Genomic DNA, 225,591 nt, shown 5'->3' on the forward strand with positions numbered 1-225,591 from the left:
GTTTGCAACGTCTCTCTCTCGTATTCTCCCCCCCCCCCCATGTAACATTTTTACAAATCATTTTCATTTGTTGAGACATTAGGAAGAAAAGGGGGGAAGAGGTGGAGGGGGGAGAGATGGGTGAGAATGGGGACAGGTGGTGATGTTTCTATTTTACTTACTATATGTAGGGTTTGATGTCAGCGTTCTTCTCTTTACATAGTTCATTTTGCACATCTTATATCCCTGCATATTTTACAAAAACTACCAATTGGTTTTCCATTATTACATCCATCAAAACTTATTTACACTGCTGACTTTACCTGACTTTACTGCAGCAAGTGTAGGAAAGGGGCCTCAATCACCCCCCCCCCCAAGAAGCATGAGACAGGCAAAAGAACTGGATGCAGTTCGCAGAGGCCTAACACTGTCACAGGCTTCTGGTCACGCAATTGTCTTTCTGATGAGTGCTCTCGAAATACCATGTCACAGGGATATTCTCACTCCGACGGTCTTCCGTGTGTGGGCTGATTCATTGGATCAAGTCTGGAGAACTAGAATACGTCACCTGAGCTGGCTTTCCTTCCTTCCGCTATTAGAAATTGCTCTTTCCAACCGGGCCAAGATGAAGCTCGAGGAATTTTTGGATCTCCTTCCAGGAGTGCTCTTGGGCTTTGGCGTGCAGTTCCACTTCACCTCCCCATTGGTTAGGCAAGGAAATACTCCGGAAAGCAGAGCAGTAGCAAAGCGGGGAACCGGGGGGTTCTAGGAGGTGCCCAGCCCCCGGATACGACAGCAAAGCACAGTTCCTTTTCCCATGCTGCTTTGCTCTGGCTATGGCCGCCTCAGCAAATAACTTGCTGTTTAGGCTTTGGTCGCTTTCTGACACCACAAAGAGCACGGGCCCTTGGGCCTTCTCTAGAGGGATGGCAGAGGAGTGATGTCTTTCATCCAAAGGATCTTCCATGACGTGGTAAGAGGACATTGTCCCCATTTCAGTGATGAGAACCTTCTCAACAGCATAAGGGATGGCAGGGATATAGACGTCACGAAAGCGAAGTGATGCACCTCTCATGCCTGTGGCACCATTGATGCACACAGCAGCCACGATCTGGTCTAAGAAGGTAATCATGGCCAGTGCGATTTCCGATCCTTTGGACAGCCCAACGACTCCAAGGCCCGGGCCTCTGACCTGGCGGGGGGAGGAGGGAGGGAACCACACATAGCTATTTCATCAACAGCATGAGAGGCAGATGCAAGTAGAGTTTTGCAAGAAGGAAGGCTCTAAACGGGTTTGTTCAGAAGGAAGAGTGATTCTACACATGGTGCAGGGTGAGTCAGTAGACTGAGATGGCCGAATGCTGGATCGTACATCAGACTGCATGTAACCCTTTCTAACTGGCTCCTTCTGCACTAGGGCCCTTTCACACAGCATTGAATATAGTGGAATATTATCTAGTGGTGCCCTTCCTTACAGCCAAGCTCTTTCTAAATGGTTTATACACAACTGAGCCCTGCTCAGCAGAGATCTCCTGCCAGGCTAATGAGCAGCTTCCTCTCTGCAGCCCCTTCCCCTTGTATGTACTGCTTCCTCTTCAGCAGGGCTGGGGAATTAGCAAGGAATTACCCCTTCAATCTAACATGAGCTCCACCTCACGTCCTACCTGATCACTGACTGATGGGAGACCGAGTCTGGTAACAAGCTGGAGGACCACAGATGTCCCACCTCTGCCATACACAGTCAGCTTCTGCTCCCCACAAAATGTGTGTGTGTGTGTGTGTGTGTGTGTGTGTGTGTGTGTGTGCACTGTCTTAGGCGTGTCCGTTTTTAGCCAGATCAATTCCATACAAAGACAAAATGAAGCTTGGGAGATCCTACTGTACTGTACAAAACCTGGGAACTACCTAGCGACGCCTGTGTTAGTCTAGCTTTGTCTGATCAAGTGCATATCACTATATATTCCAGAATCCTGTTTGGTGCCACTTTGACAGTGCATTCTTTGTGGGGACCCAAGCTTCTCCTGCACCCTCGTGGGTCAGTTTTGACAGGTGGGTGGGACCACACACCTACAAGTCACTTAACAGCATTATGATGTCAGATGATTGAGAGGTGGCTCGCCCGTCAAAGTTGGCCTGCCAGGCCAAAAACGTTCCTCACTCCCAATCTATTTTAATCTCTATTGTCCCACTACAGAGTACCCTTGTAACAAGAGAGAAGAAAATATACCCTCTTGGACACACCTTGGGATGTTTTAAGAGTAGTGTGGATGCTTCCTCAAAATATTCCAGGTCCACTTCTTCTAGGGTCTGTGGGAGGTCATCATAGCCAAAGAAAGCCAGAGCTAGAACAGCAAAGCCTCTATTGGCCAGTAGGATGGCTCGAAACTCAATGAGACCTCCAGACCCACCAAATAGGTCAATCACCCCTGGAAACGGCCCAGGCCCTGCAGAGAGTCCAAGAAAGGGAGAGCAACTATGAGTGAAGGTATTTGTAATTGTCTGGAATAAGAACCTCCCTCCCTGCCTGCCTTTGGAGGTCTCTGAGACCATGCAGGGTGGGGTGGAGGAAGGGGGTGACCTTGGAGAGGACAATAAAAGCAACCTGGGCATGTGAGCAATGTGTGCCCCACAATGAGGGAAGAGAAGGACTGCATGATTGTAGAGAAGGTTCAGAAACAAATGGGAAAGTTGCATACAGATGTGTGGGAAGAAGGAAAATGAAGTGAAGAGGTAAAGGAGAGGGGGGGACTTCTCTTTATTCTTATAACCCAGAATGTATAATAGGACTCTCTCATCCAGGTACCGATGAAGCCCCAGCCCACATAGGTTCATCTATGCATTAAGTGCTCACAGACCATCTACTGAGCCCACTAGGCCACAGCAGGCCCACTAATGGGGTGGTGTGAAGCATCTGCCTCACCCTGCCTGCCCCACTGCTGGTGGAATGCCCCCGTCGCTAGTGAGAGGGAGGCATTATGGCATGTGGTATTGCCGTTCATCTTCTCTGCCCCTGAGGCAGGAAAGACGAGGGGCAATGCCTTGAGGAATGTGCCGGCTCTCGCAGGGTTTGGCAGGTGGTGGTGGGGATGTTCTGACAACAGCGGAAGTGGGGTGGGATGCAGCAGCGAGGGTAGCCCATTCCTATTTCACCACAAGTTGTGAAACAGGGGTGGGCTGGCACTGCGCTAGGCCATTCCTCATTGTAGTGAATCACCCGGGAGGGGAGAGAAAGCACAAATCAGTTTTCTTACCTGGTGGCAAGAAAAGGGCGCCCCGAACTTTGCCTTCTTTGACCTGGACACGTTCCACTCCATGGGCTGCGTACCATCTCTCCACAGTGCAAGTGGCCAGTGGTACATCGTTGGGTGAAGGAACTAATACCACAGAGCCAAAGAGGCTGACCTGGACGCGGAAAGGGCTGCCTGTCACGTTGCGTTTCATCAGCCTGCGGAACTTTTTCTCTGGCTTCAGGGAGGAGAAGAGGCCCATAGGCCAAACACCTACATAGTCCCCGCCTAGAGCAGCCGCCTGCTTCACGTCCACCTCCCCAGACAGATTTGCCCGGAAGTGGGCTCTGGATTGAAACTTCTCTCCTATGTCATCTGTAAGCAATGCATGCAGGGTTACCAGCTGGGAAGGGTCCAGGCCAGAGGCGCGAATCCACACGGGTGAGTCGGCTAGTGAGCTTTTTGGGGTGACAGTGAGGCAGGCCATGGCAGCAACCTGAGGAAAGTGAATCAGTGACATTTCCAGTAAGTTTGGCAACTGTAAGAACGAATGGAGGAGGTGCTCAGCTTCCCTACTTCCCCTAGGGCAATTCTTGCCCTTAACCTCTGATTGAAGCTCTCTCCTTTATATCCCGCCTTTCCTCTTTTACACACACACGTTAATCCTCTGAACTTGGTGAGGTAGGTTGGGATGAGCATTAGCAACTGGCTGAAGATAATTCAGAAATCTTTATGGCTGAGGAGAAAATTAAAACTCCATTCTGTCCTAGTTCAAGGTTGGTAGTCGACCAAGTTTTACATCAGAGCTTTCCAAACTGTGTGTTGCAACACGAGTGCATTATCAGCAACAGTGTGCGGGTGTGTCGTTCGAACGCTCCCCACACTCCTCCTGGGGCTGGTAAAGGGTGCAGGCAGCCCACTGGATTGCTAGTAAAACTGAATTACCGTGCTGCAAAATGATGCATGTCTAAAAAGTGTGTCGCCAACATGAAAAGTTTGGAAAGTTCTGTTTTACACAGAGCAGGCCCACTGAAATTAATTGACATGACTAAGTTAGCTTGATTAATTTCAGTACATCTACTTTTAGTAAAACTCAGCTGACACAGGCTTTTAACTAAGTCCTTTTCCTCCTTGGAGGTGAAACTCCTCCATGCACTGAACGGTTTGCTCCCTTGCGCGCTGCAAGAAGCCCGCCTGCCTGCGCACGCTTGCAATCGAAGCTGCACTTGGAAGCGGGACCTTCGCTTCCCGCTGCCGCTGTGGCCGTGCTGGCTGCGGCTGATGGGAGCTGCACAACAACCCCGGCTGGAGTGTCGCCGCTTCCCGCTCCGCCCGCCAAAGGTCTGGGGGAGCGCGGCGAGCTGATCTTCCTTCCCCTCCAGGCGTCTGCAAATCCTCCCCGCCTTTCCCGGCGCGCCCGGGCGACGCTGGGTTCTGCGCTCACCGCGACTTGAATGGCTCAGGACCCGGAGGAGTTGCAGCCGCCAGCTCCTCTCTCTCGGTGCTCCGCAGGTGCCCAGTACCTTGTCGGATCCTCGCCAGGGTAGTGCCTTCCCGGGCAGGGCACGATCCCGTGGACGGGCGCCAAGCGGGGAGTTGCTCTGTCTTGCGCCTCGTGACTTGGCGCGGCTCCCTCTGGAGCAAAAGGAGGACAGATAAGGTGAGGCAAGTCGGTGCGAGAAGCGAAACCTCATCCCACACCCGCGCTGCCTGGTGTTACTCAAGGAGAGGATTCAGGGCATTGGGGGTGGGTGGCGAGGTAGCTGCCCCTCCTCACCGCCAGATGAGCCGTCCTCCCCACATTTCCAGCTTTCACGGCCTTTGGCTCAAAAATGTGTAAAGTTATTTCCTTTAGTTTTCCAGATTGTTGTTTCTGTCATGGTATGCTTTAGATGACATCCCTGCATTGCAGGGGGTTGGACTAGATGACCCTGGAGATCCCTTCCTACTCTGCAGTGATTCTGCATCTCATCTGATTGTTTCAGTCCCTCCCCTGACCTTTGAGACAACTCTAAACAAATGTACAGGGTGAGTCCTTTGAAAGTGGCCCCGTGGATACAGAGTACACATGTTCCACGGGCCCTCTTTTTAAAAACTCGCCCTGTACACGCCAGTGTGAGAAATGATTCTGTGTGAACTGCTCGTGCTTTTTAAATGAGTGGCTTCACTTTGTCATGTTTGTCGTATTTATCAGTTAAGAAGATGGCATTTTAAAGTATTTAACCCCCATTCTATAAGCTGCCTTGAAAGGTCAACTAGCTCAGGGAGATATCATTGAAATTGATTAAATAAATAAAATACAGCTAACACCAGTAGGGAGGTGGTATGTGATTGTTCTAAACATTATTGACCCTGATTTAGAAAGCTTACCTTGCTGGCTAAGAAATTGTGTATGCAGTTTAGATACAAACGTGCAATTTGATTTGCAACCCCCAGTGTCACATGTGGTAAACGCACTCACCCAAGTCGTATAGAAAGAAGAGGCGGAGGTCCAATTCTAGAAGCAAAAGGTGGGCACTTCTACTCTGTGCATCCCATTTGCTGTTAAAGTCAGACCTCTAATTTTGTGAATGATAGAGCTACAGGGGAGCTGTGAGGTAGGTAGCCAAGTTTGTTGAAGAGACCAGATTTTTCAGGGTGTATAAAACAAAAAGGAATTGCAAATGAGCTACAAAGGAATTTATCCAAACTGGGTGACTGAATCCCATTTGCCATTTTATGGCCCAGTGTGAGCTTAGTTCAAAGTGATGCCTTATACAGGGTCATTTTGGTGATCTATAAATGGCTTTTGATGAAATTGTTTTTCCAGAGAGTGAAGACCTTGTGTATTCTCTACCGCAGAGCCTTCGCCCCCTGTAACTGTAGATAAATCTGTGTGAAAAATATATAGCTCACATGTAACATTAACCCTGCCCCTCTCCAATATTGTTCTTTGGTAAGATGGTTCATTCTGAATAGAAATAATATTCTAGCCAACTATAAGATATATTGGATGAGGAAATCATTCCCTCTAATTGCAAACTCAAGGAGAGATGTTTGACACTGTCTTTAACTGTTTTAAAGCATCAAAGACTTTTCTCTTTTCACAGGTTTTTGGACCTTAGTTTGAAGTTCGACATCGTGGCCTTTTTGAGTGGGGATGGGATCTGTAAATCCTCATTTTTATTTGTATAGCTGTGTTTTTATATTTTTCTAAATATAAAAATATATTATATTTTTATAAATATAAAAATGTTCTTAATTGGTTTTAATAATGTAAGTTGCTTTGGGTCGTCACTCTGTGAGAAAAGTGACTTTTTTATTACTATTATTCACAGCAGAGGGCTTTGTAGGGCTTCTGGGAAACAAAGAGAATCCCAAGGTTCACAGAATAATAATAATAATAATAATAATAATAATAATAATAATAATTTATTATTTATACCCCGCCCATCTGGCTGGGCCTCCCCAGCCACTCTGGGCGGCTTCCATAAAAACCAAAAATACAGTAAAATATCACACGTTAAAAACTTCCCTGAACAGGGCTGCCTTAAGATGTCTTCTGAATGTCAGGTAGTTGTTTATCTCTTTGACATCTGCTGGAAGGGTGTTCCACAGGGCGGGCGCCACTACCGAGAAGGCCCTCTGCCTGGTTCCCTGTAGCTTTGCTTCTCGCAATGAGGGAACCGCCAGAAGGCCCTCGGCGCTGGACCTCAGCGTCCGGGCAGAATGATGGGGGTGGAGACGCTCCTTCAGGTATACTGGACCGAGGCCGTTTAGGGCTTTAAAGGTCAGCACCAACACTTTGAATTGTGCTCGGAAACGTACTGGGAGCCAATGTAGGTCTTTCAAGACCGGTGTTATATGGTCTCGGCGGCCGCCCCCAGTCATCAGTCTAGTTGCTGCATTCTGGATTAGTTGTAGTTTCCGAGTCACCTTCAAAGGTAGCCCCACGTAGAGCGCATTGCAGTAGTCCAAGCGGGAGATAACCAGAGCATGCACCACTCTGGCGAGACAGTCCGCAGGCAGATAGGGTCTCAGCCTACGTACCAGATGGAGCTGGTAAACAGCTACCCTGGACACAGATTTGACCTGTGCCTCCATGGACAGCTGTGAGTCCAAAATGACTCCCAGGCTGCGCACCTGGTCCTTCAGGGGCACAGTTACCCCATTCAGGACCAGGGAATCCTCCACACCTGCCCGCCTCCTGTCCCCCAAAAACAGTACTTCTGTCTTGTCAGGATTCAACCTCAATCTGTTAGCCGCCATCCATCCTCCAACCGCCTCCAGACACTCACACAGGACCTTCACCGCCCTCACTGGTTCTGATTTAAAAGAGAGGTAGAGCTGGGTATCATCCGCATACTGATGAACACCCAGCCCAAACCTTCTGATGATCTCTCCCAGCGGCTGCATGTAAATGTTGAAAAGCATGGGGGAGAGGACAGAAACCTGAGGCACCCCACAAGTGAGAGCCCAGGGGTCTGAACACTCATCCCCCACCACCACTTTCTGAACACGGCCCAGGAGGAAGGAGCGGAACCACTGTATGACAGTGCCCCCAGCTCCCAGCCCCTCAAGACGGTCCAGAAGGATGTTATGGTCGATGGTGTCAAAGGCCGCTGAGAGATCCAGCAGAACTAGGAAACAGCTCTCACCTTTGTCCCTAGCCCGCCGGAGATCATCAACCAGCGCGACCAAGGCAGTTTCAGTCCCATGGTGAGGCCTGAATCCCGACTGGAAGGGATCCAAATTAAACATTTTTTTGTGGGGGATTATCTATGGGGGGAGGAACACCCCCCTCCAAAAAATGAAAACCAGGGAGGGAAGGAAGAATCTTGGGAAGGGGCATGGCTGGCTGGAGCCTTCAAACAAGAGCACTCCATGCTATGTTTAGGTGTGCTTATATTGTGATATTTCACACTTGATGAAGATAAAGCTGTTTTCCCCTACAAAGGGCTGTAAATGATTTTTGCTCTAGTTTCTGCTCAGGAGCTGCTGCTTTGGACAACTCTGGGTCCGTTGCAGAAAGGTCCCGTCAGGAGGTAGGGGAAATTGGGCATTGCGGGACCTCTACTGTTTGTCCCTCAGAACCCAATATTGTCAGTAGTGGAGGGGGCTGCCCATTTCTGCCCTGCTCCACACAAATTCTCCATGAGACCTAACTCATGTCAATATTCAAAGCCCCAGATCAGTAAAAAATGAGACTTTGCTCTCTGCAACTAATTTGCAACTCTTCATGTTGGGCAACCAAGTACAGGGTAATCATTGACAGAGACATTGGTCCAGGTGAATGGACCTTAGTTTTTCATCAGGCAAGATCAGGATCATGTTATACAATGTACAAAAACTGAACCACTCCCCTCCCTTATTTTCTGAAAACAGCAGAATCATACAACAAGCTCTTTCTGAAACTGGAGCCTTGTACAACAGCTCTTGTTCACATTCCTTTCTCTGCTCATAAGGAATCTGCTAGATTGGAGGCTTAGCCTGGTTGAACGTATGCCAAAAAATATGCCGAAGCTTAAAAATGTTGCCAGCTAATCAGAACCTGTCCCCCCCCCCCCCAACAAAGGATCACTACCTACTTCAGAAGCTTACAGAAAAAGCTTCTGGATTTGAGCCAGTGTGGTGCAATAGCTAGACAAGACCAGGAGACCGAGGTTATCCCTCACTCTGCTGAAACCCATTTAGCCATGAAACTCATTTGATGACAATAGGCCATCTTCTAGCCATTCTGTCCAATATGGTTGTTGTGAGGAGAAAAGTTCCACATAAGCTGCCTTGATCTCCTTCAAGGAAAGTTTAAGATAGCAATGTAATAAAATAAAAACAAAGTGTTTTTTTAGAGTGACTTGTGCCATTAATAAAAAATGCTGAAGCCTGAGGACTTCCATAGAAGACAAGCGCCCCCCCCCCCCATATAAATACAGAGAGGAGACTTTCATCACTAACCTTGACAGTTAAGCCACAGTCATTAGCAATCTCCTGACACCACAAAGCTAAAATATCACACAGGTGCATAAATCCAGAAAGCAATTATTTTAATAACTGCAGAACCAGTCAAATGTCCCATTCTACCCCTAACCCAGAAGAATACCTTTACAACAGCAACCAGGCTATTTATGATCTTTTATATATAACCCTACAGTCTAGAAGTTGTGAATCCTCAGACAAACCCCTTTAGGGCATTGCCCCATTTCATAAAGTCTGGGGTCTGTTGCTATCCTGGAGAACGTTTAGTTTTTAAAAAGATGTCTAAGCACTTCAATCTGGAGGATTCTGCTTTGCCATCTCCACACAAAAGCAAAAGGGAGGCTTCAGCTGAGGGGCATTTGGATGCAATGTAGCCTTCTCTGGAAGAATCTGATCTCCGGGGCCAAGAGAAGCCAGGGAGCAAACCAGCAGTGCATCTGGCCAGCGTATCTCAAGAAGTCATTTTCTATTTACGGAGAGTAGGGAGGGAGACCCATCTTGGACTCATTCCTTGGCTGCTTTGCGCTGCGTTTGGCGTTTCTGCAGCAATGCCAGTGTGTCCCGCTTCTCAATGCGACGCAGTTGCTTCTTCTTTGCACGCTTCAGTTTTGCTGGATTCCGAATCTGGAGGAAGGAGCAGAAAAGAAATGACAGTGGTGCTGCCAGCACTCTTGTATATGAGACTTAAGAACTCTCAGGAAGAACAAGTCTCCTACTCTTCACCAGAGGCTTCAGAACAGGGATAGACAAGACTTTCGACTTGGGGATACACCCTTTGATTTTTACTGGATCCAGAGATCCACCAACCAGAATATCAAGGTATACTTTGAATATAGTACACTTTGAATGAAAGGATTACAAGTGCAGGAGAATGATCCTGAATACCAGAACTGAATTCACAGTTCTCCCATGCACCTGCCCTACTCCAATACACACTCTTCATTTCATCAGTATAATTTAGGATGGATGGAGGGGTTTTTAAAGGTATGTGTGATACCACTAAACAATTGGGGGTCATGCATCTTTGGAGATGTTCTTCAAATTATCCAGAGATCTGCAAAAGAATCTTGATCTATCATTTGGCACGCACATTATGTCCTATATTGTTTTATGACATGAGACTGAAGATTTTGTGAATACACCATTATTCTTACTAATAAAAGGTAGTAAAGGACCCCTGGACAGTTAAGTCCAGTCAAAGGCGACCGGGTTGTGGCACTCATCTTGCTTTCAGGCCGAGGGAGCTGGTGTTTGTCCACAGACAGCTTTCCGGGTCATGTGGCCAGCATGACTAAGCCGCTTCTAGCGCAATGGAACACCATGACGAAACATTACTATTTTAATATAGATCAATTATAAGTGGTATGCATGAGAGAACGATGAGTGAAACTTTGGAAAGCAGCTCTGCAATGGTGCCAGTCAGGAAAAGCAAAATATGGTGGCCAACTGCTGTAAACAGGACTGTTTTAACGAAAACATCAGATCAATGACATCTCTTGAGAGATGAAACTACACATCCAGAGAAGCTGTGCCCATTTGCCTAGACCTGAAAGGCATCATGATAAGGAAACAGATTATGACGTTTGAGCCACACAACCTGAAAAGGCCTTGCAATCCTGGGACCTAGAGGTATTCAGATGGGCATCCGAAAGATGATGCAAGTGCTTTGCGAGCCCAGAAACTGTCCATGTCAGTCTTGCAATCCACAGATTTTAAGAATGGTGAAAATGATCCATTTATGAAACAAAGTCCTTTCAGCACCCCAAGGATAGGAGCTGTAGTCATCTGGAGGGCACCACGTTGGCTACTCCTGAAGTAGATACTATTCTTGCAAGATTTTGGCTCCACCCCATTCTTGCATTGATCAGCAACTAGGATTATAGATATTCATCCACATTCACATGGTATTAGTCTGGCTAGAGTCTCACCCATTTTGCTGTACAACATTGTATCTCCATGGCAAAAAAATCCTGCAATGCAGGGGGGTTGGACTAGATGAGCCTCGTGGTCCCTTCCAACTCTACGCTTCTATGATTTTCTGACTTGGAAAACTCTTGGGGCTAGACACTCATGGCTTGACAGATGTTGCCATTAAATAGTTACATGCAAGGGCTGGTCTGAAAGAGCTTGTAGGGCAGTTACTGTTTTGCATAGCCTCACCCCTGCTCCAGGCCATTGCTTCCTATGCTGCAGGGTTGCACTGTGCTGCCATGACTCAATGGAACCGGCAAAACATTAGCAGCTCAGGCAGTGGTGCTTTCTGTAAAACTTGGCTTGGTGATGTGGCAACTGAAAGTAAGGTCTGGGCCAGTGCCAATAGTATGCTAACACCTCCAGGAGGCATCCCGAAATAGGCCATAGAAAATTAGGGGCTTCTCCACTGGCTTCTTGGCTCAATAAGTGGTGGATATATATAGTAATTGTAAGGTGAAATAAGCAGCCTCTCCATCATCCAACCACCACAAAGACAAGCTTGAAGCTTCTGTACTAATAACTCCAAACAATTTCTAGCCTACACCTCTCTTGGCTCACTCTCACTGGAAACAAAAATGGCGCCCTAGTTTAAGCAGATTTAAATGAGTGTGTTAGGCTAAACTCAACCTAGGGTAAGTGAGGGTTTGGATAAACTCTGTATATTTGTTAGATGAAAACAGGCCCACACCTCCCCTAAACACTCCTCCTCAATTAGCGGCAACTAGGAAGCATGGTCTAACATGTCATTTCTATCAAGCTAAGTGCAACACGGAGAGAACATGATCTGTTTATTGCAGCAGTGCTCCTCTTCTCACAGAAGGGAAGTTTCTTCTTCAAGAGAAAACTAAGGACTTAAAAGGGGAGACTCACCACTTGCACAACCTCTGCCTTCCGCTCATTCTCCAGTCTTCTTCTTAAGTTTTCTTCCCTTCGCAGTTTTTTCTCCTGAAGGAGAAGACAGTGAAACCAGTTATATGTATTATTTTAGAGCCACAGCAGTCGGAATTTGAACCCTGATCTCCCAGGTCCTAGTCTAACACTCTATTCACCACAGCACACTGGCTTCCTAGAGTACTTCTGCTATGGGACAGCTTAATAATAATAATAATAATAATAATAATAATAATAATAATAATAATTTTTTATTTATACCCCGCCCTCCCCAGCCAAGGCCGGGCTCAGAGCGGCTTACAAGCAATAATAAAAACAAGATGAATGATTACAACTTAAAAACAAAAATAAAATACAACATTAAAATATTAAAATGTAGCCTCATCACAGGAGAAGGAAAAGAAAAAAGAAAGAGAGGGAAGGAGGGAATCAAATTGGCTCCAAGCCAAAGGCCAGGTGGAACAACTCTGTCTTACAGGCCCTGTGGAAAGAAATCAGATCCTGCAGGGCCCTGGTCTCATGAGGCAGAGCGTTCCACCAGGCCGGAGCCAGAGTTGAAAAGGCCCTGGCTCTGGTTGAAGCCAATCTAACTTCCTTAGGGCCTGGGACCACTAGGGTGTTGTTATTTATGGACCTTGAGGCTCTATTAAATAGGCAAATAATGGGGAAAGCAAAATGTCATTTAGAGGATCTAAAATATTTTCCTTGAAGCTTGAATTTGTTTTATTCTGGATTCTTTTATTTGATGCTTTAATGTGTTGGGGGGAAATCCCAAAGCAGTTTATTTTAAAATATAAGGCAGTACAGAAATGAATAATAATAATAAAGTTAATTGGTGCCTAGACATTCTGTTGTGGTGACCGTAACCCAGGTTTAAGGGCACTGAAAATTAGCTTATATATCTGAGTTTCTAACACTGCCCAGAAGAGAGGACATGTGTCACAGCAAAGAAGACCCTCTAACTTACTATTGCATAATGGATAGTCCTTGAACATGAAGGGCTTATCCAAATATCTTAACCTGTTGGCAGGACAATACTGGAGTGGGGAGATGCTCTTTTAAGTGTTTAGGTCCTAAGTTTTATAAGATAAGTTATCAATAAAACTTTTGAGTTCAGATTAGTAATATTTTGAAAGACAGTGCAAGTCTTTCAGTACATGTATGGCTTCAGTCAGCTGCTGCACTTAATAACCAGGGAGTTGCCTTGTATGCTAACTGTAGCTTTCATGTTGTCTTCAAGGGCAGCACCACATGCAACACACTGCAGTAATCCAAGAAGTTATCAGAACATGTATTACTGTGAAAAGTCTATCCCAGGTCCAGGAATGGCAGTACCTGGCGATCTAGTCAGAGCGGGCACTCCTAGCTACTTAAGACACTTGGGTCTCCGGCGACAAAGATGAATCTAGGCACATCCTTGGGTGACACACTTGTTCTTTCAAAGGGGACCCGACTCTATTCAGAACAGGCCATCTGCCTGCTTCCAGACCTAGGAACCACTATTCAACAGACCACTTTATATCACATTTCTCTCTCACCTCACGCTCCTTTCGTTTTTCTTCCACCAACTGCCGTGCAAAATCTTTGACTAGTTTCTTTTCCTGACGTTCCTTCATCTTGCGTTCCCAGGAGGTACGCAAAGGCTTATCCAGAGTCATGAGAGAAAACCTAGCAAGGAGAAAACGGAGCCATTACCAGCCACTGCCATGAATGTAAAACCATACAAAGGCTTTAAATGTATAGGCGTTGGCTTTAAACATATACACTATTTTTTTTGCTCTTAACTATTTTTAGTTATTTTTAGCGTGCATCGCCTTGATATGGTTGTTTAGAAGGTGTTTAATAAATAGATGATGATAATAAACAACTCAAGTGAAGCTTGTTTCTAAGTTCCTGTTCATCAGACGGGACTACACACTTTGCAGGCCATGCTCTCCACAAACTGGCAAAGACACTGTGTAGAACAATCAAACTATTCTGTGGAAACGAATGGAGAGTGCTTATTTAAGCATTGCAAACCACCTGTGAGTCAAATTTGTTTCAAAATCAGAACAAAAATTAACTGCACGCCACTTGCTTGTTAACCTTCAGTTTGCACCATACGCAAACGCAGTAAGTAGCGCAAAACAAGGTCCCGCCGCCTAAAGGCGAAAATCAAACTCTCACCGCTTCTTGCCGGTGTCTTTCCATACCCGCCCCGATTTAGGCTTTCCTCTGGGGATGGCGGGCGCCTCCTTCCGCTTCGTGCCCGGGGCAGCTGCCTGCGGTTTCCCTGGTCCAGCTTCTACCGAGGCGGCCGCTTCCTCGCCGTTCCCGGGCTGCTGGACCTGCTCCCCTCGGTAAGCATCGGAAGGGGGCTGCTTACTCAGCGGCTCCGCTTCAGAAACAAGCGCCGCCATAGCCCGCTCGCCGGTTCCCCCGGAAACTGCGGCTCTGCCTCCCTCCACGTGGGAGAAATACAGGGACGTCCCCCTCGGATGACGTTTCGTCCTCGAGTATATGCGTAGAGCAACGCGAGATGCGGTCTTACCCGTTCCATAACAACAGTTCCGGTTTCCGGTTGTATTTGGTGTGATTTTTGACATGCGGGGCAACAGCAGTGGAAATACATGGAACTCAAAAGGGTTGGAAGTTCGCCTTCTTGCAGCGCATTGAATTGATCGAAAAATGAATAAAATAAATAAATAAAAAGATTTTAAAAATAAAATAGCCCTTGATGACCGGCGCACACTCACACACCCGCCAGTGCATTGCAGGGGTTGGACTAGATAACCCTTGTATGCATACTGTCTTAAACGGACTGTTGTGATTTATTTATTAAAAGGAAATTTGGCTGCAATCTACAAGTTGTTTTACTTTAGCATAAAAAGGAGTGGAGACTGTAAGCTAAAGTTTTCACTGTAGCTCTCAGCAGCACTAATTTTAATCGTAAACATTTCATTTCTAGATCTGAACACCACAGAAGGAAGTAGCAGAACCTGCAAACGAGCATCCATAAAAGAACAAACCACGGGGAAGCATTGAAATTTATTAACAAACCACTTCACACACCAAAAGATATTTTAGTCTGAATGCAGAAGGCACATGGCAGGTGATGTATAACAACATTCAATTCAATAGTCAGACCTGAGATACTATATAAAAACTAGAAAGTTGATTTGGACTAGACACAAAAAGATTCTGATAAACACACAATGCCAGCAATATATTTCTCCAAAAAATATATATGTGCAGTAGTTTAGAATAGGAGCTTATTTCCATACATACTTTAAATGGATGCAACAATTCATCTTTATATACTTGGTTATAAATTGAAAGGCTCTCTTTTATTGGTATTTTCTTTTAAAACAAGTGCTTGCTCTTCAGTTTCACTGCTATAAAAAAAATGACAACAATAGAAAAACTAACACATGGGCTGTTTTTATTTTGATCATATATTTTGTGGTTTTTCATTTTGATTTTGTTCTGTGAACTGCCTTGAGATCTCCAGGTATAGGGCAATATATAAATCCAATAAATAATAATAATGATGATGTCTCCTAAAGTGTGCACAGTCATTATATGGACTCTGGGCTCTTTTTTCTTTTTTTCAATAATACGTCTGAGAGGATGGCCTGCCTACACCCAGCACAGTGAATTCACTGAGAAATCAAGTTATAAAGCCTATCCTGGTAGGTAAAAAAAGGTAAAGGACCCCTGGATGGCTAAGTCCAGTCAAAGGTGACGATAGGGTGTGGCGCTAATCTTGCTTTCAGGCCAAGGGAGCCAGTGTTTGTTTATAGACAACTTTCCAGGTCATGTGGCCAGCACGTCTAAACCGCTGCCATGACGGAAGCCAGACCACATGGCAACGCCGTATACTTTCCTGTCACAGCAGTACCTATTTATCTACTTGCACTGGTGTGCTTTTGAACTGCTAGGTTGGCAGGAGCTGGGACAGAGCAACAAGAGCTCACCCTGTCGTGGGGATTTGAACTGCCAACCTTCCAATCAGCAACCCGAAGGGGCTCAGTGGTTTAGACCACAGCGCTACGCGTTCCCTACCTGGTAGGTATGCTTTTAGGATGTAGAGTGGTGATAGCACTGGCATTCTCGAATGCTCCCCAAACTGAACAATTCCTTGCAACTACAAAACTAGCACCTTAGGAAGAACTATTCAACCTTGTCCCCCAGAAACAGCCTTTTTGACTTAATTCTGCTGATTGCTCAAACTGCCCCACAAAGATTTAAACATTTTTTTCTGCCTTTGGAAATAATACTGTATGATATAACAATGTGGACAAGCTTTGACAAACTTGTTTGCATGCTATGAATACGGAATCTGTCACACTGTCCTACCTATTGCACTTTGGTCAACATCTCAGTTGTTACAAATGCAACACATCATCAGTGCATCTTATTACTCTTTGATCCCATCCCTTTTTATACTGTAACAAAATAAAACAAATTTAAGCAGATCTCTCTCTTTCAAATATCAACCTTTAAGTCTCTAGATGATGTTTCTGCATAACTTTTTTTTAACAGCATCTCTTTCATAATCTATTGAGTACTTTCATGAAGTAACCGCCTCCCAGTTACAGTAGAGGTGAGCTATCGTAATCTTACCTCTAGTGAATTTTCTCAGGCAGATTTTCAGCTGTCTAAGAAACATCGCTGTGGGAACCAAGGGGAACCAACATGTAGGAAGATTGGAAGCTTTTTCATACCAGTCAGAATGTTGACCTTTCTAGCTCATTATTGTCTAAAGTGACTGAGAGCAGATTTTCAAGGTTTCAGACAGTAGTTTCTGTCTGGAGATGCCAGGGACTGAGCCATTTGCATGCTGTGGCTCAGAAGCCCATCAGAAAGTCTGATTGTGCTCTGGAGAGGTAAAAGAGAACATTGTATTCTTCTTCCCTTAACTGCCCCTGATTCTATACACTCAGAAAGAAGTCACATTCTTCACTGGTATTTATTCCGAGATTAAGCGTCCATAAGATTGCAGCATTACAGTGCAATTGTATGCATGTCTACTTAGAGGTAAGATCAATTGGGTTCAATGAGATGTACTCCCAGGTGTGTACAAGACTGCTGCATTCGGGTACCAGGGCAACCTGAAGAATGAAAGGGATATAGCGTTTGGTATGTGGGCGAAGACTTAATCTATCTTTCTTCTCTGGTTGCAGACAGGCTGAGATGCTGATGAAATGTTTTCCAGTGTGAGAATGCTTGATTTAATGTGAACTGTTCCTGTGGAAGAATATGTGTTGTGCATTCAATAAAAACCCACATCAGTTTTCCCTGCAGGAAGATCCACAAGCAGTTTTCTAACCAGCTCAAAGAGCTAGATATTTTCTCAAAAAATTCACAGCACTTTCCCTTCCAATATAGTGTGTGCTTATATGAGTCTCATCATCACCACAGTGTCCATTTCATTACCACAAACCTAAATTTCATGTTGGAATAAGCGCAGACAATCTGTTTGGGCTCTCTCTCCTCACCAAACCCAGGAGAATTTAGAGATCAGACTGTTGTCTTCCAGAAACACACAGGAAAGGCCCAAAATGGAAACTTTTTAAAAGGTACAGAGATTTCCCTTTCTTGATAATGCACAAAAGTGAAGAGAAGTCTTGGATTTGGAAAACCTTCTTTTCAGCTTATGTGGCAGGACCCATAGAGGAGGGTCACAGGCAAGTTTATAGTTTGTTTTCTCTTTCTAAAGAAAGCCAGGCAAGAGATTAGCAGGATTCCTGCAGTCCATCTTGGAAAAGGTGAAGTATCTGCAAGAAGTTCACAGCTGCGTAGCTCTAAGCAAGAGAGATTGCTATAATTGCTGCAAATGGTGTGCCAAGAAGTGCCAAGAGAAGCCTTATCACGATGCCTGGAAAAAACAAGAAGAGCAAAGTTGGTAATTGTTCTCTGCAAGCTTTACCCATCCTCTACCCAGACACAACTTTTGCCTGCTTCCATTATTCTAAGAGAAATGTAGGAGCCAGCCCTTTCAGGGGAGAGCCAGGTACCACTGAAATCCCTGCAAAGAGGAAAAGTGAGGATCACAAAAATTTGAAATTATTACATTGAGATCAGATTCTGTTCAATATTTGATGGGAAAAGGGCATAACTCAAAGCCATGTCAGGGAGGGAGGAGAGAACACATTTGAAATTTGCAGGCTACTACCAAGCTTATGATTTTCTTTCCGCATAGCTGAGTGAGGAACAGTGTTGATTTAGGGGTGGGTTTTTCCCAGCCACAGCAAACCTGTGACAGAAAAAGGCAGGGATTCACCCTCACCATCTGCCGATAGAGGAGTTGTTGTGCAGATCTGGATCCAACTACCAGGGCAGCGACAGCTATGCACAGTTCAAGAACCGAAAAGATGATAAACACCGCGTTCAGACCATATATCAGCGTCTGTGGGGAAAGGCAAGAAACAGTTGCACGGGTTGCTATTTCTACAGCTCCAAAACTGAAAGCACAATCAAAACCCAATTGCTTGGAAGTGCAAGAGTTAACCTTCCAAAGCAGCTAAGTCCTGTGAGGTCTCTTTCAGTAACACCGATTTGAAAGATCTGAAGAAGATACACAAAATCCTCCAGGGTCTCCATGCTGAAGCCTAACGGTTGAAAGGTTGACTTAGGCTGTGTACACATGACTAGTTTAAAACACAGCCAGGTTGTCCTTTTAATCAACTGAAGCTGGTTTGAGGTGAAAAGTGCATACAAAGTGCATCATAAGAAAGGACAGGATAGATAATGGATTGCGTCTAGTGTCGTGTGCACACTGTTTTCCATTACTTTCCATTAAATGTTTGTTCTAGACCTTGTTGGAAGGGATAATTTAGGAATATCCCTAAATAACCTTAACTTCATTCCTGAGAATTAGGAAGATTGCAAAGGAGCTCCCCCCCGCCCATCTTCTACCCTTACTCCAGAAAAAAACAGATACTTGGGGTCCAATCACATAAGCAGGATTTAATAACTGGACCCTTGGCAGGAAAACATGGGAGGAATAAACCTTCAAATCCAAAGAACCATGTACATTATGTCTTTTTTTTTATAGCAAGAGACCTGTACACACATTATATAATTAAGGAACTATAACCGCCAGGCATCAATCAATTATTTCCCTCAACTACATTTTATGTAGGCTAGTGCATTTTCCCTTTGAGAATGTTTCCTATTTCTGTGCCTACTGGAACGGTAACAAGCTTGCTTTTATTTATTTTCAGTACTGATGCTCCATGCTTTTGATCCGCCAGGACCCAAAGAGATGTAGTATGTTAAGACAATGCAAAATAACTTTTAATCTATATATTTGCATCAAGAAAATGGCACAACTACATCAAAACCAAAGCATATCCAGTTAACACCATTCTAGCCTGACAGCTCATTCAAAACATCAGATTTTGATCTCCAGTTGAAAGACAGGCACAGTTCAGGCCAAGGCAGCCCCCTTTTGAAAGGTCACCCCAAAGCAGCAATGCTATAACTGAAAAGGCTCTCAAAGGCAGGAAGGACATGAACCTCAGGGGCAGACTTGAGTGTACATGGGCAGGCAGCTGTGGGATGAAGTAATCCTTCAGGCATCCTGGACCCAGGTTAGCACCACCTTGACTTGGTAACAATGCAGCTGGAATGATACACTTGATACAGCAAGTCCCAATTAGAAGTGTGGCTGCATCATTTTTCACCAAGTGACATTTCTTCAAGGCCAACCCATACTAAGTCGCTCAATAAAACACCACCACTATTCTTTCCAAGCTTGCCACTAACCTCGGCCCAGTATACCTGAAGGAGCATCTCCACCCTCATTGTTCAGTCTGGACACTGAATTCCAGCGCCGAGGGCCTTCTGGCGGTTCCCTCACTGTGAGAAGTGATGTTACAAGGAACCAGGCAGAGGGCCTTCTCAGAAGTGATGTCCGCCCTGGGTAACACCCTCCCACCAGATGTCAAGGAAATAAACAACTATCTGACTTTTAGAAGACATCTGAAGGCAGCCCTGTTTAGGAAAGTTTTTAATGTTTGATGTTTCATTCTGTTTTTAATCTGTTGGGAGCTGCCCAGAGTGGCTGGGGTATAAATAAATTATTATTATTATTATTATTATTATTATTATTATTATTATTATTATTATTTCATTGCCTCATTTGGACACTTCTTTAATTTTGTTTGTTTGAAGTTGAAAAGGTGATTGAGCCAGCTGTTCTTTGCATCTAATCCACAGACAGGTGCAATATGTCTCCATATTGTGCTAAAATATCACACCAAAAAATAAATTTTATACAAAATAAATTTTGATCCACTGGGAGTTTTTAGCACGATTCAAGCCCTTCCTTTATTTTGTCTTAAATGCACCACAGATTCCCAATCTAGGATCTCTCTCTCTCTCTCTCTCTCTCTCTCTCTCTCTCTCTCTCTCTCTCTCTCTCCCCCTTCTTATTTTTCTCTTTCACAAAAGTACCTCACATACATTTCTAGACATCAGAGGGAAATATCACATTATCCCCACTCTTGAATGACAGAGACAGGATGTCTTTATGCTCCTTGTTGGACACTGACAAAGTCTTGTGAGGGTTAGTAGAGCCTCTCACTTGTGAATTAGCCATTTTCAGTTTCCTATAAGTCAATGGTAAGGCAGAATTATTTCATTTAGGCACAAAACAGTTCTGAAGAGTCTCTAGATGCCTGAAGCCTTTGCTGAATCAGATGACTTTTAGAAAATTGTGGACTGCTACTACATGCACATGAAGAGATGCGGAAAAACTTACCTTAACAGAACTGAAGCAATAACCATAATGCATATCAGAATCGCCACACAAATCTCCTTGTTGATGGGTTTGTGCAATCTCAGTACTATGGAGGATTACAGCAACCAATGCAGCAACACAAACTAGCAAGTTGGCAGCGGAACTAGCTTTCATCTATATCAGTACATTGAAATAAAATAAATCAAGAGTTGCTCTATTATATCACTTCCATGTCTCTGAAAAGTAATCACCTATAGTTGGTCTCATAATTTACAGCCTTGATTTCTTTGGAGCCCTACATATGCATTCCTGAGCGATCCCTGTGCTCTAGAAGTTTGCTTTCCTGATTGCCAAGATTCACAAGTTGTTTTTTTAAGGCCACAGATGGAGAAGCTGTGGCCCTCCAGATGTTGTTATTCCCATCAGCCCCAGCCCAAATGGGCAATGGTCAGGGTTGTTGGGACTTGTAGTCCAAGAACATTTGGAGGACTACATTTTCCTCACCCCTGTGCTAGGCAGATTGCCTGTGATACATTGCAGTGAATGTCCCAAATTTGGACTTTCTCACAACAACGTAGACATTATGATTGTATTAGAGAATTTTTAAACTGACTCACATATCCTACGAAAATAACCTGACCACCTCTCAGCAACTTCACCTTGCCTCCATTACAACAATTATATTTATTTGAACTTTGTCTTCTTAAGGCCTTGGCCAGAACAAACCAAGGATCTGTTTGCCCAGCAAACAACCCTGAAGACGTATTGGCAACAGCTTTAGACGCACCTTTATCATGTCAATTTTTCGAAAAAGATACTTGGGAGAATATTTACCAGCCATTGAAGATCTCTTTTCTCCATTTCTACCAACAATGACCCAGAGATCAGGAGCTACAAAGGAAAGGAAAAACCAAGAACAATCATCAGGCTGAGTCTCATTCCATACAGAAACTAGAACACAGAGACTCTCAAGTCAGGTTGCATTGGTCAGAAAGGCCAAAACCTTCTCTAACCCCACCACCTCCTAAGCTCACACCAACCAGAGGCTTTTTTACCTTACCAACTGAGGTTAGTAACATGTGAACCAACTCAAAAGCTACCTCTGTAAAGAGTCCTAAGCTTGAGTACTAAACAAACATTGTCATTTGTGAAGAAGATGCAAGTAGCTATTAGACAGAATGGCATCTCCCCAAATAGATTTGCAGCAGAACAAACACTTGGGCAGACCACAGGCAGGAGTGTTGAGTTTTCTTCTTTGGCGATCACTCGTGGCTGAGTAAGATTGTTTTCCATGAAAACGGTCTTAACAGTGAGTCCGTGTGGAGGCCAGTTCTGGATCCACATGTCCTTCCACAGTGGGGACATAGGTTTCTGGGTGGGATTTGATCACAGTGAGGGTTTGCCAAACGTGCCTTCCTCTTAGCCCTTTTCATGCTTCTTCAAAGTCCACGACACCTTTGGTAAAGGCTGTTCTCCAATTGGAGTGCTTGCAGGCCTGTGTTTCCCAGTTATCAGTGCTTATACTACATTTTTAAAGATTTGCCTTGAGAGCGTCTTTAAACCTCTTTTGTTGTCCACCAGTATTTCACTTTCCATTCTTAAGTTGGGAATACTTAGAGTAGTTGCTTTGGAAGACGATAAGGCCACAGGCAGGGGTGATGAGTACCTCATGTCTTGGTGCACCTCAAGGACCAACAATTTTTTATGGCAGAAGCTTTTGTGGATTGTAACCCACAAAAGCTTCTGCCATAATATTTCTGTTAGCCTTTTAAGGTGCTGCACGATTCATTGTTGTTTTTGCTACAACACACCAACATGGATACCCCAAAGGGAAATGGTTACCTTGGTTTAGGATTCAGCCTCTTTGTGGCTCTAGGCCTCTGTGTCTAAAATTAGAGAGGCCTCCCCAGAAGCTTTGGTAGGTGAAAGAGCCTCCAAGCCTCTCAGCCAAAGTCTGCTTACCAAGATCCCGAACCAGAAGTAGAGCCCACTCTTCACAGTCAGGGTCTTTGAATCTTCTTGTGCTACTGTCAGGGCAACTCCAAAACATATCTCTATAGCCCCCACGACGATCTGCACAGTCTGGAGGGGAAGAACAATGGTATTGTGGATCAGTAATCGTGGACAAGTGCTATAACCCTTGCCAGCTTCACCACCACTCTCCTTCTCCACATGTTAGAGTTGCTTACAAATTGTTCTGTTTCTAATCACCTCCCTCATCACTATCAGGAACATAGAAAGCTACCTTATAGAGACAGAACATTGGGTCCCTCCAGGATTTGGGCCTAGTTTGACAAGCCTATAGGGCCTTACCCCAAGGGCCTTGGGAAGCATATTCTTGGTGTTTTTGCTATAGGTTGATGCACCGTGTGATACAGTGACAGTAGTTCCTGACGTATTTGCTGTGCCTGCTTCCTGCTGGCCTGGCTGAACGACTTTTGAGATGATCCTCACGTTTCCGCATTCTGTCACAGTGGTGGACATTTCTGGACAAAAGAGAGGATAATGGACTTAGTAAGCAGGGGATGAGCAGAACAAGGCAGAACCAGAGGCTGCTCATGACATGCACATGTATGCTCTCTACAGAACGGTGCCACGCCCCTTCTCTGCTGGCACCACCAGTCTGCAGTGGGAGCTATGTTCCATCCATATTAGGCAACTCATCCTCCAAGTTCCTATACTTATGTGGCCTAGATGGTACCATTCACACAAAAGCGGGAGGCTTAAGGGAACCTCGAGGTTTGCAGAAGCACAAAAAACTCTAATAAGGACCCCTTGCTTCCCCATGCCCCCAAAATGACCAGCCAAAAGAGAACTAAGCAGACACAGTGGACACAGAATGTTACCTGGCTGTCGGCAGGTGAGACAGAATGCAGCATCCTGAAAAAGGGTGCGGCTGGCACCTTGACTAGGAGCACTCTGCACTGCAACATTTTGTCGCAGGACGCACTGGTAGCACTCACGAGTGGATGGCGTCTCTTTACCTAAAAGGAGGTGTTATCTTCCCAGCTCTGTTCAGTAATACCTGCAAACTCTCAAACCGATTAAGGCTGCTGGTTGGCAGCCCTGAGCTATATGGCTCCACTGCGGTCACTCTGGAGAGCATCATTTAACATACAAGAATTGTGACGAGTTTCTTATGTCATCTCCTCTCCAAAATATGCTAAAAACCTAAGAGGCCTCCATTCTCACCTGTAGCAGCAAGAGCAGTTCCCTCTTTGGGGCCTGCTCAGCATTTTAACAGAGGCTGAATAGACTCCAGTTTTACTCTCACTTGCCAGCTTCGGACACTGTTGTCCATGAAAGGACATCCTTCAAAGGAAGACCTCCTGCCAGTGTACTTGGAAGCCCCTTCTCTGGCCAAATATGGGCCGCAAGGGATGACTGGTGCTCTCTCACCCTGCTAACCCCAAGAACATTCTCTGGTTTCACCGAAAACCACGGGCTCGTCACTGTGGTCAAAAACTATCATGATAACTAATTCCTCCCTATTGCCTCATATTCTACATGGGATTGCTCAATTTGTTCCAATGTTGCAGTCCTAGCAGGAACACCCTTGGTTCCAGAGGGGATGGTAACATATTGTAAAAGAACAAGAAGTTAGGAAAGAGCAAAAGAGCAGCATCATCACACCAAGGGCCTAGCTCTAGCTGACAGAGGAGCAATTTGCACACGTGAGCAATTGTATGAGTGGCATTAAAGAAATAATGCTGATTTAGCAAGCAGACCCCTGTGACATCTTAAGGGGACCAATTTATATATTTCTTCCTGCCATTGTTGCTGCCCCAAAGGTTTCTTCGTAAAGGCAATTTCCACAGTAATGCGCATGCATGAAACATTTGTGCATCAGCTGCCTTCAGTGATATGTATGCAACACCAATATTGCAGCTATGGTATCAAGAGGCAGCTGAGAAATGTGGTGGGAACAACAGGGTCACACTCCCTGACTCTCTCCCCGAGGTCATCCGTCAGGGCAACCAAGCAAGAGTAGCCAGGGTGGGGGTGGGGGTCAGAAGCGCACACCTGGCTTCCTGTTGGATATTCCAACTGAATATAGCCTGAATATTCAGCTTTCACTTGTTTTAAAAAGTCTGTTACCCTTTCACTTATGGCGATGAAAGCAAAATGTGCAGGTCTACAGAGAACTTTAAGACTGTGTGCACACTGCATCCACCCCTGGTGATTTGGGAAGTGACAGGCACACAACATTAACCAAAGTCCACACCTATCTTGCCCTTTTTAAAATGAAATATTTACAGTTTGATGCATTTCCCCTCAAACCTGCACAGATCAGAATTGGGCGGGGGGGGGCTGGGGTGGGTGGGAAACTAAAGAAGGATGTACTTGTGTTTTAAGCTGGGTAATGCGTACACAGCCTAAATGCGCAAAGCTAAAATTCTGGTACAAAATGCTGACACTCTTGAGTCGCTCTTCTACTCTCTCCTTCTTCCTCTGTGTTTTAAACAGCATTTTTAAAAGGCATTGATCTCTCTGGCGCAGACATCCTCAGAATGGGGTGAAACCAAGACCCGTGCTCCAAATTATATGAGGTGACTAAGACATGGCATAAAAGGAGGGTGATTTGACAAGGGGGCTGTTACGAAACTGGACAAAAGCAAGCAGAGAATCAGCACAGAAGCAAATACCCTTCTGCATTCTACATAAGACAAACAAGTCAGTCTCCAAGCAAAAGAACACACAATTCTGACATCAGTAACGGCAATATCTAAAAACTGGGGCTGGGCATTTCAACCACTTTGTAACTGATTTTAAAGTGTCCATTCTTGAACAAAGGAATTGCAGAGGGAGGCAACAAGTCATTAAGAGGTTTAATGCTGTTTAATTTTTTTTCTTCATTAAAACAACGGCCTGTGATTCATTAGTTTGTCCATGTCGAGATAATGCATTACCATCAACAACTGTTTTGTGAATGGCCACGGTTAACTACGTACTTATCCCTGTTTGGACTGCCAGTCTTGTATTTCTCTGTGACCTCACTGTTATGCTCTTCCCCCATATACTACGCAGAACACTTCACGAATCCGATGAATGGACTCTAGCCCACGAAAGCTTCTGCCAGAATACATTTGTTACTAGTCTTTAAGCTGCCGCAACACCCTTGGCTGCTTCGGAAGCAAATGTGGAGCAGTCTATTTTTTTTTTTAAAGGCAACGATGATCAAAGACGGGAATTGATTCTCTCACGAGCTGTCAAATTCTCCTGTGGGTTTTCTTCTTTTTAGGGCGGGGGACGTTTCCTCAACTGTATCTGATGCACACACTTCCCTCCTGTCTTGGGGTTTCCACTAAGCTGCAGATTTACCCCCCCCTGCCACTCTTTCCTCCCCCAACCCCCCAAAAAGCACGCTAGTGTTGGAGCAGGGCATGCAAACAGGAGGACAAGCTCACCTGCGATGAAGTCGTGCTCGCCTGCAAAATGCGGGGTTTGCAGAGGTTGGTCTCGCCCTTTTGGAAGGCGCCAGGACCCGTGTCTGGATAATGTTTACCGCCTCTGCTTCTCTCTTGGTGTCTCCCGTGCAAATGGTCGCGAGGGATCCTCCTGAGCTTAGCTTTCGCCTGACTTTCTCTCCCTGGAAACGAATGGCCAGGATCCAGCAGGGGGCAGAATGGAGCTATTAGTTGGCGTTCGTGAACTGCCTTTCTGCTCCCGGAGTTCTTCTTGTGCAGTAAACACATTCTTGCCTACTCGCCAGAACCGTTACAATTATAGCTTTGTCAAAATTGGGGGCTTGGAGAGGGATAGAGTGAGGAAAAAGAGAGGGACGCAACACCGGTAGGCAACATTATTAGCATCGATAAAGGTGCGCAAATGTTGTTTTTTGGGCGTTCAAAATGCTTTTCGTGCATTGTTGCACGAAGTCATTGTTGCAGCAGCAGCGCTGCAAGGTCGGGTAAGTATTATCCTCAAGTTGCAGATGAGCTGCGTGGTTGCTGAGGCTGAGAGGGGCTTCACATAGGAGTTCAGAAATAGGCTGGAGAGTTGAACTAGAGGCATTTGGTTCACTCACTCTGAGCTGTTATTCAAGAACAAAATTGTTTACAAAAATTGATATAATTCATAAGGCTGCAGCCCTGGGAATTGTTAGGATGTGGCCTAGATTAGAGTCTTTGGAACAGGGTTCTGGATTTCTTGTCTAATCCCTCCCTTTAAAATCTTTCTTTCTTTCTTTCTTTCTTTCTTTCTTTCTTTCTTTCTTTTACTTTGCTTAAAGGGTAGCTGGGCACACTGTGTACACAACGTATATTTAAAGCACCTGATCCCCATGCAAAGTATCCTGGGAACGGCGGTTTACCTCTCACAGTTACAACTCCTAGTTCAACTACAGTTCCCCAAATTATTTTGGGGGAAGTAATGTGCTTTCAATGTATCGTGTGCATGCAGCCACAGAGCCCATGAGACTTCAGGCACCTGTCATCCTAATATACTCAGAGGCAACTTTACGTCATAGGCGTGCGCCCCAGGCTTCCAGAGTGGTTTTACAGTCAATCCCTGTTCACCAGGAACTCTTGGAATTGTGGTTCTCTGAGGGGAATAGGAGTGGTATCGTGGCGCTTTAAATGTATGGTGCGATGAAGAACTTGAGGGGATTGCCTCATGTCATGTGATAATTGCTCAAACCATGGAAAAAGGAAAGAGATTTCCTAGAAATTTAGAGGAGGGAAAAAATGAAGAGTAGGGGGAGAGAAAGCAGAGCAAAAATGGTGAATGATTCAATGCTACTTTTTAAAATTAAAGTTTTTATTTGCATTTTCAACATAACAAAATATCAAAAACATATCATATTCATTATTTCCCCCCTTTCCCTCCTCCCCAATATACCCTCTCTCCCCCCGAGACTTCCTTCAGCTCCTCTCTCTGATTTCTCAACACATTATTCTCTGCATATTATAGAATTGTATAGATCCTTATATTATCTATCTACCATATTATCTATCTACCATATTATCGATCAATAAATTTGTGTATGTTTATTAAAAGCCTGCCAAGGAGTCCAGTTCATTTTGTTGTCTTTTTAAGTAATTTGTTAAAAGTTCCCATTCTTCTTTAAAGTCATAGTTGTCCTTATCTCGCAGTTTGTATATCAGTTTAGCCAATTCTGCATAGCTCATCTGTTTCTCTTGCCATTGTTCCTTTGTCGGGGTTTTCCATCCTTGTGCTACCAAGACTCTTGCCGCTGTTGTAGCATACATGAATAAATTCTTTGTTTTCCATGGCAGGTCTTGTCCTACAATCCCTAACAGAAATGCTTCTGGGTTTTTTTTTACAAATGTCATTTTAAACATTTTCTTCAATTCATTATATATCGTTTCCCAATTTTTTAAAATTTCTCTACATTCCCACCACATATGATAAAAGGTCCCTTCCTTTTCTTGATTCAATGCTACTTAAGGGCTCAAGTGGCGGATAGGACGGCCACTTAAAGATCACCAAAGAAGAGGACAAAATAAGATATATGTTTACAGCTTAGGGGGTAGAGCATGAGACTCTTAATTTCAGGGTTGTGGGCTCAAGCCCCACGTTTGGCAAAAGATTCCTGCATTGCAGTGGGTTGGGCTAGATGACCCTCGTGAGCATCTTCCAAGGGACAATTCTATGATTCTATGATATGTGCACATGCTCATTTGTATGAACAGTTGGAGTCAATATTGCCTCTCTTCATATAAAGAAACTTCTGGTCAGTTATTGTGATGACTGAATCCATTATGTTCCATGTTCCATGTTTCTGGTACACAAGAATATGGTATGTAAATTTATTGTTTAATGTTTATCTTATGTTACTTCGTTTTACATAAAATTACATTACATTATGTTTGTTTATATAATCCAGAGTATGCACGGCTGACGAAGCCTGGTTGGGCGAAACAAGGAATTATCCTGGAATCCTTGTCTTATTTTCTGCATGTGCCATACTTTCAAGTTTTTCATCTGATACCTACTTACAAGGAACGCTAGAATTCTCAAAAGCATCGACACGTGGAACACTACAAGATTGAAATAAGCATTACACATTCTTATATTGCTAATATAAGAACTGAATAGACTATATCTCCTGATCAATCCACTGGACTTTAATCTCTCAGAATATGTTCCGCTCATATGATAATTTGGCCTATGGAATTACATATTGTGACATGATATGTTGAATTGTTTTTTGAAATAGAAGTCATACTGTTACATACAGCCTGTTACGTCGTGTGTGTCGTTACCAGAGGCAAAATCTAGCAATAATTATTAAAGTTTGAAAAGAAATATAATTCATCTGTTTAATGGAAGCACATCCTAACTACACTTATTAGGGTGTAAGCCCTACAGGAGAAAGTAAGGACTTACTTGGGAGTAAAACATGCCTAGATTTATGCTCTCACATGCTTGCATAGGTGTGCAGGCACCTGCACACAGCCACATAAATATGGTAGATAGCGCAACAAAAGAGGAGAGTTGGAAAGGAATAGTCATTAAGAGGGAAGTCAGGGTTAAATTCAGCGATTTCGTAAGAAATGTACAAAAAGGAGTTGGAAGGGAGAGAGACGGGAAGTGAAAAAATAAGCAAGTTTCTGATCCTCATTCTGAAAAAGACCCAAGCCGTTGAACTTGCTAAATGTGTTTCCCAGAATCCTTTGCAACGTTCTTTAAATCCGCTGTTACTGTGTTCCTCTTGTGGCTGCTAATTCCGATGGTTTGCCCTTGATTTGTGGCCTTCTTTCTGCTACAACCTTTTCCCCAATATCCATTATGCACCGGGATACAGGTGTCAGGACATGGACGTAGCCAGGGAAGGCCCCCTAAATCAAGTAAATAAATGAAAATACTTAAATGGCCAATTGCCTGCTCTCCACCCCCTCCCCCCATATATCCACGTGTCAGGAGAAGGAAAAGGAGGACTATTTTGCCAAACAGCAGTTCTCTCTGCTGGATTACTGAGTTCACATTGCAGACTTGATTCTTGCAAAACTGTCCCATGCGGAAGTGAAGGGTTTCAAATCACTTGCTTTCCTTTGCACTTCTTTTCTTAGAAATCATTAGCTGTAATTCAGATGGTGAAATTTACAGAAGAAACCACAAGAAAGGAGAAGATGGGTACTTCTTCCCAGTATTTAGTGACGGGGGAAAAGTTTGTTACTGAACAAACAATGAAATTTTTTCTGGTTCATGTTGAGTGCTTCTTCGGATGACCTGTTTGTTGAGCATTTGTACTGATTTATTTTTCTTTATTTTATTTAACAAGATTGTTGATCGCCCAAATAAACAAGAAAATCTATGCTGTAGAAAAACACCCCTCTAAGCAGTTTGCTTGCATAAAGATAAGGCAGAGGCTAAAGTGGAAACATAAATATATTAGGCACCAGGTGAAAATATTTCGCTTTAGCCAAGCTTCAGCCATTAGATAATCTATGGCCTATTAAATGCAGGGGGAGCGGGCCTGTTATTATTATGCTGTGTATTATTATGCTGAGTAAGTTATATTCTATTTTAAAAAATCTTTTTTATTGAGTTTTACATTGCAAATTTAAATTCAAACAATAAACACCACCATCATTTAGGATTCCCTGAATCCCTTGTCTCCCCTCCACCCGTCCATGGTTTCCATTTCCCACCTTTTTCCACTGCTTCACTAATTTTCTCTATTTTTCTTATTTAAAACACCTTTACCTTAGTTTTAGTACATTACAAACGTTACTCGAATCCTACCAAAGTTTTTAGTTGTTTACAGTGTTCTCTTATGTACAATATAAAATTTTCCCATTCCTTTTTAAAGTTCTTCTCTTTCTGGTTTCTGATTTTCCCGTTCAATTTCACCATTTCGGCGTAGTCCATCATTTTCATCAGCCATTCATCTCTGGTCGGGACTTTATTTTCTTTCCATTTCAGGGCCAGTAGTATCTGCGCTGCTGTTGTCGCATATATAAATAATCGTCTCTGCTCATTTGGTATCTCCGCACCTAAAATTCCTAGTAAAAATTCCTCTGGTTTTTCCACAAATGTTGTTTTAAACATTTTCGCCCAACTCATATATCATTTCCCAGAATACATTTGTTATATTGCATGTCCACCATATGTAGTAGAATGTGCCTTCCTTCTCCTTACATTTCCAATATACATTTGAAGCAGTTCTATACATCCTAGCTAATTTTCTAGGTGTTAAATACCACCGACATATCATTTTCATATAGTTCTCCTTCAACACACAGCATGCTGTAAATTTTAAGTCATCCCTCCATAACTTTTCCTGAGATGAAAATTGGATCTTGTGCCCAATATCTTGTGCCCATTATATCATTACTGATTTAACTTCTTCACCCTTAGTATGCTACCCTAGTAACAATTTATATATTTTAGAAAGTAACTTCATATTATTTTCCAATAATTTTTTTTCAAACCTTGAACTTTCCTAACTAAATCCATTTTTCTTATCCATTTTAAACACATCATTTAATTGGTGATATTGCAACCAGTCTGTTACTAACTGTCTTATGTCCTCAAAGCTTTTCAATTTCATTTGTTGTTCTACTTCCATGAGCAATTCTTTATAGGTTGCCCATTCACTTTTTGCATTAGTCTTTTTTCAAGGATCTCACTTCCAATGGGGAAAGCCACCATGGTGTCTTCTGCTCTAACAGGTTTTTTATATTTTTCCCACACACCATAAATTGATAGTCTTACCAAGTGCTTAAAAAACCCTTTATGTACTTTCGTCTTCTCATACCATAAATACATGCTGAGTAAGTTATATTCTTAATGTTGTACACTGCCCTGGGATATTTGGATGATGGGATATTAACAACAACAACAATAACAACAATAAAATTTTATTTTATTAAGATTTTGAGGTGGATGATGCACACCCTACAACATGTTTGAGCCTTTAAAATACAGGAATTGCTGTGTACATGGACCCTGGTGAAGGATAGACACCTGGTGACTTGGAGGTTCATTTACCAAGGGCTTTCTATGTCTTCCCCCACCAGCATGGACCTCTCCCCATTCCATAGATCTCTCTCTTATTAAGCACCTCAGCTTTTTCTCTCTCTCATCAGCTGCTAACCCAGACAACTGGTTCCCTAACACACACACCTGATCTTCCTCGCCACCGTGGGCAGAGGTTTCAACAGACACCGATGTGCTTTGGCTGCTGGCCCAATTCTATTTAGAAAACTTATATCCTTCCCTTCAGTGTACTATTATTCCATGCCCAAGCCAAGAGACAAGCAAATGTAGGTGGTCAGCTGAGGAGGTGCAGTGCAATGTTTTTCTGCTTGTATTGACAGCCGGTGCCCTGATGCAAACTGCTGCCCCCCACTCCCTGGGAAGTGGCGAGTGATCCCAATTTGTCTGCAACATGGAACTGCTCTTCATTCAAACGGGGACATAAGGCTCTGCCTAACTAGCTGTGAACTGCAGATAATCTTTTGCAGTTATAGATTGGGATTAATTCACTGGTTCTGCTATAAGCTGCACAGCAGCATTGGGTTAGGCTTGGAATTTCTGCTATGCTCATTTCTCATCTGTAATTACAATAAATGTTTTAACGAACAAGATGAGAATAGAGAACGTGTGTGGCATCTCTCTACCTGTCAGTATGGACAATACTGAGCTAGATGGACCAGTGGCCTGTTTTGTAGAAGGCAGCTTCCTAGGTTTCTTATATTTCTCCTCTCCAAGTAGGAGCCACATTCTGTGGCAAGAGGATTTGGGTCCCCCAGATGATAATGGTAGTAGCTAAGGAAGGCCTAGCTATGTGGAAAGTATCACCATCTATTTTCAGTCACTAAGGTGGAATCTACACACATATAAAAAACACTGTGAAAATGTATTTTTAGAAAACGTTTTGGAAAATATGTTGAATTTGGCATAGCTCACTGTCACCATCTAGTGTCACATTTGTATATTGCACTTTACAACACACTTAAAACATTTTATATGCAGCTGTGTAGCTGAGTCCTAGGTGACAGACTGATAGCTCTTTTTCAATCCAGGTGGAGGCAGGAGCTTCCTGCTCTGGTTTAAGAGAGACAAATAAAGTTCTTGTCTAGTTTCCTGACTGGTGTGCCCTCTACTCATTTCAAGACACCAGTGGCTATTTTATTTACAGTAGTAGAAAAAGCAGCACCAAGTGCCAGCTTTAGACAAAATGTGTGGGTCTTTTCCATGACGGAAAGAAGCTACAGCAGACACTGTTTCCCTCGGCTTTGAAGAGAGAACTTCTGCACCACTCTCCCCGCGGGTTCTTTGAAGGCTAAACTTGGGGTGACGCAGGAGACCTGTGGATATTAATGAATATTACAGGAGAGTCATGAATATTCTCCTGACATTTTATATGATTTAGGGTAGATGTTATAGGATGAAAGAAGGAGAGCTTGGAATCTTGGTCTTGAGTTGGACAGGAGTTTTGAAAGGTGGTTTCAACACTGGGGAGAGACGGAGTGAAAACAACAACAACAACAACAACAACATTGGGGACAGACCGTTTGGAAGAAGGAGTTGGAGGTAGATTATGGAGAGACAAGGTGGCAGGGTTATAGTTTGATAGAGTAGGGTCAACATTGCTGTTAGTCTTTGTTCTATATAATTAAAGTAACCAATGAGAAAGTACAAAACTGAAACCATACTGAATTATCATAAAACCTTTTATTCATTTGGCTTCAACAAATGGATGTCTCATTCACACATTCGCTTGACTGCCTACGCTAGAGGAGGGAAACATTCAAATACTTGGTATCTGGGGTGGCAGCGGAAATTTTAAAAAGAGTCTGGAAATACCTATCAGAGACCCAGCTCAAGGCAGTACAACTTACAGGGAGGGAGGGAGGGAGGGAGAGAGAGAAGATGATGCCCAAGGACCATATAGCTGAAGGATGGGTGGCATGACAAGCGAGTTGGAAAATGGCCCATGAGTGTCCACCTTTCCCAATGCCTAATAGGTCTCTTCTGTCCCATGATGGCTTTGTCTCGTTCTTTCTCAGGTGCTACAAATCTGTGGATGTGGCTATGAGGAAATAGGGCAGGAGGAGACAAATGGTCCATGGAGGGTGGGCAGGGAAGTATTGAGAAGTAGAGCACTAGATGGTGCCTAACAAAGTTATCAGTTTGGTCTCCTGCTAGTTTCTGCTGTCTCTTAAATTAATAAGGATACCAGAGAGTGGTTCTTCATTCTCTAATCCAAAGATGTGGCCTGTGGCCCACTAAGATGTTGCTGGACTACAGCCCCCATCGTCCCTGAGCATTGGCCATGCTGGGTGGGGCGGATGAGAACTGGGGTCCAACAACATCTTGAGGGCCACAGATTCCACATCCCTGGTCTTCTGCGTACTTTGTGGGAAGCTGAGCAATGTCACTGACATTCATTTGGGTGCTATGAATCTTCCAATGACTTTCTTGAAGGCTGCCTTCACATCTTTGTTGCGCAAGCTGTAAATGAAGGGGTTGACCAGGGGGTTGACCACGGTGTAGAAAAGAGCATTTGCCTTGTCTGCATTTGGAGTGTGTTGTGAGCTTGGTCGGGAATACATGAGGAGGATGGAGCCATAGTAGAGGGAGACAGAGAGTAGGTGGGCAGAGCAAGTGGAGAAGGCCTTGCGCCGTCCTGCAGCTGAGCGGATGCGTATGATGGCTGCCACAATGCCTGCGTAGCAGCCCAGGATGAGGGCAGTGGTTGCCAGCACATTGCAACCAATGACTGCAGCCAATATGAGTTCATAGACCCGGGTATCATCACAGGCCATCTTCACGAGTGGTGGCGCATCACAAAAGTAGTGGTTGATAATGTTGCTCCCACAAAAGCTTAGCCGAAAAGTGTTTCCTGTATGTACAATAGCATTAGCAAAGCCAGCTACATAAGAGCCAATGACCAACTGGGTGCAGAGCTTCTTAGGCATAGCAGTGGTATAGAGAAGTGGTTTGCAGATGGCCACATAGCGGTCATAGGCCATGGCAGCTAGCAGGAAACATTCACTGTAGGCCAAGCCAGCTGAGAAGAAGAACTGAGCTGCACAGCCTGCCAGGCTCATGCCGTTGTTCTCAGACACACAGTCGTACAGGATCCGGGGAGTGTAGACGGAGGAGTACCAGATATCCAGGAAGGAAAGGCTGCCCACAAAGAAATACATGGGTGTGTGCAAGCGGGAATCTAGGTAGATCAGTGTGATGAGACCCAGGTTTCCAGTCAATGTGAGAGTGTACGAGAGCAGGAACAGAACAAAGAAGAGGATCCTCAGGAGTGGATCTGTTGTGAAACCCATCAAGATGAAGTTGGTAAGATGTGTGCGGTTGCCTTCAGTTTCCATCATCACCATGGATCTCACCAGTTGATGTAGGGAAGAGGCATGCTGTCATTCCCCTCAATGGTATTATATAGAGCACACCTGTGATTTGGAGGGATGGATTTATTAAAACGACATACAAAATGTAATATGTACCTTTTAAAATATATACTGCAGGAAACACCGGAGTATTGGCGAAAGTCAGATTAGTAGAATGGAATTCACCTCCAACTCTGATTAAATAGTATATTGCAGCCTTCCAATCCCTTCTTAATACTGCCCATCTCTAAATAACTGAGTGTAGAATATTCCCACCCACCCTCCAGTTGAAAGATTGTATTAGAAAATGTAAAACTCTTCAAAAGTGTTTTTCCTGGGAAATCAGAAAAAGTTTACTGTGGTGTAACTGTCCAGAGTATGGTTTATAAAGAAATGCCACAAGAGGAATTACTGCAACTCAGCACCAGAGAGCATACTCAGGCAAGGAATTGACATAACTATGTGTAAACAAATAATTCTACACGCCTTATCAAGAAATAGTTTAACCGGCAGCATATGGCTGTGTACACACAATACCGTTAAAGTATATCTGAAACACATTCTCCGCCTGAAAGAATTCTAGCCACTACAGTCTGTTGAGGGTTGCTGGCAAGTGTAACTCTGTGAGGGGTAAACTAAAATGCACATAATTCTTTGAGGGAAAGAATGTGCTTTGGATATGCTTTAAAGGTTGAGTGTGTTCACAGCCGTCAGGGACTCCTTGGTCACAGAGGACTGATAGGAGGCACCAGTTGGGGAACCTCCAAGAGAAGACGGCTGAGAGGCCAGGGATCAGTGGGAGGAGGACAATGAGTGGTCAGAGGGAGAAGAGGGAGAAGACTAGGAAGAGGAGGTGTCAGAAGCTCAAGAGCTAACAGGGTTTAGTGAGAAGGGAGAGTCTGTGGAACAGAGAAGTCCAGAGTCAAAAGCTGAAACAGAAGCAGAAGAGGAGGGAGGCCAAGAGGTCCTCTATCGCCTATTCATGATGATTTGCTCTCAGGGCAGTTGTACACAATCCTGTTTTCAACGCAGTTTGCATCTTCATGGGATGGCCACACTACTTTATTCCGAACTTAAAAATGGAAAGTGTAATGCTGGTGGTCAACAAAAGAGGTTTAAAAACCATCTCAAGGCAAATCATAAAAAATGTAGTATAAACACCAACAATTGGGAAACATTTGCCTGCAAGTGCTCCAATTGGAGAACAGCCTTTTCCAAAGGTGTCATGGGTTTTGAAGGCACTCGAACTCAGGACGCAAGGGAGAAACGTGCTAAGAGGAAGGCACCCTTGGCAAATCTACACCGTGATCAACTCCCGCCCAGAAACCAATGTTCCCACTGTGGAAGGACGTGTGGATCCAAAATTGGCCTCCACAGTCACCTACGGACTCACTGTTAAAACTGTGTTTATGGAAGACAATCTTACTCGGCTACGAGTGATTGCCAAAGAAGAAGATTTCACTTCCTGTCAGTGCATGTCCCATAATAATTTCCTGCTGAAATTCTTTTTATACCCCATATGTTCTGTTTTATTATTTCCCTACCTTTGTTGTGCTAAAGCTTCTCTGGACAGCAGTAGTGCTGGGGAAGCATTGCAAAACAGCTGATAAAACAGAATAAATCCATTTGCAGTTCTGAGTCATTCAAGGGTTTAGAGGGTTTTTTTTAGAAAAGCATTTTGATTTAGTTCCAGAAACAAATTAGTAACCACTGCAGGATTGGTTTGATATGCTCATACCCCCTAGCCCAGGTGAGCAACCTGACTGCTGAATTCTGTACCGGCTGAAGTTTTCAATCCTTCTTCAGAGGCAGCCTTACGTATAATGCATTGCAGCAATCTAACCTAGGGGATACCAGAGCACAGATGACAGAATTTAGGCTATCCCTGCCCAGAATTAGTAATTCACCTGGCTATATAAAGCCATTAAATAGCTCTTGTACAAAAAGAAACATGTCATTTGAACCCATGAAATCACTTAGTGATTTTACAGCTGCTTCAGGAGCTAACTGCATTGGATTAAGTTGGAAATTAGGTTGTTTGAATGTCAAAGTTTGCTTTGTTTTTGCAGGGACAAAAATGTGAATCAAAATATTTTGGTCTTCCATGGGGCAGACTGAAATCCTTTTTTTGGTTTTCAGCTATTTCTGTAAACTTACATGCTTTATTTCAATTCAATTCAAAATCCTTTATTAGGCATATCACACCTCACATTAACAAACAAACATCATATACAGACTGTATAAAATACGGGCTCAGCGAACACAATTTATCCCAGTCCTATTCTTAACTCCAAAAAATAAATCAATGTACATAAATAATATAATACAACACAGCAACATCACCTACCATTAAAACCACTAAGTCTCTTTATCATGGCCCATTTTTTCTTCATGGACAGCACTTAAAATTACATGCTTTATTATAACCTATAGTCAGAACTCATGAAGGATTAGGGTTATGATGAAAGTCATATATTTTAAGTTCTTGGAAAAAAGTACTCTTGAGAAGAGAAACAGTTTTACTGCTGGTCGGTTGGGCTTCTGATAAGGCAAGAACAGGAAATGAGTGTGCAGGCACTGGGGATGGGGGTGGGGTGGACCTCTCAGTTTCTCATCTTTCTAATTTTAAGCTCAGTTCTCCACACTTCGATGTTGGTTTGTGATTTTAAAAACCCATCATTAAAATTCACCAGCATCTTAGGGCAAGTTTTACCTACTATAGATTTGTATGTAATTTTGATATATATATATATATATATATATATATATATATATATATATATGGCAAAATAATCCTCCCTAGCACACTTATGTTACTTTCACCAGTATACACATTCTTATGCACACTTTGGCACATGCTTTTGTGTATACATTTCCTGAATGCGCATGGGAATGTGGTGCAAGAAAAGTGGTCTGTTGCCCAGATGGGAAGTTTAAGCTGAGCAAAGAGTAGCATGGAAACCAACTATGGGGACATCACTATGGTCTACACCAGGAAGAAGCAGACTTACCTGTATGAAGCTCGGTGAGTTTTCCTGTTGCCTGCAAAAGGTGGCTTATATTGAAATGTTCCCCTTGCTCCAGCCAAGCTAAAGTGACCGCAGTTCTTCCCCAAGAGTCTCCCCAAGTCAGGATAACTCAATAAGCTCCCTATAGAAACAATTAGAATGTTTGCTTCTTCTGGATGATTTGATATGGGAATAAGGACGCAAAATTATTTTCTCTCTCTCCTGCTCACTAGAGAATTTACACCAAAAGGGAAGAAAACACCACAAACATAACAAAGAACTTGGTTTGTGAGTTCTCCATGTAGGGCTGCCATATTTCAAAAAGTGAAAATCCGGGCACTTTTACAGACGGCCGAATTCCTGCTATGTGTGGGAAATTCTGGACATTTCTGTCCGGTCGGATTTTTTTAATGTGGCAAATGTCTGGGGTTTTTTCTTTACAGTAACCCAAGAAAAGTTTTCTAGTGCATTAGACTCAGATCTAAGGCACCTGGCTAAGCTAGTCTGCAGCAGAGAATTGCAACAGAGAACCTGTTTCTCAGTTCTACACAGTGGAAGTGAGGAACAGGTTTAAGGATTTAGATTTGCTGGACAGAGTGCCTGAAGAACTATGGATGGAGGCTCGCAACATTATACAGGAGGCAGCAATGAAAACCATCCCAATGAAAAGGAAATGCAAGAAAGCAAAGTGGCTGTCCAACGAGGCCTTACAAATAGCAGGGGAGAGAAGGCAAGCAAAATGCGAGGGAGATAGTGAAAGATACAGGAAATTGAATTCAGATTTCCAAAAAATAGCAAGGAGAGACAAGAAGGCTTTCTTAAACGAGCAATGCAAAGAAATAGAGGAAAACAACAGAATGGGGAGAACCAGAGATCTGTTCAAGAAAATTGGAGATATGAAAGGAACATTTCGTACAAAGATTACCATAATAAAGGACAAAAGTGGTAAGGACCTAACAGAAGCAGAAGACATCAAGAAGAGGTGGCAAGAATACACAGAGGAATTATACCAGAAAGATATGGATGGCTTGTACACCTCAGGTAGTGTGGTTGCTGACCTTGAGCTAGACATCCTGGAGTGTGAAGTCGAATGGGCCTTAGAAAGCACTGCAAATAACAAGGCCAGTGGAAGTGATGGTATTCCAGCTGAACTATTTAAAATTTTTAAAGATGATGCTGTTAAGGTGCTACACTCAATATGCCAGCAAATTTGGAAAACTCAGCAGTGGCCAGAGGATTCGAGAAGATCAGTCTACATCCCAATCCCAAAGAAGGGCAGTGCCAAAGAATGCTCCAACTACCACACAATTGCACTCATTTCACACACTAGCAAGGTTATGCTTAAAATTCTACAAGGTAGGCTCAAGCAGTATGTGGACCGAGAACTCCCAGAAGTGCAAGCTGGATTTCGAAGGGGCAGAGGAACCAGAGACCAAATTGCAAACATGCGCTGGATTATGGAGAAAGCTGGAGAGTTCCAAAAAGACTTCTGCTTCATTGACTATGCAAAAGCCTTTGACTGTGTTGACCACAGCAAACTATGGCAAGTTCTTAAAGAAATGGGAGTGCCTGATCACCTCATCTGTCTCCTGAGAAATCTCTATGTGGGACAAGAAGCTACAGTTAGAACTGGATATGGAACAACTGACTGGTTCAAAATTGGGAAAGGAGTACGACAAGGCTGTATATTGTCTCCCTGCTTATTTAACTTACAGTGGTGCCGCGCAAGACGAATGCCTCGCAAAACGAAAAACGCGCAAGACGAAAGGGTTTTTCGGTTTTTGCGTCGCTTCGCAAGACGATTTTCCCTATGGGCTTGCTTCGCAAGACGAAAACGTCTTGTGAGTTTGTTCGCTTTTTTCCTAATGCCGCTTGAAGAGGCGCAGTTGCGACGGACCGTGCTTCTCAAGACGAAAAACATCGCAAGACGAAAAGACTCGCGGAACGAATTAATTTCGTCTTGCGAGGCACCACTGTATATGCAGAATTCATCATGCGAGAGGCTGGGCTGGATGAATCCCTAGCTGGAATTAAGATTGCCGGAAGAAATATCAACAACCTCAGATATGCAGATGACACAACACTGATGGCAGAAAGTGAGGAGGAATTAAAGAACCTTTTAATGAGGGTGAAAGAGGAGAGCGCAAAATATGGTTTGAAGCTCAACATCAAAAAAACGAAGATCATGGCCACTGGTCCCATCACCTCCTGGAAAATAGAAGGGGAAGAAATGGAGGCAGTGAGAAATTTTACTTTTTTGGGCTCCATGATCACTGCAGATGGTGACAGCAGCCACGAAATTAAAAGACGTCTGCTTCTTGGGAGAAAAGCAATGACAAACCTAGACAACATCTTAAAAAGCAGAGACATCACCTTGCCAACAAAGTTCCGTATAGTTAAAGCTATGGTTTTCCCAGTAGTGATGTACGGAAGTGAGAGCTAGACCATAAAGAAGGCTGATCGCCGAAGAATTGATGCTTTTGAATTATGGTGCTGGAGGAGACTCTTGAGAGTCCTATGGACTGAAAGAAGATCAAACATGTCCATTCTTAAGGAAATCAGCCCTGAGTGCTCACTGGAAGGACACATCCTGAAGCTGAGGCTCCAATACTTTGGCCACCTCATGAGAAGAGAAGACTCCCTGGAAAAGACCCTGATTTTGGGAGAGATGGAGGGCACAAGGAGAAGGGGACGACAGAGGACAAGATGGTTGGATAGTGTTCTCGAAGCTACCAGCATGAATTTGACTAAACAGCAGGAGGCAGTGGAAGACAGGAGTGCCTGGCGTGCTCTGGTCCATGGGGTCACGAAGAGTTGGACACGACCAAATGACTAAACAACAACAAGCATCTTAAATTAGCTACATACTGTATAAATCCCTTCTCTTGTGACTAAACTAAAAGGATGCTGGCCCAGCTGCAAGATCTTGGAGAAGGAATCTGGGAGGGCAAGGGCTAACAACACCCTGCCCATAAGAAGAGGCCATATGTACATGTTAATACATTGTTCTGTGCACACTTACGTTCACAGAGATGTGAACACGAGCCCAAATACTTTCATTTGGCAAATGAGGGTGGAATATGTATTATTATTATTATTATTATTATTATTATTATTATTATTTTGTTGTTGAAAGTTGAGAACATTGTAGGGGTATTTAAAATGACAGTCGTCATAGCAACCTGTAGTTAAAAGTAGAAGTCAGCAACCATGTCCTCTTTTTTGCTATTCAAAATATGGCAACCCTATGAAATAGATATTGTTCTTAATTCACCATATTGGTTTGTGCGTTCTCCATGTAGGGTTGCAGTTTTTCAAAATGTGAAAATCCAGGCAATTTTACAGACGGCCAAATCCCGGCTATGTCTGGGAAATTCTGGACATTTCTGTCCATGCGGATTTTTTTAATGTGGCAAAATGTCTGGGGTTTTTTGTTTACAGTAGCCCAAGAAAAGTTTTCTAGTGCATTAGACTCAGATCTAAGGCAACCTGGCTAAGCTAGTCTGCAGCAGAGAATTGCAACAGAGCAGCATCTTAAACTACCGTATTTTTCGTCCCATAGGACGCACCGGCCCATAGGACACACCTAGTTTTTTAGGGGGGAAATAAAGGAAAAATGTTTTTCATTTATTTCCCCCCCAAACCAGGTCGGGGAATCCAAACCAGGTCGGGGAACAGCGGGATGGTGGCGCTGCGCCTCCCCGCTGTTCCTTGAACTTGTGGGGCTAGCACTGGGGAGAAGCACGCTTCTCCCCAGCGCCAGCCTCCAAACCAGGTCGAGGAACAGCGGGATGGCAGCGCTACGCCTCCCTGCTGTCCCCCGAGCTTGTGGGGCTGCCCGATGTCTGCCCGAAGCGCGGGGCGCTCTGCTTTCAGCGCGCCCCGCGCTCCGGGAAGCAGGCTGCTATCCGCAGCCTAGGGAGCCCTGCGGGAACGCCCGCGGGCTCCCCAGGCTTGCGGATAGCTTCCTGAAGCTTCAGCGAAAGCCTGCATTCGCCCCATAGGATGCACACAGATTTCCCCTTCATTTTTGGAGGGGGAAAAGTGTGTCCTATAGGGCAAAAAATACGGTAGCTACATACTGTATAAATCCCTTCTCTTGTGACTGAACTAAAAGGATGCTGGCCCAGCGGCAAAATCTTGGACGAGTCTGGGAGGGCAAGGGTTAACAACACCCTGCCCATAAGGAGAGTCCATATGTACATGTTTGAAACAGTTTAATACATTGTTCTGTGCACACTTACGTTCACAGAGATGTGAACATGAGCCCAAATACTTTCATTTGGCAAATGAGGGAGCAATAAGTATTATTATTATTATTATTACTATATTGGTGTTGAAAGTTAAGAACATTGTAGGGAAATTTAAAATGAGAGTCGTCATAGCAATCTGTAGTTAAAAGTAGAAGTCAGCAAACATGTCCTCTTTTTTTGCTCTTCAAAATATGGCAACCCTATGAAATATATGTTGCTCTTAAGGGGGCAGCATACACTTAATTCACCATCCACTAAATATGCCACAGGATCCGATATAAGGACTTCTGTATCATGGACCTTAACTTTGGGCAAATCTGCTGTACCTGGTTAAAGTGATGTAATGATTATTCGCTCTTCCCAGGAGACCATGGGAATTGTAGCTCTAGAGCAAAAGCTGACAGAATATGCCGAATTAGATGGTTTATCAGAAAAAATAAAGAATAAATCAAAACAGGAATTTGTTTCAAAATGGGTTTTCAAAGAATATCTGAAAAATAAATATAGTAGTTTAAATTATGTTGCAGCATTCGAGGAACTTCAGTAATAGTTGCAAGGTAGATATAAGAAATTAGATTTATTAAGAATAAGTTTAATTATGATAAAAGTGTGTATAGGCAATAAGTAATATGAATTTGAAATATGGAATAGACAGGAGGTTGGGTCTTTAGTGTTAAGACCAATGGATGTTTTATTGTTTGCTAAGAAAATTATGTGTCTATGGTTATTCTTGTGTGTAATTTGGTATTTGTTTTTTCCTCTTGTTGTTGTATCAATAAAAAACTTATTTTTTTAAAAAAAAAGGATCAAGGAAGAAACAAGAAAGTCTGTATGTATGGTTTTATTCAGTCATTGTGTTGCAAGACAAAGAATCCAGCTCTTAACTCCTTAGTGATGTTGCTCACTCTGAGCTCCTCCCCTTCCTTGCCCAGCAACAGTACTTGGCCCTTTGCTCTTGAATCCTAATTGAAAGTCGAGTCCGTGGGGATGGTGGCGCTTCTATGCTCTCTAAGAACGTCTCTGTTGGCCCCTCCTTCTCTTAACACCTCATAATTTGGCAACTCTGATTTCTGCTGTAATTCATTCCTGTCTCTCTTCTCTTGAAACTACTGGGGGGGGGCAAGCAGTGGAGAAGGAGGGGGCGATCCTCAGCCCTCCTCTTAAGTCCTGCCCCTGACATGTAGGTGGGATGCTTAATCCACTAGCCACCTTTTCTATTGCTTCCCCTTGTCCACTACTTTTTTACTCTCTAATCCATAGGTGGAGAACCTGTGACTTGCCAAGATTTTGCTGGACTACAACCTCCTTCATCCCTGAGCATTGGCCATGCTGGTGGGACTGACGAGTGTTGGAGGCCATCAACATCTGCAGGGCCACCAATTCCCCACCCTTGATAAAAATATGTATTATGTGGGGAGCTGAGCAACGTCACTGACATTCATTTGGGTGCTATGAATCTTCCAAGGACTTTCTTGAAGGCAGCCTTCACATCTTTGTTGCGCAAGCTGTAAATGAAGGGGTTGACCAGGGGGTTGAGCACGGTGTAGAAAAGAGCATTTGCCTTGTCCCCATTTGGAGTGTGCTGCGAGCTTGGTCGGGAATACATGAAGAGGATGGAGCCATAGTAGAGGGAGACAGAGAGTAGGTGGGCAGAGCACGTGGAGAAGGCCTTGCGCCGCCCTGCAGCTGAGCGGATGCGTATGATGGCTGTCACAATGCCTGCATAGCAGCCCAGGATGAGGGCAGTGCTTGGCAGCACAGTGCAAACAATGACTGTGGCCAAGATGAGTTCATAGATCCGGGTATCCTTACAGGCCATTTTCACGAGTGGCTGCACATCACAAAAGTAGTGGTTGATAATGTTGCTCCCACAAAAGCCTAGCTGGAAAGTATTACCTGCATGCACAATACCAACAGCGAAGCCAGCTGCATAAGACCCAGCAATCAGCTGGGTGCAGAGTTTCTTGGTCATGGCACTGGAATAGCGGAGTGGCTTGCAAATGGCCACATAGCGGTCATAGGCCATGGTAGCTAGCAGGAAACATTCACTGTGTCCGAAGCTAGCCGAGAAGAAGAACTGAGCTGCACAGCTTGTGTTGGATATGATATTGTTCTCAGACACACAGTCGTACAGGATCCGGGGAGTATAGACGGAGGAGTACCAGACATCCAGGAAGGAAAGGCTGCCCACAAAGAAATACATGGGTGTGTGCAAGCGGGAATCTAGGTAGATCAGTGTGATGAGACCCAGGTTTCCAGTCAATGTGAGAGTGTACGAGACCAGGAACAGAACAAAGAAGAGGATCCTCAGGAGTGGATCTGTTGTGAAACCCATCAAAATGAAGTTGGTAAGATGTGTGCGGTTGCCTTCTGTTTCCATCATCACCATGGATCTCACCAGTTGATGCAGGGAAGAGGACGAGTAATGCTGTCATTCCCCTCAATGGTATTATATAGAGCACACCTGTGATTTGGAGGGATGGATTTATTAAAACGACATACAAAATGTAATATGTTATTTCCCCCCTTGTTTTACAATAGCAAAAGAAGATAGACTTTTCTTTTTCCATCTGGCAATGTGAAACTCAGCACAAATCAACCACTGCTAAAGTGATCCTGTAAAAGAAGGGTAGGCACTTTCTGCCTCAAATATTGTGGGACCAGAAGCTTTGGTGGTGGGATACAGAGAATCGCTGGGGAAATTGAGGTGAATTGAGAGGACATTTTGCTGAGGCAATGAATCTGAGGAGTAATTTTGGTTTGGTAAGGGCGGTAGCTCTCCACTGTCCTCCAGGGAGGGGAAAGCCAGGATTTATGAGGTAAAATTCCTGACAATGTTCTCCAGTGGGGTCTGGGGAGCTCTCTGTATCCTACTATGCCGCTTAAGCCAACTTGAAAGGCGGAATGGGTGAGACCTGGGAGTGTGTCCCTGCCATGGAGGAGCCTCCATCTCTGGCATGATTTGTGGTTAGTTTCTCATTAATTTGGAACATTGGTGTTAATCAAGAGGTGCTCCTGGACCAACATATACTAATGGGCTGCAATCAATCAGCTGCCGAGAGGACTGTGTTTGGCTTTTTGAAGGTATTTGAATGTTTTTTCTGAAGCTTGAAAATCCTCACAACAGCTGGGAAGGAAAGGGAAGGACAAGGTGTTTTGTGTTTTATATAGTTTTCAAATGGTTTCTTTTCTTGTCCTCTCCTGCAAAAAGAAAGAAATGTGTTTAGCCATGGCTATGTTATTTTGTCTGATACCAAGGAAAAGGGGGGGAGGCTTTTGATTTATGCCCAATGAGGAATTTAACAAGATTTTATTATGCCCTCCCCACTCGATTGAGGTGGAATGGACTTTATTTAAAATTATCTTTGGACTGGACCAAGATTGTGAGGGAACAAGGCTGATTTACAAGAATGAATGGCTGCTGCACAGATCTGGCAAGAGGCTGTATCTGAGAATTTTTTTTAAATCTTTAGCTGTGTGCCAAGGAAGAACTCCAGGGTGGAATTTTAATGGCAGAGATTGGACATGTACTCTGTGAGTTATTTATAGCCACAGCCTGTACGCAAGATGGAATGTGACCTTGAAAACACTGCAGAGGACTGAAGAAAGGAAGATAGTAATTAACCCTCCCAGCACACCGGGTCTGAGACAATAATGTTTATGAAGGAGTACACACCTGAAATGGATTTTATATTTATAGGAAGTAACAGAGACTATCAAGGCATATTAAATGGAATGGGATAGGTCTATAAGAAGAAGTGATACAAAAGAAGGGAAGCTATCCAAGGCTCTTTTTCAGATGACAGAAAATTTAAGTTTAGTTGATATACAAAGAGAAAAACACCCACTGGATAGACAATTCACATCTTTTTCATCCATGAATAATTCGGTGAGCCGAATTGACTCTGTGTGGACATCTAGAAATTTGTACATTATGGTAAAGAAGGTAGAAATTCTACCCAGGACACTTTCAGATCACAACTCTATTATTATGGAATTAAGAACTGGGCAAAATTCCCCACTGAGATGGAGATTAAATGAGAATTTATTAAACGATCAAGAAATATTAGAAAAGGGTGGGGGAATATTAAAATATTATTCTGAAATCATTTGAATCAAGAGACAAATTTGAAAGTGGTATGGAATGCAAGCAAAGCAGTGTGTGTGTGGGGGGGTGTTATCCAGCAAAGTGCATACCAAAAAAGAAAAGAGAGTTGGAAAAGCAATAAATTCTACAACAAAGAAAACGGAAAGAAAAATAATTGATCAATTCCCCTAGAAAAGAGATAGTTAAATAGGGTATTAAATTATTGCAAACACTTAAGGACGAAGAGGTGAAGGAAGTGATGGTGAAGTGGGCACATGATATTGGCTATCCAACTGAGATGGAAAAATGGGGAAAACTATGGGGAAAAGACTTAAAATTCATTGTGTGCTATCTGATAAAATAAAACTTTATGGAAAGGACTTACAGATGGTACCTGACCCCATCCAAATTAGCCAAAATAAAAAAGAACAGCAACAAGAGATGTAAACAATATGAAGGAACCTTATTCCACATGTGATGGACATGTCCCCAAATCAATTTTTGGGAGGACGTGATCTATGAGGAACTAAACAGAATGCTAAAACACACATTTTTAAAGAAACCTGAAGCTTTCCTATCAGGCATTCTAATGATAAGCATCCCAAATGAAAATAAAAGAGTGTTTCTTTACGCAACAACAACGGCTAGAATGATAATAGCAAAATACTGGAAAAGTGAGTTAATACCAACAATAGATGAGTGGCAATTAAAGTTGTGTGAGTACCTCGAACTAGCCAAAATGACAGAACTAATAAGAGATTAGGAATGGGTTTGCTTTAAAAAATACCTGACAAAATATGGTTCCAAAAATAATACTTGGTTGTCCTTAGATTAATTTCACAGATATAATTGAAAAAAACTGATCTTAATAAGTGAATATAGAATATCTGTCACTTAAGAGAAGTGTCAAAACTGCAAAGAGATAGAGGGAAGTCAACTAATATAGCAGGGATTCAAACTAGTCTACTGGAACAGAAAGAAGGTGACTATAAAGAAAGAAAAGAAGGATTACAAATGTAATTTCTTTCTGAGAACCTGGCATATAGAATATTCAAAATGCTGTTTGTATCCTTTGATCAATTTTGTGTGCCTGATTAATTCTTTTTCATTTTTTATTAATTATTATTTTGCCTGTTGTCACCTTTGTTGTTTATAATAGTTTTAGAAGTATTGGCACAAAGAATAAGATGTAATCAAGATATTAAAGGCAGAGTGGGACAGAGACAATATAAATTGAAAGCATTTGCAGAGGATGTGGCAATATCTGTAGAAGAACCAATAGAGTAAATCTCAAAAGTATTACGAAAGATAAAAAAAATTTGAGACATAGCAGGTCTTAAGATTAATAAAGATAAAACCAAACTCTTGGTAAAAAATATGAATGATGAGAATAAAAACAAATTACAAGATGTATCTGGCTTAAAGATTGAAAGAAAGGTTAAGTATTTAGGTGTATGGGTAACAGTAAATAATATAAAATTGTATAAAGATAATTATTTTAAAACTTGGGAAGATATTAAAAGAAATTTGCAAATTTGGAATAGAATGAATCTTCCACTATTAGACAGAGTGTCGACTATAAAGATGAATGTATTATCAAGAATGTTATATCTGTTTCAATCGATTCCAAGTGATTGGCAAGACAGATTGTTTCAACACATAGCAAAAATATATTTCTAAATATATTTGGCAAGGGGGGGAAACCGAGAATAAAATATAAAATATGATAGATGCAAAAGAAAGAGGAGGCTTTACCCTGCTGGATATGTCTTTGTTGGTTGAAGGAATGGATGACATTCGAGAATTCACATATTCTAAATTTAGAAGGTCATGGGAATGTTTTGGTTGGCATGCTTATTTATGGTATGAAAAGGTGAAAGTACATAAAGGATTTACAAATCATATAATTAGAAAAAAATTGTATAGTGTATGGGATAAATATAAGAATTTATTAGAGGTAAAAGCACCACTGACCCTCACCGTTGGAAGCTACAGCGGTAAAGAAAAAGAATAAGATAGAAGGATGGACAGCATAGAAATTTATTAAAACAAGAGGGAGGAGAGTACAAATTAAAATAATTTAAGGACTTATCAGGAGAATTAACAACATGGATACAACATCACCATTTAAATGAAGTATTTAAGAAAGGTAGGATATGAGGACTTGGGGAACAAATATCACAACTGAGGGACCTGTTGGAATGTAATGCTGTCTAAAATGTATAAAATATTATTGGAATGGGAGACAAAGGATGAGTAAGTAAAATCCTCAATGATACATTGGGCAATGGATATTGGTCATATTATAGACATGGAAGCATGGGGACGATTGGGAAATATGGATATAAAATTTACAGCATGTTATGTTCTAAGAGAAAATTACAGTGGTACCTCGGGTTACAGACGCTTCAGTTTACAGACTCCGCTAACCCAGAAAGAGTACCTCGGGTTAAGAACTTTGCTTCAGGATGAGAACAGAAATCGTGCTCCAGTGGCGCGGCAGCAGCAGGAGGCCCCATTAGCTAAAGTGGTGCTTCAGGTTAAGAACAGTTTCAAGTTAAGAACGGACTTCCAGAATGAATTAAGTTCTTAACCCAAGGTACCATTGTATATGAAAATGCTATATCAATGGTATCTTAACACCGAGTAAATTGGCAAAAATGTATAAACCTAAATCAAATAAGTGTTGGAAAATGTAAAGATAAAGAAGGTTATTTTTATCATATGTCTTGTAGTAAGGTTAAAGCTTACTGGGAAATGATATATAATGAAATTAAAAGGATATTTAAAACATCCTTTGTAAAAACAAACAAACAAACAAAAACCCAGAAGATTTTCTTTTGGGAATTATAGGGACAGAACTACCTAAACAGCATAGAAACTTATTCATATACATATTACTTCCCCCAAAATAGCAAGAAGAAGAAGTCACATCAAAGGAAAAATGGATACAAAAACTTATGGAATATGCAGAAATGGCGAAACTTATTGGAATAATAAGAAATCAAGATAACATTTTTTAAAAAATAAAAGAATGTAAATGGTTTATTGAATATTTTCAGATAAATTATAAACAGATAAAAACACTGGCAGGATTTTTGTAATAACCTGCAGCTTTATAAGAGTATATATTTGAAGAAGATGAATAAATGAGCAAATTAAGTTAATTCGGATATGCGGAAGATATTAAAAAACAAATATAAGAAAATGCAGAAAGAGGGGGAAAGGAGTCAAGTTTTGAAATGTTAAAATGATTGTAAAATCAATGAAATGTATAAAATTAGTGAAATGTATAAACTTGAAAAGTATAAATAAATAAACAAAATACACACATACACTATATAAAGCCATTAAACAGCTCTATATTAAACAGCTCTTGTACAAATTGTACAAACATGTCATCTGAACCCATGAAAACACTTAGTGATTTTACAGCTGCTTCAAGAGTTAACTGCATTGGATTAAGTTGGAAATATGGTTGTTTGAATGACAAACCTTGCTTCTTAACTATGAAAATATGGCAAGATAATTTAATTCTATGTGATGGCTTTTTCTAAAGCTCAGCCTGCAGTGCTCTTGATAGTTTCTACAGGGGCAGTTTGTATCTGGCAAATATATTTGATCACCAATTGTGGTATTCTCTTTATCTAAGGATTTGCAGTTCTGTATATAAGAATCAAATACTTAAGATCATTTGCTGTTTGAAAAGGAGACCTAGTCCGAGCAACAGCAACAAAAACCCAGCAAATTCTTGCAGCTTTGTTTTTGCAGGGACAAAAATGTGAATCAAAATATTTTGGTCTTCCATGGGGCAGACTGAAATCCTGTTTTGGTTTTCAGTTATTTCTGTAAACTTATATGCTTTGTTATAACCGATAGCCAGAACTCATGAAGGATTATGGTTATGATGAAAGTCATATATTTTTAGTTCTTGGAAAAAATTACTCTTGAGAAGAGACACTGTTTTGCTGCTGATCGGTTGGGCTTCTGATAAGGAAAGAACAGGAAATGAGTGTGCAGGCACTGGGGATGGGGGTGGGGTGGACCTCTCAGTTTCTCATCTTTCTAATTTTAAACTCAGTCCTCCACATTCTTATGTTACTTTCACCGGTATATGCATTCTTATGCACACTTTGGCATATGCTTTTGTGTACACATTTCCTGAATGCACATGGGAATGTGGTGCAAGAAAAGTGGTCTGCTGCCCAGATGGGAAGTTTAAGCTGAGCAAAGAGTAGCATGGAAACCAACTATGGGGACATCACTATGGTCTACACCAGGAAGAAGCAGACTTACCTGTATGAAGCTCGGTGAGTTTTCCTGTTGCCTGCAAAAGGTGGCTTATATTGAAATGTTCCCCTTGCTCCAGCCAAGCTAAAGTGACCGCAGTTCTTCCCCAAGAGTCTCCCCAAGTCAGGATAACTCAATAAGCTCCCTATAGAAACAATTAGAATGTTTGCTTCTTCTGGATGATTTGATATGGGAATAAGGACGCAAAATTATTTTCTCTCTCTCCTGCTCACTAGAGAATTTACACCAAAAGGGAAGAAAACACCACAAACATAACAAACAACTTGGTTTGTGAGTTCTCCGTGTAGGGTTGCAGTTTTTCAAAAAGTGAAAATCCGGGCACTTTTACAGACGGCCGAATCCCGGCTATGTCTGGGAAATTCCAGATGTATAGCATCCTTATATTTCCTCCTCCTCTTCCCTCTTTCTTCTCTTGGTCTAGTACAGAGGTCACCAACACGGCTCCCAGAGATGCACATGTACCCACAGATGCCTTCCCAGGTGCCCACAGGGGCCTCTCCCCTCTTGGAAAGCAGATTTGAAAGGATTCTATTGCAGCCAATATAACAGGTTGTGTTGTGTGCTTGGTAAGCATGTGGGACAGTTCCCCCAATTTGCAAAAGTGCTCACAGGCCCCAAAAGGCTGGACTCCTCTGGCCTGGTGGACAGTCTTTTGGAGGACAGGGTTTGCTTTTATGCCACTGTTTTGATCTTTTTAGGTGGTATTTTTGTTTTAACGGTATTATATTGTCCACAGCTTAGATATTTTTAAAGTGTCTTATAACTGCTTTGAAATAAATAAACTATACAGAGAGGGAAGTGAAGCCTTAGATTAGCAGTACCCGGAGGTCCAGCGGTCCGCCAACCCCGTGGCCAGAGGGGAAAAACAATTCCAGAGACTTCTTGGTCAGAGAAAAGAGATTTATTGAGATCTGCGCAGAGGCAGCCAGTGGAGTCCTCTCCAAAGACTGGCTACGCCCAATTTCACATTTGCAAACTTTCTTATACCTTGAAAACACCCTTCCCTCCCCCAAGCTTCCCCAAAACCTTCTCCAATCAGCTGGCAAGTTTTAGCTTACTTCCTTATATGGCATATGGCTATCTAAACGCCCCTTCTTCCCTTGTTCGTGTGTTCTTCTCTTGCGTTACTGCATCAGAGAGCATGTGCAGAGAGTACTGCAGTTTCTACTTAGCTGAGAGAAAAAACAGGAAATGGGCTTCCCTGCTAGCCAGCAGAAAGAGGAAGCTGGCCTCTTCCCTGCCAGCCGCTGCTCGCTCTCTGCTAGCCGGCAGAAAGAGGAAGTAGCTCCCAGCTTGCAATTGCGGTTTTTTGCTAGCTGCTTAACCACAACTGCAGAAGTTAGCTTAGGTGCAGATAGTATTGAGATTAACCCTTTCAATTCCCTCCTCTTCTTTTGGGACAACCTATCTCCTAGGTTCGTCCTGGTCTCTCGGGTTTATAATCCTGGGGAAGAGCAATAAGGGCCATGATTCTTTTTGCATCACACCTTGTAAGCATTGCACGAAGCAGGGTATACAGAGGCAAAGAAGCAGAAGGATTAACAGCGGCCCTGCTAATAATACCACAATATGCCTGAGCCAACTGCCATGAGGCAGCCAGGAATATAACCAACCCCATAGATCACCTCCTGTAGTTTTCAGCGGGTTCCTGGCTATCATTGTTTCCATGTGATCAATGGTGGCTGAAATGCTGACATTATTATCTGGGACATATCTATTTTATTGCTGAAGGGCCCACTGATACTCGTGCTCTATCAGCTGCCTTGCTTCTTGGGAGGTTGTGTCCCACCTCTCTGAGGAGGAGCCTATTATCTTAACCAATTTTCCCACCTGTCCTTGTGGATGCTTAATACTCTCATGATTTCTTCCCAACACACTGTATCCGAAAGGGGCTTCTCCCTCTACATATATTAACATATACCCACAGGAATATATATATCCACCCTTGCAGAGGCCTGACACACGGAGTGACTATATCAAAGAGTTCTGGCCCCAATATCAAAAGTCCTGGCGGTGCCTTAAATTTTGCTGGGGAAAAAAGTCTCTACGTTGGGGACGCTGCCCGCGGGCGTCCCTCCCATCCACTTGTCCAGTCGTCTGGCGCTCTTCTGGAGATGGTTAGCTTCAGAGGATCATCAGGATTTGGTGTAACTGTCCAATCTAAAATAGCCTTCTTCACTTAAGTGTGGTGGACCCAAGGGGTGAGGTAACAGCAGTGGGCCTGGGTCCACCTGTTAAAAAAGAGAGAAAATCTCGGGAGAATAACTGCACATAATTATCAAACTGCACATTTTGACTAGCATGGGGGGTTATTGCAAAACTGAGTGGACAAAAGCTGGTCCATTGTCAGATCCTATTGACCTAGGTAGTCCATAGCGGGGAATGATCTCCCTAAGCAGGCACCTGGTTACTTCAAATGCCTTTTCAGTTCTGGTGGGCCAGGCTTCAACCCATCCTGTATACGTGCAGATCGCCACAAGCAGGTAGCGGTATAGTCCACAGCGGGGCAATTCAGTGAAATCCACAACAAGGTCTTCCATGGGTGCAGTTCCACTATGCTGAATCCCCGGGGGAGCCAAGGGTCCGGTTCTGGGATTATTCTTTTGACATAGCGGGCACTTCCTGGAAATCTGGGCTGCCAGTTGATAAAGGTGGGCTATGTAGAAGCACTGCTTCAGCTGTCTGGTTGTGGCATCTGGTCCCATGTGGGTGGACTCATGGTATCTCTGAGTAATCTGCCGAGAAAGGGACTCTGGAATCCATATTCTGTCATCATGAGTAAGGTACCATCCTTCTTTGGACATGGTCAGCCCCTGGGCATCTGCAGTGTCCCTCTCCTTTTGGTGTATATTGGCTTATCAGCGGTGTTCAAGATCCTTCCAGGGACCAGTGCTCCAATAACTGGCGCGGGAGCTGGTTCTCGGGCTGCTTCCTTGGCCACCCTGTCTGCTAGTCGGTTTCCTCTGGCCACTTCTCCTAGTCCAGTTTTGTGTCCATAACAATGGATAACTGCCACTGCCTTGGGCTCCCATACAGCATCCAGAAGGTTCAATAAGGCTTGTGGGTGGGCCACCTGGTTTCCTCTGGAGGTAAGCAAACCTCTTTCCTTCCATAAGGCTCCATGGGCATGTAAAGTCAGAAAGGCATACTTAGAGTATAAATGTTTATCTTCTGTCCCTTTGCTAGGGTCAGGGCTCTGGTGAGCGCTGTTATTTATGCCAGCCGGGCCGACGTTCCAGGCGGGAGTGGCTGCGCTTCAATCACTTGGTCTTCCAAGGCTACTACTGCATAGCCTGCCTTCCGCTGTCCAGCCTTAACAAAGCTGCTTCCATCCACAAACCATGAAGGCCAATAGGGGTTTGCCTCCTCTTTGAGGTCAGGCCTGCTAAAATATTCTTCATCCATTACTTCAATGCAATCGTGCATCTGCTCCTCATCTTCTCCTACCGGGGACAGGGTAGCTGGGTTGAGGGCGGTGGTGACCTGAAACTTCAAACGCGGATGCAGCAGTAACATCTGGCACTTTCTCATCTTCGCTTGGGAGAGAAAATAGGTACCCTTCATGTCAAGCAGAGCTGGGACTGCATGCGGGGTCACACAAACAGTGTCTTGGCCAAAAATAAATTTGTCTGCTTTGTTCAGTAGGGTGGCTACTGCCACAACTGTTCTCATGCACGGCGGTAAGCCTTGTTCTGTAGGCGTCAGGCGCTCAGATAGGTATGCCACTGGCTGTTGCCAGCTTCCCAATTTTTGGCACAAAACCCCTTTCGCCGTCCCTTGGTCCTCATCCACGAATAGAATAAAGGGTTTCTCAGGGTTTGGGATGCCAAGCGCTGGGGCTTGCTGTAGTGCCTTCTTCAAATCCACGAAGGCTTACTGTTGTTCTGTGCTTCAAACAAAGGGGTCTCTCTCAGTTCCTCTGGTTGACTCATGTAGAGGCTTGGCAATGATGCTGTAATTAAATATCCATATCCTACAAAATCCTGCAGACCCCAGAAAGCCACGGAGTTCTCTGCAGTTCTTTGGCTCTGGTATCGGGATAATAGCCTGCTTCCTTTCTTCACTGGTAACAAAGGGGTGTTTCACTGTGATTGGCATTGCCTCAAGATCCTATGTTGGAGCAGTCGCTCTAGATGCACCCACACTCCTTCAGCCGCCCTTCGTGGGATGGGATACTTATTTACTGCAACAGGATTGACAAATGGCTTGGGCTTCACAATTATTGGTGGGATATTCTTTGCCATTCCTGGGGGGTTCACTTGTTCCAGAATACTGGCGGGGATGGGTCCCTCCTCTTCTTTTATCATCATGAGGCGCCAGTACTCCCTCAGGGGTGCCTCCACAACCAGTTCCCCAAGTGACATAGTGGACAATGTGGCTTCTCCCGATGGCTTAAAAGTAATTTGGGCTTGCAACTTTACCAACAAATCTCTTCCTAATAATAGAATAGGGCATTCTCTCTCTTCCAGTGCCCTTCCTGTCGGCAGATGGCGCACTGATTCCGTCCAAGACGGCTTCGCCCTCCTCCCCGGGCACTTCCTCTTTTCTGAGGGGTGGGGGCGGCTGCCTGTAATGTCATCAACTTCCTTGTTTGATACTTCTCCTTTTTTCTCTGGGCCTCCTCATCTCTCTGATTGTAAGTGGTTTGAGCTATTTCCAACATCTATTCCAGCCCATGGCCGATGCACCCCTCAGGCTTCTGGATTTTTTCTTTTGGCGAATATCGGACGCTGCCTGAGCTACAAAGGCAGCCTTTATAATGGGGCGTTGGCAATATCATCTGGGTTCTCCTCAAAGGTAGGGTTCTAATTTCTCCAATTGCACACATCAGCACTTGAAAAAGGCACATGTTGGACTGTATAAGTGCATGGTGGTGTCCTGGGGGGCTGGTGGGTCATACACTCTGCGTAGAGGCATCATTGCAGTCCCACCCTTTTTCTGTGCCTTATGGGACTTATGGAGGGACACCCTGGTTGCTGCTAACAAATGGGAACTAACATCCACTTCTTTCACATAGGGTTGTACATACTGTTGCAATCTCAATTGTCTGATACTGTGTCCACATTTTTCCTTTCTTTGCTAACTCAATTAGTCCCTTCATAAACTCCTCATCATCCTCTTCCTCTTCGCTCTCTAATTCATCAACCTTGGAGGGTTCAGGCTGAGGGCCGGCTCCTCCCTGGTCCTGGGGCCCTGGGCCTGGGGGATTCGCTAGAGGGGCAGTTGGTGGAGCATAGGGTGGCGGCGGTTTAATGACTTCCCCCTCTTCTCCTTCCTCTCCTTCCGGCTCTGATATCACCGGAGGCTTTTCTGATTTCCCTGCCGGTCAGACTGCACAAATTGTATTTTGTGGGGCGTCGCCTCGGCAGGCTTTCAGCCACGGTGGATTCTTTTCTACATTGATTTTCCAGGTAGAAATATAAGGGATCTGGTCTGGGTGGACCTTCAAGATATTTTGATATAGTGGGTTGATTAGTTGCAAATTAAATCTGCCCTCCGAGGGCTAATTAGTTCCTTGGGTGGGCCAATCAACCTCACATCCTCTCTCTTCTCAATTTGAACCCAATCATCATGCTTCGTAGCTGCTTTCCAGTTGGTTAAAAAGCATTTCAGAGGACTACGTTAGCTTGCCCCAGACCCCATTTTTTTTTTTCCAGACCCCATTTTTTTTTTTTTCAGATACTCCGCTCCTAACCGGGCTTAAGATCCTTTCACACACCAACCACTACAGACTGTGACTTGGCGAACTCTCGTTGCTAAGAAATGCACAGCCCTGCAATCGCTCGGCCAAGGGGACGCTAAGCCCCGGCCCACACTTGACAATTCAGCCACTGGAGTATCTGACATGCAACACACAAAACACACCCCAATATAATTCCAACATGCAACACACAAAACACACCAAAATAATTTTCCCTCTGTTTCCCCTTTCCCCAACCTTACTGGCGGCACTCTACTGCCACCTCTGTTTCCCCTTTTCCCTTTTCCCGTCCCTGTCTGGCGGGGCGGCACCTTATTGCCACGGCCAGTTCCTTTGTTCCTTTTCTGGCGGCACTCTACTGCTCACAGCCAGACCCTTTATCCCTTTTCTGGCGGCACTCTACTGCTCACAGCCAGAGGAAGCTGATCAGGCTTCCTACCACGCCCTTTCCCTTGGGCTTACCTGTTCCGCTGCGGACCCCTCCTTCGGCCGTCCTCTTTTCTCTCCCGACTGGGTGTCTCGGCTCAGGCACAGCGTGGCGATCTCCCCCTACAAACTGGCAGGGTGCGCGCTGGAGATTGCGAGCGCTGGTCCTGGTTGCTCACCCGGTCGAGTCTGGCCCCTCGGTCCACCTTTCGTGGGGTGGGGACCCATCCCGGACGAGCCCCCAAAATGAAGCCTTAGATTAGCAGTACCCGGAGGTCCAGCGGTCCGCCAACCCCGTGGCCAGAGGGGAAAAACAATTCCAGAGACTTCTTGGTCAGAGAAAAGAGATTTATTGAGATCTGCGCAGAGGCAGCCAGTGGAGTCCTCTCCAAAGACTGGCTACGCCCAATTTCACATTTGCAAACTTTCTTATACCTTGAAAACACCCTTCCCTCCCCCAAGCTTCCCCAAAACCTTCTCCAATCAGCTGGCAAGTTTTAGCTTACTTCCTTATATGGCATATGGCTATCTAAACGCCCCTTCTTCCCTTGTTCGTGTGTTCTTCTCTTGCGTTACTGCATCAGAGAGCATGTGCAGAGAGTACTGCAGTTTCTACTTAGCTGAGAGAAAAAACAGGAAATGGGCTTCCCTGCTAGCCAGCAGAAAGAGGAAGCTGGCCTCTTCCCTGCCAGCCGCTGCTCGCTCTCTGCTAGCCGGCAGAAAGAGGAAGTAGCTCCCAGCTTGCAATTGCGGTTTTTTGCTAGCTGCTTAACCACAACTGCAGAAGTTAGCTTAGGTGCAGATAGTATTGAGATTAACCCTTTCAGAAGAACTGTTTCTCTGCTTAATCACAACCGATCCAATAGCTTTGCTTCTATGAATTTTGAAGCACTATTTTTAGAACAGGAAGCTTAAAGGTGAAAACAAGTGAATGGAACATAGGGTTGCCATGTGTTTTCCTTTTTTCCAGACACGTCCTCTTTTTCAGGATTAAAATTTCTATCCGGGCAGATTTTTTAAATGTGGCAAAATGTCTGGGGTTTTTTGTTTACAGTAACCCAAGAAAAGTTTCTAGTGCATTAGACTCAGATCTAAGGCACCTGGCTAAGCTAGTCTGCAGCAGAGAATTGTAACAGAGCAGCATCTTAAACTAGCTACATACTGTATAAATCCCTTCTTGGAGAAGGAGTCTGGGAGAGCAAGAGTTAACAACACCCTGCTCATAAGGAGAGCCCATATGTACATGTTAAACAGTTTAATACATTGTTCTGTGCACACTTACGTTCACAGAGATGTGAACATGAGCCCAAATACTTTCATTTGGCAAATGTACTCATCAAAAGGCAGGAAAACCATTCCACCATTTTATTGAAAAAGCTGCATGGATAAACATTTTGTATGGGCACATAAGAACATAAGAGGCGGCTGCTGGATCAGGCCAGTGGTCCACCTAGTGTAGCATCCTCTTCTCGCCTGTGGAAAGCCTGCAAGCGAAACAGTATGGCTGACCCTCTATTATGGTATTGTGTTCAGCCATTCATATATCTGCACATATTTGCATACAAATAAAACAATAGTTCTTGAAAGAGAGAAAAATCATTCTTCACTTTTAGTTGACGCAAAAAAACAAGCAACAGTTTAGGGCATGTATTCTATACGATGTAGCAGAAGGAGGGAGATCTCTTTAACATGGTATCAGCAGCCACCCCCAGTTGTTTGTTTTTTAAGTGCTCATATTAAAACTGTATAAAAATGTATGGGTTCGGTCCTACACATGTTCCCAAAAACCTACAGATGTTGAATGTATTAAGAAGAAGAAGAATAATAATAATAATAATAATAATAATAATAATAATAATAATTTATTATTTATACCCCGCCCATCTGGCTGGGCCTCCCCAGCCACTCTGGGCAGCTTCCATAAAAACCAAAAATACAGTAAAATATCACATGTTAAAAACTTCCCTGAACAGGGCTGCCTTAAGATGTCTTCTGAATGGTTGAAGAACCTCCGGGGGATGGGGGTAGGCCAAGGGTTTGAGAATGGTATAGGTGCAATTTATTCTGAACAGAAAGCAAAATTAATTGTAAATAATGTGGTTACAGAAGAGTTCAAGATTGAAAAAGGGACACGACAGGGGTGCCCTATCTCCCCACTACTTTTTATATCGGTCCTGGAGGTTTTGCTTAATATGATTAGGAGGGACCAGTTGGTTAAAGGGATTCAGGTCGGAGCTAAACAATACAAACTGAGAGCATTTGCAGATGACCTAGTACTTACATTGCAAGAGCCAGAAGCTAGTACGAAAAGAGTTTTGGAAATAATCCAAGAGTTTGGTCAATTGGCAGGATTCAAATTGAATAAGTCAAAAACAAAGGTATTGGAGAAAAATCTAACACAGGTTGAAAAAGAAAGGTTTCAGAATGAGACAGGGTTGACTGTGGTTAAAAAAGTGAAATACTTGGGTATAAACATGACAGCTAAGAATGTGAATTTATTTAAAGATAATTATGAAAAAACTTGGACAGAAGTGAAAAAAGACTTGGAGATTTGGTCAAATTTAAAGCTTTCCTTGTTAGGTCGAATTGCAGTCATAAAGATGAATGTATTGCCAAGAATGTTGTTTTTGTTTCAAGCATTGCAAATAATGGATAAAATGGACTGTTTCAAGAAGTGGCAAAAAGATATATCTAAATTTGTCTGGCAGGGCAAAAAGCCCAGAATTAAATTTAAGATATTAACGGACTCAAAGGAAAGAGGGGGGTTTGCCCTGCCAGACTTCAAACTGTACTATGAAGCGGCAGCTTTCTGCTGGCTGAAAGAATGGCTGCTTCTTGAAAACACAGACATTTTGGATTTGGAAGGTTTTAACAATATTTTTGAGTGGCATGCATATCTGTGGTATGACAAGGTTAAAGCACATAAAAGTTTTAAAAACCATATTGTCAGAAAAGCACTATTAAATGTCTGGGTCAGATACAAAGATTTGCTGGAAAACAAAACTCCAAGGTGGCTATCGCCAATGGAAGCAAAGGCTGTTAAAAAGTCTAATATGGAGTCAAAGTGGCCAAGATATTGGGAAATCTTGGAAAAGGAAGGGGACAAATGGAGATTGCAGAATTTTGAGAAATTAAAAGGGAAGGTGAGAGATTGGTTGCATTATCATCAAATAAATGAAGTGTTTAAAATGGACAGTAAAATTGGCTTCCAGGTGGAAAAATCAAAATTGGAGACAGAACTGTTAGAACCCAGTACTAGAAATTTGTCAAAAATGTATAATTTGCTGCTGAAATGGAATACACAGGATGAAACGGTTAAGTCAAGTATGATTAAATGGGCTCAGGACATTGGTCATAACATTATGTTTGCTGACTGGGAAAAGTTGTGGACCACCGGGATGAAATTTACGGCATGTAATGCCTTAAGAGAAAATATTATGAAAATGATCTATAGGTGGTACATAACCCCAGTCAAGCTTGCAAAGATTTACCATTTGCCTGACAATAAATGTTGGAAATGTAAAGAAAAGGAAGGTACATTCTTTCACCTTTGGTGGACGTGCCCAAAGATTAAGGCATTCTGGGAAATGATCTATAATGAACTTAAAAAGGTATTTAAATATACTTTCACCAAGAAACCAGAGGCCTTTCTCTTGGGTATTGTCGGCCAAGGGGTGTCAAAGACAGATACAACTTTCTTTATGTATGCTACAACAGCAGCTAGAACACTCATTGCAAAGTACTGGAAGACGCAAGATCTACCCACACTGGAAGAATGGCAGATGAAGGTGATAGACTACATGGGTTTGGCAGAAATGACGAGCAGAATCCGAAACCAGGGAAGAGAAACAGCGCAAGAAGAATGGAAAAAATTTAAGGACTATTTAAAGAAATACCACAAAGTTAATGAAAGTTAGAATGATGATGGATTGAAAGTAAATGGTTACTATTAGCAATGGTTAAGACAAGGAGAATAAGGGAGGTTAGCTTAAAGTTAAATTAAAATAAGGGAAGATTTGCTGAGTAATTGATAAGAATTTGGAATACAGAAAAGGGAGGCATGAGGAAGTCGGGGAAGGAAGGTATAAAAAATTAGGATATGAAATGGTACATGTTTTTTGTTTTGTTTTTGTTTTTGTATGTTTATGTATGTTATGTTTATATGGAAAAATTTCTGAATAAAAATATTTAAAAAAAAAAATAAGATGTCTTCTGAATGTCAGGTAGTTGTTTATCTCTTTGACATCTGCTGGAAGGGCGTTCCACAGGGCGGGCGCCACTACCGAGAAGGCCCTCTGCCTGGTTCCCTGTAGCTTTGCTTCTCGCAATGAGGGAACTGCCAGAAGGCCCTCGGCGCTGGACCTCAGCGTCCGGGCAGAATGATGGGGGTGGAGACGCTCCTTCAGGTATACTGGACCGAGGCCATATGAATATGAAACATCTTTAAGTTCTGCTACCCAGTGAACCAGGGGAATCTTTAACAGTGATTGAAAGCTTTTTAATTAGTAGTCTAGATAGTTCCACAGTCCCTCCCAGAAATAACTTGAGGAGAATGGATCAGGTTTTGTTTTTGTTTTTAATGTCCTTCAGACAACATAATGTGGGCCCTAAATTGTGTCTAGGGTGAATCAGGCCTCCATTGCTGTGCCCCAACTTAAGCACTCTCTCCAAACACCTTTCTCTGTTTACCTGGACTTGGTGGACCTGGGAGAGCATAGTTTGCAGCATTGAGGGCTGCCAGGAGTCATGGGAAAGCTAGGTTCCTTAATCCCCTGGATGCTTCTATATGGTGTGGAGGGCTCCACAGGTAAAACGCCCTTTGTTAGGCCCTAGATATATGGCAGCACCATAAGAACTACATTCTCCATTGCTGGTAGTTGTGCAGTGTCTAGTGACTAATGGTAGCTGAAGTTCCTTTGGCGCTCTCCGTGCTGCTGCCCATTAGCTTTGATGAGTTCAGGAAAGAAAGAGACAGTGGAGACCATTCAAGAGAACCTGAAGAGAGATCCATGTCAAGACAGAGTGGTCTTAACTTGAGACTAAATCTAAGGAGAGCTCATCAGTGGAGCTGCCTCCATTGCATCCTCATCAAGTCACCTGGCAGAGCTTTTTCGGGTTGTACGGGGCCTTTTACAGGCTGGGAGAACCAACGGTAGTTCGCTGTGACTTGTTTGCAAGGCATTTTGAGGATAAAATTGCTTGCATCCACTAAGACCATAAATCTGCTGTAATAGCAGATGAATCTCATGGGGTGTCCAGAGCATAGTCTAGTCCTGTTGTGTTGGATGAGTTTCAGTTGGTAAGTCTCGAGGATGTGGACAAGGTGCTCGGATTGGTCAGGGCAACCACTTGCACTCCAGACCTTTGCTCCTCCTGGCTGATAAAAACCAGAAGGGAGGGAACAGTTGGCAGGGCCAGGGAGGTGATCAATGCCTCTTTATGAGAGGGGGTGGTCCCTGCCTGTTTGAAGGAGGCAGTGGTAAAACCAATCCTTAAGAAGCCTTCCCTGGATTTGGAAAACCTAACTAACTTTCGAGCAGTTGCTAATCTCCCTTTCCTGAGCAAGGTTCTGGAGCGAGTGGTCGCAGACCAGATCCAGGTGCTTTTGGAAGAAACTGATTTTCTGGATCCATTTCAATCAGGGTTTAGGTCCAGTTTGGGCACAGAAACTGCTTTGGTCACCCTGTATGATGACGTCTGTTGAGAGAGACAAGGGAAACATGTCCCTGTTAATTCTCCTCGACCTCTCAGCGGCTTTTGATACCATTGACCATGATATCCTTCTAGAGTGGCTGTCCAAAGTAGGTGTGCGTGGCACTGCTTTGCGGTGGTTCCAGCCCTACTTGGATGGTCATTCCCAGAGGGTGTTGCTTGCAGAATGCTTTTCAACCCCATGGAACATTCAATGTGGGATTCTGCAGTGCTCAATCCTATCTCCAACGTTGTTTAACATCTACATGAAACCGCTGGATGGGGAGTATGTTGTCAGCAGTATGCTGATAACACTCAGCTCTATTTCTCCTTTACCTCTGCAGGTGAGGCAGTGGAAGTGCTGGACCAGTGACTTGCCTTGATAATGGACTGGATGAGAGCCAACAAACTGAAACTCAATCCAGATAAGACTGAGGGACTGTTAGTGGGTGGTTCCCTAGACCAGATGGGTAGGAGATTGCCTGGTCTTGATGGGGTTACATTGATGGGGTTACATGACCTATAAAGCCTTAAACAGCTCAGGACTGCAATACCTCAAGAACCACCTCTTTCCATATGAACCTACCTGGATCCTGAAATCATCTTCTGAGGCCCTTCTTCATGTGCCTCCTCCTCAAGAGGTACAGAGGGTGGCAGCATGAGAATGGGCCTTCTCTGCAGTGGCTCCCCCTCTGTGGAATGCTCTCCCCAGAGACATTCACCTGCTGCCTTCATTAGGCGCCAGGCAAAAATGTTCCTTTTTAACCAGGCCTTTGGTTGATTTGATTGACATCCTATGCCCTTTTAACATGTGCGGTGGGGGGGGGGGTGCTGGGCTATTGGGTGGTTGTTGTTTTAATTTTGATTATGGATTTTGTGATTTTATTTTGTAAACAGCCCCGAGACCTGCAGGTATAAAGCGATATATAAATTCAATCATCATCATCAGGTGTGCAACCCCCCACTCCAACATCTGTGGTAATTCCGTACCCTAACATTTTAGACTATTAATCAAATTGGGTAATATACTAAAAATTGCAGTGACAGCACATAGCCTGGGTGGATAGATATATTTGGGGGGGGGGAGTTAATACATCAATAATATTTCGCTTCCTGGCTTCTTGGAAGTGATATCTTTGATCGCTTTTATCTTGGGTTCTTTAGCAAGCCTCTTCCTTGGAAGAAATTGCAGCACTGGAGGCTGGAGGAGCAGGGTTGCCTTCAGCAGAATTCATACCACCTTGATAGATGGTGTACTGCATGAAAGTTATGGCCTGAAATACACACAAACATACATGGGTATGATGCTGTCCTTTTTTCCCATGTCACCATGATCTTAACAATTGCTCTAAATTCTTAAATCCCCCTGTAGCTGAACTCTACCAGTGCAGCTGATACCACACTGATAAGGAACAGGGTCATTCAAGCCTTTTGCAACCATATCAAATGCTATTGCTGTACATGGGGGTGGGTGCATGAATAAGGAACAGAAGACTTCCTAGATCCCATCAGACTCGTGGTCCAGAACCATTGTCCTCTACTGTAGAGGTGCAGCAGGTGATTCCAAGAGAGATGCAAAGAATCCTGTGGGAGCCTGAAGGCATTTCTAAAACCCACAAATCAATATCTCCTCCATACCATATTTTCAATACGATCTGCTTAATTTCTGAGCAAGGCTTTCCAATGCTTACCCTCTCATTGTTACAGCAGACAGCCAGGCACCCAAAATGTGTTGTGGAAACTGCAATGCAGAACTCCAGGGAGGTGAACAAGAAGAGGAGGATTCCAAGACCAGTACCTATTTGGTAGCTTAGCTGCAAAGCAGAGGAGCAGGTGACATGACAACACGGACACAGCTCTGGGTACTAGAAAATCATCTCAGTGGTTTCAACGCAGCTCATAAGAAAAATTCTGACCTGACAACACCAGTGAAAATTTCATGTGGAGAAGAGTTGGAGGCAGTGGTGACGACTATTTAGAATTGTTTGGGCAAGAGGTCATACTGACATACATCTGCCTCTTTGAATATAACACAGTAAGAAACAGGGCTGTGCAGCTGGGACCTTCTTAGTATGTTTGCATTTTGCAGCATCACAAAGCAAATCTCCAGGCATACAGTGAATAGGATTTAGAAGGCCCCGATACGTGTGGTGTACACATTAGGCTAAAAACCTCATTTGTGCCTTGCCACCTGCATGAAGGCTGCTAATATAGGATAGAACACAGAAGAACTACCCGATGTACATTCTGATCAATATATTATCAGGTTGTATGGCAGGTGAATCAGAAAAAGTCCACTTAAGCTACACATATTAGTTTTGCTATTGACCCTTCTGTGTCATTGACATTTGCCTCTCTTTTCAAAAGAAGCAGCTAAAGAGAATATCTGGGAGCTACTGTGTCAAAAAACAAAGATGCTATCAGCACTATACATTTAAAGCAGTACCATCCTACTTTAAACCATCACACCTTACCCAAAGAATCCCAGGAAGTTTTTTTTAAGGGTGCTGAGAGTTGTTTGTCTTCCCAAAGAGCTACAGTTCCTAGAATTCCCAGAGGCTGGTCTCTTGATGTGGGAACTGCTTGCAGCCCAAGCAGAGCTCAAGGTGGGTCTGGGTTTCTCTCCCTTTCTAAAGATTTTGCCCACAATGTCAACATTTTTTGGAACTTGTTCACTTACCTCGCAAGAATATTTGTCTTGATTAAGATGATCACAATTTTTAAGAACAGAATTTAGGCACAGCTCCGTCAAATAGAGCACGATGCCAACTAATGCCATTATAGAACTTGTGATGTTCATTCCCACACTGCATTTCACCTGAAAGATACAATGAATCAGGAGACCAAATAAACAGAGGTCCATCTTCAAAGGCAAATAGTCTAATGAAGAGAGTTAGACCCAAACAATGTGAAGCAAGATACCTGTTTTGCAAGAGGCCTGAGTTCAAGCCGTACTGAGGTTTTCATCAGAGGAAATAGAAATCTAAAGACCAATCTGAAGCAGTGTGAAGGATCTGTCAACCACACAAAACTGTGCAGGCTTCCTCTTGTTTGTATTTGTACTGAAGTTTGGAATGAACTAGTTCAGTCAAATGAAGTTCACTGAATTAGTTCAAAAATTTCTAAACTTCACCTGAAAGTAGTTCCCTCTGTTCTAGGTTGGTTGCGGATCTCGAGCACCAGTCTTATAGGCTGCTTTGATTTACGATAAATGCACATAAGAATAGTGTAGACAGTTACTACAGTGCCCCTCCAGAGAACCTTTCAATTGCACATTCGTTATTATTTGTTCTCATGATGCTGTTGGGACAGTCACACCTGATCCTGCTTTCACATGTTTGCACGTGCAAACGTTTTGAGGAAGTCAGACTGTATCGTTTCCTATCAGTGCATATCTTGTAACTTCCTGCTGACATCCTACAACTTTTTATACTGCAGGTGTTCTGGTTTACTTTTGTCCTGCTTTTGCTATGCTATAGCCATTCAGACAGCAATAGTGTAATAGCATTAGGGAAGCACCACAGAACAAACTCATGCAGAATAAACCCACCACTAATACACTATTATTGTGGCAAAACCATGCTGCAGAACCACCTGCAATAAAACATCAGTCTGGAGGGGCCCATATACCCAGACATGTAACAAGAAGGCTAAGTTATTTGTTTCTTTATTCAGCAACACAAACAAGGAGGGAATGGTGTGTATCTCACCAGGCTTGTATTAAGATATTTCTCAGCTGACACAGCCAGGGATCCAGAAACAATGAACTATTCAGGAGAAGAAAAAGAAAAGATCATTTGGGTTGTTCACTAAAAAACGACAACACTTTCCTTAGTCCCAACATCTCAGTGCTTTGGGACTGATGGCAGATAGTAGCATATTTTCTTCTTTTACCAAAGAACAGCCAACTATTGGCTTTCTGACTATCTTTCCAACATAAATGCATTGAAAACTGACAAGGATATTTGTTCGTTTGTTTTAATTAAAATGTTTTTGAACATGTGAATATGGCTTTGACATAAGATTCCCCTCTTCCTGGTGAACCATGTGTGCCAGTCCTTTGCAGTCCTATGCAGAGAACTACCGGTAAGCACCGTTGCTGCAAAGGCTTTGCCCAAGTTTTCCTGGATGGGGCAGAATGACTTACCTGCCTCAACCAAAAGCATTGCTTTTGGTAAAAAAATGGAACTAAAAAATGTTCTACATTTCTTGGGAAAGCCCTCCCAGGATAGTGCAACTTGGTTTCAATCTGCACTATACCGTGGTACCTCAGGTTACATACACTTCAGGTTACATACGCTTCAGGTTACAGACTCCGCTAACCCAGAAATAGTGCTTCAGGTTAAGAACTTTGCTTCAGGATGAGAACAGAAATCGTGGTTTGGCGGCGCAGCGGCAGCAGGAGGCCCCATTAGCTAAAGTGGGGCTTCAGGTTAAGAACAGTTTCAGGTTAAATACGGACCTCCAGAACGAATTAAGTACTTAACCCGAGGTACCACTGTATATTTAAAGCTGTGTTATAGTCACTTTAAATAGTCATGCCCCTCCCTCAAAGAATCCTAGGAACTGCAGCTTGTCAAGGGAGCTGAGAGTTAAGGGTGTGGTGCACAGAGCTACAATTCTCTGTGTGGTTTAACAATCAGTTGCTCTTCCCATGGAACAGTGGGAACTGTAGGTCTGTGAAGGGAATAGGGGTCTCAGAGGCCTTAGCAAAGCATTTCTCTCTTGCTCCCCTGCACTGCTCAGGGAGTTATTGTCACCTTTTTGAGCAAATATGGGGAGGGTGGGGGCATGGGAAGGTGGAGAGCGGAGGAAGTCTCAGTGTGCCAGTATGAATCCTGACACTGGCTTCCACTAGTGCAACAACTTAGTTGACTCCAGCCTACAGACTTCACTTCTACATGAAAGAGTAAATGCTTTTGGGGACACCACTGGGGTGGAGGTAAGCAGGTTTCCTGCACGAGCACATTTCCTAAATCTATGTCTACTCCATTTCACAGAACTATAAGGATATGTGTGTGTGTGCGCGCGCGCATGCATGAGAGAGAGAGAGATTATGACTTATTTACTAGCTATTAGTTCTCAATACAAAGGAAGTCAGCAACTGAATAGGAACATAATGGAGACTTCCTCTCCCAGATCAAAGTTGTGTACACACGTCATACACTTAAAGCACACACCCCCCCCAAAATGTGAACTGTAGTTTACCCTGCATGGAGCTACAATTCCTAGCACCCTTAAACTACAGTTTAGGATGGTTGGGCGTGTGTAGAGGATGTGCTTTAAATGTGCATTAAATGTATGCAGCCCTAAATTTCATGACCATGGACACTGAAACAGACTGGTCCTCAAAGACAAATAACCAACTACTTACAAATAGTCCAGCCCAGAATGGATAACCTCCAAGAGCAGCAAAAACCGTATGGTAAGGTAAAAGGACAAGGGAGACAGCCCCAAATCCAATGTGTACCAATCCAATCATGATCTGGATAACCTGGGAGAGAAAATTACACAAACAAGATCAAACAGTTTCCTGAGCCCTGATAAGAGGTAAAAAAACCCAAACCCCTGAATAATGACTTCAAGCTGCCCACACAGAAAAATAATAAAGAGCATCTCAGGTCCCTAGATTGTGTGAGGAATATCCTTCTCTAAGTCCTTGTAATGGTGTCTGATAATTTGAACCTTTTCTATGGTTTATTCCTGTAGCTCGTGGCATCAATGAATGTGGCATAATTTGATATAAAGAGACCCCCCATCATGGAACTACCTTTAACCCTGGTTACTAGTCTTTATTTTAAACATGCCCTGGAAGGTATGAGTAGATATCCTGACCTTGTAACACTTAATGTAAATATCAGCACACAAATTCTGTGTCACAGGGGTGCCAACCTTTTTTTTGGGGGGGGAGGTAAGCTCCACCCCACATAATGTTGCATGCACAACAGTTGAATGGCAATGCCCATCAACTGGGGGGCAGCCCCATCAAATATTTTATTGGGGGTGGGGGGTGGGGAGAAAAGAATTCGGCCCCTGGGAGTTGGCTCCTAAGCTGTGTTACTAGTAATGTTCAACTATTACCTCCTGTAGGAAAGAATGGGGTTTTGCATAGAATCTTCCTCCAAAGGTAAACAAAATAGCAAACAGGCAGAAACTTGGATATAAACAATGGCATAAAGCAGAAGTTTTCAACCTTTTTGAGTCCATGTCTCCCTTGACCAACTACCTTCTTTCTGCAGCACCCCTGTGGGACTCAGGAGCCCAGTTATGTCACCCTTTGCCTGCAGAGCTGGCAGCCTCTCACCCTTTTTCAAACACCCTCCCTTGTGGAGTCTTCCCTCAGCCTCCTCTCCTCTCCCCTAGCTGCCACTCTTGGTCTCTGAGCTGAAAACAGAGGTGCCTCCCCGAGGCACCATTCGCTTGGGGAGCTCATAGCCAGGGCTGTTGCAACAAACAGATGCACAAGCCTTTGGGAGGCAGAGAAGTGAGAGGGCATCAGAGGAGGCAGGTAAGGAAAGAAGGACAGAGGCCAGTGTTCCCATGGCACCCATGACCATCATTCAAGGCACCCCAGGGTGCCATGGCACACTGGTTGAAAACCACTGCCATAAAGGAATAAAGGACACTCATCCAAAAAGAACCCTCTTTTTTGAACATTGGTTCAACCCCCCCCAAAAAAACCCCTTAAACCCCAGGGTTTCAGTGGTTGGGTAGCTGAAAGCTACACCAGGACTCCATCTTTGCTTCTCAATGATCTCAAGGATCAGTTGTATGCTTCACTGAACACGGACCAAAAGAATGAGAGAGATATTTTTTTTGTGGATTGCTTGTGCAGAATTTTAAGGGAAGAGCTTAACTCTTGCAGGAGGCACAGGTTTCTAATCTCTGACTTCGTGTTTGATTAGGCCTCAGGATAAGGTATGCATTGCTTTTTCTTCATAGTATGGATACCATGGCAAATTGTCATGCCCACTCTTGAGGTTTTGGGGATAGTTAGGGATCCTATTTGCTCTCAAGATCAAGATGCATATGCTGTGTGATTTGCTGCCCACTTATTGTCTCACCTTTATTCTTGTAGATATACCCCTGCTTTAAGTCGTTTACATACTGTCTTCTCCTCTGATTTGTAGAGGAATATTGTCTTCTTGTAAACTGAACACTTTGCATTGCCATTTGCCAGGGACTGGTTCATCAGTAATACTCTTAGCTACTTAAATATTCCATTGAATAAGTCACCCAGCCAGCCCAAGCATTTTTAAATACATCTAACAAATCCCCATTGGGTAAGAGAATAATTGAGACCATCCTTTGCATCAGCCTCTTGAACCTGTTGATAAGATTAGTCTTTTCTGCACTGACATCACTCTTGCAGGGAAACCACTGAACATAAGCCTGAACATGAGCAAATCTCAATTTCACTTACCCCCATAGATTTGGTCTCTACATAGCGGAGTGTCTCCATGGCTCCCACCTGCTCGTTCTGCTGAGGCTGGTTATCAGGGCCTCCAAGCTGCTGACCTCCATAGAGAACTGTCTCTGGTAGTTGGAGAACAGTATTTGAGGCCCCCTGGCCTGCCTGGTTTATGTTGTTACAATTTGGGGGAAGGAACACTATGGTTCTGTTAGCCATCGCTGCTGGATCTGTTGCCTTCTCTGAGATGTCTGTAAAAACAACCCTTATCAACAAATAAATGAATTGAGGCTGTAAAATGGAGGGGTGGAAATGGAAGCAAGAGGAGGATGTGAACAACCAGGTGTGAAAGAGGACAGAGTGTGAAAGAAGGAAGACAAAGAACTTGGAGGAAGCATGAAGGGCTGAATGGTCTGAGGAAGAGGAAATACTAATGTTCCTGCAGCTGCTACTCTACCATCTTACTTCTCTGTTTCATTTAATTTCATTGTACACAGGTTGTACATTGACAATAAAGGTATTATTAACACACAGAGAGAGAGAGAGAGAGAGAGAGCCAGAGGCGTCAAATTGTGCCCAACATTGGAAGGTGAAAGAGAGGAGGATGGACGGGATGGGCTGGGGTGGGGTGGAAGAGCTCAGCCTCTTCCGCCCGCACAAGATTGGGGTTACCCAGCCCCATCCCAAAGACTTTTTTGGGGGGGTTGAAGATGCCCTGGCCCTATAGATCTTGTGCCTAGGCATTCAACACTTCCAACTCCAGTTCTCCTTTCCCACCAGGTCTGCTGTTGAGCCAGGAAGACTCATTGAGAGAGAATCACCCAGCATGGAAGCTATAACTGCTTAGAAACTTGAACACCTACTCGAGTAAGCACAACTGTTGTGGATGCATTCACTTGAGGGTAGCCCTTTGTACTGGTTCCGGAGGAACTAGCAGGGATGCCACCTGAGACAGAATCGTAAGGTGCATCACAATATCTTTCTCTGCCTATGCAGGCCATTCCCATTTTGATTGGCCAATACCTCCCCAAACTGAGATTCTGGAGAATGATCACACTTGCCCAGTGGATGAATTCTCAGATAGAAGACCTTCTACATGCTCTGCTTTGGTTGAACTAGTAACTTCTGTTCCCTAGAGGGGTCCTGGCTGTTCAGTAGTGAGGAGAAAGATCTCTGCATGTTATCACAAGCACCCTGTTATTCCTTCAAGCTTTTCAGAACTGAGCCCTGGATCAAATCAAGCCCATGCCCCCAAATTCATTTAACTCAGTCAAACTGTACTTACACAACACTTCTTGATGAGCTTCTTCTCAGCCTACCAGGGTGAATGTAATGCTGAGAGTAAAATGGAAGTGGGGTGGTATTTATTCAGTTTCAGGCAGAACCTATTCAAGATGTGGTCACATCATCTACCAGCACAAACCACCTGTGCTTCCTTACACAGGCAATGGAAACATTGCAGCTATCCATTCTTGACCAAGTTATTGTAAGTGAAGTCAAAGCTGTAATATCTTCAAAATAAGTTTCCAGGTGTTCTTCCTCCCTGCAGAAGAATTGTTAGCACAATAAGATCCCTTTTCCAACTGCCAATTTACCGTACATGCTCTTTTCACTTAAAAACTTGTAGCGAGGGTCAGCTGATGGATGTCTATTGAGTTTCTTATCAGAAAGTTCACAATATTCATAGTACTGAATGCCCCCATACCTTCTGCCATTGTTGTGATCAAGGTATTAACAGACAATTTAATTTGATTGAAAATTCTTTGGTTAATTGTCATAGCTAGTATTCAGCACCCTGTACTGATTATTCCACTACAGCTGAGCTAAAATTTCCCAACAAATAATTTTCTGACAATTTTTTGAAAATTTCCTTTTTTTTTGGACTCCTCCTGAGCTATTACAAAAAATCTTGTCCTCCCTTAGAGACTATTTGGCAAAATGGCCTTCGTTAGTTTGCCATTCTTGAATTTTGAACACAACTGTAGATTATTTTTTTTAAAAAAAAATTGTTTAAGATTATTTTAGTATTTTTTAAAAAAGATTTTTCACTAATAAAATACTCTTTTCAAATATTTTCCAATATTCACTTAAGAAATCAATTTCCCTCCCACCCTTCCATGGTTTTCTCATGTTTATCATTTGCTGCTGAATATTATATTTTATCTATACCTTATTTTCCCAACTTTATTCTCAAAATAACTTTTACTGCTGAACTTACTCCAAATCTGCTAGTGTACTAACATGTTTACAATAATTTTTAAAATAATCTACAAACATTTTCCAAGCATCCTTAAAGGTTGCTTCATTTTGTTCTCTGATTTTACTAGTACAGCAATATTTTAGAATTGTTTGGGCTTCCCTGCTTCCTCTTGTGGTCTTCCTCTTAGTCCATTGCTTCCCTCATCCATCCACATGAACAGTTTCATTCAACTTTAAGCGAGCTGAAATTTCTCAGAATAAGTTTTAAAACAACAACAACAACTGTTCATAAATTTTACCAACCCTCACAAGACTATTTGGCAACCCTTCCTTTTCACTCTTTCCAAATGTCTGCACAAGTGTTCAGTAATTTAGGCTGGAAAAAAGAGAGAGTAAATGACCCCAGTCAAAGGGGACTATGGGGTGTGGCGCTCATCTCGCTTTCAGGCCAAGGGAGCTGGTGTTTGTCCACAGACAGCTTTCCAGGTCATGTGGCCAGCTTGACTAAACCGTTTCTGGTGCAATGGGACACCATGACGAAAACCAGAGTGCACGGAAACACCGTTTACCTTCCCGCCACAGCGGTACTTATTTATCTACTTGCACTGGCGTGCTTTCGAACTGCTAAGTTGGCAGGAGCTGGGACAGAGCAATGTGTTAAGTTAGTACATAACACAACGGGAGCTCACTCTGTTGTGGGGATTCGAACCATCAACCTTCTGATCGGCAAGCCCAAGAAGCTCAGTGGTTTAGACCACAGCGCCACCCGTGTCCCCTCCTAATCCAAACCATGTTCCGAGTGGTCATTCCACGAATCTGCTTCCCTCCAAGACACAGGCCATTTTTTTCTACAAAAGATTATTGCATGAAAAATATTCAAGCTGTGCATGAACTCATGGTAGTTTTCTGTACTTGACTTTGCATCGAGCTCTTTTATTGAAAAGTATGAGAAACTCTTTTAATAAGCACTGTAGCAAGATACCCATTCCCCGTTTTCACTGCTTTATTTGGTGCTGACCAAAGGAGCAGTTTTCACTATTTTCAGGAGACAGGGGAAAGTTCAACAGCAGGGGAATCACCAGTGCTCCTCTGCCTCCTTCATTCTGCCTAGGGCCAAGCTGAAATTTCTCTAGTGCCCCAGAACAATGCAGCTTGACAACATAATTCTGTGGGACAGCTTGCATTTCTTAGTACAGAAAGAATGGATCTGATGTGTAGAGATTTTCCCTGTTCTGATTAATTCAAGAGTGTTCTAGAAGGTTTCTTTCTATGTGAAAGAAACAGGCAGAAGGTTTCTGTTGTTTGGGTTATCCCTTCTGAGAAACTGAGTACAGCTGGTTTAAACTACTTCTGTTATCTTTCTGTCAAGGTCATGTTGACTATAATAGTGAGGCCAGAAGGAGCCTGGGCTTTCACTCACTTTCTATCTCTCTTCTTATGAGTTTTGATTAAAGTACACATTTTTGCAAAACATTTCTCATAATATAATAACTTTTTATATAGCAATTTCACTAATATTTTAATGCACATTTCTCCCTAATATATGCATTTTTATAAGCATTATTTGAGGGGAGAAGTGCATCACAAAATTTAGAAAAGTGTGAATTCTGAAGGATGACAGTGGTTGTTTTTGTTTTTGCTTTTGGTTCTTATATCATTTTGGAAAATGTGAATTTGATAGGCTTTAAATGTGAACTGAATCAAATTTTCCCTCTATCCCTAATAAGAAAACATATGCCATTCCTTCTAGTATTTAACCCAGAGAGGCTAACAGGAGAAGTGGTAAAAACAAAACAAGGTGCAGTATAATCATAAATGTTCAGGTGAAACAGATTATTAAAATATGTCACAGAGAGGTTGGAAGATTTTACACATTAAAAACTGGCAGCACTAAAACAGAAAGATGTTATGTGATAGAAGGTTGTCCAGACAAAAGCATTTTCCGTTTGTGGTGGAAAGATGCAGGCAGATGTTGACAGGGAGAGCATAATAGCATATAAATCTTCTATGCAAAGACACATTTGCAGGTATCCTCTTCCACCATCCCATCCCTGAAGATGACTCCCTGGTGAAACAGCTAACACAACATCCAATATCATTAGCCAAGATCGCTAATTCTAGTAAATCATTCAGAAGCAGAATGATTACAGTAGCATAAGTTTACTCTTGTAAAAGAGAATTGTCTAGCGAGACTGTGGAATCGTAATCATAACAACATACATAAGGAATGTTCTTGGACCAGACTAGTTATTTCCCAATCTGATGCCTCTCCAAAGAGATCTGCTCAAGAGTGATAAACATGGACTTGGTTTCTTAGGCACTGAAATAATAAGATGCAGCATAAGATACCATGTTGTTATGAGTTTGGGGAGGGCAGCCCCCCCCCCTAATCTCTACGTTCAGTGAAGGGTCAGACATTGAGCAGACTCATATATTGATGAATTTAGCAAGGGCTGGGCATAACACCAGGTTAACTTCTTCATGAGCCTGCAGATGACTTGCTGGGGGTGGTTTGTTGCTGCAACACTGGTGCTGATGGACTGCATGCCATCAGCCAGGAAGAAGGTTCTGCCAAGCACACAGGGAGAAGTTGCCAGGGTAGCAGGGAATATGAGTCACCACAGGGAGTGGTGCCCTTTGCAAGAGGCTTTTGAAATGGAGGTTACAGAGAGTCTGGAAGCAGAAGGGGAGGAGTTGTTTTCTACAAAGGCTGCTGAGAACAAGATGGAGGAAGTAGGCAGAACTTCATGTGCGCTGGCTGTGAGAGGCTGCCCCATGAGGCTGGGGGCCATGACTGGCTGCTGCTCTGCTTTGGACGCAAGCTTGCTGAAGCAAGAGAGGAGCAACAAAGCACACTCTTGGAATGTAATGTTCTTCCTCTGTTCCATTGAAGGCTTGAGGTGTAAATATGTGTAAAATAAACCATATTTCTTAAAGACACTCATCTCCGCTGTGCCTCATTCCAAAAGAACACAAGCTCTAAAGTGCCAAGACTTCTGGAATCTCTTGTTACAATATAGCTCATGCAACATCTTGCAAAAGAAGATAATGAGGAACCTTGTTATCTGTTCTAATTCTTTCTTTTCCCTTTTTTGGAATTGTATAATTTCAAACGTTATTTACTGTCTGTTATGACAGTATGCTATAATTGAGAGTAGGGCGGGTGGAAGTGAGATAATCCTCACCCATAAGTTGATATGTTGAATTTAATTTTCCACACACTCAGACAGGAGCAGGCAGCTTCTGTTCTATAGAAGATAGAGGCTTCTAAATGTGGTCAAAACACCCTGTTCTTCAAACCTTGCAGAGCTATGCCCTAGATGAAAATTAATTTGACTTCCTCTGAAAGTACTGATTTAACATTTCTTCTTGTGTTTGTTCTCAGCCTCCAAGCATATGTACAATCTCACCAAGAAATAATAAGAAGTGAAAGCAGTGCTTCAGGTGGTACTAAAGTGGAAGCAGGATGGCTTTTAAAAATATATGCAGGAACCACAGTTGCCACACCTGACATTTTCTAGAAAATGTCCTACAGGAAAAACACTAGAAACTTAGAGTAGGCTCAGCCAGGCGAAGGCTTAAGATCACAAGCAAGTTATTTAAATATCATAAATGTGTTGTTAAGGGACGCGGGTGGCGCTGTGGGTAAAACCTCAGCGCCTAGGACTTGCCGATCGCATGGTCGGCGGTTCGAATCCCCGCGGCGGGGTGCGCTCCCGTTGCTCGGTCCCAGCGCCTGCCAACCTAGCAGTTCAAAAGCACCCCTAAAGTGCGAGTAGATAAATAGGGACCGCTTTATAGCGGGAAGGTAAACGGCGTTTCTGTGTGCTGCTCTGGTGCCGGTTCGCCGGAGCAGCTTCGTCACGCTGGCCACGTGACCCGGAAGTGTCTGCGGACAGCGCTGGCTCCCGGCCTCTAGAGTGAGATGAGCGCACAACCCTAGAGTCTGTCAAGACTGGCCCGTACGGGCAGGGCTACCTTTACCTTTTTAAATGTGTTGTTGGCAACAGGGTTCCCCTCCCCAAAGGGTAAATCTGGATTAGATGGGTTAAAAATGCAGGCTAACTGATGTTATGTGAGTGCTGTGAAAACTTGCATGAGGGCCACTGATCTCAACATAAACACCCATCTAGAAGCACCCTTAGACTGAAGGGTGGGGGTGAGAAACCAAGTACACCTTAACAAAATTTGCCATATACTAGTTCCCCAAATCTGGGCAGACTAATTTGCATGATATGCAAATTATTTGCTAATTATACAAATCGTGTGTTGGGCTAGGAAATGTTCAAACAGCCACTCTTAGCTCCCAGATTCCAATGCCAAACCATTTCTTGAAACGGATGGTTCAGTTTTCTTTGACACTTTTGGATGCAACATGTATTTGAACTGTGGTTTGGGGGGCTTGGCCCCTGATGTGTGCCTGCCAGGTGCTCTGATTCTCCAGCCTCCCAGGGCAGTGAGTCTTTGAAACTAAGAGCCTCAGTGTGTCTTTTGGGATGTCAAGTACCCTTTCATCCCCAATCTGTGCTCAAGCCAGCAACTGAGTGCTGCTGTGTTGTCTAATTCAACCCCCCTTAAAAGAGAACTTCTTGCCCTTCAAGTTTACGCATGTATAGTAACAGATGTGAAAAGTCCTAGTCCCATTTTTGCTCCAATATGTGTGGTGGTCAGGGGTGGAGCCAGGTGGTGGAATCACACTCGTCTTCAACATGTTCACTCCTTACCTCAGCTGTATACAGTGGTACCTCAGGTTAGGAACTTAATTCGTTCTGGAGGTCCGTTCTTAACTCGAAACTGTTCTTAACCTGAGGTACCACTTTAGCTAATGGGGCCTCCTGCTGCCGCCACCGCCGCACAATTTCTGTTCTCATCCTGAAGCAAAGTTCTTAACCCGAGGTACTATTTCTGGGTTAGTGGAGTCTGTCACCTGAAGCGTCTGTAACCTGAGGTACCACTGTACTCATGTTTGCTCCATGCTTATAATCGGCTGAGATCCAGCTTCTTTGACATCTTTTAGAAGTTGTGGTTCTCTTGACTGGTTTTGTTGTCCTTGTTCTTGCTTCTATGAGCTTCTACGAGTCTATCCTACCTAGTGGAGGTAGGATAGGCAGACACTTGGAAACACAACTTTCGAGTCCTTCAGCTGAAGTGCCATGCACAGGGGAGCCTATTAAACACTTTGCAGGATTTGTGGTCCTTTGAAGATGAAGCTGTCTTCCCACATGCCTGCCTCACAGCTCTGGAACAGTCTGGGCAAGAGCCTGCAGTATTTACATCTAGCCTTGCCTATAGCCTGTTGTGGAGCTGCAAAAGAGGCAAGCATTGGAGAGACAGCTTCATTTCCCACCAGTGATTAAGGCCCCAAATACAGGAGAGTCTGTGGCGACCAGAACTTTTCCAGGGAGGTGCAGGCATCTAAGCACGTTTAGCGGCTTTTTGTGATACTGGTGGCACTATGCTCTGTGTAACCAAGTAAGGTGGTTTTATGTTTACTGAAAATAGATGGGATAGTTTTAGATCCTCCTTAATGGAGGAGGAGGAGGACATCTTACTCTATCCCAGCTCTATTTGAGCACTGATTCTTTGCTTATTCAGAGATATTCTTTTTTCATCTCACCATACAGTGGTACCTCAGTTTAAGAACAGTCCTGTTCGGTTCGGTTTACGAACTCCGCAAAACCAGTAGTAGTGTCCCAGTTTGCGAATTTTACCTGAGTCTAAGAACGGAAACTGAATGGTGGAAAAGCACCGGTGGTGGGAGGCCTCATTAGGGAAAGCGCGCCTCGGTTTAAGAACGGTTTTGGTTTAAGAATGGACTTCTGGAACGGATTAAGTTCGTAAACCGAGGTACCACTGTATTTATTTTCCAATTAACTGCTCATTTTCCCCCTTTCTACTTGTAGACTTAGATGAGATAAATAAACTAATGGTGAAGGATAGAAGGATCTGACAATTTCTGTTCCCTCAGTTTCTCTTTATCCCAATCTAAAATTCATTTCTCCACATTTCTGCAGCAATCCTCATTAAGAAAATCCTCAGGAACATTCTTCAGTATTCTAGTGTGAATTTCTCCTAATAAACATGTTTATTGTATGCAGTTTTGACTAGTGTTTACATTTTTGCCAGCAATTGCTCCGAATATAATGCATTTTTATTTGATTTTCACAAATATATCCATTATAATCAATGTTCCCCCCCCCAGGGGGTAGTCAAGGGTATGCAGTACCAACACCTCTTTTTGTTGTTGTTAAAAAGTGTGGAACTTACTGTAACAACTTCATTGTGAGTATCAGAACCTGTTTTTCTAGGGAAAAAGCACAGATTAAAATGTACTTTCCCCTAAAATATGCAGTTTTGTAAGCATTCATTAGTTGGAGAACTGCATCACAAATTTCATATAAGTGAGAATTTCAAAGGATATATGTGTTTTGGTCAGGTGCACTGAGTTCTGCCCAACATTGTGGGCGCCTCATGGAGTGCCCCACTGCAGCACATGACACGTTGGTTCACCCAGCCAGGCACCCACCGCGAAAGTTTTGTGGGTGCCTCAGCCCCCCCCCCAGCCTATGGTTTCAGTCATTTTTATCTGATTCTCACAAGCAGAAGACAGGGGCAGAAAATCTGTACCATAAAATGGCATGTGAGATTTCACATTGTTGAACTTTTGCCCATACACAAAATTCCACATCACTGGCTGCAGTCATGTGCATGAACAGTAGCGTATAGGGAAACTAGGGAACATGGGAACTACACTTTCAAGCTTTCATTGCAATCTTTGATGCTGCTGCATGGTGGGGAGTTATGTAGGTAGTAGAGATTTCATTAGATCCTTTCTGAGCAAGTGCAGCAGAGTCTAGGGATGGTAGATGTGGAACTACATTTTCCATGATGTCTGGTGGCCTTGAATATAAAGTAGAATCAGCCCCAAATTAGGGACTACGAAAGGCAACAGCATCCATACAACATGAGAAGTCAGGGAATGAGAAAGAAGCTACAGTAGAGGAACCCAAAATGGAGCCATTAGAGATTGTTCTGGTGTCTGGAGGAATCTGGGTTTGAGTTTAAATGGACCCCCTTCCCCCCAATTATCCAGCCTTGGCCCATCCCTGTTAGATTTGGAAGACAGATATAGACATAATTGCAGGTATTGAGCAGAATCAACATTATTTTATTTCTGGAATTTTACTTCAGCTTGATTTCTGGTGAAGCACTTCCCATAACCTGTCTCTCTTTACTAACCATCAACACTTGGAGAAAGCATTATATCAGAATAAGCTGGTGGAACTGGATTGTTTTCAGCAGGGGCCACATCATCTCCAACGATAACAATGGGCACAAGGTCCATGTCCTGAAACACAGGGGAGGTAGATCATTCCAAGCACTTATTTTCATCACTGGCATCATCATGGTGACTGTCTTCAGTGCCAAGACCTTTATCTTCATTAAAGTAATTATCCCAAATTATTACAAAGCAGAACTCTAACTGCATGGCTGATGCCACACATCTTCATTTGTAGGTATCTCCCTCCACACCAGACATTCTCAAAAATGCACATGATTCTTATTATGTATTTAAGTGATTGCTGGTGTTTCTAAGCAGTGTACATACAAATGTAAAAAGCATACAGCAGATAAAAACAATCCATGCAGAGGTTTTCTGGCTATGTCACCAAACAATGGTGGTTGCTCCTCGCTGCCCTCTGCAGGCAGTGAGGAGGTTCAGGCAGAGGGAAGCCAGGATTTATGAGGCAAAAATCCTGGCAATGTTCTCCAGTGGGGTCTGGGGAGCTCACTGCATCCCGCTGTGCCTCTCAAGCCCATATCTACCAACTTGAAAGGCAGAGCGGGTGTGACCTGGGAGTGTGTCCCCGCCATGGATGAGCCTCTGTCTCTGGCATGATTTGTGGTCGGTTTCTCCATAATTCAGACAACTGGCATTAATCAAGAGGCGCTCCTGGACCAACATATGCTAATGGGCTGCAATCAGTCAGCTGCTGAAAGGACTGGGTGTGGCTCTTTGAAGGTATCTGAATATTTTATTTGAAGCTTGAGAATCCTTACAACAGCCAGATAAGGAAGGGGTAGGACAAACTGCTCTGTGCTTTCTTATGCTTTCTTATGGTTTTCGAATGGTCTCCTTTTTTCCCTGTCCTCCGCTACATAATGAAAAGGATGTGTGTAGCCACTGCTTTGTTATTCTGTTTGTTACTTCGGAAAAGAGGAGGGAGGCTTTTGATTTATGCTCAACAGGGAATTTAACAAGGTTTTACTATGCCCTTTCCCCTCAACAGAGGCTGAATGGACTTTATTTAAAATTAATCCTTGATTGGACTAGGCTGAATTTGAGAAGAGATCTTGTTTTTAACCGTGTGCCGAGGAAGAACTCCAGAGTGGAATTTTAATGTCAGAGTTTGGATATGCACTCCGTGCGTTATTTATGGCTGCAGCTCATATGCTAGTTGGAAGGAATGGAATGTGACCCTGTAGGATCCATATAAACGCTGCAAAGAACTGAACAATGGAACTGAACAATAGAAGATAGTCATTAACTCTCACAGCACACCAGGTCTGGAACAACAATGTATATGAAGGACATGTGAAATGGATTATTTATTCATAAGATGTAACAGAGATGCTGTTTGTAAGGTGAAATAAGTGACCGGCTGGAAGAATGATTTAATGGCAAGTGAAGGATGTCAGATGGACTCTAAATAAGAAATTATGTGGCTATGTGAGGAAATGATGATGATCATATGTTTGGAACAGGAGTGGGAAACCTGATTTTAAGAAATTGCATTAAATTAGATTAATTTGGTTTGATTTGTAATAATTTGGAAAATTGGGGGGGGGATTGGGAAAAAACCCTCAATCTGTGCAGAAAGCAGGCTTGATGAGCCCACAGCTGATGGTGTGTGTATGACTTCAATCATATACAGTAACTGACCCTCAAGGAAAGGAGGTTTGAAGTCACTGCCCACCAGCTGATAGGTGATGACTTCAAGCCTGCTTATCAGTGGCACTTCAAAGCATGGTGAAGAGCCCTTTGCAAGCTCTACATCTTGCTTTGAAGTCCAGGCAATCATCACCTGACATCAATGTGACTTCAGGTGATTGACAGGTTGGCACTCCCATCTACCTGTCAGATTTGGCCCACAAGAAGTATGAGAGATAAGGATCTGGTGTACTGGCCAGATCAGGTTCCCCATGTCTGATTCAGTAAGTATGATCCCCAGGGGCCACAGATGTAGAAGTGGAAGTGCCTCTCCTGGTGGATATATACCCTCTTTCCCATTCCCCCTTTAAGCTAGTATCACACCACAGATACCAGCTGAAGTTTCGGAGGAAGCTACAAATGCCTAATGCTAGCATAGCAGCATTTTTCATTCAGGTTCATTTGTTTGCATAGCTCAGGTGTGGTTTCCTCTAGACGCTGTTGGGCTGCAGTCTTCCAAAGTAACTACTCTATTCTGAACTTAAAAATGGAAAGCGTAATGCTGGTGGTCAATAAAAGAGGTTTAAAGACTGTCTCAAGGCAAATCTAAAAAAATGTAGTATAAACACTGACAACTGGGAAACACTGCGAGAGCCCCAGTTGGAGAATAGCCTTTACCAAAGGTGTCATGGGCTTTGAAGAAGGATGCAAGGGAGAAACATGCTAAGAGGAAGGTGTTAGGAGTGTCCTACTCTCGTGTAGGACTTTGTCAGAGACATATTCCCGACTGGCATGTTCTCTCCCTCCTGGTTGATCGTTCGGGACCTTCAAAAGCTTTCTTTTGCCCCAAAATCACAGCGACTATGCCAAAAGGCATTGGCACACTTAGGGATCCACAGAGTATTCACAGTTTGTGTAACAGAACCAATAGCACAGCATTTTGGCTAATCTACTTTATTTACATATAATACACTCAGAGCATTTTGACTTAGCTCCTGCCTCTTTCTCATCAGACAGCAAAGAGAGAGAAAACAAAGGACAATAGTCCCACTTCACGGAACACAGTAATACCAAAACATCCTATGTTTGTCACTACCCACACTGTGGGATGAAAACATACACCGTCATGTGATAGACAACAATCCCATGACTGCAGACACAGGGAATGAATCTCCAACATCAGGTACGCTTGGCAAATCCACACCATGATCAACTCCCGCCCGGAAACCAATGTCCCCACTGTGGAAGGACGTGCGGATCCAGAATTGGCCTCCACAGTCACTTACGGATTCATTGTTAAAACCGTGTTTATGGAAGACAATCTTACTCAGCTACGAATGATTGCCAAAGAAGAAGGAGAAGTTCCCACCAACCCCAGCCAGCATGGCCAGTTGTCAGGAATCATGAGATTTGTAGATCAACAGCATCATATTGTCTAGCCCAGGCATTTTCATCTTACCAGCTTTCTAAAACAAATGCTTACCATCTCGTTACAGCAGGTTGCCTGACACCCAAAATGTGCTGTTGGAACGGTGATACAGAACTCCAGCAAGCAGAACAGGAGATGCACAGTACAAAGCCCATTACCTACTTTGTTGAAAAGCTGCAGAACAGAGAAGCAGGTGAAATGACAACTCTTATATCGGTAAATCAGTTGTGAGGATAAAATGGGTCTGAGGAGAGCTTCTTGGAGGAAAGGTGGGATATAAATGTAAAAATTAACGAATTAAAAATAATGCCTCTGTGAAAGGGTAGGACAGAAACTTTCTAAAATGAATGCACTAGCCTGAATAGTAAGACATCAGGAAGTAAGTCCACTACTGAGAATGTGCAGTACCTGGCGTTATGAGAATAAAAATGGGAGAATATCCTACGCTACATATCTCTGTGTCTTTCCTCATCAGCAGAACCTCCTCTCTTCTCCCCAGTTTCTAACTTTCAGCCAACAAAGGGACTTGGCTGTTTTTGAACAAGGATGTCTCCAGATAGGCTTCCTTCCAGGTTGGTGTTTCATAAATAATTTTGGGGTGACATATGATGGCATGAATCACAAACATGAGTCTGACCAAACTGCGGGAGGCAGTGGAAGACAGGAGTGCCTGGCATGCTCTGGTCCATGAGGTCACGAAGAGTTGGACATGACTAAACGACTAAACAACAACAACATGATGGCATGAGATGAGAGGCAGCCACCTGAAAATTATTTCTGAAACACCAACCCAGGAGGTTGCCTATCTGGAGACATCTCTGTTCAGTTTCTACTTGCCTTATAGTAGGGAGAAGGTGTGGAAAGAGGTTCTAAGAAAACTCTCCACTTCCATGTGAAAGACCCAGTGTGGCTATGAGACGATAGCTACAATCGTATACACACTTCCCAAAGTTTGACGTGGCAAAGCGCAAGGATACAGACATCAGAAAACCCAACCACTAGCTAATAACACCATCAAGTTTGAATACTGGGAATGGGATGGCTGCTCAACCTTGGATTAAAATATTGATTTCTCAATTGATTTCCGTAGGACGGTTCTTAATTCCATCCCAACATTTATTAATATATTCCCGGTGTGAACCTGGAAAGGACCTATCCAGACAATTATGTGATTCTCTCTGGCCTTTTAATATCGAGGTGGGTCCTCTTTTGATAAGGAAATGTGGTGAACTGGATTTAAGACTGGAAAAATGAGAAACTGAAACAGACAGATTTCTCCATCCCTAATCCCTGGGCATACCTTGGGTTTGGTTTCTTTGAAATGATGATCAGTGGAAGTGGACAGGATTTATCTCTTCACACAAATATACAAGCCAAGGTCCCGCTTCGTTTGGTTTACAGTGATAACACTGGATTCTCACAGAAAGAAGATCAGGCCTCGTGTGCCTTTATAGCCCAGTTCCAAGACTGACAGGCTACTGCTTCCTTACACACACACACACACACACACACACACAAGGTAACAGAGAAGGAAATAAGTCCTGATCCCCAAATGGCTTTCTCCTTTCAATAGAACCAATGGATTGAGAGACAGGGGCACTGACCATTCTTGCCAGGGCCATGAAGATAATATCCAGCAGTCCTGCTTGTTCTATTAATCCTCTCCTGGCCAAATCTCAGTCTTAGAATCAAGAGGCGCAGGGCTGTAAGAGACACTTCAAATGACATCCAAACTAAACCTCCCAAACTTACAACATTAAATTATGATAATGATATTATATGATCAAAGTTATTGTGGGACTTGCTCACTTACCAATGTTGTCTCTGGATAAGGACCAGGATAGCCATAGAAAAAATAGGGTTGATTTATACACAACTGTGCTGTGTACAGAATTATGCCAATTGTTGCCAATGTAGCACTTGTGACTTGCATTCCCACATTGCATTGCACCTGAAAGAGTGATATGAAGAATCAGGATACCAAAAAGAACACACAGGGTGTGTGTGTGTGTGTGTGTGTGTGTGTGTGTATGGAGGCCAGCCAATGCTCATGTCAGGTGTGGCTACTGGGCCTGACAGGAAGCTGTCTTAGTCACTAACCATAATCAGACCATTTAAAAAACTTACAAAACATGGAAGATGTCTTATATACAATTAGCCCTTAATCTGTACTAATTGTGTTGTATTTTTGTTTGAATTATGGTTTGTTATTGTTTCAGTGTCTCTAAGAAAGGTTGTCAATGAAACGCGTTGGGTAATTTACTGTTCCCTACATTTTTCAGTGCTACCCCCTCCCCCCTCCCCTCATCTACACTCGTGGTTTCTTAATGCTAAAAATGGGTTTTAAAAGGGTTATGATAATCATATAGCCATATGACATTCTTTTAAAACATCAACAATGTGTTATTAAAATGTGACACCAGGTGACACTGCTGAGTTCGCCCTGTCACGTAAGTGGGTAGACCAGGGGTCGGCAACCTAAGACCCATGGGCCTGAAGTGGCCCAGGGAGGCCGTTTAACTGCCCCCCGAGCTGCCCCCGAACCGAGCCACCCACTCAGTGAGTCCCCGCGTGCTGCGCTAAACCAGGGGACTCTCTTCCACAGCTCTGGAAATCACTTCTGCGCATGTCCAGACACAGGAAATTGCATCTGCAAGGGCACAATTTTCGGCATCTGGGCATGGGCAGAAGCTATTTTCGGTGCAGCTGACATGTGCAGACGCAATTTCCAGCACCTGTCCGGCCCACAGAGGATCTCCGTCGGAGTGATCCGGCCCATGCCTGGTAAACCTTGCCAACTGGGGTAGACTGCAGAAACAGAAGCGGAGGAACCAAATACTTCTTTGTTTTAGAATATCAAAACATCATTCTAGGAACATTTAAAGAGTGAGTATAGATCCAGCCCTGATGCTCTCCAGATGATGTTGGAATTAAATTTTTTATCAGTCCCAGCTAGCATGGCCAAAGGTCAAGGGTGCAGTACTGGTGCAGAATAGTCTACTAACATATGGAGGGCACCAAGTTGGGGAAGGCTGATCTAGAGGTATAAGAAAAACAAAATTTATGACCAATACTGGCCACATCCAATATTACAGAAGAAGAGAAAAGGGTATATAGCTCACCAAACTGCGGTTCCTATATTTTGTAGTTGACACAGAGATGGATCCAGAAACAATGAACTGTTCAAAAAAGGGGGGGAGATGCATATCAATTCACTTCAAATTTACAGTAAAATACTCTCTACTTAGAAAAACCTGGTACTGTGGGAGTCTTGTCAGCAAAACATTTTGGCACCTGAGGCAAACCACAAAATGATGCCTTCCCTCCCTGCCAAGGAAGAAGGAGCAAGTGAAGATCTAGATCAGGAGCAAAGTTCTAGATCAGGATCTGCTGCCCCCATGGATTCTGCTGCCTGAGGCATTTGCCTCACACGCCTCATTAGTGTAGGGGGTGTGGTGACAGCAAACTGTCAATACACACATAAAAAACAAAAAACCCAGCCACGCAATGTGGTTTTATGTTGGATTCCCCCCCCCCACTTCCCTTTTTATCCACGGACCGGGAAAATTGAAACAAATGGGGGGGGGAGTGCGGATAACACCCAAAAACATGCACGCATGGGATGCATCAAATCCACTTTAAACTGCCATGTGTACACATCCCCAGGCAGTCACACTGATCCTCCATGTGGTTTCCTGTCCCCCCCAACAGCCAGTCAACACTCAGCATGCTTAGTCTGCTCGGCTGAAAACCTTGGGGTTTCAGTAAGCCTGCTAACTCCACCTTGCGAGTGGATGGTTCCATTTCCCTACACACAGTAGGAACATAGGAATCTGCTATATACTAAGTAAGACCCTTGGTTCATTTAGTTCAGAATTATCTACTGGGAGCAGTTCTCCAGAATTTCAGGCAGGGGACATCTCCAGCCATACTTAGAGATGCTGAGACTGAAATCTGGGATGTTCTGCAAGCAAAGCAGATGTTCTGACACTGAGATGTGGTCCTTCTTTATACATGCAAGAGAATACAGTGTTCAGTTTTGTTTATTAAGCAACTGTAAAATCAGCATGCTAAATTAGATCTCAAGCATCTGTTCGGAACTGGAAATTTTCGAATGCAGATTACCCCAGTTTGCCTCAGAACATTTTCCAGAACCAATTCAAAAATTTCTAGATCTGCATCACTGACTTGTAGAATTGAGGTTGCTGTTAGTATATACGACCATGACCAAAACCTTCACTAAAAAAAACATAATGAAATCCACTAGAAACATGTAGCCTTAACAAGACAAGAAAGAGAACAAGGATAAAAAGAAAAAAGTTTTTTGTTACTATTCAATTCTTATTCTTTCAATGATTTTATTTAAAAAATGTTAAGTACACCTCTCAGAAATGTTGAATATTAAGTAGCATATAAACACCTTAAATAGAGAAAAACCTCTCAAATGCATTACAGCAAAGGAAAGAGATTGCCCCTAATAATGTTCTGGCATTTCAAAATAATCCAAAGGGCTTCTATTCTTTTATGTTAACTTTCACCACCTGCCTCCTTACTTGAACACATGAGGAAATGTTTTTGAAAATTGCCAAGTCCCAGAGTTTAGCATGCTGGATTCTTAAATGCGAGGCAAAGAACACGATACTTACAAATATTCCACCCCAGCATGGAAAATATGTCATATTGACCAAAGGGGCATAGAATGAGTCCAAAAGAAAAAATGAGACTATCCCAAAGCCAGTTTGTATCAATCCAATCATGATCTGGATGGCCTGTAGGAAGAAAATATATAAACAATATTATTTTTAAACTGCTCCTAGAGACCTGGAAATATAGAATGATAGTTTTTGCTACTATTTTCATTTCACTGTTTTATTTTTTCATTTCTTATCATTACTAGCTGTCTTGGGCATGAATCCTGACAATACTGTGCATTAATATTTAAAGGAAACCAATAAAACTGATATGCGCTTACTCTTTAGCACAGTCCAGAAATATCACCTGAACAAAAGCTAGATGAGGTATTTTGATCACTGCAAAAGTAAAAGAGGATCTCTCCTTAACCAGATTTGAGCTGAAAAATGTGAACACCCAATTTTCAATCTGAGGGATTGGGAAATTTCATTAAGTTCATATTTAAAGGTGAAACTGCTTTAAATGCATTTTCTGAAACAACATGGGCATTGAAACACTTCTCTGAATTTTGCAATGCAGTCCTCCAATCAAATAATGTTTACAAAAAGGCATATATTGGAAGCAGGGGCGTGTATAAAATGAACATATCAATGAAAACAACACACACAAATGTATTATACATGAGGAGACTTGCAAAAATGTGTACATCAGTCAAAATATGTGTATTAGTCAAAACAGCATACTATTCACAATTTTCATGGATTTTTTAAGATTAAAAAAATCACAAATTGCTTCAGAAATAGCGAGAACAGAATTTAAGACTGGAAAATAAGAAACCGAGAGAACAAAAATTGAGAGATAGATCATTCCTAATCCTGATACAGATGAAATACAAAAAGTGACAAATGAGTTCAACCCAGTCACCAAAGAGAAACAACACATAACTTTCTACAACCTGGCTTTACAAAAGACAGTGCTTAGATTGGTGTGCCAGCAGTGAGCCTGTATAGGTCTGTAGATCTTCCCTCAGTTCCTTATGCCCTGATTACCCCCAGAATGGGCTGCTCTAATGAGCTTTGTGTGAGTCTGGCTTTGAAGATGGGTTGAAGCTTCTTTTAGCAACTAAAAAATAAACTAAGCACTGTTAAGTTCATACACACACTTTCCACACCCCCATGAGTCATAATCTTTCACTCTGTTCTGCTCATTAAAATGCACTTGCACATAATGCCCATGGTAGCAATTCCCTTCTGGAGGTTCCTTGGGCTGGAGGTGGGATAGCACAACTACAGAGGACCTGCTTAAAAGCCCACCAGCTGCAGTAGTTAGGAAGGTGGGCACAAGAGATCTTAACCCTCCCTGACTCTGCTATTGGCTCAAGCCAGCCATTTCCTCCATTTTTTCAGGTGATAATCTCAACATTCTCTGGCTCCACTTCCCTCAGTGCTCCATGGGTCCTAGAAGTTCACAGGACCTTGCCATACTTTCTTAGTGCTTAAAAACACACACCTGTTTTTTCTTTTAATTTACAAACTTAATGTCCTTCCTCATTCCTGGAGACAAAATTGAGAATGCAGAAAGCACTTCCTTAATTGAGGATTGTCTTGTTTTGCCTCCAAACTAGAAGGTATGCAGGTACATTGTATACCTGGGGCTCTCAGGAGGAAAATGCTTGGAGTTTCCCTAAAAACATATCGTTAAGGGTAGGCTGCCCCTCATTCATTCCCTGTACATGGGCATTCAGCACCAGAAAAGTGCTTCTCTCTAGGCTCTCCCTGACTCTCCCTGCCCCTCCATCTTCTCCCCACAACAACCCTGTCAAGTAGTTTAGGCTGAGAAATGGTGACTGAACTCTATGGCCAAGTGAGGGGGTTCAATCTGGGGCTCCCTAGCTTTAGTCCAATGCTCTAACCACTACACCACACTGGCTCATGATATGAGAGCTCTGCCTGTTGCATATTTGAAGTGTTGAACTGACAATTGCTCCTGGTGACCACTGAAATCATCTGCACTTACCCCTAAAGTCTTAGCCTCTACTTTTACTTTCTTCTCCAGTTCCCTCACCCAACGCTTCCGCTCAGGTTGGTTGCTTCCAAGCTGCTCGTCTATATATTGTGCCACTCCTGGTTGTTGCCCAATGGTAGCATGGATCCCCTGGCCTGCCTGAATTATGTCGGCTCCATTTGGAAGAATGAACGCTATTATTCCATTTTGTCTTCTCACTGGATCTGTTGTCATAGCTGAAATATCTGCAAAAACCAACCAACAAAAACAAATCAAAATAGCGAACAACCTTCTCTCAGATTTGGACAAATATAACAAACTTTCCCCTACACACAGAAAGAGGAAGTTCCACTGAGCTATGGCCCGTCCATCTGTTTCTATGAATCCCTCACATGTTTGATAAAACCATGTGGGAATAGCACTAATGGCCTGTTTGGCTTCTGAGAAGACAATCCCTCCCCTCAGGCCAATAATCTGAAAGACACAACCCAAAAAAGAAAAGGGCTGAGAAAGCACCAATTCTTTGTCATAGAGGTCTTACCGATAACAGTAGGAATGGAAAAAATTATAGAGGGGCCGGTTGTTGCTGGTCTTTCAGTAGAGCCAGTGGAGAATGTAATAGTTTTAAGAGAGCCCTTTGTACATTGACTCAAGCAGTGTTACACCTCCCCGTTCCCCCTGCACCAAGAGAACTACCAAATAGTTGCTTCCTTAAGCAGATAATAAACAGGACAAGATCTGAGGCCACATGAAACACGTACACCATTAATCCCACACACTGAGTCATAGAAGGAGCCACAGTTGCAATCAGTCTTCTTTTACATGCTGTGTACAAGATTCCCTTTCTCAACCCAAACAATTCCCAGAAATAAACCGACGTGTCACTAGACCCAAACTCAGAAGATTAATCTCCTTTTACACGCTATGTACCACATCCCCTTTCTCAACCCAAACATTTCCCAGACATAAACCAACAAGTCAATGGGCCCAGGCTATGAATATTGTGAAGTCAGATATTACAAGTGCTCAACTCACTGATGGGGGGTGAAGCCTTTACCACCAACCCATAATGAAGTCATGATACTTTGCTGGCATATGTACTCAGAGTCCTTGTGGTCCTTTGCTTTTCCTCTAGTTCAGGCAGAGGTCCCTCCTGCTGACATTGTCAGGGTGATGTTCCACTGAAGGCTCTCATGAGGAGTAGTCAGGCTGCAGCACAGCTGAAGCATGAGTTCTCCTCAGGTGCCTAAGGTTCCTTCAGTAGGTAGTTCCTTCCATAGGCTTTGCATTGTAGGAACATGGCTTAGTTCTTGTGCACATCACCATTGCAAGGATCCATTCCTTCTCTGCTTGCATCCAGATCTGTCCCCATTCCTCAAGGAATGCATAAAGCATTGGTATAATAATGTTGCTTATGGCAGCCTCCAGCTGCTCATGGGCTCCAGTAATGAATAAAAACAACATGACATAAAGTAATCCAACATCACAAAAACAACATAAATCATATAGAATAATTAACAAATAATCAGTGAAACAATTACAGTGGTACCTCTGGATGGGAACGGGATCTATTCTGGAGCCCTGTTCGCATCCTGAAGTGAACGCAACCTGCGACTGCACGTCTGCGTGTGCGTGGGTCGTGATTCACCACTTCTGCGCATGCGCACAACATCATTTTGAGTGTCTGTGCATGCACAAGCGGCAAAACCCGGAAGTAACGCCTTCCGTTACTTCAGGTCACCAAGGAGCGTAACCTGAAAACGCTCAACTTGAAGTGACTTCAACCTGAGGTATGACTGTAGAATTTATAAAACACTGTTAACAAAGCAACAACTAAAAAAAGCTAAATATCACAAGTCCTATTATATGATTAACAAATCAATGCAGCATTTATAATCTAATATTGTAAGCAATATTAACAACATTAACAAAATAACAAGTAAAAAAATAAACTAAGCACTCTTAAGTTCATACACACACTCTCCCTGTGATTCATAGTTCTTCGCTCTCTTCAGTTCCATAAAATACACACAAAATACACATAATGCCTGTTGCAAAGCCAGCTCAGCCAGATGCCTTGACGGAAGGGGTCCTCTGGTAGTGGGCCCTGGTGGAGAAGGGGCTCTTGGGCCTACCACCAGTGGTAAGGTGGTTGTTGATTCTGGGTGGACTGTCCAGGTGCCACTGATGAGAAACTCACCCACATCGCTCCCAACGATCAGGGTGTCCTGATTATCTGGATAATAGCGATCATCAGGAGGTTGATTCCCAGTCTAGGAAGTCCAAGTAAACCTCCAGATTGGCGAGAAAGGGAATCCTATGCCAGATGGCACTTCCTTATGTAAAAGACTCAGGATTGCCATGCCACCTGCCCTTAAAATGGGTTCCGGTTATTCAAAAGTAAGGGGAAAGCCCTCTGCGACTCTTTGAGAGGACACCAGTATCCTTTACAAAGATGTGTATTGGATCAATTAATCATCAGCCCCAAATAAAATTAAATACCTCTAAATGTACTTACGTTGCCCTGCTTCATTCACTCTTTCTCAGTCTCTCTGTGTGCCAGAAATCTCACCAGGAAGTAATCAGCATCAGACTTAACCAGCAGATGTCCTAGGTTATTGAGCTACTTTAGACAGAATGAATGGAGGGTAATATCTTTGTAGGTGGGAGGAGACATCACACTTTGCCAAGGGGACAGCATAGTTTATTTCTGAGACTATATTATAGCATAGCCGAAAGACAGGTTAACCCATTGATGCCCTAAACAAAATCTAGGTGGGGAAAGGTGAAGCTGCCTCGGCTATAGTATCATCGTTGCAAAGTATGATTGGAAGTGATGAGGTAGAAATGTGGTTCACTTTGCATATATAGGCAAATCTACCTAATCTGCCTTTTCCAAAACAGCATGAGATCTGAAACATGCGAGCCTTTGAAATATGTGCGTCTCTGAAATTTGTAATGCAGTTCTCCAGTCACGTAATGTGTACAAAATGCATGTACTGGTGTAAGGTGTGAAAAACCCCCCACAAATTAGTGAAAGCATACACAAATGCTTTGTATTTGGGGAAGTTGTGCTTTGCAAAAATGTGTAAATTGGGCAAAACTGAATACCCCGAAATTCGTGCTAAATGCTGCTGAATTTTCTTAAGGACTTGGTTTGGGGGGGGACTGCCCCTGTCTTCGCTTGGAGTATTTGTGTGCTTGGATAAAAACTTGAACATGCCTATTACTCAATGTTCTGTGTTCAGAGTTGCTCTTTGATGGAAAATGCCTCAGTTGACTGTTTCGTATAACTTGTACAGTAAAATCGCAACTTATGTGCATTTAACATTTGCAATTTCAACTTTATGCAATTGAAGGCTGTCTGGTTGAAATCACACAAATTAAAGGCATAATCACAAAAATTAAATTTATTTAATCATACAGGTTGAATTAAATCATGCAAATTAAATTAAATCAATCACACAAATTAAAGCTATTTTGCACAGGTTTTCCTGGCATGGTAAGAGCTTTTGAAGTCTCTGCCTTGCTTACCAGGCTCTGGGATGCTCTCACAAGATCTCGCAGGAACTTGAATGACCCCACAAAATCTCAAAGAGCATCCCAGAACCTGATAAGCTTGGGGGTGGGGGTGGGGACAAGGCCTGTTTGGTGCATGGCTCCAAAAAGGTAAGGCTGCTTGTGCTGGGTTGACCTTTCTGCCTTTACAAGCCATCCCCAGAACATAGCCCATGTGATTGTATTGTATCGGTTAATTGTTCATTCAGTCGTAGAAACAGAAACAGTTCCTAGGATACCTTTGAAAATAAGCAGATTGTGTAATGTGCTTGTCTGCTAATTTGAACATTTGTGTTTGTTTCTCAGTTTCACAGATAACCCACAAATAAGAGAACATCCTGCTGCTTATACGTGTTTTCAGCCCAGTACAGGAAGACAGTACACAGACACTTTATTATTCACTGGCTGGAGAAAGCTGAAGAGTGAAAACAAACAATTCAGGAAACACACCAATTTCCTGTGGAAAACCCCCAGTCCAAGGGTAGGACTTGGAGTTTAGATTTTGACCCAAGGTGTCCTTCATGTTTATCAAGGGATGAGGATGAGGGAGAGATAAGCTATGCAGTAGATATACTTTGTACAATATTGCAACATAAGGAAGTTCTTTTACTGTTTCTAGACATCTGCTGCTATGCATATCATATCTAGTAATGTTTCTTCTGGTGTTATATGTGCCTTCTGTAGTTGACCTTTGTAATGTTTTACTTTGAAGTCTTTATGACAACATTTTAGGTTCCTGTTAATTATGTTACTTCAAATGTATACTCATATTTGACTTTTTCTGTCATGTTTTGTTCTGGATTGTTTTATTTGATGTTTTAATACAGGTTGTAAACCACTTTGAGATTCCCCCTCCCTTAAAAATATAAAGCAGATTAGAAACAGAATGACTAAAAATAATTATCGTAGCTTTTAGTAAACAACTCTAAACAGTAATAGCTGCTGTCTTCAATAGCATATCCTCTTTTACTATTTTGCACTTCACATGTTCTGGAAGGGATTGTTCCCTAAACACAGAAAAGAAGGTTTTACATGTCACTATGGGACACGGGTGGTACTGTGGGTTAAACCACTGAGCCTAGGGCTTGCCAATCAGAAGGTCGGCGGTTCGAAACCCCGCAACAGGGTGAGTTCCCGTCGCTCGGTCCCTGCTCCTGCCAACCTAGCAGTTTGAAAGCACGAAGTACAAGTAAATAAATAGGTACCACTCCGGTGGGAAGGTAAACGGCGTTTCCGTGCGCTGCTCTGGTTCGCCAGAAGCGGCTTAGTCATGTTGGCCACATAACCTGGAAGCTGTACGCCGGCTCCCTCGGCCAATAAAGCAAGATGAGCGCCGCAACCCCAGAGTCGTCCGCGACTGGACCTAACAGTCAGGGGTCCCTTTACATTTACTTTTATGAGGTATACATCTGAACCCACATGTGTGTCCACCACATTTCCAAGCGGCTTAGAATCTTTTGCTGGAGTTAAAACGTGTGTGCATTATGAACAGGTATTTCTGCCGTTGATCTTATGCCCAATAAGGCGTTCACACATCAGAGGAATAAAGGAAGATTGGTTTATTACATGAAATGAAAGTGACATTAGTATATGGATGCTACTTCAGATAGCAAGGTTACAAATTTAAGCATGCAGCAAATCATACAGCACACAGACCTTAATTAGGAGAATAAAAGGATCCCAAACAATCCGAAAGCCTGAAGGGTAGGTGCAGCCATTTGCCACAGCCGTGCACTAAAAGTAAAGTGAAAGAGAGACGGGAAGGATATGGCTGTCCTGAAGTAAGCAGAACCCAAGTCGGGGTTCAGGGGTCTGTGCCTTCCATTCGGGAGTTCTACTCTCCCTGTCAATATCCTATACCAAAGTTGCAGCCACAGCACATAGCCTAGATGGGCAGATGACAAAGAATGTTAGGAAATTGTTGTATTTTTGAGATTGCTGGGTTGCTAGTGAGATAGCAATGAAAACCTCTATCTTAGCCTCTTCACAAGGGTTTGAGGGAAGACTATGCATTGTTGTTATTGGCTGGAGGATCAGGATTTCCTTCAGTGGGACTTACATCTTGTTTGAAGACAGGGGATGGTGATACAGTTGTGGCCTGAGAGACACACAAAATTAATTTACTATATAATAATAATAATAAATAAAATTTTATTTATATCGCGCCCTCCCCAGCCGAAGCCAGGCTCAGAGTGGCTAACAACAGTAAAATAATACATATGAAATTTATTCATTGTTATCATCTTTGTTTTCATCCTAGCATCATTTCCTGCAATATTCATCACTGCAATATTCATCACAGCAATATTTATTAAAACAATTTCCCTTATTTCTTCCAGTGTATTAGAACTCTTACTGGTCTCCCTTCTTTTATGACTGAATGACCAAACATGTTGGAATAATCCAAAGGATTCTTACTGCTAAGGGCCTGAGCAGGCTTGATTATGTGGAACAATTTTTAAAACTATGTTACGGCATGATTGGAAGGCAATTGTGATGATATGTGTCCTAATAATTAAGTGATGCTTTGTGTCCTAATAATTAAGTTATGCATCATTTTTACAGCATCTAGGGTCTGACTGAGGTTACAACATAGTTCCTATTAGCTAAAAAGAGGGGGTCAGTGGTACCACACATATTTTGAACCTAGAGAAGGTCTTAGATTCAATCCAGTTAGAAATATTACAGGTAGCAGCACCAGAAAAGACTGGAGAACCAATTCTGGTCACACTGGACCAGGAGCTCCAACTCCCATCAGTCCCAGCAAACATGACCAATAATCAGGTTGATGCGGAGTCCAAAAATATCTGAGGCACCATGTTGGCTGTCCCTGCACATTTCCACACGAGGTACCAGTTTGTTTTAAAATGGCCCTCAGCATTTTATTGTGCATTTACCCTTATAATAACATTTTTGCAAGCAATTAGCGCTCATATAATGCATGTTTATATATAATTTTCATATGCCTTTTCATATGCACATCCCATTAATATTCACATTATTTTGGTAGGAGAACTACATAACACTTAGAGATCTACAAATTTTGAAGAATAGCACCTCTCAGGTGGGCACTATTGTCATTATAAAAGGACAAGGTTGCCGTTCATGGTGAGTTCCGGCACCTCTTTTTCTAGAAAAATACCACTGCAGCCCAGGGCTTTCATGAAGTGTGAGTTAGGAAGGTTCACATTAAAATATGAACGAAACCAAACTTCTCTCCCACACCTAATGGGGACTGATTCAGAAATCAAAACTGAAATGAACGCATCTTCTCATAGAGAATCACACCTCCCCATGTACAAAATTGTTGATTTCGGTTGAGGAGAAACTATAATCTTATGAACAAGAAGGGTAACCTTGAGAGAAGACTTGCCGTCTACTCGTGGGAAATGAGAAATAAGTGCAGAATAAATGAGTTGCTTGAACAAGACACAAAATGTCCTCAAAATAGCCTGTGGCCATGGATGATGAGAGTCAAAATTCAACAACATCTGGGGGCCCAGTGTTGAAGAAAGCTGTTCTAGGCTGCAATAGACTCAGGATCCAGACCCAGCATCTATGATGGAATACCCCTATAGATTGAAGGAGGCTATTCATATCCACAAATAAATATATTCTCCGTACCATCTTCTCCTTGGACCTTTAAGAATGTTTCTCTTAAAACTTGAAAAAAGGATATTGAAATGCTTACCATGTCGCTGCTGGCTGCCTTCATCCCAAGATGTGCTAAAGAAACAGTGATGGCAAACTCCAGCATGGTGAGCAGGAGGAGAAGGACAGCGAGAGCAGTACCTGCAGACTACGAAGCAGAGAACCATGAATTGCATTATGCACTTTTCCCTCTGTGATGGGATGATGAGCTGCTTGTGCGTAAAATCCTAATCCCTCAGAGTTTGGCTAAGTCCCCAAACCTCTGTCTGTGATGGAGCTCCTTAAACATGACTCCATCAATCGCTCGTTGAATCGGACAGTGGGCGTTTACGGAACTTCTTCCAGCATAAAAGCTCCTTAACGGAAACGCGTCTTCTGGACTCTCGGCGTGACAGCTTCCGCCGAGGAGTGGGTGTCCCTACAGGAGGTCCTGAAATCTCCCCGCTGCTCCCGCTTGAAGTGTCTCTGAGCCCTCCCTCCGACTCACTTTCCCTTGGAACTCCACTTCTCCCCCTGCTGGTCCCCTCCTCCGCTGAATGGTCTCTCTCACCCTCCATGAGCCCTTTCACCTCCTTAGTCTCAGATGGCAGTTCCCTGACATCCACCTCCCCTCCAGGGCCCCCTTCACCCCCTTCCCTCCCCTCCTCTGCGGGAGGCGAGGGAGCAAAACCCCTGAAGGAACCTCCCTCATCTTCCGAAGTTTCGAACACTTCCCTCCACCTTTTGCTGTCTCCGGTTTCCAAGTACTCCTCCTCATCGGAGTCTGTTCCTCCTTCCAACTCCGATTCCCTGAATCCCTCCAGTTCCTCCTCATCGTCGGTGGTGCCAAAGTACTCCCTCCGAAACCTCGCTACTGGCTGAGGTTTCCTGGGGAACCTTTGGTGAAACGTTTCGATCAAGATCTCGTCACGGACCTCCTCTGCCTTCACCCAGGTGTTTTCCGACTCCGGTTCCCCTTCCCACGCGACCAAATACTCCACCTGATTACCCTTCCACCTGGAGTCGATGATTTCCGCCACATGGTTGCGGCTTTCCCTTTCTTCTATGGCTGGCCCCCGTGTGGATACCCCGTCACCTTCCCCCCTGTATGGTGACAGTAATGACCTGTGGAATACTGGGTGCAGTTTCATGTGGTTCGGTAACCGGAGTCTGAACGCCACTGGGTTGACCTGTTGGATGACCTCAAATGGTCCCAATCTTTTGGGTCTCAATTTCTTGCAACCCCCCTTGAACGGCAACCCTTGGGTTGATAGCCAGACCCGACTCCCCACCCTAATTGTTTCACCTTCCCTTCTGCTCTTGTCTGCCTGCCTCTTATATTCTTCCTTGGCCCTTTCTAAGTTGAGTTGGAGTTGACGATGGATCGCTTCCATTTCTTCTACAAAAAGTTCCGCGGCCGGAACACTCCATCTTTCCCCTCCTTCCCCTGGAAACGCCCTGGGGTGGCACCCATAATTAGCCAAAAAGGGGCTCATCCCGGTGGACACATTCTCAGCATTATTGTAAGCAAATTCCGCTAGTGCCAACTTTTCGACCCAATCGTTCTCTCTGTCATTGACATAACACCTCAGGTATTGTTGGAGAATACCGTTTGCTCTCTCCGCCTGCCCATTGGTCTCAGGGTGCCTGGCAGTCGAAAAGTTGACCTCTACGTGCAATAAGTTCATAAGTTTCCTCCAGAATCTGGACGTGAACTGTTTCCCTCTGTCGGAAACCACCCTCAAGGGGGCGCCATGCAGTCTGAAAATATGTTCTACAAACAATTTCGCTGTTTCTTCCGCCGTGACTGCATGTGAGCAAGCTACAAAGTGACCCATCTTAGTTAACAGGTCTACTACGACTAGTATGGCGGTTTTCCCCTGGGATTTGGGCAGATCAGTCATAAAATCTATCGACACCGCCTCCCACGGTCGTTCTGGTGTGGGTAACGGTTCTAATAACCCCGCTGGTGCCCGCCTTTCTCCTTTGGCTCTCTGGCATTGGTCACACCTTCTCACATACTCCCGTACATCCTCCCTCACCTTGGGCCACCAAAACTCCCTGGTCACCAACCACATGGTCTTGTGTTGCCCAAAATGCCCCGCTGTGGGATTGTCGTGCAGCTGTTTGAGTACTCTCCCCCTCAATTCCCCTTCGGGTATATATAGCGCCCCTCTGTAATACAATGCCCCGTTTCTTTCTTCAAAACCCCCGGGGTCTTCTCCCTCTCTCCTTAGACCTCTGAGCTTGTCCTGGGCGTACTCATCATTTACCGTTCCCTCTACCAGTTCTCTTTGCCCCACCCAGGCCGCACCACACACCCAGTGGTCCTCTGGGATAATATGTCTCTCTTCCGGCGCTCCCTCCCCCTCCAAATATTCCGGTTTGCGAGAGAGAGCGTCCGCTCTGATGTTTTCTGGACCTGGCACATAGCAAATTTCAAAATGGAATCTGGAGAACTCCTGGGCCCATCTCACTTGTCGTTGGTTGAGTACCCGTGCCGTTCTCCAATACTCCAAATTCTTGTGGTCCGTACACACTTGCACCTTATGTTGTGCGCCAATTAGTAAGTGTCTCCATCTCCGGAACGCTTCGTGAATGGCGAGTAGTTCTCGGTCATATACCGTGTAGTTCCTCTCGGATTTGTTCAGCTTACGCGAAAAGAAGGCACACGGTCTCCATTCCGACTTATTGCTCCCTGGCTGAAGCAGCACCGCCCCCACCGCCCGGTCTGAGGCATCAGTTTCCACTCTCATGGGTTTTTGTAAATCCACATGCAGGAGCTGTTCTTCCGAAGCGAATGCCCTTTTCAATTCCTCAAAAGCATGCTCCGCCTCCGCCGTCCAAACGAATTTCTTCTTGCTGCTTAGACAGTCCGTGATGGGAGCCGTTAAGTGGGCAAAGTTCTTGATGAATTTACGGTAAAAGTTCCCAAACCCTAAGAACCTTTGCACATCTTTTTTCGTTTTCGGTGTCTTCCATTCCAGCACCGCCTGGACCTTCCCTGGATCCATGGCTAATCCCTTGTCTGATAAGCGGTACCCCAGGAATTCCACCTCCTTGGTGTGGAACTGACACTTCTCCAATTTCACCCACAACTGGTTTGCTTGCAGCTGGCTCAGCACTTCCCTGACATCCTTTACATGCTGCTCCTCATTCTCTGAATATATCAGCACGTCATCGAGGAAGGCCACGCAATTCTTGTAGAGCAAAGGTCCCAGTACGTGGTTCATGAGCGATTGAAAACAGGCGGAGCCTGATTGTAATCCGAATGGCATAACGAGATATTCAAACGCCCCCAAAGGGGTGAACATGGTGGTTTTCCATTCATCCCCCTTCTTTATTCGTATCAGGTTGTATGCTCCTCTCAGGTCCAGTTTCGTGAATATCTTTCCCTTCCTCACCCTGGTCAAAATGTCATCAATCCTGGGCATGGGGAAAGTCACTGGTTCTGACACGGCATTTAGGGCCCGGTAGTCCACGACCAATCTCGGTTTATCCGTGTTTTTTTTGTCCACAAAAAACACTGGGCTCCCCCCCACCGCTCTGGACTCTCTGATGAAGCCCCTCTTCAGGTTTTTATCAATAAACTCCCTTAACTCCTGCATTTCCCTGTCTGACATGGCGTACAGCTTGCCCACGGGGAGCTGGGCCCCAGGGACCAGATTAATTTGGCAGTCAAAGTCTCTGTGCGGTGGTAATTTATCTGCTTCCCTTTCACTGAAGACCTTGCTCAGGTCAGCGTATTGTTTGGGCACCTTCCCTTTGTCCGCCACTTCCGTCCCTGCTAGAGAGGCTTTTGCCCCTTCTGGCACCTTTCCCTCTCTGCAGTGTTCCAGACAATGTGCTGACCCAAAGGAGACCACTCTCTGATGCCAGCCCACTAGCGGGTCATGCAACGCTAGCCAGCTCATTCCCAAAATGACTGGAGCCCCTCCCAGGGTGGCTACATTGAACGCTATCCTCTCAGTGTGCCTGGCCACCCTCATAACCATTGGGACGGTTTGTAGGCTGACTTCTCCTCCCAGCAGCTCCCTCCCATCGATCGTGGTGACCTGCAGGGGGTTGCTTAAAGGGAGTGTCTGTATCTGGTGTTCAGCTGCAAACTCCTTGCTCATAAAATTACAGGAGCTGCCTGAGTCCAGCAGCGCCTTAGTCTTTAGTGGGTATCCGTTTGCCAGCTCTAGCAACACCTCTATTACTAGGGCTGGTCTTGGAGGTTCCGGAGTGGGCACTTTTACTGCTCCTTGGCCTGTCTGCAGTGCCCTGACAGAGGCAGACAGGCGTTGGCTTTTACTGGCTCCTGGACTTCCTCCTCCTTCCCCCCAACAGCTCCAGCCATCCCTTGCCATTCCTTTCTTTGCGGGCAGACTCTGGCAAAGTGACCTGGCTGCTGGCAGAGATAACATTTCTTGGCGCTCTTTCCCTCCTTCTTCCTCCCTTCACTGGGATTTGAAACTGCGCGCGCGCGCGCTGTTCCAACTTCCATCGGCTCTCCTGGCGGGAAACTTGGTTCTGGAATCTCTGGAATGCGGAAATCCCTCCAACGCTCTCCTTTCCCCTCCCGCTTCTCCAAGGCTCTTGCCTCCTGGCGTGCTCCAATGGTCAGCGCTGATTTGGTCAGCTGGTCCATAGACTCCGCCCTGGGCGCCCGGGAAAGTTCATCTTTCACCGCCGAAGAAAGCCCCTCTTCAAAGAGCATTTGAATGGGTTCCGCCGAAAGGTCCCACCCCAATCTATGTATCAACATTGTAAACTCAGTCCAGTACTCACGAACCGATCGGCTCCCCTGTTTGCACGCCATCAATTGTCTGCGCACCAGCCCCTGTTCAATCTCGCTGGAAAACATCAAATCCATGGCGCGAAAAAACTTCCTCGCGTCCTTCAGCATGTCACTATTCCCTGCCATCAGGGGTCTGACCCAATCTCTCGCCCCTCCTTCGAGATGGCCAATCACAAACGCCACTCTCGATGCCTCGTCGGGAAAGTCATTAAACTGCAGTTCAAGAGCATACTGCATCTCTGTCCTAAAGGCTTGGTAGTTCCTGGGGTCCCCCCCAAACTTCTGCACCATTCCTGGCATCTTTCTTGCTAGTGTAGCGCCTTTTGCCTTTTCTGCATCCTGCGCCCTCCTTTCTTCTAGCCTCGCCGTTTGCATTGCTAGCTGGAGTTCCAACACTCTGTACCTTTCTTCCAGGCTTGGACCCTCTCCAGCTCCTGCTGCTCCTCCGGCTCCGGCTGGGTTACTCATGATGCCTCTCTGCACAAGCTGCTTTCAGGGACTGTCCGATTGCTGTGATGGGATGATGAGCTGCTTGTGCGTAAAATCCTAATCCCTCAGAGTTTGGCTAAGTCCCCAAACCTCTGTCTGTGATGGAGCTCCTTAAACATGACTCCATCAATCGCTCGTTGAATCGGACAGTGGGCGTTTACGGAACTTCTTCCAGCATAAAAGCTCCTTAACGGAAACGCGTCTTCTGGACTCTCGGCGTGACAGCTTCCGCCGAGGAGTGGGTGTCCCTACAGGAGGTCCTGAAATCTCCCCGCTGCTCCCGCTTGAAGTGTCTCTGAGCCCTCCCTCCGACTCACTTTCCCTTGGAACTCCACTTCTCCCCCTGCTGGTCCCCTCCTCCGCTGAATGGTCTCTCTCACCCTCCATGAGCCCTTTCACCTCCTTAGTCTCAGATGGCAGTTCCCTGACACCCTCCTACAAATTTGTCCAGTTGTAGCATCGAATTACATCCTGCCCTACAACCTACTCTTAAAAAGCAGCTTGGGAACAGTTGGGGACAGTGAGGTGGTGACAACTCTGATCCGTTTGATTAAAGTGGCAAACGCACACCTGACAAGATTTGATAGTCTGCTATACTTGGAACACACACGTGAAGCTAAAAACACGTGAAGGCTCTTAATCTGGAATATGACACATTCTTGTTAATTCATTTTACACTGCATCACATTGTATTGCATTGTACTACATTGCTAAATCAGCTGTACAGTCAAACCTCAGACTTGACAACTGAGGTTTGACTGTGTTATGGATCCACTAAAGGCAAGAGCAATCTAAGGAGCCCATGTGCATAGCAACCCTCCCTTGGCATTTGACTCAAATGCTTTTAAAACCCAAGGGCCTGCCGATGACTAGCGTCCTGCAGAACAGCGTAGCGAACTACACACGTCACACCATTATGTCAGAATTAGATTAAATGGAAGGAGTCCATCACAGCTTTGGAGGACAAGCACAATTGCATTCTCTGTTGAAATGGCATGTGAACACTAGTGTACATGATTCTTTCCTTCACCCCCTACTAACAATGTTGGTAGTAGTCTTCATTGTGTACATCTTTGCCATCCTTCAGCTGTATTGGGTTGGCTAACCTTGGTCCACTGGATGTTGCTGGATGACATCTTCCCTCACAGCTTTACTGTTGGGCATGCAGAGTGGGGCTGATGGGAATTGGAGTCCAAGGACATCTGGAAGGCCACACCTTGGCCAAACCTGTCCCACATCCCTTGCACAAAGGTGACAAATGCCTGAGCAATGGCCCATTCAAGCGGTGCCTTTGAATCCCATTACAATAGTTGGTTTGGAGATCTATGCTCCATCAAACACAGTTGGGGCTATACTGAAAAGTATCAGGTATTATAGACTAATAAATGCAAGAAAACATGGCTTTAATATACCAAGGCACCCAACAATGGCATTCAACAATGTGATGTTAGGATGGTTCTGAGAACTGGAGTTGCACTCAATGAAGGAGGCACTGAAGTGCCAAATAACGTAGCTAGCGCTGTGGGTTAAACCACAGAGCCTAGGGCTTGCTGATCAGAAGGTGGGCGGTTCGAATCCCCATGACGGGGTAAGCTCTCATTGCTCGGTCCCTGCTCCTGCCAACCTAGCAGTTCGAAAGCACGTCAAAGTGCAAGTAGATAAATAGGTACCACTCCAGCGGGAAGATAAACGGCGTTTCTGTGTGCTGCTCTGGTTCGCCAGAAGCAGCTTAGTCATGCTGGCCACATGACCCGGAAGCTGTCTGCAGACAAACGCTGGCTCCCTCAGCCTATAGAGCGAGATGAGCGCGCAACCCCAGAGTCATCTGCGACTGGACTTAACAGTCAGGGGGTACCTTTTCCTTTACCTATAAGTTAATCCATTGACTCTTTGCTGAAATAGAACAAATATCTGATGTGCTGAAAGTGCAGAAATTTCTCCCAGACTCACAAGTTTGCCAGAATTCCACATTTCTAAAGGCACAACCCAAAATGCAAAGAAAGCACATGCAAGGTCAAAAGAACCACACAGGCAGTTTCAACTTTACTTGCTGTTTTCTCCACAGTATTCCCCACTGCCTCAGAGACAAGCTGTGTTTCAAACTAAGCAATGGCTGGTCTCCTTTGCTGTAGGAACTTGTGCTTTGAAAACAGGAAGCGAAGCTCAAGGTAGGTGCATGAGTCTTTCCCATTGACACACGCTCTCTCATGGATGTTGCCTGTAAAGTCAATGTTTTCATACTTGTATTTGCTTGTTAACTTACCTGCAGAAAAAAGCCTTCAGAATCACTATAATCTCTTTTATTATTTATATCTATCTCCATTGCATAGAGAATGATGCCAATTGTGGCCATTATAGCACTTGTGATGTTCATTCTCACACTGGACATAACCTGAGAGAGAGAGAGAGAGAGAGAGAGAGAGAGAGAGAGACAGAGAGAGAGAGAATGAGTTTACCAACAAAAAACGTTACTACCTTAAATTCACCACCCCCTCTACCCTTGATTCCTAACCTGATTTGCTGGTGAGCTGTACTATTCCTCTGTGGACATTATCTAGTTCACACTGCAGAGCATCAAAGGCCAAGCCAATAGACCCTTCTGTCTCATAAGTAACCTGGTGTCCAGGGAATAAAGTGTCTGTCCCATGTTGCCAGATTCCCAATACCCTACCCCACCCCCACCCCCTTGGGATAAAGGTTCATGGAATCAAGAGTTAGGATGGAGAAGAAGGGAAGAAGAAAAAGAAAACATTCTACATCTCACCAAGGCTTTGTTTGGGTATTTCTCAGCTGCCACAGACAGTGATCCAGAAAAAATGAACTATTCAAAAGAAAAAAAGAAAATGCATTTTGCTGCAATTCACTTAAAATTCCAGGAACAACAATCTACTTCCAACTACATAGTACTATGGCATAATGGGAGTGATGTCAGGTGATAGTATATCGTGCGTACAGGCGGAGACCCCCCAACCCGGGGCGACAACCAAGTGGAATAATGACTCAAGACAACATGTTATGGGATTAAAATTTTGCCACAACTTTCTTAAAGCTTCAAATGTAGGGAGACCTTGGCTTAGGCATTGGGTGTTTACCCCTCCCCTGGCCAGGGATCTGGGGAACATCAGCATTATCCAGAATGTGTGGGGATTGGGCTGGCTCTGGAGAACGTCTGTTCAAGCAGACAGCCTGCCCTCCATTTCACCACCATAGCAGGGGAGAGCAATGACAACTTATTGGCGTATGGCCTATGCCTCCCCTCAAAACAACCCCTTTAATGGGGAACCCTGGGATTGCCACCACAGGGGGGGTCACCATTTCATGCCCCCCCCCATTTAGGGAAGATAGACTAAAGGATTCCGCCCAAGGCCTGAAACCGCCAAAGTTGAGACGTTTTGATATGGGGAAGGCAAAACCTGCCAATGCAGGAAAATTCCTTTCCAGCCCTTCAACACCAACCATAACTTAGCAGTGCCTGCGTACCTGTGAAGAAGAGGTTAACCTGCAAAAGAAGCCTTAACTGAGGGAGGGCAGGGTGGGAGAAGCTCTGGAGTCAACTGAAAACTCCCAGGTAAGTTCCACCCACAATAGTGGGTGTGGGCAGGGCGGTCCCTCCCCTTACCTGGCCAACTCTCTCCTGGCAACGCCTCCCCAGCTGGGACTGGTTAACTGGCAGAGGTAGGCGGCTACCTCCAGGTGTCCAGTTGGGGTGTGTGTGAATCCAGGCTGTACTGCCGGGAGCCGCATGGGATCGGTGGGGTCTGCATATGACCACACAAAATGTGCCCCCCATTTGATGTGGGGAGCGGTCATTCTTCTCCCTTATGGGCAAATCGTTAACTGAATCACCTCTGAAGACAGATGAGAACTTGTATATAATGTATACATGCTTTTCTGTTGTTATTTTTTTAGAACTCAGGGCATGACACATTATTTCCTTTCCTTTCACTTCATAATAATTCTATGGCAATTCCATTTTGCAGAAATAAAGCAAAGGGTGACAGTGGCTTATTTTCCCTGCTGTTAGGCATCTGCACCCAAAAAGCCAAATGCTGAATAGCCATTCTAATCTGGATCTCTTCCTCAAGGTTTAAAGTCACAGAACCATGGGCACTGAAACAAACTTCATTCTCAAAGGCAAGTAATACTTACAAATATTCCACTCCAGAATGGATAGCCTGTAATAGAAGTGAAAAGTTTGTAGTATCGTTGAAAATGAACAATTACAATTGTCCCCAAGCTAATGTAGATCAGTCCCAGCATGACCTGGATGGCCTGTGAGAAAAAAGTACAGACAAGATCAAACATTCCCCTCCAAGGTGGCTTACATATTAAAACAAGAGTACATCAACTGTGAGAGAACAAAACAACATCCTTGAAACTCCCGAGTATTCTATAAAAATTCTGCTGCCCTTCAGATATTGCTGGTCCCCAACGCCCATCAGCCCCCATGGTCAATGGTCAAGTATGGTAGGAATTGGGGTCCAACAGTCTCTCAAGAACCACAATTTAACCACACTTGCTCTGAAGCACATTTTATTAATAAAAAAAAGGAAAAGTAAGAAATCCCCTCTAAAAGCTGCTTAAAACAGCTTTCCAAAAAGGTGTGATTGTGGTGGATTTCTGGATGCCAACATGTAAGAAGTTTCTGAAGCCTGGGGCAGCCACTGGAAATCCCTACTGCTGAGTAAGTAAGTGTCCATGGGACAGGGCTGCCATACGTCCAGATTCGGCCCTCAAAAAACTTTGCCAAAAAAAGCTTTGGATTTTCACTTTTTGAAATATGGCAACTCTACCATGGGATTGAAGATTTGCTCTGCTCTTCTCCTTCTCCACTCCTGCTAAGAAGAGGCATAAAGACAGATAACAAGAGAGATACGAGAAACCTCCAGATGTTCTTTCTATCAACTCCAGCTCTCTCTTGGCCTAGAAAACTCAATAGATACAACTTTCACATGGTGAATATAATGGGTGCCTTGGACTATCAGTTTTCAGAACCCAATCTCATCAGGAATTACCCTGAAAATTTCACTGCTCCTCTGTATGTGTGAGTCAGTTGGCCAGTCAGTCAGTGAGGGCCGAAAGTATTGAAATATCACTAACAAAGTCACATTGGACCAGAGGATAATCTGGTTGAATCTTTGTCTGGTAGTCCCCTGGTAAGATACCCCCGTGAATCAATTTAGTCCTTCCTACACTCTTGGCAGGAAAGTACCACCATTCCATGGACCTGAACATATCAAAGAAACTTACCCCCAGAGTCTTGATCTCTATTTTATGGAGTTTCTTCAACAAATCTTCTTGAATCTGTTCGTTGTTGGAACCTCCAGGCTGTTGGCCTACATTTTCTATACATTGCACTGTCCCTGCTGGTTGAAGTCCAGGGAATTCCTCACCTGCTTGGATGGCACCATCAGAGGGAATCAACACTACTGTTCCATTAGACTTGATCACTGGATCTGTTGCCATAGCTGAGATGTCTGCAAAATGCAACCCATTTGGGGTGGGGGGTGAAAATTTCAGCCTCAATTTCCTAAAATATTAAAGGGACACGGCAGTACCCTTCAGTTAAGGCAATTGGCAAACAAAAATAACACCCTTGCCATGATAAGCCTCACAATCCTATAGCTTATAAAAGTGATGCCTGCAGAGCCAATGACTTAAAAATTTTGGATAGAGATAATCTTTCATTAGGACCATCAACATTTCATAAGTCAATGCAGGATCAAAAAAAACCCACAGGGTATCTACATTTCACCCTCCACATCTGGATTTAGGCAGATGGACCAAGAAAATTTGTGGGTACATGGAGTCATAAGAAAGCACAATTTGTGACATTGCACATCATTATTGATCATGGAGTCTGTTAAGACATCAACCTTAGCTTCCAGTCTTCTAGCTGTGTAGAGCTGGAGTCAAGATGAGAGGTGTTCTCACCATAATCTCTAGTGCAGTACGCAGTTCTGACTTCAGTGAGAGAGTCTGCTCTTGAAATCTGAAACCCACAACAAAACTCTTGACTGTTAACAAGGCTGGCCCAACACCTTTCCATAATATGAGAATCAGGGTCAGCCCAAAAGGTTTTGCTGCTAGAAGCAGACCATTAAATACTTATCCAGCACTGTTAGGACCAACTCTAGTAAACACACAAAAGTAGTGTAAAATTCAAACCTTCCACAAACTCCAATAAGGTCAGATGTACCTTCAGTTCTTTGAAAAGGTTCTGGTTATTCAGCAGTGAAGGGAAATCCCTCTGCACGTGCTCAGAAGCACTTGGTTATTCCTTCAAGTCTTTCAGATCTGAGCCTTGGATCAGATTAACTACTCTCCCCAAATACCTTAGCTCACATCTAAGCACATTACACTCCCTGATATGCTTGTTCTCAGCCTGATAATCTCTCTACAAAGCGACAATGAAAACAGTGCTTATTGTTGGAAAATAGGAAGTAGAATGGAGTTGTTTCAAGTTACTCTTTTTAGGATGTGGTTTATCCAACCAACCAAGTATTTGCAAACTTGCATTAGTGCAATAAGCCTAATATTGCAATAAGCCTGATATTGCTGTAATCTTCAATTTGTAACTACAGATAGTTATAGTAAATGAAGTCAGCCATTATTCAGATCTAATGTTACACATGGCATACCTTCAAAAACGCTTTTTAAATATATTTCCCTCATTTTGCTGATGTTCTTATTATAATTTTTACCTGCCCTTCAGCAGCAGGTCCAGGGTGAGTTGCAACAATTTAAAAATCATCATCACTATTATTATTATTACAGTGGTACCTCAGGTTAAGTACTTAATTCGTTCCGGAGGTCCGTTCTTAACCTGAAACTGTTCTTAACCTGAAGCACCACTTTAGCTAATGGGGCCTCCTGCTGCCGCCACGCCGTCGGAGCATGATTTCTGTTCTCATCCTGAAGCAAAGTTCTTAACCCGAGGTAATATTTCTAGGTTAGTGGAGTATGTAACCTGAAGCGTATGTAACCTGAGGTACCATTGTACTTTATTTTGTCTAGCTGAAGCCATTATAAAAAAGAAAAATACATAAAACAGAATGAATATAGAAAAGAATACATTACACAGTTAAAATAATTATTTAAACCAAACATTTGCTCAGAAAAGAGTTTGCTCCCCTGAAGAACTTATCATCTCCACAAATGTTTCTCCTTAAAATTGCTGCTCTAAAGGCAAAACAGGTCACTTTTTTTTGAGGTATAGGGGACTCATCCCCTGATAAAAAGTTAATTAAGTATCCAATTGATCTGTCTATTTGGAGATTTAAATCTTTAAACAAGACTGCTCTTAAATTTATGTAGATTAAGGCAAACCACTAAGTCTTTGGGTAAGTCTTCAGGCACATTTCCTCGATATGAGCAAACTCTCTCTTCATAGCAACAGTGTCCTTCAACTATGGCAGAGTGGATTGACTGAAGCCGCAGAGCTGCAAAGTCTTTTCTTCATTTGATATTTGTGATGTTGGTTACTTTGTGCGGGCACGGAGTCTAAATGGGAAGCTTGGCATACAAAGTGGCACATTTAGACAGCCAGGCAGAAGTGTGATCAGCATAAAAACCATGCTTTGAAATGTGAGATTTCATGTGGTGAAATGCCATCTCAAAGCCTAACGAATTCAGAATGTCCAAAGAGTGGCCGTATTCGCTCAATAACTTGAAGCATTTCTTGATTCCAAGATGGGACCGCTCTAATGTTAAGACTCAGCATCTCATTGAAAGCAGAAATTACTAAAATGGGCCTTATCCCCCTGACCTTTGAGGCATAGCTTCTTCTCCCAGTTCAGATGGCTCTGGCAGGTGCCTAGCTCTGCCTCCAGCTCAGCCACTTTCTCCCACAGGGTCACCACCTCGGCACTCGACGATGGAACTTCGGACATCCTTCAGCTTTCACTGCAGATGCAGCAGCCGAACAAAGCAAGCCAGAACCAAGCAACCGTAATGACTGCTAGTCAGTACCCACAACCCCTCAATGCCCCTCGCAGCCAGACAGCAGTCTTGTGAAAGGCCCCACTCCCTTCACTCTTTCACCCACCACTTTATTTATAGGGGACCCACTGACTGAGATATGGGGGAATGGTGGAAGACTTTCTTAGGGGCATTCAAGTGACCCAGATCTTGTTTTCATAACAACAGGAGGTGCTACCATATTGAATGGGGTAGAATGTGTTAGAGTGAAGCACAGATCAGAACTTCCAGCAACACGTTGAAATGCTGTACTGAAGTGAAGACCCCTTGGGAATTCAGACCTCTGTGTGACAAAATGAGAAACAATAATGGCTTAAGGGTTTTCGTTAGAGTTCCAGCATTTTCAGGGCAGTTGGAGACTATGCAATATCGAAGGGCAAGGATACATACTCCAGCCTTCACAGAACAAAGGCCACCTTCCAAACAAAGCATGGAAGACTCAGTTCCCTTTGGAGAGCTCAAAAATAGCAGTAAGATATTTATTCTGGAGAATTTCCAGATTTGTTTTTTTGAAGAGTTTCCCATATTTGTGCACCATAACAGAGTTGTGAGAAGTCTTTGGCTTCAAAAATTTTGAGGGCTGGGGGAATGTGTCTACCTCCTTTGCTCCAAATAAAACCTTGATAGAGAGTGATAGAGTGTGTAATAATTTATACTCTAAAAATGGGAAGGCACCTGGGGAAGAGGGAATAATTGGAGAAGTGTATAAAGCCAGAGGCAGATCTTCTATAAAACTAATGAATCTTAGTTTAGGGCCCCTAATTCCAGAGGGGCACCAGAAGTGACTTTAGTCCGCATTGCTTAAAATTTTGGGGTCTAGTTGACCCAATTTGAGTTGCATGACTCAAATTTATTATTTTTGTTGTTGCATATATTTCAACAATCCTAAAATTTGAGAGTCAGTAGCACATATGTTGTAAAGGTGTGGTGATCTGTCATGCAACAACCCCATTGAAGAAGATAACAGGGGTTACCCAGACCTCGTTGCTAGTTGCAAAGGGGTCCCCATAACAGTTCAAGCTTCAAGGCCCCCAAAATGTAGGTCCACCACTGTATAAAGCAGCCCTCTATTGATGGATCTCTATCCTAGCAGCTCTATTTACAGAAATTAATATTAGCAGTCACTTTCCCCCTCAATGGTATATTCGTACAGTATAGTCATTTCTATATTTCAGAAAGATGATCCTAGCAAATCAGCCAATTATCGCCCTATTAGTTTGTTGCATATCTCATTGAAAATATATAACAAATACTTGTTAAGTAAATCACATTATTGGCTTGAGTCTAGTGAGATGATAGCAGAAGAACAGGAGGGTTGATGTTGTAATCACTCAACTACTGCTCACTGCTTTGTACTTTCCCATCTGGTACATAAATATGTAAAACTCAAGTGCAGATGTTTATTTGGAGTGTTTACTGACTTTTCAGCAGCTTTTCAAATCAGTATTAAAAACACATAAAATAATGTACTGTCACAGGAAAAGGGACGGTTCTATTGTGTGTAATTCCTCAGGTACAGGAAGAAACAGGAAGTACTGTCAGCATGGCAATGTCCTTTCCTCATAAACTTGTTGAAGTCACTGTAGTTCTCAATTACATTTGTACGTACAGATAAGAGTTACGATAGTCAAAGAACATTCAGATTTAATATTACACATGACATATCTTCAAAAATGCTTTTTAAAGCTATTCTCCTTGTTTTGTTTATGTTCTTATTAAGGTTTTCACCTGCTCTTCAGTAGCCGGTCCAGGGTAGGTCCCAACAATTTAAAAATCAGTATTGAAAACAGTGAAAATAAATTTACTGTCACAGGTAAAGGGAGGGTCCTATTGTGTGCAATTCCTCGGTGGATGTGTGTAAATCATCACCACAGGAAGAAAAGGGAAGTGCTGTCAGCATGGCAATGTCGCTTCCTCAATCGTCCATCTGACAAAATCTTCTTGCTCAACCTGTAGTGGAGGGCCAACAAAAACTCACACTAGATGATTATAGGAATACCAAGTTCCTCATATGAGACATGAATGCATGCTCATATCCTACCACTGATATGCTCAAAATATTAGAAGTGTATTAAGCACTTGAAGGTTCTTTGGTTAATTGTCAGTCAACACTTACCACGTAATCTCCAAAGTCTTGTACTGATTTATCTACCAATGTTTAATGCTTTAGGTAACATTCAGGCCTGCTTTGGTTATTTTTTTTTGTACTGAAATGTGTTGTATCAAAAATCTTCATGCAATGCACTAGTTCACTGTACATTCCCCCGTTTGTGTGTTATGTGCTTTTGTTGAACAATATGGGAAACCCATCCTAGAAACCTACCAACTAATGCTATGGCTTTACACTCCCCACCCCATATATAACTTTCTCTGATGAGAAGGGCAAAGTAGCTCATCATGTAGCTGGCTGCCATTTCAAGAGCCCTTCAAAATGACACCTCTTCGTAACATTTTGTAGCATTCTGTTAAAAACAGCATCCCTGACTGGCAACAGCCATTAAAAATGGGCTTGATTCCCTCACTCTGCAAATAGGGGAGCCATGCCTTGGGTAGAGTGAGGCAGCAAGATGTGTTTTTTCCTTTTAAAATATTTTTTAAAAACAGCTGCTACATGTGAGGACATGGAGGGTCATCGTTTCCGCTTCAGCGTTTAAAATTAAAGCTGTGGCAGCAGGAGTCTCCACAGCTCTAATTATAAACATGCGAAGGGGAGAATGAGAAAGTAAATAGAGTAAAAGAAACCGTCTCTTTCACTGCCACTCTGGTGAGAGCCCCTCCACATTAACCTCCAAAATGGCTGCCTCAGCTTGTCAATGATTAATGGGATTATTATGAAAAACTGGGTGTGTTTTTTTACTGTCTGCCTGTGTCATTTCCTTTGATTTGAGAAATGCAAATAACTATTCTCATAAACATGCTTATGAAGAACCTGAGGTCTTGATAGATCATACACAGTTTTGAAAGGTTTTGGGAAAATGTATTTGTAGAAATATATTTAATTACAATGCAAACAGATACCACGACTCCAGGATATGTTGCAAATTAGAAATAAAGAACGCACAATACAGCTATTAACTACTGCAAGAACAACCATTGCCAGGTCATGGAAATAATTACAACTATTGACTTTGGATCAATGCAATTTGGTAAACAGCACTATTGGAAAAACTGACACAAAAATTAAAAGGAGCAAAAGGCCCAAAGAAACATGACAATTTTTATGCAATTTGGTGTGATGTTATTGATTATATGAATAATGAGACATATGGAAGAACAGTACCCATAGTTAACAGCACAGTTTGGAATGCATGAAGCATATATTTTAATTACTCCCTATGAATTCCTATAAATCCCTGTACAGTGGTACCTCGGTTTTTTATCGTCTCGGGAGTTGAACATTTTGGTTTTCGAATACCGAAAACCCAGAAGTACCGTATTTTTTGCCCTATAAGATGCACTTTTTCCCCTCCAAAAATGAAGGGGAAATCTGTGTGCGTCCTATAGGGCGAATGCAGGCTTTCGCTGAAGCTTGGAGAGCGAGAGGGGTCGGTGCGCACCGACCCCTCTTGCTCTCCAGGCTTCAGGAAGCTCTCAGCAAGCCTGGGGAGCCTGCGGGAGTTCCCGCAGGGCTTCCCACGCTGCGGATAGCAGCCTGCTTGCCCAGAGCATGGGGCGTGCTCAAGCAGAGCGCCCCACGCTTCAGGCAGATATCCTTTTCTCCTCTCAAAACTACGGTAGGTACGTTTTTAAAAGCTCGGGCTTCCCCTGCAGCTGGGGGGGGGATATATTTTTTTTCTTTATTCCCCCCCCAAAAAAAAATTAGGTGCGTCCTATGGGCCGGTGCGTCCTATAGGGCAAAAAATACGGTAAATGCTTCCGTTTTCAAACACACTTTCTGCTGTGTGTACATGTCATTTTTCTTAATTTTCTGCGGACTGCCCTTAGCGCCTCAGTTTTCCAAAGTTTCGGAACTCAAACAGTATTCCGGAATGGATTACGTTTGAAAACCAAGGTCCCACTGTAAATTAAAATTGTTATTGATACAAAATACCTTTTACTGTTAACAATCTAAGCATGCACATTATTATACATCATTTCATATCTGTAATAATTATACTATATATATTTAACAAAACACTGTTAATAAATTCAAAAATGCTTATTTGCACATATACTGTTGTTTTATTTTAATTCTCAATTTATGTAACTGTTGCATGTTGTTTGTCTAAATGTAATAAATATAATTATTATTTTTAAAATAAAAAGATATGGTTAAGCCTATACTGATACTTGATTTATCCATTAACTTCTTTAATGTCTATGTTCAGCACAAAACACAGTGTGGTATGTGGGAGCAAATAACTACACACAGACACAAGGTGCGGTTTAAAATCGCCACACATTTACTGGTTACAGTTTATAGAGATCGGCATGGTGACATAGGTGCCATCTTGCACTGAAGATTGTGGGTGCCCACAACGAAGGGCTTCAGCTTTGCCCATTGACTTTGTGGGGGCCCAGTGCATGGTAAGGAGTAGAGATTCATTCAAGAAGAAGAAGAAGAAGAAGAAGAAGAAGAAGAAGAAGAAGAAGAGGAGGAGGAGTAGTAGTTTGGATTTGATATCCCGCTTTATCACTACCCGAAGGAGTCTCAAAGCGGCTAACAATCACTCTGTGAGGTGAGTGAGGCTGAGAGACTTCAGAGAAGTGTGACTAGCCCAAGGTCACCCAGCAGCTGCATGTGGAGGAGCAGGGAATCGAATCCAGTTCACCAGATTACGAGTCCACCGCTCTTAAGCACTACACCACAGCAGTTTGGTTGCTGGCTGATGTCCCCATCCAAACCCATATCCTGGGATAACATTAAAGGGAGTTGCCTGTTCCGTGCCCCACCCCCTGACACTAAGGACCCACCTTATTTCTATGATTGTAAATTTCTTTAAAATGTTATCAATATTGTGTTTTAATTGTTGTAGCCCTCTCTGTGGCCCTTACATTAAGTACTAGGAGGTCATAATATTTACTCATGTCTTCCAGGTCATGTTTAAGATGAAGACTCATACGTGGGTCAAGATAATTCAAATTGGGGGCCTCTTTTTATATAAAGTTACGGCAACTTCACTGATCCACAGAAATAAACCACAGAAAAAATTCAGATCGTTACAATGTATATTGAGATGCATGTCCTAAGCAAGAATGGTGAGAACTTCCAGCAGGTGACAAAAGTAATTATTTCTATTCATTAATCTAACAAAAGTTGCAGCAATAGCACATAGCCTGGGTGGACATATTGCAAAAACGTGGTAATTCTATTTTTGAGATCGCTGATTGTTACCATTAGGCATTCTTACTGGATCTGTTGCAGTAGCTGAGATGTCTGCAAAAGACAACCTAAGTAAACAAATGAAAACTTATGCCTCAGATTTTTTTGGGGGGGGGAGCATAGTTACCCCTTTTTTAAAGTGAGTTGCAAAAAGATTTTAAAAAGCAAACAAACAAAAAACAGTGCCACTGCCAGGCTATTTTGCACCCTAGGCAAGGCTAACTGCTTACACCTCCCCCCATTTTTATTTTTACTGACTTCAATTTTCAAAAACAGATGTCGTTTAAAAAATACGAAAAGCACAAGACTTGAAACTGCTAAATTTATTGTAAATTGCAAGAATAAGTAATACAGCAACCTTTGGTTACCTTTCTGAAATGCATTAAGTACATAAACCTGTTGAAATCACTGCAGCTCTCAATTATAGTTGTATGTACAGATAAGTCACAATAAATAAAGTCAAAAATCATTCAGATTTAATATTACACACGACATGCCTTCAAAAATGCTTTTTAAAAGCTATTCTCCTTGTTTTGTTTATGTTCTTATTAAACTTCTCACCTGCTCTTCAGCAGCAGGTCCAGGGTAGGTTCCAACAGTTTAAAAAATCAGTATTAAAAACAGTGAAAATAAATTTACTGCCACAGGAAAAAGGAGGGTCCTATTGTGTGCAATTCCTCAGGGGATGTGTGTAAATCCTCGGTACAGGAAGAAACAGGAAGTGTTGTCAGCATAGCAATGTCCCTTCCTCAACTGCCATTTTACAAAATCTTTTTACTCAACCTGTAGTGGAGGCACTGAAACTCACACTGGATGAATGTAGGAATACGGAGTTCCTCATCTGAGACATGAATGCCTACTCATATTCTGCCACTGATAGACTCAAGATATTAGCAAGTGTATTAAGCACTTGAAGGCTCTTTGGTTAATTGCCACTTACGTACTTTCAAAAGCCAAGTACTGATGGATGTATCCACAGATTTGTAATGCTTTAGCCAACAGTCAAGCAACAAGCTTATTGGTTACAGCTTACAGAGAGACCGGCACGGTATTATCATCAGATAAAATCTATTTTCACCAGTTCCCAAATCCAATAAGGACACACGATGGGTGGAGAGGTTCAAGTCTTTATTGCTATAGGAATAGTGGCTTGGTTTAGGTTTCTTTCCAAAAAGACTAAACAAAAGCAATACCCAAAAGTAGAAAGCATTTATACAGAGTTGCAGAGCATGACACCACCCATGCCTGATTCCTTCCACCCCTCCCAAGCTTGCTCTCGACACATGGGCACTAGGTACCAATTGCCAATAAGGCAAAATGCTTGCTTGAAGCCCTATCTGATTTGGTGGTTGCTCTTCTACTTGCAAAGCAATTGCTTTTAATATAAACTTTTGTGCTTGCTGCTGGGCTGAACTGGTGGTTTTAGGCTGGAACCGGAGAACGCAGGAAGTTAGGCCACTATACAGAGTCAAATCATTGGGTTCATCCAGCTTGGTGATGTCCACACTGACCGGCAGCAGCTCTCCATGCTTCAGAACTGGGGTATTTAAACAGGAGCTTCTTAAAGGCTTTCTCCCTTCCAGCGTTGGGGGGGAGGGGCGTTCAGGCAGTTCTAGAGATGATGCTGTTGCTTGCTGCCTCTACTTAAGATGTTTCACTCTGTGACACTGATAAGGGGAACTTATCCAGTACAAACCAGGACACCCAATTTTTGGATTGACTTGCCTAAGATCCAGGACAAAGCGCAGCCTTTCGGAAATTCCCCCAGGACATCAATTCCGCCTTTGAAACCTGGTAAGATCCTGCCCTAGTTTACAGGGAAGGGACAGTTGTCTCCTTATCTGAAATCTGACAGCTGCTAGTTTATCAGACTGGTGAATAATAAAAAATATTTCTGGAAACATACAAACAAAAGGATGTCAGGAACTGGTGTCAGTCCTGCCATTTGTCCCACCATGCTGGGTGCTGACACTGGGCCTGATTATTAATCAATCAATCAATCAATTAAATTTCTATACCACCCTTCATCCGAGGATCATAGGGCCTAGTGGTGGTTGACCTCTGTGGTGCCACTCCTTGCCGTCGATAAATTTGGGAAAAGGAAAGGTGGTGAGGAGGGTTTAGGAGAATCTGAAACTAGAGGCACCTGCTTCACCCCTGTGGTAATCAATTAATCAATAGATTCATCTACTAACAATCGCAGTCCTAGCACATATCCAGACTAGATGAATATATGCACCAGAAAGAAAAAGCAATTGATAATATTGACTATTGTTGCTTTGCTGCTGTTGCTTTGCTGCAGTTACACTTCCCAAAACTTCACACTTGGGTGCTTTATGCTGTATTTGGTGAAAAATCCATAGGATCATAGCGTGGAGGAGCAAGATTGTTTTCTGAGGGAATCAAGGCATCACTGCTGACAGAGTTTGGCACAAAAACCATTGCCTGCAACATTGAAATTCAGAAATTCAGTATTAGAAATACAGTCATACCTCAGGTTAAAGACGCTTCAGGTTGAGCGTTTTCAGGTTGTGTCCCGTGGAGACCCAGAAGTAATGGAACGGGTTACTTCTGGGTTTCACCGCTCGTGCATGCGCAGATGCTCAAAATGACATCACACGCATGCGCAGAAACGGCGAATCACGACCCACACACGTGCAGATTGCATTCTGCTCAGGTTGCGAACGGGGCTCCGGAACGGATCCCGTTCGCAACCAGGGGTACCACTGTACTTTTCTTGTCGTTGCTATTACCTTTGTCATCATGAGGGATACATTTTGGTTTCTGTTTTGTGTGAGTTTGCCCGTAAGTTTGCTCTATCACAGTTCTGTACAAAGTAATTTAGGTGTAATGGTTACAGTATTGCACTAGGACTGGGGAGACCTATCGGCTGTGTATGCATTACCATTTACTCTGGCTCCAGAGTGCTCACACTGCTGGTGTCTGAAGCCATGGTCACATGACATTAACCACAATCCATATCTACCCTGTGTAGTTTCTTGAAAAATGCTGGTGTTTGGCGTGTTTTCCCTCAAATCCATCTGACTGGAAAATGTAAGCCACAGTTAAATTAAGGTGTATACATTTGTAATAGCCAATGTGCATGCACAGATGACAGTACATGTGCAGGTGACAGCTTTTAGTGAACAGGAATTGCGGCGGGGGGTGTTGCAGGTGTGGGGGAACCGAGCAGGTAATGTGCATTGAATGAATACACCCTCACCCCATTTCTAGCGCATAATGCAATGGGGGGGGGATGACCTCACTGCATTTTCCGTTAATGTCTACACCACCATGTTAATATTTATTTACTTGATTTATTTTTATTAAAAAACAAAATGAGAATACAAATGGCACAAAAACAAGCCAATAACCCACAAACACAATTAAAAGGCCATAGAATGTTAATCAGCCGAACGCCTGGTCATAGAGAAATGCTCCAGGTGAGAGAGAGAGAGAGAGAGAGAGAGAGAGAGAGAGAGAGAGAGAGAGAGACCCATGCCACTCCTTAAAGGCTAGACTATATAAACATGGGAAATGAAAAGTCAACTTTTCCTTGGGATCCTCAATAAGATCTGCTTAAACTCCAAGCAAGTTATCAAGCACTTACCGTCTCAAGATTATAGAAATTCTCCTGGCACCCAATATGTGACATCAGAACGGTGATGCAGAACTCCAGCAAGCTGAACAAGAGGAGCAGGAAAGAGAGACCAAAGCCTATGTTCTGCAAAATAAAAGAAGTGCCTTTAATCTCTCTCTCAGCCCTTGTAACTAATTCAGCCACAACATTAGAAAGTGTGCAAGTAACCATCTTCTGGACGCTACTGAGTTGAAGATGTAAGTGAAAAATTTGCCTTGGAAAGGGTAATGAGTTATGCCTGACATAGATGGAAAAACCTACTATATTGGGGTGGGGAATTACAATGCTGCACACAGTGCTGTTTTTCTAGAAAAAGAGGTGCTGGAACTCACCATGAACTTCTCCCTTGTTCTCTGAGAATGCCAATGGCGTCCTCCAGAGAGGTGCCAGAACTCAGTTCCAGTGAGTTCCTGCTGAAAGAAGCCCTGGCTGCATCTAACACTGTGCTAATTAGCACAAGCTCTTGCAAAACAAAACTGTCAGTAGACCTGTTGATGGATTCCTTAGATGTGCAACCATGAGAAAATAGGTGCCTGCTAGCAAAAGGTTTTCTGAAACAGCAGGCAGCGTATCTCCATTCTAGCTGATTATTATAATAACCTTGTTAACATTAAGGATTTGGTGCCTCACTTGGTGTATCCCCCTCCCCTCCCTAGCCTTTTAAAAATTGTATTATGTCTTTTGATATTCTAAGCCTGAGGGCAGAGAAGGTGTTGCCTTCACTGACCTATAAGCCACTCTGGGAGCAAGATGGTTCTGTCCAGCTTGCCAGAATGCCTAGTTTCTAAAGCTGCAGCCTAAAATGCAAAAAGGGGGGTGCATGGATAGAAGACTCAAAAGTGCAGCTTTGCTTGCTATTTTCACTTAGAACTTGTTGGAAGGACAACGGCAGAAATCATTCCATGTGCAGCTCAAGGATTAATTCTGTTATTGTTAAACTCAACTAGCTAAGAGGGGGTGGTAGTGATGTTGCTTAGCAACCAGGCAGAGTGGCATGATATTTGCTGAGGTAGTATATGCCCTGATTGGCTGTGTATTTCTGAGGGAGCTTTTCCTCTGCATGTTTGTTTGAATGTCTCTGCTATAAATGAGGCCTGAAGTAACAAAGAGAAAAACCCCTGTTTATTTCTCCTCAAATTATTGTTGCTGCTGAGTTTCGTCAGTAAAATGTAACCAGGCTTTCTTTTCTTTCTGGATTCCATCTGCATTATTTAAGTGATTTGGTTACCACTGCTGAAGAGATTAGTTGGCTTTCAGATTAAATAGTAGCCGGTCTCTTTTGCAGTGGGAACTGGAAGCATAACTCTGTGTATGAGTTTTTCCATCTCTTTGTACGTATTACCAGTGCTTTTTTTCTAAAAAGAAATGTTTAGGGGTACTCTCATTTTCATACCCATATTGAAATACTGCCCCTCAGTGATGCCAAACCTAGATTCACAAAATGTTTAGGGGTATGTGTACCCCTGCGTCATCCCCCCCCGAAAAAAGCACTGCATATTACTGTTAGCGTTTTTGTTCTTATTCTATTATTTATTTGTTGCTTTACTCATAAAAGTGACTCAGAACGACTTACAAACGCAATTGATATGCGAAAATCAATTACAATAAACAGAATAAATGAAAACCTAAAAAACAAACACATCTATACAAATAAAAGACTGCTCTGGCAGATCCTGCCCAGTCAAAGGAAGTCGCAGATATTAAAAACCCTTCAAACTAAGGGACAAAGAGGGTGCGAGTTTTGTCTGGCTCCTAAAACTGGGCAAAGAGGGTGCCAGATGAGCCTCCCACAAAAGTGGGGAGCTACCACTGAAAAGGCCCACTAATGTGTTGCTACTCTCCAAACCTCCCATGGAGGGGGTGCTCTGAGCAGGACCTCAGATGATGATCGCAGGGTCTGGGTCTTATGGGGAGGTGTGGGCCTTGAGGAACTGGGGACCTGAGCTGCATAAGGTCAAAACAACCACTTTGAATTGAGTCCTTCTTGGATGCTACCCAGAAAAGAAGTTTTGCATGGAATGCTGCATTCACTTACCTGTGAATAAGGATTGCCTCGATTGAAAGCCAGATCACTTATATATAGAATGGTGCCAGCTGCTGACATTACAGAGCTTGTGATGTGCATTCCCACACTGCATTTCGCCTGAAACAGACAGTCAAAGAGCCAGTTTACTAAAAATTACAGAGACAGAATGCAGGTCTCCTGAAAGACAAATCATTTATTACTTACTGACTTTGTCAGCTGCTTTATGTTGCCTAGGGCAATGCAAAGCAACGTAAATCAATTTATCCAACAAATAGAGTCACACTCAGTCCACGAGAAGCAAAGCACCTGTTCTGCAGGTAGCCTGAATTTCAAGCTGTATTGGAGTTTTCCTCAAGGGTCGTTTAAGCCCAGAGAAAAACTGAAGTGGCTGAGGGCACTGTGGTGGCAGTGAACTAAAAACACAAATACAAATTAACATAAAAGCATATCACAATTTAAAAGCAATTTAAGACAACCCCACCCTGCCCCAAGTAAAACGACACCCACCCCCATTAAACACTAAATTAAAAGTATCAGAACAATTAAAAACAGTTTAAACGTTTCAGATAGTTGGAGCCATGGAAGCATGCCCCAACCCCAAGGTCCGTTCAGCTGCCTCAGTTGTATTTCATCAGTCAGTCTGGGTCTCAGCTGCCCTCCTAGGCCAGATGGACACGGTCTGCCTGCCAGGCAGGGGACAGGTCAGGTGAGGCTCACAGCCACAGGTCTCAGGCCAGAACAAGGTGGGCTCTGAGGCATAGGGAGCAATGGGAGGTATGCCCTAGGGGGCTAAGGCAGGCCAGGACCCACAGCCCAGGTGGGGCTTGCTAGCTTGAGGAGAAGGTGAGGGTCAAGCCCAGATGCAGCAATCAACATGCAAGACAAAAAAGTGAAGCAAATTTGGCCAGGCCTTTTGGGTTTGTGGCACAAAACCAGCACAACACTTTGGCACTGGTTTGGCACTTTGGAGTCAAATAGGACAAGGTTGGGTTTGTTAGCTCTTTACTTATGACCCCGGTTTGAGTGTCTATTATTCAGTTTAGGGGGTAGAACAAAACGTGGGCTTGCAGCACAAAGTGGCACAAAAATAGCACAAAACGTTGGCACCTGTTTGGAGTCAATTCAACAAGGTTGTACTTTTTGGCATTAACTTGTGAGCCCAATTTGCTTTGTCAGTTACTCGGTTTGGGGGGCAGAACAAAATGTGAGGTTCACAGCAGAAAACAGCACAAAGCTAGCACAAAACTTTGGCATTGGTTTGGGGGGATGCAGAATTTCAGGGTCACACATAAATGAAGCTGCATTTATCATTACTGCTAAATAAATTAATATTTCTCCTTTACTATCAGTAGCATGATCAATAGTGCTTCCCAGCCATTAAGATTGACTGTTATCGATCTTTCTCTCTCACCAGACAGCGTGTTTGATGTTTCTCTGCTGACATCGACATGCTTCCTGAAACAATGAACTGTACAAAACAAGGGGAAAAAATATGTGTTTAACTGCAGCTCACTTCAAAAAATCCAAAACATACTCTCTATTGAGAAAAAAACCTGAGTTATAATGTGATAATAGTACCTCTTCTCTCTTTATTTTATTGTGTAGATTAGTCACACCAATCACTAATTCTCTACATACGAAAGGTCAACAGCTTGATAAGAGTTAGAAAATAGATACCCTTTCAAAACTCCGGATTCATAACCAGAAACACAGAAAAACAATGGCTCTCAAAGGTAAATGAAATACTACTTACAAATGCTCCACCCCAAAATGGATAACCTCCAACAGCAGCAAAAGATATATAGGAGTGACCAATAAGAAAAAGTAGGAGCGCTCCAAAGCTGATTTGCATTAATCCAATTAAGATCTGAACAGTCTATGGGAAGAAAATGTGCAAACAAGGTAAAATAATTCTGCTCGTTCCTCAAAAAACATGAATTTTTACTCATTAGCACAATCTGAAAAACACCCAGAAAGATTGGTCTGTCTATTCCTTTGGGTAAATAAAAATTTTAAAACAGGATAACTTCTCAAGAGGTTAGAGAGAACACCATATGCATATAGATATATAGGCTGCATAAATGTGGGGTGAGAGAAATTCAGAGAAAGACATTAGATTATAGCCAGACAGACTGATATTGGGACTAGTATCTGCCTCATTGTGAGGTCACAAACACAAGCCAGAAAGAGAAGGGAGGAAATCGGTATAAGCATGCATAGGACTGGCATTGCTACAGACTAGCTATGTTTGAAATGAACTGATTAGATCTTTAAAACTGATACGCAGAGTGATGCTCATTTGCAAACCTGAAGTTTCCATTAGTGCAAAACCAGAACTTTAAAAAATTTATCCTGGTCCCAGAAAAGTTCCCTGAAAATGCCACCTTAGTCACCCATTGACTTCTATGAACCTTAAACATTTTGTCTACAGTTTTTGCTCCCCATATCCAGGAATATATTTTCAACTATCTCAGTTACAGACTTCTATAGTAATCAGTGCCATAAACCTATGTAAGTGTGTGCTAAACTTTATGGATGACTTGACATTACCTCAACTGATAGAGGGACCTCTATTTTGAAGGAGCCCCCCTTCAGAAGGGTTTTCTAGCAATCATTTAGAAATAAGTGTCTCAAAATTCCTCTTTTGAATTAATATAGGAGTAATTCAATCACTTTTGGGGATGCACTATTTCCCCTCTGTTTGGGGTGAGGAAGAAATCTTCTCCCTTAGACTACTAGCTGGCTTGTTAAGAACTCCTGTAATGTCCATCTCAGTGTCCCCATCCCTCAGTCGATCAGTCATTGAGTCAGCCAATAGGGGCAAGCATCTTAAATTCATAGAAAATCTGAGAATAATCTGTATGAGTCTTCCTCAAATTCTTGCCCTCTGGATATTTTGGGCTAGAACTCACATCACCCCTGATCACTGACCATACTGTCTGGGGCTGTCTAGGAAGGCTGATCTGGATTATCTCTTTTGGCACCACCTTTCTGAACCAATTTCTATGTAAAAATGTCTGATTATCCTTCCTATTATATTTTTGGCACCACCACCCTTTTAAATTAATCCCTGTTGATCAGTGTAATAATATCTGGTGTTTGGTCCTTCCTGCACTGACCTTACTCTTTTTTTTTATAATAATTTTTATTAAATTTTTCCTTTTACAAATTCGCCATCTCAAACATTATTCACAAATTTCAACTTTTTGGACTTCCACCGGCTTCTCCACCAATCATCCATATTTTCCATTTTTACGCATTCTCTATATTTAGTATTGCCATTTAATATTATCCTTTCAATTCTATTTCTTTTTTTACAATACATCTTTAACCTTCACAGAGCCTCTTTAAAACCCACTAGCGTTGTCTGTTCGTCACATATGCTTTTCAGATAATCTGTAAACTTTCCCCAGTCCTCGATGAACTTGTGATCCCGTTGATATCTGATCTTCCCAGTCAATTTGTCCAATTCTGCATAATCCATAAGTTTCATTCTCCACTCTTCAAGGGTCGGTAACTCCTCTTGTTTCCATTTTTGGGCCATTAATATTCTTGCCGCTGTTACTGCATATTGAAAAAGTTTGTGGTCCCTTCTATTTATCTCTCTTCCTATTATTCCTAACAAAAAGGCTTCTGGTTTCTTTACAAATGTGTATTTAAACATCTTCTTCAACTCATTATATATCATTTCCCAGAAACCCTTTACCTTCTTACATTCCCACCACATATGGAAAAACAATCCTTCTTTTTCCTTACATTTCCAACACTTATTACATGTTTTAAACATTTTTGCTAACTTAACCGGTGTAATATACCATCTATATACCATTTTCATAATATTCTCCTTTAACGCAGTACATGCAGTAAATTTCATATTTTCATTCCATATGGAATGCACTGACCTTACTCTTGAAGGAAAGGCACTATTGTCATTTTTTCAGCTGGAACTCACCAGAACTCAGTTCCGGCACCTCTCAGGTGAGTGCCATTGCCATTACCGTCGTACCTTGGATCTCAAACGCCTTGGCTCCTGAACAAATCGGCTCCAGGACAATCGAAACCTGGATGTGAGTGTTCCGGTTTTTGAACAATTTTTGGAAGCCAAATGTCTGGCGTGGCTTCCGATTGGCTGCAGGATTTCTGCAGCCAATCAGAAGCCATGCTTTGGTTTCTGAAAGTTTTGGAAGTCGAACGGATTTCTGGAACGGATTCCGTTCGACTTCCAAGGTACAACTGTATAAGAGAAAAAGGGAAGTGTTCATGGTGAGTTCCAGAACCTCCTTTTCTAGAAAAACAGACTGCTCACGATGCAGCTAAATGTGAGCAGATCTGACACACTTACCCCCAGAGTCTTGGTCTCCATTTTGAGGAGTTTTTCCCATGTCTTCACGTGTTGAGGCTGGTTGCTGGGGCTTCCAACCTGCTGGCCAACATATGGCATGTATTGTACTGCCCCTGCTGGTTGGATAACAGCACCAGGGATCTGCTCGCCTGCCTGGATTACGTTTGCAGCAATTGCAGGAATGTACACCACCGTTCCGCTAGCCATTCTCCCTTGATGCGTTGCCATTGTTTAGATATCTTCAAGCAAACTAATAAACCAAAACTATAAACATAAGAAAAGGTGGTGGTGGTGGGGAACTCTCATGTTTGGGGACAAGTTACTAACGTACCCCCAACATGCACAGCCACATATTCATACATGATGCGATATATATACTAAAACTGAACCCATGAAATTGTGCTTCCTAGTAGTGGGTTGACTCATGAGTCAATGGTGCATTATTTGTGAGCAATTCCTATGCTGCTTTTTGTGCCTCAGGCAGCACACACAGGAAAATACTTGGACAAGGGCAGATAAGGGACAGAAGGAAATAAACACCCATCCCAAAAACTGTTTAATTAATGCCAGGAATGGCAATCAATTTACTAGTAATTTCTTTTTTGTTTTAAACAGAGTAGCCCAAAACTTCCTTGTTTTTCAGCCCTCCCTACAGTGGGAGTTTCAGTTTTCATACCATACCATATGAGGTATTGTCTCCTCTTTAGTCAGGATTGCTTTTCACAACAGTAATGCTGCATAATAAGTTTAAGTTTCAGAACAGTGGGAGAGCGAGTGTAGCAGTAAAATGCATTTTGCGGTTAGGGGAGATTCACAGCAAGGAATCAAAGGCAAATTCTTGGCTATATTCAAGATTCACCTGCAAAAAAAAAAGGTGTATTTTACGAGGTGGTTGAGGTTATTTTGTAATACTGTACCTCTCTCTCTTTCCGGGTGTGTAATTGGCATTCCTGAGGAAATTATATGTATATATTTGGTACGCTGTGATACAGGCAGCTACCCTCAAACACTCCCTAAACAGAGTTCCTGATTTCAGCAGAGGGTTGCCAACATTTTACTGTGACTGTGCTCTTGTGCCTTTCATGGCAGCTTCACCTAAAGTGATTAGGAGGGGATCCTGCCCATGCAAGGGCACCATCTCGCCCTCAGCATCGTGGGTGCCCAAGCACCCATGGCCCCCTGGAGCTGGCTCCTATGTGCCTATGCCCCATGTTGTGAAAAGCTCCTAGCGATTTCAGCAGATGCTGGTAAAGGCACAGGCGTCATTTTAAAAATCAGTTCCTCTATCGCAGGGACCCATTGGGGAGGCATCCACATTATTCTGCATCCATGTTAGCTTTCTCTTCTTCTGATCCGTTGAAACTTTTCGCCACACCGGCCTCCATGCCCGAGGCGGCCACAAATCACAGCTTTAGCCGTTATCTTTATGAGGAGTTCCCATGGGGGAGAAGGAAACTTCAGTGGTTCAATCAGTCACTGTATAGCTTTAAATCCTGACTGTAAAGATTCTTATCGGAAGAGTTTGGCCAGCTCTCTCCGCCACTAACAAAGCAAAACTAACAATGCATCTTGTGTCCCGTGCAATTGCTGGGAAGAACTGGCAGGAGGGGGCACTTGAACCTGTCCCAGCTCACTGCCTCTCGCCTCTAAATGCCCCCTACCTGCATTTCAGGAAAGAAATTGGCAGGCATTGTAGGAAGGGTGAAGCACCCCTCTCTGCCCACAGTTCCTCCCCAGCAAATCATCCCTCCCTTGCCTCTCCCTTAGTAACACCCTTAGCTGCAACACACACCTAAATATTTTTACAGTACCTGTTTCTGCCCTTCTGCTTATTCAGGAGTGAAGGCAGAAGCTCTTAGCTCATGTTCAGGAGCTCCTTCATGCCTTCCAGAGGAGAGCTGCGGATCAAAAGGAAACACTGTTCCCCAAATTAAGATAACGCTCTCCAGATGTACTCACGTTACACCGGCGGCCCCGTGTTCCTTCAGCAGGGAGTGAAAGGCGCAACACGAAGAATTTGGCCAGCCTCGTCTTGTCCTCCCCATTACCCTTTCGGGGAAATTCGCTCCTTTTGTTGTGACGCGCATGTGGCTGCAGCCTCCTTTCCCCACCCCGGAGAGTCTTTCCATTCTATTCCTGCCAGGGAGATTCTGAATCCGGACCAGAGACAGCCTTGAGGAGCTGTGAAGCTGCACAGGGGCCTCTTGTTTAACTTGCCAGGCCCCACATAGCTTTGCAAATGTGCCAGCACTTTTATTGCTCAGATGTCCCACTGAAAATGGGGTGGTTGGGGGATGAGGGTGGGGAGACATCCTGCACCACAAAAGCAGGGCCTGATTTAGGTTTGATGAGGCCCTAAGCTACTGAAGGTAAAGGGGCCCTTTATATGTCCAGCTGTCCTTTGTCAACAACAAATTGTCGCTGTTTTTGTGTTGAATATATGCTATATGGTAATGTATGGACCTAATAGGTATCTAAAGCCATTTGCACATGCAGAATGTAGGCACCTTATATATAGTAATGAGTAAAGGAGTAATATTTTAGGGAGCAGGCTAGCAGGCAGGGCCCATTACTTACACAATAGGAGCCTACACTACACAAAACACTGTTGCTGTATGTAGGTTTTATTTTATTTGTTTTTTATCTTATATTTTAGAAATGTACATCAGGTTTTTTTCTTTAAATGTTTTGGGGGGCCCCAAGAGAGTGGGGCCCTAAGCTATAGCTTGTTTAACTTATACATAAATCCGACACTGCACAAAAGCCTGCTTGTGTTCTTTACAATTTGCAGTCAACTGAGTTAGAGGCAGCACTTAACTCCACTAACCAGAGAGGGGCTGGGCCCTTAATCTATGTGGAAGCATCAGTTGGTATCTTGATTGGATTAGACATTATTTTGTATATGCAATTAATTAATGTAACTCTCATCCAAAGTGCTACACTTGTTTTTATGTAGGGAATCATTTTGACTGTTTTTTATACATCCTGTTGTGAAACCACTTCAAAATTTCACTTAATAGAAAGCAGTTCATAAATGAAATAAATAATAATATTAAGCCCTGCTTCTGCGTGTTAACTGTGTCAGAGGAGGGAGGCTGTGATTGTTCAGTGTGCGGTGGGGAGCAGCAGCTCAGCAGCTCTTTCTCTTATGTAACTGTTCATCCTCCTAAATACGTCTGGCCTTCAATTCAATAGCTGTTCTTGGGAGGCTCATGTGAGGAATATGCTGCTTTTCCATTATTATTTTTTTAATATTCAGGATGCTTTTAGCAATGCCTTTTATAAAGGCAGGTCTAGAGACCTCAGTCCCTAAATTTGCCATTTTAGAAGGATATTTTTAAGCAGCTACCTGATAGAATTAGGATGCACAGAATCTGATAAGGATTGCAAAAGCTCTAAGATGACAGATATACATAGCAGAACTCTTGGCGAAAATGCTAGCCTGTGGTTGAGACCCAGATATGAAGGCTGCATATACCTGTGACTAGTGGTTAAAAAGGGGTTTGTCCTTGCTACTAGGGATGGGAGAATATCAATTTTGGGTCCTCTCAGTTGTTAATTTCTCCAATCTTAAAATTCAGTTCCCCACATTAGTTTGCAATTGTTTAAAAAAGTCCAGATTGGAGTGGTACCCTTGATGTGGAAACTATACTTCTGTTGATGCAGCATAGAATTGCATTAGCCTTTTTTTGTTGCTGTATCACACTGTTGACTAAGTTTTGATCTACTATGACCCCTAGAACCTTTATTTCAATATATGATTGCGGTGGCAAGACTTTTATATGAACAAAGATGGAAAAACTCATAATTACCAACAACAGAGGAATAGTTATTAAAATTATTGAACTTAGCTGAGAGTGCAAAATTGACATGTTTAATCAGAGAAAAGTCATTGTTAACATATAGTAAAGACTGGAAAACTTATAGAATTTTTGCGTGAAAAAGAAAATGAATAAATGACATTTGGGTTTGAGAACTGAAGATAATGTTGGTTTAGAGAAAGTAGTTTTGACAGGTGTTATATTGGAGTGGATGAGTTGAATAATGTTGATATAGAGCTGATAGACGAAGAATCAGAAGTTCTTTATTTTCTTAATTCTATTTTTTCTCCTTCAATTTTTCCCCCACCCGTCTCGTCTTTCCTCCCTTTCCTCTTCTTTTCCTTTGGGTTTGTGTTTTCATCAAGATTAACACTTTAGTTTTGATTTTTTTAAAAAGATATTTGATAATAATCTTTGCATTCCTCTTTCTAAATTCTAATAACATTTTATTAAAAATGGATATATGTGCCAAAAAAGACAGAAAAGCAAATGAGTATTAATTTCACTCCTTTAGCAGCATCTCCCATATACAACTTCTCCTTTAGATTCTTCACTCATTCTTGGGGAAAGAATCCACAGTACTGTAAGCTGGAGGAGGAGCAGAAGCTGGAGGAGGAGGAGGAGGAACACAATTGCCTTCAGTGGGAGCCGTATCAACAGTGTAGGGAATATAAACCATTGCCTGTATAACAGAAGAGTAATTCATCAGAAGAAGACACATGCCATGTCATCACCATTGTCATAATCGCCATCCTGGCAGCATTCAGGGGCCGCCACCACTCTGGTCATCATCATGAATGAGGGCGAGAACATCACAGAAGGGGCAGTGCCAGCGAGCAATTCTGATTGTGTGAGGATCAGTGTTAAAATATCAGAAAAAGGCTGGAGCTGGCAGATTATCAATTTGCAACTGCACTTCCTGCTCTGCAGTTCTCCAAATCCTTCTGTTTTGCTCTAAAAGTTGCATGACAGGTAAATCCTGCCTAGGCAAACTGGGACAAGGAATAAAGCCTTTGTCCCCATATTCTACTACTGCATAGTGTACCGCTATATGTTGGTGTAATGTGAACAATGGGCTTAATCACACAGTGCTTGGGCTCATGTCTTGAGGAGCACATCCCCCACGTCTGGATGTTCTGAGATAAGGGTGCTAGACTTCAGCAAGATCTTACCAGAAGTCAGCGCTGACACAAGCGTTCTGCAGGTGCCACAGCTGGTGCTTTGTGGCCACCCCCATGCCATGCAGGCAAGAGCAGGATGGTGCTGGTGGGGTGGCAGGGGCAAGGGGGTAAATGAACACAAAAATGTCTGGGACTTCCTTCTTTAAAAAGATTCCTGCCCTCTCAGCAGAGTTTAGAGATAAACTGGGTTATTTGTTTTGGGTTCGTCTTTCCTCTTAAAGGAGTGTTTATGATCAACACTGGATTCACAGCACTAGACTCCAGGTATGAACATCTATCTGTGCAAGTTTACTCATGAGAGAAGTCCTCAGTAACGGGGTGTGATTTTTCTTCGTTGTATTGTTTCATGTGTTCAAGGAAAATACTCCACACACTTTAACACTTTTTATAACAGTGATAAAGTAGTGGCAAAGACCTATAGGTTCTCTGGGCAAAAAATGGCTGGTAAAGTTGTTGGTTATGAAGCTTCCTTGGTTATGAAGCTCGCCAGTCACTCACTTTCACCTTGAACTACCTTCCAGGGTTGTTGTGAGGAAGTAGTGGGTGGCTCTTTGGAGACAGGGTGGGGTGGAAACATAATCTTTAAAGGAATAATCCTCTCCAAACCTCTCAACAAGATCTGCTTAAACTTTAAGCAAGGTATCAAATGCTTACCGGGTCATTGGAACAGCAGGTTAACTGGCACCCAAAATGTGCTAATGAGACGGCGATGCAGAACTCCAGAATGCTGAACAAGAGGAGAATAACGGCAAGCCCAGTACTTATAGCCTGTGGAGCACAGAAGCGGGTAGAAAGTCATTTATCATATACAGTTCAAAGTACTGCCAATTAAGTTTAGTTGCAACATTAAAAAGTGTCCTAGTCTCCATCTTCTATGTAACCTTCTGGGAATCAGCCTAGGAAAATCTGCTGGTAATGGTGATGATGTTGAATAATTTGATTAAAGCGTTTGCTTCACATACAAATACCTCTTGAAACGTACAATTGTAAAACCAAGGATAGAGAGTACAGTGCCGTAGCTACAAAGGGAGGGTTAGCTGGTCCCCCCCCCCGGGATGAAGTCTCCAAAAGGGTGCCATTGAGGCTCCCAGCCTCTGTGTGTGTGTACGCAAATGTGCTGGGTCTTTGACCTGGGTGAAATAAAACCTAGTTTCACCCCTAGTGAATTTGAACCTGGGCAAAGACCCTCATAGCATGTTTGTGTTTTGCAGCATCCCAAAGCAGGGCTACCAACCCAGGACCGACACTGTTTGGTAGGCAGTGGAACCTGGAATGCCCTCACACAACTCTAAACATGGTCATTTGAGCCTCATTTAAAGGCTGTATTATGGGATATCTGCAAAAGAACAACCCTGCGCACATTCTCGTTAGTTGGGTTTACATTTGTATGAGACCAGACAAAGGAAGAGCCAATTTGAGTCTCTCATCCAAAAATACCCTCTTTGTTAACCCTCCTATGTCATTCACAACACATCCTTGTGAAGGAAAAGCAGCAGCTAGGAAGAATGCTAAGGAGCAGAAATGTCAGTGCATTTATGCATGAATTTAAGGTATTTTGGCACTCCAAAGTCTGCCCTGAAATGAACACCACCCCTTGGTCTTATTTGCTTTGTCAGCTTTCATGACAAATTAATCTTGCCTCCTCAAAAGGGAATTTCTTTTGTTTATAATATAGTGACTCAAGTCATTATGCTGGCGTTTCTGATTTCAAACAACATCAGAACTCAGCACCGAGGGTGAACATTCAGAACATGCAAGAAACTGGAGCTGGAAAAATCCCATGTCTGATTTTGTTGTTGTTGCATCCCTTCCCTTTTTGAAACAAGACACCTTCTCTTCACTCCCCAGCTCAAGGAAGAGGTGGAGTAAGACATTCTGCCTTTCATGTACAATGATGCCACATTATTTAATGGGTGCCCATGGCAACTGCATAGCCATATTCCAAATGGCATTTCCCAACTGCAAGTTATTGTTGGCATCAACAGACAATGGAGTGTGCCTCTGGGGGTGAAGTCACACCACTGCGTTATCAGCACCAAAGTGACCTCCCCAAGGTGCAAGCCTGGGCAGTGTGCAGGAAGGTCCTGGGCTGCCCAGATGACATGACCCCGCCCCCTCTTGGCCTCATTCATGTGGTCCAAAGGAAAGCAGAGCAATACGTTTGGCACCAGTTGGGCTGCAGGAGTTGCTGGAAAGAAGCATATAAATCACCACCCAGCCATCTTAGACTGCACTCTGGATTTATGTAGCATTTGCTTCAGGATTGTCTTCTCCCGAATATATCCTGCAAGGCAGCAGAGGCTTAGGATCAGAGTTTCTCTTCTCCTAGATGGGCTACCTTCCCAGGCTGATGAACTCACTTCCCTCTACAGCATGTGCAGAAACCACCTTCTTGACTGTTGGATCTGCTACTGGTCTTATCCGCTCAATTCACCAGAGCCTGTCTTCACTTGCAGGGGAAGTCCTTAACTCACCAAGGGTTTAAGACCCATCGGCTTCCATCACCTGGTTTAACTGGCCAACCGAAGCCATTTTCTGGCATGTGGCTGCTGTCGCATGCTGAAAGCTTCTAGGAGCCACAGGTGAGAGCTGAGTGCAGGGTGGAGACCAAAGGTGGACAAACTACCTCAGAAGGAGCATGACGGAATGGATGCACTAGCTATAAGGATAAATAGCATTTTCTCAGGGACAAAATATTACAGTGCTAGTACTGGGGGTATGTAATTTTTCCAGTAACAGAATGACTGCTTAGTGGAAAGATGTTTGCACAGGTAAGTAGCAAGCACGGAGCAGTAATAATAGTAGCACTAATAAACCTTCACTGGAGGTTTTTAAGCAGAGGTGATGGATGCTTTAGTTGAGATTCCCACATTGCAGGGGATTGGACTAGACAACTCTCAGGGTCTCTTCCAACTCTGTGATTCTGAGGCTAAAATGAAGAACTTAATTTAAAAGCAAAATCACAGAGTATGCTGATCTCAAGAGTCTGGTAGCCTGCCTCCCCAGAGCCACAATAAATCTAAAGTGCTGTGCGAATGAGGTAGAATGAAAGAAGCCTCTGTTGTGTGGGCAGAATTTCTTCCAGCAGTTGGAGGATAGTTTTCAACACAGCACTAACAACTGCTGTAAAAGGCCACACTGACTACCAGTTCCAAAAGCTGCCTTGAACAAGAATTCTAGAAAATCTGCCATCCCAAAACTTTGAAGGTAAAAAATGTTTTTAAAAGTCCAGTAAAACAGCACCAATAAAAACTTTAAATCTGGCGTACCATTCCAAATGGCAGGCAAAATCAGAGCCTGTGACCAAGGGCCACATTGTCCACAGGCTGAGTCATGTAGCTCCATCTACATGATGGAGGAGGCTTTAAAGTAGCAGAACTGATGCCTAGTGGGTATTCATCTGTTTTTGAAAGAGAACAAACTGTAGTAAGCTATGGAGAAAGAACAGCTTAAGACCAAATGGTCAGGCATTTCTGTCCAGGCTTCAGAGTCTGCCAGAATGCTGGGTTTCCAAAGCTACAAACCAAAATGCAAAGAAGGGACCTGGGTGGGTAGGAGAACCATGTGGAGAGCTTCAGCTATGCTTGCTATTTTCACTGCTGAAGAGGCAAGCTACCTTTTAAACTAAATAGTGACTAGTCTCTTCAGCACTGAGAAGTGATGTGTTGAAAACAGAAAGCAAAACTGATGGTGATTGGGATCTCTCCCTCTTTCTGGATGCTGCCCATAAAGACATCAAATTGAATCATTGCAGTCATGGGACAACTTCTGTGAGTACAACAGAACATCTCCCTCTTCTTCTTCCTCTCACTCCTCACCTGCAGATTTGGAGGGGGGCACACGGGGAGAGGAGAGGAAGGGGAAGTTCCATCGGGTTCACATAAGTTGTTTCTCACATACACTGATTAGTCCAAAAGCCAAAGTTCTGCATAGCGTTCTTTTCACTTACCTTTGCCCAATAATACCTTTCCCCAGTATCATAATATGGATTATAACCAAAAGGACCTATAGACAGCTCTACCAAATAAAGAATGATGCCAACTAATGCCATTACAGCACTTGTGATATTCATTCCTACGCTGCTTCGCACCTGAAAGAAACAAAGAATGTCATTTTCAGGCTCCAAAAAGTACAAAGCAAGTACAGTGGTACCTCAGGTTAAGTACTTAATTCATTCCGGAGGTCCGTTCTTAACCTGAAACTGTTCTTAACCTGAAGCACCACTTTAGCTAATGGGGCCTCCTGCTGCTGCCGCGCTGCCGGAGCACGATTTCTGTTCTCACCCTGAAGCAAAGTTCTTAACCTGAAGCACTATTTTTGGGTTAGTGGAGTCTGTAACCTGAAGCGTATGTAACCTGAGGTACCACTGTATAGTGTTAAACGCCACCCCAGTCTCCACGCAGTGTGGGATTCCAGGCGTCCAGGTGCTTACCTGAAATACCTGCGTTCGTGTTTCATTTAGAAATGAGGCACAGCGGAGACTGTGATGTCTTTATGATATATAGTTTAATTACATGTACATATACACAACCTGAGCCTGCAATGGAGAAGCTTCTAGGATTACACTGCAAATCAGTCTCATTTCTCCCATGACTACCGCCTTGGATTCACACTGACATAGTGCTCTGACTCCCCGTCTCTTCAGCTTGCTGTTTGCAAAATACAACTATTTTTTCCTCCCGCTTACAACAGGAAAAATGCAATCCTCCCCAAAACTGCTCTCCCAAGGCTTTGTCTTTTTACTCACCCAGCTCAGGGAGGGGCTTTCCCTACTTGCCTGCTGGTACAGAATTTCTGCTTTGTTACTGGCCTGTCTACCTGTCCTTTATTTGCTTAACAGCCCAGCCATTTCCTTCCTTTTCCCCCCTTGATAGTTCCTCTGCCAGGCAGGTTTCTGGTCAGGTGAAAACTGGTTTGGCCTGTATTTTAGCACTTTCCTAAATCCAGCTCCTGACATTCCATTTCAATATTCTAAGTAGTGATAAAATGTTAACATTTACTAACCTCAACAATTAGAAGAAGAGCCCAGGAACCCTACAGTCTCGTAACACAAGGTTACCTTAAAGTTAAATTATCTGATAAGAACATGAAGCTGCCTATCTTGACTCTTCTGTGGGAGAGCTTCTAGCAGTTCTGGCAATATTTTGAATTAAGGTAACCTCCATAAAACAATTCCATGTTAGTTACTGAGCTCCTTCAAATTGTGTCATTTTTGTTGTATACATTATATGTATATAACATGCGTCATACTATGGATTGTTCTACCTATTTGATGTTTAAAGGAAAGTAGTTGTTCAGGAATGTTCATCTATTGAGTTCTTAATATGAATTAAATGTCAACACAATTCCTGTGTTGAATCGGGGGGGGGAGGGGAGCAGTATTTCCCTTACAGAAAAATAATTTTTAGTTTGTTGAGCAATCAACCTTCACAAACCTGGCACCCTCCTAATGTTTTCAGACTCCAATTCCCATCAGCCTCAGCAACTATGGCAAGTTCTGTTGTGTTTGGAAGTAGCTGTTTCAGGCCTGCTGTGGGTCATTCCGATTTGATTTATTATTTGGGTTAGCATCCGATTAGTGAAATCCAAACCTGTTTTGCCCCTATGGCCTATAGTGAGGATTCTAAAAATGGTTGTAATTTCTTTTGCTTTTCACATAAATGGATAGAATTTGCATATGCCAGTGAGGAATATCAGAAGGGGCACAGCGAATGCACAGTTCCTTGCTAGAGTCCTGAAAGAAGGGCAACAGGACCAGCTGGCAGACTCAAGGCTGCCTCTGCATTCTCCATTGGTCAAAGAGGGTCCTCATTTCAGACAAAGGCTGGTCTGGTCAAGATGGATGTTTATGGGAACAGAGGGAGGGACTTGATGGATGCTCCGTGTTCCATAATTTGGGCTTACAATAAATGAAGATCTACAGAGGAAGCTGCCAATATGGACTTGGATTTGTAATAAGAAGGAAACATATTAACATTTCTTTCTCTCTCACCTGACAGGGAGTTCCATATTTCTCAGCTAACACCGACAAGGTTCCAGAAATAATGAACTGAACAAAACAAGGAAAAAGACACATTTGACTGAAGTTCATTTAGAAATTTCAAAAACATGCTCTCTAATGTAAAAAACTGGGTTATATAAGGTAACAGAACCTTTTCTCTCTTGAAGTTCACTAGTTTATCCTTCTAGGAAGAGAAGCATTATTTTTATCATGTTAGAATCACATACCTGCATAATCACAAATACAGCGGTGCCTCGCAAGACGAAAAGAATCCGTTCCGCGAGTCTCTTCGTCTTGCGGTTTTTTCGTCTTGCGAAGCAAGCCCATTAGTGGCTTAGTGGATCAGCGCTATTAGCGGCTTAGCGGATCAGCTGATAAGTGGCTTAGCGGGCTTAGCGGATCAGCTGATAAGCGGCTTAGCGGATCAGCTGTTAAGCGGCTTAGCGGATCAGCTGATAAGCGGCTTAGCGGATCAGCTGATAAGTGGCTTAGCGGATCAGCTGATAAGCGGCTTAGAGGATCAGCTGTTAAGCGGCTTAGCGGATCAGCTGATAAGCGGCTTAGCGGATCAGCTGATAAGCGGCTTAGCGGCTTAGCGGATCAGCTGATAAGCAGCTTAGCTGCTTGGGAAAAAGGGAGGGAAAGGGGAAAAAACCGCAGGAACTCGCAAGACATTTTCATCTTGCGAAGCAAGCCCATAGGAAATTCGTTTTGCGAAGCACCTCCAAAACGGAAAACCCTTTCATCTAGCAGGTTTTCCGTCTTGCGAGGCATTCGTCTTGCGGGGCACCACTGTATTCAAATAGCAGCCTCAATTCTCTAAGTGCTGTCCCTTGTGTAGCCAGAGTAACACCATCCACACAAAAGGCGAATGGGGGGACGGTATCAGCAAGCTTAGGAAAACCCAGTTTCAAAAATGCAAAAGATATTTGGGGTGGGGTGGTAGGAACTGAAAAGAGGAAGGAAAAAACTCAGAACAGCCTAGTGAGGACTGAGTCTGGTTGGCAACCTCAGAGTGCCGGCTGAAGTAGAATTCCCATGGAGGAGAGGGATGGAATGGAGAGTGCTGGAAGAGGGCATAACTGGCAAGAGCCCTACAACTCCCAGTAGCCCTAGCCAGCATAACCAATAGCCAGAGATGATGGGAGTTGTAGTCCAGGAACAACTGGAGAGCCATGGGTTAGACACTGGCTTACTTAATCCAAATGCTTTCTAGAAAAGATGCATTTAAGCCTGATGTCTAAAAACTATATACTCAAGAAATGAAGCCTTTTCTACAATTACAAATCCTTAAAATGAGTAGAGTGTACTTCAGGGAAAGCCTTCTTAATGACACAACTATTCTGTTACCAGTCGCCCATTCTCCACACACAAGGAGTCACCACCTGAACAGGGATTTGGATGCAGATCTGCAAAGTCTAAATTCAAAATCATAGGCACTGATACACACTGTCACTCAACAGGCAAATAATATTCTGCTTACAAATAGTCCACCCCAGAATGGGTAACCTCCAAGAGTAGCAAGAGTCAACAGCCAGGTACAAAGAACAGCTGAGACACTCCCAAAGCCAATGTGTATCAAACCAATTAAGATCTGGATGGCCTGTAGGAACAAAATGCACAAAACAGCACATCAATTTCCCTTTGGTAAATTCAGAACTGAAACACATTCTCCCCACCTCATCATGCTCACCCAGGTACCCCCCCCCCCCGCCCTTGAGCCTGCTAGTAAATTGGACCTTGCTCCCTCTCCATGCAAGTAGTAGGCATAGCATACCCCCCTCCACATTTTACAAGCTATTTCCTTTACTATAACACATTTCTGTATGACATTTTAATTAATATATGCATCTGCAGAACCTGTTCCCCTAACATGTAAGTTTCTTTGGTTGGAGAACTGTATCACAAAATTCAGAGAACTGCATTTTAGTCTGCCTATTGTTTTGGGAAATGCAAATTTGGTTGGTTTCCAGGGAAAACGCAAGCCAAACTGGTTTTCTTCCTCACCCCCCTGCCAGGGAGCAACACTGCAATCATATGCAATATTCATTTAATTCATTGGACCTCCATGTTGGCAGATCTCAAATACACTTACCCCCAGAGTCTTGGCCTCCACTTTGACAAGTTTCTCCATCCACCCTGCTTGAGGTTGGTTGTTGGGGCTTCCAACCTGCTGACCTGCATATTGTATGTATTGAACTGTCCCTGGTGGTAGGGTAACAGTACCAAGGATCCCCTGGCCTGCTTGGATAACACTGGCATTAGTTTGGGGAATCAGCACCACAGTTCTATTAGCCATTATCTGCAAAAAGACAAACAAACAAACCAAAGATACAATTTTTTAAAAAATAACCGCTCAGATTTGGGCAAATACAGTGGAACCTCGGGTTATGAATGTGATCTGGGCCCTTGGAGCCCCAGCTCCCTAATCACTGTGGGTTTATTTTAAGAGCAGCTTAAACTCTTCACTTTTCCTCACAAATCAGAGCAGGCAGGAATATCAGTGGGCACCTACCACTGGACCAGATGTCCCCCTCCTGGACTAATCTATCTCATGCCTCTGCTTGGCTGCGGGACCCAGAGGTACCCAAGCCGGCCATTACCATTGGTGTACTATCTGGTGGAGCAGGTAGAGGAGGTGCCCTGATCCTGCTGCTCAGCCCAATGGAAGGTTGCTTGGGAACACCTGCCTTGCCCAACAGATGATGTGAATCCAAGTGAAGGATCAGGGTGGCAGTGAATTGCAGGAGGCAGAGCTTGATTCAGGATATGGCAACACGGGACATACACTAAACCTGTAATTTGCAGTACTCTAATTTTGAGACCACAGACTGTGCCAGACAAACATGAAGAGCAGAGAACAGTTTCTGCTAGGTTCCTTTTGGGTTGTGTACACCTCTCAGGTGGGTGCCATTGCCATTATAAGAGAACAAGGAGGGGCGTTCATCGTGAGTTCCGGCACCTCTTTTTCTAGAAAAATAGTGCTGTGCACCAACTATACCAGATTCTATTTGGGGCTTCAGAGACACGGAAGGGAAGGAGAGATCAGCATTATTCTTGACCTAATCTAGCTCTCTCTTGACTCATTTAAACTTTTATTAGGCATGCTGGTGCCCACACAGACCTCTAAGCATGAGACAGGGGCATGCAATAGCTTTATGTATCTTATCAGTAAAGTGTTTCTTGCTCCTTCCAGTGGCGTGGGCAGGGAAGGAAATATTGCTTTTAAAACATGGTTATAACCAGAATTTGCATTGCCACTGTGAACTTTGATCTTAGTCTTGATGACTGTGTTGAGGTTGATGAGGTTGACATCGTGAAAGTTTCTAACAGGAAGAGTCTGAACAGGAAGAGACCGAATTTGTTTGTTAACTGCATTCTTTAGTTTATAATGCAGCTCTTATGAATTGTTAGGAAAGGAAGGGAAGAGCCCTCATCAGGGGCTGAGCAAGTTCCAGCTGCTCAATCCTACGCCTTTATCTCAGAATATTTTGGTGGGAGCTGCTGCCTGGTATGGCACCAAGGAAAAAGGCGGGTACACTATGTGATTTCTGCTCCTGTAGTAGATTTAAGTGTGGTTTTCTTCTGAGATTCATCCATAAGCTGCTCTGAAAGCCTCTGTGCTATAAACCGGGATAGAAGCATTCTAAATTGTAGAACAATAATTCTAAATATAATAATTGTAACATGTAATCCACATGGCCTAAGGATACTTACCCAGTTGTACTTTGAGAGGTAGAACTGGGGGGGGGGGGGATGAAAAACCAGGCTCTCTGCCACTTGTTTCCCTTGTAAATTCAGAAAATTTAGGGAGGGGAATGACACAATTAACATGTCCCCCTCCCCAACATCCATTCCATGCTTTACAACTGCTTCCATATGCCTGATAAGTTAACACAACCCCCCTCCACACAAATACATTTGACCAACCCTGTTAAAGAAGAAATACTCTCAACATGTGAAGTTGTATAATTTTTTAAAAACCATATAGTAACAGAAAGGCAACACAAGTAAAATGGCATTTGATTCTGCTGCCCTGGTGCTGCATATGCTTATTTGGGATTATGCAAACCATGTTGTTGCGTGTCGAGGTCCCCAAGCCACCCCCCGAATAAGTCACAATGCACACTTAATTTTTGTTTAAGGTTTTTGGCATAATTTTGGCCGCAACTTAATTTAAATACAGAACCGTGAGTGGTTGTTTAGGCATTGGTTAAGACTATCTGTCCCCCCGCCTGGGGACAGAACTGACTTCTGGGCACCACCGAAAACCAGTAAGGGAAAACAAGTTGGGGAGAAATTGAGCTGAATCACAGGCCCTCAATTCTCACCCGCATGCTCCCCAAGGCTTGCCGGCCCTAGTCCCATTCCAGGGATTGGACGAAAAGATAGCAAGCCCCAGGATTCCTTTAACGGAATTCCCTTTCTGCAGCAACCATGGAGGGGCAGGTACAGCCTATCCTAACCCCTCCTCCACCAATTTATAACCAATGCCTAACTGCAACCTTACAAGTTGTGACGATTTGCTACGCAGTAGGCAAAAACTAAATGGCCCAGCCAATCAGCCAGATGGACAAAATTCCTACCAGGCCCCTACCCCAACGGCAGACGACCCCATGACAGGCATAGCAAGGTCAATGCAACAACCCCTTACTCAAGGGCAGGTGGGCGGGTGATCTGTTGCACGTAGCAAAGAGAAAGCTCCAGGCTGCGTGCAGAATATTTAAACATCTTACCCCTCCCACCAAAATTGCAACATAACTTTTACCCCAGCTACCCAGTGAACCAATTGTTGCCCCAGGCCATCTTTAGAGACCCTGCCTGGCAACAGAGGGGTGGCTCAGCAGACCCCACTGCAACACGTGCTCTCCATGAAGGAGAACACGCTTGTAGGAAAGGACTGTTTGTTTTAAAAGTAAAAATAGTAAAATGAATTTCTGTAACCGTAGACATGCCTGGATAATAAATGTTGTTTTAAAACGGAAAAAGGGTAAATGCAGTATCCACTGGCATGCCCATGACAGTCATGGTGCTGGGTCTCTCTGCCTCTGCCTCCATAATCTGCTACTCTCCAGGTGATCATTTGAGGGGCCTTTGGGCCTTAGGGGATTCAGCCCTACAGTTTTGTATTCCTTTCAAAAGGGAATGCTTTTAACCCCTAGCTAACATTACTGAAACCCTCAGAAAGAACCTTTGTCTTAGTAAGTATCTCTTTGTTAGATTATGGAATGAACAAGTGACATCAGAAATGGTCTCGAACAATCTAGCTTGAGGCTTTTTCTGATGCAACATCCACTTCACATATTTAAAGCACTCTTATATCCAGTGCTTTTTTTCAGCCAGGGCACACCAGAACACAGTTCTGGCACTTCTCCGGTGACTTACTGCAAGAACTTCATGATGAGTTCTGGTACCTATTTTTCTTGAAAAAAAGCACTACTTATATCACTTTAATAATCATGGTTTACTCCAAAGAGTCCTGGAAAGTATAATTTGTTAAAGGCAGGGGTGGAGTTTGGTAATATGGAGCCCTGAATGAGGACAAAAATTGCCCCCCGCCCCAATATATCTTATTTTCACAATTATCAATTTTGGTACAGTTGTTTTTTATGGATATTCTCAGCTGGTATCCATATAAATAAAGATGATATTATTATTATTATTATTATTATTATTATTATTATTATTATTATTATTATTCTCTTTAGCTTGGCACCCTGTGCAGGGGAACCACCCATACCACCCTAAATTTGGAGCTGTTAAGGATGCTGAGACTTGTTAGGAAACCCCTCACAAAGCTAGAATTCCCAGCACCCTGAAGAAATTACAGTTCCCAGGATCGGGGCAGTGGGGGTGGGGAGCCATAACTGTTAAAGTGGTATAAGAGCATTTTAAATGTATGGTGTGGTTGTGGGTGCTATTCCTCTCTAAGCTGAGATGCTTGAGAGAGGAGGAGGAGGAGAAGCTTGCCCAGGCCTTAATTTTCCAAAGAAAAGACTTCCACACACTGTGGCAGGGATAAAAAAAATTGCCTTCTGTTCCTTGTTGGGGTTCATGAGGGGGAAACTCTCTACTCATGTTCAGCAGAACCATTTTATTCTTTCAGGCCTTTCCCAGTTGAGGCCTGGATCAAATAAAATACTGTCCCCAAATCAATTTAATTAACTTTGTCCAAAAGTACTTACGTTACACTCCTTGATCTGATCGTCCTCAGCCTCACAGTGTGTGTCTCAGGTATCACCAGGAAGCAGTGAGAAGTGAAAGCAATAGTGTATAAAAGGGGTGTTTACACAGCACCAGACTCTGACTCGTCCCCTTTCCTTCCTTTTGTCTCATTTCACTGTTGATTACTGTACTCTGGACTTTTTCCATTTCAGATATTCTCCTCGCTCCTGCCAAGGAACTCCAAAATAACTTTCTGTCTTCCGTCTTGGCTTGCCTTTGTATTCTGCATTGAGACTGTGTGTGTGATTTGTTTAATCTCAGATGTTCCTTTTCACCTCCCACCAGAGAGATCTTCCAAACTTGTACAAAATGCTCATTTTGGACTACCGTGGATCTAAGTGAATCTCTTAAATCCTGTCTTTTAGTCCTAGGACACTTCCATACCATGTGTTTGAAGAATTACTGTACCACTTGACAGTCATGGCTTCTAAAGAATCCCGAGGACTGTAGTTTGCTGAGAGAGTTATGCGGAGACCCCTACTTCCCTTATAGTAGCTCTAGTAGTGAGGGAAATAGGGGTCTCCGAACAACTCTCAGTACCCTCATTTCCCCCCACAGAGCTAGATTCCAGACCCTCCAAGTGTCCCCATTTTCCAGGGACAGTCCCAGATTTACAGAAGCTGTCCCAGTTTCTGATTGGATCCCAGAATGTCCTGCTTTTCCTTAGGATGTCCCTATTTTCATCAGAGAAATGTTGGAGGGTATGAGATTCCAGAGTTCCCTGCGAAAAGTGATGGACTGTTAAACCACTCTGGAAATTGTAGCTCTGTAAGGGGAATAGGGATCTCCTAACAGCTCTCAGCACCTTTAACAAACAAAACTTCCTCATCCAGTGGTACCTCGGTTTTCGAGTGTCTCAGAAGCCGAACGTTTCAGTTTTTGAACGCTGAAAACCCAGAAGTAATTGCTTCCGTATTCGAACAAGCCTCGGAAGTCAAACAGCTTCCGCTGAGGTTTTTTTTTCAATTTTCTGAATGGAAATTGCAGGCGGCCATTTGTGCCTCGGTTTTCGAACATTTCGGAAGTCAAACTGTCTTCTGGAATGGATTACGTTTGAAAACCGAGGTACCACCGTACTCTTGGGGGTAAGCCAAGACTGTTACAGTGCTATAATGCTGCGTTAAATGTATGGTACATATGGCCCTAATATTTCACTAACAGAAGGAGTGGGGTGGTATATAGCCATCGCTACAAAACCACTGCAGCCTCCACTGTGGTGCAGGCATGTATTTTGGTGCGGAAAAGAGCGTCAGAAGCTTCAAATTACTTCTTTGTAATTTGCTAGCAATGGAGGTGAAGTCAGTATTTAACTTCTCATGAGAGAAGTGCTGGAAATTTTAGTTTATTCTTAAGCTCAGCTGTTCAGTGCTAAAGAGAATCTGCTTTGCAGATTCTCAGAAACGCTCAATTAGTTAACTATTATTTCTGCTGAAGAATTCGATGAATGCACTGATTATTATTTTGTCTCACTGTTCCTCAGCTGTAAAATGGAACCAATCTCTTAAAAAAAAAAGTAGAAATGCAATAGTGTGCATGTGAGAGTTTACTTTTCTGAAACCCTCGGAGCACAACCTGTGACTCTTCTGCCATTGAGAACTGGGAGTAAGGCTGCAATATATCCCATTCTATAGGGATAGGATGCAGACACCTATCTTATCACGGAGATGATGAACACCTTTTTGGCTTTCTGTTTTCTTTCTGTTTTTCCATTATGCTTGCATCACCAGACCCTTTTCTCACTGTCTGTTACACTGGAGTTCCCTCTAGTGTCCCGATGTTCCTATTGCACTCTCCCGAAGACCTGCTTACTGTATTTCCTTCTCCTGTCCAGAAACAGCCCCCAAAGGGAGGTGAGGGTGAATAACTTTCCAGCTCACTACCAAGCCCAGCACAATGAGGCGAGTTCCAGTGGCGTAGCGTGGGTTGTCAGCACCCGGGGCAAGGCAAGTAATTTGCGCCCCCTAACCCGTGGATTTGCCCTAACCCCAGATGTTGCACCCGGTGCGGCCGGGCCCCCCTGCACCCCCCACGCTACACCACTGGCGAGTTCATCCCCTTTCCTGACACTGTTGCTGCTCCTCTCCTCCATTCTGCCCTCCTCAGGCTTGCTATTACCTCTGCAGTTTAAATATCTTTTCTGGGATTGGGGTAACACTGTGCTGCTGGCCACAACTGCACTCTGTTGCTTTTGACCTGGCCTATGGTTTACTTATATCAATCGAGCTATCGTGCCAAGCAGATGCGAATCTCAGCCATGATCACTTCCTGCAGTGTTTAATTGTGTGCTTTATGTATTTGACTTGCTCTGCGGTTTTTGGTTTGCTTCACTCATCTCCAGCAGCCAAATGCCTGCATGCACTTTGAGTTCCTGTTTCTCCCACTTGTGGCATATCTGAGACTCTTTGCTTTTGCTACACCTTTATCTAACAGGTTGCTGAACTCCATCTCCACACACCTAAAGGATCAGATCTGCAGTCCAGAAGTGCTAACTGATCCAGCACTGACACATGATTAATAATAATAATAATAATAATAATAATAATAATAATAATAATAATAATTAATTTATACCCCGCCCATCTGGCTGAGTTTCCCCAGCCACTCTGGGCGGCTTCCAATTGAGTGTTAAAAACAATACAGCATTAAATATTAAAAACTTCCCTAAACAGGGCTGCCTTTAGATGTTTTTTAAAGATAAGATAGCTGCTTATTTCCTTCACATCTGGTGGAAGGGCATTCCACAGGGCGAGCGCCACTACTGAGAAGGCCCTCTGTCTGGTTCCCTGCAACTTCACTTCTCGCAATGAGGGAACCGCCAGAAGGCTCTTGGCGCTGGATTTCAGTGTCCGGGCTGAACGTTGGGGGTGGAGACGCTCCTTCAGGTATATAGGACCGAGGCCGTTTAGGGCTTTAAAGGTCAGCACCAACACTTTGAATTGTTATGTGACTTGAAGCACCTTTTATCTGCTTTGGCTGATATATCAGCTTCAAACTGGGTGGCAGTAGCTTAGCCACAATTACCAATGCACTTCTAACTTCCTGCTTAAACTATTATAGCGTGTTGCATGACATTTCCTTTAAAATGGTCTGGAAACCATGGCAGAACCCGAGCAGGAACACAAGATTTTTATGAGTGCCCTTACTTTCAACCAGGAAATGATGGAAAGGTTTGTACTCCTTCTATGTGATCAGAAGTTTACATGAACAGGACAACTAATGGCAAAGTTATGAACACATCAGGTTTGTTTTCAAATGATTTTCTTGGCTAGAATCATGAAGCTTCCTTAGAGATCATGGCAGTCATATTGCAAAGGAGTGGAATGTGTAACCTGAGATATGGCAACCTCATATATTATCATCTGACTGTTCTTTTCCTCTCCTGAGGTGCAATATTCTAGGGCTGTACACAACTCCACCCAGGACAAAATGGGCATGCTGAACACACAGTGACCTAGCTTCAGAGAGAATAGCTGAAAAAGGCAACAAAAGTGGATGTTTTAAAGAGCTTCTACTAACGAATTAAGAGAGAGAGAGAGAGAGAGAGAGAGAGAGAGGGAGAGAGAGAGAGAACAGTCATCGTTTCTGCTTCTAACATTTATTCACATCCGTTTTGTCTTTTGGAAACCCATTGTGCACTTCATAACTAATGCAGTAATGTAGGGTTCATATATTCTGGTTGTAACTTTAGGTTTATCCATATATTTATCCATATAAGTGAAATCCCATCTCTTAACTACAAGCATTTATGAAATTAAAGTTATAAAACCAGTAGATTAAAAAATGTGTAAAAGTTACAAGTCTCATATTAATCAGTTCATGACAATATTTACATTAAAATGTGATGTGATGGTTTTGCAGGAAAGCAAACAAAATAGTTCAGCCATGGTTAAAAAGTTGATGTGGTCAGGATCATGGCTACAAATCAGTTCTTTGGTATAAATTTCAAAGAGAAACTGAGCTGACATCGTCACAGTAGCTCATGTCTCATGGATGGACATGGGAAGAAGGATGTTTTGCATGACTTGCGGCTATGCTGTCACGGTGAAAAAATGTGACCCTCCTGAGGCAGTAAAAAGCTTGGAAACCAAGACTCCTTTCTCTCGCTTAACGGCAAAACCAGTCAATGCACTGGTAAATCTGTCAGGATTATTTTCTTCAGAGTATCACAGTCCATGAGAAACTTGGCATAAGGCTACCTAGATATTAGAACAGAGATTGAGAGAAAAGAGGCAAATGAAGAGTGACAGTTGGAATTTCCCATAACGCTGGAAGGTTCCGCAAGACATTTTGACAGAAGAGTTTGGATTTGATATCCCGCTTTATCGCTACCCCAAGGAGTCTCAAAGCGGCTAACATTCTCCTTTCCCTTCCTCCCCCACAACAAACACTCTGTGAGGTGAGTGGGGCTGAGAGACTTCAGAGAAGTGTGACTAGCCCAAGGTCACCCAGCAGCTGCATGTGGAGGAGCGGAGACGCGAACCCGGTTCCCCAGATGACGAGTCCACCGCTCTTAAGCACTACACCACACTGGTTAAGAGAACTCCCCGTTTAGAAGGGGAAGTGGAGCAGCACCCAGGGGTGTAGGAAGGGGGGGTGCGGTGGGGGCAGGCTGCCCCGGGTGTCATCCCAGAGGGGGGGTGACAAAATCTCCCCGGGCGGATCACGCCACCGCGCCACTATCAGACTCTCACCAGGAGGATCACACTGCCACACCACGATTGGCCGTCCCCAAGAGGATCACCACACCACGCCATGATTGGCCCCCTGTGAGGATTGCCCCACCCTTTGGGCAGATTGCCCCGCCCCCGAGTGCATGGCATGTGCACCACTCCAGGTGCTCGAGTGGCTAGCTCCGCCCCTGGCAGCAATGCCAGGTGCCTCCCTTGTTCTAGCCATAGCATATGAAAAAGCGAAACCTACATCCGAATATTTTTCCATGCATAGGCTTTCCTGCAATCTGGAACCTTGGCAGAATCAGGGGTCCAGATCAGGTAGCACTATATATGTGTAGGCTTCTCTTATTCAATCAACTACACTCAATGTATGGAAGTTGGTGGTGAGCCAAAGGCACACTAAATGCAGCCCCAATCTGCTCATGGGGTCATCTTTGACAGTACATTATTGGTGCGTGTAAAGGGCACACATATTTTAAATTTAATTTTTTTACAAAATTCACATTTTACAGGAAAATGCATTGAAAAGTATTGGGAAATGCATATTTGATGAAAAGAGTGTGTCAGTTTGACCTAAGAGATACATACAAAATGTGCACAATTTAAATAGAAACTTTTTGTCCATCCTTTGAGCAACAAAAAAATCTATACAACAACCGCATGGAACAGACCTATGATTTGGTGCCAGCGAAACTGAGAGAGGACAGAATCAGATTGATCAGTCTATCTCTGGCTTGAATCGCGACAGGTAGGTTGCTTTACAATGGGGAAGCTAGGACATTGTGCCAGCAACAGTGGAGTTTCAAAGAGACATGCCTTCTTATTCCCAGGCCTTTCTCCCAAAACTATGTACATAACACAGCAGAGACACATCTGAAGTTTGTGATTGACTTGGCATTCCAGAAGACCTGAATTGGGTGTAATTGTTCTTAGGAATCTCATCTTGGCTTTTCTATTCTCCCTGGCTTGAGGGTTCATAGCACGGGTTGGCATATGCTTCATAGGATGGAGGAGGACCTATTGGCAGAAGATTTCCTTGGTGTGGTATGACTGCATCTGGCACATCATATATTGCCTGGAAAGTAGATTACAATGAACAATTAGAAAGTCTCAGATGCTATTATTACGCTTTACATCCTTCCAGATGCCACCACTGACTTAATTTTCTCCCCGTAGCATCTCCTCCTCCTTTTAATTCTCTAGAGGCCACCTGGTTCCCATTTTGCCAAAGCAAACATCTTACAAGTTTCACCCCTGTACCCCAGAAGAAGTCCCATGGAGATGCTTACCTCTTCACCTCGACGGAATATTGCTTCATACCCAAAACTTAGAGAGACCATTCCAATGAAGAACTCCAGGATGGCAAAGATCAAGATGACATTTAAAAGTCCTAGGGCTACTCTCTGCCAAACATAAAGCCATGCCGTCAGATCATATTAAGGTTACACAATTAAGGATAACTGAATCACCACAGAAAACTACAAAAGTAATAGATGATAAAATAAAAGACCCAGTGTTTGTCTTCAGATTGCAATACTGTTCAATTGTAATGGTAAATAATATTTTAAATATTAAACGTTTTAATTTAAGATTGATCAGTATTTTGCCTTAAACATTGTTGCAATTCAGCTTCCCAGGTCCTATGGTTCTGAAGCACACTCATAAAGAGGTTCTGACAACACCAACATCTGGATCACCAATTTTTAGATTTGGCATTTGCCAATGTGTGATGAATCTGGCACCCAAAGGGAGAAAAGTAATCTCCTCATTTACCGTACTTGAATGCTTTTTTTATATAAGCAATGGCTGGTTTACATGTGTCCAGTTGATGTGCAACCACAAGCACATGCCTCACAGCAACCTGGAAGTGGCCAGAAAGGAGGCGGGGTGCGGTGGGCTTATGTGTGCTCCGCCAACATGCGTGGGAGTCAGGAACATAACCCCCACACTAAACAATCATTGCCTGTATATATATAAATAATGGAAACAAATTAAAATTAGCTCCAATCTTAAGAAATCATGACTGTGGGCTTAGACACACTTCTGTTTGCCCTGCAGTTTTCCCCATGGTTCAGTGCTGAATCAGAGCACACGGCAATCAGGTTTTCTGCGGATTGCCATTTGTTCCGATTTATCACTAAAGAGTGGGTTTTCCAGGGGGAAAGGGGTGGGGCAAACACAAAACCACTCGGACCCATGCCTAGAAAACACAGGCCAAGCAGAACACAGATGAGCCCTCTGTCATCTATTAAACGTCCGCGGCTGATTCAGGCTCCACACAGGTATTAACAAGTCAGGTTTATTTGCAGAGCTTGTGTTTTTAACACACCAGCCTGTGGCAGGGTTTCTCTGCAGTCCAAGTGATGTCTGAGGGGCTTGGCTGTACCTGACAGCAGGGTAGACAGTTAATTCACTGTCCCCGGTTCCAATATATTTGCCATCGAAGAGCCAATCTATTCCCTATGCGGCTGAAATGTTAAATTCAATTGTTGCTAGATGACTTATTAGCATTAGCATTGGCCTTATTAGTATTATTAGTGCAGTCAATGATATAACTCTACCTCTGCATGGTCTGTGCAGCAGTGTTGGTGCTGGGACCTAGTTCATCTTGTGAACTCCTTTCCTGCCACATCTACAAGCTGGCAGTGGAAGGAGACACAGCCTTAAAAAGTTGTGAGGTTGCCGTTATATTAAACCAAGCTCCGCCTGATTCCTTTATGGCTCAGGTGACTAAGAAAGGCCTATTTTATCTCCCTGGCTTAACCTACCCTCCTGCCAGATCCTCCTATCCAGTAGCAGTTTCGCTTCACACCACTTGGTAAATGGCAAGGGATATAATGAGGGCAGAGCAAATAAAGGATGATGATTATAGTGGAAAACAAAAAAAAATCTCAGGAGTTTGGCAGCCAACCCCATTTGCTACATCCAGGTTAAGGGAGCTTTCAGATGCAGCCCATTCAACTGCTGCTAAAATAAGTTCAGAACTCAACATTCCCAAAAACAGGCTTACCTGGCGTATTAAGTCAGAGGGCGTATAATAAACAGTAAAAACATTTTCATCTATGAGGAGAACAATTATCCCAACGGTTGCAGCAAGAGTGCTCACAATGTTCAGGCATGTGCTGACTTTCATCTGTAAGAAACAAATACACCCTTAGGGTACAAGCTATTCTGGTCATGCTGCATAGCAACCTGACAAAAGCCTTATTCCAGGGATAGCCAATACCGTGCCTTCCAAGTGTTGCTGGCCATCCCAGCATCCCTGAGCAATGGCCCTGCTGGCTGGGGCTGATGGGAGTTGTGGTCCAACAACATCTCAAGGGCACCATGCTGGCTACCACAGCCCTATTCAGATATTCTTAAACATGGTGGGGGAGGTGGGCTGTGCACACTGCTCCCAGCCCCACCACCTGCCCCGCATCTTCCTGAGTTGAGTGGGAAGGTTTAAAGGAGGAAGTGCTTTGACCGGATGCAGTGACTGTCCTCCCTGTGAACAAGAACCTAGGGTTCCTTGTGGTGGAGAGAATTGCAAGCATTCAAGCCAAACATGGTTATATCCCACTTCAGATCTTCCTGTACACTTCCCACTACCCTTCCACAGATGCAGCTTTAAAATGCATGACTAGAACTTTTGGCACCATCTCTATTAATGGAATTGCAAGAGTTTGGCCTCTTTTTTTTTTTTACCTCCTTTTGACTATGTGAAAACTAGGGCTGTCTGAAAATGGCGCCCCAAAATTTCCCCATGTTATTTGTGAGCATTAAAAGAAGTGGGAGTTTTGCAGGTATTATCCGTGGGTGGACTGAAATTCTCCAAGTCTTCAGGAAGAGCTTGGAAAAAGAAAATGTGTTTTTTTTTAAGTATCAAAAATTGTTTTCTGATAAATTTTGGACAAGCCTACTTCCTAGATCAATTATGCAGGGATGAAATACTGCTTCAGTCCAAGGTCAGACCTTAGAAACAACTGCCTATAGAAGTCAGATTATTTCCAGGAATCTCTCTAAGAAAACTCCATTTTATTTTATTAGGATATTTGCACAGTAACTGCAGAGAAGGCTCAATTATTAAAAGAGTCTCAGCTTTTCCATGCTATTCCAAGACCTCTCTGAGGAGTCACAAGGTTTGGGACTCCAATAAGAGTTGGCTGCTCTTATCTGGGGGGAAATTCAGAACAAGGAGGATGCTACAGATTCTGTAGCCCTGAAGTCCTGACAGGAGGATTTTTAGAAGTCTTGTGTAAGCTGTACTGAGCTCCCAAAGAAAGTGTGCAATATATGTGCAGTAAATGGTGGGTTGAGAGGCAGGGCATGATGTGAGGAACCAGACTCACCTGTAGGGATGATCTGTTATGCTCAGTTATCGCCAATGCAAATCCGGAAATGATGAACTGGGTCACACAAGAAAAACAAATCAGGATTAGAGTAAAACTTCACTCCAAATTCAGGTGGGGAAAGACTTATGCAGATAAAAGAGGATGCTGACAAATGGGGCAGGCTGTCTACAGGAGTTATGAGGCAAAAGTAAGGGGCCAGGGGCAAGATAATTAGGACAGGGGAAAATGCACTACGTGCATTTCCTGAATGTGATTTTTTTCTGTTGTAGTTACCATTCCTGTCTTTGATGCATAACCCACCATCTCCTGGAAAGCATAGGAAATTGGAGTTCAGCCTTGAGCTAATAAGCTGCGATTCCTCAATGTAGTGTCTGAGCATCCAAATAAATTGAACACACACACACACACACACACACACACACACACGTTATATGTTGGTATCCCTACCTGCATTAAATTGTCTGAACTCAACCTGGCAAATTATCTGAATTCAGTTTGGTATTCCTAAGAGAAACCAGCAATTTGGATTTCTTATACAAATGACCGCTAAATTTAGGCTGAGCTTGAGAGCTGCTTCCATGTGGGTTCCAAAATGCACAGAAAGCATTTGGACAAGGCCAATTTTCCACCTAGTTGGTACCCTCCCCGCTGGTCAACTGTTGGATGTAAAAATACTAGGCAATTAGTCATCGAAATGTCACATTCAAGTGCTATTGAATTCATGAAACATCTAACTGCTATTTAATTCCCTATTCTTAGGGTTTCTTGAATGGTGAGATTCTCTTTCCCTTAGAAGAAAGGTTGCCTGCAGCAATCGCTTGTCAAACGGGGAGGTGGCTGGCATAGTTTGAATTTGTTTGAATTGAACTGGTGTTACTTACAATGAGTCCGCCCCAGTACACATATCCAGAGAGCACAGTGTATGATCGGCTTCTGTCCAAGAGAAGGGTCAAGAGGCTCCCAAAACCAATGTGAACCAAGCCAATCAGAATCTGGATAGCCTGTAATAATACAATTGAATAGAACAGGTGAGATGAGTCCCAGTATCTTCGACAGTCTTTGTTTGGGGAGACAAATTCTGTCAATTTGAAACCGAAGGAACTGTCCAGAGCACTGACCAACTTTTGTGTCATCATAAAACACCCTCCCCATTCCCAAAGAGCAGCATTCCAGAGTTTTAAAAATCCATTTTTTAGACACGCCCTATATATCGTGCAAATGTATGGTTGTAAAAACGACATTTAAAACAAACGAAAAGGTACGCAGCCCAAAGAGGAGTGAGAAAATTGCCATGGGTTGGTTTGTTTATTTTACAGTTTCATATCCTGCCTTTCCACCATTTAGGCTTTGCTATTGGAACAGCTACATGTGTTGTTTGAGGGGGAAGCTTACCTCACCCGACCTGGGCCAAAGAGGTCCTACCAACTCCTGGTTTGGGGTACATCTACGCCACCTAGTGCAGCAGCAACTCTCACACAATGCCTCATATAAAGTTCCTCCCTTCCTAACAGCAGCCAGAATAAGGATTGCGGAAGTGCGGCGAAAGGGTGTGTGCGTGTGTTTATATAGATATAGATATAGATATAGATAACTTTAACACACTTTGGGAAGAAGTGGCATTCAGAAAACATTGTTTTGTGTGTCTGTGGGGTGGGGGAATTCCATTGCAACTCAGTTTTTAAAAGTACTGCTGAGAACTGGCGGGGGTGAGGGGAAGAGGGAAACCTGGATTTTCCCCCAAAGCAGATGTTTCAGGTGTTCAGCTTAGTAAAGGTAAAGGGACCCCTGACCATTAGGTCCAGTCGTGACTGACTCTGGGGTTGCGGCGCTCATCTTGCTTTATTGGCTGAGGGAGCCGACGTACAGCTTCCGTGTCATGTGGCCAGCAGGTCTAAGCCGCTTCTGGCAAACCAGAGCAGCGCACGGAAACGCCGTTTACTTTCCCGCCGGAGCGGTACCTATTTATCTACTTGCACTTTGACGTGCTTTCGAACTGCTAGGTTGGCAGGAGCAGGGACCGAGCAACAGGAGCTCACCTCGTCGCAGGGATTCGAACCACCGACCTTGTGATCAGCAAGTCCTAGGCTCTGTGGTTTAACCCACAGCGCCACCCGCATCCCGCATCTGCATGAAAGCAGATGTTTCAGGTGTTCAGTTTGGATGGGACCATTTTTAATTTCTCTCCGTTTCTCACTTTTCCAATCTTAATTTCAGTTCTTCACATTTCCCTACAAATCACAATTTCCCTCCCTCCCCAGAAAGTTTTCCTTCAGGGTTAATTTATCTTACCACACACATTTCAGCATGCAGTTTTGCCAAACATACACATTTAGCACAGCAATTGTACCTGAATAGAAAACATTTTACGGTGAAGCATATTTCAGAGAAGAGTGCATTTTGAAAGATGGCTACATTTTGGTGCGCATAGTGTGGCAGAGAGTGTGAATTAGGTGAGTTGAGTTCACCTTTCAATGCCGAATTATTTCCCCACATCCCTTGATGTGAATCAGAATATCAGAGCTGGGGTGGATGAATTGTGACAGAGAGGCAATGCTTGGTGTATACGCTAGTCCAAAAAGAAACCATAGAGGAAGATACTTCTGTTCTTTACATAATTATTTTTGCTATATAACTCTTTATCGGTGATCACAATAATCCCCAGAGACCTTAGTATGAGATGGGTCACTTACCCCTAGCACCCTGGGTTCTCCTTTGCGTTCTGTACGTAAGTTACCAGCTGGCTCAGTTCCTCCATAGAGATGGCTCCCTGGATAGCCTGTTCCGAGCGGCTGACCACCCAAATGCATGGCACCAGTTGGGTACAAAATCTGGTTTGGGTGGCTGGCCATCACACCATGGTGAGGAATAACCACGAATGCTTGGTTGTCCATGCTGAGCAATGCAGCTACTGTAACAGAGGGGAAAGAGAAAAGAATTCATGAATTCGTTCATGAAAAGTGCACATTATTTATCCTTGCTCTGAGCTTGATATGGGCTCCCTCGGGCATATGCAATGACAGGAGACAGTTCTATGTTGCTATGTTGCTGGTAGAAACAAGCTGGCTGGGGCTGGTAGGAGTTGTAGTCCAAAAACATCTTGAGGGCATCAAGTTGTGGAAGACTGGTATACAGCAGGGGTGGAAATACTTTTTCAGCCACATTTGTATGCAACCTTCTGGGAACTGCATGCTACTGGCAGGCAGGGCCAGAACCACAGAGCAATGGATGTGGCTTTGACCTTTGTACAGAGGTTTGTACACACACACACAGTCTCCACTCAGGCAAATTAAAGGCGTTATCATCTTTCATGTCCACATTCTAGCCAAACAAAAGTACTCAGGGAGAAATCACAAACTGATGCAGAAATGGGACAGAACAGATTTATGAACAAATGAATGAACGAATGTACAACTGACACAGACTGGTTAGAGACTGTTCTCTAAATACATCAGAATTCCACGCTCTCTAGTGCAATAGTAGTAGCTCCAGTGATTTTTACACATACACTTCATGCCGGAATCATATATATATATATATATATATATATATATATATATATACACAGTAGATTAGGGATGGACGGTTCTCTCAGTTTCATTCTCTCGGTTTCTCGTTTTCAAATTTCAAATTCAGTTATCCACATTAGTTTGCAATTTTTTAAAAAGTCCTCATGAAAATTCATTAGCATTGTACTGCAAAATTGCTTCTAGTAAGCACATTTTGGGTGCAGTTGTGCCTAACGCACACAGTTATGGAAAGCACTATCGCCTTATATTATGCATTTTTGTACGTTATTTTCACGAATATATGTTACCTGGCTGGAAAACTACACTGCAAAATTTGGAGAAGTGTGAATTTGGAAGGCTGATTGCATAATGCGTATTGTTTTCAAAAGTGCAGGTTAGGTAGGTAAAGGTAAAGGGACCCCTGACCGTTAGGTCCAGTCGTGACCGACTCTAGGGTTGCAGCGCTCATCTCGCTTTATTGGCCGAGGGAGCCGGTGTATAGCTTCCGGGTCTTGTGGCCAGCATGACTAAGCCGTTTCTGGTGAACCAGAGCAGTACACGGAAACGCCGTTTACCTTCCCGCAGGAGCGGTACCTATTTATCTACTTGCACTTTGACGTGGACGTGCTTTCGAACTGCTAGGTTGGCAGGAGCAGGGACCGAGCAACAGGAGCTCATCCCGTTGCGAGGATTCGAACCGCCGACCTTCTGATCGGCAAGTCCTAAGCTCTGTGTTTTAACCCACAGCGCCACCCCCGTCCTGCAGATTAGGTAGATTCACCTTTAAATACAAACAATTGAAATTCTCCCCCATCCCTAAAAGAGAGTAAGAAATAGGGGTGGGATTTAACTATGTTGTTGTATGGGTGAGATGAGGTATATTTGTGCAGTTCCCTCCTTTCCCCTGGCCCATGCGCCCTTATGCCCCTTAAATCATTGTTGGAGGGTTAAAGGAACCTCCAGAACTGGTTCAGGGGATGCAAGGGAGGGAAGCGGGGGGAGTCCCATTGTGTGAGTTGAGCTTGTTCCCTATACCCCACTTAGTGCTACATTGAATCTCACCCTAGGTATTCTATTGCCTGTTTCAAGGGCAAATGGGTTCGCATCCACTGCCACTTCCACCCCACCCCTGTCTTCCCCATTTGCCCTATTTCTAGCAGCATGAAAAAGATCTAATTCTTTACCCTGGAGCCTCTCCCTCCCTGTCTTTCTCCGTACCCCTCCCTCCTTCCTGTGAGAGGCCTCGGCCACCAACAGTGACCAATGATCCTCCTGATAATGACCCAAGCTACCGAGAGGTGATAGGACTCACTGTATTTCCTGACCTTGCAGATTCTGCTTTCCCTCTCGGATGTTCAAGTTCTGCTCAGTCAACCAGGAAGCTTGCTCAGAATTTTAAAGTGTGTCATTCGTTGCTGTTGGACCTTTGATCTTATTTGCTTGGTCATATCCATCCACCCCGCCCTTCTCCTGCAGGTACGTCCCAGTTCTACCTTCATCAGGGTTATGGTTGCCATGGTCCCTTCTATTAAAGAGCTTCTCTATACCCTAGAGCAGAGTTGTCCAAACTTTTCATGTTGGCGACACATTTTTTAGACATGCATCATTTTGCAACACAGTAATCCAGTTTTACTAGCAAACCAGAGGTTAACTAACCCCTTTCCAGCCCCGGCAGCAGTGCAAAGAGCGTTTGGGTGACACACCTACATGCTGCAGCCGACACACTAATGTGTGTCATGACACACAGTTTGGAAAGTTCTGCCCTAGAGCATTATTTTTATATTTTTATTTCATTTAAAATATTTCTATACTGCTTTTTTATTCACTGGATGTTTTCCAGCACCGCCTTAAAACACTGTTGTTCAGGCAAGCTTATCTAGACTTCTGTCAATTTATCTTTTTGTCTACTGTTCATGTTTCTTATTACGTCAATGTTTTAAAATGGCCACTCACCCACTCCAGCGGTGGGCGTTGGTTGCAACCTGGCATGGGGCTTCCTCATCCTCCCGCAGTCATGCCATATCCCTCTGAGCATTGCTCCCATCCCCTGGCTGTTGCAGTGCCTGATGGGTTCCCGCCAAACCCAGATTCAAATTCTGGCCTATCTGCAGTGGCCTGGAGGTGGGGCAAAAGGAGCGGACTGCATTTGGCAAGGCTTCTCTCCAGTCCACTCCCAGAGGTTAAAGGGGGGGGTGTCTGATGCAGCCACATTTATTAAGAATTTAAATATTTGAGGTGGGGTGTAAGCTGCCTAGAGGTTTTGTTACAAGCAGAGCTCTCACTCACTCACTTACACACACACACACACACACACACACACACACACACACAAACTGTGCCTTAAGTAGTTTACAGCAATTCAGAATAGCTGGAGTGGGGACAAGGGTGCCAGCTTGAATAATATCTTGGGGGGGAGCCCTGCCCTGCATAATCAATCCCATGACACAGTGCGCACGCCCCATTTGAATGGCAATGCCAATCAATGGGGGGGATAAGCCCCTCAAATATTTTAGTGGGGGAGCTGAAGGGACCTTGGCTCCTGGGAGTTGGCTCCTATGTGTGTTCACAAGCCCTTGTAGGAAACCTTCTGAGCATGACAGTGGATTGTGGGTTAAGAGGCAGAAGTAAATAGAGAAAATGATGTTGCTTTCATATTTATACAGCAAGCAGAGCCATAGCTGGCCAGGTTTTTTGCCCTGGATGAAGAAGAAGAAGAGTTTGGATTTGATACCCCGCTTTATCACTACTCTAAGGAGTCTCAAAGTGGCTAACGTTCGCCTTTCCCGTCCTCCCCCACAACAAAGACTCTGTGAGGTGAGTGAGGCTGAGAGACTTCAGAAAAGTGTGACTAGCCCAAGGTCACCCAGCAGCTGCATGTGGAGGAGCGGAGACGCGAACCCAGTTCCCCGGATTACAAGTCCACCACTCTTAAGCACTACACCACACTGGCAAAGCCTCTAGAGGGGTACCATTGAAACTCCCTGCTTGTGTGTGTGTGTGTATGCAAATGCACATGGGTGTGGGTGTGCCAAACTGGGTCTTTGACCCAGGTGAAATAAAAGCTAGTTTTGCCCCTGCAGTAAGCCACAAGTCCCATCACGCAAAAGTCAGGCTTCTATACACAAACAACCATGCATTTCTCTCAATTTTCCATCCAAACAAGCAAAGGGCATGATCACTGCTCAAGGACACATTTCAGCCTGGTAAAACCACTCAAGGAGCAAGGCAGAATGGTGGTACTAGAGTCCCAGGGCCAGACAAAGACACCTAGAGAACATATTCACCACTCAAGGCTGAGGATCCCACCCTTGGAACACATCAATAGAGCCCTACACATTATAGTGATTACTACTACACTCTTTAGAACACTGTACTGTATATCCCTAGAAATGGGAGAGCCCCAGCTGCAATTTAGAATGGAACTGACACAAATGAGTTAATTTGAGCCAATTATAATTGCCTCACTAATTAACTTACAATTGGGCCTCCTCAATGGGACCCTCTACTACCCCTTCTTTTCCCTGCCATACTCAGCGATGAGGGTAGTGAGGTTTGCTGGAGAGCTTTTGTCAGGCCCACATACCACTGGAAGTGTCATTCCTGTGGTTCTTTCTTGACGACTCTGGACACTTGTGGCAGCATTTGGGATCCTCCTGTGAGGGCTTGATGCCACCGCGTAAGCTTTGAGTAGGCAGTGGAGCAGTGGTGAGGGCATGACCAACTGGGTGGACCCGGGCCTCCAATGAGTTTGGGCCTGGCTCAGCAGGGGCCTGCAGGAGCCAGAATGCAAAGGTTGGAATTCAATGTCACGCTAAGGTGACAATTCCGTCAGCGCAAGCATTTCTGCTGGCCAAACAGAACAATCTCCCTGCCCTCATGTGCTGTTCCGGGGGTTCTCCTGACCCTCCTGGGCAGATCTGGAGAGGGTATGAGGATCACATGGGGTTTGGGTTCCACAAGGGGCTCCTTCGGCTGGCTTTGCTCTGCACATTAAGGCCTCCTTTGCTCTGCACATTAAGGTCTGCTCTGCACGGGGTCATCATCAGTAAGGAAAATGACCCAAAGAGTCAATGTCTTATAATAAAACCTGCAGGCTGCTTCACCTTAACTTTTGCCAGCTCCAGGCTTAGGTTACCGTTGTCACATGTTATCATTCTTTGTGGCAGCTTTTTCAATATCTGAAGAATTATAGAAAATTAATCCTTTACACTGCTTGCTCCAGCTTTCCTGTAGCTGGCTTGTATCCTAAGGCCACTTTCAGTGATGAAGCAATTTCCCACCATTAGCAGGAGAGGCTGAGTTAGCACCATTTATATGGCAAAGCTTGTCTGAGTGATAAGAGATGGGTGCCAGAAACAGAAACTTGGAAGGAACACCTCATTGGGGTTTTAATGCAACGTTTCACAGTTCTATCTCTGGAACAGCAGAGGGCAGAATATCATTTTCTTTATTCACGTATCTGCATAAGAAATGCAATGTTAATAAACACGTTTGCCAACCAAGTACCCTTTTTATCAACCAATATCTACTTTTATCAACCAATGTAGAAGAATTTCTACTGTATAAAGGTCACAGACCATGGAGAGAGACCATAGTATTTGCAGAGCCCTTTGCAACGCAGACACAGACCCATTTTATGCATGTTTACTTGAAATAAGAAGTCCCACTGTCTGATTGAAAATGAAAATGGCCTCTTCAGGAGAAGGCAATTAGAGGCTTGGGCTTTAGAATTTCTGTAATAAGTAGATGGATCAGATATTATTGTCCTTTTGAACATAATTTATGATGAGATTTGATAGAGATCTTAAAAGCTTAAGTTTTAATAACCTCTTTGTCTCCCTGGTTCTCATTCACAGAATGTGAGAAATAAGGGGGTAAAGGCTATGGTTTTTATAATGCCTTACTTATTGTGATATAAGTTCTTTACTGTCTCCCAACTTTTTCATAATTCTTTTCCTCCTGCTAATGGGAATGATAGGGCAATCTTTGCGGTTTTCAAAAATCACATTGCATCTTTAAGCAGGATTTATGCTTTCTCCGATACTGCTTTGTTAATTTGTAACAATGTCAATAAATAGCAATGGAATTCACTCTTTGCATTTTCCGCATTTCATTTCCTTCTGACCTCACTGTTTACAGTTCCCTCCCAGCAGCCATGCCTATCTGAAATCACATGAATGTGAAGAATAATTACTGAGCTTTTGGATTAGATGTTACAGTTTTGGCTAACAGCAGGGGCACTCTGCATTAACATTCAGTGCAAGTCTGCACACGTCAGAGTCACAAGTTAGAGAATGCTTCCTTCAGATGGCACTGGATATCCATTTCAATGTTTCATTGACAAAGAAATATCTGGATGGGCACAGAGTAGGGCCATCCTCGTATGAGAGGAGGGGGAAAGCTTAATGAACCACACAATTGAATTGAACAATCTGTTAATCTGTAATTATTTGTATGGTTTTAATAAATTTTATATTATCATTTTAATTCTACCAATATTAAATTGTTTTTAATGATTGTTTTGTCTATGTTTTTAGTGCTTCTTGTTCTCATTTGTAAGCTGCCTTGGGTCTCATCAGGGGGAAAGGTGGGGGGGTCATTCCATGTCATGTGATCCAATGACTTTTACCTTACCATTTTATATTGCTTTCAGTTTCCTAAAAGTAGTATAAGAGAAGGTCCCAAATCTCAGTTTTTGATTTTTTATCTCATCCCGTTTTTGAATTATGGGAGTTTGAAATTAAAAAAAAATGACAATTTTGGCCTACACAAACACCTTAAAAGCTCAGCCCATAATTGCACTCAATGTGTTTTGACTATATGCAATTTTGGCTTTAAGTGCGCAACATAACCCTCATTGAGGGCTGGCTGTACATGGCTACCACTCCCTAGTTTTTTTCTGCATTTCATTTCTTTCTGGCTCTCCCGTTTACAGTCCCACACCTAAACCATGTACGTGTGTGTGTGTGTGTGTGTGTGTGTACCTGCAACTCAGGATAACACTTCATGCATCTGATGAAGTGGACTGTCATTCACAAAAGCTTCTGTCATAATAAATTGGTTAGTCTTTAAGATGCCACACAACTCTCTTGTTGTTTTGATTTTGCTATCACTCTGTATTTGGATTTAGTCTTCAACTACATCAATGACATGTTATACATTTTGTGTTAAATGGTGGGTGAAAATACAATACAAACAACTGTAGCTTAACATTTCATTAAGAACTTGCATGCCTAAAAGCCCAATAATGAATCTTGAAGATCTGTAAAAACATCAGTGCCCAGAAGCCCAATAATGAACACTCCCTTGTCTGAAAACCTTCTATATATTTACCAGCTGAAGTTAGCATAATGAAAGGTATTGCCTTACCATGTTTTTGTCACTGGAAACCAGATGCAATTTCAAGGCAGAATGGGACAAGCAGAGGGTTCTGCATTATGCATTAGGGTATCACAGCACTGACTGGGGAATGAAGACCAAGACACTTGGGCTAAACGCTCCGTTTGTTTCATGTGTTTAGCACCACAATCCACAGAAAGCACTGTGCAATATACCACTAGAACTCAGGTGTTTGCATACATGTGCAACATAATGAAACAGGTGGACCTCCCCCCCCCACCCTCCAGTTTAAATTATTGTCTGAAGCCACTTCTCTGCATATCCCAAATTAGAACCCACACATCCCATGGTTTGTCTTTCCTTCCATTCACACCTTGTCATCCCTGCAGTTCGCATTTCAACCCCTTCTAGACTGCCGGCTCTGCAAAGAGATTAGATTGCGTCGCAGTGGCCTGCTGCCACGCAGCTAAGCTTCCATCTGCTTCCCTTCTTTCACCAGTGTTGGTGGCAAAGTCAGCCATTGAGAGAGAAATATGACCATGCACACGGAACACCAGCTGGGCTCTGATGAGATCTCAGGTGAAGAGAGATCCCTGCAAAGAACCCAGGGCAAGTTCTGAGGCCAGAGGAAGGATTTCCTGCATCAGGCAGGGTGCTGGAGCTCCAGGTGGTCTACGAGGCCTCCTCCAACTGGATGATCTGAGTTTATTTATTCTAAAAAATATTTACATCCAGCCATATCATAAAATATCAGGGCGGTGTGCAGCAATAGGTATACAATAAAACATAAAGCACCATGAAAAATGGTACAAAATAATCACTGAAACGACCACATTGGCCTGTCGGCATGAAAAGGTCTGCATTAAAAGAGATGGCTGAACGTTAAAAGAGAGGGTGCTTGTCAAATCTCTGCTGGAGAGTCCCTGGAGCTTCAGGTGTGGCTAGGAGAGACTTTTAGCAGCTATGGCTGGTAAATACATTCATGGTCATTCCCTGATCAGGATTGTTTGAGACCACAGTTGTCCCGGCATTGTAACCTCATGGCTGGATTACTGCAATGTGCTCTATGTGTGGCCACCACTGTGATTGGTCCGGTGGTTGCAGCTGGTGCAGAAAAGAGCAGCTAGGTTGTTTGTGTGGGCAAACTACTACCATCACAACAACACTTCACTTGCAGGATTTGCACTGGCTGCCAAGTTTGCTACCAGGCCAAGTTCAGGGTGTTGGTACCAAGTCCCTATACAGCTCCGGACAAGGTTGCTTGAGAAGTGCCTTATACACCCAGTAGATTGCTGCATTTTGCAGGAGAGTTTCTCCTGTGAGTGCCACAGACCTCAGAAGCCCTCTCCACAGTAACTCAGAGCAGGGCTTTTCATGTGGCTGCCCCTGTTCTGTGGAGCAGCATTTCTGTCAAGATACAGCAGGCAATCACTAGCTGCACTTTCCAGAAACAATTGAAGATAGTTATTGTTCTGACAGGCTTTCCTAGCTGGATAAATGAGCATTCAGCATAAGTGTCCACTTGTTAGGATTTTAGTCTTGCTTTAAATGTTGTTTTTGTGTTCTTAACTGTTTTTTATTATCTTATGTGCACATTGCCGCGAGACAGTGGTTTAGAAGGCAATTAATAAAACAATACAGTGGTACCTCGGGTTACATACGCTTCAGCTTACAGACTCTGCTAACCCAGAAATAGTACCTTGGGTTAAGAACTTTGCTTCAGGATGAGAACAGAAATCGTTCTCCGGTGGCGCAGCGGCAGCAGGGAGTCCCATTAGCTAAAGTGGTGCTTCAGGTTAAGAACAGTTTCAGGTTAAGAACGGACCTCCGGAATGAATTAAGTACTTAACCTGAGGTACCACTGTAATAGTAAATTTACAACAGGCTCTTGCTGCTGATTGTAATAACCAGAGAGAAGGGCAGCCAAGGTATGAACACAAGCAGCAATAAACAATACCCGAGCCTAGATCAATAAAAACTGAAGCCATTTTTAAACCGAAGTCAGCAACTAGTGTTGCTGCTGTTTTTCCGTTCAGGTGAAAGAAGAGCAAATTATTTGAGATCACAAGGACTGAAGGAGAAATAGCCTTATAGGTACAATGAAGCAGGATGTATACTTTTGCTCTTAAGTAGTAAATGAGGTACATGAAAGGGGCCAGGGCAGAGACAATGTGACCCCCATGAGGAATCTCTGGCAGCCCCATATTCCTCCTTTTATCCCCAGAATGGTAGGCACCCACCTTGGGAAACTTTAGCACCACCTGTGCAACTCCAGCACCATATTTGCACCAAGTTCAAACCATAAGGCTGTGTAGAAATGCATCGTCAATGTCTGGTTCAAAGTGTGGCAATTCCCTTTTCTAGGGCATTCATCAAAACCTCAAGCCAGATGGAACACAAGATCTTCTTGCTCATCTTGGCATTCAGCTAAGCTGGGAGATGTATTTTCAATTACTATAATAGGATGCAGCACAGCCCCAGCACTAAATGATGTTAAATAGTTTTAGCAATGATAGCATTATATCCTGATCTTCTTTTAAAACCTGTCAACATATGGCCGGAGCCTCCAGCAAAATACAAGCTGAAATCGATACACAGAAAACAATTCAGTTAGGGTTTGTTTTCCCCTCCAGCATTTTAAAGCAAAAGAACAACCGATAGGAGCACACTGCAAACCTGTGTCCCTTCTTCTTTCAGGCCTGATTCTACAGCATTGCTAGGAAGACCACATCTAATTATGGGTTGAAAAATTTCCATAACAACAAAACACCTCCCTCCTACAAACCATATGTCCAAACACAAATAATAAACCAAACACAAATCATATAGCATGCCTCCTCACAGGACCTTTGCTTTGCTGAGACTGGTTCAGGTGCCCAAGTGTGCTTTCCTGGGTGACAGAAGGTCAGTTAATCTCTATTTAAACACTGCTTTTTCACATTTTTCATGCACAGAAATTCCAGTCAAACACTGTATTTGACTAGAAGGCTGAACAGAATGTTTCAATCACTAGGCAACGGGCCTGTTAAAATTTATTCGTACCATCTGGGCAATTGACATCAGGACAATAATAGACTTTGATTTCCAGAAATCTGCTCTGTGCTGAGTCCAGTTTCCTTTTCCCTTAAAAAAGAGGTGGAGAACCTGCAGCCCAAAGGCCACAGATGGCCCACAACCCAGGGCTGGCACTACGATGAGCCTTTCTGATTTGAGGCAGTCACCTCAAGCACACTCTGGGAGGAGTGGCAGGTTTGGGTCTGGGTTCTGTGCCCAATTTCCCTTCCTGCATAATCTTCTACCCGGGACAGTTTCTTCACACTTACAAATCCCTTTCTATCCTTTCTCTTTCCACTCTTCACCCTCTCAAAACATGCCTCCTCTTTCCGTTCCACCAACCAACCTCTCTCTCACCTTTGCACCATGCCTTACTAGCTGGATACTGAAGCTGCTGTCTTGCAAAGCTAGGAGCCTGCCTGTCAGGAGGCAGCTGCACATGAGTGGGACTCTGTGGCAAAGTGATTTGACAGACGTATGGAAAAGAAGGGACAGTAAGACACCATGAAATGGGGAGGGTCAATGCTCTGGTGAAGCAAGGGGGACAAAATGCAGGAGGAAAAGGTGGGAAGGAGAACGAAAGCATTTTCCTGGTACATAAAAGCACTTTTAAGCTCTCTGCCTTGCTTACTGGGCTCTGGGAAACTCTCATGCAGGTTCTAGTGGCGGCCTCCAAAGCCCAAGAAAGAGTTCCTGGAACTCAGAAGGAAGGCTGAAATTGTGCTAGTTAAAACTGCATAAGTTGCGAGTTAACGGTATCCCAGAGACGCCACCATCTCCAGTCACCCTCATTCCAAGCAAACCAAAACCAAAGTGTGCCCTGGCACCTGTGAAATCTCTCACCACTTGGAGATCAGGGTGCATGTGACAATATTAAGGTCCATCTCCTACAAGTTCTGGTTGCCCTTTTCCTGAAAAGTGGTTCACTCAGGCTAAAGGTACTTCATTTCCACTCAAACCTTTTGGTCAGGTTAGATATTATATTCAGACATCCTCACCTGGTTTGCAAAATATACCACTCCATTCCATGTCCCAGACAGATTCCTAAAGCATTGTTCTCTCTCAGGGTCCAGAAAACTGTAAAACTGGGAGGGGAATTATCATCCATGCTGCATTTCATATGCTGTGTTGCCCTACATCAGGTTGTTATGTAATGTTGCCTCAGAAACTGCCTTGCTGCTTGCCTCATGCGAGTTCTGTGTGGGCTTATTCTGCTGAATTGTACAACGGCAGTTTCCTATTGCTTTAGCTTATTGGTTCAGTAGATATACATCTCTCTTTCTCTCTCTCTCTCACTCACTCACTCACACACACACTTGCTGTGAGATTTTTTTAAAAAATCAGCCTTGTTTCGTTATAGACAGGAGACAGAGTCGATGCAGTGCACAGTAAGACCAGCTAAAACTCTGTTGCCATATTAAGCAGCTAACCTACTATTACCTCAGATTAAGCTCTTTCAGTGCATTTTCTACAACCTTTTACTCTCCTCTGACTAGCTGCTTCAGGCAAGGTTTTAGGTCAAATCAACACTTTCAGGATTCATCTACTTTACACTACAGTTCATACTCGTCCACTTTAAAACCAGTCATTGATATTATACACAGTGGAAAAGTAGGATGAGCACTCAGCATCACTGTGGGCAGGTGCAGAATAAATGCATGGGTAAAGTCTGAACATTGAATTTTAAAATGCAATGTTCACATACTGAGACCTGGGTTTGGGGGCGCATAGCCAAGAAGTTAGACGCTGAAGGCATATTTGAGTGTTTTATTACTATTACACTGAGTGTTTTGTTATATTACATTCTAATAGGTGTCTTGTAAGTATGGTGCTCTTTATCTTTGAATATTAATCCACTTTGAGCATTCACAGAAATAGATGATAACTATCTCGTGCCCGCCCCCTGTCCCCCAATTCATTGGAACTCCTTCTGTGAGACAGCTATCAGGCTGCAATGAAGAGAGCAATAGGATGGTGAATTAGTTCACCATTTTGCTCTGGGTGGAATAAGAGCAAGCATCTGCAGGAGGATGAATCTTCTGTTAGGGACAACAACAAAAAGTCAAAAGACAGGCACATGTTGTTTCAGGTACATAATTTATTTTCATTTTAAAAAATCATACCCATGAAAAGCAAGATCAGACCTAGAAAGAGTGAATCAGCTGCAGACTCTAAAACCTAAAATTGTCTAGGACCATATAAACAGCTACAAGATTCAGACCTCGGTGAGGCCACTCAGTATTAGGTATCCCTGTTTCACAGACAGGCATTAAATAGTCAGTAGAAATTCCCCATGAAAACATGCTCTGAAGAAACATTAACCAAGATGCTCAGAAGCCAGCGGAATGGATTCCGGCCTAGCCATTCCCAGTTCCTTATAACAACAATACAAAATATCAAAAAACACTACTTGCTACTTACACAGTATGCAGTCGATAACCCGCCCCACCCTGAACAAAACCAGCAACCACCCAGCCCAGCACTCTTGGAAACCAAGAGCACGATCGACCGGGAATTTCTCTTTCTCAAGCCTTCTTGAAATGAATGGATGCCACTCAAGAGCACTGCACATCTTCTCGTGCAGCTCCCATTCATTTCAATAGCGCCCAAGCAGGAGGATTTCATGGTCCACTGTGTTGCAATCCTTCATTCCATTAGGCACACTGAAGCTGCAGTCACTTCAGTGGGACTCTAAGCACATCTAACAAGGTTCAGGGCTGCCACCTAAATGCCCCCATACTCGCTGAAGATCCTCTTGGGTCAAAAAGTTAATTTCTTTTAAACCAACAGGGCTCACCCCCCTCCAAGTTACCAATGTAGGAGCAGAGATTAGTCCCACTTGCGCCTCTTGTTCCTGGGCCTGCCTCAAGTGCCATGGCTGACCTTGAAGAGTGTGAGGAGATGCTAGAGGTCTACCTTGGAAATCAATATGTGCGGAATGTTGCCAAACGTTTTCTGACGTCCACTAACAACGGACATCATATCTTACCTCCAGGTATTAGATGGCAGTTTCCAGCTCCAGAATGACTAATGCTAGGGGAGGAGCCAATAATCCGGAATGTCTGCTTTAAGCTCATCATACCTGCAAGCTATACAAAGAGAGTGTGAAGGATCCCTTTAGGGAACAAACTAGGAGAAAATTTCCCAGGAGTTGTTCTATGGATATTCTTAATGGATATGTATGTACACTTAACTGAAATAAATGCAGTAGTATGCAGCACTCAATAAAACTCAGCATTGTTGATGAAACTTCCTATGACCAATCAGCTTTCCAAACTGATTCCCATGAGCTGCTTTCTACAATGCACCCGTGCTTTGGAGGTGCAGAGGGGGACAAATGTAGAGATTGGGGCCAAGGCAGTCCCATATGCTGGCTACATCTCAGGAGGCTCAACTTAGGTAGAGAGTCTTTAAGAACCAGCTGCAGCCCTGAGCAGTGAGCCATCCAAATCAACACCACATACTGTTTTCTCTTATATTTTGCACCAGGGTCACCAATGGAGCCAGCCAGAGGCAGAAAAACGCACTAATGACTTGCCCGTGCTCCTACATGCTTCCCTTCCGCGTTCTTCTCTGTGTCTCCAGCTGTCCTGTGACCACCCCCAATACTACACGGTCTTCAAACACACTTTAACATGTTAATAATCCATGTGCCAAACTCATGGTGAGCTCCATAAACGGCCTATGCAAAAAGAGGAGTCTGAATGTTACCTCCTAGTCCAAGGCAGAGCATATCAAGCCACATGCTTCTTAGCCACAGTCTAAAGCTGAGACTGTACTGGAGAAAGAAGAGAGATGGTCCCTTTGGCCTCACTGGCCTGGCAGCTGGAATACTGGCAGTAATTGACGGAACTCTGTCATGCAGGAAAGGGCCAGCGTTGACACCTCAAAATAGGTGCAGCTGGTGTGATTTCTCCATACAGATTCCTCCTCTTGAGTCTTCTACACAGTCTCTACTTTTAAATCGTAACTTACATCATTGGAATTTGGCGGATGGGTTACTGATGATTCTACAGATGCGGCCTCAGTATCTGTCCTGATGGTGTTCGGTTCAATCAATATGGCCTAGGAAACAGAAGAAATTTAAACTTGATTTCATTAGCTGGTATTATCACATTTCTTATCCCTATAACCAAAGCTATATTCCTATCAGCTAAAATATGTACCCCAGGGACAGATGAATCTATTAATTTCAATTTTCATCAGTTTCTCATTTTTTTTATTCTTAAATTCAGTTTTCCACATTTCTGATCAGTTTGTAGACACTTTTTTTTTTTTTTTTTTTTTAAAGAAATCATTAAAATTTCTCATAATTTTAGTGCAACGTTTTCCTAATATATGCATTTCATAATATAACACATTTTTGGAGTTGATTTTCACTAATAAATGCACTTTATGCATACTTCCCTGTAATATAATGCATTTCTGAATTTTATTTTCATGAACATATGCATTTGTAAGCATGCTTTCCCCTAATGCATGCAGTTTTAGTGCTCATTATTTGGTTTGAGAACTGCATCACAAAATTTGGAGATGTGGATTTTGAAGGATATTATTTCAGAAAGTGCAAATTAAGGAGCTTTGCATTAAAACGTGAACCAATTCCCCCACTATCTGCCCAACCTAATTGGGTCATCTTCCTCACCCTAACGTCTTGTGTATGCATTTACCTATGCAGCTGACTGAAGTGCAACTAAGACACTTGACACTCTGGTCCCCAAACACAGATGCAATTGCAGTTCTGGTGAGAATTATGCACTTACCTCATTGGAATCAGAACGGGTTGCCCGGCACCAAAAATATGCAGTGGCAGATGCGATGCAAAATTCCACAATGGTGAATGTCAGCAATACAATGGCAATCCTGTTGCCTGTCTTCTCCAAAAAGGAAACAAACACAATGTTACAAAGCTGATCACCAAACTGAACTTTATCCATTTATCTTCTCCCATGAACCTGCCTAGATTTGTACCTCCCCCCGCCCCCTCTATTCTGTGTGAATGCAGGAAGAAGTTATCTGAAGCTGTCAACCAAATGTCAGTGAAGGCCTGTTTTTTTGCAGGTAATAAAATGTAAAGGAAGGAATTCAAGTTAGGGTATAAATCAGCTTTGATCTGGCTGTGGCATGGGTGTCTAGCTGCTAATAGGAAATGAGACTCTGGCTGTAATCCTCTGCATACTTGCCTAGGAGTAACCCTTATTGAACACAGTAGGGCTTACTTCTGGGTAAACATGCATAGGATTATTATCAGGTTGCCTGTGTCCTTGGTCTGAATGATTTAGCTTGAGAAAACACCCACCGCTGTACTTTCATGCCGGCTCTTTAAAGCTTGTTGGCTCTGTGTGTGTGTGTGTGTGTAAGTGAGACAGACAGAGAGAGACAGAGATAGAATGTGAGGTGGAAGGGGGATGGGAGAGAGAGAGAGAGAGAGAGAGAGAGAGAGAGAGAGAGAGAGAGAGAGATGTTCCCTGCACAGTCTGGCTCCAGTCTCAGCTCTCAGCTGGAGACTTTCAAGATTCATGACTAATAAATAGCACCACAATGTCAGTCACCTTAGGTTCCCTCTTAAGCAGGACCTGGAATCAAGATCTGAAGCTGGTTAGCAAATGCTACTTAAGATCAGGGCCAGACCAAGATATTTTGCTGCCTGAGGTGAAGGACAAGATGGTGCCCTCCCACATCCCTCAAGCCCACTCACCTGGCAGTCGAATCTTACTTCAACACTGGCAATGGGACAATGCCTTTCATCACACCTGTGACTAGCAAGCAAATTCAAGGGGTGAAGAGAAGGCTGTGTTGCACAAACATCTCAAACAGCTCACCACCATTCCAAACCCATCAGTATCTGCTGCCTGAGGCAGCTGCCTCACTTTGATTAATGGCAGGGCCAGCTCAGATGGAATCCTGGTTGCTAGCATTTACCATAGTTCATTGTGCTGATGCACTACCTAACAGCGGTAAAGGCTAGCAGGGGGAAGGCGGCGGAATGAGATTTATGTTAGAGAGAGCTGGGTGAGGGAACATGTGGGCAGTTTTCCCATAGTGAATTTCACATTGTAATGCCAACACAGAAGTGGGGCAAGCATCACGACAATAATGTGGTTCCTGAGAGTATGGATGTGTGGGCTGTGCAACGGCTGCTCTTTGAGACTGCTACCCACATCTTGACCCTCACCTACCATTTGGGATCCTGGCAGTCCCCATGCAGCTGGCATGCTGACTCTGTATGCTTGACAGCATTTGGAGGCACCTTAAGCACATTGTAAATGCTTGCCCATTTATATTAAAATATGTGTGTACTAACCCCTCTGACGCCCCACCCCTCATTAATCTCAAAAAGTTATGTTGTTGCTGAGGTAGGGAAACTTACCATAACCAGAGAATAGTGATGATTATCATCGTAATGAAATGGCCCATTTTTGCTCAGGTCTACTATAAAAGTCAATATTCCAAGTAATGCAAAGATGGCACTGATGATATTCATGGCTTGGGAGCCTTTTACCTGAAAAACATAAAACACTGAATGCAGGCTATTTGCGAGGAGGGATTCTGCTATTTAAAGTGGTAGCAAAGTGCAGGAGCTGCCATCCTCTTCTATAGTCTTTGCTTAGGAACTCCAGTCTCTCAATTCCAATGTCAAGTGAGTCTCATGATGTCAAGTGAGACTCATGATGTGAAGCACCCAGAGAGTGGATCTGGCAGCCACGGAAGCTGCTTAGGCTGAAAGACACAAATGGCAGCTTTGGAGGGAGCTGAAGGCGGCATGATAGAGACATCACTGCCTGTGATGTACACTCTTTTTTGTCTCGCTGTGATCTCTGCTCAAATAGGTTTTCTGAAACACTCCTCACCCTCCGTGCATCCCTGAAGAGAGACAATAGGGGTATATGAACGCCGTCAGCAGCAATGCCTCTGTTGTGTGCTATTGTCTGCCTCCAGCTCTGGATCACCCAAGAAGAATATATCAACTTTCCTCTGCTTGAAACTCTCACCCTCTCCGCAGCAGCTTCATCTGGGTTCCCGGAGATTCAAAACCTCACTACAAAGGCATTCTTCAAAGTTCTTCCCATAAGACTAAGAACAACTTCAGATGCAGCCCCATCATCCTCTTACTCAGATATAAGCTCAGCTGAATTCAGTGCGGGTGAGTCCTGTGGCATTGAATTTAAAGTGCAATCCTATGCATATTTACTTGGAGGTAAAGAGTGGGACTTACTCTTATATAAGTGGATATAGGACTGCAGCCCTAATCTAGCAGATCTAAGGGAACCAGCAGCCCTCCAGCTGTTACTGGACTCCAGTTCCCATCAGACCCAGCCAACATGGCCAGTGGTGATGGATAATGGGAGTTGTAGTCCAACAGCAGCTGGAGGGCCATTCTCAATTTTCCTCTCCTTACCTAAAGCTTTGTATTTACAATAATTCACAGGGATGGACTGAAAAGACCTTAGAAGGACATGCAAGAAATTGAACAGTGCTTCTCGCTCTTGTAGGAAACATGATATGGAGAAGCTGTAAGGAAGATGACTAAATACTGGGCCACAGGAGGGCAGATTATCCTCCACACCCTCCTCCTCCAAGTGGTACAAGCCTCTCACTCTGTCCAATTTGTGGCTAGTCCATATGGAATATATGGCAACTAAAAAAGGAGTGCAATAATGCCACAAGAGATAGCCCCTGTCCTGCCCTGTCCCGCTGTTTCATAAATATCTACCACAGTATCCTTTGCACATGTTGCATAGCTCTTGCTAGCCCTACTCCCCATTATAAAACCAAGCTTCAGCAAGGCAGCTGCATCATCCACCCTCAGACCTGGGTAAATGCCCCTCTGTATTGTACTGAGCCTTTCAATGCTGCGCAAAAACCCCATATATAAAGCAGAGAATTCCCCTGCAATAGGACCACATATATTTCATGGAAGCCAGGTGTAGCAAACCTATGGCCCCCAATATGCCTTTGGACTCTATATCCCATCAGCACCAGCCAACCTTGCTAATAGCCAGGCACGATGGGAGTCGTAGTTCAACAGTATCTGGAGGGCAACAAGTTCCACTTCCCTGATGCAATCTGATCAGGGCTGAAATCAGGCTTTGAATGGGACTTTCTTTAACCTCAGAATCTACTTTCACTTCAGATTATTGTTACAAAGTCTCCACTATTTTTTCATTGCATTTATATTCCATCTTTCCTCCAGGAAGATCAAGTAGCACATATGGTTCTCTCCCCCGCCCCTCCCACAACCTGTCCTCACAGCAACCCTATGAAGTAAGTGAGGCTGAGAAATAGTGATTGGCACAAATTCTCCTCCTGAGCAAGGATTTGAACCAGCATCTCCTCAGTTCTAGTCCAATGCTCTTAACCGCTACACCACAACACACTGTTGCTCAGTTGATCCCAGAAACCTGCCAAACCTTAGCTGTTCATCTGAGGTGAGCAGAGTTAGACTACAGTTAAAAGAACGGCTGACTTCAACTCACTGCACACTCTGTAGGGCTCTTCTCAGCACCAATTGTGAGGCATCCGGAGACAATGAACTGTTTGGGAGGAAGGAAACAAGTGTGTAATTGATAGTCATGTTAAAGGCAGTTACCCTTCCCACAATCACTGGACCCACCTTAGAAGGCTGTGATAGAAATGAAGAGGGAGATTGGTACCATCCTTGCTGGCTTTTTATTTATTTTTAAGGATGGTTTGTTCAAGGGAGAAAGCCTATTATAGCCTCTTAACCACATGTAGCAAGGCTGCCCCATCATCTGGCCAGGTCAGATTTCCCACATGTAAAAGATCTCTACTGTCTGGGATAGCTGATCTTCTTACAACTCACTTAACATCCCCATCGTCTACTTCAATGTTCCATTCTGGGCCTCAAAACTAAGACTATTTCTGTACTTTCTCTTGGCAGGCACTTCATACCTCCAAAAGGAAGTTGGAGGTGCAAGATGAATGAGGCCTGACACCTCTGAGCCTAGGCAGAGCCACCCCCAGAATGATGGTTGATCAAGTGATAGCTCAAGTGACTGGGGTGATGCGGAGCCATGCTATGGATTCTCTGCTTCGGAGCCACAGAAAGAGTGTAGTGCATTTGATGCCGTTGATTTTAGAGCTGAGATGAAACTTTTGGTTTTGTGAGTGTCAAAAATAAAACAAAATAAAGTCAAATAAAAAGAAAGAAAGAGAAAAAAGAAGTCTCCTATTTTTGCAGTTTTCAACACTTGTGGACATATCTGACATTGACTTTAGCCCTCTTCAAGTGGTTTATATTTGAATTAAAAGGTAAAGGTACCCCTGCCCATACGGGCCAGTCTTGACAGACTCTAGGGTTGTGCGCTCATCTCACTCTATAGGCCGGGAGCCAGCGCTGTCCGGAGAGACTTCCGGGTCACGTGGCCAGCGTGACATCGCTGCTCTGGTGAGCCAGAGCCGCACACGGAAACGCTGTTTACCTTCCCGCTAGTAAGCGGTCCCTATTTATCTACTTGCACCTGGGGGTGCTTTCGAACTGCTAGGTTGGCAGGCGCTGGGACCGAGCAGCGGGAGCGCACCCCGCCGCGGGGATTCGAACCGCCGACCTTTCGATCGGCAAGCCCTAGGCGCTGAGGCTTTTACCCACAGCGCCACCCGCGTCCCTATATTTGAGTTAAGTGACCACAAAAAGGGGGAGCTGTGGGTACAAGCATACTAGACCACCCCTGTTGCCTAGCCTTCTGCAAATCGGGTGGTGGTGGTGGTAAACGTATGAACCGAAGACCCTGCTTTTTGGATCTGTTAGGATTCTATTTCACACACAGGAAGACTCCATGAGTACAGGAGGCCCCTCACTTTGTAGAATCAGCTTACAACTCATGGAAGGTGATGCGAACAGCATCAGCGGTGTGGAATTAGTGCCCTATGCACACCATCGTGAGTTTAGCTAACTCACATACGGAATATTCGAAGAGGGCTATTGTCTCAATGCTGAACTTCTCTGAGCCATTTCCCTTTTCATCTGTTGCCCTCACAGTCTTCTTTAGCCTCTTTTCCCCACACTGCCGCTTATTCCAATGGTAAACCATTTTATTTTGTCAATGGTTACACAAAGAAGGTGTGCAACTCTTATGCAATGATGTCATAGGAAGCTTGAAAACAAGAGAACCCATTGATCACCTCAGACAAAGTGGCAGCGGCTGAGGACTGTGAGGTCAGAAAGTATCAAAACAATCTGATTACTCAGTGAGACAAGTATCCTTAGCAGTCCTTTGTCTGGCTGTGTTAATTTCAAGGTGAATGTTTGTTGGAGCCCTAATCAGGGCAGGAGTGAGGAACAAATGCATCTTGGGGAAGTGGTTTTGCAGAAACAACTTAAGGGTGATTTCATACATGAGGCTTAAATAATCTTTGAACCTCTCCATTGCTCAACCATGGCCAATTTTAATCAGGCTATGCCAGCACTTTCAGACTACTCCTAGGGTGCCATTGCATAGGCTGGCAATGTAGAAGCCTAGCATTTTAATTCTCCACAATGCCCCAGAGTAACATGATATCAGGGGCATGGCAGGCAATTTATCATGGGGGCTTGAAGCTGCCCATTGCCACCAGCAGGTAAGCCTGAAGCCAGGGGCACCCTGTAAGAGGAGGAGGGGCACCAGAAAGCCCTCTGCCAAGGGCCCCTTCAGATTTGGAGATGGTTCTGTTAGAAAGCAGAATCGAGGCTTTTACAATATAAGTGTGCATTCTGCGCACCTTAGGTTTCCCATTTGCATCCCATTGCAATCTAAAGCAAGGATCACTTTAAGCCTCACACACAAAAAGGTAAAAGACAACACAGAAGGACACCAATAAACAAGAAAGGAAAATTGAGCTATAGAATGAGACCACCCAAGGCACGTAAGTTGTATGAAGTGGATGGAGAATGGAAGATGTGTGTGAACAGACTGCAAGGTGAAAAACGAGATGTTGATGAAACTTCTCAGAAAAGACAGTCACAGGTTAACAGTAGGAGTGAACGTTGGCAGTGCACCCCACCCTAACCTCACCCATTGCTAGGCAGCCATTTCCCCATGCACTTGCCCTAAAGTAAGGTCAGGGTGCACCCACTATTGTCTGTATGATCTGCTATAGAAAGTAACTTGCAGAAGCGGCATTTTCAGATCACATTTCATGAACTGCATTTGTTTAGCACTCCACACTTTTTCCTTTTTTTAAAAAAAAAAGTGTAAACATGTGGGTTTCAATACAGAAGCAAAGACTTATCATCTGGCCAGAATTCTCATGCAATTTCTTCCCTTTCCATAGCCCTTGGCCCACCCCTATCCTGAACCTAGTTGCTGGTGTATTTTTAGCTTCCTTGTACAGTGGTACCTCTGGTTACGTACTTAATTTGTTCCAGAGGTCCGTTCTTAACCTGAAACTGTTCTTAACCTGAAGCACCACTTTAGCTAATGGGGCCTCCTGCTGCTGCCGCGCCACCACCATGCGATTTCTGTTCTCATCCTGAAGCAAAGTTCTTAACCCGAGGTACTATTTCTGGGTTAGCGGAGTCTGTAACCTGAAGTGTATGTAACCTGAAGCGTATGTAACCCGAGGTACCACTGTACTGCAAAGTTTGTGTCCACTGCATCCATGCAACTTCCACCAGATACCTTAGCAACCCATCTGCTCCTCAAACTGGTTCCTTCCCAATTCTTCCTTGAAATTGCAGGAGTGCAATCTTGTGCAGTCTGCCATTAATAAGGAACAACAGCTTAGGCTCACAAATCCAGGAGGAGGAGGAGGCACATGTGTACAGGAGTATAGGGAGGGAGGGAGGGAGAAATTTGATTCAGTATGCATTTAAAGCTGAACGTATCAAATTCATACGCTATCCTTCAAAATTCACACATCAGAATTTTACAATGCAGTTCTCCACCCCAAAAATGCTTCCAAGAACACATACATTAGGGATAAGAATGGATGTATTCTTGAAAAAGAACATACAAAAATGCATTATATCGGAGTGGTGGGAATTGTTCAACAAAAATGTGTACATTATTCAAAACTGCATATTAAAATGTGTTTAATGGGAGAAATTGGCACTAAAACACTGTTGAATTTTCAAGAGGATTTTTAAAATTATTACTGCAAAAAGCAGACAAATGAGTTCAAAATTAGAAAAATGAGAAACCGAGAGGACCAAAATTGACAGATCCTTCCATCCCTATATGGGAAATTTGTACTGAAGCAATACAAGATAAAAATGAACCAGAGATGAACTTGGGGGGGAGGGGAGAGAGATAAAATGCTGCTGTGGCCACACCCCTGGAAATAAAAAGGAGTTGCTTTTTGACTGGGATAATAAGAGCTTAACTAAACATTACACGGAATGCATTGTGGCAGACCAATATCTGCCCCCTTCATCTCCTTGATGAAGTCACTGTGATTAATATTTCCCCACTCCACTTAACTGGCAGCTACAGAGGATGGGGAAATAAATGCTTGACAGCATGATGTCATTTCACATGTTGATCTGACATGTTTATTTGACATTACTGGTGACATGCATATGGCAGGGCAGGGCGAGTCATGTAAGCTGGCAGCAGCTATGTGTCCTATTAACATCTGATTAGGCCCTGAAAGTGGTAAATATATCAGAAGAGCAAAATTCTCTCTATATTTGAATACTGAATATTCAAAATATTGATTGAATTTCCCCAAACTTTGTCAAATGATTTGAAGCATAGAATTTATGAATGTTAAGGAAATAGCAGGAGAGTCTCAAAATGCATTTGCTATCCCTGATCCTAAACCATTTTTTAAATGAATTAAGTCCAATGGGACTTCTTAACAAGTATGCTTAAGGCTGCACAATAAGCAAATGGTTAAGTAAAAATTCTTGCTCTCATTCCTCTTCCATTAGAGGGTGGCAAGCTGGTAGAGAGGAGGAAGATCCACAAAGAGGCAGGACCACATGGCGGCACTTTTCTGGGGTGGTTGCACGGTGACATTGTAATAACCACCACAGAGAAGCCATACTGCATATCAGCTTGTACAGATGGTAACCCAACGTGGATCCTGATTAAAGTATGTGCTTGCTGTCTGCATGCGGGTTAAAACTGGCACTATGTAATCCTGTGCTGTCCTTCTTCAAAGCTCCTTCTCTCATGCAGCAAGAGGAGGTGTTGAAAAGCCACAGAGAACTCTTGTCTTTTAAAACCCCTATTATGATGTTTAAGTGGGAATAGACAGGGCCAGAAGGCAGGCTTGAATCAGTGCTTGGAAGGAATGAACTAATTCAGAATAACTAATTCACTGAATTTTAAAAAAAATCTCTGAATTACATCTGAAAGAAGCTGTTATAATTTCTGGGTGAACGTGAATTAAGTTCCTTTTGCTGTGGAACTCTGGGCAATTTCTAATTCTATGAAATTTCAATTCTTATAGGGTTTCATCACCCCTAACTCTGTTTGTTTGTGGCCAATGCATTGACCATTTTCACCTATTTGAAAAGTGATGCTCCTATTTAAGCTTAAAGAACACAATTGTTGGCGGTAATAAGTAAAGCAATTGTTGACATTACACAGTGCGTGCTTTCTTAGACTTTTTGAGTATGTTTTACATTTTAGCAGAGCAGCTTGTAAAACTCTGAAGGCTGGGGGGAAATGCCAAGGATGACGTGAAGAAAATATGAATTGAAGGTATCATAGAATCATAGCATCATGGAGTTGCAAGGGACCTCAAGGGTCATCTATTCCAACCCCCTGAAATGCAGGAATCTCAACTTGAACTGTACTTGATTCCTTTTGGGAGGGGTGCAATGCAACTAATTCCTTTTTAAAATGAACTTTCCAAGTACTGGAAAGTTTTATTCACAGAGCACTACTGAAAACACCTTCCTGAGGGGCCGGCTCTACTATCAGGCAGGGTGGAGTCATCGCCTCAGGCAGTAGAACCCCTGAGCCCCTCAGCCATTGTTCACTGTTGGTGATCAGAGCTAAATTTGCCGCAGGCCTGTCAATATACCTCCTGAACTAGCCTGCTGCCCTCAGGTGCACTGCAGGATGCTATCGCATCGACAGCATTGAAGTAAGGTTCAACTGCCAATCTAGTCAGCATCAGTACATAGAATGGGTAGAGACACCATCTTATGTTCTGTGTCAGACAGGGAAAAGTTTGGGGCTGGCCCTGCCTTCCCCAGCATCAAAGTCTGCATACCCGTGAAGTGTTTTTTTTGTGTGTGTTTTTTTTAAGCAGAAGGGTCTTCCCATCTAACTGCTGATGTTCTGCCATGTCACTCTGAAGATGGCAGCTCTGCCCAGCCAGTGAACTGCACCCTTCAACCCAACAAGATTAGGTGAACAGAGAATCCAGTAAGATTCCATCTGGATAGTTTTGGCACTAGGTGGCACTGGATTTAATTGTGGCTGGGTGAAGTCTGCAGTTGCTGCTCTGGTCTTGCTGGAGAGAGACAGGAAAGCTCTTGTCTAGCTCACTGGACTCTGTCTCCTCTAAGCCAGTGATTCGTAAACAGCCTCCTCACTTGCCTGCTCCATCCCTCCTAGAAATAGCCTTTTAGTTGGACCCAGTGCCAGCATTAGCAACTGCTTGCATGCTGAGTAAAGGTGGCCAAGAGTCAGAGAAGGAGGTGCGGGGAGAAGGTCTCCCTCCACCGAGGTGAAAGGGTCAGAGGAGGTGTTGAAGAAAATTTAAAAGGGATATACAAGGCAATCCTTGTTATAGAAACTGGGAATAAAAAGGGAATGCATAGGAGAGAGAAACTGTTCTGGGAATGAGAAGTGGCTGTAAAAGGACCAGGGAGAATGGGTGACAGAAACTGGAAATTGGGGGATATGGTACTAGTGTGAAAGGAGAATGGGAGAAGAAATTACAGGAGATTTTGAGACATTGAGAGGTATGTGGGATTGGGGAGAGAGAAATATAAAAGAAAAAGCCTTCTTAATGGATCAGAGAGGCTGTCACAAATAGCTCCAGAGCAAAGGTCTATACTTGAGGAAAGCTTAGGTACGGAACCCTTGCCATTAGGAAAATGCTGGAGCAAAGAATTTAGGAATGTCCAAAGATGGATTAGATATTAGTAGGAAATGATGTCAGTAATTGCCAGCTGATTATGCCATTTGCCACCTGATCCTTCATTTGCCACCATTTTGTGACTGTTGGGGCTCAGTAATATGAGCCCTGAGAGCAGAAAAGGTGAGAACCTCTTGCTATAGGTCTTCTATGACATGAAACCATGGTTCTGGACGGGCTCCTTAATGCTAGTTGGAAGGCCTGCACAGGTCTAATGAACATTTAGCCTGTCAATGGACTTTTTAAAAATACTTCCATTATCCAGAGACAAAGATTGCTTTTTTATGCTTCCCACGTCTTAGGGTCACTCCTTCAAAAAGAATGAATTCACTATCTAATACTGAAGTTATTTTGGTTTCCTCAGGAGATGGAAAATAGGTGGCAAATGTACAGACATTCACTGGGATTTTTTATGTTATCACAATTCCAAACATACCACAACAACCAAATCACTTTGGTTTGGTTTTTCAAGGTTTATGTATGTGAAATACTTGCTAATCTTTACAAAGCTTTGGAGGTGACATTTTGTCATAAGATAACCAGAAGCTTGATTCTGCCATTGACAGAAAGAGATTTTTTTAATATAAAAAAAACTTAGGGTTGAAGGCACATTTTATCCTTTCTGTAAAAAAAGGAACTAGTTGTGAGACTTGGAAACATTTTATATGACTGTGTGTTTTCACTTTATTTCAGTTACTGAAAAACTGAAATTACTGTTGTTTTTTCAGCATGAACTGCAACAATTAAGTTTAATAGGCTATACCGTTCTGCAGTCTTACATTCCCAAAGCCCTTTTACATGTTCCATGTTGTTGGAAGAGAGGACTATGAGTTGATGTTGCCGTCACTTATTGTGGACAGGCACTACATTATCGAAGATAATGTAGCCGCCCTTTTCTACAACAATCATGGCTGTTAAATGGTAATTTAGACTGCTGCAGTGGAAATTATACCTGCCTATCACCTGGTGATTGATTCTATGCTCCAGGCCCCAACCCCTGAAATCTTGCACCACTTGGAGACTGAGGTGGCATGTAACAATATCCTTTAAAAAAATACCCTCAGATAAGGCCAAACCCCAAATAAGACCAGTGTGGCTCTCAGACCTGAACCCCTGAACCTATTTACAGAAGGTGCTTGTAATTTCCAATCTTTCGGACTGGGACATAAGGAACGAGGGCAGGGTGTCCCTCTCTCTAAGGCTGCCACCCACAGTAGCTTATACTGTATAACATTTGATAGAACTGCTGCATATCTTCTTTTGAGTAGTTCAATGTTCATGATTTCAAATTACAGTGGTACCTCTGGTTAAGAACTTAATTTGTTCCGGAGGTCTGTTCTTAACCTGAAACTGTTCTTAACCTGAGGTACCACTTTAGCTAATGGGGCTTCCCACTGCCGCTGCCGCATGATTTCTGTTCTCATCCTGAGGTAAACTTCTTAACCTGAGGTACTACTTCTGGGTTAGCAGAGTCTGTAACCTGAAGCATCTGTAACCCGAAGTGTTTGTAACCTGAGGTACCACTGTATGACTCAGGAAAACTACACATGCTATACAACAGTGTGTAAAGAAGCCCTACTCAGTATTTGTTTGTTTGTTTGTTTGTTTGAGGGGAGTAGCAAAGGTGGTGTTATGCTTCACTCTTCCCTTGCTGGCTAATTTTCTGTTGCAACATTGCTCCTTCCAAAGCTGCTTTCTCCCTATTCCCCCAGGGAAGAAAAATCCCATTTTGATGACTGGAAACAAGAGCAGGGCATCCTGTTTCGCTGTTTGAGAATAAATGGGGAAGGCCACCCTGCCTGCGCCCCACTGCCCCTGCCCAAGCATCTCTTACCTAGGTTGTGCAGTGGCAGTGTGAAGCAGCAGCGGCAACAGTAGGCTCCAGCAAGACCTCTCAAGATCTTGCCAAAATCTCGCGAGATCTTGCTGGAAATCAGTGCTGAGTCCAGCACCGCTTCTTCACCTGTAGTGGAGGCAGCAGGGCAGGTGCAGAAGGCACTACCTTGAACCCTTCCACCACCTGAAGCAGCTTCTTCTCTTAGTCTAATGGTAGCCTTGCTGGAAACCTGTGAGGGCAGGTGATTTTGTACACACACACACACATGGCTTAGCATCCGTTTCCCCCTGCCACTTCCCAACTTGAAATTTAAGCCTTCCAAGAGTGCTTTTCATTTCATTTTAGTCAGAAATGAATTAAACCCATGTTCATATAGCGGGTAGTTTGCACCTGAGGGTTCATGCATTTCTGTGTAATTCTGCATGGAGACCCAAAACAGACATCTTTGGGTGACAAGATGTAAAACAGACTTTTCAGCAGAAAGGGCATTATGTCTTTGGAGTTTTTGACATGTTTGCTTAAGTTTTGCACAGATTTTGTGTGAAGGGGGGGAGCCACATACATTCTAGACAGTGTCAGATTTCTCTAACATGAAATTTCCCAGAAGTAAAATACTAAATTTATCCCCAGGAATTTAGTCCAAGGATTTCAGCACAACACAAACTTTACATATACAATCATTTATGCCTTTGCTCTCTAGAATGAGAAAGAGAGCATCTGAAATGGTTTGTTTTTCATTTTTGATTTTTAAAATGTAAATTGGCATCTCCTCAAAATGAAAACGTTTTCATTTTTAGTTGCACTATGCTAACAATACATTATAACAAAAAGAAAAGAATTCTGAACACTTCAAAGCAAAACTGAAGAGGGTGGGAGGGAGGGAGGCAAGGAAGTCCAAATTTATAACATATTTTTTGAACATAAAGGACATTTTTAGGCAAAACACTTAATGAGTTTCAAAATGGATTACACACTTTTGAAAGATGAAAAACATCACCTCTGTTGTCATTATAAACCAAGAGAGCATCTGATGGCTTCACTCCGCAGCATTGCCTGAAATCTCCATTAGGGCTGCAATCCTACACCCACTTACCTGGGAGTAAGCTCCACTGAACTCAATGGAATTTACTTCCAAGTAGACAGGACTAGGATTGCGCTGCAAAATCACTCTAGTCCGGGAGTTTTCTGATGGCTCTGCAAACTTTTCCTTCAACAGCTGATGCCCCTTCCAGGCTGCTACTATCTTTCTCACACTGGGCATGCCAACTCTCTTTCCACTCTTTCCTTCCTCGCTCTTCCACCTCACTCCCCATCTTCCCAGGGGGGCTTGTCCAGTCCCATGTGCGATACTCACGGATGCTCCTCCCAAGAAGGGGATCTCTCCAGACACAAAGTATGAGGTATATACACTGGTCAAGGTGCTGAGAATGATCCCAAAGCTAATGTGTATGAAGCCAGTCATGATCTGGATGGTCTGTGGGAACAATCAGGGGAATAATACTCGGCACTTGATGGACTAAATTAACATTCACACACACACACCCCTTAATGATTACACCAACTTTGAAGGACTGACGCCAGAGAATCTTCTGAGTTGATCTTTTTAATGGTAAGATCACTATTCCTTACATTCCAGGGCATCTTTCTGCTGAGAAAGTGCTTCACAATTTTCATCTATTTCATTTGACTTTGTGTATCAGGAGATCTTTATGTTCTAAGCACTGTTCCCGACTGTTCACCAGTATAGTTAATGTCATTTGGTAACTAAATGGAAGCTGACATTTACAAAATCTGCTCTAATTAACACTTCCGTATTGTTCAGATGTTGGCAGAGGAGGAGGACATCCCACTAAAATCTACTCCAAGCCAGGCTGAGCTGATCCAGGTGCACCTATGAGCAAGTAAAAAAAAGTGAGATTTGGAGGAGGGGGTTTGTGACCACAGCAAATCCTGTTGGATGATTGTTTGGATTGTTCCAAGGACTCCCAGCAGGCAATGAATCCTGGTCTTTTGGTTAACTCAGAATCAGCCAGATTATGGGAGATAACAGAGGATGTATGCAGAATGTATTCAAATAAGCTGGATTCAGGTCAGCAGCCATTTATGATAGGGCCACATCTATCTATCTATCTGCAAACATCCTGGTTTTACCACCTGCCTGGCACAGCAAAAATGGGAGGTGGGAGATACATAGCAGGCTGAAATTTATGACTGATGGGCTGTGTTCAGCTGGGTCATAAATTACACAAGGCTATTCTAAATGAGGCATTGGACAATATCAACTGAAATGTGTTCTTTTGCCCTGGCCTGTACACAGGCGACCATGTTTATCTGGTTTGCCACTGCTCTGGATTTTGTGAGGCATGTGCAAAAGGACTCTGTTAATTCCAGTTTTCAACTCAAATTGCTGTTGGTTGTACAAATATTAACCGTTTGGGTAAGAATAAACTGCCACCATGTTACAGCCAAAGAAACCGCAGCAATATTGTAACATAAGCCTCTTGCATTTTGGTCAGCTGGATAGATACTGATCAGGGCTCATAATATGAGGAAGATGCTTCAATTTGGAGCCTGTTTAAAGGCAGAAGAAGCAAAAAGGATTCTTAAGGACCACCAAGCTTGTGCCTGCCTGCCTGCCTTCTGGGATCTAATCTGTTTTAGGGCCATTCTTCTGTCCTGGCATTGGCTGACAAGCAGCTGAAGGAAGAGGGCCAGGGAAACTTAGACAGGTGCAAGGAGGAAAAGAAGGTAGCAGCCGTCAGAAGGTAATTGACAACATTACACGTTGGGGCTGAGTTAGTCAAAGTGGTTCCCTCTAGATGTCGATGGATTACAATTGCCATCAGCCCTAGCCAGCTGTGACCAATGATCAGGGGTGATAGGAATTGTAGTCCGCAATATATGGAGGGAACCACTTTGGCTACCTTTGGGAAAGGTGCACATGAGAATAGTGTTTCTAGGGGTGGAGGGACAATATTTCATCTGCTAGGTATCCTCACAGTAACAAGTAAGAAACAACAACACTGTGAGCATAAGCAAAGGCGCCACTAGGTGACAAGTCTGACACCTTCAGAGTCGCTAAATCACTTTTTCAAAGTTAAAGGACACTGTTGAACTATACTGATTCATCTGGTGAAAATGGCAGGTGTCTGTGAAATTACAGGCCAGGCCACATCTTCACTGCTGGTGAATCAGGTCCCACTTGGCGGAGCATCAGTTTCACTGGCTCAAAACCAAGTAGAATTTGCCATCCACAGGAGATTACCACTTGCATCTACTCCACACACAGTAGAATTGACTGGGACAACCCCTGACCAAGGTTTCTGAATTTGCTTTACAAATAACCTGATATTTACTAGCCCCCTTTCTTCCTTTTTTAATGTCTGTCTGTCTGTCTGTCTGTCTGTCTGTCTGTCTGTCTGTCAGCTGGGGGGGGGGGAATTGTGTGCCTCTCATTTTTATCTGAACATAATCTTCATCTCAGTGCATTTGTGCTTCCATGCAATTGTGCAGATTGTGCAGCTCGGTAAGAGAGAACAAGGCACACCGTATGAATTGCATTTGTGCCAACAGATGGGCAGGAAGACTAGGGCTGCAATCGCATGCCCACTTTCCTGGGAATAAGCCCAATTGAATGCAGTGGGACTTACTTCTTAGTAGGCATGTGTAGGATTGCACTGAAAATGTAGTTCTTTTCAGCATGGTGCAGCCTAGCACAGCAGTGTGCTGACATCAGTTCCTCTGACAAGAGGCTATTTTTGTGGTGACCCAAAGCACTCTTCTAGCATATCTGCTGCCTCACCAAGCCCACACGCTCTGGTTGGGAGCTGGGCTGTGTTCATAAAGGGAGTCAGTGTTGCTGGTCTGGGAAATCCCAGCACAGCGGCATACCTATTTTTAGAAGGTAGGGAAAAGTCTGTTTCCATGCTTTCATAATTCACTGTAGCACTAATGCATCGAATCAGCCATGAGATTTCCCTTTGTAAATGTGCTGAACTCTCATTTATTCTGAACCTGTGCAGGACCAGTACACGTGAGTGTGTAGTAGACACAGCAGTAACTTTCTATGCAGATTCCAATGGATATGGCCGTGTGCTTAAGCTATTGTCTTAAAGGCAGCCCCATGCATTTTGTCTTCTTACAACTGCAGAATAAGAAACCTTTTCACGTGCATAAAGAGAGTGGCATGGAATCTGGGCTGTATAAAGACATTGTACTGAGCAGGGCCACTCAGTAATGTGGCCCTAAAGCCTTCTCTTTCCCCAAAGCGTTGCCCTATGTCTTGCTATCTTCCATCAGTCTGTAAAGAGGCAGGAAAGGAAAGAGGGGAGAAGGCTGTTGGGGGGAGGGTGTACTGCTGCTCCTTATTATCTGCAAACCATTGCAAGAGTGTTCTGACTCTGCTCTTAACATTCAGAACAAGGCAAGGCTAATAAACTCACTCTGCCTCTAGGATCAGTGCCAAGGCTTGTTTTGAGTCACCACTCACCAAGACTCAGCCATGGAACCCATTTTAAAAGCTAGTTCTGAGCTCTGGCAGGAGTATGTGGATTAATAGTGAGGAGAAGGCCTCTGGGCATGTGCAAAGTATTCACACCTACACACACACACCATATCTGGAATTAGTGTTCAGGGCCCCAGGTCAGGTTTGTAAACAGTCCAATTTCCCCCACCAGACTGATGTGCCTCCACTTCCCCGATGTTGATGGACTCCAGCTGCCAATGGTCAGGGATGAAAGGAGCTGTTGTCTAGCAAGATCTGTAGGACCACAGGTTCCCCACCCATGGTCGATCTAGTCCAGTATTCTGTTTGCAATTGCAGTCAGTCCATTGTGTCTTGAAAACGCAGAAGCAGGGCATAAAAGCAATGGCCCTCGCTTGTCTGTCCCCAACACCGGGCATTACGGGGTATACTGCCTTTGAACATGAAGGCTCCATTTAGTTGTTGTAGCTAACAGTGATGGACACAGCAATTTTCTCTCGCAAATAGTGGTGCTAGGATTTGATCATGTTCCACTGCCTATTTCTGCCTTTTGTGCTGTGTTGCTAGAGCGATGCTGCTCACTTCCTTCATGTACCGAGGCACGAATGCTCATCTGTCCCCTCGCCTAAAATTGATGCTGAAGTCTGCAACCCCGTAGCACACACCAGGGCACCGGGCATTTTAGAGGTAGCGACCAGCAGGATCTTTTCCCACTCTCCTTTCTGGCTGCAGATTAGTGCTCCTTGGGAATATTTAGCATATGAATACACACACATACACAAAACCACGTCCTGAGAACGAGCTTCTCTCAAAAAGCTATTCCCTTTCATCTGAGAGACATAATAAATTCCCAGGTTAGTTTTAGGGACCATAATGATTAGCCGTCCTGATGTTTCTCCACCCCCCCCCGTCCTGCTTCTCTCTCTTTCTCTCACACATGCTTAATTCAGAAACAGGAGTGATCTAGAATACCACTGCCCCCTAAGTTAGGAGATCGGCTGCCATTTCAGGGGAATCCACCCCAGTCCTCTCCATCCTCCTCCTCCTCCTCCCCCAATATCCCAGCTCACCTCCCTCCCCAAAGTGCCTCCCCCACCGTTCTGTCACTCACCCCCAGCACTCGATTCTTCCCTTTGGGAATGGTTTCCACTGTGTACATCACAGTCCTTCTCCCCAGCCGGAAGGTCCCCATTCCCTGCATGGGAACTAGCTGGCGCGTTTGCTCCCAAGCCTACTCGGTCCCTAGCAACTGAACACTCAGCTGCATCAGCCCCACGCAGGCTGAGCATGGATGGCAGCTCGCTTGGCCCGGTTGCGCTCAGCTCCAGCACTCTCTCTTCGAGGGAAAGGAGAAAGAGTGGTCTTATTGGCTTCTGTCAGTGGTGATGTCACACACAGTCGGATATGCTGCAGAAAAGACAGAACGGGGTGGTGGTGGGGGGATTCATTCCCTCTTCCTGATGCTGCTGCTGCTCATAGGTAAATCCTGCTTCTGCCACAACTGCTTCCTCAGCAAGCACAAAGGCAAAACCAGGGGTGTTTTGCACGATACTACCAAATTCCAGGGGAAATACATGCTTAGTCTGGAGAGGCGACACTGATGAAAATCCCTGTGACAGGAGTTTGCTGCAAACAGAGATGGAAAACTGGGAACATGAGGTACCAAGGAATTGGTCAGAAGACCCTCCTGCACCAAAGGAAAGGATTCTTGGATCTTCTCCATGGCAATGCAAAATCTACCTTGAAATATGGCTTTTGTTTTATTCATTTGCCACGTTACATTTATATAATGCTTTTTCTCCCAGAAACTTAAGGCAATGTACATTGTCTTCCTCACCCCAGTTTTATCCTCACAAAACTCTTGTGTGGTCGATTAAGCTGTGAGGTGGCGACTGGTCCAAATTCATCCAGTGAGCTTCATGGCTGTTGAGTGTTTTGAACCTAGATCTCTGTAATCCTTGCCTTGCGACACTAGACCGCCCTGGTGCATCTCATCTAAATATGAGATAGATGGCGCAATCTTATAAATGCCTACCCAAAAGTAAGTCCTGCTGATTTCAGTGGGGCTTGGTTCCAAGTAAGCGTGCTTAGGATTACAGCCTGAGTTGTCTCTTTCAAAGTCATTGTAGCTTCCGACTTGGTCCTGCCACAAAGACAAGTTTGTGTCTTTGTTTGTGTTGCCAAAAGAGATCTGCAGAGCATCTCATTTCTGCTTGTGGCATCCTGTAGCCTGGGTTCCATTTGCTGAGGTTGTGTGGATCTAATCAGCCTTTGGGTGCTGCAGGGAGTTCCAAGAATTATATTTCATTCTAAAGCCAACCAGGGATCCCCCTTTCCCCCTGGCAATGTGCCAGAGGTATTAACTTGTGGTAAGTAGATACAACCCCTCCACCTGATTAGGACAGGTTAAGGCATTAATTTGGAAATAATCAAGTGAACATTCAAAGTTAATCAATTTTAATTTCAGATTGTTTATTTCCAAACTAAAGCCCTGCTGTACTACCAGTGGTCCTGCCAGAGCTTGATGAGGCCTAGCAGCAGCTCCTCCACCAAACTAGGGTGCAAGCCCTTCCTACTACCGCCATTCCCATAATCTTTCAAGTTGAGGGGCCACTGGGGAGGCCTGACAGCAACCATAAGGCACTTTGCATCAGCCTAGACTATGGAGGCACCTGGGCCCAGTACAAAATGGATCTGGAATATGTACCGCTAAGATTCAGTGTCTAACACACCCTCCAGATTATGGACTCCACATGCTGGATTCTTGTGTGTGGACTGAAACAAGCAAAATATAACGACACAAAGATAACAGAATAAACAACACACAGAATCTGAGATAAGGCAACACTGCAATGAAAGTGATAGATAGATTAGATAGATGATTGATAGATAGATAGATAGATAGATAGATAGATAGATAGATAGATGATAGATAGATGATAGATAGATGATAGATAGATGATAGATGATAGATAGATAGATGATAGATAGATGATAGATAGATATAGATAGATGATAGATAGATGATAGATAGATAGATAGATAGATAGATAGATAGATGATAGATAGATGATAGATAGATATAGATAGATGATAGATAGATAGATAGATAGATAGATAGATAGATAGATGATAGACAGATAGATGATAGATATAGATAGATAGATAGATAGATAGATGATAGATTAGATGATAGATAGATAGATAGATAGATAGATAGATAGATAGATAGATGATAGACAGATAGATGATAGATAGATAGATAGATAGATAGATGATTGATAGATAGATAGATAGATAGATAGATGATAGATAGATAGATAGATAGATGATAGATAGGTAGATAGATAGATGATAGATAGATGATAGATGATAGATGATAGATAGATAGATGATAGATGATAGATGATAGATGATAGATAGATAGATAGATGATAGATAGATGATAGATAGATAGATAGATAGATAGATAGATATAGATAGATAGTAGGTAAGTAGGTAGGTAGGTAGGTAGGTAGATGATAGACAGACAGACAGACAGACAGACAGACATAGATAATAGTCATTGAAAGGCTTAGGTATTAATCCAAATCCATGTCATGCTTAAGTGCTACAAAGGTGATCTGCGATACTCTTGAAGCCAATATTGCCATAGCAACCTCAAAAATAATTGGAATCTCCCCCCCCCCCCCCAAAAAAAGCAGCAGAGCTCAAGAAGACTGGATAGCTAAGATTGCAGAGGAGCAAGGGCTGTGAAATCACTTAGGCACACTTCCCCAAGGGTAAACGTAAGCTTGAATAAGAGCCCTCATGCTGTTTTAAGATCTATCCAAATAGTCTGGCCAATCAACGTGCCATGATTAACGTATGCCAGTTTCGGAAGCAAAGCAGCTAGCAATCGATACATACATATTACAGTATGACCATAAACCACCTACTGCATACAATAAAATGTCACAACTGATAACATCATTAAAGGCCATAAAACAGAATCAATCACATCTACTTAGAAACTTCACCCACTACTGCTTCCACTGCAGAAAGACCTTCCTATGTGGAAAGTTCCCTGAAGGTCAAGGAGGCCGAGTCTGCTGAAAGTACTTACCTGTTTCATAGGATGCAAGGTCCATGTCCACGCAAACAAGGGAAAGAGTGCTAGGTAGTCCTGTGCATGATACTCAGCAGGGCTGGTTCATTTATATAGCACCATCAGTGTTGCTGGCACTTTACAAGAGGACAGGTCTTTTTTCCCCGGGGCTTCCTTTCTAAATCTCAGATGAAATAAAAGAGGAAAGCGGGGTGGGTGGGGAATGGAGGCAGTGGGGGCAGCGTACGTGCTTATTCCGTTCCACATACTATAACTTAGACTTGGTTACAGGACGGAATGTGGAGGCTACAGAGGCTGCAAGCACAACTTACATTTGAAGTGCATGACTTCTGCCTGAACATCCTGGGAACTGTAGTTTGTTATGGGCCTTTGTTTGTTTGTTTGTTTGTTTGTTTGTTGCTTGCTTTTCAACTTACTGTTTTATTGGAGCCCATATTTCTAGGGTGAATTGACACCCTGGAAAAGAGTGGCCCAGCCCCTAATCTGGTAAAGTTTACATGTACAGTATAATAGTCTAGAAGCATTTCTGACTTTAATTCCTCTTTCAGGGTGTGTTTATACAAACAAAAGGCCACGTTATTTTAGCCTCATCCTTTTTTGAACTAAAACCCATGTGGCTTAAGATTCTTTTTACCACACTTTGGAACAGTCCGCTATCCCTGAAGGTCTTCTTGCCTGATTGCTCTGTACTCTGTTTCTACCCACCTCTGCTTATTCAGTTGCATAAACATAATACATTCTCTCTTCATAGAGTCAAAGAGGTTTCTGCTCCCAATGGTAGAGGATGAACAGGCTATTTTCCAACTCAAAAATCTTCCACTTTGTACTCTACATGGATGCTTGAGCTGTCCATGAGGGCTACTATAGCAAGCATCAACTAGTGATTATTTGTAGTCACTAGAACAGTGCTTTTCAACCAATGTGCCATGGCACCCTGGGGTGCCTTGAATGATGGCCAGGGGTGCCACAGGCAACACCAGCCTCTGTCCCTCTTTCCTTCTCTCCTTCCGTTGATGCCCTCTTACATCTCTGCCTCCCAAAGGCTTGCACAGCTGTTTGTTGCAGCAGCCCTGTCTACTAGCTCCCCAGGCGAATTGCGCCTCTGGGTCTGGTCAGGGGGTGCTTCCCAGGCCCCTGTGGGGCAGTGGGAGGAGCAACTCAGAGACCGGGGGCAGCAGCTGCAGCTGCCCAGAGGATTCCCAAGTAGAGGGGAGAGGAGAGGAAGCTGAGGGAACACTCCACAAGGAGGGTGTTCAAAAAGGGGTGAGGGGCTGCCAGCTCTGCAGGCAAGGGGTGACATAACTAGGCTCCTGAGCCCCACAGGGGTGCTGCAGAAAGAAGGTAGTTGGGCAAGGGAGCCGTTGAAGCACTAGCTACAGTGTATTGAAAGCAGCAGCCCAAGAGGAGGAAATTCCTGCATAAAAAGGATGCATGTTTAAACAGAAGACTGCCTTGTCACTCAACCAGCCAACTATAGAATAGCCACCACATGTATAGATCACGCAGACACCCTCTGTTACTGTAGTACAAGAAGTAGCGTTTGAGAAACTGAATAAAAATTTTGTATGGGTATAGACAGGGTCCATGTGAAGCTCAAGTACACAACCTTCAGTAGGGAGAAACAAGCAAAGAGTACAGTCAACTAACGGGTTAATCTGGCTGCAGATAGATCCAATTCCCAGGCAAATAACCATTTCCTTGTACATCTCCATTCATTAAAGATAGATGCTGGAATCATTTTAGGTTTAGTAGACAATTAGCTAATATTTCATGAAAAGTACTTAGCTGTAATAGAGAACATTTCGAGATTCCATTAGTTGCTTTCTGTGAAGAAAGGTGTGTTATTTTTTGCTTTCCCAAAGTAACGTTATACTACACTGCCACTCCTAAAAATATACACATGCTGCTAGACAGAGTGCCATCATAAAATGCAGCATTAAATACTGATGGATTACAAGTTCTGTTCTTGTAAATGGCTCCTTGTTTTCTGGGGAGGGGGGTGCTTTCTGCCTCCCAAATTCCTTTTGGGTAACATGGATTCAGATGCCATTCTTACTCAGGATCTAACCAGTTGATAATATATCTTAGAGTGCAGAGGGGGAACAATATCTACAGCAGGTCAAATTGGCTATTGGCCAGCTATGGTGGAGCATGGAGGCTGTCATCTCCCGTAATGTAGTTCAGCTTGCTTGCTTGCATCTCCTGGATTCACAGGTCCTTTTGGACCCTGAAGAAGGCAGAACAGGGGTGGGGCGGAATAGGCAGAGTGGGCTTATGAACACTCCACCAATGTGCATGGGGCCAGGAACGCAACCCCACACAAAATGGTTGCCGCCTATACAATGGAACAGCTAGTAGATATTGTACTATGTGCATTTTTGGTTGGTGTATAAAAGCAGATGGGGCTACCACAGAATTTAGGTGACAGTGCCAGTATGCCTAATAGAGCACAAAGATGTTACACCCACAACTGTCAAAATGGAGCTGATTCATCTATCAGTTTCTACATGGTAGTGCCACCATACAGTCACTTTGGAGGAGAGGTCTGGCATGATGAACCAGTCTTTTGGGATCGTGACTCAGCCTGTATTCAGTGACAGCAGCAGCATCCAAAACAGGAGGCGCCACATTGCAAAGTGAGCTGTTCCACTTGTACTGACCCCATGGTCTCCCCAATGAACTCATGGATTGCTATACAGAGAGATCTGAACATAAGAAGATCATGATGCATCATGTCAAAGGCCCATCTAGTCCAGCCTCCTGTTCTCACAGTGGACAACCAGAGACCCTCTGGAATCCCACAAGCAGGACCTTGTGATTCTCAGCAACTGGTATTCGGAGGCAAACTGGCACAGTTTCTGTGGGCTTATGGAGGAGGCTGGATGTACAGAGCCAGCTCTTGCGGGCATGTCGTAAGGGGAAGATTATTGGATGTGATGCATACAAGTGTCAAGGGTGTTGCCACCCATCGTGAGTTAACACATGCACCATCTCCACTTATCAACCTGCCAAGAGAAAGAGACGTGGGTTATTAACCTTGTCACATAGTGTCAGAGGCTAGCGTTCCATCATCACATCTGTGCAGAGATCTGGATGGTTTGAAGTAAATTGTAGGCAACCGATGAAGTCAGCCATGGATAAATAGGTTTGGTTTAAGTTAAATTTAATTGATTTATAAACTGCTTTGCAAGAAAGCCCCAAATAACCAGCCAGCCAAAGCATAAACTCAGCTGAGTATAAACAGTATACAGTATATTCCCCCAAGGATTCTAGAACAAGGGCTTCTACAGTATGTGCCTGTGTGGGTGACCTCACCTTGGCACTTCCTATACGGGGGCTGTCTGGATGCCTCATGACAGACAGAGATTTGGCCTTCTGTGTCTGCATAGCCCTGGGCAGTGATGCAGTTGGGAACTCAGAGGGTGCTGGGGAGGGGTGGGTCTAGGAGAGCTAGTCAGTGGACAGGAGTATTGGGGTGTCAGTTACCCATCTCTTCTGTGTTCTGAGGTCACAGGTTGACCAAGCAGAGGACACACACATGTGTGTGTGTGTGTGTGTGTGTGTGTGTGTGTGTGTGAGAGAGAGAGAGAGAGAGAGAGAGAGAGAGAGAGATTTGTGTGAGCTGAACAGCTAATTAGCACAACAACCATGGAGACTGTGCACATGATCTGACCGTGAAAAGCAAATACTGCACACAGTCTATTGTATGCATGAATGCTCAGTAACTGAGTGTCCCTGATCCCACTTCCTACTTCCCTGTATTTGTATAATGTCTGAAAGGGATTGCAGTTGGGGCTGAGCATGTGGAGCATGATCCCAATCTCCAATCCACGTGTTCTCTGAATATGTGAAAATGTATTTGATGTTGACTCACAGTTGCATATGCAACCAAGCACCACTGAGAAGAAGCACTGCATCTGAATGAGCATCACATGATGGTACAAAAGTTCTGTCTGTAAGGACTGATCTGGAACAGCATATTCAGACATGCATGTCCCTAAGATCATGTGATGCTATACTCAGTGCATGATGAACTCGCACGGTGCACTCCTAAGGATACCTATATGAGGCAGCAAGTCCCTTTGAACTCAGTAGGATTTATTTCTGATTAAGCATGTTTCATCTCAGGCTGCGTGGGTTAGCCAATGTAGTTCACTCCAGATGTGGACTACATCTCCCACCACCACTGATCCTTGGCCATTTTGACTGGGCTGATGGGAGTTGTAATCTAAAACACCTGGAGGCCATTACAGTGGCTACCCCCGCTGTAAATGAAATACTGGTCTGTACAAAGAGACCAAACGAGTCCTTTCACTGGCTAAAGGCGCTGCTGGAGTCCAAATGACTCCTTCAAATAGGACATAAATAGCGCTTTGTGCAGGCCCATGCCACTGCCCCCTTGCCCAAATGTGAATGCCACCCTGTATGAAAAGAATTAGAGCTATTAAATGAGAATGACTAAAGGAGACCTACATGCAGCCTTTTTACTGAATCTGGCATGGGGGATATTTGGGACAGAAGCCTGCAGGGGTCTTTCTCTGGATGAAGAGGAAAAGCTCTGGTGAGTCATCGCAAACCTTCCTCTCTTGCTCGGTGTGAACTCAGCAAACTGTATGGTGTTGACAGTGATGCAAAGAGAGAGTAGGGGGAAGGAGGGAGGGAAGTCCATCTGTGCTTAGGCAGAGAGAGAGGAGGAGGAGGATGGAGGGGGAGAGAGAGAAAAACCAAGTCTGAAAACACGTTTGCAGCAAGTGGAAAGAGCGGGCTATATCGCCTGAGCATGTGGCAGAAGATCCAGGGAACTGGGCTGGATCTGGTTTTGTTTGTGACCGTGCCACAAGGACACATGAGGTTCTCAGAACGACTGACAGCTCATCCCCACGCAGCCTTTTCATCTGGGGAGAAAGCAAACAAAACGGCAGGGCTATAAGTAGGCACAGATGGAATCAGTGCAGCTAAAAAAAGCACCAGCCGCTGAAGCGTCACATAAAGCTCAGCCCCCAAGGTTTGAAAGCATTCCATCGTTATTTCTTCTCCTTCCCTCCCTCCTCCCCTTCTCAGTGTTATTTCAGAGCAAGCCGGTCTCACGAGGAGCCGCATCTTCATCTGCAGCAAACCAGCAATGGCTGTAAAGGGGAGTGGGGGGAAACACACACGTGTGGATTTGCATCCACGGTAGAGTGGGTGCCTGCATCATCCTCACCGCTGGGGAGCTGGCTGGGCTGCTATAGCACAGAGCTGCAAACTGGGAGCTCTGGCAGTAATTGCCCAGGCAGGACTCAGCAGACACCACCAACCCACCCCGTTTAAGTGTTATGCATAAGATCAGCATGTGAGCAGGGACATGTAAAATAGTCCAGCCCTTAGTGCTGTGAGAAGAACACCTGTATGTGGCTTAGGGTGCTCCGAGAAATAAATAAATAACAGAGGCTCCTGGGCACCCACAGGAAAGCATATGTCTGTTGTTTCTCTGTGTGATTCACTGCTCTGGGATTCCTTCCTTCCAATAAGATTCTGCTAGGCAGGAGGTGCGGGGGGGGGGGGAGTTGTCTGCTACATCAATGCCTTGCATGTGACTAGATCATTCAATCAGTCCCAGTATAGAAGGGCAGTGCAATATCTACTCAGACAGAAAGGGACACTTTGAAAGTATGGTGCCTTCAGATAGTGGCATCAAGTGTTTCCTTGGAAATGTGAAGCATGGAAATTCATCCTTTACATCCTGATGGAGCTGTATTGGTAGTTTTCATCCTGTTTTATGGGGGATCCTAGGATTCCCTGGAAACTTATAAGGGTTTGCGAATGAGAAGATTAGAAATGGTGTACAAACATCCTTAAAAAGCACCGTCCTCTGTTGATGTCCACCTAAAATGTCCAGCTGCAAGGGAGTTCAGATGGGATCGAGGTGCATCAGCTTACAGAGAATGGTGAACCATAATGGGCCTAAACAATACTGTGAAACAGGTGTACACCCTCAAACCCATCCCAGAATCCTCTGCAATGTGCAAGGGCTCCGTGGCTGGAGCATAGGGATTCCTTGGCAGTCTTTTGGGCTCCAGGAAGTTAAGCAGTCTGGTCACCATTTTCTAGAGGAGGAAACAGCTTTTTTTTTTTTTTGTCTTTTACAATATTAACGGTCTGGCAATTCTGCTTGTAACACACATTGTGGCACCTAGTGATTAAGGCAGGAGACTGCTGGTGGATCAGCCAAAATCTCTGAGCTATCTCTGACTGCTGTCTGGTCTTCAATAGGTACCTATTTCTCTCAACAGCTCTAAATCAAATATTAATACAAGTTTGTACATACCTAAGTTTCCCATCAAAACAAATAATGCCTAACAGTAAAAAAAACACCCACCTCTTTTTTTTTTGAGACCTGCATTTTGGTGAAGCTGTTAAGTCCCCAGATGAATCTACCACTTGCTTGATGGTAAATGTTGGGCACAGGGGCTAGGGAAATGCCTAGGGAGGAAGAACTGATATTCCCTTTGGCAAATGACAGAGAAGCTCTTCCTTTTCACCACCCAAGGAAGTTCCTGCAGGAGAGGGTTTCCCAATGGATTCCTCTTGGCTGCTACATGGAAGAGGTTCTGCCACAGTCTCAGGACTTGTCTGTGCTCCTGCTTCTCTCATGCTTTCTTCTAGGCATGGGTCCGAGAGGTTTTTTGTTTATGCTGCCACTTCCCCCAGGAAAACCCACTCTTTCTTTACTGCTGAATCACAACAAACATCAATCAGGGAAATCAGTGGGGCAAATGAAAAACCTCTCTGAAAGCATGGGACAAGCAGAAATGTGGACAAGCCCCCCGTGTCTTCAGTACCTCAGGACTACTCGCCTGGTACAGAGATTTTATCCAAGGAACTAGGCCACAACATTACATTTGGTTCTAGAGTGATTCTGAGCAACCAGAATAGATTTTCTTTAAGAACCAGTGCAAGTTTCTTTGCCTTATCACTTGTGAAAGGTAAAGGTAAAGGTACCCCTGACCGTTAGGACCAGTTGCAGACGACTCTGGGGTTGCGCGCTCATCTCGCTCTATAGGCCGAGGGAGCCGGCGTTTGTCTGCAGACAGCTTCTGGGTCATGTGGCCAGCATGACTAAGCCACTTCTGGCGAACCAGAGCAGCACACACAAACACTGTTTATCTTCTTGCCGAAGCGGTACCTATTTGTCTACTTGCACTTTGACATGCTTTCGAACTGCTAGGTGGGCAGGAGCTGGGACCAAACAACAGGAGCTCACCCCATCATGGGGATTCGAACCACCAACCTTTTGATCGGCAAGCCCTAGGCTCTGTGGTTTAGACAGTTTCTTTGCAAGTTTCTGTGCAAGTTTCTTTGTCTTATCACTTGTAGGGATGTTGAAATCTGTCAATTAAGGTTTCTCTCAGCTTCTCATTTTTCCATTCCAAAGGTTCAGTTTATTACCTTTCCACAACCATTTGCAATTTTTAAAAAGAAGTCATCACAAAAATTCATCAATATTTTCCTGTGTTTTTCTCTTAGTATATACATTTTGTAGGCATTTTTGCCCAATATGCACCTTTTTGAATGTGATGCATTTATCTGTGGGCGAAGGTTGGGAATCTACTGACCCGCCCCTCACATGAAACATCCATTCTTTGTCCTCCACATCCTACTTACCTTCCACCTCCTCTAACTGCTCCGTCTCTCCCTCCTCCCCTGCCTTGCAGGTGGTGTGACACCCCATAAACCACAGGTCCCCTCTCCCAGCTCACTCTCCTGGTCCCCTGCCTCTGCCACACACTGTTTTGGGCCCTGCTAGTCCCTGCCAGTACTGTGTAGATTGGGTTTCCTGTATTTTTAAGTGAACCGCAGCAAAATGCATTTTTGTTTTTCTTTTGAACAGTTCCTTTTTTCTGGATCCCTGTCCATGCCGGCCGAAAAACACCTGAATGACTGCTCGGTGGGATATAGAACATTTCCCTCTTTCCTCTTCCATTTCCTCCCTTCCCAACTCATGATCCCATGAACTTTCATGCAATAAAATATGAGGGGGCTCAACACTGGGAATCTGGCAATAGGACCCAGACATTTTCCTCTCTGGACATCAGGGCAGTCATCAGGCAGAAGGCTCTATTGCCTTGCTCTTCTCTGCTCAGTAACAGCATCCAGACGATGTCCACAGAGGAATACTACAACTCAACAGCAAATCAGGTTAGGAATCATTGGTGGAGGTGGGGGGGGGTGACCTATGGTAGCTAAATGTTTTGTTGGTGGCTGAATTCCTTGTGTCTCTCTTTCAGGTGAAATGCAGTGTTGGAATAAACATCACAAGTGCTGTAATGGCCTTAGCTGGCATCATTCTATACATAGCAGAGATAGCTGTATTTGCTGATTCACATTATCATGGGCTTTTGAGAACGATAAGTGAACAAGCAAAGAGGCGTGAGTAAGAAAACCATTAACTTTATAGGCAAGATCCAAGAAAGGGAACATGAGTAAATGGGAAAGAATCATGCTTCGCTTCCTGTTTTCACAGCATATGTCCACATGACATTTCTACACTTTCATCACATCACAGAATAACAAGCAGCCCTTCAGTGGGTCATTGCTCAGACATTCCTCATCTTCGTACAAGGGATGCTGAGCAGGTTTGGCTAAGGCGTGGTCTTCCAGATGTCATTGGACTCCAGCTCCCACCAGCTCCAGTCAGCAAGTGATGGGAGTTGTCATCCACCAAAATTTGGTGGACCAAATATTAGCCAAGCCAATATAGGGGAAAGATGGCAAAAATGTAAACAAAGGCGTCTAAAACCAACATCTTTAGTAAGGGGTGGAGGAAAGAATCATGTACATAGCTGCTCACGTGCCATTTCAAGAACTTGCAGTAGAGAATGCCATTGTGCTTGTCTTCCACAGGCTATAATAGAACCCTTCCCTTTAATCCTGTTCCCTTTAATCTGCTTCTGACACTATGGCATGGTGTGTGTCTTTGTCAATAGTTTTCTGTCAGCCATCTGCAGGCCCCTGGGTTCTAAAAGGCCTTGAGGCAAATGCCATGGGAAGGATGATACATGAGAGTACTCTCACAGGTGTACCTTAGACTGCTCCGTCCTTTAATTGATCTATTACACAAATGTAAAATGAATCAACCAGAATGCGTTATATCCCAAAATAACAGCCTTCAAATATTTTTAGCTTTATTTGTGCATTCCAAGTACAACAGCCTATCAAATCTTTGTCAGATGTGCGTTTGGTGCTTTGCTTTGTGATTTTGCAAAGCACTCAAATACTAAGGAAGTCCCTGCCCAGGTTCTTACACATTAACAATTCTGTCTTATGTTTTATGTTTGAAGAGGTGTATATAATGTTCTGTACTGTACAGTAGACCCTTTAATCAAAAGAATCAAAATAGTCACCACTGCACTTCCCCCGACTTTTCCTAATGTGTTTGTTTGTGCACCCAGAATGTGTTTAGCAGGGTACTTTCTAAAGTTACAACTGAATGAATTTGTAGGAGGAACAAGTATACTATGCAAGGTTCTCTGCTGTGTAGTATGTAGGTATTGGCCATGTCATCTTTCTCCTCTTGTTCAGCATTCTGGAGTTCTCCACCACTGTTTTCTTAGCACATTTTGGGCGCATGGCAGCCTGCAATGACATGGTAAGCATCTAAGTATCTTGATTGGATTTTAAGAGGGTCATATTTTAAAAGCCAGTGAGAAAATGGCATTGGGAGTACATTTGTTTGTGACCGTAAAACAAGGGTGGTGACAATGAAAAGTATTTCATATAGTAAATTAATTTTGTGTGTATTTCAGCCTGTAACTGTATCACCACATCCTGTTCTCAGAGATGGTGGGAGACCCGCTGAAGGCAACCCTGATCCTCCAGACTATGATGATGCATATGGAGATGCATATTCGTCTGTCTATTGAAAAGCTAAGCAATGCGCCGAAGAGAAACTTTTTGTGATATCTCACCAACCACCCAACAATTATTTAGATCTGTTCTGAACTGGGTTTAGGCCTGACCATGGTGCTGAGTCTGCCTTGGTTTCCCTGCTGGAGTGAGATGGGGGAGGGCAAGCTTGCTCCTGCTTCTTGATCTCTCCTTGGCTTTTGATACCACTGACCTCCCAGTCATCAGCTGGCCGGGACTCCAGGTGGAGATTAACTCTGAAGTTCCCCAGTTAGCTGAATAGCACAAGGGGAATCCCAGGGAGAAGCAAGTTTTAAGCTTTCCCTCAACCACCCAGGAAAGGTTTTGTTACTGTTGTTGTTTTTACTACACATGGTTGTTTCCCAGTCAGCTGAGCAGCACAAGGGGGATCACAGGAAAGGGAAGGTTTTAAACCCCACCCCCATTTGCCCTAATGGACCAGCCATGTCCCCTGAAGAAAAGGCTCTCTCAGCCCCTTTATTTATAAACTGGATGATTTTTAGAGATGGAGCTGTACTTTATATTTTTGATTGTAGTTTATGTTATTATCCTTGTAATTTTGCTATTGTATTTTCTTCTGTTTTTGTATTATTTGTTCGTTTTATTCAATGCTTGTTTGTATGATGAAGAAGTATTTAAAAAGGGAGAGAGATGGAGCTGTGGCGGCCTCTGGTGGATAGGTTGGGCGACTTAGAAGAGCGGCAATATGCGAAGTCCTGCCCCAGCCCGCACATTTTGGGGCCAGCTGTTGGTTAGCGGGATGGAGCCGTCCAACGACCTCAGCAGCACAGGCTCATGTGGGGAAACCTCGTGATATGTGAAGGGCTTCCCTTCCAACCGGTCGGATATTCCTAGCAAAGCTGACAGTTCCAGACACAACATATTCTCTCCTTCGACATATAAATTTTGTAGCTAATAACTGAAGAGAGATGAGCAGGGATGGAGGACTTGACCTCAGCCCGCCTGAAACTCTGAGGGAACCAGATAGCGCAGGCAGACTAAGGCTTCCCAAGCCGCGGCCTGCTTCATTCAGGTGGTCCGCGAACCGCCCGTGGAATTGTGATTGAAATTGACAGGAGGCCGCGCATTAAGTACCCACATTGATTTTTAATTGCGTTTCGTGGCTTCTTGCGTTGCATTTCAGTTTGAACTGTGTGGGATTCGGCTTGTGAGAGGCAAAATAGAGATGCAGAAGAAAGAAAGAAAGCGATATACAATATTTAACAGCATATACAATTGCTACAGCGGGCCAAAAAAACCATTCCGTGCTCCACCAGATCCCTCAGCAATTTATAATTTACGCGAAGCTAGATGACGTTTGTGTAAGGCAGCGTCGTGTGTCCCTAAGAGCGCCAAGCAACCTCTGGGGATTTGCGCGGCCTCAGTAAGAGGGCATAGGATTGCACCAGGAGCTGAGGGACAGATAACCCCCGGGAATAAGGGTTGCCTAAGGGCAAAGGAGATGGGGCTCCCGCGCCCTCGACAGGCGAGGGAATTGCAGCAGCTGCGACCGTGCGAGCGACACCGGAGGAAACTTCCGCTTCTGCAGTCATTAAAGGCGAAGGAGGAGCAACCGTATTCCGCAGCAGGTGTCAGCCCGGACCCACCAGCAATGAGCGGGATTTCCAAGCGAGACCCATCGCTTCCCACGCCACTTCGGGCTAAGCATCGCGTTGCAAGCTCAAAACCCGCTAGTTGCTGGCAGACACTGCGAAAAGTTTTCCTGGTCGCTCATATTTTAATGTCGTTCCCGGTGAAGAAAACAGTAACCCCAAGTCGGGCGACTTGACCGGGTTGGGTTTGATTTTTGCAAACGGAAGCAGGCGAGCGCGTGGCTTCCTTGGCGCGTTGTTGCTTATCTGCGGGAGCATCTTCCGCCCTCCTTGCATTGTGGGCGCTGTAGTTCCGCCGTGCCTTGCCCCCCGCCGGGGCCTCGTCAGAACTACAGTCCCCAGTAGGCACCGGTCCCTCCCCGCCTCGCCTCTCTCCACGTGCGAGAGGCCGCTGGCGCCTGGGGGAGGGCTCTGCTCTGCTCCGGGAGGCGCCTGCAGAGCGCTTTCCCCGCGCGGCGCTGTGAGGGTCGCGCGCTGCTCAGGGAGCGGATGGCGGCGAGGTGCTGCTCGCGAGGCGCCTGAATCCGTGCATTGGGAGAGCAAGAGGCAAAAGGTAGGAGAAGGGGCCGGGAGAGCAGGGGGCGGGGGGCCTGGGGCGGGCGCAGGGACCAGCCTGGTTAGCCAGAGGGAAATGTTTGGGATGCCACCTGGGAGATGCAGGGTCACCAAGGGCTCTATCCTGCAAAAAACGCAAAACCCCCATGCTCCCTAACTAGGCTGGTCCTGGAAAGAGAAGGGGAACTTGTTGCTCCCACGCTTGTTGCAGTTTTTGATCCTCTGTACAAAGGAGCATAGGTCAGGTGTCTCGTCCACGTTGCTCCTGTGGCAAATGTATGTTTTGACACCTGGGAAGCCGTGTATGGGGTAGTAAAACTTGTCGCGGCCACACCTCGCCGCGCGTTTGAGGGGGTGATTTTTTTTTTAAGTTAATGTATGCATGCCTTTAAAACGTGTATGCCAGCCGCTCCTTTCCTCTGAAAAAGCTGAAGGTGGCTTATGACAAGATGAAAGTAAACACAGGAGAACGAGATTACGAAAATCTCAGAATAGAAAAGCAGATATGAAGCAGCAATTAAAGTAACTGGCTGCCTTCCACCTGTGGAAACAATTCCTTGCAACAAGTTAAAGGCAAAACACACACGCACAATTCATGCTCCCAAAGCATTTCTAAACAGGAAGGTTTTAGTGGTAAAGTCTTTCTAAACAAGAAGGTGTTAGTGGTAAATATATCCTGAAACGGTGCTTGTTTACAGTGCAATCCTAACAATTCTTAGAAGTAAATCCTATTGTGCTCACAAATAGGCTTCCTGGTTTTTAGGATGGCAGCTTTAAACTATGGAAGATCTGTAACGCATAGTAATATATACCAAACTCTGCTGTTAAGTGGGGAGGGGGGCTCATTTTTAATGATTGCAGCTGTGGAATACAATACTGATGTTCTCCTGATGAGCCTACAGATCATTATGTTAGTCCTCCAGACCTATGCTTTTTTTGACAGTAATTGTTATAAAGTAATGTAGATGGTGATATATTTGGTCAGACTGGACCCCCCCCCTGCAGTTGGCACTCCCATACAACTACAACTCCCAAAGCTAAATTTTAAAAACCCTGTTCATTGGCCCCAAAACAGAGAACTCTCCTAGAGGTTTTTCATCTGAGGCTGGTTGACCACCTATTAGGGATGCTCTAGCATGGGATTTTCTACATTGAGAGGGTTGGGCGACATGACTTTTGGAAATCCAGCTCTCTGAATCTTGGCCTTTAATTGTAAGTGGCAAGTACAATGTACATTCCCCCTCTCCTGAAGAAAATGTGGGTGCGCACAAGCAATTGTATGTAAATATTAGTAGGGTTAACTGCTGTATTTCTCATGACCTGGTAGTGGAGCAGACGTCTACTGCATTAGTGTTTATAACATTCCAAGGGAATAAGCTGCGCAATAAACCACATGTGACTAGCTGGCTGGCTTTCTTTACATATTTGGTTGAGAGCTGAATGTAATATTACAGCTGCTTAAACTACATCATAGAATACATTCAGAAAATCTCAGGCAGAGCAATGCTAACCAGGTAGATTCTGTTACATGTCACCCCAATCTCCAAGCAAGACGAGATTCCAGGGGTACCAGGCACTCTTACCTGGGTATGTGTTTCCTTTTGGGCAGTGAGACACAGTGGAGACTGTGGTGTCTTTAGGACACCCTATATATGCCCAAATATATCTAACCCTTTATTGAATCCATGTATTTTAGGTGAGTCTTGGCCCCCCCAAAATTTATAAGAATATGTTGGTGTACCTCCTGTGTGAGATGAAACTGCAACCTAGCTGCTTTTGGTCAGGGTTTTTTGGGGGTGGGGGAGGTGGTGCACCTCAACTTCTCCCAGCCAGTTTATGTGGGGTTAGGATTACAAAAATGTTAGCAGGAGTTGAGAAACTTAATTTTAGAAGGGAATTCATGAAGTATCTTTATAGATATAACTGAAAAAAAGTGGGGTGGGGGTGGGGGGGCAGATGAAAGAAACCATTAAAACAAAACAAAAAACCTATAGGGAAAAAATCCAGAAGGAGCAAAACAAAACCACATAGTAGCTGGGTCAAGGTATTTTCAAATGAGAATGGAAAAGCAACTGGTGGCAGATAAAATTGATCTCCTGGAGCAGGGAGTGGTGGTGAGATACACAGGAAAGTTTTTTATTCAGGCCTAAATGGATGGCAGAGTATGGTATTTTCAGTAAAACCATTTACCGTATGTTACATCCAGCACTTTGAATTTGACCCAGGAACAAATAGGCAACCAACATAGCTGATTTAAGAGAGGAGCCATGGGGGGGGGGAAGGGTTTACTGAAATTCACAATCTTACACTATAACCAGTAGCAGTTGGCATAGCCATGCCATAGCAGTTGTCAGTATAGCAGAACAATAGGCTTGTCCCACCTAATTGTAAAATAAAACGTTATTATGGTATGCGTGCACTATTCCTTTTATTAAGTTGTAGGAATGATAATGCTCAAACCTTTAATAACCTTTGATCAAGAATGGTAGTTTTTTTCATTTCATTTTATTTCAGGACTATGCATGTGTCGCAGTGGTGGTGTTGTTTTTTAAATAGTTGCTTATTGAAAGTGATGACTCAAATGAGCATGCAATGGCATGACTCTGCAGACTTTACTCCCCGGTGTTTCAAAGATCAAATAAGGTAACACCTTGCTATCTTCCTTTACAGAAGGGTTTACTGAAATTCACAAGCTTACACTGTGACCAGTAGAAGTTGGCCCAATAAAATATAGATATTTTAAGTTTCTGTGGAGTTGTGTTTTATTTTTAATTTAATTGTAAAATGTGCCTTATTGGAGTATCACTTTTATTTAATATTTTGGTTTTCTTTTGTCAGTTTTTAATGCCGTTTTTACTAGCTGCTGGAGACTCAGCAAGTGCCCTACCATGAAACTTTATTAGCAATGCAGTTGTTTGTGCGTTTAGTCAGAAATACATCCCACTATGTTCATTTGGACTTGCTTGTGGGCGAGTATGCATAGGGTTGCAGCTTAAATTGAGACAATACTGTAAATGCCCTCTCAAACACCATGCTAGTATGACATGTTTACTACATTGCGTTGTGTCAGCGTTCTAACATGTAGTGCTTAATTTTTTTAAAAGACAGCGTCTTATCACTTGGACACATACGCTACCAAATTGGGAACCTCCTGGCTTTCTTGGCTATTACATCTCTGTATGTAAGATATTGATGGTGTGTGCGCACATTTGTTTGTTTCATAAAACAGGCTCACAACTTAGTATTCAGGGAGCATTATAAGGTCTGGGGCAGTGGTAGACCTAGGGTATATGCACAATCCAGATTGGGATTCAAGCAGCATTACATATAAACCCACAAAAGTTACTAGCTCACAAATAGCCTGGAAGAGAATAAAAGTATCAACACACTTCCCCTCCCCCAAGCAACCCTGTGGGGGTCAACTGGAGGCAGTTGATTTTATTTATTTTTTTGCTACAGGTGAGTTGGTTAAGTTTAATTTTCAGGCCTGTATTAGAGAATAAGAAAGGAGGTGTTGTCAGCAGCAGCATGGCACTCTATTTATAGTTATTTTATAGAAGATAAAAAAGGCTTAGTTGTGGTGTATTTTCATGCACAGATACTGTCTCTGAACTCCTTGGAGAAAGAATGGGAAGCAAGTGTAATACAGGTGATACTGACACAATCTGACGAAGTAAGGCTTGATTGAGTTTCTATTTTTCTTTTTAAAAATGTTTTATTAAAGATTTTCTTGGTTTACAAAAGTAAACCAAGCCTTGTCTCTCTTTTTCAGGTTGTGCAGTCTTTTCTACAGATCGTTTATATTTGTTATGAGACATTAGTGTTGAGTACAGTATAAGGTCAAGAGAAAGAGAGTGGGGAGAGGGGTGGTGGCGGTGAAATTTATATTTTGTACAGTGTGCGTGTGGGGTTTTGTGTCAGAGTCAACTGGATAGGTTCTCCTTCTATTCACTTGTTGCATTTCCTTGGTCGTGAGAGGGATTGGGGGCCCAGGGTGTGGTTGGTTGTCTGTGCTTGGCTGCAGTGGGGTTTGTTTGCATTCATAAGTGGGGGAAGGCATGTTGGGTCAGGTAAGCCAGATTGATTTGTGTGCTTGATTGAAATTCTAAATCAAGATGACAACTTTTAAAATGTGCTTTTGGCCAAATACACACAGCAACAGTGAGATAAAATTCAGCTGGTCTGAGTTACCAGCAGTAAAAATAAGATGATCTAAAATAACACGATATATTGTAGAATGCTCTCCCCTGGGAGACTCACATGCAACCTTCATTACATATCTTTAGGTTCCAGGCAAATGTTTCTCTTCTACCAGGCATTTGGCTGATTAGATTAACATTCTATGGCTTTTTAAATTTGCTTTGGGGTGGTGGTGGTTTGGTTTGTTAATATATTTTGCATTCTCGTTTTGTATTTTTCTGTTGTGAACGGCCCTGTGATCTTTGGATGAAGGGCAGTATACATTTTTTAAAAATCACTAATGACTGGTTCCATTTTGATGGTGTTAAGAAGAGAGAATTTAAGTCTTCAAAATGTACCAAAAATGGTTTCTATAATACCAGTACAAACAACACATCTGCCACCAGCTACTTTGGTCAGGATCCAAAGTGTCACATATTCCCCCCCTTACACAAATTTCATACACATCTGCTGTTCCAGTGGCAACACTGTACACCTCTAGAAAGTCAAACCTGAAAGGTCCAAAGTGTGTTTTGTCTCTTGGAGGGAAGGGGATTATCAGCTAGTTCACCTCCTACAGAGCAGTGTGGTGTTCTGCTTGCTCACCTGTAAGATTGCCCTAATCCACTATAACGCTGTCCAAACAGAAAGAGATGTTTCCTCTGTATGACCTGTTGACAGAGCAGAAAAACCTGGCTGTCAAATGGGGTGGAGAGAGGGTCCAGAAAAATGCATGGCTTAGCAGAGTGTATAGCTCTGAGAGTTTTCAAATGGAGTTGCAGAAATTGGACATACTTGGATGGTACCCTGAATCATAAGTTTTCAACCATTTTGAGTCTACCTCTCCCTTGGCCAACTACCTTCTTTCTGCGACACTCCTGTGGAGCCCAGTTATGTCACCCCTTGCCTGCAGAGCTGGCAGCCTCTCAACCTTTTTCCGAACACCCTCCCTTGGGAGTCTTCCCTCAGCCTCTTCTCCTCTCCCCTCTCCTTGGAAGTCCTCTGGGCAGCTGCTCCTGCCTCCCTTGGCACCTGAGCGGCCTGCCCACCACCAAAAACTGCTCAGGAGGGTCAGCTAGCAGGGGTGGAGAGAGAGAGAAGGGAGATGCTTGGACAATCACATTAGCATGACATTTAATTCCACCCATTGCATTAATCAGTGGGTGACCAAGTTCCACTGGGACTTGCCCACCCTGCTCCCAGGAAGAACATCACAGTGAGGGGGAGACCAGCCTGGCACCATCTGCTTGCTGGCCAAGGAAGGAGCAGCTGCAGTAGGTTTTTCCCCTTGCCTCCCTGGCAGAAAGAGCCTTTGCTACAAATGCTAGTTGCCTTGCAAGGGTAAAGGATACCTGCGACCCATCTATTGGTCAGAGGCGCAAGAGCCACCAGTTGCTATGAAGGCAAGAACTCCTGCAGGGGAATGTCATCCTGGGATTGAGAGCTGGATCCAAATGCCCACTTCTAGCTCACGACTTTATTGTGGCCGATAGAAAGGAGATCTCTCTCTCCCTCTCCCTCTCCCTCTCCCTCTCCCTCTCCCTCTCCCTCTCCCTCTCCCCCTCCCTCTCCCTCTCCCTCTCCCCCTCCCTCTCCCTCTCCCCCTTCCTCTCCCTATCTTTCTTCCTTCCATTTCCCTTTGCTCATTTGATTGTTTAGTTTGTAAGGCTGATCTTTCATTTCTTTAATTGATGTAAGTTGCTTTGGAAGGCAATAACTGTCAAAAATTAGTACATTATAAGAAACTAAAGATTGAAAATTGAATGTTTAATGAGCTGAATGTGAACCTGTTGATCCTGAAAGCCAAGAGGAGGTAATACCAGCTGAGCAATTATAGGGGGTTGCCTATAACCAGTGGGCCTGTGGGCCAGATTTTTCTCAGCATAGTGTTTCAGAACACAACAGCTGTCATAGAAGTTCAGTATCCTTTGAATAATAAGGATGTTAAAACAGCCTGAATGTGATGTTGGGGGGGGGGTTGCTAGTAGAAACTAGCAAATATTATTTATTTAAGTTTTTTATGTCCCATTTCCCCCATTTTACTGGTGAAAGCCAGCTTGCAAATAAGGTAGGGTTGCCATATTTCAAAAAGTGAAAATCCGGACAGAAAAGTTGTGTTGTTGTTGTTTTTTTGCCCAAAGTTGTTGAGTGTTTGGCAACTGTAAATAAGGACCATATCCATATTACAATTGGAGGAAGAAAAGCATCAAATATTGTAAAACTACAACAACAACCCCACCCTAAAACAGCAGAAGAAATTCTCCTGAAGAAGTGTAGGAGAATAGCAGCAACTCCACCAGAGTGAGTGATACCGATTAGACACCAGGCAGGCATCTCTGGAGAGCGTGTTCCAAAGGTGTTGCGCCACCAGGAAGAAGGTCCCGTCTCTGGTACTTCCATCTGCTTCGTTGATGATTGTTCACTGGGCGGGGGGGGGGTGTATGGAGTTGTTGCAGAGAGAACAACTTAAAGAAGGGTGTCTTATGTTAGTCTAAATGATTGAATGTGCACATATGAGAGATGCTGGACTTGTGGATAGGCTGGCCCCAGGCATTTATGGGCTGCCCCAAACCAGCACTTTGGCCAGTTTGGTTCAGTGCAAATTGTGGGAACATTGGAAGCTGCCTTATACTCAATCAGACCATCGGTCCATCCAGCTCAGTTGCATTGTCTTCCTTGTCTGATGATGGCTGTCCATGGTTTTCAGGTCTCTCTTACAGTTCCGGCATAATATGCTCATATATATCTATATATATCTATACACATACACTTTATCTGGCCTTTATACTGTATCTCAGGGTGGGTAACAGTAATTCAGGAAAACAACCAAAACAGAATGAGGCCATAAAACACATACATAAGACCATTCATTTCCACACTGCTGAATGAATTCCAGTCATGTATCAAATGCTTGCACGGCCAGCCATGTTTCATTGCACTGAAGCCCCCCGTTCAGAGCCTCTTCACAACCACTTGAACCAGCTGAAAAACCCAGTTGGTCTTGAAAAGTAATTTCATGTATGATGCATTCCAGTCTAACCTGGTCAGTAGTTAATCATAAGTATTAACCACTGTTATTGCCACTTATTCCTTATTCAGAGCCTGTGAGTTACAGCAGCGGCAGTGTTAGATTTGTATGGCTGGCAAACTTGGTTCTTATACTTGCTCAGTTACGATGTGACCAAGGTGTCCTTGGGTGTTTCTCAGCCCACCTACCTCGCAGGGCTGTTGTGAGCCTTAAAGAAACCTCTGTTCTAAGCTGCTTGGAGTAAAAGAGTAGAAAACAATGATGCCAGTATTTACCATTCATTGCTTCCAAATGTATCAGTCCAGCTGAATAAACTCTGTTTCAGCATTTCTTGGTTTTTTGAAGTTCTGATCTGGCAGCCTTCAAGCATTCAGTTGAAATGGTCACAGGCACCATGTGGAAGGGGACTTAAAAGGCATTGCAGTGGCAGCAGGGGGGCAGGAACCAGAGTGTTGTTTGTTCTCTTAGATTTGTAGCTACAAAATTAACTAAATTCCTAGCCAGATGATGGGGGTATTAGTTTGCAGTGTTCCAACTAGGAAATTTGACATGGTGCCAAACTCTCCTTTTTCTGCAGACACACCTATGCATGCTGGAGGCTTTTCTGTGGCCAAGGGACAGGGATGCTGTGAAAAGAGCTCCTCTCTCCTACAACTGATTGAGACAACGTGGGTGAGCCATGTCTGCTGAGGCCGAAAACCCCGAAAAGCAACCCCCGGACCCACCCCCGGACCCACGATGGAAGCTCCTTGTGTTCTACCTCTGTTTCTATGGCTTCATGAACCAGATCAGACCTGGAGAGAGCTTCATCACACCTTACCTGTTGGGGTCGGAGAAGAACTTCACAAAGGAAGAGGTGAGCTCAGGGGAGAGATGCAGAAGGCCAAAGGGAGCCCTGACGCGTGAACGGAGCAAGTTTTCCCAAGTAGCTCCTGGTCTGGGGCAGTAGGCTAGGGATGGCTGCTTCTCCATCCCCATATCCTTCTGTGTGTGCTGGTGGGAAAATTGAGAGGTGGAAGTGGATCAGTGAGTGGCCCATGGGGAGGAGAGGGATGGCTGGGATGTGCAGAAGATAGGTGGGCATAGGCCTCCTGCCGTGCAGCTACACATTAGGAGACACGTCCAAACATGAGGGCTTATCCACATTTACCTTTCCCCAGCTCTTTCCAGCCACAGCCTGTGATTTAAAGCTCTGTGTCAGAGCACTTTTTTCCTTCTTTGTAGCTTTGCCCATGGAAACCTGCTCTTTAAAGCTCTATTGGAGCAAACAGCAATTGGAGGAAAACCCAAATAGACGTTTGCTCCAATTCAGCTTTAAAGAGCAGGTTTTTGCAGGGAAAGCTTGGGGCAAAACAACAAAAGGTAAGTGTGGATAAGCCCTGAGCTATCAGCAGCACAGACTGGCTTGGGAGATGGTGGACTCTCGTTTGCTTGAGGTTTTTAAGCAGAGGCTGGATGACCAGCTCAGGGATGTTGAGGCTGCATCCTGCATTGTAGAGCCTACGCTTAGTAGAGTGTCCGACAAAGTAACCTTCACGGTCCTTTCCAGTGCCATAATTCTGTGATTCTGGACACAAAGGGTAGTGAGAGAAGAGGCTTGTGCTGAGCCAGTGCCAGCGTGTGCAGCCCTTGCCATGCAGCATTGCATGCCCGATGGGAAATGGATTGTGCTTCATGTAGTTAATAAAGTAATGAAAATCACTGGGAAAGTGTTTTATCGTTTGATCACAGTGCTGCAGGGTACCAATGTGCTTTTTTTTTTTAATTAAATGCAACCAAAAAGAACTTCATCCTGTTGCCTGCCTACCTGTTGCCTGTTTAACAGTTTGAGTTTGTAAGCGAATTGTTCAGCTGGGTTAGCTAAGTAAGCATCTGAATTGTCTGTTCACTGTGAACTGTTGTAGCAATGTAAGATCTTTTTGCCCAGGAAGGAAGCAACATGTTGAAATGCACTGGGCGCGCACTCTCTCTCTCTCTCTCTCTCTCTCTCTCTTTCTTTTTTTTCTTTCTTCCTTTCTTAAAATGCTGCATTGTTTTAAGATTCCCCCTTTGTTGTTCCTTTTCCCGTTCATTCCATCCATCCTTAGTTGTTTTCTTTGCTTTGGATCTAGCACTTTTGGGGGGCTGGGTACCTATGGGAAATGGGACACAGCATTCCTTCCTGCTGGCAGATGGCATCAGAGTGTATCTTTGCCCCTAACTGCAACTAAGGAATTACTCGGCAACTTCCATTTCAACCATGGCCCCCATTTCTTCCACAATCTGCTCCTGGCTATTCTCTAGTAGTTTCAGCAACAAGTGGTGCTCTCTGCCAGGAGACAGAGGGCATCTTGGAAGAGTGCAGCAGTAATGAAAAGGAGGAGGGCAGTGAAGTGGTATAAATTGCAGGGCACGTGGATGGCCCTGATTCTCATAAATCTAGTGAAATCTCTTGCACATCTTATCCAGCTCTCATTGACTTGCTTTGGACACCACACCAAACCATGTTTTTGACACTGATGGAGCAGTTAGGAACTCTAGCACTCCCCGATCCCATTCATGGCAATTCCCTGCCTCTTTTTCCTGGTTTGAGCAGAGCCATTTAATCCCACCTGGCAAAACTGGTTTTCAATCCCAGGGCGAGCTCATACCATAGATGAGTTTTTGGACTAAATGGTCCAAACTACTGTATGCTCTGAACCAGAGTAGGAGGCAGGGGATCACCATGCAGAACTGGGGGAGGAGGAGGGAGTATGTTAGCACAAGACTCCTGGGTCCTCATTCACAATAGGGCAAGCTACCATTTGGCAGTACCTCTGAACTGCCCCAATTCTCTGGCTTGATCCCTTGGTTGGTAGCCTTGATCTGTCAATAAAACCTCAATCTTTCAAGACATGCAAACATTTGCTCCTTATCTGGAAGTAACAGGCTACGGTGCAGGGTTGTTAACTGAAGCTTCTCTCTGAGATAGTGAAGCACTGTTGACCTGTTACTTCCAGTAAGTAAACATTGGGACTGTCCAGGGCTCATGAATAGAGCCAAAACCTCCTTGTGTGTGTGACTTGAACAGAATTTCAGGGAGAGGGTTCCACAGCAAGGAAGTATATGTTTCTGCTCAAAGGAGATGGGGGCACTGCCATTCTTCCTCAGGTGACTTTTGAGGATGAATACACCCTGGGGACTTTATTCCACTCAGTTACAATTACAGTCAGAACTATCATTTTTGCTGGAGGATAATTGGTGTGTGTGGACTGTGGAGGTGGTGAGGAGAGGGGAGATTTGGGGGTGTGATTTACAAAGTAAAGAACTGAACATTACCAGGTAGTAAATGCCTAACAAGGAATCAAACTGAGTACTGGAACATTAATTTGATATAAACATTTTAGTATTTGCTTTTTCTACTGATGTCTCATTTAAAAACGACAAATGGATCTAATCACAGATTTCAATATTACAAAAAGCCACATGCTGAAATCATAATCTTAGGAATGATCCTATTGCGCGAAAGAAAAATAGCAAGTATTTCTGAGTCTCGTCAGTTTTCAGCAGAGAGTTCAACATATGTTTGAAGCTTTTCCATTCAAATCATTGGGATTTTAAAAATCAGATCATGCCCTAATACAGGGGTCCCCAACCTTCTTAGGCCCACATAAACAATTGCAAATTTAATAAATTGCCATTGGCACCACAGAGTTCCAGTTTCACGGAAGAAAAATGGGCAAAGCTTGTGCATCCCCCCCAAAAAAAATACAATAGGCAAAGCAGCTGCAGAAACTCCGAAGCAGGCAAAAAAAAAGCAGGCAACACCTCGCAAATATAGGCAAAATCCACATACCCCAAACAAATGATAAGTGGGCAAAACATCTCTCAAACACTTCCCCCCTCCAAAAAAAAATCAATTAAAGCACACAAGCAAACAAAAAATCATGCCGAACACCCCCTACGTCATGCACAGAGGCATTCTGGGGACATTTAGGTCAGAAGGTGAAGTGTCTAGATGGCCTGCAAAGGGCTTTCCACTTTCGCTCAGTGCCGTTCATGTTGAAAATAATCCTCAATTGAAAAACTGAAAAGGGTGAGAATCTTGGTGGGTACCAAGGGCGTTTTGAGAGTGCCATGGTGCTTATGGGAGGACGCCAACCCTAATGCATTGGAAGACCCACTGCCATGACAGATACGGAAATACAGATCATATTCGGGGAAGGCTGACGCTCCCCCTGCTTGATTTAATGCTACATTCAATTTCAACTGTTTTGTACAGTAGAAATTTTAGTACAATTATTTTACCTTGGTCTTTCCAAATAATGATATAAAAATGTCTGTGCCGGTGACCTCCCACATTTTTCAAAGAGTAAATATTCTAAACATATTGTAAACTTTAATTTTTTTGGGTTTTTTTGTTCATGTTTTGGACATAATAAATAAATTAAAAAGGCTTTCAGTTGGCTAATCTGCCCACTAGCCAACAGCGCTTCTGCTTTTTTTTTTCTATCTAGCAATTAAAAAAGCACCCTTCACAAATGTTGTATGGGTGTCTCTGTTACTGGCTTTAAGGGGAGAAGTCTGTATTCCACCACCCCCTCCAATTCTGAGAACTCTGAACTGCCTTACAGAATATGAGTTGGGATTGCAACAGCCTTGCTGAACTTAACTCTCTGATCTGCTAACCTAATTTCCTGGTGGTTTATGTTTAAACCATCTATCTCTCCCTTTAGCAATGAATAATTTCTATTTTCTGTCCTCAGATGCTTCTCTGGGACATGGGGCAGCTCTCATCCCACACAGGCCTGGCTGGGAGAGGTGACAGGGAGGAAGCCTGCATACATACATGATCACGTAATTCTGCCTTCCAACTTTGCCCTTTTGGAAGGGCCAAAGCTCATAGACATGGTGATTACTGTGTGAGCAGTTTCTTTACATGCTGAAAGTACGGGGGGGGGGCAGACTTAGGCACACTTTCTTTTTTTAAAAAAAAAATATTTATTGAAATTTCAAAAAAATTCAAAAATAAAGAAAAATAAAACAAAAGATACAAAATACAGAAAAATAAAAACAATTATAAACAAGTCAATCTTTCCATATCTTATCTTTCATTTGCTTATTTCCTTGACCTCCTCACACCTCCCTTTTTTGTATTCTAGTTCAGTTAGTTAATTCAGCAAATCCTTTCCATCTTTGTTTTTATCTTACTTAGGCACACTTTCTCTCTCTCATTTTTTTTTACCCCAACTCATCTCTTAACTTTTTTTGATGTTCACTGGAGCAATAAACCCTGGCCTGAAAGGAGTCTCCCATTTTCCACTCGGGGGGGGGGCATGGATGGTGTGAAAGCAAGGAAGACTATTCCATGGCTCTCACTCGAACTTTGTGTATCCTTCCAAGCCTCTCCCAGCCTAAAAGACTAGGAGATTGAGGGAAGGCATTGATGCCTTGCTAGTGATAGGCTGAAATTATCCTACAGGTTGAATTCAGTGAAGTGGTACTTTGAGACATATTGCTGGACTAGGGTAAAAAAATATGGTTCCAGCACATGCCAGTGGACACAGAGCAGTTCCTAGAGCAGGAAAAATTGTAGGACCATCTCCATAATTATTGCCCTAGAACAGAGATTTCATCCCTGTGTATTGGCTCAGCCTGTGACCTCTGTGTGTTCACATTTCCCAAACTCATTGAACAGAAAACCCAACAGGAACTGCCCATAAATAGACAAGTTATTCAAATTGGCTTAATCTTCATCCTTTACATTGGCTGAAAATGGTGGGAGAGGGGCAACTGCTCCTTAGTCATTCATAGCTGGTGCCGGCTTTGCCCAACTCGTATTATCTGCCCAGTTCCTCTTCTAACTCTTCTTGCATTTTCTTTTTAGTGGAGTTGTCTCTTTTCCCCGTTGGTTCTGCTCCTCATTTTGTTTGATGTGTCTTCCTCTCCTGACCTTGCTTGCCTTTTGACCCATTAACCAGGCCTGCCATCTTCTGACCCTGAAACGGCTTCTGTGTAGAATGGAAAGTTACACTGGAGTGGGGGGCTCCAAGAAGGTCTGCTAAGTGCTTGGGTGGCAGGCCACCTGGCACCCCTGTGTATCTCCACGTTGAAAGAAAGGTGCAATATAATAAATGGACTATATAAGCCAACAATTTCTGTGCAGCCCTCTCAGGATCTAGGACTAGCTGCCTTACAGATTTCAATATGAAGATAATAGATATAGTTCAAGCCCATGTACAGTGGTACCTCGGGTTACATACGCTTCAGGTTACAGACGCTTCAGGTTACAGACTCCGTTAACCCAGAAATACTACCTCGGGTTAAGAATTTGCTTCAGGATGAGAACAGAAATTGTGCTCTGCCGGCGCAGCAGCAGCAGGAGGCCCCATTAGTTAAAGTGGTGCTTCAGGTTAAGAATAGTTTCAGGTTAAGAGCGGACCTCCGGAACGAATTAAGTACTTAACCCGAGGTACCGCTGTACTTTAAAAAGAAGAGCTGTGGTCAGAATTGCAGATTTGCCTTCGAAATATAGCAAAACAGTCGGGATGGCTCAAGTGTTAACTAAGGATTTGTGGATTTTCTCCTGGGCACACCAATTTATGGGCAATTTATGTGTAAAGCATACACAAATGCCTGCAGTTTTATGGTCTGGGTAGCGTGGTTGTGCCAAATTTTCCTTGTGGCATCCATCATAATGTTTTGTCTCTCCTGATGGGGCAAGTGAATTTAACCTTCCACGAGTCCTGTTCACGAGGCTTTCCCATCCGCACCTCCCCCCACTCACTGGGAGAAAGCTTTATTTATTTTTTTGGTCTGTGTCCTAGCAGGGCAGCTCTGGCCAAGGATCAGAGTCCCTCCTGCTGATTTGTTTCCATGGCTAGAAAACAGCAAGTTCCAATCAAAAGAGACTGGAAGAAGCTTAGCTGACCTCCTTAGCAAGGGACCTGGAAGGGGGGTGGTCTGCTTTTGGGCTCCCAACGAAAGAAGGAGCTCGAGATGTTTTCTTTTTGCAAGACCAAATATTTGTAATTAGGTGACTGTGATCAGCAGGTGCCTTTCCACAAATCGAGGGGCCCCCAGGACATTTTGCACAGTTCAGCAGATTTGAGTGTCACCAGCACCTCGCCTCCCTTGAACTAGCACACAGTGCTTTGCTTGTATTAGTATGCTTGCCTGCTCTGTGCCCTGTGTGAAGTGTTCTCGGTGCACTGCAAAACCATACCGGAAAACAGGTGATCAAAATTGTGCAGGGTTCTGACTCCCAAAGTTGGTTGCAGTGAGAGCCTCTCCTAATTTAAAAACAGTCATGGTTAAGGAAAGCCAGTTAATCCAGAAGGAGGTTAGCAGCAGATTCTGGCTGAGGTTGAACTCCCTCTAAAGGACCAAATTTGCAGGTTGCGGGGTCTGTCCAGACACTATACAAATCAATTTGTGGAAGGACAGGCAGCAGTGGCTAGGAGTGCCCTTACCAGCTTGGGCTGTTACAGCAGCTAAAGACCTTCTCTTAGTGTGACAAATCTTGCCTCAGTTACCCATGCACTGGTTACCTCCAAACTAGACTACTGCAATGGTTTTTAGGTATGGCTTCCTTTGAAGATTGTTTGGGAACTTCAAGTAGTGCTAAATGCCAGCTGCCCAGATGTTAGTTGGGATAAAGCAATCAGAACATTTTGCTTCAGTATTATATCAGCTGCACTGGCTGCCAGTTTGTTTCCAGGCCCAATTCAAAGGGCTAGTTAAAACAGAGTTTCGTGAAGGACCATCTGTGCCCATATGTAGCTGCCTTGGGCCTTCCTGTTGACCTCAGCTCGTAGATGTGTCAGTGGGTAAATTAGACTGGCAGCACATGTGGTAGGGAATTTTTCGTGGTGTGCTCCTGTTTAAGAAACTCCCTTCCCCAAGGCTTTTATACTACTCCCTTCTTTTTTAAAATTTTATTTATTTCATTTTAAGCCCAAATGTCTAAGACAAGCTGGAGTGACTGGCATCTTGTGCCAGTAATGAGGGGCTTAGCTGTAGTGCATCTGTGCTATTTGTCACTCTTGTTTTGTATTTATGAGTTAAATATTTATTGATTTTAATTGCATGGTTAATAAAGTTTTTTTGTACTGCTTTGACTTAATATTCTAAGCTGTCTTGGGCAACACAGAAATAGCTTACATATATCAGTAAAAACGGCTGAGCCAACAGTAACAATTCACCTAGGAGAATTCACCCTTGCCTGCCTTCAGCAAGCAAGTAAAGAAACTTCACTGTGAACCATGGACGCCTAGGTGGCTTGGTAAACTGACCCGGTCATAAAGTTATTACTACAGTAAAATGTCAGGTCATGCATTTTGGAAGACGGAATATAGGTCAGAGTGTTTACTGCTTGATGAACCATTGAATTCCATGTGGGTTTGCTGACTAAGGTTAGTAGTGAGAGCATACAAAGTATTGAGTGTGCTTTTCCAGACAGAGTTTGGATGTATTAATTTGGAGTTTAAAAAATGTAACATTGTGTCTGATGGCAGAATGCTGTGCATGCAGATTAAAGCCACCATTTCTTCAGCTGTTCCATGCTCTCACTTAAAGAGTGATTTGGAAGATGTACGGCATGGGATTTAGAGCATAGTCCTAATAATCATGCCAATCTCGTTTCGTAGATATGCAAGCACCGGGGTCAAGGGCCATAGCTCAGTGGTAGAGCATGGTCCCAGTTTCAATCCCTGGCATCTCTTGATAGGACCGGGAAAACCTGTGGCTCTCTAGGTTTTGTTGGACTAGAACGCCCATAATCCCAGACCATTTGTCATTAGCTGCCCTTCTCTGGTGCAGACAATTACTGAACTAGATGGGCTCGATATAAGGAAGTTTCCTATGTGGGGTTGCTTTTGGAGGTCCCATCAGTGCAATCACTTTGGGTGGCGTTGGGGGCTTAGCTTGTGGAGATTGGGCTCTGCCATATTGCACTTGTGGACCCTTGGATTATGGCAGAACACACACAACACAAAATGTAGACTGCTGTCTCTTGCAGTAGCCTCTTGCGTATGCGCTGGGGTGGTTGTGTTGAAGCCTCATTGATTTACCATGTGCTGTTGCTTTAAGAGGTGGCATATAAGGCCTCTGCACATCTTGCTCAGCAAAAGAAATGTGGGAAGAGAGCTCCAAATCAGTGGTTGAGGGAGAAGAGGGATTAGGTTGTTTGACTACAAGTATAATGAGAATCTTTGTTCCTAACATCTGGGATTCTCAAACCCAGCTTTGGGTGGGCATCACTTGGGGCTTTGAGGGGCAGCGTGTACATAGTTTTGTTGTTTGCTGTTGGAAGGCACTGGAATTGCTTTGGTTTCTCTCTCGCAGGTAACCAATGAAATCACACCTGTGCTGTCCTACTCCTACATGGCTGTCTTGGTGCCCATCTTCCTGTTGACCGACTACCTGCGGTACAAGCCGGTGCTGGTGCTGCAGAGCCTGAGCCACATTGCCATCTGGCTGCTGCTGATCTTCGGGACCAGCATCCTTGCCATGCAGTTCATGGAATTCTTCTACGGCATCACCATGGCGGCGCGGGTGGCCTACTCCTCGTACATCTTCTCCCTGGTCACCCCTTCGCGCTACCAGCGCATGGCTAGCTATTCCCGCACCTCGGTCCTCATGGGAGTCTTCGCCAGCTCCGTGCTGGGGCAGCTCTGTGTCACAGTGGGGGGCACCACCTTCACGACCCTGAATTACATCTCCCTGGGGTTCATGTCCTTTGGGCTGCTGCTGACGCTCTTCCTGGAACGCCCCAAGCGCAGCCTCTTCTTCAACAGGAGTGAGCCTGTGTGCAATGGCACCTCGCCCTCTGAGCTGGACAAAATGAACGCTGGGGCCGGGGATCCAGCGTGGCACAAGGCCCCCACCTGGAAGAACATGGTCTTTTTCCGGATGTTAAAGGAGCTGGCGGCATTTATACGGCTGCCGCAGTTAAGACTTTGGTCCCTTTGGTGGATATTCAATTCTGCTGGCTACTACCTAATACTGTATTATGTGCAGATTTTGTGGAATGAGATATATCCCACAAGAGACAACAGGAAAATCTACAACGGAGCTGTGGAAGCTGCTTCAACGCTCCTCGGTATGTAGATCCTCCCCCACTTCCCGTTTGAGCTTGATTATAACCCCACCCCACCCCTTTCTATCTCTGCTTTATGCCCCAAATATGAATTCAGAGCACCTAGCAGAGTCTCCTAGACCATGGTCCTAAAGTACCGTATTTTTCCATCTATAAGACGCCCCCATGTATAAGATGTCCCGTATTTTTGGGGACTCAGATTTAAGAAAATGGGGGGAGATGGCTCAGATTATAAGATGCCCCCTAATTTTTGACATTCTTTTTTAGGAAAAAACCTAGTCGTATACACAGAAAATTCGGTACATTCATGCAAAGGCAATTTCTGCTAAAATGACTTGGGTTTAAAGCAACTTCAGGTGATGCACCTCAGGGATCTCCCTGCATGGAGAATCTAGGCCAACCATTCCACTAACCTTCCCCAACCGGGTGCTTGCAAGGTTGGTCTACAAGCATGCATTATTGTGTGCTAAAGCTCAGGGATAATGTGCATGCTCTGCATGCAGGTGGGTATAAGCTCAGTATTTGCCATCTCCAGCCAAAAGGGATTTTAGGGTCACCGTCAACCAGAACAGGGAGCATTGGGAGCAGATGCAGTAGTGGCTACACCTAAGAACTTGATCAGTCTGGTGCCAGCAAGGAAGCTGTGCTTGGAAAGAGCACTGGCTTTCCCAAGTTGCCTCTCAACTCTCTGGGTTTTACACTGCAGTTTCCCAGCTGGTAGCATGTTTTGAAACATCCTGTTAAGAGTTTTACACTTTTCTCACACCCAGAATGGTGGTTTCATTTGCATCATCCTAAAAACCATGCTAGAACTGTGGTGTATACTTGGATGCATTGCATCTCTGGTGCAAAAGGCTGGTGCCCATTATAGGAAATCTATAAATTATGTTGAAAGTGACCCACCCCTTACCTTTACAGCTGGATCCAGAGCAACTTGGTTACTAAACGTTTTTAAGGGCTTGTCTCAGGACAAGTTTCCCCCCTACTTCTGTGAGAGTTGCACTTTATGAATCTGAATCCCAGTCAGTATCTGTCCAAAAAACAAAACCTTGCTTGCTAAATCCAACTAGGAAGGGCAAAAATTCCTCTCCCCATGTACTTTTCATTGCAGAACTGACATAGAAATAACTTGCTGCATAGTCCTTCTAGGGCCGGGCAGGGGAACCTGTAGCCCTCCAGATGTTTGAACTTCTGGCTGGGGCAAATTCCAACAACATCTGGAGTGCCACCCCCCCCCTTCCCGCCGTTCTAGGACATTTTTGTTGTTGTTTGTATGGTATGTCCCCATTTTTCAGCTGCTCAGCTGTATACAATTTTATTCCTGCAAACAAACAAAAAACTGTCCAGAACATAAAATATTCCAAGAAATTATTGGGGATTTATTTTTATTTTTTTGGTCATTGTGTGCATGTTTGTATCCTAGTGTAAAGTGTTGGGTTAAAAATGTCTGAAACAAAAGGTGTTCAGGGAAGCAAAGGCAAGTGCCCAAAGAGAAATTTCTTCCTCAATTACCTTGGGCTTAAAATAATCTCCTTGGATATTTGGGGTAGAAATTGTCCCTTGGGTTTTTCCAAACAATGACTGTTCTGCTGTGCCCCTTGTTGTGAGTGCTGCTTTGGAGAGTGGAGGCCTTGCTGTCCATACCTGGTCCTCTCATCTATACCTTGACAACATGTATGTGTCTTTGCAGGTGCCGTCACCTCCTTTGCTGCGGGCTACGTGAAGATCCGTTGGACGCTGTGGTCAGAGCTTGTGATTGGTGTAGTGACGGCATTCCAGGCAGGCCTCCTTTTGCTGATGAACACTACTGCCAACATCTGGCTCTGCTACGTGGCTTACATCCTCTTCAGGGGCTCCTACCAGTTCCTTGTGCCTATAGCCATGTGAGTGGTGAGAACAACTTGATGACTAGGCCTCCATTAGCCACGCTGGTGGTGAGGAACATAAAGATTATGATATCCATCGTTACCTGGATATATATCGTCATTCTCACTCTTTTCAACATGCAAAAAGGTGTGGGGGTGGTTTGCATGCATACCCCAATATATAGTAGACCAGATTAGCTTTCTAGTATCTGCTTTGCTAAAGCAGGGATTGTAATGCCAATAAATATCCCCCCACCCTTGTAAGGATGCCAAGAATAACCTTTTGGTCCCAGGGTAGATATGTTGTTGGAGGCTTTTAGTATTCAGCCTAGGTTAACAAGCTACGGTGATTGCTGCTGATGTTCTGAATGATATTAGCTAATTTGTTGGAAATGCTAAGGTGGGGATGGTTAACTAAATACAAAGAACTGGATTAGGCGGTCTTTAGCACTCTTCCAGGCCAGCAACTGTATGGCTTTAACCATTGGATATTTCACTAACATCAGTGATAAAGGTATTACAGCTTCCCAAACTCTCCTCTTGGTGTAAACACTCCCAAGCTGCCTTCTAAGGTCAACACAAAATAACCAGCATTAGCCCTATCTCTATGCCATCTTCTGCTTGTAAGTAAAAATGCATTGATCTTTGCGAGTGCCTTCCTTGTCGGTGATGCTGCAGCATACCAGCTGTGGCTGGGGCCTGGGATGGAGAACCTGTGGCCCTCCCTGTGGGACTGCAAAAGTTATCACAGGGATAACTGGCTTGGCCAAGAATTCATAGCAATGTCACCTTTTGTCAGTATCAGGACTGTGAACTATCATCAGCCCCAGGGAGCATAGCCAGTAGTCTGGGATCATAGGAGCTGTAGTCCTTCATTGTCTGGATGGCCACAGGCTGGCCACCCTTGCCCTGAGCCATAAAGCGACTCTCCCTTTGTCCTTGGTCCCTTTTCAGTGCTTGCCAGCAGAACTGACCTGCCTTCCTCTCTTTCTCTCGCTTTGACCGAAGTTTCCAGATTGCAGCTTCCCTGTCCAAAGAGCTCTGTGCCCTGGTGTTTGGAATCAACACTTTTCTCGCCACAGTTCTCAAGACTGCCATCACTATCATCATAACAGATAAGAGAGGTCTGGGTCTCTCAATCCACCCTCAGGTAAGAAGCACAAGTTACACTGAGGCTTGCGGTAGTGGGCTTTTGACCAGTCCTAGCTGTCTTTGGGGCTTACTTTGTAGGTTCCTCCTATGGAAGGAGGTCCTTTGAATAATCTGGTGAACCACATAGTGGGAACTCAAAGAGACTTATTTGTGGTGGATCCTCTTGCCTTGCTTGGACCACTTTTGGCTGTTGACCCCATTCTATGTATTGCCTATCATGTTCTGGAGTGGAAGCAGGGCTAGCAAAAACCAAAAGGCATGTAAGCCAAGAAAAATAGTACTTCTGTTCTTTATCTTGCTTATTTATTTATGTTAAGAGACGTATGCCCTTGCTTTGGGTAAGTTTCTAGGGTGGCTAGCAGTCACTCAGTTCTGTCCTTTCCAAAAAATGAAAGGTTTGTGCGAGAGCCTTAACACAGTGATCCTGAGCACATGCCAAATCACATGATTTCAATGGAACTTGTTGCCAAGCAAAGTTCTGCTGAGTTAACAGAACTACCCCCTAATAAACATGTAAATTGCTACTAATCCTTGCCATTTGCTGATTTCTCTTACATTGTCCTCAACAAAAGCTTCATCCATCCTACAAGAATTGAGCTTATATATATATATATATTTAAAGATGCTGATCAGGAAGCTGCAAATGTAATCTGTTCCTGTAAGGGCTGTCATTGCTGGCTCATGGCTGTCATGGGCTTAACAAAGCCTTGTAATTACCTGCTCATGTGACAAGATAAGAAATGATGACAGTGCATTGGAATAGCATGGCAGCAGGATATGCATGTGTGTTTAAATCTTCCTTACTGGAAGTAGCGGGCACAGGTTGGAGAAATATTTGGTTGGGTTAGTTCAGGTAGACTTTATCGATGAGGCTGGAGGAAAAGCAGGGTGCCTTTTTTAGCTAGAATTCCAGCTTTATGTATGTCATTGCAAAGATGCACATCATGTGGAGTTCCTGCTGTCAGAGATGGGATATAATTTTGACTTACGATAGCTACATAGAACATCCCAGCTCAGATGCTGTGTTCTGGCAAACAGAAAGCAGTGGGAGACAATTGCTGCTATGCCTGTATGTGGGAGCTTGAGGGGAATTTTCACCTGGCTGGCCGCTAGAGTAGATGGACCTCTGATCCAATGGGACTCTTCCTGCCCTTAAAGAGTTTCCCTCCTAGCTCTATTCTGTGCTTCTGTGGGCTGCTGATCATTTCTGATTTTTTTAGTGCTTTGGAGGAAAATAAGGCACAGGGCCTCAACACATCGTATCTCCCCCTTTCTCTTTTCCAGGTCTACGTTTACTTCAGCTATTTCACGCTTCTGACAGTGGTGTATCTTTCTGCATCAGTGTATGTGGCTGTGAAGCATAATGGATGCAGGAAACCTCCAGAGGAAGCACCACCCAAGGAACTCAGCATGCCAGTTGAGGACAGAGGCACAGAGCTGGCTAACTTGGAAGTCTGAGAAAATGGTGGATGGGGAAGAAAAGGAGCTGGCCTACCTGCATACTCCCAGCTGGGATGTAACACACAGAACTCCCATGTTAATCAGCACTTAGAAGCATCTCAGCTTTCCAGAGTATCAGATCACTGCGGAAGGAAAAGGCCTTCCTTAACTTTAGGGCTTGTGCATCAGCAGCACGCAACCAGACGACTGGATTTCCCCCCAGTTTTGGTCGTGTGTGTGGCATAGGCTCCTGAGCCCAGGTGAGATTATGGAGACATTTGCCAGTGTTATGGTTGGCACCTGGTGATTTTATGAATGTAGTTTTAAACACTGATAATACTCTGCACGCCTTCCCCTCAGCCTTTAAAAGAAGTCAACAGAAAGCAAGATGGATGCAGGTACTTTTTAAAAAAAATAAAATACAATAGTTTTACTTTTAATGAAACAATCAATTTGTTACCAGTAAAGATACTCTGCTGGGAGTTATGGACTGCAATATTTGTTGAAGCTTTCCTCCTAAGAAAACTGAGCTTCTCATATTTGGCTTTTAAAAGTCAAAGTTATGCTCAAGAAAACAGGACTGAGAGTAAGGCTAACTCACGTCCTCTCATCCATTTGGGACTGAGTGGGAAACACAATGCGCTTTTAACAATCACTTTAGATCCTCTGGAGGAACATCATCCTTGGAAAGTATACACTTGCATTTTGTTCTGACTTGTAAATTCTGGTTCTCGTCCACTTTCCCCACCAAAGACGATTGATTTTCAAATACCTTCACTGTCACATAATAATTTATACTGGCCGCAGTCGTATGCTCAGTGGGCATTTGAGAGGAAGGTGGGAGTGATCCGGTCTTTAGCAGAGTCCTGATGACTTTCCAAACTATCTTGGACTTTTCATCTGGTTTTGCCTCCAGGGGCCAGTTCCACGAATCCTGCTAGACCTGTAGGCCATGGGTAGTAGTCACACAGTAGCTGCTTAACATAAAATGGTGGCCATATGAAAAGGAGCATGGCTACAAAAAGGTGTAGCCGTGCCCCCCCCCCCCCAATCGGCACTCGCTTGCTCATGGAAAGCTCTTTGTGATGCTGTTCTGTTCAGAAGGGAAGTTGAAATGTGTGCTGGGAGTACATTCAGTGTAGGAAGACCAAGTCAGTTCAAACAGATACTGAACAGGAAGAGCAAATTATTGTGTATCGTGGATTTTTCCCCAGATACCATGCTGGTGGGCCTGTGAGTGCCACGCTGGCACTTCCAGCCTAAAAGGCACTTTCCCCATTCTCCTGGAGCAAATGGGAGTCAGGGACATAGACAGAGCCCTCTGCAATTCCATGCAAATGAACAACAACAACAACAACAACAAATAACAAGAGGATACTTTCCTTTATTCAGTGCCTTTAGAAAACAGTTTATAGAACACAACACACAACCGACAAAGATATAGAGATCCACAGGCTTTTAAAATTGCATTAAAAATTTCACAAAATACAGTAGACAGTAATAAACTGATTGTGTGACTTGCACAGGCTCCCTCTCCCTCCCTCCCCATCTGGTAATAAAATTTCAGAAAGACAATCAATGAAAGCTAGGTAGAAATTTAGCACCTTGGTTTGTCAAAACAGACTCAAATGCTCAGACATTAATGTGTTTAAAACAGAACTGATACACAGCAATCATCTGCCTGGCCAAGGCTTCTGGCATTGAAGTGGAAGGGCTGTGATGGAGGGAGAGGTACCAGAAGCTCAGTCACAGTTAAGACCATAAGCATGGCTTCCTTCACTCTGCATTCAGCGCTAAAATGGCAAAATACTGCTTGCCTACCTGTGCTTGGGTGACACACACTAACAGACAGTGACTGGTGTGAACTCTAGTCCTTCCCCCTCGAAAATGTCAGCACAGTGCCATTCTGCTCTGATGCGGCAGAAGAAATGCTGCAAAATACAGCTATTAGAAATGGCTTGGTTCTGGTGGTTCCTGCCACAGTGTATTAGGGACAGGGGAGAGAAATGAAAGGGGTCAATACTGGACAGAGATGGTTCTTAATTGCCTAAATTTTGTATTATCTCTTTATTTTGGAGCAGTTGCTAATAACAGATTCCAGATCTGAGACATTTAGGAGAACATTCCTGGCTGGAGGATTATAAATCTGATCACCTGCTACTCAGCTCGCTTCTCATCCTTCTGCATGCAAAGCATAGGTTCTGCACCACTGGGCTTAGGTCGCACTTCTGATAGGTTAAAGCAACAGAGGGTTCTGAGAGCTAGCAT

General features: G+C 43.8%; 13 protein-coding genes across 24 annotated transcripts; 1 reads left to right on the forward strand and 12 right to left on the reverse strand.

Moving 5' to 3' along the window:
* Positions 1-321: 321 nt before the first annotated feature.
* On the reverse strand, positions 322-5,206 carry BAAT (bile acid-CoA:amino acid N-acyltransferase). Of its 3 annotated transcripts, none has more exons than XM_053397358.1 (4): positions 4,651-5,206; positions 3,231-3,581; positions 2,221-2,423; positions 322-1,171 (listed from the first exon to the last, which is right to left on the reverse strand). In XM_053397358.1, exons 1-4 carry the CDS (start codon positions 4,898-4,900, stop codon positions 575-577), a joined length of 1,401 nt encoding a protein of 466 aa, XP_053253333.1. In that variant the 5' UTR covers positions 4,901-5,206; the 3' UTR covers positions 322-574. The 3 variants fall into 3 exon arrangements, with proteins under 3 accessions (XP_053253333.1, XP_053253344.1, XP_053253355.1); XM_053397369.1 differs by having other exon boundaries at positions 3,231-3,702; positions 4,651-4,756; XM_053397380.1 differs by lacking the exon at positions 3,231-3,581.
* Positions 5,207-9,212: 4,006 nt separating this feature from the next.
* On the reverse strand, positions 9,213-14,506 carry CCDC86 (coiled-coil domain containing 86). The gene is made up of 4 exons (XM_053397416.1): positions 14,193-14,506; positions 13,565-13,694; positions 12,006-12,080; positions 9,213-9,785 (listed from the first exon to the last, which is right to left on the reverse strand). The coding sequence occupies exons 1-4, from the start codon at positions 14,423-14,425 to the stop codon at positions 9,666-9,668; spliced, it is 558 nt and encodes a 185-aa protein (XP_053253391.1). The 5' UTR covers positions 14,426-14,506; the 3' UTR covers positions 9,213-9,665.
* A 528-nt stretch (positions 14,507-15,034) lies between these two features.
* On the reverse strand, positions 15,035-26,643 carry LOC128418021 (membrane-spanning 4-domains subfamily A member 15-like). Of its 2 annotated transcripts, XM_053397406.1 has the most exons (7): positions 26,163-26,312; positions 23,068-23,240; positions 22,717-22,836; positions 21,589-21,645; positions 20,776-20,928; positions 18,298-18,417; positions 15,035-17,886 (listed from the first exon to the last, which is right to left on the reverse strand). In XM_053397406.1, the coding sequence occupies exons 2-7, from the start codon at positions 23,236-23,238 to the stop codon at positions 17,878-17,880; spliced, it is 630 nt and encodes a 209-aa protein (XP_053253381.1). In that variant the 5' UTR covers positions 23,239-23,240; positions 26,163-26,312; the 3' UTR covers positions 15,035-17,877. The 2 variants fall into 2 exon arrangements, with proteins under 2 accessions (XP_053253381.1, XP_053253372.1); XM_053397397.1 differs by lacking the exon at positions 23,068-23,240 and having other exon boundaries at positions 26,163-26,643.
* Positions 26,644-34,115: 7,472 nt separating this feature from the next.
* LOC128402609 (olfactory receptor 9G4-like) lies at positions 34,116-35,070 on the reverse strand. Its single transcript, XM_053366870.1, has one exon. It carries the CDS (start codon positions 35,064-35,066, stop codon positions 34,116-34,118), a length of 951 nt encoding a protein of 316 aa, XP_053222845.1. The 5' UTR covers positions 35,067-35,070.
* Positions 35,071-43,643: 8,573 nt separating this feature from the next.
* Positions 43,644-44,832, reverse strand: LOC128402615 (olfactory receptor 9G4-like). Its single transcript, XM_053366882.1, has one exon. The coding sequence runs from the start codon at positions 44,720-44,722 to the stop codon at positions 43,772-43,774; it is 951 nt and encodes a 316-aa protein (XP_053222857.1). The 5' UTR covers positions 44,723-44,832; the 3' UTR covers positions 43,644-43,771.
* An 18,819-nt stretch (positions 44,833-63,651) lies between these two features.
* Positions 63,652-70,470, reverse strand: LOC128418072 (membrane-spanning 4-domains subfamily A member 12-like). The gene is made up of 6 exons (XM_053397501.1): positions 69,973-70,470; positions 67,924-68,043; positions 66,260-66,316; positions 65,278-65,367; positions 64,241-64,405; positions 63,652-63,823 (listed from the first exon to the last, which is right to left on the reverse strand). Exons 1-6 carry the CDS (start codon positions 70,177-70,179, stop codon positions 63,710-63,712), a joined length of 753 nt encoding a protein of 250 aa, XP_053253476.1. The 5' UTR covers positions 70,180-70,470; the 3' UTR covers positions 63,652-63,709.
* An 8,818-nt stretch (positions 70,471-79,288) lies between these two features.
* Positions 79,289-91,793, reverse strand: LOC128418040 (membrane-spanning 4-domains subfamily A member 8-like). Of its 5 annotated transcripts, none has more exons than XM_053397427.1 (7): positions 91,659-91,785; positions 89,169-89,401; positions 87,167-87,289; positions 85,643-85,699; positions 84,334-84,471; positions 82,575-82,694; positions 79,290-79,507 (listed from the first exon to the last, which is right to left on the reverse strand). In XM_053397427.1, the coding sequence occupies exons 1-7, from the start codon at positions 91,687-91,689 to the stop codon at positions 79,394-79,396; spliced, it is 816 nt and encodes a 271-aa protein (XP_053253402.1). In that variant the 5' UTR covers positions 91,690-91,785; the 3' UTR covers positions 79,290-79,393. The 5 variants fall into 5 exon arrangements, with proteins under 5 accessions (XP_053253438.1, XP_053253402.1, XP_053253419.1 ...); XM_053397444.1 differs by lacking the exon at positions 91,659-91,785 and adding an exon at positions 91,357-91,458; XM_053397453.1 differs by lacking the exon at positions 91,659-91,785 and adding an exon at positions 90,192-90,543.
* A 2,465-nt stretch (positions 91,794-94,258) lies between these two features.
* LOC128418070 (membrane-spanning 4-domains subfamily A member 12-like) lies at positions 94,259-107,202 on the reverse strand. Its single transcript, XM_053397487.1, has 6 exons — positions 106,867-107,202; positions 105,766-105,888; positions 104,381-104,437; positions 103,880-104,008; positions 96,406-96,513; positions 94,259-94,812 (listed from the first exon to the last, which is right to left on the reverse strand). The coding sequence occupies exons 1-6, from the start codon at positions 107,080-107,082 to the stop codon at positions 94,720-94,722; spliced, it is 726 nt and encodes a 241-aa protein (XP_053253462.1). The 5' UTR covers positions 107,083-107,202; the 3' UTR covers positions 94,259-94,719.
* Positions 107,203-116,727: 9,525 nt separating this feature from the next.
* LOC128418062 (membrane-spanning 4-domains subfamily A member 15-like) lies at positions 116,728-127,339 on the reverse strand. Of its 2 annotated transcripts, none has more exons than XM_053397477.1 (7): positions 126,887-127,339; positions 124,928-125,177; positions 122,339-122,461; positions 121,997-122,053; positions 120,595-120,702; positions 118,530-118,643; positions 116,728-117,364 (listed from the first exon to the last, which is right to left on the reverse strand). In XM_053397477.1, exons 2-7 carry the CDS (start codon positions 125,153-125,155, stop codon positions 117,254-117,256), a joined length of 741 nt encoding a protein of 246 aa, XP_053253452.1. In that variant the 5' UTR covers positions 125,156-125,177; positions 126,887-127,339; the 3' UTR covers positions 116,728-117,253. The 2 variants fall into 2 exon arrangements, with proteins under 2 accessions (XP_053253452.1, XP_053253458.1); XM_053397483.1 differs by lacking the exon at positions 126,887-127,339 and adding an exon at positions 126,739-126,878.
* A 1,565-nt stretch (positions 127,340-128,904) lies between these two features.
* Positions 128,905-142,539, reverse strand: LOC128418079 (membrane-spanning 4-domains subfamily A member 8-like). Of its 2 annotated transcripts, none has more exons than XM_053397514.1 (7): positions 142,116-142,539; positions 138,026-138,232; positions 137,414-137,533; positions 135,922-135,978; positions 133,879-134,019; positions 130,584-130,697; positions 128,905-129,430 (listed from the first exon to the last, which is right to left on the reverse strand). In XM_053397514.1, exons 2-7 carry the CDS (start codon positions 138,227-138,229, stop codon positions 129,299-129,301), a joined length of 768 nt encoding a protein of 255 aa, XP_053253489.1. In that variant the 5' UTR covers positions 138,230-138,232; positions 142,116-142,539; the 3' UTR covers positions 128,905-129,298. The 2 variants fall into 2 exon arrangements, with proteins under 2 accessions (XP_053253489.1, XP_053253499.1); XM_053397524.1 differs by lacking the exon at positions 142,116-142,539 and adding an exon at positions 140,886-140,999.
* Positions 142,540-147,279: 4,740 nt separating this feature from the next.
* LOC128418091 (membrane-spanning 4-domains subfamily A member 15-like) lies at positions 147,280-156,238 on the reverse strand. The gene is made up of 7 exons (XM_053397535.1): positions 155,981-156,238; positions 153,853-154,070; positions 152,044-152,163; positions 151,160-151,216; positions 149,839-149,961; positions 148,118-148,231; positions 147,280-147,903 (listed from the first exon to the last, which is right to left on the reverse strand). The coding sequence occupies exons 2-7, from the start codon at positions 154,051-154,053 to the stop codon at positions 147,781-147,783; spliced, it is 738 nt and encodes a 245-aa protein (XP_053253510.1). The 5' UTR covers positions 154,054-154,070; positions 155,981-156,238; the 3' UTR covers positions 147,280-147,780.
* A 9,901-nt stretch (positions 156,239-166,139) lies between these two features.
* LOC128418095 (membrane-spanning 4-domains subfamily A member 12-like) lies at positions 166,140-186,903 on the reverse strand. Of its 3 annotated transcripts, none has more exons than XM_053397549.1 (6): positions 186,532-186,898; positions 182,292-182,411; positions 172,539-172,595; positions 170,432-170,563; positions 168,825-168,938; positions 166,140-168,126 (listed from the first exon to the last, which is right to left on the reverse strand). In XM_053397549.1, exons 1-6 carry the CDS (start codon positions 186,619-186,621, stop codon positions 168,004-168,006), a joined length of 636 nt encoding a protein of 211 aa, XP_053253524.1. In that variant the 5' UTR covers positions 186,622-186,898; the 3' UTR covers positions 166,140-168,003. The 3 variants fall into 3 exon arrangements, with proteins under 3 accessions (XP_053253524.1, XP_053253530.1, XP_053253540.1); XM_053397555.1 differs by having other exon boundaries at positions 168,825-168,935; positions 186,532-186,896; XM_053397565.1 differs by lacking the exon at positions 182,292-182,411 and having other exon boundaries at positions 186,532-186,903.
* Positions 186,904-201,394: 14,491 nt separating this feature from the next.
* Positions 201,395-223,805, forward strand: SLC19A1 (solute carrier family 19 member 1). The gene is made up of 6 exons (XM_053397573.1): positions 201,395-201,600; positions 209,387-209,665; positions 218,113-218,869; positions 220,557-220,749; positions 221,740-221,881; positions 223,168-223,805. The coding sequence occupies exons 2-6, from the start codon at positions 209,489-209,491 to the stop codon at positions 223,339-223,341; spliced, it is 1,443 nt and encodes a 480-aa protein (XP_053253548.1). The 5' UTR covers positions 201,395-201,600; positions 209,387-209,488; the 3' UTR covers positions 223,342-223,805.
* Positions 223,806-225,591: the final 1,786 nt, after the last annotated feature.

The sequence above is a fragment of the Podarcis raffonei genome, chromosome 1 (genome assembly GCF_027172205.1).
Source record: "Podarcis raffonei isolate rPodRaf1 chromosome 1, rPodRaf1.pri, whole genome shotgun sequence".
NCBI lineage: Eukaryota > Metazoa > Chordata > Lepidosauria > Squamata > Lacertidae > Podarcis > Podarcis raffonei.

Coding starts and splice junctions, on each gene's coding strand:
- LOC128418021 (XM_053397397.1), bottom strand. CDS start 26,450: ATGTGTTTACTGCACAAGAAGAACTCCGGGAGCAGAAAGGCAGTTCAC. Junction 21,646..22,716: donor ACTTCTGGTTCGGGATCTTG/GTAAGCAGACTT, acceptor TTTCCTTTGTAG/CTCCTGATCTCTGGGTCATT. Junction 20,929..21,588: donor AAAGAGATCTTCAATGGCTG/GTAAATATTCTC, acceptor GTACTGATATAG/ATGAAAGCTAGTTCCGCTGC.
- LOC128418079 (XM_053397514.1), bottom strand. CDS start 138,229: ATGGCTAATAGAACTGTGGTGCTGATTCCCCAAACTAATGCCAGTGTT. Junction 137,534..138,025: donor TGGAGGCCAAGACTCTGGGG/GTAAGTGTATTT, acceptor TTGTTCCTACAG/GCCATCCAGATCTTAATTGG. Junction 130,698..133,878: donor AAAGGTATTATTGGGCAAAG/GTAAGTGAAAAG, acceptor TGTGCTCCACAG/GCTATAAGTACTGGGCTTGC.
- SLC19A1 (XM_053397573.1), top strand. CDS start 209,489: ATGTCTGCTGAGGCCGAAAACCCCGAAAAGCAACCCCCGGACCCACCC. Junction 209,666..218,112: donor AGAACTTCACAAAGGAAGAG/GTGAGCTCAGGG, acceptor TCTCTCTCGCAG/GTAACCAATGAAATCACACC. Junction 220,750..221,739: donor TTCCTTGTGCCTATAGCCAT/GTGAGTGGTGAG, acceptor CTTTGACCGAAG/TTTCCAGATTGCAGCTTCCC.
- LOC128402609 (XM_053366870.1), bottom strand. CDS start 35,066: ATGGTGATGATGGAAACTGAAGGCAACCGCACACATCTTACCAACTTC.
- LOC128418095 (XM_053397549.1), bottom strand. CDS start 186,621: ATGCAGGGAATGGGGACCTTCCGGCTGGGGAGAAGGACTGTGATGTAC. Junction 182,412..186,531: donor GGAAGAATCGAGTGCTGGGG/GTGAGTGACAGA, acceptor TTGTTCCCACAG/ACCATCCAGATCATGACTGG. Junction 168,939..170,431: donor ATCACTATTCTCTGGTTATG/GTAAGTTTCCCT, acceptor TCCTTTTTGGAG/AAGACAGGCAACAGGATTGC.
- LOC128418091 (XM_053397535.1), bottom strand. CDS start 154,053: ATGGACAACCAAGCATTCGTGGTTATTCCTCACCATGGTGTGATGGCC. Junction 151,217..152,043: donor TGTACTGGGGCGGACTCATT/GTAAGTAACACC, acceptor TGTGTGACCCAG/TTCATCATTTCCGGATTTGC. Junction 149,962..151,159: donor ATAACAGATCATCCCTACAG/GTGAGTCTGGTT, acceptor TGTTTCTTACAG/ATGAAAGTCAGCACATGCCT.
- LOC128418040 (XM_053397427.1), bottom strand. CDS start 91,689: ATGAAGCAGGGCAACGTAAGTACATTTAGAG. Junction 84,472..85,642: donor AATATAGGAACCGCAGTTTG/GTGAGCTATATA, acceptor TCACTCTTTCAG/GTGCAATGCAATGTGGGAAT. Junction 82,695..84,333: donor CTTATCCAGAGACAACATTG/GTAAGTGAGCAA, acceptor TCTGTTCTGCAG/CTTTTCAACAAAGTAGGTAA.
- LOC128418062 (XM_053397477.1), bottom strand. CDS start 125,155: ATGGCAACGCATCAAGGGAGAATGGCTAGCGGAACGGTGGTGTACATT. Junction 122,462..124,927: donor TGGAGACCAAGACTCTGGGG/GTAAGTGTGTCA, acceptor TTCTTCCCATAG/ACTGTTCAGATCTTAATTGG. Junction 118,644..120,594: donor GAGGCAATCCTTATTCACAG/GTAAGTGAATGC, acceptor TTTATTTTGCAG/AACATAGGCTTTGGTCTCTC.
- LOC128418072 (XM_053397501.1), bottom strand. CDS start 70,179: ATGGCTAACAGAACCATAGTGTTCCTTCCCCCAAATTGTAACAACATA. Junction 66,317..67,923: donor CATTCTGGGCTGGACTATTT/GTAAGTAGTTGG, acceptor TCTCCTGAATAG/TTCATTGTTTCTGGATCCCT. Junction 65,368..66,259: donor AATATCTTAATACAAGCCTG/GTGAGATACACA, acceptor TGTATCTTTCAG/GTGAAATGCAGTGTGGGAAT.
- CCDC86 (XM_053397416.1), bottom strand. CDS start 14,425: ATGGCGGCGCTTGTTTCTGAAGCGGAGCCGCTGAGTAAGCAGCCCCCT. Junction 13,695..14,192: donor AAAGACACCGGCAAGAAGCG/GTGAGAGTTTGA, acceptor TCTCCTTGCTAG/GTTTTCTCTCATGACTCTGG. Junction 12,081..13,564: donor AAAAACGAAAGGAGCGTGAG/GTGAGAGAGAAA, acceptor CTTCTCCTTCAG/GAGAAAAAACTGCGAAGGGA.
- BAAT (XM_053397358.1), bottom strand. CDS start 4,900: ATGAGGTTTCGCTTCTCGCACCGACTTGCCTCACCTTATCTGTCCTCC. Junction 3,582..4,650: donor CCTGAGCCATTCAAGTCGCG/GTGAGCGCAGAA, acceptor CATTGCTTACAG/ATGACATAGGAGAGAAGTTT. Junction 1,172..2,220: donor TACTCTTAAAACATCCCAAG/GTGTGTCCAAGA, acceptor TCCCCCCGCCAG/GTCAGAGGCCCGGGCCTTGG.
- LOC128418070 (XM_053397487.1), bottom strand. CDS start 107,082: ATGGCAACAGATCCAGTGATCAAGTCTAATGGAACAGTAGTGTTGATT. Junction 104,009..104,380: donor AATACCCAAACAAAGCCTTG/GTGAGATGTAGA, acceptor TCTCTCTCTCAG/GTTATGTCCAGTGTGAGAAT. Junction 94,813..96,405: donor AGGCAGCCAGCAGCGACATG/GTAAGCATTTCA, acceptor TGTGTCTCTCAG/GCCACAACTGTATCACCATC.
- LOC128402615 (XM_053366882.1), bottom strand. CDS start 44,722: ATGGTGATGATGGAAACAGAAGGCAACCGCACACATCTTACCAACTTC.